General features: G+C 45.3%; 2 protein-coding genes across 3 annotated transcripts; both read left to right on the forward strand.

Annotated features, from left to right (window-relative positions):
- The first annotated feature begins 34,542 nt into the window (after nt 1-34,542).
- KLHL7 (kelch like family member 7) lies at nt 34,543-154,496 on the forward strand. Of its 2 annotated transcripts, XM_029589075.1 has the most exons (12): nt 34,543-34,881; nt 40,469-40,571; nt 62,697-62,790; nt 63,834-63,958; nt 68,456-68,631; nt 69,414-69,588; nt 75,409-75,551; nt 98,484-98,724; nt 121,740-121,941; nt 129,213-129,310; nt 132,262-132,294; nt 152,544-154,496. In XM_029589075.1, the coding sequence occupies exons 1-12, from the start codon at nt 34,759-34,761 to the stop codon at nt 152,894-152,896; spliced, it is 1,866 nt and encodes a 621-aa protein (XP_029444935.1). In that variant the 5' UTR covers nt 34,543-34,758; the 3' UTR covers nt 152,897-154,496. The 2 variants fall into 2 exon arrangements, with proteins under 2 accessions (XP_029444935.1, XP_029444936.1); XM_029589076.1 differs by lacking the exon at nt 132,262-132,294 and having other exon boundaries at nt 34,545-34,881.
- Nucleotides 154,497-164,348: 9,852 nt separating this feature from the next.
- On the forward strand, nt 164,349-275,866 carry NUP42 (nucleoporin 42). The gene is made up of 8 exons (XM_029589077.1): nt 164,349-165,910; nt 219,378-219,676; nt 229,443-229,698; nt 259,136-259,230; nt 260,007-260,083; nt 272,894-272,980; nt 274,147-274,231; nt 274,372-275,866. The coding sequence occupies exons 2-8, from the start codon at nt 219,415-219,417 to the stop codon at nt 274,890-274,892; spliced, it is 1,383 nt and encodes a 460-aa protein (XP_029444937.1). The 5' UTR covers nt 164,349-165,910; nt 219,378-219,414; the 3' UTR covers nt 274,893-275,866.
- Nucleotides 275,867-288,358: the final 12,492 nt, after the last annotated feature.

Raw genomic sequence — 288,358 nt, forward strand, 5'->3', positions numbered from 1 at the left:
AACATTAAACTGGTTCAGCTCATATCTGAAAAACAGGTTTTTCCAAGTTCAGATCAATTTATTTATTTATTTATTTAACTACTTTTACTATACCGACACTCAAGACCAGGTCTTATCGTACCGGTTTACATTAGAACAAGGGGAAAAATCAATTAACGTATAAGTGGAAAAGAGAAGTTACATTAAAACAGGGAGAGTAAAAACATGGATGTCGGAAGATAGGACAGAATTAAGTAATTGAACAATAAGTTAACAAAATTACAAACTATAAATTAACATAAAACAATAAATTAATAATACAAAAAACATGGATTATAATCAGCGGAAATATACATGGAAATATATATATATGGAATATATACAGCTGGAATATACATGTTATGTCAGATGGGAGGAGTGGCGGGGGTGAGGGAAAAGGGTGGGTTGAGGTTGCGAGTGGAAAAGGGAAAAAAGAGAAAAAAGTTTGGGAGTGCGGGGAGGGAGAAGGGTGGGTTGGAGGGTGAGAGAGAGTTGGTTAATATGGAATCCTTCAACGATAGGCTTGTGTGAACAGCCAGGTTTTAAGTTTTTTTCTGAAGGTTAAATGGCATTGTTCCTGGCGTAAGTCTTGAGGAAGCGAATTCCAATGTAGGGGACCTGCTGTTGAAAAAGCTCGCTTGTGGATGGAGTTGTGAACTGATGATTTGTTGGGAGGGGCCTTGAGCTTACTTTTGTAGGCAGTTCTTATTGGTCTTGAAGATGTAAGTAGTTCCAGAGGGAAGGTGAGTTGGAGAGAGGATTGTTGGTAGACCGATTTGTGGATGATAGTGAGAGCTTTGAACAGTATTCTATGTTGAATAGGAAGCCAATGTAAGATTTTAGGATAGGTGTGATGTGGTCCTTGCGCCGTGTGTTTGTAAGGATCCTGGCTGCTGCGTTTTGCAGCATCTGTAGAGGTTTGGTCGAAGAGGCGGGGAGACCGAGTAGAAGAGCGTTGCAATAGTCAATCTTTGAAAACAGTATTGCTTGAAGCACAGAACGGAAATCCTGGAAGTGTAAGAGCGGTCTTAGATGCTTCAGGACCTGTAGCTTGAAGAAACATTCTTTAGTTGTAGCGTTAATGAATTTTTTGAAATTCATTCTGGAGTCAAGGGTGGCCCCAAGGTCTCTGACATGGCTTGCTAGTGGGGTTATTGTGTTATTAGTGAAGGGGTGGTTATCGCTAGGGGAGATAACCAGGAGTTCCGTTTTGGACGTATTTAGGACCAGGTTGAGATTCGTGAGAAGCTGGTTGATGGCATGTAGGCAGTCGTTCCAGAAATTTAGAGTTGAGGAGATGGGGTCCGAGATGGGGATTATGATTTGCACATCGTCTGCGTATATAAAATGGATGAGGTTGAGGCTATTGAGCAGCTGGCATAAAGGAAGTAGGTATATGTTAAACAGGGTAGGGGACAGAGAAGAGCCCTGTGGTACTCCTTGTTTTGATGGGACGGGGTGGGATTCTTTGTCGTTTATTTTAACTTTGTAGTGCCTGTTGTTCAGAAAGGATTTAAACCAGAGCAGTGCAGAGCCAGAGATGCCTATTTCCATTAGACGGCTGATGAGGATGTCGTGATTTACCGTGTCAAACGCCGCAGAAATATCGAGTAGGGCTAGGAGGTAAGATTGTCCCTTGTCAAGGCCCATCAGGATGGTGTCCGTTAAAGAAAGAAGGAGGGATTCTGTGTTTAGGCGTTTCCTGAAACCGAATTGAGAAGGGTATAAGATATTGTGGGAGTCCAAGTAGTCGGTGAGACGGAAGTTGACAAGTTTTTCCATTATTTTTGCTATAAAAGGTAGGTTTGCGATGGGGCGGAAATTTGCTGGGTTGGCTGGGTCCAGATTGGGTTTTTTTAGTAAGGGTTTCAGCGAAGCAATTTTTAAGGAGTCAGGGACAGATCCCTTGATTGAGGGAACAATTTATGATGTCTGCCAGAGATCTGGCAATGGTGTTGGGAATGGTGAGGAGAAGTTTGGTTGGTATTTGGTCTAGAGGGTGAGATGAGGGTTTCATTTTCTTGATAATCGATTCTATTTCCAGGGATGATGTAGGTTCAAGAGATACTAGCGTCTGTTTAAGAATAGTAGAGGATGGATTTTGGCTAGGAGTTTGGCTGGGGGGTTGTAAGGCTATTGAAGATTTGTTGGATGTTGCCAGTGGGCCAAGTAGGTTTTTGACTTTGTTGTCAAAGAAAATCGCCAACTCTGTAGATTTGTTTTGGGCTTCTTCTTCTGAGAAGGTAGGGGAAGTGGGAGTGGTGAGGGCTGCCACATATGAGAAGAGCGTTTTCGGGTCGTATAGGAAACCGTGTATTTTTTTGGCATAAAAATCTCGTTTGGTGCGGGTGATCGATGTTCTGTAGAAGCTCATTGCTGTTTTGTAAGTAGCCAATGATGTGGGGGAGGGGTCTTTCCGCCAGCGTAGTTCCTTGTGTTGTAGGTCTTGTTTGAGTTTTCTTAATTCCGTAGAGAACCAGGGTTTTTTGTTCGAGCGTGCTGGGTTGATAATTTTTGAGGATAATGGGCAAATTGAGTTTGCTACTGCGTGTGTGATTGTTTGCCAGGAATTAATTGCGGTATCAGCATCTGTGAAGTCCAGTTTGGATAGGTCTTTGGCAAGGCTGTTGTTGAGTGCGTCCATTGAACAAGGTTTCCTGAATTGGATGGAGGATTTGGAAGCAACAGGGGTCTGTTTTTGATTAATGGCTAGTTTTGTAACTATCAACGAGTGGTCTGACCAGGGGATGGGGGAGCAGGAAGGTGGGGAGATGGGCGAGATGGTTTCATTAGTGAATATAAGGTCAAGCGTGTGGCCTGCCTTGTGGGTGGGATTATTTATGATTTGATTGAATCCCATAGCCTGGAAGGAGGAAAGTAGGGCTTCGCAATTGGAAGATGGGGAGGGAGAATCAACATGGATGTTGAAATCTCCTAAAATGATAGCGGGTAAGATGGAGTCGATATGTTTGGCTATAATTTCGATGAGTAGAGAGGGGTCGGCTTCTAGGAGCCCTGGGGGGGCGTAAATAAGGCAGATTTGGAGTTGGGAGGATTTGAATAATCCAATTTCTAATTTAGTCGTAGATTTGAAGGCTTGTTGAGTTAGTCTTAATTCTTTTTTTGTGATTAACATTATTCCACCCCCTCTTTTTTTAGGTCTGGGGATAGAGAAGACGTCATATTGTTGTATTGGTAGTTGGTTGATTATGGCTGTATCAGTGTTTTTCAGCCATGTTTCGGTAATGGCACAAATGTCCGGTTGAGAGTCTAGGAGATGGTCGTTGAGCAAGTGAGATTTTTTTGAGAGTGACTGTGAGTTTAGAAGGCTTAAGGTTATTAAGGATAGACCTAGGAATTGTGTTATTGGGGAGATCATGATTGGAATCAGAGATCTCTTTGAGCGTAGATTGAGTAATGGTGCGTTAGCTCTGGTGGGGATTGAGCGAGGGATAATCGGAATGGAGAAGGTTTGTAGCATGTTAATGTCTTTTTTGGATGTAGGTTGATGCTGGATGCTGGAGTGGCTGGATGAATGCTGGATGCTGGAGAGGCTGGATGCTGGGGTGACTGAATGAATGCTGGATGCTGGAGAGGCTGGATGCTGGGGTGACTGGATGAATGCTGGATGCTGGAGAGGCTGGATGAATGCTGGAGAGGCTGGATGCTGGAGAGGCTGGATGCCTCTCCAGCATCCAGCTGGTTGTTTGCTCAGGATGGTTGTTTGCTCAGGATGGTTGTTTGCTCAGGATGGTTGTTTGCTGAATGCTTGCAGGATGGTTTGCTGAGCATTTGTTGGACGCTTGCAGGATGGTTGTTTGCTCAGGATGGTTGTTTGCTGAATGCTTGCAGGATGGTTTGCTGAGCATTTGTTGGATGCTTGCAAGATGGTTGTTTGCTCAAGATGGTTGAGGGGTTGTTTGCTCAAGATGGAGAGGCTGAATTGAATGCAGGGTGGCTGTTGGAGAGGCTGGAGTGGATGCTGGGAGGGTGCTAGGGAGGTAAGTTGAGAGGTGGCTTTGTTCCAGCCTACGGAATCCCCTAGCCTAGGACCTTTGCTGGCTGCTACCTTTATGGCTTTAGATTTATCCAAGGGTATGGTTCAGGGCTTCTCAGGGCTGTACGAAGGGGCGAAACAAAGGGGCCTGCCCCTTTGTCGCGCTCCTTCGGCGCGCGACGCTAGGCGCGCGGCGCCGGGCTGACTGCGGATTTAAAGCCCCTCAGGGCCTGCTCCTATTGGAGGAGCTGGATCGGTGGGCGGATCGTTTTCGGCGCGGTTTCCCTTTCAGGTAGGCAAAGTTTCTTACGTGGCTGCTGCCGCGTTGTCGTCGCCGAGTCCCCTCGGGTGGGGAGCGTGTAGCCCTGGCCTTCCCCCGGCGGGGCTCGGCGCCGATCGCGCAGGCCTTCCCCGATCACCGCCGGGCAGAAGAAGCAAGAAGAAATGGCGCCGGGCTCACTGCGGATTTAAAGCCCCTCAGGGCCTGCTCCTATTGGAGGAGCTGGATCGGTGGGCGGATCGTTTTCGGCGCGGTTTCCCTTTCAGGTAGGCAAAGTTTCTTACGTGGCTGCTGCCGCGTTGTCGTCGCCGAGTCCCCTCGGGTGGGGAGCGTGTAGCCCTGGCCTTCCCCCGGCGGGGCTCGGCGCCGATCGCGCAGGCCTTCCCCGATCACCGCCGGGCAGAAGAAGCAAGAAGAAATGGCGCCGGGCTCACTGCGGATTTAAAGCCCCTCAGGGCCTGCTCCTATTGGAGGAGCTGGATCGGTGGGCGGATCGTTTTCGGCGCGGTTTCCCTTTCAGGTAGGCAAAGTTTCTTACGTGGCTGCTGCCGCGTTGTCGTCGCCGAGTCCCCTCGGGTGGGGAGCGTGTAGCCCTGGCCTTCCCCCGGCGGGGCTCGGCGCCGATCGCGCAGGCCTTCCCCGATCACCGCCGGGCAGAAGAAGCAAGAAGAAATGGCGCCGGGCTCACTGCGGATCAATAACACATTATCAGAAAAAATCAACCTCAAAACAGGGGTTCCGCAGGGATCAGCCCTGTCTGCGACCCTTTTTAACATATACATGCTGCCATTATGCCACTTACTGGCAGGACTAGGAATTATACATTACATTTATGCTGACGATATCCAACTAATTCTACCTATAGATGACACAATAGAGAAAACATTAAATCTAGCTAACATGTACCTAAGCATTATAAAACAACTACTGACACTAATGGAACTTGTTATTAATATTGATAAAACAGAATTTCTACACCTAGAACGGAAAAATACTGAAATCAGCCAAACCTCAATAATCCTCAAAGACAACCAGAAAATTGAACTAGCTGGAAAAGTACGTAACCTTGGAATAATAATGGACCCTGAAATCAATCTAAAACAGCACATATCACTAAAAGTAAAGGAAGGATATGCTAAACTCATGGTACTCAGAAAACTAAAACCACTACTAACTCAAAATGATTTCCGAACAATTCTACAGGCACTAATTTTCTCCAGCACGGATTACTGTAATGCCCTGCTGCTAGGACTACCAAATACTACGTTAAGACCACTTCAAATACTTCAGAACACAGCAGCTAGAATACTAACCGGAAAAAGGAGGAGGGACCACATAACCGAAACCCTAGCGGAACTACATTGGTTACCGAATGAACACAGAATTAAATATAAAACCCTATGTACCATGCATAAACTAATTCATGATGAGAAATCAGACTGGCTAAACACAGCATTACGGGGACACGTCCCACACAGAAATCTTCGATCAGCAAATAAAGCACTCCTAACCATCCCTTCAGTTAAAACAGCAAGACTAACCCAAGTGAGGGAAAGGGCCTTATCATTAGCAGGACCCACAATTTGGAACACAATGCCTCCAGAGATCAGATTACAAAGTGATCTCAAGGCATTTAAGAAAAGTTTAAAAACATGGCTTTTTAAACAGGCATTTTACAAGGAGACGGGAGAATAGAAATTATTCAGGAATAAGCAGATAAACACCGATACACAGTACTTAGGACAATACAGTAGAGTAGTCTATGAACCCCACATCACAACTAGCATATTGATAACACTATGTATGATAAATTTACCCGTTAAAGTACTCAGTCATGACCCACTTCTCTAAAAATTATTTTGTCTAATGATATATTGTAACCGAACCTTTGACGGCACCTGTTAGAATATACTATAGTACACTTTTACCTACATTAAATATGTGCCTACATGTAAACCGTTGCGATGGTATATAACTTAGCGACGGTATAGAAAAGATTTTAAATAAATAAAAATAAATAAATACGGACTTCAGATTCCCGATTTTAGGTACAGGACCCCCCGGGTCCGACCCAGACCCTTTTTCTGTTCCTCCAACCTAATATCGCCAGTATATTAAGTCAGAGGAACTACAGAAAAGTAGTGTTTTCTGCTTTTCAGTTAACTTTGGGGGCTTCTCAAGAATTAATGCCTGCTCCAGGGCATCAATTAAGCCAGCTGCTCCTACTCACCTCAAGCTGCTACTACACCATCGGCTGAGAAGGGAGGCCTGCGCGATCGGCGCCCAGACCCGTCGGGGTAAGGCCTTTTAATTTCCCTTCCCCCCGGCGAGCCTGACCGTCGATCTCACGGCTGAGCGGCAGCCCCTCGCTCTCCAGACACGCCCACCACCGCGAACAGCCAATCCAAATTCGAGAGGGACTTTTAAACTTCTTCACCCTCCGGCGCCGCGATTCAATTAAGCCAGCTGCTCCTACTCACCTCAAGCTGCTTCTACACCATCGGCTGAGAAGGGAGGCCTGCGCGATCGGCGCCCAGACCCGTCGGGGTAAGGCCTTTTAATTTCCCTTCCCCCCGGCGAGCCTGACCGTCGATCTCACGGCTGAGCGGCAGCCCCTCGCTCTCCAGACACGCCCACCACCGCGAACAGCCAATCCAAAATCGAGAGGGACTTTTAAACTTCTTCACCCTCCGGCGCCGCGATTCAATTAAGCCAGCTGCTCCTACTCACCTCAAGCTGCTTCTACACCATCGGCTGAGAAGGGAGGCCTGCGCGATCGGCGCCCAGACCCGTTGGGGTAAGGCCTTTTAATTTCCCTTCCCCCCGGCGAGCCTGACCGTCGATCTCACGGCTGAGCGGCAGCCCCTCGCTCTCCAGACACGCCCACCACCGCGAACAGCCAATCCAAATTCGAGAGGGACTTTTAAACTTCTTCACCCTCAGGCGCCACGCGCCAGCGTCGCGTGCCAAAGGAGCGCGACAAAGGGGCTTGCCCCTTTGTGTGCCCCTTCGTGTAGCCCCGCAGGACAGCCCTAATATAGAAACCTGATACAGTTCAGCCCTTCAGTTTCTCACGCAGGTCAACCTCCGCACCCCACATCATTGAGTTTTCAATCTCTCCCTCCAACTGGGAGCTACTTCCTGCTCCTACACTGCAGAACGTCCAGAGAAAGTGTACTACCGCACTCAGCTCTCAACTAGCATCAGACAACTTCCTCCAAGCACTCAGCTTTCAACCAGCACGCTGAGTCTGATGCTGATTCTGACGCCAAACCTAAACAAATAAAAAGTGACCTTCCCAGGACCGAATCACCGCTAGCACAAAAGGACCTACCCCTCTGTGCACCTCTTCGTACTCCCCTGACGCATAACACATCCCCATAACCATCATCATCCACCTCTCGTCTTCTAATACCAGTTCTTCAATTTCACTCGACTATTCTCCAAGTCTACAAGCAATCCGCAATCATTCTTCACCTCTCATTCAAGCCTCAGTCACAATCAACCACCGTGAATATTCTTACCTCTCCACCCCATTCACATAGCAGATCTTTAACATTACTTTTCTATAATAATAATAAGACCTCCGACCTATTCTAACCATCATGCTCCGCGGTCTACCGATTCCGATTCTTCATCACAGGAGACACAATGCAACTAGTAACTTTCTTGGGACCTCTCATCCTCACACCTATAAAGCCCTCATTCCCATCATGGCTTCCCCTCTTACACAATTGCTTGGACTAACATTATTCTCACTATATCTATTCAACGCACAATCCATCACTAAAAAAACCCCCATTCTCAATGATCTTCTCCTAGAAGAAAATCCAGACGTATGCGCTATAACAGAAACTTGGCTCAAATTGACAGACACTGCTCTAATTAACCAACTACCTACACATTCATATGACTTCTTCTCCATTCCCCGACAGAAAAGAAAAGGTGGAGGAATTCTTCTTGCTACCAAAAAAGATTTGAATTTCACCCAATACTCTGTCAACTCTTCTACCAAACTGGAAATAGGCCTTTTCAAATCAAACCATCTCCAAATCCTTCTTGTATATCGACTTAGATGCCTCTCCTCTTCTGGAACTAATAGTCTCCCACATTAATTTAGATTCTCCAGCAATTATACTTGGTGACTTCAATTTACATGTCAACAATCCATCTCTATCTACAAATGGGAAAACTTTCATTACAGCCTTGTCTGCTTTAGGTTTCAATCAGATTATCAAGAAACCCACTCATAAAGCAGGTCATACATTGGACCTCATCTTCACCAATTCTGGTATCTCTAACTCAACTCAACCGATCTGCGAACCAGTACCCTGGTCGGACCACTCTCTAATCTCGACCACCATCACACTGGCACAAAAAAAACAGCACTCCGCCCCTCAACAACAATTCTCCTACAGGAAAATATGTGCATCCGAGGACCTCCACAACCACCTAGTCTTAGAACTACCCCACATGGACCTTTCCTCTCCAAATTCAGCACTTCACTCATGGAATAATATTACAGAAACTGCAGCTAATAAACTCTGTCCTCTAACAACAAAAAAACTAAAACACAATATTCCAAAAAAACAACCTTGGTTTAATGAAGAACTACAAAATCTAAAACTTTCCCTCAGACGGAACGAAAGCAAATGGCGCAAATCCCCTTCAGCATCCACCCTTTCTACCTACAAAATTGCTCTCCACAATTACAAAAATTCCTTGCAAAAAATCAAAAGAGACTTCTATGCTCATAAGATCCATCATATGATCTTTGATGCTAAAGCCCTTTTTACCTACGTCTCCAATTTAACTCAAATCCAAACACCTGACATTCCATTTAACAAAGCACAAGAAAAGGCAGAGGAGCTTGCTCTCTTCTTCAACAACAAAATAGCTAACCTCCTTTCTAAAAATTTGCCTAATACTTCTTCCCCCTACAGTACCTATATACACCATAACAAATACATCTCACTCAACTCCATCTCAACTCCATCTCACTCACTATTCTCCAATCTTTAATTTTTTCTGGCTTAGATTACTGCAACGCTCTCTATATAGGACTCCCCGACTCTATAATTCATCCCTTACAAATTATTCAAAACAGTGCAGCTCGCATTTTATCAGGTATTTCTATTCGAAATCATATTACACCTATCCTTCAATCTCTTCATTGGTTACCCATAAAGTACAGAATAAAATATAAAATCCTTACTATCATTCACGGTCTAATAAATAACCCATCTTCTACTTGGCTTTGCTCATTACTCCGTATCTATAAACCAGTAAGACATCTAAGATCACTCACCCAAAATCTACTTGACACTCCTTCCCCCCGACAGGCTAGACTAGACATCACCAGGAAAAGGGCCTTCTCAGTGGCAGGCCCTCTTCTCTGGAACTCACTACCCAACCCTCTTCGTTTAATATCCAACCCCCAACAATTCAAAAAATCATTAAAAACACATTTTTTCCAATTGGCATTCAATACTTCTCCACAAACAACTCAACATCACTCCACAACTTAGTAATCGCTCAATTCCCATATCTTTATTTTTTATTTTTTCCTTTACTTCATATCCCCCCCTCCCCCAAACCGCTACCCTCTTGATTTTAACTTGAATTCAGGCCCAGCTCCATTAATAGTCATTTTTGTTAAATATTTTTATTTTTTACCTATAAGGTATATATCAGTTTTATGTATTTTTATAGTATTTTTTTTTAGTTTCTTTCATCTATTTATTTTTACTTTTATTTTATTGTAAACCGTTTTGACAAGATACCCTGTTTTGAAAAGCGGTATATAAATACTTTTAAATAAATAAATAAATAAACTCATTTGAACCAACTACAACTTCTGAGATCCTTAGAATACTGAAAAAGATGAAACCATCGACACACCCATTAGACCAAATCCCTTCCAAATTACTCCTCCTTATTCCGGACACCATATCCAAAGCTCTGGCAGACATAATAAACTGCTCTTTATCTAAAGGACTCTACCCTGACGACCTTAAAATGGCATCAATCAAACCGCTCTTGAAAAAACCAAAGTTAGACCCTGACGACCCCTCCAATTTTCGCCCTATCTCAAACCTCCCATTCATTGCTAAAGTCATGGAAAAACTGGTTAATTCTCAATTATCAGACTACCTGGAAGACCACAAAATTCTCTACCCTTCACAATATGGCTTCAGGAAATCGTTAAGCACAGAATCTCTACTAATTTCCTTAACAGACTACCTCATCCTTGGCCTAGATAAAGGCCAGTCCTACCTTTTGATTCTCTTGGACCTCTCAGCCGCCTTTGATACTGTTAACCACTCTATGCTCCTTAACCAACTATTGAATATCGGCATAACAGGCTCTGCACTGTCCTGGTTCCACTCATTCTTGAAAAACAGAGGCTTCAAGGTAAAAATACACAGTAAAGAATCTAAACGCTACCCTTCATCTCAAGGAGTTCCCCAAGGTTCATCCCTCTCTCCCACCCTCTTTAACATCTACCTCCTCCCTCTCTGCCATCTATTAAACAACTTGAACCTTAAACACTACCTTTATGCAGATGATGTCCAGATTGTGATACCAATTAAAGAATCCATTAAAAAAACCCTCGATCTTTGGGAATATTATCTGCAAGAAATCAACTCCCTCCTTTCCAGTATGAATTTAATCCTAAATTCCTCAAAAACGGAACTCCTTCTAATATCATCTGAGATTAGCCACACTCCTACAATCCCTCCAACTAATCTACAAACAACAAAAGTAAGAGATTTGGGCGCAATCATCGATAACAGGCTTAACTTAAAAGCATTCATAAACCAAACCACTAAAGACTGCTTTCATAAACTGAATGTTCTAAAAAGAATAAGACCTCTGTTCCACATCCATGACTACAGGACTATCCTACAAGCAATAATCTTCTCCAAGTTAGACTATTGCAATTCTTTATTATTAGGTACCCCATCAACACATACTAAACCGCTACAAATGGTTCAAAATACGGCAGCTAGAATTCTAACAAATACAAGGAGAAGAGAGCACATCACCCCGATCCTTAAAGATTTACACTGGCTGCCAATCCATTTCAGAATTCTTTATAAGTCAATCACCATAATCTATAAATCCATCCAACAAATCGCTCCTCTCAACCTACAAATCCCTTTCATAAAGCATACTTCCTCCAGACCCATAAGAGAGTACTACAAAGAGTCTCTGCAGGTACCACCTTCCAAAACTTCCCTCCATATAACTTATAGAGATAGGGCTTTCTCCACAGCAGGACCCACTCTTTGGAATTCCATACCAACGGAACTTAGACAAGAACCCTGCTTATTGACATTTAGAAAAAAACTCAAAACATGGCTTTTCAAACAAGCCTTCCCAGACTCAGTCTAAAAACAATTCTCTCCGATATTCAAATTCCAAGCAACAATTTTCTTTTATAACTATCCTGATAATTTTCCCCTACACTTTATAAACATCCAGAATCTTCATTATTTATGATTTCTTCCTTATTGTTAAAAACTGCATTTTTGAACTGAACAATTCATTGTAAATCATTCACTTCCATCTTTGGAAACCTTACCATTCTACAGGTTAATACAACATGTTAAAGTTCCTATCTTTTCTTCTTCTTACTCCTAGTTGTACGTATCCTTGTTTATTGTAACTGTATTTATAATATGTATGTATAATATGTATATTACATATTTTGTTCTATGTTCCGGTTATTACCCCATTGTTTACTGTAAACCGGCTTGATGTGATGTTATCACGAATGCCGGTATAGAAAAAAAAAAAAAATCAAAATAAATAAAATGGGGCCTGAGAGGTGGCAGAAGCATCTTTCAGGACTCTGAGGGACAGAAGGAAGAAAAATACATCTTAGGTTCCAACTGAATCAAGGGAAACAGCAGCAGGGACACAGAGAGGAGGGGGAAGGATGTAGTGGGAGATGGGGGGGAGAGGAGAGAAATAGAGGAAGAGGGTTGGGGGAGGAAGAGAGTAAGAAGGCCGACAGGAAGAGGAGCAGAGTGAGAGGGCTGCAATAGTGGGGGGGGGGGGGGGGGGGACTGGAGATGGAGCTAGGACTGCATCTGGGTGGGGGAGGGAAGAGGTGGGAAGTGGAGGAGAATGAGAGGGCTGCATGGGTGTAAGCCAAGGGGTGTGCACTCATCTGGGAATGCACTCACCATAAACTCTACCACTCTCTTCACCCCCCAAACAAATCATTGGGTGGGGGAAGGCAGGAGTACATGGCAAGTGCATTTCTTCCCTGGGTCCCTATGTAATAAGATGCACTTGGCTGTGTGCACATGTCAGCTAGTTCTGTGCCTATTGTATGTAGAATTTGCTCCTGATGTAGCTAGGATTTTTGCACACAAAAACGTGTGTACAAACCTGAGTAAAACTGTGTGCACAGTGTAGTGCTCTTCAATGCATATCCCATGTTAATCAAGGCATTTAGTATTATTCCCCAATGCTCAGAGGTGCATATGCTTAACTCATGTTTTCTTACTGCTGGAAATTTAACTCCTAGTCAAAGATGGAATAAAGTTTCTGTGGGGCTGAATCTGGAGTTCATAGTCCCAGGGTCCTGTACCTGGGATTTATGTGCATAAAATATTATTTATGTATGTAATCCTACTTTTGTCAGGGCTACTTTTCCAGCACCAAAGAGCCACTGGGTACATTCAGCTAGGATGGGGAAATTCACACTGGGGCGAATTTTAAAAGGGTTACGGGGCTAATATACGCTTGTAACCCTTTAAAACCCGCTCCTGCGTGTGCCGAGCCTATTTTGCATAGGCCCGGCGATGAGCACAAGCCCCGGGACGCACGTATGGCGGGGAGTGGGTGGGACAAGGAGGTTCGGGGGCAGGGCAGGGACGAGGCCTCTGGCACAGCGACTGTGCCAGGGGATCACACGCCGGCACACGCAACCTACGCCTGCCCAGAGGCAGGCGTAAGTAAGAAACCAAAGGTAGTGGGGGGGATTTAGGTAGGGCTGGGGGGGTGGGTTAGATAGGGGAAGGGAGGGGAAGGTGGGGGGGGGGGTGCGGAAGGAAAGTTCCCTCCGAGGCCGCTCCGATTTCAGAGCGGCCTCGGAGGGAACGGGGAAAGCCATCGGGGCTCCCCTAGGGCTCTGCGCACACAAGGTGCTCAAGTTTGCATCCCCTTCTGCGCGCCGACCCCAGATTTTATAACATGCGTGCGGCTGCGCGTGTAACCCTTGAAGTTCAATTTTCTTTATGACTCCTTGTGTCTGAAACCTGCACTTTGATTCCCAACCCAGTATCAGAAATGAATCCACACGCTCTTTAGTGAGTAACAGTTTTATCTTTACTGGAATGAATGACTGAAATAAATCTGTTCACTTCCTAAGCATCTGCATTTATCATATAAACACATGTATATAGTACAAGAGAAAACTCAACTTTGTCATAACTCATGTTAAGTATTTCAACCAGAATCAGCATGTGATATAGCACCCGACCTTAAGCAGTCTCTGAACAAGCAAAGTCCCAGATTGTATCCTACTGTGTGTCCATTTGAATTTAGAGCTGAAGAGGGCGTCAGTACTGCTCTTTGCTTCAACTGCCAAATCCACAATACAGCAGCCTCTATCCAAAAGAAGAGCTTCAAATCCTGACAGGGCACAGTTCAATTACTCCCAAGTCGTCCACAGCAGGGTTCCAGAAAAGAGAACCGTAATCAGTACAGATAATATTTATTAATTCAGAGCAGGGCAGGAACTCTGTTCAAGCTGAGCAGTGATCTGTTTGCACATGCTCAGACAATCCAATTTTTATAAATCTCTTTAGGTAAAGTAAAAACAACTTCAATACATCTCAAAACAATGTTAACTAACATAAATACATTACACATGAATACAATTATAGAGGGCTGCTCACCTTAATCAGTACAGATAATATTTATTAATTCAGAGCAGGGCAGGAACTCTGTTCAAGCTGAGCAGTGATCTGTTTGCACATGCTCAGACAATCCAATTTTGAATCTCCTTTCCCCCCCCCAGCTCTTAAAGAGACAGCACTCTATTGTCAGTCTTTTCATGTCACAATGATGATTCAACATTTCTCTGCCCTAGTTCCTAGAGGTATGTTACACGCGCACATGTTATAAAATCGGGCGTAGATTTGAGCGCGCCGGGTTGCGCGCACAAATCTTCGCCCATGCGTAATTCTTAAAATCCGGCCCACTGGGTTCAGTGGATTGGGGAAAACTCACCTGCAAGGCCAGTAGAGGGTACTTTAAAAATACAAAATACAATGTCCACATCAAAGATGTTCTCCAAAAGAAAAATAGTTTATTTCAAAAAATAATCGGTTCAGCAAGTTAAACAAAATTTCTAAGTCCAAAACAGCAGGAAATGCAGAAAAAAAAGTTCAAATAGCAAAATCATAGTCCACACTCTCCCAAAGAAAATTTTCCAAAAGTATATCATCTCCTCTTCAACTTCCCAGGTCCTCTGTGGTCCCAGAAATAAAAACAAAGTCTCTCTTCAATGATTCCAGTTACTCATAACAGTTTAGGAATGGCTCCAGGACAACTTATCATCTATTCTTTGCAGACACAATTTCCCCAGCTCTGCACTGAAGCTCCAAACAGGCACAATATACTCCTTTCTCATCCTGCAAGGCTCCAACATAGTTCCTTCTCTGCAATCTCCAAGTGTTACCGTCAGAAAATAGGCCCCAGAAACTGTTCCGTAAAGAAAGACTTTTATTGCATGCAAGACACAGCTGAGAACAATGGCTCAGAAACTGCGTGCCCCTCCCTTTCAGGAGCTGGCTTTTATACATTCTACATTTCTTATCTTTTACACATGCGTTCTACGCCTTGCTGAGCAAGCATATCCCGGCTGAAGGGGCTACTGACCCCCTCCCTAGACACCCTGGAACTTTCGTGAAACTTCTCCCATGTTCTGCTGGAGAGGCTGCTGGGACTTGCAGTTCTGGAAAGGAATTCACGAGTCTATAGTAATACAGCCCTTCACATAATACATCCATTGTTCTTTTCTAGGTTACAGTGAAAGCTTATCAGAGAATAAGAACAGCGAAGCCAAAAAAATGAAAATGTGCAATGTGCTGACAGAGAGTTTCTCAATGTCCTAATTACAGCTGTATTGCAGACTGTAAGTAAACCCGTCATGAAGCAGGAAACTCTGGTACATGAAGTCCCGTTTGGCAGGAGTTTCAGGTTGTCCTTTGTCAGGTTGAAGCGTTCAGACCCCTTCACAAGTTCATAAATTTTCCACTTCAACTTCCCTTCTTCCAGGGTCCCTGAGGGCTTGTAAAAGTACTACTCTTCTCTCAGCTTCTCCACAGACAAACTCTCTTGTATACCCCTGAGGACCCTTGGTTAAGATTCCCCTTCTAGCTCCAATCTGGATTTCTTCCTGTACCTCATGGGAGGCAGGATTTTATACTCTCAGATTTGTACGTTCCCTTTCAGGGAAAGAGCTACTCTGTCACTCAGTGGCCTTCATATCTTTGTTCTACCGTTGAACTTCCTTTTTTAGCAAGGTCCCCATTTTAACACATAGGTTAAGCGGAGAGAGATAGTGTGGATTACCACCTTTGAACTTCCAGTAAAATTCCACCGCTGGAAGAAATCTTTGTTTCATAGACTCCGATCTTTCATATTACCAACACGCCATCTATTGGCCAATGTATGTTTTGCGTGCACAATCTGAGGTAGATCTTTAAAAAGTACGCCGGATTTTATAAGATACGCGCGTAGCCACGCATATCTTATAAAATCCGGGGTCGGCGCGCGCAAGGCTGTGCAAAATAGGCAGCCTGCGTGCGCCGAGCCGCGCAGCCTTCCTCCGTTCCCCCCGAGGCCGCTCCGAAATCGGAGTGGCCTCGGAGGGAACTTTCCTTCTGCGTCCCCCCACCTTCCCCTCCCTTCCCCTACCTAACCCACCCCCCCGGCCCTACCTAAATCCCCCCCCTACCTTTGTTGGGCAAGTTACGCCTGCTTGAAGCAGGCGTAACTTGCGCACGCCGCCTCGCATCTCCCGGCACAGGCCACAGTGCTGGGGGACTCGGGTCCGCCCTCCCGGCCCGCCCCCGAACCGTCACCACGCCCCCGGACCGCCCCCTGGTCCCGGACACGCCCCCTCCAGCCCCTTTTATGAAGCCTCAGGACTTACGCGCGTCCCAGGGCTTTGCGCATATATGCGCGCATGTTATAAAATGGCCACATCCCTGGGCATGGGCTGACAAATGCGCACCATGTGCAGCCATGTGCCTGTTTAAAATTTACTGTCCCTGCATGATTTATGCGCACTATTCACAGAAGGATAATTCTGAGGTTTCAGCACAGTGCTAGGAATACAGCATCCCGATCCCTGGAAATTAATTGATGGAAACAAATTAGAACAAAGCAGACCTCATGGATTAAAAACAGAGCATATTTTTTTGCCAGAAATCCTCCACTTAAAGTGAAAAAAATAAAATCATGATACAGCTGCCGGAATCACCACAGTTGTCCAGCAGTACAAAGAAATGCCAATACTTGATAGCCTGTGAGGAATAACATAGAATTTTCTTCTTCAGGACTGAAAGGATGTTATAAAAAATGCAATTGTTGCATAATTAATAGCAAGGAGTTTGTAAATAAAATGTATTTTTAAAATGTCTTTTTTATCACACAGTAATACTAATCGAGTGTTATTTTTGTTAGTATTAAGGGTTGTTTTTTTTTACTGCAATATTTTCAGTGGATATGTCTTTGAATAGCCTAGGTTTCACAGGTGTTATAGTATAAAAGTAAATACACAGTATGTGAGTGCCATCTACTGGATATTTTTTCACTGAGCGTCATTAAAAGTATATTACAGGCCTGCAAAGGTTAACCTTTCACAGGCTTCACCCTCCATTGAGTTTGTTTCTTAAAGCAGGGAATACTGTGGTTTCTTCCACACATTCATCTCAATGGATATTCATTTTAATGCAGCAAGACTTGGACACTGCGATGAGCATACCTGGGAACTTTTGACTTTCAGACACCCTGAGATTACCATGGATTAGTTGGCGGTGGGGGGGCGGCAACTGCATAGTGGGACTGGATGTTCACAAATTTTCTCTCATAAACACTCTTACATGTTCACACTTACTTTCACTGCTCATTCTCTCACATTCTCACACGTCCATTTACACCTTTACTTCTGCCATTCTCCCACCAACACACACACACACGTCTCTCCCTCTTCCATACACACATGCCCACTCACTTTCACACCCAAGCTCACTTGTACTCAGCTCTCTCCTACTCACCTACATACACTCTCAGATCTCTTCTTCCTACACAAATACACACTCACTCACTCTCACAGACATGCTCAATCATTCTCTCCCCCCTCCCTCTTTCATAACACACTAGCAACAGCAGACTGTAACTTGGGCTCCTGGAGCAGCAGCAGCCTCTTCCTTCTCCTCCTGTGCTGCAGAAGTGGACCCTGCCTGTTTCTTACTCCTCGTTTGATGCACGGGCAGAAAATCGCAATGTCGATTGGCCAAGGCAAACAGGATGGGGCGGGCAAGTGGCTGGATACAGGAAACAGGCTGTGCAGGAGCAGGTGGTGTCACAAGGAAGCGAAGTTAAGAGTTAAAAAGGTCTGGAGATGGTAGAAATCACTGTTGAGTTCCTCCTTTTTCAGCTACGCAAGACCAATGAAGTTCCTTTCTTCTTTCCGGGTCCAAGCAGATTGGTTTTGCTGCAGCACCCGGAGATTTCCGGTATTGGCCTGGAGACCCGATAATTCTTGTAGAATTTCGGAGTCTCCGGGCCAAATCCGGAGAGTTCCCAAGTATGGTGATAAGTCAGGCAAACCTTCTTGCCTGCTCTTTTATTATATCAGGAAGATCTCATGATTTCTCTCTTTCTTCTTGAATAAAGCCATGTGGTTGTCATATTCATGTACTCAAATTCATAGAAATAGAGTTCAGCACATAAGTTGTCATGGGATAAATGCAATATCTATTCAGCCATACTTCCTTCTTCTGGGTCAATGATCATTCTATGTTACGTTGGCCGGCCACGGAGCTCGCGACCAGCCTTCCTCACCTTCTTCGCCGCCCTGCTGGGGGTGGTCTCCGGCTCTGCTGCAGGGCAGGGGGAGCGCTCTCAGCCCTGCTCTCCTCTTCACTGCCCTGTCCACCACTGGAGAGCCTAGAGTCATGGCAGAAACGCCGTCATCGTCAGCCTCTCACATCTGGCTCCCCTGGCGCGTGTGCACGCCTCTCTAGAATATTTAAAGGGCCCGCGGCAAGCCAGCTGCCGGCTCTTTTTTGTGACGTCACCAGTTCAGGGGCCTATATTAGGCGAGCCCTATCAGGACTCGCCTTGGCAACTGGTCTTCACGCTAGTCGTGTGTTCAGTTGCTTGCTCCGCTGTTTGCTTGTGTTCCTGTTCTTCCTGACTTCGACCTTCGCTATGCTTGGCCACACTATGGATTGCCTCCTGATTCTGACCTCCGCTACGCCTGACCACGCTACGGACTGCCTCCTGATTCAGACCTCTGCTAACTCCGACCACGCTATGGACTGTCTCCTGGCTCTGACCATTGCTTCATCTGACTGCGCTGCTGCTTCCTGACTGGCTCCCTCGTCATCCTTCCGAAGACCTTGGACGGAGGTCCACCTAAGCCCAGCCGGCCCCAGTACCCAAGGGCTCAACCTGCGGGGAACAAGGGCTGGTACTGGCAAAGCTCCAGCCGGCCTCCGTCAGTCAGCCAGTTCCGCCTACCGACAGTGGGGACCTGCAGGACTCCATCCCACAGGTGGCATCAACCTCACCTCGGCCCAAGGGTCCACCTTCGGTGTGACATTCTAACATTAACCTTCCCCGGATCCCTCTAGATACTCCAGTACATAATGAAGAATCATCTAATGAGGGCATCCCAAACCTGCGCAGGGGATCCCACAAACAGTCGGGTTTTCAGGATATCCACAATGAATATGCAGAAGATAAATTTGTATACCGTGGAGAATTAGTATATGCAAATTTATCTCGTGCATATTTATTGTGGCCTGGGATAGAGAAGTGATGATAGTAGATAGTGGGGAGGGGGAAGGGCAAATTTAGGGGGTTTAATGATAAAATTGTGTAATGTATTCATTCATTCTGATGGGAATTACTACCAGGCAGGAATAAAGTGGGTTATATTAAACAGTTTTATTCTGAATGTATATTTTGGATATAAATGTGGATGTGGGAGAACGGTTACAAGTTGGAAAGAAAGGAATTGACAGATTGGATGTTATAAATTTGCCTTTGGAAGGCATGCAACAGAAACAATTATATAATAATGCTATTGTAAATGTTTGTCTCTCAGTAAACAGATTTAAACATAATAGATAGGGATGGTAACTTTCAAACCGGCACATGGGCTCATATGTGTGTGCGTTTGTGAGTCTGCACCCTGGGATGCGGCTATTTTATGACTTGCATGCATATTTGCCCACCTTATAAAATTGCCTAGCCGCGCTCTCACAGGTGCACCAAATTTTAAGTGGGCAGGTGAAAGTGCGCGCAAGTGTCGCTTCTACCACGTAATTTGGGGGATTTTAAAAGGGGCGCGTGCTGATACCATTTCCAGTTTTATCAGTTCCTCCCCAGTTCACCCAGTTAAGAGCTAGGTGTTCCAAACTCCCCTGGTTTAATAGTCTTCACTCCCCCCCCCCCCCCCCCCGTTATCTACGACTCTTAAAACCCCGCCGATCTGCCTATTTATCTTTGTTTTATAACTTACATGGCAACCACAGCAGAAGTAAAGTTATGCGGCAGGGAGGCATCGTCGTGCGCCAGGGTGCAATAACTATTTACACGCACACCTCAGCTCCATGCCCTGAAACGCACACGCCCCGCCCAGACCATGCCCACATGCCAGCCCTTTTTGTAAAATTCCAAAGATGTGTGCTCTGCAGCATTTATGTGCTTATCAGGGCGGCTTTTAAAATCTGCTTGGTGCATGCGAACGTGACATTTTCGCATATCGCCTAATTAATGCACACGTTGGGCTTTTAAAATTCACCTTAGAGTCCAATGGTTGAAATGGATAGCAATAACATGAAAATGGCTACAAGAGTACAGATGCGTGCATACTGGAATAAGGTAAGCACTTTGTCCAGAGGTAGTAAGAATAAATAAAGGAGTCCAGTGGTGGGAGGAGGTTGTGGGCTCGAGATCAGAAAATTCTGGCATTCAGGCAACAGTGGAGGGAACTTTATCTGCCTTGGAATCTAAGGGAAGGCTTAGCTGAATAGCCCAAACCTTTATTTATTTATTTTTTTCGAAAAGTGAGGTAGGAGGTCTCAAGGTGTAGGGATAGCAATATCCTGTTCCATATTTTTGGGGCACAGCAAGTGAATGCACAAAGTCTTCTACAGCAAATCTGACCAAAAGCAGCTCCCTTGTAGAAGTGTAGGAGAATAAAAGCAAGGACAGATAATCAGTGGTCTGTTTATTCATGCACTTAAAGCCAAAACAAAGAGTTTTGAATTCAACTTTTGATTGGTAGCCAATGTTACTGATGCAAGATTGGTGTTACATATTGTCCTGTGGCAAAATGCACTGTAAAAACCCTCAGAACACCTTAATAGACCATCCCAGCTGTCTGGGCCTGGTCCACCTTAACACAGGGCATTCTGGGTGCAGGGTGTCTCCTCTGAGCAGGAATAAAGTGTAGGCTCAGAAGAGAGATCCTGGGGAAGATGAGGAGACAGCAGCTCTGATTGGATACTGCTTGGTGGATGTGTTTGGTAAGAAGTATTGCTAAGGTAAGCTGCTTCTATGTATTGTTTGAGTGTATAGAATAAAATGATACAAGAGAAAAATGGAGTCCAGACCAGTGTTTCCCAACTGGTGTGCCCTGGCTGACTTGTAGGTGTGCTGAGAGATTTGAAAAGTTGAGCTGCCCGCAGTCTTGTTTCTTTTCTTCCTGCCTGCAGAATGGCCTCCTGTCAGCAGAGGGGGTCAGAGAGCACCGCCGATCTGGCTGCTGCTTCCCTCTCTACCAGCTCTCTTGTATTACAGGCTGGCCTTGTGCTGTTACTATTGCAGAGGTAAGCTGGCAAAGGAGGAAGCAGCAGCACCAGGTAAGTGCTGCTCAGGCTTCTGCTGGCTCTGGGGAGGGAAGGGACAGGAAGAAGCAACAGTTCAATGTGCTGGGGTGGGGGGAGAGTAAATATGAATTTTCCATAGAGTGTTGGGGGGGGGGGAAGCAAGGGAAGGGAAGGTGATGATGCCAGAGGGTGGGAAAGAGGGAAGGTGAGATCAAAAGTGTTAGAGGGCTGGGTAAAGGGATAAGGAAGGTGATGATATACCAGGAGGAGTAGAGGGAAGGATAGAAGGTGATGATGCCAGAGGAGAGGGAAGATTAAGATGATGATGGTGTTAGAGGGGTGGAGGGAGAGAGGGAAAATAAAGTGGTGATTCCAAGGGGGTGGAGGGAGAAGGTGATAATACCAGGGGATGGAAGGAGAGAAAAGGGAAGAGTAGAAGGTGCTGTTGATGACAAAAGGATAGATAGAGAGGGATGATGCTATGGGGTGGAGGGTGAAGATGATGATGTCAGGGGAGGGAGGGAAAGTGGTAGTGATGCCAGGGGAGAGAATGTGATGATGCCAGAAGGGTGGAGAAAGAGGGAAGGGAAGTTGGTGATAATACTAGGGGGGTGGAGGGAGAAGGTGATGATACCAGGGTGTGGAGGGGGAGAGAAAAGGGAAGGGAAGGTGGTGCTGATGCCAGAAGGGTAGAAAGAGAGGGAAGGGAAGAGAAAGTGATAATGCAAGGGGAGGTGAAGGTGGTGATGATGCCAGGGGATGGAGGGAGAGGTGTAGGAGGAGAGGGAAGATGGTAATGACACCAGGGAAGGGAAGGTGATAATGCAAGAAGGGTGGAAAGAGAGGGTCGGGAAGATGGTGATGATATTAGGGGAGAGGGAAGATTAAGGTGATGATGGTGCTAGGGGGGGTGGAAGGAAGAGGGACGGGAAGAGAAGGTGATGTTGCCAGGGGTGGGGGGAAAGGAAAGGGAAAGTGACAAAATCAGGGGTAGAGGGAGAGGGAAAGTGATGAAGCCAGACATAGAGGGAGAGGGAAAAGAGAAGATGATGATGTTGATGGTGTGCCATGATGAAGTGAACCCTGTGCCAGGTGTGCCACAACACAAAAAAGGTTGGGAATCACTGGTCCAGACTTTAATCTGTTCTCCAGCCAGCTATGGACCACTCATGCTCTCTGACACGTCCATTGATTTGGCCCCTTCCAAAAGTCTGGCAGCTGTCCTCTGTAATAGTTGAAGGCATTTGAGATTGTATTGTGAGATGCTGCTAAGTAGTTACAGTAGTCTATGCACTTAGTGATTAGTTCATGTATTACAGTATCAGTGTTGTGTTTCTCAAAGTAATTGCACAATTAATAAATCTGGCAAAGAAGCCCAAAGGAGGACTTTACCACCTGTTGAGATGTGGGTTTCCATTGCAAGACTATGACCTAGTTCTACGCCCAGACTGCATACTGAATCTTTGAGTAGGAGGTAGCTTCCTGACGGGGGGGGGGGGGGGGGGGGGGGGGGGGGGGGGGGGGGCAAAGGTAGTAAGGTGTCGACCAGCCTTTACCCCATCACGTGATGAGGCAAAAGCCAGATGATGCCATTTTGAAAGATGACGTCAACTGGCCCGGAGCTAGGGGGTGCTCCAGGTCACTGCTAGATTACTAGGGAACTCTTTCAAGATATGGGGGGTCTAGAGGGTGGGTTAGGGTGGGGTGGGGAACCACTAGTCACCAGGAAACCCTTCTGTGGAAGATGGGGAGGACCATTAGACATGAGATAAGTCTTCTATGGAAGAGGGTGGTTCAGTGGCGGGGAGGGCAGCGGGAGGGTTTGGATGCCTTTGGCGGATGCTTTATTTTGGAAAGGGGGGGAGGTGGAATGTCACTGCGCTATGGAGCAATTTTTTAACTTTTTTTTTTTACTTTGGGCCGCCTTGACAGGTGGCAGGTGGGCGTGTGGGAGGGATTTTTCATATTGGGAGGAGGAGGTTTACGTGCTATGTGACCCTTTAATTATTACCGCATGAGCTTTGGGACATGCATTGTAGTTAACACGGCTTTCTTTATTTTTGGCAAGCCATGTTATTTTATTTGCATATGATTACCTATGTTTTAATTGCTTTGTATGCATTAATAAATTTCATGCATGCAAAGCAGCTAATTTCAATAGGGGTGTTTTTAAAATCAAAATATTGCATGATATCACCGTGATATGTAATTATTGTGCAACAAATTGCATTTTATGTTCAATAAATGCTGTTTTTCATTAAGTTAATCGTTTATCACGGTTTAGTAAGTCCCTTAAGAAAGGAGAAGCAACGAGTTTTTATTATAAGCCTTAAACTGACATGGTTTAATGCAACAAAGTCAGCATGGCTTTACCCAGGGCAAGTCTCGCCTCACAAATCTGCTTCACTTTTTTGAAGGAGTTAATAAACATGTGGATAAAGGTGAAGCGGTAGATGTAGTGTACTTGGATTTTCAGAAGGCGTTTGACAAAGTTCCTCATGAGAGGCTTCAAAGAAAACTAAAATGTCATGGGACAGGAGGCGAGAGTAGGATTAAATGGACAATTTTTTCAGTGGAAAAAGGTAAAGAGTGGAGTGCCTCAAGGGTCTGTACTAGGAGTCATGCTTTTCAATATATTTATAAATGATCTGGAAAGGAATACGAGTGAGGAAATCAAATTTGCAGATGAATCAAAATTATTCAGAGTAGTTAAATCACAAGCAGATTGTGATAAATTGCAGGAGGATCTTGTGAGTCTGGAAAATTGGGCATCGAAATAGCAGATGAAATTTAATGTGGATAAGTGCAAGGTGATGCATATAGGGAAAAATAACCCATGCTGTAGTTACACAATGTTAGGTTCCATATTAGGAGCTACCATCCAGGAAAGAGATCTAGGCGTCATAGTGGAACATATATTGAAATCGTCAGCTCAGTGTGCTGCGGCAGTCAAAAAAGCAAACAGAATGTTAGGAATTATTAGGAAGAGAATGGTGAATAAAACAGAAAGGGCCGGATTTTTAAAAGGTTACGCGCGTAAATCCAGAGGATTTATGCGTGCCAGGCCTATTATCAAAAGACCCAGCGACGCGTGTAAATCCTGGGGCTTTACTGCGGGGGCGGGGCAGGGGCGGTGTCAGGCTCCCAGCACAGTGACCATATTTGCCTCGGTGCCTGGGGATCACGTGCCGGCAGTCGGCCGGCAGGCTCAAACGGTAAAATAAAGGTCTGGGGGGTTAGATTAGGGCTGGGGGGGAAGGTTAGGGGAAGAGGTGGGAAGGTCAGGCTAGAGGGAAGGGAAGTTCCCTCTCAGGTCGCTCCGATTTTGGAGCGGCCTGGGAGGGAACAGGGGAAGGCAGTGCAGCTCGGCGCGCACAAGATGCACAATTGTGCACCCCCTTGCGCACGCTGACCCCTGATATTATAACTTGCCTGCGCGCGCAAGTTATAAAATCGGGCGTATATGTGTGCGCGCCAGGTAGCATGCGCACATGTAGGCCACACACTCTTCTTTTAAAATCTACCCCAAAATGTCCTAATGCCTCTGTATCGCTCCATGGTGAGACCGCACCTTGAATACTGTGTACAATTCTGGTCGCCGCATCTCAAAAAAGATATAATTGCAATGGAGAAGGTACAGAGAAGGGCTACCAAAATGATAAAGGGATGGAACAGCTTCCCTATGAGGAAAGGCTGAAGAGATTAGGGCTGTTCAGCTTGGAGAAGAGACGGCTGAGGGGGATATGATAGAGGTCTTTAAGATCATGAGGGGTCTTGAACGAGTAGAAGTGAATCGGTTATTTACACTTTCGGATAATAGAAGGACTAGGGGGCATTCCATGAAGTTAGCAAGTAGCACATTTAAGACTAATCGGAGAAAATTCTTTTTCACTCAACGCACAATTAAGCTCTGGAATTTGTTGCCAGAGGATGTGGTTAGTGCAGTTAGTGTAGCTGGGTTCAAAAACGTTTTGCATAAGTTCTTGGAGAAGGCCATTAACGGCTATTAATCAAGTTTACTTAGGGAATAGCCACTGCTATTAATTGCATCAGTAGCATGGGTTCTTCTTAGTGTTTGGGTAATTGCCAGGTTCTTGTAGCCTGGTTTGGCCTCTGTTGGAAACAGGATGCTGGGCTTGATGGACTCTTGGCCTGACCCAGCATGGCAATTTCTTATGTTCTTATGTTCTTCTTATGTACTGCACATTTTGTTATTGATGAGAAAGGATCATATATCATTATATCTATTTTCTATGAATTATAATTAATTCTTCAACCTTGATATAATTATAATCTGCATAGCTACCAATGTTTAGGCTTTAAGAATCCTTCCCGTAGTCTAATTATCTTTTATCTTGTTCATGGAGCCAAAGAGTCTGACAGTACAATCCTGAGCAAGTTACATATTTGTTATTCTCATTGTAATCTAAAATAGTAGTGTTACGCCTATCAGTCACAGACGGCTGCGACCACTAATGCTCACCTCTTTTTATGCAGCCCTGACATCATTGGGGAAAGTGGCGGCCTCCGCCAGCTACCGCTAACCTCCCTGGCGTTCCCAGGACAGCGTGGGCGCTGCCGACCGCCAACTTACTCATGGGATCCCTTAGGCGCGCGTGCGCATGGGCCAGTATTAGGCACATCATGGCGGGAACCTCGGGGGCGTCCCCACCGGATGACGTCTACACTCTGCTGTACTTAAACTGCCTGGTCCTGCCTACCAACGAGTTAGCAAGGAGTTCCCTCATTGCTGAATCCGCTTCTCTCGTACGGACTTCCTGTTCCAGTTCCTGCACTTCAGCATGAGATGCTCTGGGTACCCGCTCCTCGGGGGCCCTTCCTCGTCTCTGGCTATCCGCTCCTCGGAGGGCCTTCTGCCTTGGACTGCAGTCTGTTCCTGTTCCCCGGGATATCTCTCTATCTCTCTCTGTGAGTACCTTGACTCCATGGACTACTACTGAACCAGCTTTATTGTGAAATCCTCTCCGGTGTTCCCCATACCTCGGGCCACTACCGTGCCAGCACTAGTGAGGAGTCACCTCGGTGTACCCTGCGCTGCAAGTCATTGCCACGTCATCGCTACAGGTCCCTTGCCGGTGTACCCGTACTTGGGCCACTACAACATCATCTCTGAGTGAGGAATCCATCGGTGTACCCTGCGCTGCAGGCCACTACCGCATCATCACTTCGGAGAGACTTCTTCGGTGTATCCCGCTCTGCTTTGCGGACCATTACCGGATATTCACGTCTGAGGCATTCCCTCTAGGTGTACCTCTTCTCAGACCTTATCTCCTTCTCCTGAACCCCCCGCTCCGCGGGCTGTGCCTTTTCTACTTTTATAATAAAGACTGTTCCACAGCTGTGTCTGATGTCCACTGAGACCGCGCCTCCCGACGATGAGGCTCCACTGAGACCGCGCCTCCCGACGATGAGGCTCCACTGAGACCGCGCCTCCCGACGATGAGGCTCCACCGAGACCGCGCCTCCCGACGATGAGGCTCCACTGAGACCGCGCCTCCCGACGATGAGGCTCCACCGAGACCGCGCCTCCCGACGGCTCCTCCCTGTGGGCGGTGCCATCTCTCACCTCGGCCCAGGGCCCACAAACCTACAAGTCATAACAAGTAGCTTTTACTTGAGCAATCAAATTTCTTTTATATATTCTGATCTCTAAACAACATAAGCTAAATTGGGCTGTATTGGCCAAAGAGCTAGAATAAAACTTTTAGTTTTGTCAGCTCTCCCTTTTGTACTTTCTGTATAATTCACATCAGCATAGAGATAAATCATTGCATATGTATAAACCACTTCTGGAAATCTCTTTTCTTTTCACTTTTTTTGGGGAAGTACATTTTAAACATGTTTGATTTAGCAGTAAATCTTGTTTTAAAAGTTAATTAGACTGAATCTGGAGTAGTAATTACAATTAATACAATGGTTTTAGTTATATGCAGAATCTAATTTTTTTGCTATGATTATCCTTTAGTCTGTATTTTCAGGAAAAAAATCTTCTCAAGCCAGTCTCATTTTGTTTAAAAAATATTTTGAATTTTAAAGAAGAATGAGATGTATTTTATTTATTAGCTTTTATATACCAACATTCGTGGGTGCATCATGCCGGTTTACAATATAACTGAAGGAGGAAAAAACAAAAAACCAGGGTGGGGGGAGGGGAGCAGCTAAGAAGAGAGAAGGGGGCGAGAGAAGAGGGGGAAAAAGAAGAAGAGGAGAATAGGAACAGTACCTGATGGAAAAACAACCAAAGAACATATTTAACATTTATTTAACACTTTTCTATACCGACCTTCATGGTAGAGACCATATCAGGTCGGTTCACATCGACTAGGGGAACTGAACCAAGAACAGTAACCAAAACAAAAGGTTGAACGTGAAAAAGCAAAGTTACATTTAACAGGGAAATTAAACTTGGAGGCATAGACTGCTGGAAGGAAGGAAAGGCTAGAGATAGCAGAGAAATTATTAGTATAAACAGAGCAGTCAGGAGGCTCTTATTCTGGGCTTAGGGGTAATATGGAAATCCATTGCTCCTAAAGGAAGTTCTGTCGACTATTGTGTGTCATGGGTATCTGAGAAGGCTTGGCGGAAAAGCCAGGTCTTAAGTTTTTTCTTGAATGTTGGTAGGCAGGGTTCGTTGTAAACTGTACACTCAAAAAGGGACTGTGTATAACCTTATACACTGTGGATAACATTATACACTATATATAAATTATACACTCCAAAAAGTATTATATACAATAATATACATTATCTTTAACTAGTACATACAGAAGACACTATATATGACATTACAAAATATACGTTCAGAAAGGCAACTATATATAGTCTAGCAGGGTTGCTATAGGGAAAGGTCGGGTTTAAAGTCAGGGGAAGGGGATATATAAAGGGGTATAAAAGGGGTATATAAGGAGGTGCAGAGATATGAGAGACAAACCAGAGTACAATTAAAGGAATAAAGGAGAAGGCTATAAGTATGGTAATGATAAGGGCTCTTTCTCTGAAGGAGTAGAGGGAGCAGGGGGACTACGTAGGATCCAAGTCAGGGTAGGCCATTTTAAAGAGCCATGCTTTACCCCTGTTTTGAATTTCCGAATGCATGGTTCTAGTCGGAGCTCAAGTGGCATAGTGTTCCAGAGGGAGGGGCCTGCAATGGATAGGGCTCTTTCTCTGGTGGAAGTGTGGTGAGCACATTTAAGGGAAGGGGTGTAGAGGGTTCCTGAGAGTGCGGTTCTAATAGGACTATTGGAGGAGCGGAATCGAAGAGCATCCTCAAGCCAGGAGTGATTGTGGTTGTGCAGGGAGTTGTGAATAATGGTGAGGGTTTTGTATCTGATGCGGGAGGAGATGGGAAGCCAATGGAGTTCCTTAAGAATAGGAGTGATGTGGTTGGCTTTACATGTATTTGTAAGGATTCTTGCCATAGCATTCTGTAACATTTGCAGGGGTCTAATAGTAGTGTAGGGGAGGCCTAGAAGTAAGGAATTGCAGTAATCCATTTTTGATAGCATTGTCGCTTGCAGGACAAAAAAGCTATTCTTTCGTTAAACACATAGGGGCAGATTTTCAAAAGGCCCGGCGATGCACGTAAAGTCCCAGGACGCGTATAAGTCCCGGGGCTTGCAAAAAGGGGTGGGGGAGGAGCGGGGTCAGAGGCTCCCAGCACAGTGGCCATTTGCCGCTGTGCCGGGGCTCAGGGCTGAAGTGAGTTTTAAAACAAATGAAAAGGTAGGGGGGAAAGGGCGGGGAGGAAGAGGAAGGTGGTGGGGGGGGGGGGGGGTAGGGAAGTTCCCTCCGAGGCCTTCCTAAAACCCCTAGCTAACTTGCCTCCCTTTTACTGTATTAGCTCTGAGCCTTAAAATCTTGCTGATTAACCTACCTTTTTTTGTTTTTTGACTTACATGCTGTCCATAGCAGAAGTTAAGTTACGCAGTGGGGATCCCGGCACACGCTTGTGTGCGTAACTACTTGCACGCTGACTTCATGGTGCAGTCCCTCCCTGCCCATGTCCTGCACACACCCCTCCCAGATCACACCCACACTCCACCCCCTTTGGAGAGAAAATGTTTATGTGCATACTGGGAGATATGTGCTGACCCGTGCGGGTTTTAAAATCCGTGCAGCGTGTCCAGGTCCAAGTCACGCGCATATCTCCCGATTTTGGCACACGCAAGCCTTTGAAAATTGACCAATCTATGGTTTTGGGTATCAAAAATCCTACATATAAGCCAGTATTTGAAAAAGAAAATTACAACAGGAATGAATCTATTAATCATTTGTAATTCTGAATCTCTGAATTTAAAATGGTCTAGGAAATGTATCTGTATAATTTAGATTTAACTATAAGCACAGAAAAATGTTTCCGGTATAATAATTTTATTACATTTAAGTTGATAAAATAAAATATTTTATTACTCAGTTACTTTCTTCTTTGTATTTTCACAACTGTTTAATTAAGCAACTCTAACTTTAGCCCTTTTTATGCATTACCATGTCACCACTTTATCTTTTACACTTACATATACCATTAGATGACTTACTGTGGAATTTGAGTAAAAAGTACCTTTTTCTGGGTTCTTAAAGGTCTCTATATTTGATGGATTGACTACATAGAGAAGCATAGTGGATTTATAAGAAAAAGAAACAATTTATATTTTGTAGAGCTTAGCAAGCATAATATTGTTCTGAGTTGCTGTTATCTCAAATAGTGAATATACTGTTAGAATTTGTTTTGAACATGTTGTTGTCAAAATATGGAGTGGGCTACGTGCTGACTTGAAGGATGGATTGTACAATGTTGGATCAGACTTTGCAACTGACACTTAACATGATATACTTGATGACATCTAGTATGTATGAAAAATGGGCATCGTTTAAATATCTGGTTAAATGATTGGCAGCAGACCCTAAATTAGGTCTGTGATTGGACAAATTATGTGTCATTAAGAATAATGATGTGATGTAAGAATGCTTGTCATCAGGGAACAAAGCATTGATTGGGTACATGTACTGTTAGTGAAAGATATTAGGGATGAGCCCTGGGGGCTGGGGAAGAGAGCGGATAAATATTTATTTATTTTTATTTATTTATTCGTTTTTATATACCGACGTTCAATATGGCATATCACATTGGTTTACATATTAACTCATGGAATAAACTGACAACGGTGTCCTATTATTCATACATAGTAACAAAGAACCTTAGGGCAGATTTTCAAAGGGTTACGCGCGTAACATACGCGGAGTAACCCTTTGAGGCTCGGCGGCGCACTCAAGCCCCAGGACGTGCATATGTCCCGGGGCTTCGAAAAAGGGGCATTCTGGTGGTGGGGCCGTGGGCGGAGCCGAGGCCTCCGGAACAGCCACTGTGCTGGGGGGCAGGTTAGATAGGGGAAGGAAGGGGAAGATGCGGGGGGGCGGGGTGGTGGAAGGAAATTTCCCTCCGAGGCCGTTCCGATTTTGGAGCAGCCTCGGAGGGAACGGAGGAAGGCTGTGCGGCTCGGCGTGCACAAGTTGCACAGTTGTGCACCCCTTGCACGCGCCGACCCTGGATTTTATAACATGCGCACGGCAGCGCGCACATGTTATAAAGTCGGGCGTAGATTTGTTCGCGCAACCTGGCGCGAACAAATCTATGCCTGCACGCAGGTTTAAAGATCTGCCCCATTGTTAACAAATGGAACTTATGTTGGTATACATTGAAACAGTTTAACTTGATTAACAAATTGGAATTTCGTTTGGAGTACGTCGGGTAATTGAAGGGAGGGGGTGGAGGGCATTAAAGAATTTGGATAGTGGGGAGGGGAGGGAAGGGAAGGGTGCATGGTAGTCAGGTGGTGTCATTAGCATGCGGGTTGGAAGGCTTTTTGGAATAGCCAAGTTTTTAGGCTCTTCTTGAAGGATTGGGTTGAGGGTTCTAGTCTGAGATGTGTGAGTAGATTGTTCCAAATTGAGGGGCCAGCTATTGAGATGGCGCGTTCTCTGGTTGTGGTACAGTGGGCCAGTTTGGTGGAGGGAATTGTTAGCAGGCCGGCGTTCTTGGATCGAAGGTCTCTTTGAGAGTCGTGGGGATGGAGGGCGTCCTTTAGCCATTCGATCTTCTCATTGTTGATGGTCTTATGCAAAAGGGTAGAGTTTTGTATTGTATTCTGTGGGTTATGGGGAGCCAGTGGAGGTCTTTAAGAATGGGATTGATGTGGGTGGCGCGCTTGTTGTTTGTGAGAGATCTGGCTGCTGCATTTTGCAGTATTTGTAGAGGTTTGAGGGAGGATGCAGGGAGCCCGAGTAGGAGGGAGTTGCAGTAGTCCAGCCTGGAGAATATGAGGGATTGCAGTACTGTCCGGTAGTCTTGGTTGAGGAGGAGGGGTTTGAGTTTTTTGAGGATTTGTAGTTTGAAATAGCCCTCTTTTATTGTTGCATTGATGTGTTTTTTTAGGTTAAGTTCGGGGTCTAGTGTGATTCCTAGGTCTTTTACTGTGGATATGAATTGACTGTTTGGTTGTGTGGTTGAGAGGTCTTGAATGTTCTTTGTGGAGGTTTTGTTTGTTATATATAGCATTTCGGTTTTCTTGTGGTTGAGTGTGAGCGATATCTGAGTAAGGAGGTTTTGTATTTGGGATGAGTAGGACTCCCATTGTAGTAGGGAATTATGGATGTTCTCTTTAATGGGGAGGAGAATTTGTACATCATCTGCATAGATGTAGTAGGGGAGGCCCAGGTTGGAGAGGAGTTTGCAGAGGGGGAGCATGTATATGTTGAATAAGGTAGAGGAGAGTGATGATCCTTGTAGTATGCCGTGTGAAAGGGGGAATTGTCTTGATTCGCTGGTATTTATTCTTACTTTGTAGGTTCTGTTTGATAGGTAAGAGCTGAACCATTTTATGGTGGTATCGCCTAGGCCAATCTCCCTTAGCTGGGCTAGTAGGATATCATGGTTGATGGTGTCGAAGGCGGCCGAGATGTCTAGAAGTATTAGTAGGTAGGAGTGACCAGCGTCTAGACCTCTAAGTGCTGTGTCTGCAAGTGATAGTAGGAGTGTCTCGGTGCTGAGTGACTTCCTGAAGCCATGTTGAGTGGGATATAGTATTTTATGGGTTTCCAGGTGATCAGAGAGTTGATGGTTTACGAGTTTTTTCAGGATCTTCTCTATGAAAGACAGATTTGAAATGAGTCTGTAGTTTGCTGGGTCGAGGGATCCAGTTGTGGTTTTTTGAGAATGGGTTTGATTATGGCACATTTCAGGGCTTCAGGGAAGATGCCTTGTTCAAGGGATGTATTAATTATGTCTGCAATCAAGAAAACAGGAGGGTTGGATTCCCCTAAAGTAGGAAACCCTACCCCGGATCTTCGTTAATATTGGCATCAAAACTATTTCCTTCAGAATTCTTCAATACAGCCGTAAGGGACCGTAAAGGACCGTCCGTGGCTAGTCGTATCAGATCCGCGAACCAAGGGTGCCGAGGCCACTCTGGAGCCACCAGCACCACCTGACCCAGGTGCTTTTCCACTCGTCTGAGAACTCGACCTATGAGAGGCCATGGAGGGAAAGCATACAATAGGATCCCCGAAGGCCATTTGGACACCAGTGCGTCGAGACCCACGGACCCCAATTCCTTCCATCGACTGAAAAATCACGACGTCTTCGCGTTGAGTCAGGTTGCTTGCTGTGGCTCCGAAGAGACCATGGAACGCAACGAAGAGACTATGGAACGTGTTCGTACCAGGTCATACAGGGCATCTGCCGTGTATGCCACCCCCGCCTCCAGACGAGCCACCTGCATCTAGGACATGATCCCTGCGGAGGCCGGGTCCTGTGGCTGCTGGATCCAACACAGGCAGGCATGCTGCATTATACTGGCACAGACTGCTGCTCTGAGGCTCAAAGCCGAAACTTCAAAAAGGCGCTTTAGATGGACCTCCAATTTGCGGTCCTGAGCATCTTTCAGAGTAGCCAACCATGCCACCGGACTGATTGGCTTACGCCTGGCACGAAGCCCTCGCTCCAGGCCTGGTTTCACAGATTTACCCTGACCATGCAAATGGAACGTCTGGCCTCCCTGACCAACCCACGTAAAGTTGATAAGATATATACTGGTTGCTGGGCCACCTGTTTCTCGTTATTGCCTCCAGACATTCAATCGACTCTCCTGGCAGCAGGACATCAACTTTCATGGACTTGATTACTCATCATTATGTACTTGTGTTGGGATTCAGACATAATGCTTAGTTCACCTCTCTTAGGGGAGTGGCGTATTGGATAGTATTCTTTTGCTACTCTGATCATGATTGCAGTGTGATCAAGTGTTCTGCTAGTGGTGCGGCTTCTTAGGGGTGGGAGGGAGGGAGTATAGGTGGATGTATGAGAGTGTCTCGGATGCATGGAATGCTTGATATTTGTAAGGTTTGGAAAATGGGGTGTGGGACCACAGTTCACAATGTTGTAAAAGAGGACATGCGAGTTGACATATGACCCTATTGTTGGCTTAACCGAGGCCTGTTGCCTTATGAACCGTTTTGAGTGTACAAGTCTTTGTAGCAGTCTACCTTAGTATACACTGTCATGTTTCCACTGCGTATGTCCTTCATAATGAAAATGATTTTGACAAAAAAAAAAACCAAACCAAAACAGTCCTCTCCTTGCCTTCTGCTGCTATCAGTCTGTCATAAGGCGATAAAGTTACCCAGCCTTTTTTTTTTTTTTGCTGGATGTGATTTTTTTCTTTCTCCTCCAGTAGAAAGAGCTCGGCCCAGACTTCACCAGATTCTCCGGGGAGGACAAGGGAGAGACTGAACCAATTGAGCCTGTTGCGAGGAGTGAGGAGCTGGGGAAGAGTAAGTCCAGCACTCTATCATTTTTTTGCATCCAGGTAGGGAACCCAATGGAAAGTCACTACATTTGCACTAAATTAGCTCCCTGTTTGCATTCACAGTTCTAAACCTTCCGTTGAGTTGACAAAGTCGCCAGATCTAGCGAATTAGCAACGGCGTCCCTCCTATTGGTCAGAGGGGAGCTGGAGTCCGACCAACCGGAGAGTGCACGCCCTATCGGCGCCGCCAACGCAACGTCAACGCGACCCATCCCCCGCCTTATTTTGTTGCAGATACAGAACAGCCCTCGGTGTGACGCATTTGTGTCGTCACCACGGGTTCCTCTGTGATGCAAGCGCGCACCGAATCCCCACCAGTATAACAATGCGGCCCAGCAGTAGAGTTAGGAGTGTGGCCGCGAAGACGATTGGTCATTGAGTGAGCTCCTCCCTCCCTCCAGCACGCTGTGAGGCGCCTTGGCCGGGCTGCGTTCGCTGCCCCCTCCCCTCCCCCCCGTCTCCGGCAGTGCCGCCGCTTCCGAGAGAATGGCAGCTTCGGGGGTGGAAAAAAATCCCAACAAAAAGAAGACGGAGAAGAAATTCGCGGCGCGGGAGGAAGCCAAGCTGCTGGCGAGCTTCATGGGGGTGATGAACAGCATGCGCAAGCAGGTGAGAGAGAGAGCGGCGGGGTTTGCATCGTGCAGGCCTTTCGGAGGCCGCGTGTTGCAGGGGATACCGTCGAACTGTCTGCCTGACGCCGCATTTGTCGTTATCTGCGGCCCTCTTCCCTGCGAGCAGATGCTCCTGACTTTACCTCCGTTTCTGGAGCCGGTTGTACCCAGAGCTAGAGTGAGGGTCCTGAGTGTGAACCTGCCTCGGTGGCTCTCGTGTGTACCCTTACATATCTACTGGTCTGGAGTCCGGGTCTAACTTGCGCTATTCCTCCCGCCTCTGCAAATGGTGAAGGAACGTGGGGGATTGGGAGCAGTACTTACTTGCATATGTGCCATGGCTGAAGAATGGCATTCCTTGGTGCTGCTCTGTTTGACAGGTTTTAAAGCCACGTGGACATGATCGTGCTTTCTATCCTGCCACTATGGGCACCTGCGTACACGGGTGAGAGAGTACTGGGGGAGCAGAAATTGGCAGTGGGACGCACCAACTGTGTACCTCTTAATATCATCTTGCAGACTACACAGCTAGGGCGTACCCACTCCATTATCTGGGAGCTTAGTATTGAGAGCATAGCGATGGACCTTAAAATGTGTTTAAAATGATTGGGAAGATGCGCGTTAAAAGATGTTCTGTAGCAGTATTCACCCAACAGGGGAAGAGACTTGTTTGTTAGTATTATACCAGATGGCTTCTGTGCCCTGAGTCATCCATGTCATGAATGCTAGTGTTCTCGATGTAATGGCATCACTCTGTAAACAGTGGGAAGGTCTGACATACACGCTTTCCTTCTTCAGGCATTGAGAGGACAGCCACTTCTTGTGTCCCTAATCATTATCCCAGAAACTGGGCAGGAGAGCAACTGTATCCCCATGTAACATAGATATGTATATCCTTCCATCTGAAAACAAATCAAATGCTATTCCATTCTATTTTTAATTTTATATATTGCCGTTTTCCAGGGACCCAGAGCAGTTTATGATTTTTCCTACAACTGGAGAAACACAAATTCCAACCAATGGCACAGTCCTTTAGTTTGCCTCCAGTGTCTACAGTTTTGCCTAATTTTAAAAACAGCTTTATTTTATTAATGTGTGGCTCTATACCTATTCAGTGGGCCTCTGTTGGAACACTTCTTCATGCTGAGATTGACATTTTGGTTTCTGGCAGTGGTTATCATGGCAGCAGTCTGGGGCCGATGCAATACAGTGCACTCAGCCGAGCGCACTATATAACCTGCAGTTGGACGTGCTTCCAATGCGGAGTGAATCTAATAGTGCTCATCACATGTGAATGAGGCTGCTAGCTATTCACTCCCAATGCAAAAAAAAAAGTGCATCTAGGATGCACATTTTAGTGATCAGAAATGTGCTGCTTCCTACTTAATATCTTTGTAGGAGGTAAAACTAAACTAATCAAGCTTAAAAAAAAAAAAAAAAGCGCAGGCAGTAGGGTGCAGGAAATGGATGCTCAGTTGACAAGTGTCCATTTCCTGAACCCCTGTCTATGCGGCGTTTAGGGAAACCGAAGCTGATAAACTCAGCATCTGTTTTCCTAACCTGCGGACGGCCGCAATCGGGCTCTCATAAGCAAGGAGGCACTGACTGTTCAGCGCCCGCTTTCTGCACATACAGGCCGATTCAGTAAAGTCCGCGGGAGAGCGGGCGAACGCACAGGCCACTCGCCTGTGCACGCAATACAGTATTTAAATGAGGCCCGGCGGTAGAAACGGGCAAAAAGAGGTGCTAGGGACACTAGCGCATCCCTAGCGCCTCCTTTTTGACAGGAGCGGCGGCTGTCAGCGGGTTTGACAGCCGGCGTCTGTTCTCGAGCCCGCTGACAGCCATGGGCTCGGAAACCGGACGCCGGCAAAATTGAGCGTCTGGTTTTTGACCCGCCGGCCGACTTCCAATTTTTTTTTTCTTAACTTTTTTTACTCTTCGGGACCTCCGACTTAATATCGCCATGATATTAAGTCTGAGGGTGCACAGAAAAGCAGTTTTTACTGAAAGTAAAATGTGCGGCTTGGCTGCACATTTTACTTTCTGAATCCCGCGAATACCTAATAGGGCGCTATTAGATTCGGCGGGTTGGACGCGCGTTTTCCGCCCCTTACTGAATAAGGCAGTGGTTCTCAACCTTTTTTCTGTCGGGACACACCTGACAGATGGTTCTCACATGCATGACACCCTGACCCATGATCGTCACGGGGCTAGATGTAAAAGTACAGTTTGCATCCATGGGAACCCCCCTGACCCACAATAATGGATGTAAAGCAGAATTATGACATTCCCCATACAACTCACCCTACAAAAAAGATATTCTGGTTCTGGTGTCATGTCAGTAACAGCAACTCAAACTCCTCCTACTTCCAGTCTCAATAGCCCTACTTATGAAAAGACAGCAGTTTACCACCAATGCATGTCCTCTTAAGAAAACACAACAAATAAGACTGATACAAATGCTTACATGCTAATAAAATATCTCGGTAACAGACACAGAACCGACCTAACATACTCCCAGGATCTGTAGGAATGCACATAAACTAATCCACACACAGTTACACATGTATTATGGAATACACTCAAACAGGAGCAACCCTATCTATGAAAAGGCAACACTACAAATATTAAATCAGGCCCTAAAAACCAATACACCTCTTATTAGGAAAACAGAACTAGCAAGCAGCTATAGATCCCCACACAGAAATAATTGTAAAACTATACTAATAAGCAGAATAAATGTTTCAAAACAGCTATGAACAGAATAACATCCAACAATTAAAAACTCATAAAAACTATTACAAATTCTCCAAACACCAATAAAATATTTCAAAAAAAGCAGACACATCACATAATATTAAATAATCAAATTGGCAGTCAATCAAGAAAAATAAACTTAAAAGCCACCTTTACTTACCCCCTCCAGCAGCTCTCCTACTCCTCTTCCATGCAGGCTGAGGCACACAGCAGAAGCAGCAGTAGAGGCTAAGCTCTATATTCATGGTCCTCTTCCTTAGGGCCCATGTCTCTCACACACACACCATACCAGTCATGCATGCCCCCATGACCAGTTTCTGTCTCTCACACACCAATCATCTCCCAAACAGTCTTTGACACACTCACCAGTCACCTTCCTGAACAGTTTCTCTCATGCCATATACACACACAGGCTTCCCACTCCCATGTTCTACTTACATATACGGGCTTTTCACTCTCATAATGACTTTCTCTGTCTCACACACACTCACCAGTCTCTCTCACTCCCATGCTTGTTCTCTCCACATGCACAGGCTTCTCATTCCCATAATTACTTTCTTTCTCTCACACACACATACCAGTCACCTGATCTCTCTCATACACACACACAGCTTCCCACTCCCATGTTCTCTTTCAGATATACAGGCTTCTCACTCCCATGCTGTGTCTCACACACACCCAGGTTTCTCACTCCCATGCTCACTCGTCACATGCACAGGTATCTCATTCCCATAATCACTTTCTCTCTCTTACACACACACCAGTCTCTCTCTCTCATTTCCATGCTCGCTCTCCAGGTGCACAGGCATCACATTCTTTCTCTCACATTCACACGCACTGTCACCTTACCAACCAGTCTCTCTCTCATGCATGCACACACATACACAGGCTTCCCACTCCCATGCTTTCTTTCACACACACCCACCCACAACACCAGGCTTCTTACGCCCATGCTTTCTCACATACCCAGATTTCTCACTTCCATGCTTTTTCTCTCTCTCACACACACACATCAGCCACCTCCCTGACTAATGTCTCACACTCTCACATACACATCAGTCATCTCCCTGAGCAGTCACTTTCATTGTCTCTCACATATACACACACAACAGCTCTCTTCCCAGTTTCTCTCAATCACACTCATGCTCTCAATCACACACAGGCTGGCTGGCTGCTTCTCTCTTTCTCTCACTCACTTCCTCTTCTCCCCCCCCCCCCCCCCCGAGCACAAATGGTAGCTGCAGCAGCCTCCTCCAGCCCCCGCAGGCCAAGAAAGAAGAATCCCATCGGCCGCAGGAGGCTCATGCTGCTGTCTCCTTTCCGACTGCTTCAATTGCTCGGGGACCGATGCTGCTGCCGCCGCTGCTACGTTTCCATGCGGCATGGGCCGGCTCTTTCTCCTTCCCGCGTATCACTTCCTGTTGGGGGGCATGGGAAGAAAAAAAGGCCTGCCACGGGTGCCAGAGCTTCTTCTAGCGCCGCTGCCGTTCCCGCTGGGCTTGAACTTACTGATAGCCCGGTGGCAACGGCAGCAGGGAAGGAAGAGCAGCGGGAGAGACCGGGAGCACGCGACACACCAGCCGGTGCTTGGCGACATACTGGTTGAGAAGCGCTGGAATAAGGGGTAAGGGAAAACATGCGTCCAATGGCAGGTTAACAGTGTGCTCTGTTGGCGCGCACTGTACTGTATCAGCCCGTAAATTAGTGCATCGGCCCCTCTGGTAGCTCCTAGGATCCAGATTTCCTAGGTCACTGTTTTCTAACCAGTGTACGATCAAACTTGAGCAGATGTGCCACAGAAAAGCACCTGGGCTCTGTTCTTAGCACCTCGGAAGCAAAACATCAGTAGTAGCTCCTCAGTATGTAGGAGCTCCTTTCTGAGAACATGTCTTCACGCTTACTACTTCCTAGTTACAGCATGAGCCTTCAAGTGAGGAAATTTAATGGGTAGCCTGTAGGTCATGGATAGCTGGGCACTGCTTTCAGGCCAATACAGTAAGGTCATGGCGGAAAGCAGGCACTCTGTGTTGAGCACCTGTTTTCCAAATGCATCCAGCCACCTTTCCTGGGCGCATGTTACAGTATTCACATGAGGTGACTTGCTAAAAAGGAGGCACAAAGGATAATTGTGCGCGCTCCTAGTGTCTCCTTAGCAGCAGAAACCCAGGAGAGGTGTCTATCGGTGGGTTTGGTAAATGGACTCTAATTTTTACGAGCATCCGTTTCCTAACATGACTGCCGGCACATATGTGCATCCAAAACGTGCATCCAACTGTGGGTTAAATAGTGTGCTTAGCTGAGCATGCTTTACCGTATTGGCCAGTTTGTACAGTGCACACTGCACCGCCTCCTTTGAGTCCTTCCAGACTCTTGTCTTCTCCTCTGGCTGAGTGAGAGGGAGAGCACTAGGACTAACTGCACTAGCACTAACAGCTGGGAGGAGCTCTGGTAGCCACATGCGGCAGCCAAAGTAACCGGCCTGAGCTGGCTGCCTGCACCTCACCATTTCCCCTCTCCTGCACGTGTATGGAGAGGGAAGCCAGTCCATTGTGACAGTTCATATGGACCTCCCCTTCCCTCCATTTATTGTACAGTTTGAAGGAGAAACTGTCAGGGCTTTCAGTACTTCCCGACTCTCTTCTTGCGATCATTAAGTCCTTTCCATGTCCATGCTGCCTGCTCAGTGGAGGTTGGTGTGCCATGCAGTGTTCTTATTAACGTAGATGTGCCTTTGGCTCAAAGATTGGTGCAGGCAGTACCTGTGGGTTTCTCTTATTGGACTAATAATTTTCATTCTTTCTCTCCTTCCCGCATCCTGTGAACAGAAGACTCTGTGTGATGTCGTCCTCTTAGTACAGGAGAGGAAGATCACAGCACATCGTGTGGTCCTGGCTGCAGCCAGTCACTTTTTCAACCTGATGTTTACCAGTAAGTGGTGTGTGTGTGGATATAGAGATTTTTAATAATCAAGGTATTTATGACTTGTGTTACTGTTGTGATTTTCATGTTTTTTACTGTGAGATTTCAACACTGGAGCATAATTTAAGATTTTCAGTCAAGTGTGTGACACATTCTCTCACAAACCAAGTTCTGTGTCTTGTGTTTTGGGGGAGGGGTGTAGGTCAATATTAAGTTTGAACAAAAGTTCAAAGGCTTTGAGCAGGGAGCACACAAACTTTGATGTCTGTCATTTTTCTCTCAGTTTAGCAGTTGCTTTTGGGCCTTTTTGCCCCCCTACCCCTCTCCATATCCCCTCTATGCTGTTTGGCTGCTCTGATGCTGAGCAGCAGTGGAAGAGCCTGGGCGGGAGGCTCATTTTGGTTGCATTTGCTTGCGCTTTGCGGAATCTTTGGCTTTAATACTTTAAACAGTGGATAAGAATTGGACATGGAGGTTTGTAGTGAACTTCACAGCCAGTTTAGAGGCAGCCGTGAAATTATTAGCCTTTATCGAGGACATATTTAAAAAGCCTGTGGGCCAAGCGAGGGAGGCGAAATAGAGCATGCCAATGATTCAGGCCTGAAGGAAGATCAGTCATACTGCTGTTACAGAAGGTGGATACGGAAGCCTTGCTACAGGTATTGGGTTTGTTTTACTTGTTTGGGCTAGTCTCCTGCCCCTTTTAGAAGGGTAAATACTGAGTACTGAAAGTAGCTGTGGTTATTTAGTGGCTTTCTGTTGCAAGCCAGCCAGGAGCAACAGTGGTGCTGAGCAGGATGCGGAGGACGTTCCTGATTTGAGTAAGAGTTGTGTTCTTCAGGAGTATGGGAGCAAGGCTATCTTTCTGTCAATAAGGAGGCTGAATTAGCCATTACTTATGGGTGATATCATCTGGCAGCACCAACCAGAGCTCGCTCTTAGCTATTAGAGCATTTTGTTCTAATGAGCATGCATGGGAGTTCCCATGCAGACACTACCGTGCAAGGCCCTTCAGTCTTTTTTTTTTTTTTTTCGTTCAAGCACCAACATGGATATGTACGTACCTCTTTTTATCTTTCTCACATTTTATTTCTGTTAATATTTTAATGTCATTGTTGACAGCACTGTTACAGTTCTACTTTTTTTTTTTTTTTTTAGCTCTTTATTTTGAAGTTTTGTTGGCATACAAAGAATATTGAACAAATAGCAAACTATGTCCTCTGGTTCTATACACAGTGCTAAAATAAGAGAGAGTTATACACAAACTTGCAGGACAAAAATGTTAAAAGGTACCCTAACACCTTAAGCAGCACAAAATTGATGATAAATACCCCATATCTTCTCATACTTAAAACGTTTATTCTGTAGTGCGTATCGTAGACTCTCAAGATCTACCACATCTCGTACCTGAAGATGCCAATGGTCAATTCGGGGGTTACTCTTCTAAAAAGTGGCGATCATAAACCAGGCTGCCAGCAAAAGCTGACCCATTAGTGGCCTGAATTTTGCCAGGATCGATAGCCCATCTCCCAAGGAGCTCTGTAAATGGCACAATTTGTACCTGAAAACCCAATATATCTGCTGTTTCTTGCGTGACAAGCTGCCAGAAAAAACGAACTCCCCAGCACTTCTATCACATATGGTAGTATGTGCCTATTTCCCCGCACCCCCTCCAGCGTCTGTTATCTGGGTTTAAATGAATAGTATAATAACCTATTGCACCCTAGTGTTTTATGTAGCAATCTAGCCATAAGTTTGGTATGTTTAGTGCATATAGAGCTAAGATGATTCCCCCCCCCGGATAATTTCCAGACCATATAATCATAGTTGGTATTAAGATCCACATTCTACTGATCAGTCAGATTAGAGGGAGTTGTTGTCCCAAATTTACTGGCCAAAATATCCCAATAAATTGCCGATATACCCTAAAGGGAAGCATCTGGGTCCTTCAGATAGATCTCCATTTTGTTCAAGGGCCGCAAAGCCTTGGAGATATTGAAACTGCTCACCCGTGCCTCTCATAATTGCAAATATTTAACATGTGCTTGAGCTGGTATTTCAAACTCCTCCTGGAGATCACTACAAGTTAAAAGACCATCCTCATCCCATAGTTGGGCAATATTAGCAATGTGTTAGAGCTTTTGCAGGAAAATTCTTTAGAGAAGATGCAACTGGAGAGTTGAACATTCCCATAGATAGGGGATATAGGGGACAAAGCTTCACCCTGAATATTCAGAAATTTCTGCACCTGAGTCCACACCTTTTAGAGTGCGTGCCAAGATAGGACTACCGCTGCGCCGGAGTAAAGAGGCTACTGGGAGAAATGGCAACATGTCTGAGAATGCTCCAGTGATACCCAAGATGTATTCATATGCCCAGCCCGGGTCTTCAAGCACATCAATCTTGCCGCCCAAGAATACATTTTCTTGGGTGGCATTCGCTCTTGCCATTTAGGTATCCATAACTGTTAGACGGATTTGTGGCTTTTTATCCTGCTAGATGCATCCTAGGGTACTGAAGGAACAAACTAAATTTCTGATAGGTTACAAATTTTAACTAATCAATCATTAAAATCATCCATTGTATCTGCAGACTGGAGGGTGGCCAGTGTAACCCCAATATTTAAAAAAAGGCTCCAGGGGCTATCCAGGTAACTATAGACCAGTGAGCCTGACTTCAGTGCCGGGAAAAATAGTGGAAACTATTCTCAAGATCAAAATCGTAGAGCATATAGAAAGACATGGTTTAATGGAACACAGTCAACATGGATTTACCCAAGGGAAGTCTTGCCTATCAAATCTGCTTCATTTTTTTTCAAGGGGTTAATAAACATGTGGATAAAGGTGAACCGGTAGCTGTAGTGTATTTGGATTTTCAGAAGGCGTTTGACAAAGTCCCTTATGAGAGGCTTCTAAGAAAACTAAAAAGTCATGGGATAGGAGGCGATGTCCTTTCGTGGATTACAAACTGGTTAAGACAGGAAACGGAGAGTAGGATTAAATGGTCAATTTTCTCAGTGGAAAAGGGTAAACAGTGGAGTGCCTCAGGGATCTGTACTTGGACCGATACTTTTCAATATATATATAAATGATCTGGAAAGGAATACAAGTGAGGTTATCAAATTTGTGGATGGTACAAAATTATTCAGAGTAGTTAAATCACAAGTGGATTGTGATACATTACAGGAGGACCTTGCAAGACTGGAAGACTGGACATCCAAATGGCAGATGAAATTTAATGTGGACAAGTGCAAGGTGTTGCATATAGGGAAAAATAACCGCTGCTGTAGTTACACGATGTTAGGTTCCATATTAGGAGCTACCACCCAGGAGAAAGATCTAAGCATCATAGTGGATAATACTTTAAAATCGTCAGCTCAGTGTGCTGCAGCAGTCAAAAAAGCAAACAGAATGTTAGGAATTATTAGGAAGGGAATGGTTAATAGAACGGAAAATGTCATAATGCCTCTATATCGCTCCATGTTGAGAGTGCACCTTGAATACTGTGTACAATTCTGGTTGCAGCATCTCAAAAAAGATATAATTGCGATGGAGAAGGTACAGAGAAGGGCAACCAAAATGATAAAGGGGATGGAACAGCTCCCCTATGAGGAAAGGTTGAAGTGGTTAGGGCTGTTCAGCTTGGAGAAGAGACAGCTGAGGGGGGGATATGATAGAGGTCTTTATGATCATGAGAGGTCTTGAATGAGTAGATGTGAATCTGTTATTTACACTTTTGAATAATAGAAGGACTAGGGGGAATTCCATGAAGTTAGTAAGTAGCACATTTAAGACTAATCGGAGAAAATTCTTTTTCACTCAACACACAATAAAGCTCTGGAATTCGTTGCCAGAGGATGTGGTTAATGCAGTTAGTGTAGCTGGGTTCAAAAAAGGTTTGGTTCTTGGAGAAGTCCATTAACGGCTATTAATCTGTTGTGTCTGTCACTGCTCTCCGCCCTCTTTACCTCTGTGGTGACTCCCTCTGGGTCTGATGGACGGTTAGCTGCCGTGGCGTCTTTCCGTCGCCCTCCGGCATCCCCGGATTGGCATGACGCTGCAAATCCGCCATGTTGCCTGATGATGTAGGGCGTGCACTCCGATTGATGTACCAGCAAGGGCGCGAGCCTCTGGCACGTCCCCCACGGATGACGTCATCCATTTCCAATATAAAAGGTCTCAGTATTCGCTAACGAATCGAGTTAGCAAGGGAATTGCTTCGGCTTTACTCCCAAGCTACTCTGCCTCCTTGCACTTACCAAGGATACCTGCTCCGCGGGGGCTCGCTCTTTTCTTTATTTCAGATTGCAGATAGGAACCGGTACTCGCTCCTCGAGGGCCCATGTTTCTGAACACTCTGAAGATTCTCTACTACCTAGAAGCTATCGCAGATACAGACATTTGTGAGTTACCATTGCTCTCTCAGAGCTTTCCCTGGAACCAGTTACTCGCTCCTCGAGGACCAACCCTTTCCAGCTACTGAGCTTCCTTAAGACCTTATGTTAGTTTTGTCATCCAGTTCTGGCTATGAAGACAGCATACCCTGTCTACTCACTATCTATAGTTTCTCTACAGCGCAACAACCCTGGGATCGCTGTTCCAGTATCTGAGGGACTTCAGCCCTGCCGGGCATATCAGCTCACTACTGCCACCTCTGGTGGTTCTACTATCCTGTCTAATAAAAGAATTATTTGTGTCTGTCTCCATACTCAAGCCTAGCTGCTGGTCCCTCTCAGGATATCCTCCTGGGGGAGCTGTCATCTGCCATCAGCTCAAGGATCCACCTATCTACATTCCTCTACAGCTGGGTGCCCTCTCCAAGCATTTTGCTGGTAACAGATTGCTTCTCCTTCTCCATCAGGAGCCTTCAGCAATAGATTCATTACAGATTGCAACTCTGCAGTCTATACCTTAACAGATTAACTACTCCCTCTACAGGAGCTGAGCATATCAGATTGCTAATTCCTCCTTCCACAGGAGCAGATTCATAACATAATCAAGTTTAGTTAGGGAATAGCCACTGCTATTACTGGTATCAGTAGCATGGGATCTTCTTGGTGTTTGGGTACTTGCCAGGTTTGGCCACTGTTGGAAACAGGATCCTGGGCTTGATGGACCCGTGGTCTAACCCAGCATGGCAATTTCTTATGTTCTTAACCATATGACCATACAGCTCATCAAACACTTATTTTTAACAGTACAGAATTTGGTATATACTGAAATAAATGCAATAGTTTGGGTAATACATTCATTTTCAACAAATTTATCTGCCCTGCCCAGTCTTGTAATTTTTGCCTCAAAGTACTAATAGTTCCCAAATAATTTTTATTATATAGATCCTTAAAGTTTTTAACAATATTTATCTCCAAGTATTTAAAACCTTCTCTAGCCAGTCAAAACTGGGTCATATATTCAGGGATATTAACCTTAGGCCCGAATAGGAAAATCTCCAACTTATCCCAGTTAATTTTGTACCCTGATAGGATCCCATATTCCTGCAAAAGCTGTATCAGGGCTGGGCCAGAATGGTTAGGGAGGGTCAAATAGATTAACCCATTGTCAGCATAGAGTGAGATTTTATGTTCAATTGGCCTGATTTTTTATTTTAATGCCCTTAATCCCTACATTTGACTGAATAACTGCTACTAGAGGCTTGATAACCAAGTCATATAGAAGCAGAGAAAGTAGACAGCCCTGCCTGCTACCTTGGCCAATATTAATAAAGGAAGAAAGTGAGCTGTTAATAAGGCTATGTGCCCTAGGTCTATCATACATGGCTTGAACCTAAGCTATAAAATGGGCTGGCAGCCCAGTGTTCCATAGAACTGCAAATAAGAAAGTCTTTGAGCTATCCTGGTCTTTCTTGGTATCTAGGGATACTACTAAACCACCTCTGGGCTAGATGCAAAACATTAAATAATCTTCTGGTATTAGATGTCGATACCCTGTCTGGTCCCTGTGGATCAAGAGTGGGAGAAACCCTCTCTAATTGTAGTTGTAAGACTTTTAGTAAGGATCTTTTGATCCAATTAAGCGAAATAGGCCTTTAGGACCCACAGTCTTCCTGATCCTTGCCCTCCTTATAAATCAAAGAATAGTGGTATCTCCCAGTCCCATTCCTTAGATTCCAGTCACATTGTACAGCAATACCAAAAAAAGGAGCAATATCTGGGAGGAACTCTTTTTCTAAAAAATCAATGGGGTACCCATCTGTGCCTGGGCACTTCCCTTTTACTTTCATCAGGGAGATAGGAGCCGCCTGCTACCTCTTCAATTCTTGGTGAAGCTAAAGAGTCTAAAAAAATTATTTATAAGATAGGCAGGAGCAGCATCCGTATACAAGGGAGAGAAGAACTGTACCAACAATCTGCAATCTCCTCTGGGTCAACTGTACATCCCCCCCCCCCCCCCCCCATGTCCTGCATTTTGGCTTCTACTATATGTGATTTCTCGAATTTCTTTTTAACTGCCTTAGCTAAAAAGGCACCCACTTTATTCCCATGTTGATAAAACTTAAGTTTAGTGAACCTAAGGGTCCTTTCAACTTGCCCACCTCTAACGACTTTGTCCCGTTTCCAGGCTTCCAATTATTTATAAGTTTTGACCAAACAATCATGCATATGTTGTGCCTCCTAAAAGCTCAATTTGGACTGTAATCTCATCTAACTTCTTATTTTCTTAAGAAAGCTTGCATAACTAATCTACTTTCCATGCAAACAAGCTTTAAAAGTCTCCCAGCGCAATAAAGGTGTCTTTTTTTCCACTTCTGGATTATAGACATTAAAACCAGAGATTGTTTCTCTTAACAGGGTGTGAAAATGAGTGTTGCCCAAAATAGTGTTTGTTTTTGTTTGTTTGTTTTTTAATTTAAACAGTTTTATTACAATTTTCCAGTAAGTAAAACATGACAACAGTTGCCACCGAACAAGGTGAATGATGTAACATCAGCATTATACCAAATATGGCAACAAACAATATGTGCAGATGCTCTATTATAGATTACTGTAACATCTTATAAGTAAAAATAGTTTTTATTCATGTGCCAATGAAAGGTCTGAGGCTTCAATACGCCCGTATTTATAGTGACTTCCACTGGAGCATCATCTGATAAAGTAGAGGCTAAGATCTTACTATTGTGAATTCCAGACACAAATTGCGGTGTACACATGAAATAGTCCAGTCTACTGTACAGTAATGGCGTGGGGAGTAATAGGTGTAAACACCATATATCAATGAGTTTTAAGGTTTCTATCAAGTCTTGGGTGTTAGGGGCACTAGGGATCCCCGGTTTCAAGTGAGATATTTTGTCCAAGGCAGGGGCAAGGCACATATTCCAGTCACCACCTAAACAGAGGTTATCATATCCAAAGACTGCTATAGTATCCATTAACTTCTTATAAAACTCCACCTGACCAATATTAGGACCATACATGATAACCAACATAAAGTTGGAGTGTAAAGTGCAGTCCAAAGCGACATATCTCCCTTCTGTATGAACATGCTGATGATGAACGACTAAGGGGAGTTCCCTATACGTACCCAGATCAGTCCAGACTGTGGGTTACGCCTCCCTTCCAGCAGATGGAGACAGAGAAAAACTTGACCTCTTAACTTGGTATGCCACCTGCATCTCTTCACTATTTCTCTGTCTCCAGCAGATGGAGGTGGTGCAAACCCTGCAGTCTTGCCCTGATCTTGGGGTTGAGGCAGTCTCTTCCTACCCTAGACCTGAAAAAGGTAAACAGGGATCTCAAAATCCCACATTTCTGGATGGAAACTCTGCGCTCAGTCATTGCGGCGGTCCGCAAAGGCGTGTTCCTGGCATCCCTGGATCTGATGGAGGCATACTTGCACATATCCATCCGCGAGGATCATCAGAAGTTTCTTCTGTATGCATTTCCATTTCTGTGCCCTGCCCTTCGGTCTGGCTCCGGCACCTTGCACATTCACCAAGGTTATGGTGGTCGTGGCGGCAGCCCTGTGGAAACAAGGGCTTTTCATTCACCCGTACCTGGATGACTAGCTCATTTGAACAAAGTTGAGAGCCCTCTGTGAGGAGGCTGTCATCAAGGTTGTACGTCTTCTGGAGTCGCTCGGATGGGTTGTCAATCAGGCCAAGAGCAACCTCCTTCCGTCACAGACGATGGACTTACTAGGGGCCCAGTTTAATACCAGTGTGGGGAAGGTAGCCCTTCCGCCGGATTGAATCGCCAAATTGACGCAGCAGGTTAGTCGTTTCTTGCTTCCACTCCCCATAACCTGAGACTATTTGCAGGTCCTCAGTTCCATGGCGTTCACCTTTGGAGTTGGTTCCCTGGGCGTTTGCTCATGAGACCATTACAACAAGCATTGCTTTCCCGTTGGTATCCAAAGTCGGAAGAATTTCGGGTTCTCTTACCTCTCACCGATTCCCGCCAGATCAAGTATTGGCTGGTGGCTTGTCCCAGAACACTTGACTCACGAAGTGGACCTCGAAGTTCCAAAGTGGGTCGTAGTGACCACAGATGCCAGTCTCTCCGGTTGGGGAGCAGTCTCAGTCCTGTTCAGTTCAGGGCCGGTGGTCGTCGGAGGAGGCAAGCTGGTCTATCAATCACCTGGAGACCAAAGCAGTTCGGATGGCGCTGCAGCACTTCCTACCACTATTACACAGTCGGGCAGTCCGAGTCCGTCAATGAGATGACGGTGGCCTGCATCAACCGTGAGGGCGGCACCAAAAGTCTGGTGTTGACCGCCGAAGTGAAGCAACTCGACTTGGGCGGAGAGGCATCTCGCCCTGCTTGCGGCATCTCACATCGCCAGAACCAACAACATACAAGTGGATTTCCTGAGTCGGAAGCGGATAGATCCAGGAGAGTGGGAGCTTTCAGACCAAGCAATGGATCTCATTTCGCGCAGATGGGGGTCTCCCCACCTGGACTTAATGGCGATGCAAGGAAATGCCAAAGCTCCTCGCTTCTTCAGTCGCAGAAGGGAACACTGCATGGAGGGAGTCGATGCGCTGGTGCTTCCGTGGCCAACCTCAGTGCTCCTGTATGTTTTCCCTCCCTGGCCTTTGGTCGGCAAAGTTCTACGCAGGGTAGAGGTTCATCCAGGGGAAGTAATTCTAGTGGCTCCAGAGTGGCCCTGATGTCCGTGGTTTGTGGATCTGGTCAATCTTGCAAAGGACGGTCCCCTGAGGCTCGGACATCTTCCAAATCTGCTTCGTCAAGGCCCTATATTTTTCGACCAGGCAGATCACTTTTGTCTAGCGGCCTGGCTTTTGAAAGGCAACGATTGAGAAAGAAAGGGTATTCGGAGGAAGTAATTACTACTCTGCTGCAAGTCAGGAAGACCTCTACCTCCCAGTCCTATGTCAGAGTTTGGAGAGTCTTCAAGGCGTGGTGACGCGAGCAAAGTGTTCTTCCCAGACAGTCATCGGTTGCTCACATTTTGGCGTTCTTGCAAAGCGGCTTAGCTAAAGACTTGTCCTTTAATTCCCTTTAGGTACAAGTGACTGCCTTGTGATTTCTTATAGGCAAAGTTAATGGAAGGTCGCTAGCCTCGCATCTGGATGTGGTGCGATTTTTCTCAGGGGGTCGAAGCATTTGAATCCTCCTGTCTGTCCTGTGTGTCCTTCGTGGAGCCTTAATTTGGTACTTAGTCTTGTGTGATCCGCCCTTCAAACCTTTTAAATGTGCCATGTTAAAGGACCTTGCCACCAAAAACACCATTTTTAAAGTAATCATATAAATGGACTAGATTCATGTCACCTATCTTATAAGTTATATTATATAAGCATGTACCGACACTGTAATGGCACTTTCATAGATACATTTTTTAACCAAACTAAATATACGTGCCTCTAATTAAACCGTTGTGATGGTACATTACTAAACGACTGTATAGAAAAGATTTTAAATAAATAATCTGCTCGGCTTGCAGGATCTCGGAGATCCAGGCTCTCTCTTGTAGGGAGCCTTTCTTGCGAATTTCTGATTTGGGAGTTTCTCTTAGGACGGTACCTTCCTTTTTGCCAAAGGTGGTCTCAGCCTTTCATTTAAGTCAATCAGAGGAGCTCCCAACCTTTTTGCATTTTCTCCCGACATCCCACATGCAAAAGAGCTGAGGCATCTGGATGTTAAAAGGACTTTTTTTTTTTTGTGTGCTATTTGGAGGTCACCAGTCCTTTCCAGGTTTCAGATCTATTTGTTTGTCTTGTGGAGCGGTCCTAAGAAGGACCAGAAAGCGTCTAAGGCAACTATTGCACGATGGTTAAAAGAAGCTATTTCGTCTGCTTACATTTGTAAAGGACGACCAGTTCCCGATGGGTTGAAAGTGTATTCCATTCGATCCCAGGCGGCTTCTTGGGCTGAATGCCAGCTGGTGTCGCCACAAGAAATCTGTAGGGCAGCTACCTGGAAGACGCTGCATACGTTTGCTCGTCACTACCACTTGGACGTCCAGACTCCGGATGTCAGGAATTTTGGGAGCTGCGTTATTTGAGTGGAACTGTCAATGTCCCACCCTGTCTAGGAAAGCTTTGGTACATCCCACAGTCTGGACTGATCCGGGTACATACAGGGAAAGGAAAATTTGGTTCTTACCTGCTGATTTTTTTCCTGTAGTACCACAGATCAGTCCAAACACCCACCCGTTGAGGGGGGTTTTCATGAGAGTCCGCTCTGATATTCAGTGTTATTGCAGAAGACTACAGAAGAAGGCTACATGTTTCTTCTCTTTTTAGATTGGACAAGTTTCCACTACTTATAGTTTAAAGTTCTCTGTTTTCCATTTTTTGTCCTTGTTTGATTCGTTGTCATTCTTGTTTCAACTTGGATAATCTTTATACTTAAGAGATACAGGTGGCACACCAGGTTAAGAGGGGGTGCCCTTCAAGTTTTTCTCTGTCTCCATCTGCTGGAAGGGAGGCATAACCCACAGTCTGGACTGATCCGTGGTACTACAGGAACGAAAATTAGCAGGTAAGAACAAATTTTCCTTTACTCAGCATAGGCACCAAAGATCTGTGTGCTCTGAGTTTCACAAAGCCTTTCAGGCAAGGAAAAGCCAGAACTTCTGGTAGCCATTTTGAGAAAAAACGAACCATGTGGGTACCGTTTTTTTTTTTTTCTGGCACACCAATTAATCTGTTGTTACAACGACGAGATCTGTTTTCAAGTTCATCGATCTTGTCTGTGAACGCAGCTGTTAAGAAATCCAGACGATTCACTTTAGCGCTAATTGAGGTATGTGACATTTCAGCCTCAGAAATCCGGTGTTCCACGTTGTCCTGTATCGACTGAACTACGGTTGTAATTTTTTTCAACGATAATACTGAGCCAGGCAGCTAAGTTTCTCGAAATCCTGTCTGTGAAACGCTCCATGAGTTGAGTAATATGACATGTTATCACCAACCTCATTTTCTGGCGGTTCACTCTCCTCTGAAGCGGACTCCTTTTTGTATGTGGTGCACAGTCAGCTGGCACCTTTGGGCATCGTCTTTGTTTTTTTCTTTTTGCAGGTTACCTTGGCCCACATTGAAGATTATAGATAGACTGCCTGCTTCTTTATACTGCGACATGTTAGAAAAATGGAGCCCCGATGGACACCAGGATAACTGAAAAAAAAAAAAATCAGTTACAGACAGGAGTGCAAGGGAATTGCCTCCAGCTCAGATCACGCATAACCGGAAGTCTCCAGTGCTACCTTTTTTTGAAGAAGAGAAAATTTTTTCTTCACTAGATAAGAACATAAGATATGCCATACTGGGTCAGACCAAGGGTCTATCAAGCCCAGTATCCTGTCTCCAACCGTGGCCAATCCAAGTCATAAGTACCCAAACATTAAATAGATCCCATGCTAGTAATGCCAGCAACAAGCAGTGGCTATTCCCTATTTATTAATAGCAGTTTAAGGACTTCTCCTCCAGGAAGTTATCCAAACTTTTTTTAAACCCAGCTATACTAACTGCCTTAACTACATCCTCTGACAACAAATTCCAGAGCTTAATTGTGCGTGGAGTGAAAAAACTTTATCCAATTTGTTTTAAATGTGCTACTTGCTAACTTTGTGGAGTGCCCCCTAATCCTTGTATTATCTGAAAGTGTAAATAAGTCTTACATTTACCTTTTCAAGGCCTTTTATGATTTTGTAGATCTCTATCATATCCTCCCTCAGTCGTCTCTTCTCCAAATTGAACTAGCCTTTCCTCACTGGGGAGCCGTTCCATCCCCTTTATCATTTTGGTTGCCCTTCTCTGTAAATAAGCCATGCTATGTGGTTTTAACAACTTACATGATGGTGTGCATTTTACTAGCAGAGTACCTCGCTGAGAGCCAAAAATATATTATTAGCCTGAAACGATGTGTGTAAGACAAACAGATGTCCTGGCCTTTTCATGCTTTATCTGATTTGTGAGTTGTTTTAGAGGAAAATGGAGCAGTTGGATTTAGAGTACAGTTGACTTTCATTACCTGCCTGTTAAGCAGGTGCCAAACTCTTGTTTTTATCTCATTTGGCAGTGCAGGCCTATCACCATGGTCTTAGCTTGCATTTCCTGGTTTTATTTACTGAACTCATCTGGATTCATCACTGCCTACCTGCATTCTCTGTGCTTTGTAAACTAAGTTGAAAGAATGAACGAAGCAGCAGTGAGTTCTGGCGCTGCAAGAGAAGAGCAGAGGACACACTAGCACCAGAAGGCCAGGACACCACCCGAGTTAGCAAAAACAGCTTTGGGTTTGTTTTGTTAGCCTAGTATCTGATGGGGAAATTTTGCCTTATAAAATCCATTCCTGTTCATACCCCAGATCAGTCCAAGCAAGTGGGTTTTGCATCCCTACCAGCAGATGGAGTCGGCGAATACAAATTTTTCAGGTACTGCTACATAACAGAGAATGCCACCTGCAGTCCCTCAGTATTTATCTGTCTCCAGCAGATGGTAGAAGTACAGAAAAAAAAGAGGAGAGAAAGAAAAGGAAGATATAGAAGACGTGCTCACTGAGGTGTTAGGCATCTTCGTGAGTCATCCCTCAGGTTGAGCCGGGTGAGTGGGGGATTGGTGATCCCTGAACTGCTTTAGCTCGCAGCACCCTTAGACTGAAAGCCAGGGGTCCTGGTTCCCTCAGTCCGCCTGAAGCCTTCTTGCCCTCACCTACAGCAGGGAAGTACCCCATTTATTATGCTTATGGCTGTGTTTGGGCTGACTGGGGCGCTAATTCTTTAAAAAAAAAAACAAAAAAAAACCCCTTACATTAGCTCACTTTTTTGTGTTGGATGGCAGGCACTGGGGAGGGGACAAGGTTGCTTGGGAGAGGTGATTTTGCATCACCAATCCTCCATGTGGCTGTGAGGCCTGCGGTGCGCTGTGTGCGAGGTAGTAATTGTGCCAGCCTTAGCACAGGAAGAATTGTTGGGCGTGAGCAGCTTAATTCAGCTGTGCTTTTCACTGAAAGTGCTGCTGGAGAGGAGGGAACCTCTAAGAGAGTATCGCATAGTAGGAAAGTCATCCAGTCACATGGGCCTGTCAGGCTCCTGGGGAGGCTGAAATCATATCTAGCAAGAGAGGGACATGCAGTAAGAAGCTGCCAGCTCCCAGGGTGTCCAGGAATTCTCCTCCCCCCGCTGTCTCTGGTGGTTCACTCAGGGCTGGTGGATCAGGAGCAGGAAGAGGAGCCTGAATAAGGCTCAGAGGGTGACTGGAGCAGTGGTTTGGAGGATTTCTTCACGGAATTTGTTTTGCTCTAGCACAAGGCCTGTCTAGCCAAGCGGGGAGCAGGAGGTAAGCGGTGTCTAGGCCTGACACCTTAGGAGACCTTGAAGAGATCTAAGGTGGCCTCAGCCAGAGGGTCGAGAGGGGGGGTGGGGGCTGCTCCTTCAGGGCCTGGACCGTGCGGCGGGAGATGACGGGTCTATGGATTTGGATGTTGGCCTGAGGATAATCGGGGTAATGATCCAGGAGACAGACCTGTGGGTGTTGACCAAGATAACAACAAGGATGCCGATGATCCTGAGGAAGTCCTGGTCACAAGACGGTGATGACCCTAGGGTGGTCCACCTGTTCTGCAAAGAGGGATTGAGACCGCTTATCCCCCAGTTCTGGAAGAGCGGGGAATTAAATTTATCCACGAGGAATCTGGTAACTGAGGAGTGAATTTGGTCCTAGATGTTCTTTGGGCACCGCCAAAGGCCTTTCTATTGCCAAAAAAGGTGAAGTTGGGGAGCTGGGAGTGGGATACTCCAGAGGCAGGCAAAGTAGCCAGGGCACTAGCAAAGCTATAACCTTTGATGGAGTATACTTTTGGAGCTGTTAGTTTTATCCAAGGTGGATGCTTCGTTATTGGTGGTGACCAAGAAGACGACTATTCTGGTGGAAGGATTGGCCGCACTGAAGGCTGCTCAGGATCAAAAAGTTGGAAATTCATTTGAAGAGGATGTTAGAGCAGAGATCTCAAAGTCTTTGAATGCGATCTGTGGTAGCCTTATAAAAAAAAGTCTGTCTGCATTGGGTGCAGAAGGCACAGGGCATGGGTGCCATCCTGACAGCCAATTCTAGAGAGGCGGCCCAGTTGGAAGCTGGAGTGGCCTATGTGGTTGATGCGCTGTATGATTTGGTCTGGACATCTGCCCAGAGCATGGTCTTGGTCTGATTGGTCGGCAGATGGCTGGTCCAAGTTGCAGCTGTGGAATCTTCCCTTTAAAGGAAGACTGTTTTGGGAAAGATCTGAAGCGGCTGATAAAGCATTTGGGGGAATCAAAGGGAACAGCTGCAAGAAAACTTCCCTTCACACTCACGCCTCAAAGATATGAGGAGATTTCATCCCAACAAGGCTACTTCGTTTGCAAGGAAGTAGAGCTCAAGAAGGCAGCAGTCCTTTTGGGGTGGCTGGAAAACTAGAGAGAGCTCCAGTCGGGGGGCCGGAGGACATAAATCCTCACAATGAGATCAGGTTGGTCCACTCTTCCGTGGAGGCCGTCGGAGGGAGACTAGCTCTCTGTTTACGAGGAGTGAACCAAGATAATGTCGGCCCAATGGGTCCTGGAGGTTCTAAGAGACTGCTATGCTTTGGAAATTTCTCAGCCACTCACAGATGCTTTCGTAGTGTCTCATGGTGCATCCCATGTCAAATGGGAGGTGATTCAGGATACATTGCAGTGGCTGCAAAGGCTAGATGCAATTGTCTGTGTTGCTGGAAGAACTAGGACAATGAAGCTGCTTTTTTTTTTTTTTTTTTTCCTTCGTGGTGCCCAAAAAGGAGGGCACTTTTCGTCCAATTCTAGATCTGCAGAAGGTCAATGTGGCACTGCATATTCCGCATTTCCATATGGAAATGTTGAGGACGGTAATATTGGCAATCCGCAAAGGAGAGTTTCTCACGTCCTTACGTTTAACAGAGGCATATCTCCACGTTGCCACACTCTCTCTGCATCAGAGATTTCTATGGTTTGTGGTGTTAGGGCAGCAGTTCCAGTTTCGAGCCCTTGCTTTTGGGTTAGCGACAGCTCTGCAAACATTCACATTGTGGTGGCAGCAGCTTTGAGAAAGGAGGGAATTTTGGTCACCCTTATCTGGATGACTGGATCTTTGGGATGCAGTCGGTCGATTCAGCGGGTCATGGAGATGTTGCGAGCCCTGGGCTGGATAACAAATCTAGTGAACTGTCACCTAGTTCCATCCCAGTCTTTGGAATACCTGAGAGTGAGATTCGATTCCAGTCTTGGCAAAGTGTTTTTTTACCTTAAGAGAAGATTTCAAAGCTGTAGAGGGTACAGGTGGTTCAGCTACTGTGGCTAGTTGTGCCCAGTGCCTGGGATTGTTTGCAGGTCCTGGGTTCTCTGGTGTTTTTTATGCTGGAACTCGTGCCATGGGCATTTGTGCTCGTGTGTCATATACAGAGGGCACATTTTGTCCAGATGGAAACCACTATCGGAGAAGTTTCATCACTCTTTGCCACTACAGGGAGACTCCACATCCAGTCTTTCATGAAGGCTGTCATGCCACAATTTGGAAAAAGGGGTAGATTGGTAGTGGTGACCACTGATGCCAGCCTCAAGGGTTGGAGGGTGGGGGGGGGGGGGGGGCAGTCTGTCAAGGGCGGATGGCCCAAGGTCTTTGGTCGCCAATAGAAGCATTCTGGTCTATCAATCGATTGGAAACAAGGGCAGTAAGCAGAGTATTGTCATTTCCTGCAGCAGGTGCGCGGTCAGACTGTGTTCTCAGACAGTGGGACAATGGTGGCTTATATCAATCGCCAGGGTGGGATAAAGAGTCGCATGGTGGCTCAGGAGACTCTGGCGCTATTTGCCTGGGCAGAGCAGTTTCTGGCTGGGATAGCGGCATCTGACGAAGCTGGGGTAAACAATATGCAGGCAGTTACCGCAGCAGTTGGATTCCAGGGAGTGGGAGTTGTCTGCAGAGGCCTTAACGCTTATTCGGTCCAGGTGGGGCAGTCCACAGCTAGATCTGATGGCTTTGTGAAGCGATGCCAAGGTGGTGCGGTTCTTCAGTCACAGACAGGAGGTCGACTCGGAACGAATCGATGTGCTGGTTCAGCCATGGCCATCAGAAATCTTGTATGTGTTCCTGCCTTGGTTTCTTGTCAGTCGAGTGTTGCGGCGCATAGAGAAACACCCAGGAAGGTGATTCTCGTAGTGCCATAGTGGCTGCATCATCCGTGGTTTGCAGATTTCATTCAGCTAACAATAGACAGTTCCATCAGATTGGCTCAGCTGTCAGGGTTACGGCGGCAAAGGCCCGTATTCTCACATCGGGTGGATCGCTTTTCTCTCGCAGCCTGGTTTTTGAGAGGAGATGGCTTTGATTGAAGAGCTACTCTGAGCCAGTTATCACTACTTTTACTTTACTTCGGACTAGGAGGCCATCCACTTCGCTTGCTTATGTTCGAGTGTGGAGAGTATTTGAGTCCTCATGCTTGAAGGAAGGGCTAGAGCCATTATTCTTAGGATTATCTGACACTGCTTTATACCCTTTACAATTGATTCAGAATTCTGCCGCTCGGTTGCTTGTAGGTACCTCGCGTAGAACTCATATTACACCTGTCTTACTTTCTCTTCATTGGTTACCGATTAAATATCGAATTCATTTCAAAGTATTATCAATCATTCACTCTCTTATCTATAACACCTCTTCTACTTGGCTATGCACTCATCTCCGTATATACAAACCTTCCAGACATCTCAGATCTTTTTCAAAAAATCTATTAGACATTCCCACCGTCAAATTGGCAAAACTTGAATTAACCAGAAAAAAGAGCATTTTCAGTAGCAGGTCCTGTTTTATGGAATTCACTCCCAGATTATCTTCGTCTTACTTCCTCTACTCAACAGTTCAAAAAATCACTGAAAACATATCTATTTCAGAAAGCATACACCTTATCTCCTAACTCATAAAATAAACATTCATTCATCTGTTACAACAGCAGCATCTCCTTCAATTCATACAATACCCATAAGAAATAATCCTTTTTCATTCACTCCGTTTCTAATTTTATTGTTTAAAAGCCGCTGGTCATGAATGTTTATTGTGTTATTATTTTAATGTTAGTTTTAATTTGTTTTTATTTGTTAAGTTTACTCATTATGTATGTTTGGTTGTAAACCGTTTTGATTAATTCTTTCGAATTGTAAAAGCGGTATATAAACATTTTTAAATAAATAAATTGCAGGTGAATATTTCTCAGATCCTGGCCTTTTTTGCAACAGAGATTGAAGAAGGGCCTGGCCTGCAACTCGCTATAAGTTCGGGTAGTGGCGTTAGCTTGTTTTCGAGGTAAGGTTCACAGAAAGCCGTTGGCCTCCCATCCAGATAGTATCTGTTTTATGAAGGGGGCGAAGCATTTGTGTCCTCCAGTTCGTAGGATATGTCAGTCTTAGAGCCTTAATTTTGGTTCTGAGAGTACTTTGTGGCCCTCCCTTTGAGCTTTGCCCAGGGAATCTTTAAAGGATCGACCTATTGTTTCTCATACTGCTTTCGCCTTTTGAGCGATTTATGGCAAGGGGACACCATAAATATGTCTGAAACGGGACAGGAAACTTCTGGAGCATATTCTCTCCTGACTACCTCTAGAACCCATTGATCTGTCATAATTCAGACCCAATTCTGGTAAAAGGTTGATAAACTGCCTCCAGTTTCTCATAACAGAGGCTGGATCTCCAAACCTTGAAGTCTGTCTTTCTGGCGCCAATTTGTTCGACCAGGCGGATTTCACAGCGGCAGGCGTTGTCATGTCGAGAGCTTTTCTTAAGAGTAACAGACACTGTGTCGCTGCGTATGGTGCCTTCGTTCTTTTCGAAGGTTGTTTCCTCGTGTCATATTAACCAGTTGGTGGAACTCTCTGCATTTCTGAATTTATCGATGATTCACCACATACACAGGATTTTCACTTGTTGGATGTGTGTCGGACTCTGTTATGGTATCTTAGTCACTAAGGATGTTCAGCGTTCAGTTTTGTCCTTTTCAGTGGCGCAAAGAAAGGAAGCAAACGATGGTTAGGCTGAAAAAAAAAATAGTATCTCTTATCTGTGTACAGGATGGATGGCCCTAGAGGGTTTGCGGGCCCACTCTTCGAGGGCGCAGGCTACCTCTTGGGCAGAGTGTCATAAGAACATGCCTTACTGGGTCAGACCAAGGGTCCATCAAGCCCAGCATCCTGTTTCCAATAGTGGTCAATCCAGGCCATAAGAACCTGGCAAGTACCCAAAAACTAAGTCTATTCCATGTTACCATTGCTAATGGCAGTGGCTATTCTCTAAGTGAACTTAATATCAGGTAATGGACTTCTCCTCCAAGAACTTATCCAATCCTTTTTTAAACACAGCTATACTAACTGCACTAACCACATCCTCTGGCAACAAATTCCAGAGTTTAATTGTGCATTGAGTAAAAAAGAACTTTCTCCGATTAGTTTTAAATGTGCCCCATGCTAACTTCATGGAGTGCCCCCTAGTCTTTCTATTATCCGAAAGAGTAAATAACCAATTAACATCTACCCGTTCTAGGCCTCTCATAATTTTAAACATCTCTATCATATCCCCCCTCAGCCATCTCTTCTCCAAGCTGAAAAGTCCTAACCTCTTTAGTCTTTCCTCATAAGGGAGCTGTTCCATTCCCCTTATCATTTTGGTAGCCCTTCTCTGTACCTTCTCCATCGCAATTATATCTTTTTTGAGATGCGGCGCGACCAGAATTGTACACAGTATTCAAGGTGCGGTCTCACCATGGAGCGATACAGAGGCATTATGACATTTTTCCGTTTTTATTCACCATTCCCTTCCTAATAATTCCCAACATTGCCGCAGCACACTGAACAGACTATTTCAATGTGTTATCCACTATGACGCCTAGATCTTTTTCTTGGGTGGTATCACCCAATATTATTTATTTATTTACAGATTTTTATATACCGGGGTACGTAAGTAACATCATCAATATGGAACCTAACATTGTGTAACTATAGCATGGGTTATTTTTCCCTATATGCATCACCTTGCTCTTACCCACATTAAATTTCATCTGCCATTTGGATGCCCAATTTTCCAGTCTCACAAGGTCTTCCTGCAATTTATCACTATCTGCTTGTGATGTAACTACTCTGAACAATTTTGTATCATCTGCAAATTTGATTACCTCACTCATCGTATTTTTTTCCAGATCATTTATAAATATATTGAAAAGTAAGGGTCCCAATACAGATCCCTGAGGCACTCCACTGCTCACTCCCTTCCACTGAGAAAATTATCCATTTAATCCTACTCTCTGTTTCCTGTCTTTTAGCCAGTTTGTAATCCACGAAAGGACATCGCCACCTATCCCATGACTTTTTTTATTTTTCCTAGAAGCCTCTCTTGAGGAATTTTGTCAAATACCTTCTGAAAATCCAAGTACACTACATCTACCGGTTCACCTTTATCCACATGTTTATTAACTCCTTCAAAAAAGTGAAGCAGATTTGTGAGGCAAGACTTGCCTTGGATAAAGCCATGCTGACTTTGTTCCATTAAACCATGTCTTTCTCTATGTTCTGTCATTTTGATGCTTAGAACACGTTCCACTATTTTCCTGGCACTGAAGTCAGGCTAACTGGTCTGTAGCTTCCTGGATCGCCTCTGGAGCCCTTTTTAAATATTGGGGTTACATTAGCTATCCTCCAGTCTTCAGGTACAATGGATGATTTTAATGATAGGTTACAAACTTTTACTAATAGGTCTGAAATTTCATTTTTTAGTTCCTTTAGAACCCTGGGATGTATACCCTCCGGTCCAGGTGATTTACTACTCTTCAGTTTATCAATCAGGCCTACCACATCTTCTAGGTTCTTCGTGATTTGGTTCAGTCCATCTGAATCATTGCCCATGAAAACCTTCTCCGGAACAGATATCTCCCCAACATACTCTTTAGTAAACACCGAAGCAAAGAAATCATTTAATCTTTCTGCAGTGGCCTTATCTTCTCTAAGTGCCCCTTTAACCCCTTGATCATCTAATTTCAGTTAATCAGCCAGAGTGACTCACTGCTCTCTTGATTACAAATGTTGGTACCAAATCACACTACCTAAACACTTTTTTTTCCAAGGTGAGTAACTGAACTGAACTTTTCAACCTTTTTACTTAGGTATACACTGCTCCTAGCTTATTTCTAGCTTCTGGCTACTTTTTTTTTTTTTTTTAGTATACAAACACACGAACTACTGCTTACTAGCTGCCTTATTGACTATTTAAAAATACAAACACACTAAATAATATTACCAAATAGTTAACTTTGCCCCAATACTTTTAAAAAAGATAATGTCTCAAGCAAAACCTTACTGATTCCTTTCAGCCACCAACAAGATGATCCTCTTCTCTCAGTGCATTGCCACAGGAGATCTGCAGGGCAGTTACATGGTCCTCGCCTCATACTTTTATCAAGCATTACAGATTAGATATTCGTGCTCCAGCCGAGGCTGTGTTTGGGGAGAGTGTGTTATGACCGGATCCTCTGGGTTCCCACCCACTGTATGGGAGCTTGGGTACATCCCACTTGTCTGCACTGATCTGGGGTATGAACAGGAAAGGAAAATTTGGTTCTTACCTGCTAATTTTCATTCCTGAAATACACCAGATCATCAGTCCAGAATCCCATCCCCTGATTTTCAAAAGACCGTTGTTGATTCTATACATGTATATTGCAGAAGGTACGGATTGTATATATGTTGACTCTTCCCCCCCCCCCCAATTGTTATCCTTGATTTGAGGGTTCCCAGTTCAGGGGGATCAACTGTTACTTCTCTGCTCGCTGTGGATTGGGGGGGGGGGGGTTAGAGTTTGAAAGTTGTTTTTTTTTTTTTTTTTTCTTTCTTGGCTTTGATACAGGTCAGTACTGAGAGTCTGCAGGTGGAACACTCAGTTATATAGCAGTGCCTGAAAAGCTTTTATTCTCTGCCTCCATCTTCTGGTAGGGATGCAAAACACACTTGTCTGGACTGATCTGTGGTATTCCAGGAACAAAAATTAGCAGGTAAGAACTAATTTTCCTTTGTTTTGTCTAATTTTTTATCCATTCATTCAGATCTCTGCCCCACGTCATAGAGCTTCCCATGATCCCTGGCTCAGGCTTCACATGTGCCTCCATGCTTAGAATCCCTGTTTTTTGTGTTTTTTTCCTGTAGGTAAAGGGGCCAGATCAATTGTTTGTTTGTTTATTTAAGGAGTCTTATATACCGACGTTAGTTGAAACATCACATTGGTTTACATCGAACCATCAAAAAGGAAGAAAATTACAAAATACAGGGAGGGGGGAATGGATACCATGTACCAAAAGGAAAGCAAGAAGGCATAGGAACAAATCAACAGGTAACTAGAGAGTCATGAGTACAAGATAAAAAAAAAAAACCCATCTCGGGTAGGTCAGAGCACATTGTGATGTCATCGAGGATTTTGAAAGCTGCTCTGCTGTAGGCTAGTACATGTGGCCAAAAGCAGGAAATCGGGCACCATGAAATAGTCAAACGTCTCCTTGGTATTTTTTTTAAAATGGCATCGCTGGTTAAAGACTTTAAAGCTTAATGTCTCTAATCAGTAATGGAGAAGGAGGATACCTAGAGCATTAAACCCAGAAAGCTTCTGTGTGTCTTGTTTTGATATGCATATTTTTTTCTAGCAAATATGCTGGAGTCAAAGTCCTTTGAAGTGGAGCTGAAGGATGCGGAGCCTGATATTATCGAGCAGCTTGTGGAGTTTGCTTATACTGCCAGGTACTTCCAGCTTTATAACCCTCTGTCTGTCTCTGTGAGGTAGGTGTGATACTGAATACAGTGAGTTCCTCTCTTAACCTTCAGAAAAGATTTCTATCTCTTCAGCAAACTGAGGGGTGTACGTGGGTAACATGTACTTTTTGACAACTTGCTCTGAGAGGGTGCATCTTGTGTCTCTAGTGTTGGAATTGTGCCACAGTCCTCAGCCGTGAAAAGGCAGCAGATGTCATTGTTTGGTTGCATGAGAGGTCACATCAAGACATATCTATATATATATATATTGGTGCTTTGTCTGTTTGAGGGGCTTCATATTATTAGACTTAAGTGAAAGTAGAACAGAGAAAGATAGATGTGCTGAAATGCCAACTCTGCAGCATTGGGTATTCCATTTGTGCTCACTCGTGTCCCATCCAGTGGTGAATGAGTACAGGGTTTGTTTTTTTTGTGTTTAGTTTTTTTGTTTTGTTTTGTGTTTTGTGTTTTTTTTTTGCTTCTTCCCTGGATAGTGGTCACTCCTGAATACACCTTGTATTAAACTGATATCTCAGCTGGAAAAGTGTCTGAGCTGTTATTGATTTCTAGCCCTGCACAAAAATTTTGTCAGAGTCCAGGGTCAGTCCTGTTTGCTTGCAGAAAATCAATCTCGTGAATTACAAATATATAGAAAAAGACCACTGCATTTTTTAGGTTATAGGTTTGAGAGCAGTACAGTATTTTGATGTCTGGACAGTTCATCTTATGTTTACGTTCATTCCATTGCATGTGTGTATTTTTACTAGTAGAGGAGTAGGCCAGTGGTTGGAGCAGTCGGCTGAGCACGAAGGAAGCCAGGGTTCAAATCCTATTGCTGCTCCTTGTGGCCTTGGGCAAGTCACTTGACCTTCCATTGCCTCAGGGACACTTAGATTGTGAGTCCCCTGGGGACATGGAAAATCCTACAGCACCTGAATGTAATCTGCTTTGAAGTGTCATGAAAGGTGGAGTATAAAATAAAGTTAAGGAATTGTTTTGCTTGGTGTTAACTGTATTTTGTTTACTTGCAGAATTTCAGTCAATAGCAACAACGTTCAGTCTCTCTTAGATGCAGCCAACCAGTATCAGATTGAACCAGTGAAGAAAATGTGTGTTGATTTTCTGAAAGAACAAGTTGATGCTTCAAACTGTCTCGGTAAGATTAAAGCTTGCGGAGCATTGGATACACACTGTGTGTGACTTTTATTGTACTTGCCCTAATGTGCCTTCACATTGATACTGGATGACTGGAGGGTAGCCAAAGTGATGCCAAATTTTTTTTTTTTTTTTTTTAAAGGGCTTCAGGAATGATTCGGGAAACTATATAGACTGCTGAGCCTGACATTGATGCCAGGCAAAATGATTGAAGCTGTTCTTAAAAACAAAATTACTGACCTCATAAATAAAAAATGGTTTAATGGAGAAGAGTCAACATGGCTTTTGCAAAGGGAAGACTTAACTTACCAATTTATTAGATTTTTGAGGCTATCAATAAACATGCAGAAAAAAGTGAGCTGGTTGAGATTGTCAAATGTCTTTTGAAAATCCAAATACACTAAGTCCCTCATGAGACTCCTTGGGGAAATTGTGAGATCATGGGGTCAGAGGCAGGGTCCAGTTGTGTATTGGTAATTGGATAAAAGATAGAGAAACCAGGGTTGGACTAAATGGTCAGTTTTTCAAATGGAGAAAAGCTTGTTAGGTTAGTGCCCCAAGGATGTATATTGAGACCTGTGCTATTTAGCATATTCATAAATGATCTGGAGAAAGGAGCAAGTGAGGTGACGAGATTTGCAGATGACACACAGTTTGTTTCGATTTGTTAAAATGGCAGCAGAAGACCTTGTGAAACTAGGAGACTGGGCTTTTTAATGAACACAGAGAAAAATAATCCCATCTACAGGTAAATGATGCTAGGTACTGTATTAGGAATCACTATGCAGGAAAAGGACTTTGGAGTCCTTGTGGACAATACCTTAATCTTCAGTTTGTGCAGTGGTGGTCAAATAGGCAAATAGAATGTTAGGAATTATTTGGAATGGAACAGGGAACTATTTAAGAACATAAATTGCCATGCTGGGTCAGACCAAGGGTCCATCAAGCCCGGCATCCTGTTTCCAACACAGGCCAATCCAGGCCACAAGAACCTGGCAAGTACCCAAACACTAAGAAGATCCCATGCTACTGATAGCAATTAATAGCAGTGGCTATTCCCTAAGTAAACTTGATTAATAGCAGCTAATGGACTTCTCCTCCAAGAACTTATCCAAACCTTTTTTGAACCCAGCTACACTAACTGCACTAACCACATCCTCTGGCAACAAATTCCAGAGCTTTATTGTGCGTTGAGTGAAAAAGAATTTTCTCCAGTTAGTCTTAAATGTGTTACTTGCTAACTTCATGGAATGCCCCCTAGTCCTTCTATTATTCGAAAGTGTAAATAACCGAGTCACATCTACTCGTTCAAGACCTCTCATGATCTTAAGGACCTCTATCATACCCTCCCCCCCCCAGCCATCTCTTCTTCAAGCTGAACAGCCCTAACCTCTTCAGCCTTTCCTCATAGGGGAGCTGTTCCATCCCCTTTATCATTTTGGTAGCCCTTCTCTGTACCTTCTCCATCGCAACTATATCTTTTTTGAGATGCGGCGACCAGAATTGTACACAGTATTCAAGGTGCAGTCTCACCTTGGAGCGATAGAGAGGCATTATGACATTTTCCGTTTTATTAACCATTCCCTTCCTAATAATTCCTAACATTCTGTTTGCTTTTTTGACTGCTGCAGCACACTGAGCCGATGATTTTAAAGTATTATCCACTATGATGCCTAGATCTTTTTCCTTTGTGGTAGCTCCTAATATGGACCCCAACATCGTGTAACTACAGTAAGGGTTATTTTACCCTATATGCAACACCTTGCATTTGTCCACATTAAATTTCATCTGCCACAGATCCCAGGAGATCCAAGATGGCGTCACTATGAAAGGAGTTGGTTTTAGGAGCTCCTAGTTCGTTTGTCTCTCGGTTCATTTTTCTTCTTATCTGAGCATTTGGTAAAGCGATGCCTCACACAAAACGAAAAGGCAGGGTTAGACAGGATGCCTCGACCCCCTGCTGGTTCAGGCAACACTACCGAGCTTCTATCCACATGCAGAGCCTTTGACCTCGGAGAATCCTGCGAGAGTGACTGGTGAGCATACACGGTCACCTATGGGAGAAGTTTCTCTTAAGTTCCAGAGCCCCAATTATGCCTGTACTTCCTATGAGCGATGCAACGACCATGGACCCAGACTCACCACACCGACGAAATGCGTCCCTGGAAGTGAGTCTGATCGAGGAGGGACCAGCGGTGGATATGGCAGCACGAGGAGCAGTAAGAGGTCTGACAACCTCCTCCCCTCTGGTGGAGAGCTTTCTAGGCGAAAGCTGAGCTTCTGGCGTCGGAGAAACAGCTTCTGCTGCAGAAAGGAAGCCGGCTCAGTCATTGGGGACCCACAATCTGCAGGGGCAATTTATGCCTCAACCGGTAACTTTTTTACCACCTTTACTGACTGAGAAACCTAAAGCCATTACATTGGATGTGCTATGGCAAGCAGTTGTTTCGTTACAAAATAATATAATGAATCTGAATATAAAAGAAATGCAAGCAGCTTTATATAATCTGAATCCAGTTGTGACTCAACATACAGAGGCTTTAGAAAAAGTTGAACAAGAAATAAGTCCTATTAAAAAAAGTACAGCTATCGATTATTCAAGGAGAATCTTTGTTAAATAGGAAAGTTGAAAATCTAGAAAATGCTACTAGATACACAAATCTTAGGTTTATAAACTTTCCGAAATGTAAATTAGTCTCTCCAAAAGAGCAATTGAAGAATGGGAGGTGTTACAAATAGATCCTGAAAATTTACCATCGGTATCAAATGCATACTTTCTTTCATGGAAAAATGAACGACAAGAAGAAAATCAATTAAGGGATGAAGTTTCATTGAATGTCACAGAATTGAGTCTTCATACAGTTCTCAGGTTGAAAAGAGAGGTACTCTTGGTTAAATTTGCTCTATCATTAGATAGAGAGGAAGTTCTAAAATTGTATTTGTTGAATAGAACCTCTCAATTCTTGGGACAACTTTGGATCTATCTGGATGTCTCTAAAGACACCCAGACCAGATGTAAAATGTTTCTGGTTTTAGCGAACCTAGCAAGAACCTTTGGCATATAATTGGTGATCAGGTTTCCCTGTAAGTGTATAATGTGAGTTGACGACAAAAGATATGTCTATTATGACCCAGACCAACTAGAAAAATTTCTTGAAGCTCGTCGGAACCAAGGAACTGAGCCTGGAACATCAATTGCTGAATAGTTGTATTTAATATTAACTCTGCAACCTCTCATGTATTTTTGAGTAAAAATATTTGAGTTTGAATTAGAATTGCTCTAGTAATTGGATCTCCCTTACATTGTTTTGTAATAAGGAATGCAAGGAATAATTTTTTTATTGTAACTTTGAGAATTGTAAAATCAAAGTTTGTATTTCCTTTCTTTTTGCATTCAATGTAAATTGAATAATTATATTAATATGGAATAAAAATAAAATAAAAATTTCATCTGCCATTTGGATGCCCAATCTTCCAGTCTTGCAAAGTCCTCCTGTAATGTATCACAGTCTGCTTGTGATTTAACTACTCTGAATAATTTTGTATCATCCGCAAATTTGATAACCTCGTCATATTCCTTTATTTATTATTTTATTTTATTATTATTTATCCACTATTTTATTTTATTTTTTGTTTTTGTTCCCAGTTTGTTATGGTTCCTTGTTTCCAAATGTTTTTCTGAACGTTGCAATTGCTAATGTTCATTGTTTAATATATCACCTCCCAGCGAAAGTTCTGTTCCATTGTAAACCGGTGTGATCTATATTCTTTATAGGAATATCGGAATATAAAAATTCAAAATAAATAAATATATATGTATGTATGCATGTATAGAGAGAGAGAGAGGTTCCTCTGAGCATGTTCAAGTGAGGGGAGTAATAATAGTATAGGTGATTTTAATGCTTTCAAATGCAGGGGTGCTCTCTTACTCTGTTACCTAACACAAAAGTGAAATGACGCATATTTCTATTTGAAAATTGATCACAGTGTACATAGGCTTAAAAATGCTGCAGGTAACACAGGCTATTCAAAATTGCTCCCTGTAAGTATTGCTGTTTGACTTCCCCCCACCCAGCATAGTCCTCTGCTCCTTTTTCTTCAGTTCAGTTGTAATCAGGACTGAGATCTGGCACCAGGATCCTTCATTTGCAATTACCCAGTGGGTTTTCCCTCTATTTCATAGCCTCCCCCCTACAATGCATCCAGTCCATTCATTGCAGTAGCATTCCTGGGCCAGAGCCATGCACCAGGACTCCAGCCACAGCCTTGCAGAGATGAACCCTGAATCTTGGCGCTGGGTGTCAATCTTAGGCCCCTGCGCCTCTCAGGAGCTGTGAACACTGCCTCCATAGCATCCCCAGATTGGCAGGGTACTGCTCAGCATTGATACTGTGCAGTCAGGCTGACCTGCAACCTTTCCCCCCCCCCCCCCCCCCCCCCCCAATTCTGTGTCTTTAAATGTCTCCCCCCTCTGCCTGTTGCTATGGTCTGTGCATAGGTATCAGTGTGCTAGCAGAGTGCCTCGACTGCCCGGAGCTGAAAGCCACGGCCGATGACTTCATCCATCAGCACTTCACGGAGGTTTACAAGACGGATGAGTTTCTGCAGCTGGACGTGAAACGGGTCACACAGCTCCTGAACCAGGACACCCTGACAGTGCGGGCAGAGGATCAGGTGAGGCACTCGTATCCTTTTTATCAGGCAGGGGCCTCTCTCCCCAGCAGCCCTGCTCTGCATCAGACCATGCAGCTTCGACACTTAGCTTTCATTTATCACTTACTAAGGGGGACCGCAGGTTCAGTTCTTGCTCGTGCTTCCAAGGCTTGGGATGGATTCTTTTCTTAAGCCAAGTCTCAGGAACATGAATCCAGTGGTGGTTAAGGAGTGACTTCTAATAAACTATTGCAAAGCATTATCTCTTGGATAAAGGATACTGGGCTTGATGGACCTTCAGTCTGACCCAGGATGGCACTTATGTTCTTATCTGCCTGCCATCAACCTTTGAGGACCAGCTGGTGGATGTATGTTGGTGTTTTCCAAACCTCTGCTGGAGGCACACCTAGACAGTTGGGAGTTTCAGCACTGCCACAGTGAATACTCATTGGAGACCCAGTGTATGCAAATCTTTCATGCATATTTATTAAAGATATCCTGGAAACCCGACCAGTTTAGGTGTGCCTTCAGGAGAGGGTAGGGCCCAAAAAACAAAGAGGAAGGCGGTCTAGGAAAGCCGTGAGGAATAGAATAAAGAGTAGCTGAAAGTCCTTCAATTAATAAAGAATCTTTTGAAGGACTTTCGGCTACTCTTTATTCTATTCTTCAGGAGAGGGTAGGGAAGCACTGCTGGTCATGATAGCTCTGCACATAGCTGTTCTGGCAGTGTGAAACCACTTGCTGCCTTCTGTTATATGAATAAGAGTCTGAATTTCTTCTTTTCTGTGTGTTTTTTCTTGAAGGTTTATGATGCAGCAGTCAGATGGCTGAAATACGATGAGCCAAACCGCCAGCCATACATGGTTGACATTCTTGCCAAAGTTCGATTTCCACTGATCTCGAAGAATTTCCTGAGTAAAACTGTGCAAGCTGAGCCTCTTATCCAGGACAACCCTGAATGCCTTAAAATGGTCATCAGTAAGTGTTGTCTGACTACATCTCTTTCCTGGTAGTGTAGCCAGTACAGGCTCGGGTCCTTACAGAGAAAATAACAAATCTCTGGAAAAATAGGTGGGTGGCTAGGTCTCCTGTTTTTGTACTTGTAAAAGGAATGATTTTGTTTGAAGATGAAATGACTCATTGCTGTGTGAGCTGCAGTAATATATAGTTTGTAATCTTAACAGATGATACAGCTGGTGGGGCTCTTTATTATTTTTGTAATTTTTTGCTTTACAGGGTGGAAGAGATGTTGCTTATGAGCAGGTTGAGACCTACCAGTTAATACAAAGCACAGTACAAGCAATACTTTTGATTATATCATAAGTGGCACTGCAGAGGGGCCTTGTTTGAAAAGGTCTTTTCCTGTTCATACCCCAGATCAGCCCAGACAAGCGGGTTTTGCATCCCTACCAGCAGATGGAGGCAGAGAACAAAACTTTTGAGGCACTGCTACATAATCAAGAGTGCCTCCTGCAGTCCCTCAGTATTTCTCTGTCTCCATCAGGTGGTAGAGGTGCAAACTTGCAGTCTGACTAAAAAGAAGAAATTTGGAGAAGAAGAGAGTTCGGGTTTGGAGGCTCCCTGAGGTGCTAGGCTCCTTTGTGGACCATCCCTCAGGAGGAGCTAGATGACTGGGAGTTTGGGAGAACCTCTGGCTGGTGATCGCCCGCAATGGTCCAGAGGCCCTGATAGCCAGGAGACTGGCTTCCTCACGACCTCTGAGGTCTCCCCCTGCGAGCTGCCAGCCTTGAAAGGGAAGTACCCTTGATTTCTTTTTGCTGGGAGTATTAGTTTTGTTTTAAAAAAAAAAAAAAAAAAAAAAAAAGGAAACTGTTCTTTTTCAAGCAGGAGCTCTGGGCAAGGCTTGGCGGCAGGGCACCTTTGACTGCGGGAACAGTCTGCGCTGGCAGAGCGGGAGAGTGAGTACCATGCTCTCTGATTTCGCTCTAGGGGATCCGGGGGAAGGGGGGGGGGCAATGGGAGCTGCGGTTTCCCATGCACCACGGCTGGCGCGATTGCGGCCTATTTTTCCATCATGGCTGGCGCGAGGGTGGCCTATCTTTTCCTGCACGCCACAGAGGGTGCAAGGGCGGCCTGGTTCCCACGCGCCGCTCAAGTAGGCTTGACAGCATGCCGTCCAGTTCAGTTAAAGGGACTGTGTGGGTGGCCATTTTCTATGTACTGCGAGCAGGGATCGCTGGTGTGTTCACTGTGCGACAGCGGGCTTAGTGCCACCCAAACCGATGATGGCTGCTTGTGGAGCATGTGGTCTGTACACACTCACTGTGCTCAGGCTGTTCCTCTGGTGAAGAGGGAACTTCAGCAGGGCTATCTCCAGGGAAGAGGTGCCTCCGGTCATCGAGGCCCGTAGCCTCTGGCATCGGAGGATCCCAGAGCACTCCTGCCTCTGAGTGCTCATGGGCAGAGGGTCTCTGATCCCAAAGGTGCCTAGGGGCAGACCCATCCGCTGTCGCCAGCGGGGCAGGACCCCGGGGAGCATCCGGATGGGGGAGTGGAGTCAGATGAGAGCTTTGTGGGGGATCCAGAGGGGTTTTCCCCAGAATTTGTGCTCTTCTTCATAAGGCCTTTCTGGCAAGGAAAGGTGATGGGAGAAAGCATTCCCGAGGGCAGCAGCCAAGTGGTTCTTCCAAGAGACTGAAGATGGGGTCTTCTGGTGGTTTTGGAGGCATTTTCTGCTGTCTGGGTCTCGGATGCGAGGGTCCAAAGTCGATTCTGACGGCTCGAAAAATTCTGATGGGTTCCAGGAGGATCCATCAGATCTGGATGAGGATGCAGGACCACATGCAGACCTGAATGTTCTCTCAGAGGGGGATGACCCTCGAGTAGTCCAGCTGGTCAAAAGTGGAATTGTCCCCTTATTTCCCAGGTGGTGGAGGAATTGGGTGTTAAGGTGACTCAAAGAGTCGGATAGTGAGGGCATCAATCCGGTCCTGGAGCGACCGCGTGGGCCACCTGGTGCTTTCTCCTGCCTAAGAAGATTTGGAAGCCGATGAACCGGGAATGGGATTTTCTGGAAGTGGGCCAGAAGGTCGGCAGAGCGATGGCTAGGCTTTACCCTCTGGTGGAGGATTCCTTGGAGCTTTTAAAAGTGACCAAGGTGGAGGCTGCGGTGTCAGCGATTTTTACCAAGACAACCATCCTGCTTGTGGGCTCTGCCACGTTGAAGGATGCTCAGCACCACAAATTGGAGATTCAATGGAAGTGGAGGCTTGAAGTCTCTGAGTCTTTGGGCAGCGATTTCTGGCAGTATGATGCAGAGGGAATACCTGTGCTGGGTTCAGAAAGCACAGGAACAGGCTTCATCCGTGGATATGAGTGGTCTGCAGTCTGCGTGCCTGGAGGCTGGAGTGGCCTATATCACAGATGCGCTATACGACTCGGTGCGTACTTCAGCCAGGAGCATGATGTCTGTGATGGCAGCCTAGAGCCTACTGTGGCTACGCAATTGGTCGGCTGGCATGTGGTCCAGGGCCCGTTTTTGCAATCTACCTTTTAAGGGGAACTGCTCTTTGGGGAAGATTTGGACCAGTTGATGAAGACTCTGGGAGAGTCGACAGGGAACAGGCTGCCAGAGGACAAGAAGGTTTTTCCGCCACGCTCCCATTTTCCAAGATTCGCGTAGGTTTTGTTTGAACAGGAACGAAACAATTGAGCAGATAGCAGCAGTCTTTTCAGGGTACCCACAGGACTTCCAGAGACGTTGCTGGACAGGGGACCAGTGGAGGAAGGTCAGCCCAATGAAGCCAGAATAGTCCATTCCTGTGTAGAAGCAGTAGGGTCAGATTATCCAGCTTTTGTGAGGAGTAGGCCAGGATTACCTCGGACTGCTGGGTTCTAGAGGTCGTGAGAGATGGTTACACTCTAGAACTTTCGTGCCTGATTAGGGAGGCCTTCCTGGAGTCTCATGTCTTTCATGAAAAGCGAAAGGTGGTGAAAGGGATCCTGAGGAGGTTACTGGACCTGAACGTGATAGTACCGGTTTCCCTGGAAGAGCGGGGGCGCAGACAGTACTCCATTTACTTCGTGGTGCCCAAAAAGGAGGACACTTTTAAACCCATTCTGAACATACAAAAGGTAAACAGGATGTTTCCGGATGGAGGCGGTGCACAGAGGAGAGTTCCCAGCATCATTGGATCTGGCAGAGGCATATCTCCATATTCCCATTCGGAAGGACCATCAGAAGTTTCTTCGCTTCATAGTACTGAGATAGCATTATCAGTTCTGGGCTCTTTACTTCAGGTTGGCCACGGCATCCAGAATCTTCATTAAGGTCGTCGTGGTGGTGGTAACTGCCCTGCGGCAAGAATGGATTTTAGTTTAGCCGTAACTGGACGATTGGCTCTTTCGGGTGAAGTCAAAAGCGGGACTGCATTCGGTCCTTCCAGTGGGTGATGGATACCTTGAGGTCGCTGGGTTAGGTAATCGATCTGGTGAAGTCTTCTAGTTCTGACCCAGTTGGTGGAGTACCTGGGAGCACTGTTCGATGCTTAGAGGCAGGGTGTTCCTAACAGACAGATGCTTGAAGTTAAGGATGCAAGTGACTCGTCTTCTTTGGCTGGAGGTATCGAAGGTTTGGGATTAGTTGCAGGTTCTAGGGCCCATGCCTTCCACATTGGATTTGGTGCCATGGGCCTTTTGCATACATGAGGCTGTTTCAAAGGAATCTTTTGTTCAGGTGCAATCCGGTTTCAGAAGAGTATCATCTTCCCCTGCCTTTTCGGGAATAATCCGGAGAAAGGAAAGGATCCAGAGATTGCCAGCTGGGTGGTGGTAACCACGGATACCAGTCTCAAAGGCTGGGGGGGACGACAGTGTGTCAAGGTAGTTCCTCTCAAGGTCTTTGGCCGGTGGTGGAAAGCTCAGGGTCTATGAATCAATTGGAGACAAGGGAGGTTCACTGGGGCCTGGAGGCCTTTCTGCCCTGGCTCAAAGGGTGGATGGTTTGGGTGTTTTCCGACAATGCGACAACAGTGGTGTATCTCAATCACCAAGTAGGGACGAAAAGTCATGAAGAGGGTCGTGGGTGCTTGGAGTGACTTTCCAGAGGAAGAGGTGAAGACGGAAACAGTTGAAGAATTCAGAGTGGCATGGGATTAAACACTGTATCTCTGCAGACTAGAGGATGGAAATGAAGAAAAGCATGCAGTGGGGTAACTTGCTGGTGTGTTATTACATTTAGCTGAAGGCATGGAGATTACTACCCTTAACTTATAACTCTTGATGCTTTTAATGCAACTGGAACATTGCCCCCTGCTTTGACAGCAGGAGGAAAAGAGGAATTGGATTCAGACAACAACCAAGTGGGCCCAGACTTCTATTGTCTTAGGGTACTGATATGCAGACATAAGGGAAAAAGCATCTGACTGCTTCTACAGCCAAGTCTATAAGCAACGCAAGTCAAGCAGCATTGTCTGAATTTTCAAGAAAGCTCATCGCCCAGTAAAAAATGTTGCTAACATTAATTTTTATGGGTTATCATAAGACTTGGAGATACCCGCACGGAGTAGCAGTTACTACCTTAAGAAGCTTGCTGGATAGACTGGCTGGACCATTTGATTCTTTCTTCTGTCGTCATTACTATGTTACTATATAATTCAAAGCCCATGATTGCAGGGTTCTCGAAAGGGCCCTGATGCATGTCCAGTGCCCAAGAATGATCGCTTCAATCACCTAGGTGAAGAGAATTCAGAGAAGATGGGGGAAAAGTCCCCAGGTAGTGGCAAATGAAGGTGCGTCATCTTGTATCCCAGGCCTGCTTTTGTTTTTATCACTAAGCTAGAAGCACAGAGGAGCAGGAGAAAACGTCTGGGCCAAAAGATGAGAAATCTCTGTAACTGGGTAGGAAAAATGAAGAGATGTGAAGAATGGCAGCTAAGGTTTGCTGCAAACAGGTGCAGCATGGTGCATTTGGGACACAGAAAGCATGGGGGAACAGTACCTGATGTGCACCAAACAGGAGAGTGATCTGGGGTGATTGTATGCAGTGACCTAGAGTTTGAAAACTGTGGTGAGAGGCAGCAGAATGCAAGGGATGAGTAGGAAGAGATATAAGCCGTAGGCGGTTTAAAAAGGCAACCTCTGGTCTAGTTCTAAAAAAACATTGATCCCAAATGACAATGTTTGCTGTGGGCATGCTGAGGAAACGGCCTATCCTTGCCTCTGCATGCATGAGCTTCCATCTGCAAGCAGAGAAACTTTTTTTTTTTTTTCCCCCCCCTTCCCCTCTGGCAGCAAAGTGAGGATTAAAATTGTGTACTGAGAGGTTTATCACGTTCAATCCTAATTTTTTAAAATCCCTTTAAAACATCATCCAGGTGTGATATTGAAGTGTTAAAATCCCTAAAGCAGTCTCTTTCTGATTCTGCATTATGTGCATGGGCAGCGCACTATGCATGGCACAAAAAGATACACCCCATCTCCTGCTCTGGTGTCTTCTACTCTTCCTCTTTTTCCCTGCCTGCTGCAGTGCCACACATTCTCCTCGATCTCGAGCATTACTCTTACAGGGTTGCTGTCTTGACCGGACCCTGGTTGTTTCTTAGTGATGCTTTAAAAAAAAAATTCCCATAACAGCTAAGCTGGTAAAGCATGTGTTCTGCTGTTCCTTTGTAATTTTGTGTCTGTCTAGTCAGACTTTGCGATAAGTGCGCTGCCTCGGGTGGAGGGACCTGAGACAGCCCCTAAGATTCTAAAATATACAAGGAGGTGGACTTCTTTTTTTTTTTTTTTTTTTAAAGTGGGCTCCTTGCTGACCTGCAGGTCTCTTCCTTGGCACAGGTGGGATGCGGTATCACCTGCTGTCCCCAGAGGACAGGGAGGAGCTAGTGGAGGGCACACGGCCACGAAGGAAAAAGCACGACTACCGTATCGCCTTATTTGGAGGATCGCAGCCCCAGTCGTGTCGATACTTCAACCCAAAGGTAACTTACATTTTTTAAAAGCATAGTTTGGTTTGCTAAAGAGACAATACATATTAGTGTGAACGCAGTCCAGAGAATGGTGATAGAAGGTGAGAGATCATATTGTGAAAGTTACAGCAGTTGACACGATTATAGGAATATTGCCTTCCCTGTAATAATGTGAAAAATGGCTCATATGTTTGTTCTAGCCTGGTTACAAGGAAACTGTCCTTTATAAAATCATCATGTCTGTGTGTCTATCCACTTCCCCTCCCCCATGCCATCCAGTCATGACAGGTATTTTTGATTTGAACTCAGTATTCATTCCTTTCTCCTCTTTCTTCTAACTCAGAGCCGATGCTGGAATTTTTGTATTGTGACCCTTCATCCAGAACTACCATTTCCCCCACTCCATTTTTAATAGACCTTTCCTCCCTACTGTTTCAAGTCTGGTCATTGCAGCAACAGACCTGAGGCCGGAAACCCTGCACCAGGGCTCTTTCCATAACCCCACGTCACGGCTTCTAAATCTGGCCAGCAAATGTTGCTCTTAATGACAATGGCTTCTCCCTACTCCCAACCTAGGGCCATGAACACTACCTCTGCAGCATCCCCAGCCAACCTGTCGTACACAAGGCCTGATCTGACAATCGCAACTGGGGATCCATCCCCTTGGCAGCATAAAGCATTGCCACTGAGCCTCCATCGTGACAAATTTTGAAATTGTTCATCCAGTTCTGATTTCTACCACAGAGCATATCATGACCCCCTCCCCCTCTCACCCCCCCCGGCTCACATTTGTCATGTGCTCCCGACACTTAGATTCCCTTTTTCTTTTTATTTGCTATAGGTAAATGGGCCAGGCCAGTTGAAATTTCAGGTAGGTCAGAGCACATTGTGATGTCATCAAGCATTTTGAAAGCTACCTTGCCACTGGTTAGTAGACATAACAGTATGCAAATTTGCATTACAAAATGTTCACATAATCTTCTTGTCTTTTTAATGGTTAGCACTTAGATTTAAAACAGAGGTAGTAACAAACTTTAGCTGAGAACTGAAAGAATAACCATCAAGCCTTCAGTCTCTCTCTTGCATCACTTCATGGTCCTTGCTGTGTCTTTCTTTCACCATCAGTTGATTGCTGCTGATGCCGTACCTCATCAAGAACATGAGAATGCAAGGGAGCCTAGGATCCAATTCCAGGTTAATTCTTCCCTAACCACAGTCTTTTACAAAAGGGAAATATGTTGGGTAAAAGTATCTGGGTGAGGTCTTACCCTTACACTAAGCTTATATGAACGTAAGAATTGCCATAAAAGGTCAGACCAAGGTCCTATGAGCCCAGCATTCTGTGGCCAATCCAGATCACGAGTACCTGGCAGATCCCATAAAGTAGATCTAATTCCTGTTACTCATTCCCAGGGATAGCTATAGCTTCCGTTAATCTACCTGGCTAATGTATTATGAACTCTTCCTCCAGGGACTTGTCCAAAACTTTTAAACCCCGCTATGCTAGTCACCTTGATCATGTCCTCTGGCAACAGATTCCACAGCTTGATAGTGTGCTGAGTAAAAAAAAAAGTACTTTCTGCAATTTGTTTTAAATCTGCTGGTGGTTAGTTTCATGGAGTGTCCCCTTGTTTTTAATATTACTTACCCATTCCACCCCAATCATGATCTTATAAATGTCTATCATGTGCTGTCTCTCGCTTCCAAGTTGAAGAGCCCTAGCCTGTATACCCTCTCATCATAGGGGAGCCATTCCATCCCCTTTATCGTTTTTGCCGCTCTCCTCCGCACCTCTTCTAGTTCTACTTTGTCTGTCTTGAGATGAGGAGACCAGAGCTACGCACAGTAATCAAGGTGCAGACGCACTACATTTTTCTCTACACTCAGGCAGGCCAATCCACACCAGTGGGTTATGCTCAGTCTCCAGCAAATGGAGACTGAGTGAAGCTGACTTGCTGACGTTACTGACATATAACCCTGCCCCATCATTAGCCTGCAAGTATTCTCCATCTCCAGCCCATGGTGGACATGCATCTCTTTATTGGGATTGTTTGTGGTGAAAAAAATAAAAAATTCTAATGAGAAGATGAGACTCCACTTGCCATTAGAGGTGAGCATCTAGTTTCAGTGGTGGTAGAAGCGGATCATCTCAGGAAGAGGGTTTTCTTGGAGACATCTGACTGATTAGTGTTCATAACAGATGCAAGCCTTCTGGGTTGGAGGGGTGGAGCTCACTGTCAGGAGTTGGTGGCGCAAGGTCACTAGAATGCTGAGGAGCGGCAGTGGACCCTCAATCGGTTGGAAGCACGTGCAGTTTGCCTGGCATGCTGCAGTTTGCCAAGTGGCTGGAAGCTCGAGTGGTAAGGATAATGTCTGACGATGCCACGACGGTAGTCTACATCAGTCGTCAAGGCAGAACCAGAAGCCAACAGGTTTCAGTGGAGAGATATGCACTCATGGTGTGGGCAGAAAAGCATTTCCAAGACATATCTGCCTCCCACATTGCCGGGAAGGACAAGGTAAGGGCAGACTTCCTCAGCAGGTGGACCTTGGACCCAAGAGAGTGGGAGTTGGCAGACGAAGCCTTTCAACTCAGTGAAGCGCTGGGGTTTCCTGTACCTGGATTTACTGGTGGACTGTCCTCTCAGACTACTGCTAAGGAAGATCTATTGCATTAGGGGCCCACGCTGCACGACGATCCAGGTCCGTTTTGTCTTATGGTTTGTCCCTTGAAAGGGTTTGGTTGCTGAAGCAGGTTGCTTCAGCAACCAAGGGTTTGGTTGCTGTGGGCCAGGAAGTTTTCTACATCTCTAGTTTGTTAGTTTGGAGAGTGTTCGAGAGCTGGTGAAAGTAAGTGAGGTTCTCATCCGCTCAAAGTTGAAATTCCACTGATACTAGAATTAGAATTTTTGCAGAAGGGCTTGGTTAATGGCTTGGCCTTTAACACTCTGAAGGTGCAGGTAGCAGCTCTTGCTTGCTATAAGGGGTGGGTCAATGGTGGACTCTTGTCTTCCCATTTGGATATGCCCAGGTTTTTTGAAGGGCGTTAAGAATTTATGTCCTGCCTTGCGGTTCCCGGGGCCTCTTTTGGGACCTTAATCTGGTCTTGCATTTTTTTTTTTGGCGGGTTCTATTTCCCTGTATGTACCCAGATCAGTCCAGACACCTGGGTTCATCTCCCTCTATCAGCAGATGGAGACAGAGAAAAAAAACCTCGCTGACACCGTATCTAAGCAACCGTGCCACCTGCAGTTTGTCAGTATTTCTCTGTCTCTAGCAGATGGCAGAGGCTGTTAATCCTGCAGTTCTGCAGTTGACAAACTTTTTTTTTTTTTTCAGCTAATGTTTTTCTTTTGAGCCTTCCTCCCGGGAGTTTATTTCTTTTATTTATTTCTTTTTTTTTAGAATCTTTAAGGTTCTTCCCTGTCCGGTTGAGGCGGCCGAGCCAGGGGTTGGAACCCTTTTGTGTGCTTGGTCTGGGTGCCCGTGAGGTGTAAATCTGGTTGTCCAGATCCCTTCCTTCACGAGGCCGCTGAGGCGGCTGCAGGCTCTTTACAATACTTTTTTACAATAATTTTTTGCCTATTTTTAACTAAAGCTAATTTAAAAAAAAAAAAACAAACAAACCAAAAAAAAAACTGTTTGCACCGGAGCACTCTGTACAGGTGAGTGACTTTCTCCCCTTAGGTAGGAGCTTTTTGTGGGGCTCTGGCTGTTTGTTTGGAGGACCTTTTTCTTCTGTCGTGGTGAGTACCTTCAGAGAAAAAATTAAAATCCTATCTGTCCCATTCATGTAGCTCTGATTCTTCCCGGCTTGATAGGTTGGGATTATGCACTAACTGTGCCAATGGTAGGGAGGGTTCATCTATGGCTCCTTCTCCTGCTAAATAGCGTCGAGTATTGGTGTATTTTGGACCAGCTGCAACTTCTTTTTTACCTCACCCGGCCGGCGTGGGAATGGTGCCATTTTGGATTTTGCCGCGGCAGTTCCCACATCACTGGGGTGGTGGGGCAGGGTACTTCATTTGTCTCCGGTCCGTCCGGGTTGGGTAACGGACAGGGAGGGCTAGAAGGGGAGGAAAGCTCTGGTTTTCCTGTTTTTCAACCAGACCATGCTGGTTTTGGTGCAGGGAGGCTTTTCTCCACAGACTTTTTTTTTTTTTTTTAATTTCATGATGCCTATATGGCCAGATGGAAAGCGGCTTGGGGGACTACACAGCCGCAGATTCCACCAGTCCAGCCCACTGAGGGTCCTTCAGGGGGTCCCAGGAGGTCTCCTATGCCCGGTAATAGGGTTCCCTCAGCACAGGGCTTGATTATTTGCCCGCAGGATGATGCAGCTGGGGCGGTTGATCCGGAGGATGCTATCATAGCTCCTGGTGGTACTGATTCGGGGTCTGGCCAAGCTCCCCTGGTGGCTCCGGTTATTCCGGCTACCGAGGATGCGGGTCAAGGGGATGACCCAGTCTCTTTTATTCATGAGTCTTACCAGGCTCTTGGGGTTAAAATGCCTCAGGAGAACCGGGATTTGGATGGTGAGGACCCGGTACTCGGTGCCATCTAAGATCCTCCAACTTCTTTCCCTTACCACAAGTCGGTTAGGAAGTTAGTAGAAGAGGAATGGAGGACTCCTGATTCTGGTTAAAGGTCGGCAGAGCCATGGGGAAACTTTACCCTCTACCAGAACAGGATTTAGAATTTTTTTTTCTCTCCCGAAAGTAGATGCGGCGGTGTCTGCTGTGACTAAGCGCACCACGATTCCGGTTATTGGTTCGGCCGCTTTAAAAGATATACAAGATCGTAAGATGGAGTTACACCTTAAAAGGATTTTTGAGGTGGCGTCCCTGGGTTTGCGTGCAGAGCTTTGTTCAAGTTTCTTGCAGCGTGCTTGTCTCCGGTGGGTACAGCAGAATCAAGGTAATTTTGTCTCAATCAGGTGTGGACGTGGATATGGCTGAGCGTGTGGAAGCAGCTGTGGCTTACGGTGTGGATGCCCTCTTATGATTTGGTGCATACTTTCTCCAGAGTAATGGCATCAGCTCTGGCCGCTCGAAGGTTGTTTTGGCTTTGCAAGTGGGTGGCGGATGTTTCCTCTAAGGCACAATTGGCATCCTTGCCTTTCAAAGGTAAGTTCTTGTTTGGTGAGGATCTAGAGCAGCCGATCCAGTCTCTTGGAGACACTAAACTCCTCAGGTTACCCGAGGATAAACCTAAGGGTAAGAGATTTTTTTCAATTAAGGTCTCGTTTTCAGTCAGACAGAAGATCGCGGCCTACCCGTGGTATACCGGGACTGCAGAGACAATATTATTCACGGGGGCAAGCATGGGGGACAATCCTTTTGTGGAGCCAGAAGGTCCTTTAGGGGATCCTCTAGTGGCTCCTCAGCAGGAGATAAGTCTACCCAATGATGCCAGGCTGGTCCACTCCATCATTCCTATTATAGGAGGTTGCTTACGGCACTTTCATGATGAGTGGGCCAAGATCACTCAGGACCAATGGGTTCACAATGTGATAAGAAACGGTTACATTTTAGAATTTGCTCATTCCGTTCAGGAACTTTTTCTAATTTCCCCATGCAGCTATCCAGTCAAGCGAGCAGCGGTACAACTAACTCTAGACCGGTTAAGTGCGGTAGTACTAGTTCCCAGAGCGGAACTCCGTCAGGGGAGATACTCCATTTATTTTCTGATCCCTAAAAAGGAGGACTTGTTTCGGCTGATGCTCGATTTAAAGAAGGTCAATGCAAAAACTCAAGGTGCCATGCTTCAGGATGGAAACCCTCAGGTCGGTCATAGCGGCTGTACGCAAAGAAGAATTCCTGACTGACTTGGATCTCATGGAGGCTTATTTATTTATTTTAAAATGTTTATATACTGCCTTTACAATTCAAAGGAATTAATCAAAACGGTTTACAACCAAACATACATAATGGATACATTTTTTAAAATAAAAATAAAACTGTTTTCAACCGAACATACATGATGGATAAAAATAAGAACGTAATAAAAACTAACATTAAAATAATATTACAATAAACATTCATGCCCTACAGGATTAAACAGTGAATTGGATTGAATCTAAAGTATTATTTCTTATGGATATATCTGTTTGAAAAAAGTAGTGTCAATATGGAAGATAAGTGAATATTAATTTTGTGAGTTAGAGAGTAAACTGTATGCTTTCTGAAATAAGTAGGTTTTTAATGATTTTTTAAACTGTTGTGTGGAAGAAATAAGGCGAAGAGAGTCTGGGAGTGAATTCCATAAAACAGGGCCGGCTACTGAAAAAGCCCTTTTTCTAGTTAATTCGTGTTTAGCCAGTTTAATTGTAGGTACATCTAAAAGACTTTTAGAGAGAGATCTGAGTTGTCTGGGAGGTTTATATATGCGAAGATTAGTGCATAGCCAGGTAGATGAAATATTATAGATAAGAGAATGAATAATTGATAACACTTTGAACTGAATTCTGTATTTAATTGGCAACCAATGGAAAGAGAATAAGACAGGTGTAATATGGTTTCGACGTGAGGTACCTGCAAGCAGCCGAGCAGCAGAGTTTTGAATTAGTTGCAGAGGGTATAGAGCAGAGTCTGATAAACCTAAAAATAGAGCATTGCAATAGTCCATTCCCGAGAAAATCAGCGTTTTCTCTGCTTCATGATTCTGGGTCAATGTTTTCAGTTTCAGGCTCTTCAGTTTTGGTCTCGCCACAGCTCCGTGGACTTTCACCAAGGTGGTGGTGATGGTGGCAGCTTTCCTTCGAAAGGAGGGTATTCTAGTTCACCCATATTTGGACGATTGGTTGATCAGAGCCAAGTCAAAGTCTCTCTGCCGCAAGTCGGTTCATCGAGTTCTCGAAGTCCTACAGTTCCTAAGTTGGGTAGTGAATCACGACAAAAGTCAGCTATCACCAACCCAAACTTTGGAGTAATTAGGAGCTCGGTTCGATACTATAATATTTATTTATTTATTTATAATTTTTATATACCGACCTTCTTGCATAAAATGCAAATCAGGCCGGTTTACACTGAAATCTGAACAAGCAGGAAATATAATTCCTTAGTCGAATACATAGAACATCTAGAATTAAAAATATAAAAGCAAAGTTATTAGACAGCTTAATAGAGGTTACTTAAATAACAAACATAACTAAACTTATTTTACACACAGTAATAGGCAGAGTCTTTCTCTCTCTGAAACTTCAGGCCCAGATCCACCGGTTTTTGCAGTTGCAGGTACCCAAGGTCTGGGACTACTTACAGGTGGCCTTGTCGCTGGACTTGGTTCCCTGGGCATTTTCCCATATGAGACCACTACAGACGGCATTGTTGTCCTGCTGGAAGCCAGTATTGGAAGAATATCATATCCGCTTACCTCTCGAGGGTTTGCCGAGAGACAGACTGTCATGGTGGCTTCAGACTTCCAATCTCACTCGGAGAGTGGACCTCGAAATTCCCAATTGGATGATGGCTACTACCGTTGCCAGAGTCTCTAGATGGGGAGTAGTTTGTCAGTCCCATTCAGTTCAGGGATCCTGGTCCACAAGACAGTCTGCATGGTCTATCAACCATCTAGAGAACAGGGTGATTCGCTTGACCTTGAAGGAGTTTCTGCCGTTACTACAGAATCGTCCGGTTCGAGTTCTGTCGGACAACTCGACAACAGTAGCATATATAAATCAGCAGGGTGGAACCAAAAGCAAGGCAGAGGTAGGTGCTCTGGGCGGAACGACGTCTAGAGAGATTAGCGGCCCATTGCTCCTACCATGTTACAGAGGCCGGCCAATGGCACAGATAGCCTGTCACATGGAAAGGGCAAAGGGCCTTCGGTGCCAATTTGATTACTGGCAGCCGATGACCCGAGAGCAGGAGATCGCTCCTGGGACCCCCACTGGACCACCAGTGAATTTTGGCAAGTTTTTTTTTTGGGGGGGGGGGTTGCAATGAATTAAATTTGGAGGGGTGGGGGGGGTTCTTCAACCCCCCGTCTAAGTGTGATTATCATCTGTTGCATGCCTTGGATGTCAAGTACTTGAGTTACTTAGTCTTTCAGGAAGTGTGATTAGCTGTTTGTGCCCCATGGTGAAGATAAACAAGATGAACTGGCAATGTGTGTAACTATAGCCTGTTGGGTGAAAGAAGTCATCACGGCCGCCTGTGTGGATGCAAAGCTCCCTTTTCCTAGTTGGGACAGGGCACCTTCCACTAGGGTTGTGGGCAGAGCTTCAGTTGTTGTCGCCTGTCAATTTACCGAGCAGTGAAGTGGGCCTCCTTACACAATTTCTCCAAGCATTATTGCTTGAACGTTAGGGCTCAGCAGGACGTGTCTTTTGCGTGTGCGATGTTGACGGCACTGCAGGCAGCCTCCTTCCCTCTTCAGGAGTAGCTTTGGTATATCCCATTGGTGTGGATTGGCCTGCCTTCCTTAGAGGAAGGAGAAATTACTATTTACCTGATAATTTCATTTCCTCTATGGAAGGCAGGCAGGCCAATCTACAACCCATCCTGGGCTGCCTGCTTGCTTTTAGTTTGTCCTTGTTTTATACGGATGATGAAGAGTGTTATTTTTGTTAATTCATTTGAAGGACTGGTAAATGACATAACCAGCTCCTAAGATTAGTTGATGATTTTTTTTTTTTGTTGAGCTCCGTGTTTCCCAGTTGGTTGGAAGCATGAGTGGTTGACTGTTTATAGTCATGTTCAAGTATAATCAGTTTGTCCACAGTTTGACTTTTCTAGAGATACTGGTGGTCTGATGTCTGGGCAGGGCCATGTGTCAGTGACATCAGCGAGTCAGCTTTACTCAGTCTCCATCTGCTGCTATGGATTGGCCTGCCTTCTTAGAGGAAAGGAAATTATCAGGTAAGTAGTAATTTCTCCTTTTGTTTTATTCTTCATTCCTTTTCTAATCATTCCTAACTCTCTGCTTTTTTTTGACCGCTGCCATGCACTGAGCTGAGGATTTCAGTGTATTGTTAAGAACATAAGAAATTGCCATGCTGGGTCAGACCAAGGGTCCATCAAGCCCAGCATCCTGTTTCCAACAGAGGCCAAAACCAGGCCACAAGAACCTGACAATTACCCAAACACTAAGAAGAACCCATGCTACTGATGCAATTAATAGCAGTAGCTATTCCCTAAGTATAATTGATTAATAGCCATTAATGGACTTCTCCAAGAACTTATCCAAACCTTTTTTGAAGCCAGCTACACTAACTGCACTAACCACATCCTCTGGCAACAGATTCCAGAGCTTTATTATGCGTTGAATGAAAAAGAATTTTTCTCCGATTAGTCTTAAATGTGTTACTTGCTAACTTCATGGAATGCCCCCTAGTCCTTCTATTATTCGAAAGTGTAAATAACCGAGTCACATCTACTCCTTCAAGACCTCTCATGATCTTAAAGACCTCTATCATATCCCCCTGCAGCCGTCTCTTCTCCAAGCTGAACAGTCCTAACCTCTTCAGCCTTTCCTCATAGGGGAGCTGTTCCATCCCCTTTATCATTTTGGTTGCCCTTCTCTGTACCTTCTCCATCGCAACTATATCTTTTTTGAGATGCGGCGACCAGAATTGTACACAGTATTCAAGGTGCAGTCTCACCATGGAGCGATACAGAGGCATTATGACATTTTCCATTCTATTAACCATTCCCTTCCTAATAATTCCTAACATTCTATTTGCTTTTTTGACTGCTGCAGCACACTGAGCTGACTATTTTAAAGTATTATCCACTATGATGCCTAGATCTTTTTCCTGGGTGGTAGCTCCTAATATGGAATCTAACATTGTGTAACTACAGCAAGGGTTATTTTTCCCTATATGCAACACCTTGCACTTGTCAACATTAAATTTCATCTGCCATTTGGATGCCCAATCTTCCAGTCTTGCAAGGTCCTCCTGTAATGTATCACAGTCTGCTTGTGATTTAACTACTCTGAATAATTTTGTATCATCCGCAAATTTGATAACCTCACTCGTCGTATTCCTTTCCAGATCATTTATATATATATTGAAAAGCACCGGTCCAAGTCCAGATCCCTGAGGTACTCCACTGTTTACCCTTTTCCACTGAGAAAATTGACCATTTAATCCTACTCTCTGTTTCCTGTCTTTTAACCAGTTTGTAATCCACGAAAGGACATCTCCTCCTATCCCATGACTTTTTAGTTTTCGTAGAAGCCTCTCATGAGGGACTTGTCAAACGCCTTCTGAAAATCCAAATACACTACATCTACTGGTTCACCTTTTGTTCAAGAACTACAAGGTCCTTTATCTGGTCAATGACTCCTAGTCCCAGCTTTGTGTAACAATAGTTTGGATTATCTTTCCCTATGTAAATCACTTTGCACATAAGGAAAAATAAATGTTTTGCAAACTTCAAGCAGATTGTGAGCTGTGGATATGGTCCCATCTGGCAGTCTAAGGAGTTTGCACATCATATAAAACCTATAGAGAAAGATGTAAATGATTTATAATTTGGAGCAAGTTCATTTTGTGGCATGTCTATAGAGTATGACTTCCTGCTTAGTCGTAACCAGCCATAGTACTATGAGCCTTCATTCACAGCTGTCCAAGGATCTTCCACATTTAACTTTCCCCCTTTCATGTAGCCCAGTGGTGAGCCAGGGAGCCCCAGACTACAGTTCCTCTGAACCCAGTATGCACACACTGAGTCAGCCCACTAACAGCCACCATTGCATGGTGACTGAGAATCCCTCCCATCTGGGGGGGGGGGGGGGGGCAAGACTTCAGCCTCTGCAGCATTCCCAGCCCCAACTAGCCTGGGGAGCAAGTGCTGGACTTATGGTGAAACCCTCTTCTCTCATATGGCATCACCCAGCATTGCCACTGGGCTGTCCTATCTTTATTCTTGAGTGGACAGCAAACAGGAGGATGCTTGCAAGCCTGGTGGGCTAGATTCTATTTCTTCCAGCAAGAGCTGTCCCTGCAATATAGTAACAAAAGCAGCAAAAGACTGAATGGTCTGTCCAAGTTTCTTATGGTAGGAACTGCCGCTCTGTGCAGGTTACCCCCATGTTTCTGTTAAGGGTAGTAATTTTAACCATCAAAACCAAGCAACTGTCAAATCTATTTAAAAAAAAAAATTTTATTACTAGCAATTTATTTTACAGTGAGCAGCCTTCTTGATAATTCATACAATGCTGCTTGAACGTGCTTTGCTTTTGAACTTGACTGGAGAAGCAGTCCTGCAACTTTTCCCTAATGTCTGCATATCAGTACCCTAGGCCATAAAAGCCTGGGCCCAGCATTGACTGTTGTCTGAATCCAGTTCCCATTTTTCTCCTCCTGCTGTTGAAGCAGAGCGCAATGCTGCAGTTGCATCAAAATCATGTACACTAATTGGTTAAGGGTAGTAATTCCATGCCTTCTGTGGGAAGTAGGCTAATCCCATAATACCATCTTTAACATCACCCATACAAGAGAGACACACCAAGAATCCATTACGCTCCCTCCTTCCCTTTTCCTCCCCTCTGCTCCTTTATGCCCCCCCCCCCGACATATAATCTTGTACATAATAACATATGTTCTTTCCCAGTTTCCCATAATAACATATGTTCTTTCCCAGTTTCCCAGAGCTAGCAATGTCCTCTCAGTTTCCAACTTGTGCTAGCAAAGTCTCCAATTTGAGCTAGCATAGCTAGCAAAGTTTCTATTCTGCTCTTGATGCATCCCTGCTCAAATGTTTAAGTTCAATCACTGATTATTAGCCAATTAGTTCGAGGTCACATTAACCTCTGTTTTCTCCTTTTACCGTTATATGTAACCTTTCTTTGTTCTTTTTTGACCGTTCTATGTAACAAGTTGTTCTATTGTGAACCGGGGTGAAGGCTTATTGCTAAACCTCGGTATATAAAAAACCTCAAATAAATAAATAAAAATACTGTTTTTGTCTTCACTACCTCTTCTGGAAGGGCACGCCAGGCATCCACCACCAGTACATGTCTGTTGGCTCTCATTTCTTTACTCCTACTCCCCCTCTCCCCCAATGGATGGACCTGAGTGTGTGCCATGCACACCTTTCTACTGCAGCTGAAAGTTGGACAAAGATGTTACTGAGCAATTAAGATTGTTGCTGGATTTCTCTGCTCTGTCTCGTGTGTATCATTCAGCGGAGGGCATTGAAATGCCACAAATCCCCATTCACAATGGAAAGTCTACTGAACATTTAAGAGTCCAGGCATGCAAAGAAACAGATCTGAAGATGTACTTATAATACATAAACAGAAGCCAAACTTAGTATCAAATTTTGAGCCTCTGCTAATGTAAGCCACAATCTTTTTTTTGTTTGTTTTTTTTCACCTTTCCTTTATTCAAAATGCAACAATTTCCTTGTTTACATGTCCCAGGTTTCAACATAAACAAAAGCCCAGTTACTTCAGAGGAATTTTCTCAATAGAGGCTTTAATTCCAAGCAGACACACACAAGTTCAGTTTACTGTACTCGCCCAGGGCTGGGCCAAGATCAGAATCTCCAGGTGCTCTGTTCCTTCACATGCATACAACTTCAATAACAAAACTGCCCAGAACAAAGTGGCATTGCCCAACAACTCCCCCCGCTCCCCCCCCCTCCTTTTTGTAAACCCAGAAGACCAATCCAATTTTTCAGTGGTGGGGTTGCTGGTCTTAGTCTCAGACTGCCATCCCGCCTGCCTTACTTGACCTTAAACTTGCGGCTACCCAATAAACTTAAATGCAAAGCACCGGCCTCATCCTAGCAGACCACCATTTCAAGGATAGCCAGAGTGTTTTTATTGTTGTATCTAGAGCCACTGTCCATATCTGCCTTCAGCCCTTGAGAATTAGAAGAAACCTGATGGGATGGAACGGGGTGGGAGGGAGAGAGGGCTTCCACAGGGCCTGTGATTACATTCTGGCTCATCATCCCGTACTTAGCACATCCTTCCTGCCGGCACTGTTCCAGAGAGCAGCACCCACACCTCTGTGGAAGGACAGAAGTAGATGCAGGGTCAACAACGGCTGTGATTTTTAATAAAAGAATACCATTTTGCAGGTTTGGGAGTGATGATCTACATCCACTCCTTATGCAAGGCTATCATTTTGCCCAGTGCATAGTGGTCATGTTCAGATTTAAAACTGGGATGGTCCACAGCAGATCACTGCTTTTATTTCAGATAGTTCCACTTAAAGCTGTGTATTGGGCAAGAGATGGGAGGAGAAAGTAACACAACCTATATACTGGTGTGTTTTTGTTCTTTTTTTGGGGGGGGGGGTTCCAATTTTGGATTGGCTTATACATCTGTTTAAATTTAGGGCCCAATTCACGAATATTCTTCTCTCATTCTGCATCTGTGGGAATAAATGCTTAGTGAATGAGACCTTTTAATGTGTGACATAACAAGGTAATGATGCCCCATGTGTACCTGTGTTCTGTTGCAGACGTAATATTCAGATACTATATAAAGCCTCCTGCCATTTTCCCAATGGTAAAGATAGTAATAAGAGAGAAGCTGGGATCACCACATTTTGTTTTAATGGGATGTGGCAGCAGGGGCAGGTTGTTCTAGTTTAGTTTATATTTCGATTCCTCCTTCCCCAAATTCTCCATACCTCCTCATCTAGCCAGACCAGTCCAGCCGCATGAGTTACCCTCCACAGCCAGCAGATGGAGATGGGAAAACCAAGGGTTTGATAAAATCACCCTTATTAAGGTCCCAAGCCTGCCAGTATTCGGTCTCCAAATAGTAGGCAAAGTATCCTGTGCTGTGCCCCCCTCCCCTCATTCTGGGGACATTCTCGCGCCAAAAAAGGCTGGTTTTTACTCAAGTATGGAGGGCAGCTTCAGTGGTAGTCCTCCAGATGTTGTGGACTGTGCAGGAGGCCAATTAGGAGTCTCTTCTCTGTGAGACAGCTAAGAGGGATTTGGCATAAGGCCATGGCTACACCAGGTGAGTGCAGGAAACACCCTGCTGTGCGATGCATGTGGAGCATGTCAAGCTTTATCAGGATAAGGTTTGCATTGCAACTTGTGCGTGCAGAACAGGGAGCAGGAGCCTTGGAGGGAGACCTTCTAGGTTTTGGAGGATTCCATGCTATAAGGGCTGTCATAGCTACATGTTTCTGCTTTCAGGATTTGTATTGCGGATAGGCAGGTGGCCATTTTGAAACAGCAATGTGGCTGCTCCTTAAAGCTAGAGCCTTGAACTTGTTCTTGTGTTTTTCAGGTGCAGGATAAGGGCCCTCCACATCTGCAACCTCTGCGTCAGTGAGAGCAGCTGAGGCTTACTCTCCTGTTCAGAATCTGGTTGCTATGCAGTCCTGATTAGCACTGTCTTCTGAATTTTTGAAATACCTGCATCAGGCATTTTGTTTGGAGTAGAGCTCAGCTCTTGGAGGTACTTCTTCGCTGGTTGTGGCACTAGCATATGAAGGCCAGAAAGGAGGAAGAAGAGGATGTGGAGGAGGATAGATTCTCCAGATCAGATTTATCTCTCCAGGATATGAAGGCTCCTAAGAGAAGTGATGAAATAGAAGAGGAAATTTACTCCAGCTGAGGACAGCAAGTCCTTGTTAGTACAACTTTGTGCTTAAAGAAGTGCTTCCGTTCCTGGTTACTCAGGCTGTGAAAGTCTCTTGAATATTGTGGAGGAGAAGAGCAAAGAGGATGTAAATCCATCCAAGGATCCCATCGTGGTGCATGTAAGGAAGCCATCTAGGGCTTATCTGCAGTCAAAGGAACTGATTTCTGTGGAATGGGATTCTTCAGAGGTGAATTTTAAGGGTGGTAGACCTTCAGCTAAGCTTTATTCTCTGAAGCTTGAGAGAGAGAGAAGTTGAGGGCTCTGAATGTGGATGCGCTAGTTTGCATGGTCACTAGATAGACTACTGTCCCAGTCAAGGGAGAAGCCTCTCTCAAGGATGAGCAGGATGGGAAGATTGAATCGGTGCTCAAACAAGTATTTGAGGTGGCTGACATGGCTCTTCAGACAGCTGTGTGTAGTGGAATTGTGGTGAGAGCTGGTCTGTTTTATCGCAGTATATCCTGGAAAGTTCCTTGAAGGGTATGGAATTTGTCTTAGATGAGGCAACCCAGATAGAGCCAGGAGCAGCATTCTTGGCAGATGCCGCCTATGACTTAGTGCAAGTTAGAGCCAGAACTATGGCTTCCATTGTTGCAGCTTGACGTTTTTGTTGTGGCTGCAGAATTTATTTAAAATATTTATAATCAGTCTATAACAATAGGATCAAGCTAGGCAGAGTACAGGATAATATCAAATCATAATTAAGACAAAACAGTTTGAAACAGAATCCACTGACCAATTGTGATATTTTTAAGTCTCAGCTGGCCAAGTTTCTCTTTTAAAGGCAAGCTCTTGTTTGGGGAAGATCTAAAAAGTTTGTATAAACCTTGGAGGGTTCTAATGTTTCTAGATTGCTGGACGATAAGCCCAAAGGGGCTGCAAAGTTTGCGCAAGCTATGAGTCATTTTCTGGTGGCCAGCATATTTTGGCCTTATGGTAATTTTCATTCCTTTCGGAACAACGAGAAGTGGAAGCAGAGAGGAGTCCTACTTCCACACGTTGCTGGAATTCCCGATAAAGGTGTATGGGCCCAGTCTTCGGATCTCATAGGTCGTCAGCTGTCAGCCTTTTACCGGAGATGGGCCCAGATAACATCAGATCAGTGGGCTCTGGAGGTGGTCGGGGGCGGGTATGCCCTGGAATTTTCCCATCCTATTTCAGATGCTTTTATGGTGTTCTCTTGTTCCACTCAGGAGGAGGAAGTGGTTAAAGTACCTTTCATCCTATTTTGGATCTAAAGCAGGCCAACAAAGCTCTGAAAGTGACTCATTTCAAAATGGAAACTTTGAAGTATGTCATGGTAGCGGTACAATGGTATTAGTGCCTTATGTCCTTGGTTCTGACAAAAGCATACCTCCATATACCAATAAGGGAAAAGGATCAGAAGTATCTGTTTGCCATATTGGGAAGTCACTTTCAGTTTCGGGCTCTTTCTTTTGGCCTGGCTATTGCTCCAGTGGTAGCGCCGGCTCTCAGTCTAAGGCATTTTGATGCATCTGAATCTGTATGATTGGATGATCAAAGTGAAGTCTGCTCAGGAGAGTGGGATGGCAATGATCAAAGTTGTACACTTCTTGCAGGATCTCGGCTGGGTTGTCACGTTTACAAAGAGCAAGTTGGTCTCTTCTCAGATTCTGAGTATCTGGGAGCCTTGTTTGACATACAGGCTGGATGAGTGCAGCTAACTAGAAGATTCCAAAAGCTGTAGGAGCAGATGAGATTCTTTGAGGTTTGAGTCCCACTGCCAGAAGCTATCTTCAGGTATTGGGGTTCATGGTGGTGACATTGGACTTGGTTCCTTGGGCCAAAGGCTAATATGAGGTCTTTACAGATAGCATTGCTATCTTGATGGTCCCCTCCATCTCCAGTTTTTTCCAGGAGGCTCCTGTTACAAGGGCAGGTGAGGAAGAATTTTGGAATAGTGGCTGGTGTCCAAAGAGCTTGGAAATGAAATTGATCTTGACTTACCATCATGTATTGTAGTGACAATCTATGCCAGTCTCCTTGGTTGGGGAACACATTGTCAAAGTTGGAATACTGAGGACGCTTGGACTCTAAAGTCAAGGTAGTTCATCAATCGTTTAGAGACAAGGACTATAAGGAAAGCTCTGTTGCATTTTGCTCCCCTGCTTCAAGAGCAAGTGGTCAGGATTCTATTCAACAACTCTATGGTGGTGGCTTATGTGAATAGTTTATGGAGGCACCAGAAGTCCTCAAGATGCACTCAGAAGTGGATTTATTGATAATCTGGGTGGAAAGTCATGTAAGAGTGATCTCCGCGAGACACAGAGCAGGAGTGGAAACGTTCAAGCAGATTTTCTCAGCCAGAAATCTTTGGATCCAGGAGAGTGGGTCTTGTTAGAAGTGTTTTTTTCCTTATTAGTGGGCAGATGGAAAATGTCCATGATTGATTTGATGGCTTCCTGCATGATCACCAAGGTGAGCAAATCCTTCAGTTGAAGGAGCAGGGAGCATCAGAACTAGATGCCCCAATTCAGGAGTGGCTGTTTAAAGGGTTTTCTACTAGGCAGGATTTTTCAGAAGATCTCAGAGCACCCTTGCTATGTGGACCTAATGAGGATGCTGGATTACGAGCCTATGGTGTTGCTGCAGTTTGTGTGGTTACTGCACCAAGGGCCTGTGTTTCACAAAGATCTTCTTGGTTTTGTCTTGCAGCCTGGCCCTTGATAGGGCTTGTTTAGTTAAGAGAGATTATTCTCAAGGAGTTATGAATACTTCTATGGGCCAAAAAGTCATCTACTTCCCTGGTGTATGGAAGTTATTTGAAATCTGGTATATAGTTGGGGATCTATTGACCAGCACAGCCCTGTTCCTATCTTGGCATTCCTACAGGAGGGCTTAGCTCTGAACTCACTGAAGGTGCAGTTGGTATCTATTGTTCATTAGACATCCAAATGGCAAGCCTGAGAATCTAGCTTTCTTTGTGGTAAGCATATTCGGCCACCAGTAAGAGATATATTTCCAACTTGGAACTTGAATCTGATTTTGGTATTCTTTACTGGTCAACTATTTGAACCCATAAAGTCTTCAGTTGAACATCTTACTGTAAAGGCGGTGTTCTTGGTGGCATTTGTTCAGCTAGACAGACTTCTGAAATTCAAGCTTTGTTTTGCAGAGAGCCCTTTCTGACCTTTTTCAGATGAAGTGGTGTACCTTCGCACAGTGGCTTTTCTTCCCAAGGTGGTTTCAGTATTATGTATGTCAAACTTGTAATCTGCACTAAACAGAACAATTTTGGAAGCGGCAGAATATAACATTTTAAAATAAATAAATAAAAATTTCATCTGAATCAGGTGGGTTTATCTGCCGGCTTTTCAGACAGTTTGCGGGGACAAGAGTGGTTTGTTAAATATTTTGAATGTGAAGAGAATTTTGCTCAGGTACTTGAAGGTGACTAATGATTTCAGGAAGTTAGATCTATTCTTTTCAGTGGTACCAACCAGGGTGAAGTGGCTTCCAAGCATTAGCCAGATGGATTAAGGAGATGATAGGCGCTTACATAGACAAGGGTTTGGTCATCCTAAAAAGCTCATGCAACTAGAGTGCATGAGCAGCTGAGTAGAGCTCATGTTGGCATCTCCTAGTTGACATTTGCAGGGTAGCAGTTTGGTCATCGCATTTTGTTTTTTAAAGCATTATCTGGATGTCCATAGGAATATAAATTGTCATACTGGGTCAGATCGAGGGGTCTATCAAGCCCAGCATCCTGTTTCCAACCATGGCCAATCCAGGATACAAGTACCTGGCAAAAACCCAAACAGTAAATAAATCCCATGCTGCTATTGCCAATAATAAGCAGTGGCATTTCTCTAAGTCAGTTACATTAATAGCAGTTTATGGACTTCTACTCCAGGAACTTGTCTAAACCTTTTTTTTAAACCCTGCTATGCTAACTACTTTAACCATATCCTCTGACAATGAATTCTAGAGCTTAATTGTGAGTTGATTGAAAGAATTTTCTTCAATTTGTTTTTAAATGTGCTATTTTTCAACTTCATTATTCCTGGAGGAATTCTACGCACAAAAACTTAAAATTCTGCAAACTTTATATTGGTCAAAATAACACAATGTACATGACAGTCTATAAGTAATTATATTTTAAATTAATACAGAAAAAAGTTATTACTTAAAGAAACAGAATTTCTCTAGAAATTCATTGTAAGAGTGTCCCTTCCACTCGCTCTCCCTACTCTCCTGGCCACTTAGTCCTCTCAGGCCCCAACTCCTCCACCTGCCAGTATGTCTCCCCTCCACCTCTAGGCTCAACCCCTTCCACTCTATTGCCAGTTCCAGAATTTGACTCATACAGGCTCCCTCACTCTCTCACACACACATCTCCTCATACAGGGCCCTCTCTCTTGCATACACACCCTCACAAGCTCCCTTTCTCTCTCACACATACATCCTCAAACAGGCTACCTATGTCTCTCTCATGCACACCTTCACACAGGCTCTGTCTCGCACATACACAATCCCTTCACACAGGCTAGCACCCTCACATATACACGAACTCCCAGTCTGTTGCACACATACACACTCCTTCACAATCTCCTCATATAGGCTCCCTCTCTCTGAAACCCACACCCCTTTCCTCTCTCTCTCTCTTTCTCTCTCTCTCTCTCTCTCTCACACACACACATTCTCACTGGGGCCGTTATCTTCGCCGCGAGCGGAGCAAATTCCATTCGCAATACACGGGGCCTTCCGTTTTTGGCGTGACTGGGCCTTCATCTTCACCGTGACCGGAGCGTGTCCCGTGGCACATGTGGGCCTTCATCTTCATGTGCTCCGTTCGCAGCATGCCAGGGTGTCCTCTGCTATTTTCTGCGCAGAATTGCCAAATTCTGTGCTCTGCTGTAGCGCAGAATTCCCCCAGGACTACTTCATGCAGTGCCCCTTAGTCTGAAAGAGTAAACAACTGATTTGTATTTACCCATTCTAGTCCTCTCATGATTGTATAGATCTCTATCATATTCCCCCTTGGCTGTCTTTTCTCCAAGCTGAGCAGCCCTAACCTCTTTAGTCTTTCCTCATAGGAGAGCCATTCCATCCTTTATCATGTTGGTCACCTTTCTCCATACCTCTTCCAGTGCAACTTTTGTGAGATGTGACCAGAATTGTACACAGTACTTGAGGTGCGGTCTTGCCATGGCGCAGTACATAGGCATTGACATTTGCTGTTTTTGTTCACCATTCCTTTCTTCATAATTCCTAACAATTTTTTGCTTTTTTTATCCATTGCAACACACTGAGTCAATGATTTCAATGTATTGTCCACTCTGAAACCCAGATCTTTTTCCTGAGTGGTAACTCCTAATATTAAACCTAACATCAAATAACTATATGGGTTACTTTTTCCACTTTGCACTTGTCCACATAAAATTTCATCTGTCGTTTGGCTTCCTAGTCTTCAGTCTCACATGGTCCTCCTGCAATTTATCACAATCCGCTTGTGATTTAACAACTCTAAATGTAGTCATCTGAAAATTTGATAACCTCATTTGTCATTCCCCTTTCCAGATATTTATAAATATATTAAAAAGCACCGGTCCAAGTACAGATTCCTGAGGCACCCCACTGTTTACCTTTCTCCTAGTCTCTGTTTCCAATCTTTCTAGCCAGTTTGCAATTCACAAAAGGACATTGCCTCTTATCACATGTTTTTGTTTTGTTTTTTTTTAATTTTCTTAGGAGTCTCTCATGGGGAACTTGGGATTTTCAGACGGCGTTTAACAAATGCACTAAATCTACTGGCTCGCCTTTATCCACATGTTTATTAACCCCTTCAAAAAAAAGGCTTGATTGTGCCGAGTAGAGTTGGCAGTAGCTTGGGTACATCCCATGCGTGTGGACTGATGTAGCTGGATGATGAGGAAGAAGAAGAAATCTTATTCTTACTTGATTTCCTCTCATTGAGTATATCCAGACCAGTCCAGAATCCTCCCTGGCTGCCAGTGTGTGTTCTGCAGTTTCTGAAGTAATTTCATGAATCGTACAGAGTAAAGATGTTGATCAGTGTTGGTGCTGATTGAGGCATGGTTTTTCCTTAGGTGTATGAGCGGTTCTGCTTTCTTCATTAAAGTCACTATCCTTTTTGGGATGTTATTTCATGTTGGTTCTTCCTTGGAGTCTGTTTTGTGGCAGTGAAGTTTTTTGTCTAATTTCTTTCTTAGCTCGTTATATAAAATATTTGCAGACTGAGCACAGCATGGGATCCTATAAGGGGTAATGTCAGCAAACCTGAGGTTCTTTGTCTCTATCTGCTGACTGGGGAGCATAGCCCATGTATCTGGACTCAAATTTTTTTTTTTTTTTTAATCTGGTAATAATACATTTTTCTCTCTTTATCAAGAGAATATCTTTTTTTTTATGCTAGTTCTCACTGCTGTTTTCTAGGAAATTTTTGTATTTCTGGTTATGGAGTCAGGTTTTGTGATGTCTGGCCTACCTAAGAGCACAGACTGAGAGCTGCAGCCATAAGAAGACAGGCAGAGCCCCAGAGCAAAGAAAATGCAGAAGAATTAAAGCTAGTAGAGCAATGTACAGGTCGGGATCCCAGGCTGAAATGTGCCAATTATAAATCTTTAGTTCTCCATCCTGGGCTAGAAGATTTTGTTCCCCTCCTAGAGGATTGTGGAGGGGACTTTATTCAGGATCTGATAAAATCTGCCAGCCTGGTGAATGCAGTTAGCAGTGCTGTTGCTGTGAGTCGCAAGGGCCAACGTCATGCTCTCTGTTATGTATTTTTGCCATTTCCGGGTGGCTTTCATCATGGCCCTGTTGGGTGGGTGAGAGCTGAGTGAAGCTGAACGTGATAGTGCTTCCATTCTGGCCAGCTAGTGGTGATGCTTCCAGGCACCTGGCAGATGCGGAGCTGCTCCGTCTTCTCTTGCTGTAGTCTAAAATTGAAACTACGGTAGGAACCAAACTAACTGCATATTGGGGCAGATTTTTAAAAAGTCCGCCCGCCCGTACTTTTGTTCGCGCAACCGGCGCAAACAAGAGTACGCCGGATTTTAATAGATACGCGCGTAGCCTTTAAAATCCGGGGTTGGCGCGCGCAAGGCTGCGCAAAATCGGCAGCCTTCGCGCGCCGAGCCGCGCAGCCTGCCTCGGAGGGAACTTTTTTTCCACCCCCTACCTTTGTTTGAAAAGTTACGCCTGCCTGAGGCAGCTGTAACTCGTGCGTACCGGCCAGGGAGCAGTTTTGGAGGCCTCGGCCACGCCCCTGGGCCGGAACCACACCCGCGGCCCCGGGATTTACGCGCGTCCTGGGGCTTGCGCGCGCCGCCGAGCCTATTCAACATAGGCTTGGTGCGCACAGGGGGAGCTTGGGGCAGGTTTTCGGGGGGTACGCGCGTATCTTACACGCGAACCCCTTTGAAAATCTGCCCCATTCTGTGTGGGCCTCCTACGGTAGTTACAAAACTGCAACTTACAGGGGAAAGAACAGAATGTGTATATAGTATTTTATTCCATGAAGTGGAACTTGTTGTTTAATGTGCATTTTTAATATTATTTGGTACATTTTAATACCAAAACAAAAACGCCCATTAGGATTGCTATGTCAGTCTGTCCATCCGTGGCTCTGATCAAATGATGTGGCTGAAATTTAGTTCTGGAAAACTGACAATAGGAGGCTAAAAATCATACTTTGGGTACTGCAAAAATGCACCGGTGAAGAATTTCCCTATAAGCATGCTATGAAGCACGCTTTAAGGTACGCTATCTGTGTACAGATTACCAAGCTGGGATGGTTGGGATTTTTATTTTTGTGTGTGTGTGTGTTTTTTGTAAAGTACATTCCTCTAGTGGTAAGTCGGACCATCTTAGTTTGTATCAGAAGATGGCCAGCTAATGTCGACTGCTATGTGAACTTAATGTTTCATCTCTAAATGTTTTAATACCAGCTACTCTGTAACTATATTTAAAAAGTAATAGAGAGATTGTCAAGAATTAAATCCTTGGATAGCACAATGATCAGTTAATTTCCCCTGCTCCTCTCTCCCAGTATGCTTGGTGATGCTGTATACTGAATTAAGAGAGGAGGGGAAGGTCAAGCAGTTCAGGGATGCGATTAACTGAACACCATCCTGGTACATTTTACAAGACTGAAGTCTCAGCTGAATGACTCTGGGGAATCTGTCCAAGCAGTTGTCATATTGTTTCCTTGCAATTAACTTTGAACTTTGTATGTAGATTTGAAGACTATTTTCTTGTTTCTGTATTTTTTTTTTTTTTCCCCCAAGTCCAGTGCTGAGGGGAAAAAAAACAGTTCAAATCTCTCTATCTGTAAGCTAACTTAAAGTTTAGGCCTGCAGTCCCACTGCTGAAAGTCTTCTGTTCGGTCTCCCGCAGGATTACAGCTGGACTGACATCAGGTGCCCCTTTGAAAAGCGACGGGACGCAGCTTGTGTCTTCTGGGACAATGTGGTCTACATACTGGGCGGGTCTCAGCTCTTCCCAATAAAGCGAATGGATTGCTACAACGTCGTGAAAGACAGCTGGTATTCCAAACTGGGACCGCCAACTCCGCGAGACAGTCTCGCTGCCTGTGCTGCTGAGGGCAAAATTTATACATCTGGGGGCTCAGAAGTGGGTATGTTCTTTCATATTCTCAGCTTGGCGTGCCTGTTATGCTAAAATCTCATGCGCACCAGTGCTCCTATTTCACTTGCTATGAATGCACAGGATGGTGGCGTATACTTGCTAGGTTCTCCGTAGAAGGGCTCTGTGCAGTGCCGTGCTTCAAACAGACTACAGAGCTTGCAACGTTTCAGTTTTTATGTGCAATAAATCAAGAATAATGTAGCGTCGTGATCCCATTTATATATAGTCGTAAAATGCTGACCAGCATGCTCTGTAGTAGATTAAGCACAAGTAAATCAGCATGTGATACTTAGAGTGGTCTTTACGGGTGGCATTATAATCACCTCAGCACAATTCCATTACGGCAGTTAGCGGACATAAGAATTCCATTAATGGCTGAACTGAAACAGGGGCCCATAGCTCAGGAGCTGTCTTTTTATCTTATTTGTGTCATTTATTGGTGCTGCAGCAGTAGTGTTTCAAAAGCTGTCCACCTTTCGCTGAAAGAAAATGTTTTAAAGCCATGTGTGTAAAACGGTTTCCTGCAAGGAAAGGCAATCAGCTGTCTGGCACTTTTTTCTCTGTTTATATGTAAGGACACTTTTAACTGACTGTAGAACTGGGGTTGCTTTTCCAGTTTCCTTGCTGGATGGGTATCCTGTGTGGTGGTTTGTTTAATTTAAAAAAAAAAAAAAAAATAGTACTAGCAAATATGTACAGGTTTCTTTTTTTATGCTTTGGATGCAGTCTCATTTGCATTTTTGGCCAATTAAACTGGTAAAAAACTAGGCAGCAAGCTGTAATCTGGAGCTGCTTGGTAGGCTAAAGCTCTGAGCGCAGCTGGTCGTCTTACTGTTGTATAGCAGTTTGACTAGAAGTATGCTTTTTTTTTTTTTATACTAACTATAACTGTATAACTGTACCTGCTAGAGAGACTTTTTTTTTTTTTTTTTTTTGCTAGCTTGATTCTGAGTGAGTGGAGATATTTTACGTGTGGGTAACATTTTGCGTTTTAGCTTCAAAATTGTAGAATGGACTTCCTATTATTTACATAACATGAAGAATTGTGACTTTTCAATATACTTTGAAGCCTGTTTTTATGAAACTTTTTTGCTTAATTTTGACATGTCTCTTGGTATACTACATTTGATTTCTTTTTTTTTTAATGTGTAGATGTAAATTTTTTTTTTAAAATATTTTTATATTTCTTTTTTTTATGGTTTTATTTGTATTTTAATTCTTGTATTTGTTTGAACTAGAATAAATAGAGGTCATACAGTCTCTTTCTGCCATCATATCTAGTCTGCCCATCCCCACCAGTTGCTCATCTCTATAATCCTATATGCACCTCCAAAGATCTCCTGTGCTTGTCCTATGCTTTCTTGAATTCTGATACTATTCTTGTGTCCACCACTTCCACTGGGAGGCTGTTCCATGCATTCACCACACTTTTTCTGTAAAGAAATTTCTTTAGATTACTCCTGAGTTTGTCCTTCACCCTCATCCCATGATCCCATTATTCCAGAGCCTCCTTTCTTTTGAAAGAAGCCTGCATCCTGTGCATTGACACCTTGGATATATTTAAATATCTCTTTATCTTTTAATTAAATTTATGATTCGCCTAAAAAAACCTAGGCAATGTATAGCATAAAACATACATAAAATAATAATTATACATTATATACATGTGTCAGCAAATATATTTGAACATGGACAGACAGTGGCCAAATTAGGCGATGCTTACAATAGTGCCAAGGCTTAACAAAAAGCCTGCTTAAACAGCCATGTTTTTCATAGGGATTTGAAAGTTTAAGTAATGACTGCAATTTTGTCCTTAATACTTTCACTGATGGGCAACCACTGTAAATCCATCAGGACGGGAGTGATATGATCCTGTCTTTTGGTTCCAGGAATGAGTCGCGCGGCTGCATCGAGCAGCAGTTGTAAGGGTTTTAGAGTTACTGCAGGTAGACCTAGAAGAACAGAGTTACAATAATCTACTGTGGGAAGAATCAAAGTTTGAACCGTGGTTCGAAAATCAGCTTTTTCCAAAAGATGTTTAAGACCACACAAGCTTGTTAGTTTGAAGAAACCAGACTTTATGATATTTTTAACATAAAGGCGGAAAGCTAGCAAAGGTTCATTTAGCGCACGCCAAGGTTGCGTATTGAAGTGTTTTAATGAAAATGAGGTATTTTCAATGGAAATTGAAGATAGCAAAATCTTGGAATGGATACTTTGAATCTAAACACATTGGGGCGGATTTTCAGAGCCCTGCTCGCCGGGAAGCCTATTTTACATAGGCCTCCCAGCGCGCGCAGAGCCCCGGGACTCGCGTAAGTCCCGGGGTTCTCCGAGGGGGGCGTGTCGGGGGGCGGGCCCGGTCGTCGCGGCGTTTTGGGGGCGTGTCAGCAGCGTTTTGGGGGCGGGTACGGGGGCGTGGCTATGGCACGGGATGGTCCGGGGGCGTGGCCGCGCCCTCCGTACACGCCCCCAGGTCGCGGCCCGGCGCGCAGGAGGCCCGCTCGCGCGCGGGGATTTACGCCTCCCTCTGGGAGGCGTAAATCCCCCGACAAAGGTAAGGGGGGGTTTTAGACAGGGCCGGGTGGGTGGTTTAGGTAGGGGAAGGTGAGGGGAGGGCAAAGGAAAGTTCCCTCCGAGGCCGCTCCGATTTCGGAGCGGCCTTGGAGGGAACGGGGTAGGCTGCGCGGCTCGGCGCGCGCCGGCTATACAAAATCAATAGCCTTGCGCGCGTGCCGATCCAGGTTTTTAGCAGATACGCGCGACTCCGCGCGTATCTACTAAAATCCAGCGTACTTTTGTTTGCGCCTGGAGCGCAAACAAAAGTAGGCTATTCGCGCGCCTTTTAAAATCCGCCCCATTGTGTTTTAGAGATGTTCAAAGATAATTTATTAAGAACATAAGAAATTGCCATGCTGGGTCAAACCAAGGGTCCTTCAAGCCCAGCATCCTGTTTCCAACAGTGGCCAATCCAGGCTATAAGTACCTGGCAAGTACCCAAACACTAAAAAGATCCCATGCTATTGATGCAATTAATAGCAGTGGCTATTCCCTAAGTAAACTTGATTAATGGACTTCTCCTCCAAGAACTTATCCAAACCTTTTTTGAACCCAGCTACACTAACCGCACTAACCACATCCAGCATGGATGAAAAACATCCATGCTGGACCAGTCCAAACAAGAGGGTTAGGTCTCCCTGCCAGCGGAGGGAGGAAAGCTCACGCTCCCTATAAAGGTCTGGTGCTGCTGTCAGCTTATCCGTATTTATCAGTTTCCAGCTCTGATGCAGACATATGGCCTGCTGCAGCAGTTAGGTATAGGCTGCTCCCAGGGAGGTGTTGGGCCCAGGTTCCCGATGGAGCACAGACCAAGTCTTGGGGCAGTTCAAACAACAATCCTGTTGGAATGTATTCTCCCTTTCCCCTGTGGGAACTAACTCAGTCTGATTTCTTTCATCAGTGGGTCACGCACTGGTTGATTTTGTTCCCTTGGTGGATCTGGCAGCAAAAGCTACTGATGAGAAAAAGGCTTGTAGACTCTCTTTTCCCCCCTGGCCTGCCTCCCAGTCTTCTAAGGTGCTGTGCCAGATTTGGACTCGTTAAAGGGTCTGAAGTGATCACTCTCCCTCCTTTTTGCTTGTTTCTAATATGGCTGTAAAATGAGGGAGGTGTGGCAACACAGTAAGTCGTGGCAGCTCACATCTCAGCCGGTGCATTCTGCTTGGCTTGTGAGTAGGCAGGTGAGTGGGTGCGATCCACAGAGGTTTGGCACCCTGCAAAAAGGAGGAGCTCTTGCCTGTATGGTGGAGGGCAGTACATTGGGAGCATGGCCTGGTTGGCATCCCCGTGTTCGTGGGATCAGCAGACATTTTATTGTTGCTTTGTGCCAAAAATAGGTCAAACATGCCAAGCTCTTTACCGTCCTCTTTGTAGCCCCCTCTTTACAGGGAGGTTCTATGGGGGCTACATATTTCCCTCAGGCATGGCAGAGCCTCTGTAGCTCGGTGTCTCTATCGAATTATTTCAGAAGATAATCTTACAGGTATGTTGGAGGTCATTTCTCCTGCCCTCTCTGATAGCTGAGTGATAGAGTGAATGGCCTGTAGAAATAGCTGTCTTCCCGTCTACACAACTGAAGCTGTCCGGAAGGACTTTTAAGGCCAAGTCAGGCTCGTGATTCTGAGGATTGCTGTAGCCTGTTCTTCTTCTTTTTTTTTTTTTTTTTTAAAGTCCTAGATTGGTCCTGCTTGTGCAGTGCCATTTGGATTCCTCCTCGAACTCTTTCTAGCCCTTATCCATGTCCCTACACAATGGGACTTTTATCCTTGGCAACGCTTGAGGTGCTAGAGCGCTCCACTAGCTAGTACAGTGTTAAGTTTTTTTTTATCGAGATAATTTATTTTAAATGTAGAATTTGTTTTGTCTTGTTTAAATTTTGACTATTACTGAAGTCACACTAATCAATTTGAATTGGATTTGTGGGATACAAAAAGATGCAAATTCCTTATCTTGTTATACCAGCATGGATGCATGGGTTAGTTCCCCCCTACCAGCAGGTGGAGACAGAGGGCACAGCGTTGTCTATGATGACATGGGTACATATAGTGGTGCAGCCCATGCCAGGGAGGATGCAGCATTTGGGTTCTCAAGGCAGCCCTAACTTCTTCCTTTCCAGTTTAAATAGGCTTGAGTGCTTTCCACTCTTGTGGACTGCTGTATCAGGATAAGGAAGGAGAAATGTATTCTTAACTGGTCATGTCCTTTCCTTGAATCTTGCTACACAGGTCCAGAACCCACCCTGGAAGTTGGGGGGGGAGATTCCCAACACCAAGAACTTCCTGTTACATCTGGCTGTTGGAGATGGGATCTCCTCAGTGTGAAATAACTAATTCCAGCTTTAAAAATGGCCAAGACAATGCGGGATCTATATTCCTTTCCCAGGGAAGAGAAGTTTATGGGGATGGATCATCAAGGGTCCTAGTCTTCCAATTTCACAATCTGTGGAAGGAAGCACAATGTTTAGGGACGCCTATGATAGATTGTTTAAGCAGAGACTCAATCTTTTCCTCTTATTTTTTTTTTTCTATAGTCTCTTTCCTCAAGCAGCTGTGTGCAGTGGTTTTGTAGATTGAGTCCTGCTGCTTAGGGTCCAGCATCCCTCAGAGCAGACAGACCATGGTGACCCTCCCTATAAGTAACAATGTGCTGAGGAGTGAGGTCTTGAACCTCCCTGTGCAGAGTCCTGCAACTCCTGGACAGATTCATGGTTGGTGAGTCTGACACTGTGGCAATAAGTGATGCTAGGTGCTTCTTTGGTTGGATCCCCTATGTGGCCTGGCCCATGCTAGTTAAAGATGGGGGTCGCAGTGTTTCTTGGGAACTTCCCCCCCACAGAGTGATAGCCATTGCCAACTCATCCCCTCGGATGTATAGGTGAGCTGAGGGGAACTGTCGATGGTGCCGGCAACCATCTGTTCCTTTGGGCAGCGTTGGGGCTGCAGAGCCTCTGCCTGCAGGCGCCCCTGGCATCCTCGATACCACAGGTCCATCGATGCCTTTGGACACCGGGGTTTCTATCTGTACCATCAGGCTGCCGATGTCCACAGGCACCTGGGATGGTGCAATATACTGTCGAGCTGGTCAGGACACGATCAAGCACTGTCGAAGCCCCGGGCGCAGCATAGTTTGGTGTCATTGCTGCGATCCATCATTGGTGAGCATGAGTGCTACGGGTCCCACAGGCGCTGTCACCATGGTGGGCACCAGTGGACGTGGTCAGATGCTGCAGGACACTACCGCAGAGCACCATGGGCACAGTCACTTTGCTGCTGCCGTTCCATGAGGGGAAACTGCGGTGAGCCATTCCCGACGCAATTTCAAGGGCTGTGTTCATTCTTTTGGAGCATTATCGGGTACTGGGGACACCATGGGAGTGATGTCATAGAACGCCACTCACCACCATGCTATAACTAGAGCCCCAGTGGTACTGGTGATGATGCTGTCATGGTGATCTATTCACTCCATTGGGAGTTAGTGTGACAATGGTAATCAGCATGTGCGGTCGGGTATGGCAGGGGTCATCTACTCCAAGCTTTTCGGGTGCTGGCAGGCGGTATTCTCTCTGTGAAGTATACAGCCATGCCAGGGTTCCGCCATCATCGCGTCAAGGTATCAACCTCCTTGTCCTGCACCATATGGCGACGAAAGTGCCATCGCACAGCCACCAACTCTTAACATGTGCTTGGTCCCTGCTTTGCTATGGTATTCTACCCACAAGCACAGCGAGAGGGTTCCTGGGTGTGCTGCCATCTGTAAGATGGGATACCACTGGATGAGTACTGGTCAGTGTGCTTTTACAGCGGAGGGCACTGTTCTTCCTGGTCGAATCCCTATGGGATTGGATACCAGGAAGGTAGTGTCAGGAATCTTCCCCTTCCTCAGCAGAGGATTATGTCTTTCAACATCTCCCTTTGTGGGGAGGCCCCTGGAGCTCCATCCCTTGCAGGTTTATCGCTAAATTTGAACCTCGATTCATTTGAATTGCTGCATCTCCTTGTAGGCCAGGACTGGGGGACAGCAGCAGCGGTCACTGGACCGTTTTTTGCTGGGGTCCATCCTTTTTGTTATTGTGGTGGCCTTACCCCATGTGAGGGTGGTCACGAGTGGCAGATTTGATCGCTTCTGAACCTCTGCGATCAGTGACTGTAACCCAACTCACCTGGAGGGTTACAAAGATTTTTGGGATTGGGAGGCCCCAATTCCCATTGCTTTCTTGTCCCTTCAGGAAGGGGCAATATGACTGGGTTTCCAGGGCAACCCTTAGGGGTCCCCCCTGTACACCTGGTTGTCCACCCCTACAGTGGGTGTCCCTCGTTCTCAGTTTCCCAGTGAAGGGATATCGCTACTTCTGAATGGCCATTGCTCTCTGTTCCTCGTGGGATCTGAGAGTCGGTCGGGTGGTAGCACTCTCCTTAGGTTGTCCTATTTTGTGAGGGAGCCATTCCAGATTTGGTCTCCCCTTCATACTAGGAGTCTCCTCTTCGGGGTAGCTCCTGGTGAAGATTAGTGGTTTCTCACATCCAGAAGTCACCTTTGATACCTGCTGAACTAAATGGGTGTTTTTCATGGAGTACTATTATTGCCAGTCATTCTCGCCTGCAGGATCCTACCTCAGGTGAGGAGGGTTCTAGCCCATCTAATTGGTAAGTATGCCTTTGAATCTATCGCCATATCCATGGCTGAGAGAGTTGGGGGATGAGGGACCCCGCAACAGAAGTGCTACAATTTGCTTGCAGTGGCTTGCAAGCTATACTTTCCCAGTTTAGGGATAACCCTGTCTGTGGACAGGAGAGTCCTGGTTCATGCAACCATTGTTCCATTTACTGAACCACGTGCTTCCTTGGGAGAAATATATGTAATCGTGGCTGAATTATTAATGCCTAAGCCAGGTTGGTGGACAGTCTATTCTGAGATCACGCTGACCCTGCCCTGGTACTCTTAGGGTTTCCAGGTCGGTGAGGAAATCCTGTTCTACAGTGGTTTGCATTTGCAGCACCCCAGTTTTCCTGTCTCTTGGTGGAGTGTTTCTGGATTTCTTCCCTGGGGGATTTGCTCTCAGTTTCAGCTGTTCCAAGCAGGCTGAAGACTCTATCTCAATGGGTAACTCCATACTAGAATTGGCAGTGAGTTATTTGCTTAGGGTTGAGATACACAACCTAGTGACTTGTTCTTGCCCCTGCAATCTGCCTCCTTGTATTTTTCACTCCTTCCAACTTCCAGTTGAAATGTTGAGGGGGAGGGGAAGAAAATCTAGGGCATTCATGGTATATCTTAGTGTATGCCTGCAGGGAAAGATAAACTACTTTTTCCCTATATTTTTGCCAAGTTCTGGCCAGTCCTGCCTTTAGCTTTTCTCACGTCACTGGATTGTCCAAAGTGCCTTCCTGCTCGCCTGAATTATCCTGTAGACCGGATGGATAGCCCTGCCCTTGACAGGGTGCAGTGTGGGTGAGCTTCAGGCCTAAATTATCTCCCTGCTTGGGGATTTGGGCTAGCGATCCCATTCAGGGATTGCCTTTCATCCCCTGAAACTCTTGATGCTGTCCTGCATGGTTGGCATGTAGAATCTGTCACAGACCCTGCTGTTGTTGCTGATTGTTCTTCCAAGAGTAGCTTGGGTTTTTCTGCCCATTGTGCCTATCAGCCAAATATGGGCACACTTTTGCAGACGCATTCTGTCCTTCAGATGCCAGTGGACTGCAGTTTCTTGGGAGCTCTCGAGCCCTAGTTGGTTTTTCAGTTGTCTTGTAACACCGAAGGAAACTATGCGATCTTCATCCAAGAGTAGTTCTTTTGTTTACATCTTTAGACGTTTTCCTATATCCAGGAGGTTCTAGACCTACTGTCATTATCGTGTTTGCTGATCTGAAACCCTGCTTGTAATGTTTTCCATGATGCAGAGCGTTTTTCTTGCTGGCATTCACATCACTCCCCTGCCTTAGATGCCTCTGCCAGTCATCGGGGTTTTGTGTCTGTCTGTTCTATGGTTTTCTCTTTGTAGAACCCAACTCTTTTCCCGCCTAGACCTCTTTGTGGGTCGGCTGCTTCATAGGCATAGTGCTTTCAGCACTGTGCGGTTTCCCGCTTTGTCCTGCTTGGACAGCCTAAAGCTTGGGAATCACCCATGTGTGAGAACTACTATCCTGCTTGTCCTCTGAGAAAGCAAATTGCTTACCTGTAGCAGTTGTTCTCTGAGGACAATATTTATTTATTTATTTATTTATTTTTAATTTTTATATACCGATGTTCCTGTAAAGAATACATATTGCACCGGTTTACAAGGAACTAAACAGTCGCCTCCAGGGCGGAAATACATTAAAACAGTCGCCCTCATGAAACCCATACTTTCTCCATGTATGAGCTATATCATGGACTGATGGAGTCTGCCTAGGGGACAGGGTGATAATTACAGCTGCACACACTCAATAGAGCATGTTTGAAATTTCTAGAATCTTTGAGGTCAAAGTTCCGGGCTAGGCTTCATCCAATGATGTCACCCATGTGTGAGGACAACCATCTTTTTTTTGAAATTTACGTTTTTATTGGTTTTCAACGGTAACATACAAACAACCGGCATAGTAAGACATACAGGATAGAAAAATCCAGACATAGCACAGCTGTCATACATGCTGATAAGTAATCAAACTAATAAAGAAGACACCCCTCCCCAAACCCCCCCCCCCCTCCCCCCTGTCAGAGTACCAGGCCATAAGCACACAGCTAACCACATTGGTCAGGAAACAGGTTAACCAAAAGCAAGAAGAAAATAAGTATAATCCTACAGCAATAAGCAAATAAAACATAATCCTACAGGAATAAGGTCCTTCACTGGAAAGAGCGTTGGGCAATAGCATAGCAAGTCCTGAAGAAGGGAGCACCGGTCAACAAGACCCGTAAAGGCCCCGTCCAACGCGCTAGGAATCCAGCAGGGTCCAGCTCAGCTAGTCGAACCAGGAGATCCAAGACGAGTCGTATAATCCAAAAATGGTGTCCATGTTTTAAGATAGGAAGGCATAGTATTATGTTTATAAGCTGTTAAAAGAGCCAATCTCTGGTAGCGATGCAATACAGTAACGATAGCCGAAAGACTCGGAACTGTGGCAGACCTCCAGTTCCTGGCAATTAAAGTACGGGTGGCAATAAACACTTGCATACAAAAGCGCTGTGAGTGCTTAGGAACTGTATCAGGGAATATTTGCAATAATGCAGTTTCAGCAGCAACCATTAGCGGTACATTCAGAACCTTAGTCAGCCAGGTAAACACTTCCTCCCACACTGGAGCCAGAACCGTGCATCCCCACCATATATGCAAGAAAGTACCACGTTGGCCACAGCCACGCCAACAGGAGTCAGACACCGTGGAGGAAAAATGTCGTACCCTATCCGGGGTATAATACCACCTATAAATAATCTTGTAGCAGTTTTCTTGCATGTGGGCTGAAATAGAACACTTCCGGGCATGAAGGTAGACCTCGTCCCAAGCCTGCCTCCCCAATGGTCTACCCAAGTCAGCCTCCCATTGAGTAAGATAGGGACCTGGTACCTCTTGTGGGGGAAAAAGTAACTGATAAACCTTAGAGATTATACCCTTGAGCCAGTCACTGTGAAGACAATATGTTTCCAAGAGAGATCTCCCCTGGCGTAATAACCCATCCCTTTGCAAACCTCGAACAAAATGAGTGGCTTGGGCATAAGCTAAGTAATCCCGGTAATCTAGCTGATGAAGCGCAAAAAATTTTTCCCGTTTGGGGGCAATACCCCCCACGAGAATATGCCCAATTGTGGTAATTCCCAAGGCGCGCCAGTGGTTAAACCTCCTTGACTGATACCCACAAGGGAAGTTAACGTTATGTATCAGTGAGGTATGATAAAAATACTGGTGGTCGCCCAAAAAGTGGCGTTTATTATTAGCCCAAACTTTGAGAGTAACCCCCAGGGACCATGGCATATCCAATATCGGCCGCCACGTATTCCGGGGTTGCCACGGCATAGCAGAGAGTGCCATGGGGCCAACAATAGACTGTTCTACGGATACCCATTGTTTAATAGTACTCTTGCGATGGATATCAATAACCGCTCTAAGTTGAGAGGCTATATAATAGCTCCTGAGGTTGGGTACCCCCAGTCCACCCTGCAATTTAGGTAAACAAAGCACCGACCGGGCTACCCTCGGCGGTCTCCGCCTCCATATAAAATCAAAAATTCTTTTCTGCCAATTACGTAGTATCGGAGACGGAATATAAACTGGCAAGGAGGCAAATAAGTATAAAAGCTTGGGCAGAATAGTCATTTTAGATATGGCAACTCTACCAAGCCAAGAGAAGCCTCTCTTATTCCAGCGGCTCATATCAAGGGTAAGGTTGGAGATGAGTGGAAGATAATTTAACGTATATAACTCGGCTGGGTTGGGAGACAAATGTACGCCCAAGTACTTAACATGAGATTTAGCCCATTTAAAAGGAAACCGTGTCTTAAGGGCCTGCACCGTCCGTGGCGCCAAGTTAACATTAAGGAGCTCAGATTTCTCGACATTCACCCGTAGGCCGGCCACCCTGCTGAAGGCATTAAGTTCGTGCATCACCCCCTGGAGGGATCGTTCAGGGTCGGTGAGCATCAACAAGACATCGTCTGCGAATAGGGAAAGGATGTAATGGGCGTCTCCCAACCTTACCCCATGGATTTCCGAGGAGGCTCTAATCCGTGCAGTGAGGGGTTCCATATATAGGGCAAACAACAAGGGGGAGAGGGGGCACCCCTGGCGCGTGCCCCGACCAATGGGGAACGCCGGTCCATAACCATTATTGACTTTAACCCTGGCCTGTGGCCGGTCATAAAGCTTCTGAATCCAATTTACAAAATAAGGACCAAAGGCCAATTTATGCAGTGTTGAAAACAAAAACGGCCAGTGCACTAAGTCAAACGCTTTTTCAGCATCCAAAGATAGTAGCACCGCCGGTATCTGTTTTTGGCGCACCCACCAGATTAGATCAATAACTTTTCGGATATTGTCTGCCGCCATGCGTTGGGGGACAAAGCCGACCTGATCGGTGTGTACCAGGCTTGGCAGAAATCTGTTAAGGCGCATGGCTAAGATACGGGCTAGGAGTTTTAAATCAACATTTATGAGTGAAATTGGCCGGTAGGAACTGCACATCATAGGGTCCCAGCCCGGCTTAGCGATAACCGTGACTCCCGCTGTATTAGCATGTCTATCTATAGTGCCACCTTCCCTCAAACTGTTGAAATATGCTGTTAAGGGTTCAACCAATGTACCCGAGCATTTTTTGTAATAGGCCCCGGAGAACCCATCCAAACCGGGGGCCTTGCCCATCTTAATAGACTTGATCGCCGAGGCTACTTCCTCTGTGGTGATGGGGGCATCTAACAATTGCTGTTGTTCCAGTGTCAAAGAGGGAAGGGCCACCCCGTCAAGATAATCTCCAATATCGGGATCTGAAACATTCGCTTGAGCATGATACAGGGAGCTATAAAAATCCGAGAAAGTCTTTCTAATATCAGACGCAGTGGTCTGTGTAAGGCCAGCGTCATTCTTAATTTTAGAAATATTATTTTGCGTAAGCTTTGTGCGCAGCTGACGGGCCAGCAAGCGACCAGCTTTATCTCCCCCTTCATAATAGATCTGTTTAGTGATATCTAGGGCATGTAACACCTGTTGATTATCTAAGGAAGCAAGATCATCTTTTAAGGCCAGCAGCTTCTGATAACTACGGGTGGATTGGGTCACCATATGCTCCTGGGTCACCGCGGTGATTTGCGCTTGTAAGTCAGCCCTAGCTTGGGTCCGAGAGCGTTTGCAAAACACTGCTCGGGAAATCAGGATGCCCCAGGCTACAGCCTTCGAGCCCTCCCATAACAAAGCCGGAGTAGTCGGAGGATGTTGATTGAGACTAAAGTATTCCTGAAGCTGGGAATTCAGCTCTCGGAGAAAACGGTCATCTCGGAGTAGGGATTCGTTCAATTTCCAAAACCGGTCGCCCAGGTCCCCGCTACCCATATATACATCCACCAGGAAAAAATCTATACGGGAGTAACTAGCATGGGGTGCCGAGAAGTATGTATAAACTCGGCTTTTCGGAAAGCGGCTGCGCCATATATCCAATAAGTTCCAATCCGTCATAAGGTCCCGTAGAGATTTTCTGTTCGCCTGATGGGCAGACAAGGTCCCTTTAGAATTATCCAGCTCCCTGCACTGCGTGACATTGAAGTCCCCACCAATAAGAATAGAGCCTTCGGCATGGGTCAATAGTAAAGCTTGAATGCCCGTCCAGAAACTGACCTGATCCCCATTAGGGGCATATAAAGACAGCAGAGTGTAGGTCTGGGTTCCCACACGAATCTTCAAAAGCACATACCTCCCCTTGGGATCTAGAACATGTGAAATGTGTTCAAACACCAATTGAGCAGAAATAAGGATCCCCGTCCCGGTGTTCTTATTCTGCAGGCCACTGGCCGCCAAGTAAACATGAGGATATTCCTTAAATGCTAAGAGATGATCGTACCTTCTTTTCAGATGCGTTTCTTGAATGAACGCTATCTCTGGCCTAAGAGATTGAAGTTCCCTTCTAAGGAGACAACGTTTTCTACAGGTATTTAACCCTTTAACGTTCAGGGATACTATGCGCACCATAATAGTGGAGTGTTAGAAAGGAAATCCCCACCCAGAGACCCACCAGAAGACTTCTTCGTTAGCCGCATCTGGAAACGTATAGGACCCCTGATTCCTGTATACAGTAGGTGGAGTGGTAAAAAGGAAAATACTCGTCTACGCTCGAGTATTCCCATCCCCTGGTACTCAAACCCCATTCCCAAATAGTAGCGATTCGCTGGTACTGCGCGAATCATAGTGGGGGATGCTCAAAGAACAACACTGACAGCCCGCCCAGGCCGCCACCCCCCAGAGTAATCATGTTAGCATCGTGAGGCATATTTTCAATAACATTTACATTCTGTCTAACTAGTAACAACAAATGTAATGAAACACTTCAGAGAAACACTCATAAGCTGAGCAACAGTAAAAAATGGCAAAACTGTCAACTGCTTGGCGGGTAAATTTTCCCACAGAGTAGCAACACATCAGCTAGGCAGACTTTCAACCCTTCTCCGCCGGATGTTCTCCCTTCCAGGATTGTTGGCGGCGCAGTCGCCCGCGTCCCGGCCCTGGTCTCTTCCATCTCGGTGTTGGATCCACAGGTGGACCCCGCCGTGGCGGAGCAGCAGTAGCAAACGGGATCTCCAGGCTCGCCTTGGTGAAACTCTCAGCGGCTTCCTCCAGAGTACGCACTCGGTAGGTGATGCCCTTTCGCTGAAAAATAAGGGCAAAAGGAAAGCCCCAGCGATACCGAATGTCCTCATTACGGAGGGCAGTTGCAACTTCCCGCATGGAGTACCTCCGTTGTAGGGTGGAAGGAGCAAGGTCGTTGTATATAGCAATATTGTGGGTCTCCCAGGCCTACTGCTGCTGAGCCCTGGCACTTTTAAGGACTTCCTCTTTTATCCGGAAATTGTGGAATTTAATTATTATGTCCCTCGGTTGATTGTCTCTGCGGGGACCCAGCGCCCGATGGGCTCGCTCCAGCTCAATATCTGGATTGTCAGCATCAGAAGTCGAAGGGCCTTTAGCAAGTATAAATTTACAAATGGCCGCCGCCGTTTTCATGCAGTCAGTGTAGGGCTCAGTTTCGGGTATCCCGCGCAAGCGAAGATTCGCCCACCGAGAGCAGTTCTCTAAGTCCTCGAGTTTCTCATTTACCCGTTCCAATTCGGCTTGTATATCCTTATTTTGGCCCGTGAGCACCTCAATGGCCTCGCTGTGCGTATCAGCCCGGATGTCTAAGTCGTCCACGCGATTTCCCATCGCATGTAGATCCTCGCGCATGTCTGCGATAGAGGCAAGCAGTTCAGCTTTGTGCGCCTTGAGGTCGGACCGAAATTCCATAAACCCAGACCCTCATCTCCGCTCGGGTCGGGAAATCAGGGTGCGTTGTTGCAATTACCGGGTCCCCAGGCTCTATACCATTCTCCGGGGCTTCTACGCCATTTCCTTCCTCGTGACTGCTCGCGGCCTGTTCCTCCTCATCGGGCAGAAGTTCCGCCACAGCTTTAATGAAGGAGAACTGTTTCAAATCAGTCAGTCGCTTGTGGGCAGCCATCTCGAAGCCTTCCCCTGCAGGATATTTTATAAACGGGCACTCTCGCGGTGAAATTACTGTTAGATAAATGCCTCAATATTATTTGGGGAGCGGAGCTAACGTCTCAGGCAGCCATCATCAGCGCTGCTCACCAGCGCCCCCGAGGACAACCATCTTGCTGTCCTTGGAGAACACCTGTTACAGGTACACATCTCTGCTCTCCTCGGCATGAACTCCAATGATCACTACCTTTGCCGCCTCCCGCTCAACCTATTTCTAAGCACTTCTGTCACTGTAGGGTCCATATCAAGGGCACTCAGCTTATGTAGAAGTTGTCAATGTAAACCATGTCAAGGACCATACTGAAATCTAAGTACACTACATTTAACCCTCTACCCTCATCTACAGGATCTTTTGGATTCCCTTAAGATTCCAAAGGTGGATGCCGCCGTGTCCACAGTCACCAGGAAAACTACCATTCCGGTAGCCGGAGCGGCTGCTCTTAGGGTCGTTCAGGATCATAAGCTGGAAGTACAGCTTAAGCGGGCGTTTGAGGTGTCCGCTTTGGGGCTACGAGCCGCGGTCTGTGCTAATTTGATGCAACGCGCCTGTTTGTGTTGGATCCAGAAGCCTCAGGAACAGGCCTTCTCTGGGATGTTGTCTCTGCTCCAGGCAGCCCGTCTGGAGGTGGGAGTTGCTTATGTGGCAGATGCCTTATATGATCTCGTGCGCACCTCAGCACGCAGTATGGTTTCGGTGGTGGCAGCCAGACAGCTGTTGTGGCTACGCAGTTGGTCGGCGGACCCTTCATCCAAGTCGCAGCTATGTAATCTTCCCTTTAAAGGGAAGCTTCTGTTCGGGGAGGACCTCAACCACCTCATGAAGGCTTTGGGGGAGACCAAAGGTAACAGGCTGCCAGAGGATAAGGCAGTGCGAAGGCCTTTCTCCTCTTGTCCCCAGTTCCGGGAGGTATGGCATTTCTGTCCTGGAAGACCGGCAGGATCCTCGACGACGCAGTAGTCCTTTCGGGGTTCCAGCAGGTCTGCTAGAGGCCAGTTCGCCCCCAGAGCAGGGGACATTAAATCTTCCCAATGAAGTCAGGCCAGTCCTCTCCTCGCCCATGGCGATAGGGGGCAGGTTGTCCCTGTTTTATGAGGAGTGGACTAAGCTCACTTCCGACCAGTGGGTTCTGCAGGTCGTCAGGGAAGGTTACATCTTAGAGTTTTCTCAGCCTCTCAGATTAGTCTTTCTGGAGTCGAGCTGTCTTTCCCAAAGCAAGCAGGGGGGGCCATAGAGGAGACACTCCAAGGTTATTAAGTCTGGAAGCCATGATCCCGGTCCCGGTTTCGGAGCAGGGACAAGGGAGGTATTCCAGCTATTTCATGGTCCCAAAGAAAGAAGGAACGTTTTGACCAATCCTAGACCTCCAAAACATCAGGAGTTTAAAAGTGCCACGATTCCGGATGGTGACAGTGCGGACTGTGATAGTGGTGGCCCGGAAAGGGGAGTTATTTGTGGGGAGGGGGGTTTTGGGGTTTTTTTGGCATCCCTGAATCATCTTCGCGGCAGGACAGGGTCCTGGTACACCCGTATCTGGATGACTGGCTCATCAGGACAAAGTCACTGGAGGAGTGCTCGCAGTCAGTGCTCAGTGTCTGGACTCTTTTGGAGTCGCTGCGTTGGATCATAAACTTGCCAAAAAGTCAATTGATGCCTTCTCAGATCCTGGATTACTTGGGAGCCCGATTCAACACTCAACAGGGAAGGGTGTTTCTCACTGCCGACAGGGTGGCCAAGCTCAGGTGGCTTGGTTACTTCACCTTCCTGTTCCCAAGGTCTGGGACTATTTGCAGGTCTTGGGGTCGATGGCCTTGAGGTTGGAACTGGTTCCTTGGGCATTTGCTCATATGTGTCCCCTGCAAAATGCTTTGTTATCCCGATGGAGTCCGCTTTCGGAGCAGTATTTTCTTCCTCTGCTCCTTCCAAGGGAAGCTAGGTCCAGTCTGACGTGGTGGATGACACGGAACAATCTGGAGAAGGGAATGCCCCTCGACGTCCCGGATAGGGTGGTGACGACTGCAGATGCCAGTCTCCAGGGCTGGGGGGATGTATGCCTGGGCAGATCAATGCAAGGCCTCTGGTCTGTCTTGGAGCAGTTGTGGTCCATCAACCGGTTGGAGATACGAGCAGTGCACAGAGCCCTTCAGGAGTTTCTTCCGTTGGTCCGCAGTCGAATGGTGAGAATGTTTTCAGACAGCGAGATGACTGTGGCCTACATCAACCACCGGGGGGAACCAGGAGCCCCACCGTGGCTCAAGAGGCTCAGCTATTGTTCGAGTGGGCAGAACTCATCTCGAGGGCATTGCTGCGACTCACATTGCAGGCATGGACAACGTCCAAGTGGACTATCTTAGCCGACAGCAGTTGGACCCGGGGGAGAGGGAACTGTCCCCAGAAGCCTGGGATCTCATCTGTGCTCGCTGGGGGACTCCTTAGCTGGACCTCATGTCAACAAGAGCCAACGGCAAGACGGAAAGGTTCTTCAGTCGATGGTGGACCTCGATGCTCTCGTGTGCCCGTGACTGTCCAGAATCCTTCTTTGTTTTTCCTTCATGACTTCTCATAGCGAGGGTCCTCAGGTGGATAGAGGCTCGTCCAGGTGCGGTAGTGCTGGTAGCGCCAGAGTGGCCGCGGCGCCCAGGGTTCGCAGATCTGTTCATCTAGCGGTGGATGGGCCGCTGCGTCTAGTCCACTTGCAGGGGTTGCTGTGTCAAGGCCCCATATTTTGGGATCAGGCGGATCGCTTCTGTCTCGCAGCTTGGCTTTTGAGAGGCGGCGGTTGCGTCTGGGGTATTCGGACCCGGTTATTGCTACCCTGCTTCAAGCTAGGCGACCGGCTACCTCCCTTGCTTATTCCAGAGATTAGAAGGTTTTTTGAGTCCTGGTGTGGGCAACAGGTTCTGGATCCGCTTATGGTTTCTGTTCCACACGTTTTGTCCTTCTTGCAGCAGGGCTTGGCCAAAGGATTGGCTCATAGTTTGCTTAGAGTCCAGGTTTTGGCCTTGGGTTGTCTCGGGGAAGGTACAGGGCAAATCTTTGGCTTCCCATCCTGATGTGGTGCGTTTCCTGAGAGGTGTTAAGTATCTCCGTCCCTCTCTTCGGAATGTGTGTCTGGAATGGAATCTCAATTTGGTGTTGAGAGTTCTCTGCAAGGATCCTTTTGAACCGTTGGGTAGAGCGTCGTTTAAGGTCCTTACCTTGAAGACTGTCTTTTTGGTGGCCATTTGCTCGGCTAGGCGGATCTCAGAATTTCAAGCTCTTTCTTGCCGTGATCCCTTTCTGCGAATCGCACCCAACAAGGTTTCTTTGCGGACAATGCCTTTGTTCCTGCCTAAGGTGGTTTCTGCCTTTCATGTGAATCAGACGGTGGAGTTACCAGGATTTCCAGACTGGTCTCGTGATCCCTCTATGGATAGGAATCTCCATCTTTTGGATGTGCAGCACGTCCTGTTGCGTTAAGTGAAGGTTACCAACTCTTTCCGGTGCTCTGATCATTTATTTGTGCTCTTAGGGGGTCCTAAAAAGGGGGAGAAGGCTTCTCAGGCATCTTTAGCTCGCTGGTTGAAAGAGACTATTTCCTCTGCCTATGTGTCCACGGGCCATTTGGTGCCATTGGGACTTAAGGCTCAATCTACTCGCGCTCAGGCGGCATCTTGGGCCGACTGTCAGCTGGTGTCCCCCCAGGAGATATGTCGGGCAGCGGTCTGGTCTTTGCTTCACACTTTCACCAAGCATTACAGTTTGGACATGTGCGCTTCTGGGGCGACTCCTTTTGGTGAGAGTGTTCTGAGAACAGGTCTTTCGGGTTCCCGCCTGGTATGGGGGGCCTTTGGTACATCCCGCTTGTCTGGACTGATCTGGGTATGTTCAGGAAAGGAAAATTAGTTCTTACCTACTAATTTTTGTTCCTGTAATACCACAGATCAGTCCAGAGGCCCACCCTTGGTGATCTTTGCCGAAAGACTGTTCTGCTGCTAAGCCTTTTTGGGGTTCATATGAAGATGGTTTTCAGCGATATGTTGCAATTAACATGTTCTAGAACTTCAGTGTTTTCTTTGGTTGGTGGCTATCCAGTTCAGGGTATCCATCCCAGGGGGCTTGGGTACAAGTCAATACTGAGGGATTGCAGGTGGCGCACTCAGTTAAGTAGCACTGCCCAAAGTTTTTTGTTCTCTGCCTCCATCTGCTGGTAGGAATGAACAAAACCCGCTTGTCTGGACTGATCTGTGGTATTACAGGAACAAAAATTAGCAGGTAAGAACCAATTTTCCTTTCTGTCACTAACATATAGAAAAAACAAAGGTCTTGTCCCCCCCATTGTATTGTGTGTTTCTTTCTTCCATTTACATCTTCATTTTCCAGATTCTTTTCCCACCTTCTCCTTCCTTTTCCAGATATTGTCTCCTGTCTTCCTTGTTTTGCAATATTTTGTAGTTTATGAATGCTGACCTTTTCTCCCTTACCATTCTATCTACTTCTTTAGGAAACTATAGCGGCCTTTTTTTTTTTTTTCCCTTCCTTTTCCTAACAAAAAGATTAGTTGCCCTTCTATCTCCTTTTAGTTTTGCTCACTGCTCTCTCCTTCCCCTAGATTTTCCCAACCAGCTAATGACTCTTTGAGGTACCCCCCCCCCTTTTAAAAAGTCAGTTTTCCTGAAGTCTCAGACCCTTGCCTTAGAATGAGCCTTCATCTCCTGTGCTCGAATACTGAACCACACCATCCGGTAATCTCTGGATCCCAGATGAATCATCCATTGTAACATTAGGGAAATAACTATGTAACTGGTGCGGTTCACCGCTACTCAACCAGATAAGTACTTATTGACTTATTCATGCCAGATAGCCAGATACGTTTGCATGCTTCAATCGCGGTAACAAAATAGTCCCTTTAGTTTAGAGATGCTAATATTAGAAGGAAGCTCTTGGAGGCTCTGCTCATGGGATGATGGAAGGGCACCAGCGTGTACAATATATTTATGGCCAGCACCAGGTCCAGTATCACCCTCCTGTGTGGATTCCATTACCAGAGAGAGAATCCAGGATCTCCCTACTTCCTTGACACCATAGCCGGGATGTCTGTCTACATCCAGCAGATTGACGTCCCTAGCAATAGCATCTCTCCGCTCATAGCAATTTTGTGAGTATCTGTCATTAAATCTCTATCCATCTCTTCTGCCTGTGAATGAGGTTTGTATATCACACCATTATAGATGGATGTCACACCAGTAAATCGTCTGATTATAATAAGAAATTCTCCCATTTTGTGTTTATGGAAAAATATTAAATAACATTTGGTTTTGCATGGTCTGTGTGTGAGAATAAACCCTTTATCAAATGGAACTTTGCTGGCAAGTTGTAAAATCAAATTAAAAAAATTATTAATTCAATACATTCTCAAAGAATCTTTTTTTTTTTTTTTTTTTTATTGGCTTTTGAAAGAGAGGTTTTTATATGCTGGCCATAAATATATTGTACACGCTGGTGCCCTTCCATTATCCCATGAGCAGAGCCTCCAAGAGCTTCCTTCTAATATTAGCATCTCTGAACTAAAGGGACCAGCTCTGTTTTGTTACCGTGATTGAAGCATGCAAACGTATCTGGCATGAATAAGTCAATAAGTACTTATCTGGTTAAGTAACTGTGAACCGCACCAGTTAGCTGGATAAGTACTGACTTATCCAGCTATCTGGCAGCTGCTTCCTGCTGCCCCATAGATGGATAAATCTGTATTTATCTGGCTAAGCAGTGGTGGCTGCTGCCACTTTATGAAATATCCTCCATCCACCCCGCTTCCCATGTTAAAATGTGGGTTTGACCTGTGCCACACCCACATTTTAAAGTTTAGGTATGTTTTTTAACTCCTGATAAATTAGCTTACAATATTTTGGGTTGTGGGGTTTTTTTTTGTTTTTTTTAAATCTCAATCTGGGCATTAAAAATGTTTGCTGAAAACCAGTGCACAGTTTAACACAGAAATTACTGCATCAGCCCGTGAATGGGAGAAAATATTTAGTAAATAGCCCCTTAGGGAGTTATCCAGCATAACCTTTGTTTTTGAAAATACCAAACCCCCAGTTTATCTATATTCACACTACTGTTAAATTTAACCACTTAAAAAAATAAACTGTGACAGGAGTGGAGTTTTGGGCAGGGACGAAAAGCGAGCTGGCTAGTGCCGATCTGCAGCACTTGCCATAAAACTTGGCTGGCCAATACTAAGCTTGCCAATTGTAGTCTTAAATCTATCTGGCTCTGTTGTGGCTGAAATTGTTTTACCTTAGCCGACCGTAATCTGGCTAAGACGAGATGCCTAGCGGCACTCTGGGTTCCTAAACACATGGAGGCAGATTTTCCCCCCAGGAAAGCCCCGGGACGAGGAAAGGATTTTCCCCCCAGGAAAGCCCCGGGACGAGCGTAATTCCCAGGGCTTTCCTGGGGGGGGGGCGTGTCGGGGGCATGTCGCGGCCGGCATGTCATCCGGGGCGTGGCCGCGGCCTCCAGACCAGCCCCCAAACCGGATCATGGCGCGCTGGCGGCTGGCCCAGCGTGCACAAGTTATGCCTGCCTCGGGCAGGCGTAACTTGTGCAACAAAGGTAGGGGGGGGGTTAGATAGGGGAAGGGAGGGAACGTAGGCAGGCTGTGCGGCTCGGCGCGCGCAGGCTGCCAATTTTGGGCAGCCTTGCGCACCGACCCCGGATTTTAACAGATACGCGCGTACTTTTGTTTGCGCCTGGTGTGCGAACAAAAGTGTGCGCGTAGTTTTATAAAATCTGCCCCGGTGTTTGACTATATCCAGCTTTCTGGACTAAGACTGGCAATGGAGATGGCTCAGGTCAGAGTAGAAACTGGTCCTAGGCAGCAGTGAAAGGCAGTGGTATTTGGGGCTCTACCTGGAAGGGTAAAAGACTTTTTAGGGTGGTGATATCCTGCATGTGTCTGACTGGAGAACGAGGATTTTAGAAATGCTCATCTGAGAGCCTGCAGAGAGACCCCCAGAAATGCTGAACTGTTCCAGTTCCAGCAGGGAGATCAGAACTGGATGTCTGATCAGCAGTCTGAAAGAGAAATGTAGAAAATGACAGCAGATGAGGAACCTAGGGCCCGACTTGTCTGCTCAGTTTACTTCTGTTACAGTGCCACAGACCCCGTTGATCTCTGGCTTTCCTTTCGTTTCTTGGTGAATAGAGATCCTCTGCTTATTCCATGCTTTTTTTTTTTTTTTAATGTTAATATTTTTCCCCCCCCCCTCCACTTCACTTTAGCTGGAGTCTTTTACACAGTCACCACCCGTGCTGTAAAAATATCATTTTCTGTTGATACTTGAGTCCAGCACCTTGAAGCTTTGTAAAATGACCTCTTGTTCTTAAATGTCCTTTCAGCTGAAAAATGTTTGCTTGTGCGTTATTTCTATGACAATCATATCCCCACTGACTCCCCTTCTCTTTCCTCTCCTCTCGAGTAATGGTGCTCAGACTGGTGCTTGCCTCTGCCCCAACACTAAAGCCAGTCTGGTTTTCAAGATAACTATAATGAATATGTATGAGATTCTACAGATATACATATATAGATAATATTTCTCATTAGGGATATTTCGTGCATTTTCATTCTCAGGAAAACCAGACTGGCTCTGGGGGTCCTGAGGACCAGCTTTAGAACCACTGCTCTAGAGTGTACATATCAATATCCCCAAGTCCATGAATGCTATACTTTGGGAAGGACACTCTCATCAACATATAATCATTACTTGTTCTTAAAACCAGTGTGTATGTGAAATCTTACAGCACACTGAAGAATCTCATATCCAATTAACAAATCAGACTACAGAGTTTGCAGCTCCATTAAGTGGACTTTTCCCAGGAGCCACTGTGGAAAAGTTTTTTTTGCTTTTTGGTAGAATGTTGCAACACTGTTATGAAACTGTAATAGAATAACGCTATTACTCTTTCTATCCTATTGGATATAATTAATGGCAATCTGCTACTTCTTGAGGTCAATGACATCACAAAAGCAATTATAGTCAAAGCAAAATAGACCTAACTGGCATGAAAACCACTATTTAATTGCTGTCTATTAGGCATATGGCTTGCTCCCTTCCTCATTAGTAAGTAGGGTAGGGTTTTCCTTTAGCTAACTTGTAGAAATTCCTCATCGCTTGCAACTGAATCTTGCTATGGAGAGAGAAATGCACGACATTAGTAGCAACTTAAGTTCTTGTCCTGCTCTCTTCTTGTAAAGGAAACTCTGCTCTGTATTTGTTTGAGTGTTATGACACACGGACGGAGAGCTGGCACACGAAGCCCAGCATGCTGACCCAGCGTTGCAGCCACGGCATGGTGGAAGCCAACGGGCTCATCTACGTCTGTGGTGGAAGCCTTGGAAACAATGTCTCTGGCAGAGTGTTGAATAGCTGTGAGGTTTATGACCCAGCAACAGAAACGTAAGTATCTGTTCCCCTTCACCAGAAAGAACTATGCTGTGGGTGTGGAGGTTCCTTCAGAAGCAGAACAATTTTGACTGTGGGGTTTTGCAACTGTGATCTGGTGGCAATAACATCTTATTTATAGAGTGCTAGTGCTGTGGACTGCACCATATCAAATTAAATAAAAAGGTTCCAAAGGTGTCTGCCACAGCTTAGTCGTAAGTTGGAATAGAGAGAGGTTTAATAAATTGCTCAAGGTCACAGATTGTAGGCGATGGAACTGGAAATCACAAGTCCAAGTAACAATTCTTACCTTATAATTTTGGTGTCTGTGTATTCTCCTAGGACAAGCAGGATGGTAGTCCTCGCTCATGGGTGACATCGGATGGAGCCCGGCACGGAAAACTTATCTCAAAATTTCTAAAACTTTGACTAGTCCCATTGAGCATGCCCAGCATGCCCTATACCATGTGTCCACGCAGGGTCCCTCTTTGGTTTCTTTTTTTTTCTGCAGAGCTGTTGCCTCGCGATGGTGAGCTTGTGGCTTTTCTTTGGAGAATTGCCTTGGAAAACTTTTTTTTCCACCAAGTAATTTCGGGTTTTTCACATTTTAAGGCACGGGTCCCTCTTCGGTTCCCTCTAGCCTCTTAGGTTTTTCGACAGTTCGGTAAGTTTTCTTTTTGCCATCCTCCATCGATGCCAGGAGTCCACAACGGTCTCCACTGGTCCTGTTGTCAGTCACAGATTCATCTCAGGGATCTGAGGAAGATTTGGCCACCTGTAGCCCCCCCCCCTGTTCAGCTTTCCCGGGGCCAGTGCCAATGCCTCTGGACAAAGGCCAAGCAGCTAGGGCCCCATCCCCAGTGGATTACAGTGAGGATGACCTATATGACCCCTGTGAGGATGACTCTACAGAATCCACCTTGAGGACTCTAAGGGTTTTCCCTCAGAACTGTCTCCTCCAGAGGAACTAAGGAGGCCTCCACCGGAGGACCTGACCTTCGCAGGTTTTGTGTGGGTGATGGCCAAGGCCATCCCTTTTCAGTTAATGACTTAGGAGGATGCCAGGCACAAAATACTGGAAATCTTCCAGTTTGTGGAGGCTCCTAAAGAGATTGTGGCGGTCCTGGTGCTCAAGATCTTTAAGGAGTTGCTGCTGAGGATCTGGGTGCACTCCTTCACAGTACCTCCCGTAAACAGGAAGGTGGATGTAGTTTACTTCGTCCAATAGGCTACCGGATTCGAAAAGCATCAGCCGGCACACCAATCTGTGGTGGTCAAATCCGCTATTAAGAGGGCCAAGTGCTCTTGGACCCATGCCTCAGCGCCTCTGGATGCTTTTGGGAGGAAAGTGTTCCAGGGGCCCATGCTTATTGCCCATATTGCCTCCGACCAGCTCTGCATGAGCAATACTCGCACAGCCTCTGGAAGCAGGAGGAGGTAGTCGAGCGGCTGCCTCAACAGCAGCAAGTCACCGTGTTATCGCTGGTGCTTCAGGGCCTGAAGTGTGGAAAACATGAGGTTTGGTCAACCTCCAATGTTTTTGAGATGGCAGCAAAAATCTGCGCCTGCAGAATGGCATGGCTGTGAGCCTCAGATCTCAGACTGGGAGGTACAGGAAAGACTCGCTGACCTGCCATGCACAGGAGAGAATCTCTTCAGAGATAAAGAGAGGGATGCGGTGGTGCAGTTTCGGGATCACCATGAGGCCCTCTAGCATCTCTCCGCCAGCACTTCAGACCCGCCCTCCTCAGCCAGGACTATGAGACAGGGTCAGAGGAGGTCTTTCTGCCACCAGAGGAAGTGCTATTTTCCGGCCCCTTGCTCCTGTTCACAGAGGGTGAGCTTTCGCAGCTGCCTCATGCAGCAGCGAGCTCCAGCACCCCAGCCAAACCTTGTCAGGGGTAGGCTATGGTTCTTCACAAATCAGTGGCACAGTATAACATCGGACCAATGAGTTCTGTCCATTGTCCATCAAGGGTATCCATTCTCCTTGCCCGTTTTGGGGACCAATAGTGCATCAGGAGGGTACTGTTAAGGGAGCTCTCCACCCTCTTAATGGCCAGAGCAGTCGATCCTGTCCCACCAAGGCAAAGAGAGCAGGGATTCTACTGATTCCAAAGAGATCAGGGTGATTCATCCCATCCTAGGCTTGAGGGGCTTGAACAAGTTTCTCAAAAAAGAAAAGTTCAAGATGGTTTCCCTGTCACCCTGATTCCCCTCCTACAAAAAGGGACTGGCTATGCTTCCTTGATTTAAAGGACGCATACACTCATATCGAGATCTTCCCAAGTCACAGGAAGTATCTCCGGTTTTGTGGTGGGAAAACAGCACTTCCAGTGCAGAATATTGCCGTTCGGGCTAGCGTCGGACCCACGTGTCTTTACAAAATGCCTGGCCATGGTGGGGACATACCTCCGCAGGCTTGGGTGTGTGTTTTCCCTTACTTGGACGACTGACTGGTCAAGAGCGCCTCTCAGGCAGGGGCAGGTCAGTCTATTCGCTTGACCATCCTGGTGTTGGAGTCATTAGGGTTCGTCGTTAACTACCCAAGTCCCATTTTAGCCCGTCATTTGATTGGATTTCATAGGAGCCCTACTAGACACTGCTCAGGCTAAAGCCTTCATGCTGTGCTCCACGGCGGTCACCTTGGTGTCCATAGCGGCGGTGATTCAACAGAGCTAACAGGTGTCAGTTCAGCATATGTTAAGGCTGTTGGGCCACATGGCTGCAACCATCCATGTTACTCCCTTGGCACGCTTACACATGCGCAGAGCCCAATGGACCCTGAAGTTTCAGTGGCCCCAGGCCACTCTGAATCTCCAGGCTCACATCTGAACCTCTCCTTCTCTCTGGGACTCTTTGTCCTGGTGGTGGGTTCTCTCAAATTTGGAAAGGGGAATATCTTTCCAAACTCCCTCTACACAAATTTTCCTAACCACAGATGCATCCACCTTGGGATGGGGAGCTCATGTAGAGGAGCTTCACACCCATGGTCCACCCAGGAAGCACGGTGTCAGATCAGCTTCCTGGAGCTTCGGGCGATCAGGTACGCTCTGTGGGCTTTCAGAGATTGCCTGTCCAACAAAATTGTACAGATCCAAATAGACAACCAAGTAGCAATGTGGTACGTCAACAAGCAGGGAGGCACAGGAACGTACCTCCTGTATCAGGAAGCAGTCAAGATCTGCTCTTGGGCCCTTTCCTATGGGATGGTACTCCGGGCCATGTATCTGGCCAGAATGGAGAATGTGATAGCGGACAGACTGAGTCGGGCCTTCAGACCCCACGAGTGGATGCTGGACTATGGGGTGGCGAATCAGATTTTCCGCCTTTGGGTAAACTCAGACGTCGACTTGTTCGCATCCCACTGCAACAGGAAGGTGACTCAGTTCTGCTTTCTGTACAGATCAGACGGCAAGCCAGCCTCTGATGCCTTTGCTTGCCAATAGGGCAAGAGCCTTCTTTACGCATATCCTCTGATTCCTCTGGTGATGAAGACTCTCCTGAAGCTTCAAGAGGACCGAGAGACACTGAATCCACCACAGCCCCTCATTGGCTAAGACAGATCAGGTTTCCGCTCCGGGAGTTGTCCATCCGGAGATCGCTCAGTCTGGGGACTTCCCCAGATCTCATCACGCAAGATCAGGGCAGGCTGCATCATCCCAACCTTCAGGTCCTGTCGCTCACAGCCTGGATATTGAGAGGCAGATTTTACAGCCGCTTGATCTTTCAGAAGATGTCTTGGGTCCTATTGGCTTCTAGAGAGCTTTCCACTAGAAAGTCCTGTGGACTGAAGTGGAGGGGCTTTTCTGTGTGGCATGAGCAGAAGACCTTAGATCCATTCTCCTGCCCCACGCAAAAACTGTTTGATTACCTTCTTCACCTATTGGAGGCTAGCTTGAAAACCAGCTCTGTTAGGGTTCATCTGAATGCAATTGTCACATACCACCATGGTGTAAATGGTATGCCCATCCCTGAACAGCCTATAGTTGTATGCTTCATGTGGGGCCTGCTTCAGTTGAAGCCTCACCTAAGGCTTCCTGCTGTGTCTTGGGACCTCAATGTGGAGCTAGCTCAACTGATGAAAGTTCCTTTTAAGCTGCTGTGCTCCTGTGACCTGAAGAACCTGACCTGGAAGGTCATATTTTTGATGGTGGTCACTTCAACACACAGGGTCAGCAAGCTCCAGGTCTTAGTGACTTAGCCACCTTATACCAAGTTTTATCATGACAGGGTGGTCTTGTGTATGCATCATAAGTTCCTGCCTAAGGTGGTGACAGATTTCCATCTTAACTCATCAATTGTCCTGCCAACATTTTTTCCCAGGCCCCATTTGCACCAAGGTGAACGAGCACTGCACAATTTGGATTGCAAGAGCCTTAGCCTTGTATCTGGAGCAGACAGAAGCCCATACATAGACAGCCCACCTAACTTTTCATTTCTTTTGACAGAAATAGATTGGGATTTGCCGTTGCCAAACAGACACTATCCAGTTGACTAGCAGACTGCATCTCTTTCTGTTATGCCCAGGCAGGACTGCACCCTGGGGGTCATGTCAAAGCTTATTCTTTTAGAGCCATGGCATCGTCTGTGGCCCACTTGTGAGCAATTACAGTGGAGGAGATCTGCAGGGTGGCAACGTGGCGTTCTCTCCACACATTTGCATCTCACTACTGTCTAGATAGGGATGTTGGCCGAACCTACTGTCATGGTCGATCTGTCCTTTTGGAATCTCTTTGAAGTGTAGAGCCAAACTCTCCCTGCCTAGGGCCCATTGTTTGGGTTCAGGCTGATTCCCCCTTTGTTACCAACAGCACTGTGATCGTTGAACCCGTTGGCACTTGGTTGGTGCTTGTTGGTCCCCTTTTGCATTGGGGAGCAGCCTGTAGCTAGGGATTCACCCATGTGTGAGAACAACCATCCTGCTTGTCCTAGGAGAAGGAGTTGATTACCTATAACAGGTGTTCTAGGACAGCAGGATGTTGGTCTTCACGAAACCTGCCCGTCACCCTGCAGAGTTGGGTTTCTCCTATTTTTTGTTTTAATTTTACTCTTTTATGAGACTGAAGAGGAACTCTGTGTGGATGCATGGTATAGGGCATGCTCAGTGTGCCTAATCAAAATTCTAAAAAAGTAGGTTCTGACCAATCGCCTTAGGTACAGGGATTCCTCTATTCAGAGACCAAATAAAATCCACAACATAAATTTTAAAAAGCCCGACTAAGGCTGAGTTTTGCCCATTAGCAAGGCTGCAGCAGGGGCTGCAAAAATACTAAACAATGAGTAGATAAATAAATATAGCAAAAATAATTATGAAATATACTTCAAATTAAAACACAGGAACTGTTTGACGCAGATGATGTATAACTCATAGAGTGTTAGAAATTATGGGGTATAAACGGGAGGGAAGGAAAAAATGTAATGGAAATTAATTACCTTTCTGTTATAATACTTAAGTTATTTTATTTGTTAGTGATGCGTTGCATTCGTGGGGGTTCGCCATATGTTTCGGAACCCCACGAATGCAACCAATAGGGACCTATACGTTGCGGATTGGCCACTGTTGGAAACAGGATACTGGGCTTGATGGACCCTTGGTCTGACCCAGTATGGCATGTTCTTATGTTCTTATATGAAGAAAAATTCCTTTTCATCAGTTCATCATTTGTCCCAATGGCAAATTGATTATTATTAGTGGTAACACTTTTATTATGCCACCTTAATCATAAACACAAAGGAGTTATGAACAATGGTGTGTGTATCTTTTTATTTGTAGGCAAGACTTTACTAAAATGCAAGGTCTTAAAAAAAAAACCCAAAAAAAACCAGCAGGTTTTAAAACAGATAATAATGCCGGCTGCTTTTTTTTTTTATTAGACCTTGCACTTTATAGCTCAGTAATTAACATGAATATATTTAGCGGCAGCATTCAGTTTTACCACTATGATTTATATGACATCATCTGCATCAACAAATAGTTCCTTTGTTTTAATTGTAAGTATATTTTATAATTTTTGTTATATTTATTTACTCATTGATTGTTTAGTATTTTTGCAGCTCCTGCTGCAGCCTTGCTAATGGGCAAAACTCGATCTGAGTCGGGCATTTTTTAAATTTGTGTTGTGGATTTTATTTGATCTCTGAATAGAGGAATCCCTGTACCTAAGGCGATTGGTCAGAACCTACTTTTTTTGCCTTCTGGCTATACTTGACCGTCTTCCGTATTGCTTCCTTTAGTCAAAGGTCTAGAAACTTTGATATAAGTTTTCCATGCTGGGCTCCATCCAATGATGTCACCCACGTGTGAGGACTAACATCCTGCTGACCTAGGAGAGCACCTGTTACAGTAAGCAACTCAGCTTTATCATATTCACTAGGAAAATCTTCGTGTAGCTGCTTACATCTACTGTCTGTGGTTTTATGACTTCCTCTCCAGGTAAAAAGATGCAGCAGTGCAGGAAGTCATTACTTTAAATTATAAGAGTGTTTTACCAATATACTTTCTCTTTTTTTTGTTACTGGATTTATCACTTGTTCACAGATTTCGGTTCTACCAGCACCGAAAAATTTGCAGTGCCAGTGCTATTCCAGAAAAGGATGTTTTGTATCTCCAGAGCTCTAGAGCAAGAAACTAGCCCTGTAATGTGGTGCAGTTTCACAAGGAAGAATCATTACATGGCCTGTGTTGACATGGTTCAGCATGCAGGCACACTTCCTGTTCGGGATGCATGTACACCATACAACATAACCACTAATTCATAAAAAGAAATGCACAAAACTAGTGCCGAGTGCCTACAGTATTTGAGACAGCAGCCCAAAGCACGGTCCAGGCCCAAACCTGGGTCTCCCTCATGGCAGCACTGTCACTGGACCTTCGGGGCCAGTCATGACTACGTTTTGAGAGACGCATTCATCTGTACAAAAATATCTGGGCTAGAATATGTGTTGAATGAGCCAGTGCTGAGGTGTATGATTGTGGGTGAGGATGGTAGACTTGTTACTTTGCTAGTACTGGAGAAATGAGGGGTGAGGGCAGGAGGGGGACCCTAATGGAGAGGTGAGTAAAGCATCCTGGATGTGACAACTCCCTGTTCTCTGCACGCCTGAGTGCCCCAGCAGAATTTGCCTTTAAAAAAAAAAAATGCCCTTCTAACACCTCCAAGTTTGAGGCAGGTGAGGACCCATGTGTTGTGCTACATGGTATGTGAACACAACTTGGGGAAGATGGTGGAGAATAAGCAGTGTGTAATTCTTTTTCATTTTATTTTTATTTATTTTTTTGCCAGATGGACTGAGCTGTGTCCAATGATTGAAGCCAGGAAGAACCATGGGCTGGTGTTTGTGAAGGACAAAATCTTTGCAGTGGGTGGACAAAATGGTCTAGGTAGCTAGCTCTTATTAACCCCTTTGGTGTGCCCTTGTAAACATTTTTGACTTCCTTTCCTTTCTCCCCTCCCCCGCCACTGCCACAGTTGCTGAAAGCCGAGATCCATCCTGTACGGGTTCTCTTGTAATGCAACTGGCCAAATGCTTTGACCTGCCTGTTGCACCAAAGGCAGCATTCTGCTCATGAATCTGTGACCTAACCACATCTTTCAAAGAAAATGTGGGCAAATATCTCCCTAAAGTGTTTAATATATACGCTTGTGGGTCATATTGTGGACCGCAGTGCTGCATATGTTTGTCTGCTGTGGTGGGGGAGGGGAAGAAGGCAGCTGATGCCCTTTACTGGCTGTAGAGTGGAGGACATGTCCCACCTCCCCCTCAGGGTTAATTGTTAAAATAGGAATAAAAAATAAAAATTTCAAAGCAAAGAAATCAAGTAGGCTTTGATGTAAAAGTAAGAGAAGTATGTGCTTGCAGGGGAAGGGAAAAATAGACCTACATTTTGTATTAAAAAGCAAACATGTTGCCACTAAAAGTGAGGCCTGACACTTGCATATTCTATTCATAATTTTCTCTGCTTCCTTCTCCACCCCAGTTTATTTTTTTTTTTTGATCTAGCAATTGCTTCCTGTACTTCAAACATCGAAATATATAGAGCATGATGGCAGATAAAGACCATATGATCCATCCAGTCTGCCCATGCATGTGTTTAGGGTTTTCGTGTCAAATGGAGCTAGTCTACTTTGGACACAGCACCATGAGCCTTCATTCATAACTACCCAGGGTTTTTCCACCAGTTGTTGCAGCTTTGGCCAGGGTCACAGACCACAGCTCCTTCTGCAGCATACTCACATGGACCCTTGAGTCTGGCCACTTGGTGTCATTGTTGAGCAATGACAGAGGCGTCCCTCCCTCTGGAGCTGTGAGCAAAGTCTTTTGCTGTATCCCCCAACCGCAGCTAGGCTAGGGAGCAGAGTCCTGGCCTGGGAATCGAACTGGAGAACGCTGCCACTGAGCCACTATGCCTGCCCTGTCTACTTTCTTTCTTTTGAGCCAAGTGAAGTCGTGAACAAATGCTTTTCTATTAATTAAAATGATATGGAATTATGAGAGCCATCCTATAGCTAGCATTGTTTTTCAGGCCCCTAGATGAAAACAAACATTATTTAGCACAGTAAAATAAAAATAATATGCAGTAAGTATTGCCCCTTTTGTTGTCCAATAATAGCTAAGGGCCTTAGTTTGCTGTGATTTTTGTAGATGGCCTGCTGCCCTCTGCCACAGTTGCAACCTCTTTGTTCCTTCCCTCTACAGCCAATGCACTATGCTACCCTCTGCTCCTGTACTTCCACCCAGCAGACTTCCCTCACTGCGGCCAACTGAAATACTCTCCGGACACTGGGCTGCATGACTTAAGGCCACTTCTGGCAGCATGACACTGCCACTAGGTTGTGCAGCTCAGTGTTAAGTGTTTTGATCAACAGCAGAAAGAACTAAGGCATGATGCTTTAGGAGGAAAGAAGATATGTCAGGATTGGGCCTGCAAGTGAGGGGAAGAGGATGCACTTGATGGGTTGGGAGGGAAGGAGGGAGAATGTACATGGCATAAGGGAGGCAGGGAAGATGCATGGTGAGAGGGAGGAAGACAAAAAAAAAGTGATTTGAGGAAAAGGAAGTGAAACGGTGGAAGAAGGGAGGAGAACACCTTTGAGTGGGATGAGATGAATGGGAGACTGGGGAAAAGGGGAGAAAAAATTCAGCACTTTCCAGCTGAGTACAGAGACCGTCTCCGGCTATGGGGAGAGGGCTTTGCTGCTGAAGCAGAGCGCAGAGGTGACAGCCAAAGTCCACGCTGAGAACCGGCAACCGGACCACGGCTCTCCTCGGGAATTCTCAGCTGGGGGAGGGACCTTTAGGTATTACCGCAGGAAAGCAGGGCTCAATCTTTTCTCCAATTTAAAAGTAGAATTTCTTCTTCCAAAAAGTACAGCAGTCCCCCATAGGGAAAGCACGTCTGCATCTGCTAGAGACGGAGAAACGCTGAAGGGCTGAGGTCACTGCAGGGGTGTATCTAGGGTGATGTCAGCTTTGAAACCTGACTCTGTCTCCATCTGCTGGCAGGGGAGCATAAACCCATTGGTCCTGAGGCCATCTGCTACATGCTAGGAAATGGAGAAATTACTTACCTGATAATTTTGTTTTCCTTAGTGTAGACAGATGGACTCAGGACCAATGGGCTTATGCTGCCCTGCCAACAGATGGAGACGGAGTGAGGTTTCAAAACTGATGTCACCCTAGATACACCCTTCAGTGTTCTCTTCAAAAGCCACTGTGGACATATTATTGAAAAAACTTGATTAAAAGCGGATAACTAAAACTGTACTCGGGCGGATTCCCGATGGCGACCTGCCCGGGGATTTGCTGCCCCGGCCGGCCCAGGAAATACCACGTGGACTGCCAAGCACGGCTCTGACACAGCCGTGCTCGGCAGACCACGTGACTAGAGCGACCGGCCCACCGTGGGATGCCCGATCCCCTGATTGGCCAATCCGCCCCTGACTGTACTCAACCAAACATAAACACTGATCCCCAGTAAGATTATAGATGCCCTGATTTAGAGACTGGATGACGGCTTACCTATAATCTCTTGGAATCGATATCCACTCCATGGGTGAATCCTTGGCACTGTGCTTGGGCAACCGTGGGCGGGATGCTGAGTCTATCTGTCTACACTAAGGAAAATGAAATTATCAGATAAGTAATTTCTGCAGTAGGATGACGCCTGCTATAAATGTAGTAATGTTTCTTTCATATCTCTCTCCCTTCTGCCTTCCAGTGTGTACATTTGGAGCTCCTTAAGCCTCTCTGTGTAGGGTTTGTATTGCAGGCTCTGTAACATTTTTACTCATTCGGTTGACTCATTTCTGTTTTTTCATTGTCCATGAACAGATACGGCCTTCAGAGCTGAAAATAGTGCTCAAGGTAGGATCTCACTTGTGACTTGTACAAAGGGAAATATGACTTCCTGTTTCTTCTTGGTGAAGCCTCTTCTTAAGCAACCAAGCATACTGCCAGCTTTCACTTCTGCTCTATTGTACTGACTGACTGGCAACTTTCAGGTCAACCTAGACTGCTTTCCTGTTTTGTAATAGTCACTACTTTTCCTTCTAAGTAATAAGTGGCTAATGGATTTTTGCACGCCAGATGGAAGATTTTTCTTTTTAATGCATTGAGCAGCTTCCAAGTCCTAGATCAGTGATGGTGAATTCCAGTACTCGAGTGCCACAAACAGGCCAGGTTTTCAGAATATCCATAATGAATATGCATGAGATAGATTTGCATACAATGGAGGCAGTGCATGCAAATCTTTCTCATGTATATTTATTGGGGCGGATTTTAAGAGCCCTGCTCGCCGGTGAGCCTATTTTACATAGGCCTACCGGCGCGCGCAGAGCCCCGGGACTCGCGTAAGTCCCGGGGTTTTCGGAGGGGGGCGTGTCGGGGGCGGGGCCGAAGCGGGCGGTGTTTTCGGGGCGTTCCGGGGGCGTGGCCACGGGCCGGGGCGGGCCGGGGGCGTGGCCGCGCCCTCCGGACCCGTCCCCAGGTCGCGTCCCGGCGCGCTAGCGGCCCGCTGGCGCGCGGGGATTTACGCCTCCCTCTGGGAGGCGTAAATCCCCCAACAAAGGTAAGGATGGGGTTTTAGACAGGGCCGGGCGGGTGGGTAAGGGAGGGGAAGGTGAGGGGAGGGAACGGAAGTAGGCTGTGCGGCTCGGCGCGCGGGGGCTATACGGAATCCATAGCCTTGCGCGCGCCGATCCCGGATTTTAGCGGATACGCGCGGCTCCGCGCATATCCGCTAAAATCCAGCGTACTTTTGCTTGCGCCTGATGCGCCAGCAAAAGTAGGCCAAATCGCGCGGTTTGAAAATCTACCCCATTGTGTATATCCTGAAAACCTGGCCTGTTTTGACACTCGAGGGCTGGAGTTTGCCATCACTGTCCTAGATCTTTCCTCTAATTTTTACCTGTCTCCTTTCATTTTTTCATTCTTTCCAATATGTCTACCCTGTTAGTGTACCTCTTCAAATACACATTATTTCCTCGAGTCTCTCTGCAATACCACTGATAGTTATTGAAAAGAAAAATCCACTAGACACACATCATTTAAAGGGATCCTAAAGAGAACTGTTCATGTTTTGACAATTGAGCAATGGAATTGCCGCTTTGAACAATAAAAGAAGCTCTATTTAAAAATATTAAGCTTTTGGACCTATCAAGTTTCTTTGCATCTCCTTTGGCATTGGATATTGATTATTTAGATTGCATATTTTTGGTTCCATCATTTGTGATTAAAGATTTAAGTGTAATCATCTCAGATGACCTAAAGGTAGCCAGTCACTGTAATAAAGCAAAAAAGAGCCAACAATATACTTGGTTGCATCATTAGAGGTATCAGAAGGTAATATTGCACTTGTATAGGTCACTAGCGAGACCCCATCTTGAGTTCAGTGTTCTGTTCTAAAGGCCAGGACACAGAGGAAGTGATTCAGAGAAGGGCTGCTAAAACGATAAAAAGTTGGCAACATAATACACTCAAATGTATTTGGTAGAGAAAGGAGGGGGGGAGAAGATTGAAGCCTTTCAAATATTTGAATGGCTTCACTAAATCACAGCAAGCTGAAATTTTCCATAGAAAAGGAGTTTCCCTGTACGTACCCGGATCAGTCCAGACACCTGGGTTGTGACTCCGCACCAGCAGATGGAGACAGAGCAAGACCTGTCGGGCTCCACTACATATAGCAAGGTGCCACCCACAGCCCCTCAGTCTTACTCTGTCTCCAGCAGATGGGGCAGGTGCAACCACAGCCTCTGGGATCCCTGGGTAGCATTGTAATTGTGGCTTAGTTAGTCAGGGATTCTTTGGTGAGGAATATAGTTTAAAAAAAAAAAGTAAAAGGAAGACAAGGCAAGAAGAGCGTCCCTCGTCCTGGGAGCCTCCCAGGGGGGTTTTGAAAGGTTCTGAGGAGACCATCCCCCCCCCCCCCCCCCCAGTTGAGGCCGCTGCTAAGGGTCGAGGACCCGGCCTTTTTCCAGTAGCAGCGTTGGGGGTGACACCGGGGAGCCCGGTTCACTCACCCCCGCTGGAGCAGGAGTGTCAGGACCAGGGACAGCAGCGGCAAGTAAAGAAAAAAAAAAAAAAAAAAGTACTACTGTTTGAGTTTTTTCTTTGCCGCGCCGACTCTCCATTCTTTGTCTCCTTCGGCGTCAGGGTATTTAATTAATTTTAATTTTAATTGTTTGTTTGGCGCTTCAGCAGTGCGGCGGATGCCAAGGGGATCTTCCTGCCGCGCGCGCATTTGTCGCGCGATGGCATTTGTTCTAATTGTGTTTCGGGCGGCGAGGGGCCATCCGAGGCCGGTCGGGGGGGGCCGGTCTCGGCCGGCGTGATCGCCACCGTGCGCCGGGCAGAACGCTGAAGGTAGTGCAGAACCGTTCCCGCTCAGCGAGGGAACGGCGGCCATTTTGGGAGCCGTTCGGGAGGCCACGTGGCTGGCTGCTGGTAACGGCGGCATGCTTCCCGCGCTTTCTCCGCAGCAGTGGCCCTCGGGGGGGAGCGCCTGGGGGGGGCTGCATCTCCGGTGGAAGATAGTTTAGAGGAGGCATTTTCTTGTTCGGAGTCGTCTTTTTCATTGGATTTCGCGCTGCTTCTGCGCAAGATGCTGAAGCATAAAATCTTCAGGCGGAAGGCGGGTAAGAAGTTGGCCTCGGGGGGCTCGGACGAACAGTCGGGGTCCCGGAATAGGAAATCTAGGGATAGGTCCCGGAGAAACTCAGACCCGCCTAAGGAGAAGCGCCCTTTGCGAGGTATCCCTCAGGACACGGACACCGACTCCACGTCACCGGATGAGGCGGACCCGCCCGTAGGGCCCCTGGGGGGGCCGACGGGGCAGATGGAGAGGGGCCAGTCCAGCCCGGTACCGGCAAAGGAACGCCGGCGGTGGATGGTGATGACCCGAAGGTGGTACGCTTGTTTAGGAAAGATGAACTGGCCCCGCTCATTCCGGCCATTCTTCAGGAGCTTGGTGTGGATGCTCCACCGGTGGAGTCCCGGCCGGGGGCCAAAATGGACCTAGTCCTGTTGGGCTTACGGGTCCGGCAGTGGCTTTCCCATTCCAATTCTCGGCGTCTGACATACTATTCCAGGAATGGGATACCCCGGAGTTGGGCCTGAAAGTGAGTAAGGCTATGGATAAGCTTTATCCGCTGCCAGAGGACGAGCTGGAGCTCCTTCGCCTTCCCAGAGTGGACGCAGCGGTGTCGGCAGTAACGAAGAGGTCGACGATCCCGGTCACAGGGGCCACAGCACTCAAGGATATACAGGATAGGAAGCTGGAGCTGCAACTTAAAAAGGTTTTTGAGGTTTCGGCTCTGGGGGTCCGCGCAGCCATCTGTAGTAATTTTGCCCTGTGGGCGGGCCTGCGCTGGGCCCAGGTGCTCCAGGCCAATGCAGGTCTCTCGGAAGAGGAATCTGCTCAGGCGGATCATTTAGAGGCGATGATCGCTTACAGCGCGGATGCTCTGTATGACCTGCTGCGTACGTCGGCCAGAGCCATGGTTTCAGCGGTTTCCGCGCACCGTCTCCTTTGGCTACGCAATTGGGCGGTGGATGGGTCCTCTAAGGCTCACCTTGGCTCGCTGCCATTTAAAGGGAAGTTGTTGTTTGGTAAACAGTTGGATGACCTGAGGCAATCGCTCGGAGAAAACAAGGCATTTAAGCTGCCTGAGGACAGGCCCAGGTCTCGGACCTCTTTCTCCAATAGGTCCCGGTTCCGGGGGGAGCAGAAGGTCGCGTCCGCAGAGATCATCAGGTTCCTCTTACCTTTCAGGCTCCACCAGGTCATCTTCGTGGCCTCAGTCCTTTCGTGGCAAAAAGTTTGGAGGCAAGGTGGACCCTCGTCGGGAACGGGGTCTAAGGCTTCCCAATGTAACGCGACTGGTCCATTCCTCTCTGCAGATCCCGTCAGTCGGGCCAAACGTAGGAGCCAGGTTGGTGCTTTTCTCCGAGGAATGGACCAAAATAACATCGGACCAGTGGGTCCTCAGCGTGATAAGTCAAGGTTACGCTTTAGATTTTGCACGGATTCCTGCAGACAAGTTTCTCGTGTCACCCTGCAAGTGCCAAGAGAAGCGAGTAGCGGTGAGGGGAAACTCTTCGGCGACTGGAGGACTTGGGCGCAATAACCCCCGTGCCTCCGGGGCAACAACGCAAGGGCCACCGGAGGCACGGGGGTTCATTGTGCCAAAAAAGGAGGGCACGTTCAGACCAATTTTAGACTTGAAAGGGGTCAAGAGGTGTCTTCGCATTCCACGCTTCAAAATGGAGACGATTCGGTCGGTGGTAGCCTCGGTTCGTCCAGGCGAATTCCTGGCTTCGTTGGACCTCACGGAAGAGTACCTTCATATAGGCATTCAGCCGTTTTATCAGAGGTTCCTCAGGTTCTGCATTCTGGGCAGGCACTACCAATTCAGAGCTCTTCCCTTCGGCCTCGCCACCGCTTCCCGCACGTTTACCAAGGTGATGGTAGTGGTGGCAGCTCAGCTCCGGAGGGAGGGGTTTCTGGTGCACCCCTACTTGGACGATTGGCTGATTCATGCCAAGTCCGAAATACAGTGTCGCCAGGCAGTCGACAGAGACCTACAGATCTTGCGCTCTCTCGGATGGGTGGTCAATCTCGCCAAGAGTCGTTTGGACCCCACCCAGTCCTTGGAGTATCTGGGAGCACTATTCGACACGAAGCAGGGAAAGGTGTTTCTCTCCAAGGAGTGTGTGTGCAAGCTTCAGAGTCAAGTGAGACGTTTATTGTCCCTACAGATTCCTCAGATGTGCGATTATCTGATGGTTTTAGGCTCTATGGCATCAACACTAGCTTTAGTTCCCTGGGCTTTCGCTCATCTACGTCTGTTGCAATCAGCGTTGCTCTCCCGTTGGAAGCCGGTGTCGGAAGAATTCCACCTCCCGCTCACGGACCAGGCGAGGGCCAGTCTTCACTGGTGGCTTGACTCGGACCATCTGACGTGCGGAGTATCCCTGCTTATGCCCAACTGGACGGTAGTCACCACGGACGCCAGTCTCTCTGGCTGGGGAGCGGTCTGTCTTGGACGGTCGGTACAGGGACAGTGGTCCAGGGCTCAGTCACGGTGGTCCATCAATCGCTTGGAGACCAGGGCGGTAACCCTAGCGCTGCAATCCTTCCTCCCGCTGATTCGGGGGAAGGCGGTCAGAGTGTTGTCGGACAATGCAACTACCGTGGCGTACATCAATCGCCAAGGCGGGACAAGGAGCCAGCTAGTGGCGGAGGAGGTGCAACGCTTGATGTGCTGGGCAGAGCAGAATCTCAGCAACATTGCGGCGTCTCGCACCGCCAGAGTCGACAATGTTCAAGCGGACTTCCTCAGCCGTCATCATCTGGATCCAGGAGAATGGGAGCTGGCGGAGGACGCTTTTCACCTCATCTGCAAAAGGTGGGAACCGCCACACATGGATCTGATGGCCACCGCTCAGAACGCAAAGGCTACACGCTTTTACAGCCGGCGGAGAGAGCGAGGGGCCGAGGGCGTCGATGCGCTAGTGCTTCCCTGGCCAACAGACATGTTACTGTATGTGTTTCCTCCTTGGCCCCTGATAGACAAGGTACTTCGGCGGATAGAGCTGCATTCGTCGGACGTGATTCTGGTGGCCCCGGAATGGCCGCGGCAGCCTTGGTTCGCGGATCTACTCCACTTAGCAGTGGAACCTCCCCTTCGTTTTCAAGGGTCCACGGCTCTCCTCCGTCAAGGCCCCGTTTGTTTGGAGGACGCGGATCACTTCTGTCTCGCGGCATGGCTTTTGAGAGGAAACACTTAAAGAATAAAGGGTATTCGGATGCGGTGATAGCCACCTTGTTGAGGTCTAGGAAACAGTCTACGTCCTTACGTTCGGGTTTGGGTGGTGTTTGAGGACTGGTGTAGGGATCGTAGGGTGGATCCCATGTCAGCATCCGTATCCCTTGTCCTAGCTGTTCTTCAGGCGGGTCTTTCGAAAGGTCTCTCTTGTAGTACCCTTCGGGTCCAGGTAGCAGCACTCTGTTGTCTCAGAAGTAAGTTGCACGGGGTGTCTCTGGCACTGCACCCGGATGTAGCTCGTTTTCTTCGGGGGGCTAAGCATTTACGTCCTCCGTTGCGTCATCCTTGTCCGTCCTGGAATCTCAATTGGGTACTTTCCATCTTGTGTTCGTCGCCGTTTGAGCCGATCAAGCGGGCGATGCTAAAGGATCTTACTCTAAAGGCGGTCTTTCTCGTCACAATCGCGTCGGCGAGACGAGTTTCGGAGTTGCAGGCTTTGTCATGTAGGGAGCTGTTCTTATGGATCTCGGATTCAGGAGTATCTTAAGGACGGTTCCTTCCTTTCTACCGAAGGTGGTGTCGGCGTTTCATTTGAACCAGTCGGTTGAGCTTCCCGCTTTCCCTGAAGGGGAGCGGACGGAGCCTGGGGCAAGAGATTTATGGAAACTGTATGTTCACAGGGTTCTCTTCCGTTACCTGGAGGTTACGAACCCTTTCCTTGTCTCAGACCACCTCTTTGTTTTGTGTTCCGGTCCAAAGAGGGGTGGTGTGGCTTCCCGGACCACGATTGCGCGTTGGCTCAAGGAGGCAATTGGCTCAGCATATATTATGCGGGGGAAACCTGTTCCCGTGGGCCTTTGGGCTCACTCTATGCGGTCACATGCCGCTTCTTGGGCGGAATCCTCTCAGGTGTCGCCTCAGGAAATTTGCAGGGCGGCTACTTGGAAGTCGTTGCACACTTTTACTAGACATTATCGGCTGGATGTCCAGGCCGCAGATTCGGGGGGGTTTTGGAGAGAGAGTACTCCGAGCGGGACTTTCTGGTTCCCACCCTCGGTAAGTTGGCTCTGGTACATCCCAGGTGTCTGGACTGATCCAGGTACGTACAGGGAAAGGAAAATTAGTTTCTTACCTGATAATTTTCGTTCCTGTAGTACCACGGATCAGTCCAGGAGCCCGCCCGAGTTGTCTGTGTTGTCTGTTCTGAAGTAACGGAGAGTCCGCTCGATGGATTCAAGTGTTGAAATTGGTTGTAATTGTTCTCTCCTCTGGTTCTGGGAGTTCTGTTCCAGCTAGGGGTTTTTGAATCGGCCCTTGTTGAGGGCGGTTTAGTTAGTCTGGTTGCTCAATTTCTGCTTTGACATTACGTAAGACTTGAGGGGCTATGGGTGGAACCTTGCTCTATGTAGTGGAGCCCAACAGGTCTTGCTCTGTCTCCATCTGCTGGTGCGGAGTCACAACCCAGGTGTCTGGACTAATCCGTGGTACTACAGGAATGAAAATTATCAGGTAAGAAACTAATTTTCCTTTAGAGGACAAGGGGTCATGATATGACATTGGAAAGAGGAAGGTTTAGAGAAAATATGAGATGTTTCTTTACTGAGAGGAAAGGGTGATGGATGCCTGGAATAATCCACCAGTCATAGAGGAAGCTAGTACAATGATAGAATTCAAGCATTCTTGAGAGAGAGCACAGTGGTAGGTACCAGGCTTAGGGAGCTTGCAGTATTACAGATAGCACACTCTTCATTCCTCAGAAAAAGAGATCGGGGGAGAGGTGTTCCCTGTACGTACCAGGATCAGTCCACACCATATGTTATGATCCCATTCCATCAGATGGAGTCAGAGCAAAAACTGAGAGGGCGGTCCCTCATGACTGGTGCGCCCTCTGTAAACCTTCAGTATTTCTCTGACTCCAGCAGATTTGGGTTGCACCTTCGGTTCTCCCATTTTCTTTCTGTGAGAATAGTCTTTGTTGATTTATTTCTCCTGTTCTCACAGGACAAGCTGGATGGTAGTCCCCCACATATGGGTGACATCACAGGATGGAGCCCAATCACAGAACACTTCTGTCAAAGTTTCCAGAACTTTGACTGGCCCCTACTGGGAAAGCCCAGCATGGCACTAACCCTGCAGCCAACAGGAGTCCCCCTTCAGTCTTCTTTTTTCCGCGCAGCAGTAGCCACGCAGTTAAGGAGCTCTGCAGAGATTCCTGACAGGAATTTTCCTCACAGAATTACTAACATTTAATGTACCCCACAGGAGTCCCTCCTTCAACTTTTTCAAGCTGCGGTATTCCGGTAAGTTTTTTTTTTGTTTTTTTTGTACCCGTTTTCCGTTGATTACCGTCGCGTTTGGCCCTCGCGGCCTACTGGCCATCAACCGTACTGCGGCTCAATTTTTTCATGGCCATGGCGTCAGGGTTCCGCCGGTGCCCGGACTGTAATCGCATCATGACCATTACAGACCCTCACAAAGTCTGTGTAATGTGTCTCTGATGTGAGCACGATGTCCTAACCTGCACCAAATGTGCCCTCATGACGCCAAAAGATCGCAAGGCTAGAATGGAGAAAATGGAACTTCTCTTCCGTGCTCAAACCCCGACGCCGTCTATTGCATCGACGTTGTCAGAGCCGGCACCGTCAACTTCGCGCCAGCATCGAACTCCGGCCGGTGACCGTCCGGCATCGACGACTTCTCGGCCTTTGACACCCTCTACTCCCCCTCAGGATCGAGGGGATCGTAGAGAGAAACTGGCATCGAAAGTCTTGGACCATCGAGGGAGCGAAATCATCGTTCGAGCTACCGTCGAAGAAACCCTGTCCAGAAAAGGCACCGACCTTTTCGGCAACCGGGTCACCGAGGCAATCCTCGCCCGACAGGGTATCGGGAGCCACGACTCCGCCTTTAACGGTGGTCCCTCTGGCTATGCCTCTGCCTCCTTCTTCTATTCCAGAGCCGGGGCTACTTGCTCCAGGTCTCCGAGAAGAACTGGACCGAATGGTTCAGGAGGCCATCGACAAGGCGATGCATCGACTCCAGGTTCCTCCGACACCGGTACAGATTGCGGAACCGACCACCAACCCAATTCCAGCAGAGTTGGCACCGCTGATCTCTAGGATGGAAGCGCTCATGGCCGCTTTTCCACCGATGAACCCTGGGTCACCAATTGGTTCCGGTGCCCTCCCCGCTTGCTTTGTCATCGGGAGGAGAAACACCGTTCCACATCCCTCCATTGGGAGTTTTGCCGATGCCTCAGCCATCGATTCCGATATATCCGGTGCCACCGATCCACCCATTGGTGCCGACATGTCCGTCAGCACCACCGAGCCATCCATCGATGCCTGCGCCAGTGCCTTCGATGCCTTCATCAGTGCCTCCAGTTATTCCTTCGGAGCCTCGACCAGGACCTTCAGGGATCCCACCGCTCCGTCCTCCTCTAGCCCATAGAGGAGCATGTGCTGATCCCTACGACACCTGGACTGATGATTTTTCACCAGACACCGATCTGCCTTCACCACCTTCACCTACTGAAAGCAGAAAGCGTTCTCCAGAGGACCTTTCCTTTATACATTTTGTGAAGGAGATGTCTGAATTGGTTCCCTTCCAATTGCAACCTGAACAAGATGACAGGCATCAAATGATGGAGCTGTTAGAATTCTTGGATGCTCCCAAGGAAATAACCTCCATCCCTATCCTCCAAGTTCTTCTGGATCTCCTCAAAAAGAACTGGGAACATCCTGGCTCTGTGGCTCCAGTCCACAGGAAAGCTGACACCCCCTATCTCGTTCAGTCAGCTCCAGGCTTTCGCAAACCCCAATTGGATCACCAATCTGTGGTTGTCGAATCTGCCCAGAAAAGAGCAAGAAGATCAAAACCTCACACTTCCTTTCCCCCAGGCAAGGAACAAAAATTTTTAGATGCCATTGGTCGCCGTGTCTTCCAGTGATCAATGCTCATCTCCAGAATTGCCTCTTATCAGCTCTATATGACCCAATATAATAGGGTGTTATTTAAGCTGATGCAAGACTTAACAGACTCCCTGCCTCAGTAATTTCAAGAGCAACTCCAAACCCTAGTAAACAAGGGTTTTGAGGCAGGGAAGCATGAGATCAGATCATCTTACGATATCTTTGACACTGCTACCAGGGTATCTGCAGCTGCTATCTCGGCAAGACGATGGGCCTCGCTCAAGTCTTCCAACCTTCATCCTGAAGTACAAGACAGATTATCTGACCTGCCTTGTGTAGGAGATAATCTGACGAGCAGATTCAACGAACAGTGGCAGAACTCAAGGACCATCTTGAGACCCTAAGACAGCTCTCTCTGATGCCTTCTGAGTACTCTTCAAAACAGCCCTTCCGGAAGGACTCTAAGAAGTCATTCTTCCGTCCGAAGAAGTCCTACCCCCACCAACTAGAACCCGTTCTCCGAGACAGTTTCAAAAAGCCAGTCTCGTTGGACACGAAAACAAAAACCACAAGCACCTCCTCAGCTGGGCCCTGCTTCCGGTTTTTGACTCCTGCATAGAGAGCAGCAGCCAGCTTCCATTACCCCACATACCAGTGGGAGGTCGATTGTGCCATTTCAACAAGTGGCACTCAATCACCTCAGACCAGTGGGTCTTAGCAATAATTGCTCAAGGTTATCATCTGAACTTTCTCTCCATTCCACCGGACTCCCCACCTCTACCGGTGTGGGGAACATCTGAACACTCACTACTCCTGGAGCAGGAGGTCTCCCTCCTCCTTCAGTCCAGAGCAATAGAAACAGTGCCCTACTCTCAGCACGGCCTAGGGTTCTATTCCCGGTACTTTCTAATCCCCAAAAAATCGGGAGGCGTTTGTCCAATTCTGGATCTACGTGCCCTCAACAAGTACCTCCAACGAGAGAAGTTCAAAATGGTAACCTTGGGGTCTCTTCTTCCTCTTCTACAAAGAGGAGACTGGCTCTGCTCTCTAGACCTCCAGGATGCATACACTCATATCGCGATAATTCCATCTCATCGCAAATACCTGAGGTTTCTAGTAGGCCCCAAGCACTGTCGGTACCACGTGCTTCCATTCGGCCTCGCGTCTGCACCACGAGTCTTCACAAAATGCCTCGTCGTAGTTGCAGCCTTCCTCAGGACTCAAAGTGTTCACATCTACCCCTATCTAGACTATTGGTTAATCAGGGCTCCCGCTCAACAAGCTGCTCTGTCGTCCCTGCATCTTACTTTACACACTCTAATTTCACTTGGATTTCTCGTCAATTACGACAAATCCTACTTAGTCCCATCTCAAACCTTATCGTTCATTGAGGCAGGCTTGGACACCTTGCAGGCAAAGGCTTTTCTGCTTCGACAGCGAGCTCTCATTCTCATGTCTCTTGCACACCAGCTGCAGTCTCAGCACTCCACGACTGCACACCGCATTCTCATCCTCCTAGGACACATGGCGTCCTCAGTTCAGGTCACCCCAATGGCCTGCTTCCATGAGTCATGCAGTGGACTCTAAGGTCACAAAGGACTCAATCCATTCAGCCCCTGTCGACCATTGTCCACGTAACCGACTCACTCCGTCAGTCTCTTGCCTGGTGGAGAAATCAGGTCAATCTCCTCCAAGGCTTGCCCTTCCAGGCTCCAAACCCTCAAATAACTCTCACCACCGATGCTTCCAACCTTGGATGGGGAGCCCACGTGGCCAATCTGCAGACACAAGGATCTTGGTCTCCAGAGGAAGCCAAACACCAAATAAATTTCCTGGAGCTGCGAGCAATCAGATATGCTCTCAGGGTATTTCAGGATCGCCTCTCCAATCGAGTCATCCTGATCCAGGCGGACAGCCAGGTGGCCATGTGGTACATCAACAAACAGGGAAGGAAGGGCTCCTACCTATTTAGACATGTGTCAGGAAGCTGCGCAGATATGGGCGGAGGCCCTCTCCCGCTCGATGTACCTCAGGGCCACCTACTTGCCGGGAGTGGACAGTGTGTTGGCAGACAAGCTCAATCGCACCTTTCAACCGCACGAGTGGTCTCTCAACCCCTCAGTAGCGAACTCGATCTTCACCAATGGGGTTATCCTCAAATAGACCTCTTTGCTTCACCTCAAAATCGCAAAGTGGACAACTTCTGCTTTCTCACTCGCAGCCAACACTTTCAGCCAAGAGCCGCATTCTTCCTATCATGGGCAACCGGTCTCCTATATGCGTTCCCTCCACTTCCACTTCTCTAGAAGACTCTCGTGAAGGTACGTCAGGACAAGGGAACCAAGATCCTGATAGCACGCCACTGGTCGCGCCAAGTGTGGTTTCCAATACTTCAGGATCTCTCCGCAGGCACATTCCCTTGGGAAAGGACCCGCTTCTAATCACTCAAAACGACGGGTGCCTCCGCCACCCCAATCTTCAAGCCTTGTCCCTGACGGCATGGATGTTGAAAGGTTAATCCTTCAGCCACTTAACCTTTCTGAACCAGTTTCCCGTGTCCTGATTGCTTCACGGAAGCCTTCCACGAGAAAATCGTATTCTTACAAATGGACCAGGTTTATGTCACGGTGCTCTTCTCAGTCCCTTGATCTCTTTACCTGTCCAATCACGAAGTTTCTGGACTATCTCTGGCACTTGTCAGAGTCAAGTCTAAAAACTTCTTCCATCAGGACGCATGTCAGTGCGGTAGCCGCCTTCCATAAAGGTGTCTGGGATGTTCCCATATCAGTACAACCCCTTGTTACACGTTTTTTGAAGGGCTTGCTTCACCTCAAGCCTCCTGCGTCCTCCGGCCCCTTCTTGGGACCTCAACCTAGTTTTGGGTCGGCTCATGAAACCACCATTCAAGCCTCTTCAATCCTGTGAACTTCGATATCTCACATGGAAAGTGATTTTCCTTTTGGCAATCACTTCTGCTCGCAGAGTTAGTGAATTATAGGCTCTAGTTACCTACCCGCCTTACACTAAAATTCTGCAGGACCGGGCAGTACTCCGCACTCACCCTAAATTCTTACCTAAGGTAGTTTTGGAGTTTCATCTTAATCAATCCATCATACTACCTACCTTTTTTTTCCCAAGCCCCATTCCAATCCAGGAGAGCAAACTCTGCATACCCTTGACTGCAAATGGGCTCTAGCGATCTACCTAGACCGTACAGCTGCCCACAGGAAAAGTACTCAATTGTTTGTCTCTCTCCATCCTATCAAATTGGGGCAGCCTGTGGGTAAACAGACTCTCTCCTCCTGGTTGGCGGATGCATATCCTTTATCTATCAGCAAGCGGGCATTCCACTTCAAGACCGTGTTAAAGCACACTCTGTGAGGGCCATGGTGACTTCAGTAGCACACCTACACTTGGTGCCGCTTCCTGACATTTGCAGGGCTGCCACCTGGAGTTCTCTCCATACTTTTACAGCCCACTATTGCTTGGACAAAGCCAGAAGACAAGATTCCATCTTCGACCAGTCTGTCTTGCGCAACCTATTTACAACGTGACGTACCAACATCTTTCCACCTGCCTGGTAGGGTTCAGGATGCCCTCGGCCAAATTTCATCCCAGGCCTAGTGCCTTACACGCCTGAGTACATTTGGTGCATACTCGTACATCCTCAGCTCAGTACTCACCCATATGTGGGGACTACCATCCTGCTTGTCCTGTGAGAAAGCAAATGTTGCTTACCTGTAACAGGTATTCTCACAGGACAGCAGGATGTTAGTCCTCTCGAAACCCACCCGCCTCCCCGCGGTGTTGGGTTCGTAACGTTTTCTTATTTTATTTTCGGCACTACCTGTAGCTTTTTAACAAGACTGAAGAGGGACCCCCTGCTGGCTGCAGGGTTAGTGCCATGCTGGGCTTGCCCAGTAGGAGCCAATCAAAGTTCTGGAAACTTTGACAGAAGTGTTCCGTGATTGGGCTCCATCCTGTGATGTCACCCATATGTGGGGACTAACATCCTGCTGTCCTGTGAGAAACCTGTTACAGGTAAGCAACATTTGCTTTCTCTGGTTAACACTTTTTACTTGGATGGATCTTATTTAAAAAAAAAAAAAAAAAAGGCAAAGGCTTTTCATTGTAGCTTTGCTCTACTTCCTATGGGCTGTCCTGCTGCAGGCTTGCAGGCAGAGCTTTCATTCAATGGCAGACCTGTCATCTTTTTTATTTATTGCTGTATCGTTTTGGGGGTACGTTTGTTCACTTTCCTTTTACAGGGCTGTCATTTGCTGCCTTTAGGGGTGAAGTTGGTGGTCCAGCCTCTCCCCCTCGATATCGACCCACTGCCCGGAGATGTCGTTGCCTCAGGGCAGCCCCTAAGCTTCAGAGACGCGACATCCCTCTGGCTTGGAAAAAACAAAAAAAAAGGAACGGGTCGTTAAAGTTAATCAGGCAGCGCAGGACTTTGATTTCATTCCTGCTATCAAAGGTTTTCAGAGATCTGGGTTCCAAGCCCTTCTTTACTTGCCTCCATGCTGCGGCTGATGCGATGCAGCGCCTCCCGGGGATTCAGACCTGGACGGACCTCATTCTCCTCTGGTTCTCTTTCCGGCGCACCTCCCCAACGCAGAGCCGCCCTCAGAGGACCCTTTGCCCCCCCCCCCCCCCAACCATCCCTCCCCCAGAGCCTTTTTCCACAGAATTTATTCTGCTGATGCATGGGGCTTATTTGGCAAGGCTCAGCCAGCACCAGGATGCGGTTTTGGCACCCCCTCCTCCTAAAGTGGTCAGTCTGGGGGAACTCCCGGACGTGGCAGGGGGGGCCTCAGGGATCGGTACTGGCCCAGTACAGCACCAGTATTTCTGGCCCTGCCGTTCCAGTGGCCCCTTCGGGATCCTCTAGGGTTCAGCCAGTTACCCATCCAAACGGTCCTGACCCTCCACCCCCGACGGACCCTTCAGTGGACCCTGATCTAGATTATCCGACGCCCTCTGCGCAAGTCGAAGGGGATGTTCCTCGGGTTCTACGCCTTTTCCAGAGCGATGAGATGGTTCCGCTTATCTCACATGTCCTGGTCAGATTAGATATTGAGGCCCCCCCAGGAGGCTCCTGCCGCCAGCACTGCACCGAAGAGAGGGGATCCCGTCCTACCAGGGCTCAAGCCACCTTCGAAGACTCTCCTTTTCATCCTATGTTCCTCTAATTGCTGTCCAGGGGGTGGGAGACTCTGGAGGCCTCTCTCCAGATTGGCAAAGTGATGGACAGACTGTATCCACTCCCCGAGGAGTCCCTGGAACTACTTAAGGTACTGAAGGTGGATGCATCTGTATCTGCAGTCACGGCTAGGACACCTATTCCTGTAACTGGAGGAGCAGCCCTCAGGGATTTGCAGGACCGCAAACTTGAGGTGTATTTGAAGAGAGTGTTTGAGGCGTCCGCCTTGGGAGTTTGGGCTGCTGTTTGTAGCTCCCTGATGCAGCGTGCATGACTCCGGTGGATCCAACATCTACTCTGGACTCAGGACCTGCCTCCAGGGGAGGCACAACAGGCGGAAAGGCTAGAAGCCGTCATAGCGTATGTCGTGGACGCGCTGTGTGATCTTCTCCGAGTGCTGGCCAGATCTATGGTTTCCATAGTCTCAGCTCGGCGCCTCCTCTGGCTCAGGACGTGGTCCGCGGATTCCTCCTCCTAGTCTCAACTCTGCTTCCTTCCCTTCAAGGGTAAGTTGATGTTTGGAGAGGAGATGGAGCAACTTATTAAGTCGCTCGGGGAGCATAAGGTATTTAAGTTACCGGAAGATCGTCCTCTGAGATCCAGAACATACAGCTCCGTGTGGAACCGTTTCAGAGGACAATGGCGCTTCCGCCAGGTGTGGCCAGTGTCCCACAGGCCTCCCTCATCTAGATCGCAGTCCTGGTCTCGTTCCTTTCGGGGATGAAGATCAGCCCAAGACACCCTCGCCCAAGGGACTGCCACTATATCTTCACAATGAAACATTGCCGGTCCACTCTTTGATTCCCCAGATAGGAGGACGCCTGCCACTCTTCACAATCACCTCAGACTAGGGCATCCTGGATATTCTATGGCGCAGTTACGCTTTAGAATTTGCTCGACCTCGCAGACAGGTCTATCTTTTCTCCATGCGGACTAAGGAAACAGGGTGCAGTACATCAGACGCTAGACAGCATCCTGGATCTGGGAGCCATTCTTCCGGTGCCACTACCGGAACAAGGACTCGGCTATTATTCAGTCTACTTCGTAGCCCCCAAACAAGAAGGCTCCTTCCAGCCGATCCTGGATCTCAAGATGGTCAACAGAACGCTCAAGATACCACACTTCAGGATGGAAACTCTGCGCTCAGGGATTGCTGCGGTGCACCGGGGAGAGTTCCTGGCGTCCTTGGACTTGACGGAGGCTTATCTTCATATCCCCATCCCGAACGAGCATCAGCGCCTCCTTCGCTTCAAGATTTTGGGGCAGCTCTTCCAGTTCCAGGCCCTGCCATTCGGCCTGGCAACCGCTCCTCACACCTGTACCAAGGTGATAGTAGTGGTGGCGGTGGCCCTGAGGAAGGAATAGACCCTGGTCCCTCGACTTTCTGGGAGCTCATTTTGACATCAAAGTAGGCACAGGCTCTCTTCGTCTGGAGTGGGCCCAATCGCTCCTTGCTCAGGTTCAGTGTTTCGGGACCTCCGACTTCCCACAGCCTGGGACTATCTCCAGTTGCTAGGTTCCATGGCCTCCACGACAGGTGTTGTGCCTTGGGCCTTTGCCCACATGCGTCCCTTACAAAGAGCATTACTCTCCCGTTGGAAGCCGGTATCTCAGGAATTTCAGGCTCCTCTGCCGATACCGCCCCTACCCAACGACAGCCTGACCTGGTGGCTCGACCTGGATCATTTGCTTCGAGGAGCAGAGCTCTAGGTTCCACAATGGGTACTCGTTACAATAGACGCCAGCCTTACCGGCTGGGGCCAGTGTGCGGTCGGCACTCAACACAGGGTCAGTGGACACCAGAACAGGCAATTTGGCCAATCCATGGTTTAGAGACAAGAGCGGTCTGTCTTGCGCTGCAGCGTTTTCTGCCCCTAGCACAAGGCCGAGCAGTCCGGATCCTCTCCGACAACACCACGAATGTGGTGTACATCAGTCGTCAGGGGGGAACAAGAAGTCTCCATGTGTCTCGGGAGACTAACAATCTGATGCCGTGGGCGGAACGCCACCTGTCTCATCTGGCGGCGTCTCACGTTGCAGGGGTGGACAATGTTCAGGCGGCTTTTTTAAGTCGCCAGTGCTTAGATCCCGGAGAATGGGAACTGTCCCAGGAGGCAGTGGTACTACTCGTCACGTGATGGGGGACTCCCCATCTGGATCTGATGGCCATGCAAAGGCTCCTTGCTTTTTCAGCCGCAGAAGGGAGCATGGAGCAGAAGGCGTCGATGCCCTAGCCCTCCTGTGGCCGAGGAACATCCTATGTTCCGTGTTCCCACCTTGGTCCCTGGTGGGAAGAGTGCTCCAAAGAATAGAGGGTCACCAGGGGCCTGTGATCTTCATGGCTCCAGAGTGGCCTCGTTGGCTGTGGTTCGCAGACTTAATCAACCTAGCGGTGGACGGCCCACTGCGCCTGGGGCATCTGTCGAATCTTCTACAGCAGAGACCAGTATTTTTTGACCAGGTAGATCTCTTCTATCTAGGGCCTGGCTTTTGGAACGGCGCCAGTTGAGGAGATGAGGATATCCAGCGGCAGTTATCTCCACTCTTCTCAAGGCTAGGGAGCCTTCCACCTCCAGGTCCTATGTCCGAGCTTGGAAAGTGTTTGAGGCTTGCTGCCAGTCCTCACGTCTCTCCACGGCATGCGACCAAAGCCCAGATCTTGTCATTCTTACAGCGAGGGCTGGAGAGGGGATTAGCCTACAATTTTCTCCAAGTTTAGGTGGCAGACTTACGTGGTCTAGTTCATCGGGATGGCCCTCCTCTTGCGACACACCCGGATGTGGTCCGGTTCTTGAAGGGAGTAAAGCATGTGTGAAACACCGATTCACAATTTATGCCCTGCCACCCTTTGAACCGCTGTAGAGCCTACCCTCAAGCAGAATCTCTGAGCTACAGGCCTTGTCATGTGGAGAGCCTTATCTCCGCTCTATGGATTCCGGAGTATCCTCTGGTATCGTACCATCTTTCCTTCCAAAGGTGGTCTCGTCTTTTCATCTGAATTAATTGGTGGAACTGCCATCATTCCAAGATGAAGATTCCAAGGAGTTCAGGTGCCTAGATGTCAAGCGAGTCCTCCAATTTCTGGAGGTTACTAACAACTTCCGCTTATCAAATCATCTTTTTGTCTTCTGGAGTGGTCCCAAGAAGGGGAACTAGGCTTCAAAGACCACCATTGCCCGATGGATGAAGGAAGCAATCTCTACCGCGTACATTGGCGCGGGGGATTAGCCCCCAGATGGTATTAAAGCTCATTCTCTCCGAGCTCAAGCAGCTTCCTGGGCAGAAAGCCGAGCAGTGTCTCCGCAGGAATTTTGCCAAGCGGCCACTTGAAAGTCTTTGCACACTTTTGCGCATCACTGTCGCTTGAATCTGCAATCAACAACCTCGGGTTCTTTTGGGGCTCAGGTCATTCGAGTTGGGATATCAGTGGCCCACCCTATTTCAGGGAAGCTTTGGTACATCCCACGGTCTGGTCTCTGATCCTGGTACATACAGGGAAAAGAAGATTATTTCCTTACCTGCTAATTTTCGTTCCTGTAGTACCATGGTTCAGTCCAGATGCCCACCCTAAGGATTTTGGGGTTTTTTCTTTGGGTTAATCCTTCAGCTTGACTGTGTAATCATTTCAGGACCTGTTTGGGACTGACTGAGAGTTCACATTGCAAGTTTGCCTATTCAGATTTACAGTTTGATGTTCAATTTAGTTGATATTCATTTTTGTATTGATCCTTCCGAGGGGTTTTTCTTTGTTGCTTGGATATTCTTAATACTGAAGGTTTACAAAGGGTGCACAGTCATGAGGGACCGCCCTCTCAGTTTTTGCTCTGACTCCATCTGCTGGAAGGGGGAGATAACCCATGGTCTGGACTAATACATGGTACTACAGGAACGAAAATTAGCAGGTAAGGAAATAATTTTCTTTTAAAGGATGCATGACCTAGTGGCACCTCGGCTCAGGGGATAGCTGGTTTGGATTCAGTGGGCTACAATTCTCTAGAAACCAACCAGCTTAATGCCAGCAGGTTGGTGGTGGCTAGTTACCATCCAGCAGGGCCACAGGGACCTAATGTCCAGATGTTTGGGCCACAACCTCACTAGTGTTTGGAAAAGACTGGGACCAATGCCTAGACAACAGACGTAGAGGGGGAAAACCATTTTATTTTCACTTTAGTGACTGGAACAGGTCAGCCTGAGAATGTGCACCTCTTGTAGTCTTGTACTTTGCCCAGGAAGAGAAGACATGCATCTGTTTCTTTTTCTCCAGTATTGCAGTGCATGCAGAATCTGACTTTTCAGGGTTTCCATTTCAATTTTTGTTTGCAGGTTTCTAATTTGTAGTCAGATATTCAGAAGGTGGTGAGAGTCTCAGTGTTCTGCATGTGTGACTGAGGCGAGGGATTCTGCTGGTCTGTAGTTTCTGTGTAAGAATGTATAGCAGTAGGTCAGCTTGTATTATCAGTAAGGATTGTATTGATGTTCTAGGTCCTGGTGTAGTATTTGCAATTCTATTTTTTTTTTTCATAGGTAGGATTGTTAGTGTTTGAGTCTGGCAGATAGTGATGTTCTGGTATGGCAGGTTTGCTCTGTAGGATCAGAGTGCTTTTTATTTTATTTTATTTTTTTTGCAAGGTTTTGTATTGCTTCACAATGTTCCTGATAAAAGGCGCTTGTGGTGTTGTTACTGAGGTGAGACAGAATTTGTATATTGAGTATTAATTCCAATATTTAAAAGTGTGATGTCTGTGTATGTGTTTTTACAGGCTTGTTCTTGGGGGCGCAGGGAAGAAGCTGATTGTGATTTTTATTTATTTTGAAAACTTAGTACTTGCCTTATCGTTCTAATGACCAAAGTGAGGTACAAAAACTTGTGGGGAGGGGGAGTGAGGGGGGAGAAGTGGAAGAGCTTATGGGCACAGGCTCCCGGATCTTTTAAGTACCTAGCAATGCCCCTGCATGTTGTGTAGCTGGATAATGAGAAGGGAAAATGATAGCTTGGATTCAGCAGCCCAGCTTCCCAGCCAGAGAAGTAGCACAGCTGTGACCAGCAGCAGGTAGGGATCCATAAAGTTTCACAAGAAGGGAAAAACTATTTGCTGTTGGAGAATATTTTCATCCACTACATGCTGTCTGTGGTGCTAGCCAGTTGCATTTGGCTGCTGTCTTGCCACAATTTCTTACTAACTGGTTTTATATATACACGTGTGTATATATTTCTTGTTTTGTTTATTTCAGGTGGTCTAGACAGTGTGGAATATTACGATATCAAACTAAACGAGTGGAAGATGGTGTCGCCCATGCTGTGGAAAGGAGTGACTGTGAAGTGCGCAGCTGTGAGCTCTGTGGTGTACGTGCTGGCTGGATTTCAGGGGGTGGGACGTTTGGGACACATCCTGGAGTACAATACTGAAACAGACAAGTGGATAGCCAACTCCAAGGTCCGGGCTTTCCCAGTAACCAGCTGCTTAATCTGTGTCGTCGACACATGTGGGGCTAATGAAGAACCCTGGAAACATGACGACTTCCCGGCAAGCAAAAGGACACGAATGGAACAGATGGCCACAGTGCTTTGCATCCACGTTTTTTAACAAATCGTCTTAAAAAGTGAAAATGTCTCACTACGTACAGCCTGTGGATCTGCACAAGCCCAGCTTACTGGTTAAAGATGTAAATTATTTCAAAAGCCCAGCACAGTGTGGGTGGGGGGGAGGGGAGGTGGGGCAAGGTGCTCATGGCACCCATCCAGGATGGGGAATGAGACCTCCCCAAAAATCAGGTCATTGGTAAGAGAGTGGAGGTGCTTTTGGTAAAACAGCCTTCCTGACACATCATGCGCAGACACTCCTTAGCTGAGCAGGAGAGCACGCACCACTTAAAACTTCCCTAATTTTTAGAAAAATAAATCCAATGCAAACCTCAAATAGAGCCGGGCTCAGTGTGGCGGGAATAAGTATTAATGTCCATAAGAGATTCCTTTTTGTAGATTGCATGAAATCACTGGAGACATCAAATTGCATTGGGAAAACCAAAAGAACAAGTTGCAGCTTCCCTGGCAGTGGCTATCCTTGCCAGCTGACCAGAGTAGCAAGCAGCTCCATTCATAGACTACATGCAGTGTAACTAGAGAGGCAAGTGTACAGATGTGTTAAGCTTTGGAGATTTATGTTGAATGTTATGAAGCATTTTATTTTTTTCAAAAGGGAGCCCTAGGGACAATGAAGTGTTAGTGCTAGTTTAGTATAACTGGTTTCCTGGGGAGCACCTTGGATTTCTGTAGGAAGTGTTCCATCTTGTGTAATAGTTGTCACTTATCCATGGTTCTTCTGTCCAGTGATTCTCGGCCAGACAAATTCACACAACCTACCCAATAATCAGTTTTTTCCCCAGGCATTTTAAGTTGTGGTCCTCCCCCACCCACCTTGGATAATTATAAAGCTAGGGAAGCTATTAAAGAAACAATTTATTTTACATGATGCAGCTGCAGTAGCATTGATTTTGTTTTGAAGTAAAAAAAAAAAAAAAAAAGAAAATTGTTGGTGGCCTATCTTGGTGTTGCTCCTCAATTTGCCAATAATGCTTTATCTAGGGACTTCCATGATCCAGTCTTTGCTTCTGACCAGAGGCGAGAATCTTTGAACCATCAAATTGTCTGTTGCATGTGCCAGGAAAAATCATCTTCTTGGCACAGTTAACTATTTTTTTTCTTCTTTTTTAACCAGATTAGTCCCTGCCTCCCTGTATTCTCGCAGTGCATGACTGTTGTATGTAGTAATCAAAATCCAGAGTGGTGGACTATTGATAATGTTACTGCATCTGAAAAAGAAAAATAGTGTTTAGGGTTGGTTATTTTTTTGGCATCACAGTCTAGTGCTGAAAGCAGCCAACTACTCCAGTTTAAAAATGGATATGATTTTTTACACAAAAAAGGGGGAACCTAGACTGGGCATTTTTTTTTTTTTTTTTAAAGGGGTAGTTCCTAGGCTTGCATATATTTCCATTCTTCTGATGAGCATGGTTTCTAAACTAGATTCTTTCACATTGCAGAGTGCACAGATTTCCCAGTGGCTCCCGATGTATAATTGACAATAGTGCATTTCTTACCAAAGTAATACTGCTTCTCCTGGAAGCCTGTGAAGAACCATGCTGGGAAGCCTGAAAAATAAACGTTGACTCATTCACTGCCCTAACTACACCAGTGTCCTGTCCCACTTTTTCTTTTCTTTTTTGCTGCTCCAAGGAAAAAAACATCTCCCGTAACACACACCAGCCTGCTAAGTTCTTTTCAAGGCCTGCCTCTTCAAGCCATTTTTACATTTTATTTATTTGATTTTTATATTTTGCTTTTCAGACATCTCAGAGCAGATTATATTTGGGTACTGTAGGTATCTATGTATTCAATAACACACAGTTGAAAAGTATTTCTTCCTCCTCATCCTGCTACACTAGTCCAGGCAATTAGGTTGTTCCCCACCCCTGCCAGCAGATGGCGGTAGACAGCACAGCTTTTTTTTTTTTTTTGTGATGTCATAGCTTCTTATTTGTGGTGCAGTTCAAAAACAACCCAATATTCTCTGCCTCAGTAGATGGTAGCACATACTAGTGGTGCAGCAGGATTCTATTCTCTGGCTTGTGTGCCCTGTTTAGGGTTTTAGGCATGTGGGGTGTGTTTTTGTTTGTGTTTGGCCACTGGGAAGAAGGGGGGAAAGATTAAAAAAAAAAGGGCCAGGCACCTGATTTCTCCAGACTTGTGATCCTTTCTGAGCAGGATCCCAGCCCCAGAGAGGACTTGGTGGAATCCAGGGGAATTTAGAGTGGGTGCATATTTGAAAACAAAAAAAACAGATTGAAGACTTGGATCCTCTGTTTCTCTGCCCCACCCCCCACACACCAGTTTCTACCCACCTACTCTCCTGTCGTATTTTTATCGGTAAGCCTCCTCATAAAGTTTTAAAAAATAAATAAAATAAGCGAGCAGTATCTTCTGAGAAGAACAGAATACAGCTCGCTCTCTCTCTCTCTCTCTCTCACTCTGGTTTTGCTGCAGGGGTAAGTGTTTGGTTGCTGGGTGGGAGGTAGCAATCAGCTGGCTTCAGCTTTCTGTTCCAAGTGGCTATGGGCTAGCGCCATGGAGAAAACAAAATGCAGCCACCACTGCCCTGCCTACGAGTGCAGATGCTCCTCCTCTTTTTGCAGTCTTCTGTGCCATGTGTTTGAAAAATGGGGAGATTCTAGGCAAGTCCTCTGGCCTAGTTGAGCAAATCCATCATGGCTTCCTTTGCTTCCCATTCAGAGCACAGAAAGGTAAAGGCCTTAGATGCAGCAGTTTCGTGGGAAAGTCTGCCATTTTGGATTCTAGGCCCATGGGACAAAAAGCTTATCAGTTACCAGCAGATACCTTTGGGGATCCCTTAGTTTTATCTTCTATTGGGGATGTAGGTCAGAGCCCCAGTTTGGTTACTTTGGGGGCATTTACTCTGGAATTATTTAGATTTTGCATCAGGCCTTCTGTGCCATACATAGGGCTAGTGATGGGTTGAGACCCTCTAGTTTCCTAATTCCTGGACCCTCCTAAGTTATAATTGTGAATCAGGTGCCTCCTAAATGAGCTAGGTTGGTTGCTGAGGTGTTGAATGTGCCTGCCTCTTTGTCAAAGGAGCTTTAGTTGAGACTGGCAACTTCCTTTCCAACAGGGAAGATGACATTTTTAGGCTTTTTTCACAAGGACAAAGTATCATCCCTTGTGGTTGAAATGGAGGAATGATACAGTTTCCAATGAATCAAAGATGGTGGTAGCTTCTAGTGGAGAGTAGAAGCTTCACTGGTGGCATTATATTGACTGATGGGCTGGAAGTGTAAGGGCCATTACAGAGGTTTTCACTCTGCTCCCTCTCCCTGGAACCGTGCCAGAGCAGCAATCTTGTGGGAAGCTCAGGGTGGAAGGAGGCTTGTCTGTTTCAGCTGACTTGGTCAGTCAACTTGAACGAGGAGCAGTGGCTTCCGCTTGTGGCGTCTGTGATTTCAGGTGCGGTTGCTGCCGCAGCACTGATACACCCTGATGAGGTCAGCATCCCTTATTCAGACAGTGTTCTGGGGAAGGAAGGCTGTTCACCAATGCTGCAAACAGATTTGCTGGGTGATGGTGGAAGTGCATCTGGGTGAGACGCACAGGATAATTGCAAGGAATGCAAGTGAGCTGCTTTCAGCTACTTTTCTCTTTTCAACCATTTCTCCAAGGGTCACTTCATTGGATGTGGATTTTTTGAGAAATGAGGCATGTGCTCCAGCTGTCCTGAGCAGTGTTTTGAGACATTGTGGTAGAATCTGTCCATGATGCAACCAGCTATTTCAAACCGATTCAAAAGCCCTTTCAAACAAAAACTGTCTTTAGTTAATTTTGAGATGCAAGAAAAAGACAATGCTGAAGTTAAACAGTTTGGAAGCTAGGGAATTTAATACTCAGCAAATGCAAGCTGAAGATGATGCCTTCATTAAGGACTTTGTAGTTTATGTATAGTAAATTGGAAATTTGAATTCATTCAGAAGTGTAACTTGCATTTGATAGTTTCCTCGTATATCTTCTGTTTTGAGCTTTGAAGATTTGTAAGACATAGGTTACTATCATTTTTTTTTATTTTTTTTTTCTTGCCACTATTTTGAAAGTGCCACTTGAGTCTGTCCCACCTCTTTCTAGGGCCTTTTACATGCCTCCCTGTAAGTTGTGAAGCCAAAGGAAAAGTTCTGTCCCGCACCAAATCGGTGGCCTGCCGCATGTGTGGGGCACGCGGCCAGGCGCTCGATCCAGCCTCCCTCTGTTTGGCCTGCTCCTCAAGCATGGAGGGCCTGTCGGGACCAGTCGCCCCTCCCAGCGGGGGGAGGGAAGGGGGCCTCGCGCCGTGGATCGCAAGAGGAGGATTCCCCCCCGGTTTTAGCCCCTGGAGGAGAGGATCTGGATTTAGGGGCTGGCGATTCGACTCCTCGTGAATCCCCGGAGGGCGATGGAGAACCGGAGGGATTTTCTCCAGAATTCATCCTGCTGATGCACCAAGCCTTCCTAGCTGGTAAGCATATGGCGTTCAAGAGGCCTGGGCAGACTATGGACCAGTCAGGTCTCAGAAGCTCGGCAACCTCCGGTGGAGCAGCCTCGCTTAAGGGAGGTCAACCCCAAGGGGGTCTCAGGATCTGGTTTCGGGGTCAGGTGCGCCGTTAGCCCCGGATGCAGACCAGGGTGCAGATTCGGGCCCAATTCCTGACCCAGGGGATGCTGATCCGGATGACCCGGATGGGGATGATATCCCCACCGCTGAGGGAGATGATCCCAACGTGGTTCGCCTTTTTAAGCGAGACAAACTGCAGCCTCTTCTTCCCCAGGATTTGGAGGTTTTGGGCCTTAAGGTTTCTCAAGAAGAATCCGATAATGAAGGGGTTAATCCGGTTCTCGATGGAATTCAGGGTCCCACATCTTCCTTTCCGCTGCCTAAGAAAGTCCACAAGCTGGTAACCCGTGAGTGGGACGCCCCGGATTCGGGGCTGAAGGTGGGCAGAGTTATGGCAAAGCTTTAGCCTCTGTCGAAAGATGCCTTGGACCTTCTGAAGATTCCGAAGGTGGATGCGGTGGTTTCGGCAATCACAAAGAAGACCACTATTCCAGTTGCAGGAGCTGCTACTTTGAAGGATATGCAGGACCGCAAACTGGAGATCCAATTAAAACGGTCTTTGAAGTCGCTGCTTTGAGTCTTTGGGCAGCGGTTTGCACTAGCCTTATGCAGAGGGTGTGCCTCTGCTGGGTTCAGGAGGCAGCTTCCAGTTCGGGGGCCAGCAGCAGCGGGGTGCTGCAGTCCGCTCGGTTACAGGCAGGCGTAGCATATGTGGCTGATGCACTGTATGATCTGGTGCGGACCTCGGCACGGAGTATGGTCTCCGTGGTGGCAGTGCGTCGTCTCCTTTGGCTAAGGAATTGGGCGGTGGATTTGTCCTCGAAATCCCAGCTTTGTAATTTGCCCTTTAAGGGCAAGCTCCTTTTCGGAGAAGATCTGGATCAGCTGGTTAGTTGCTCGGGGCAATAAGTTGCCAGAAGATAGGAGATCTTCTAAGGTTTTTCCTTCTCGGGCTCGTTTTCAGGATTCCCATTGTTATCGGGCTGGCAAGTTTGCCACGGCGTCAGGTCCTGAGCAAACTCCGGGACGCCAGCAATCCTTTCGCGGGGGTCGTCTCAGTGCCGGAACCATTAAACCCTCCCAATGAAGCCACGAGCACACATACCATCGTAGAAGCTGTCGGAGGCAGATCATCCAACTTTACATGGAATGGGAAAGGATCACTTCAGAACGCTGGGTTCTGGAGGTGATCAGAGACGGCTACGCTTTAGAGTTCTCACGTCCCATTCGGGAGGTGTTTGTGGAGTCCCGCGTGGCCTCACACACAGCAGGTGGGTAGCCCCCGAAGCAGGCGCCGCCCCGCTGCCAAATCCCCCGGAAGCCCGGCAGGCGTGGCGTGATTAGACATCCTCTCAAGCGCCAGGTGGGGTGTCCCACAGTTGGATCTGATGGCAACGCGGGAGAATGCGAAGACAACATTTCTTCAGCCATTGAAGGGAGCAAGGCTCCGTGGGGCTCGACACGCTGGTGTGCCCCTGTCCAATGGGGATTCTGCTGAATGCCTTCCCTCCCTGGCCTCTCATCTGGTGGATTCTCCGTCGCATAGAACTCCATCCAGGCAGGATGGTGCTGGTGGCGCCGGTGTGGCCGCTTCACCCATGGTTCGAGGATCTGATTTGCATTGCAACTAGTTCATCTGCCACGTCTGCTTTGGCAAGGTCCCATATTTTCAGATCGTGAGGATCGCTTCTCTCTCGCGACTTGGCTTTTGAGAGGCGATGTTTACGCTCGAGCGGTTATTCCGTACAGGTCATTTCCACTCTTCTGCAGGCGAGACGTCCGACCACTTCTATGGCCTATGTGAGAGTCTGGAAGCTTTTTGAGACATGGTGTCACCACAGTTCTTGCAATCCATTAACAGTCTAGGTTCCCTTGGTACTTGATTTTCTGCAACAGGGGCTCGCTAAGGATTTAGCGTTCAATTCTGTTCATGTACAAGTTGCGGCTCTAGGTGCCTTGCGGGGAAAGTTTAACGGCTGCTCACTTGGAGCGCACCCGGATATTGTTCGGTTTCTGAAGGGGGTCAAGCATTTACGGCCTCCCGTCCGGTGTGTCCGGATTGGAGTTTGAATCTTGTGCTGCATGTGCTATGTGGCGCCCCTTTCGAGCCTCTCAACAGGGCTTCCCTGAAAGATCTGACGTTGAAAACGGTGTTTTTGGTGGCCATTTGTTCGGTGCGTCGGATCTCAGAATTGCAGGCCCTGTCATGTCAGGACCCTTTTCTTCAGATTTACGACAATAGGGTGACTTTATGCACGGTTCTTTCTTTCATTCCTAAGGTTGTTTCGGCCTTTCACGTCAATCAGACTTTGGAGCTTCTGGGATTCCCTCAGTGGTCTCGGGGGTCGTCTCAGGACAAGGACCTTCATCTTTTGGACGTGCGCCGTGTCTTATTGCGTTATCTGGAGGTTACCAATGACTTCCGACGCGCCGATCATTTGTTCATTCTCTTCGGTGGCCCAAAGAAAGGGGACAAACATCTAAAGCAACCATATCTCATTGGATTAAAGAAACTAGTTCATCATACATAGTCCGCGGTCGCCAAGTGCCTTTGGGTCTCAGAGCTCATTCCACCAGGGCCCAGGCTACGTCCTGGGCAGAGTGTCAGTTACTGTCGCCTCAGGAGATCTGTAGAGTGGCTGTGTGGTCCTCTTTGCACAAGTTTACTAAGCATTATCGACTGGACGTTAAGGCTACTGAGGAATCGTCCTTCAGTGAAAGTGTTCTGCATGCTGGTCTTTCGGGTTCCTGCTCAGTATGGGGTGGCTTGGGTACATACCCAGATCTGGACTGATCTGGGTATGTTCAGGAAATGAAAATTGGTTCTTATCTGCTAATTTTCATTCCTGTAATACCACAGATCAGTCCAGAGGCCCACCCCTTACTTCATATACCGAAAGATTGTGTTGGCTAGACTTTGCCTGTGTTTTCACGGAGCTCCTTTTTTGCAGAATGTGATTGTTGGAGCAGTTTTTACAGCAGTTACTTTGCTTAAGTTATTTCATTGGGGCGAAGCGGTAGACTGGTTTTTTCAACCCTTCGCCCGTTAGTGTTTAGGCTTGGGTACAGGTCAATTCTGAGGGACTGCAGGTGGCACTCTTGTATATATGGCAGTGCCCAAAGTTTTGCTCTCTGACTCCACCTTCTGGTAGGGATACACTACCCACTTCTCTGGACTGATCTGTGGTATTACAGAAACTAAAATTAGCAGGTAAGAACCAATTTTCATTTTCAATGCCTTGGGTTAACATGCTGGCTTCAGCAGTGACCAGAAGAACCATGATCCTGGTTGATGGAGGTGCTTCTGTTAAAGAATACAAAAAAATTGCCAACCGAAACAGTTTTCTTAGCTAGAATGGAGCAAATTCAAAAATATTTTGAAGGAAAAAGACTTCTGAACTTTGAGCAACAAGATACAAAACCTTCAAAAGCTCTATATTCACTGATGGGTCAAAAAAACTAATTTTTCTGTTTTTGGTGTATTTGTATCCAATTATTTTTATTCAAATTTTTAAATTGTGGAAATATCCAGTTGTATGTGCTCTTCTTAACTGTACATATCTCTAGAAATGAGTCTAAAAACAAATAACTTACCTCATGTCTTCCAGAGCATGGAAGTCACCAAGAATGCCTGAGAAATGTCAACATATGACGTTAATGCGAAAAGGCCATGTTGGCATTAATACTGCATCAGGGCCTTATCTAAATACATTTTGATTTATGTTTTATTCTGTTTTATTTACTCATTTCTTTTAGAATAAGACTAAAGAAATAGTTCTAGTCTCATATTGTTTGTTGCTATCCCAATAAACTCCATTACTCAAAACATGAATTTTATCAGTGGCAACATCAGCCTACTATGATTTTGTATAAATGACACTACTTGAGCAACCAGACCTCTTAAAGCCTGCAATTTTGAATCTGATCAAAATGATTAAAAACAGGAGAGGACATTATCCAATAAAATGTCGAGACCTAAGAGTGACACATTGATTACCAATGAAATTATCTAACATTTGGATAGTTACTATAATACTGGTATAGTATCTATCCAAATAATGAAGTTCATTGGGATAGCAAAGAGCAATATGAGTCTGGAACACCAAAAAGAGAAAATGGAGGTTTTTTGACCCATAATTGACTATAGGCACTTTTGAAGGTTTTGTACCTTGTTGCTCAAAGTTCAGAAGTCGATTTCCTCCCAAAAATGTTTGAATTGACTCCGTTCTAGCTAAAAACACAGGGGTAGATTTTAAGAAATTGCGCGCAGGCGTCCATGTATGTGCGCTACCAGGCTTACATACGTGGACGCCAGATTTTATCACATGCGTGTGCAGGTGGGTGCATGTTATAAAATCGGGGGTCAGCACGCGCAAGGGGGTCCACCCTGCGCGCACTGACGCCCACAGCTTTCACCTGTTCCCTCCCAGGCCCCTAACCTAACCTCCACCCTCCGACCTTTATTTTACCTATAAAATAGGCCCGGCGCGTGTAACTCCAATGGCCTCGCGCGTGTATGCTTTTAAAAATCTGCCCCACAATTTTTAGTAAAACAGTTTTTTTGGTATTTTGAGTCCCACTCTTTCCTTGTATTGAGTGATTTGTATAATAAGCTTCTCCTAAAGATCCACAGGCTAGAAAAATTGAGGTTCCTCTAAATCATAGGTTCCCAAACCTGTCCTAGAGGACCCTAGCCAGTCGTGTTTTCAGGATATCCATAATAAATATGCTTGAGATAAGTTTGCATGCACATTTTATCTCCTGCATATTCATTGTGAATATCCTGAAAACCTGACTGGGTGGGGTCCCCCAGGACAGGTTTGGGAACCTTTTGCTCTCAACCATATCTTTACCTACTTGGCCCTGTCAGCACAAATTGCTATTTGTGGCAGTTGTAGCTTGGGCTCTCTCGTGCTGTGTACAGCAGCTTCCTAAGACTGAGGACACAGACCGGCTGCAATTTGGAGCTTTTTCTTGTGGATGTTTTATATGATTTTATTATAATTTCTTCTAGATCTGTAGCATCAGTGGTGTTGGCTAAAAGACTTCTATGGCTTTGTCATTGGCAGCAGAGTAAACTTACCTTTTAAGGGGAAGTTGCTGTTTGAGGATCTGGAGCAGCTGGTACAGAACCTGGGGGGTCTCAAGCTTGACTCCCCAAGGAAAAAAGCAAATCCTTGTACCATAATTACAAAAGCTGTGGTCAATTTTGGAATTCCAGACCAGGGAAACACCCTGGTACAGCTATGGCCAATAGAAAGGCTGGTGTAATGTGTTGCCTCCCTGGCCCTCTGACAGAGATAATCTTTAGAATAGAGAAGGAAGTGTTTGCGTAATCCTGGTTGCTCCAGACTGGCCAAGGAGGCCTTGGTATGCAGATCTGGTAGTTACGGATGAATATTCCACTATGGTTTCCAGGAACCTGAGCCCTCCTTGTTCAGGATCTGATCATTGTGGGGGGATTAGTCTCCATTTTATCTTACATCCTGGCTCTTGAAAGGTTTACATTTGCAAAAGAAGAGTTACGCCTCCTCTGTCATTTTTACCATATTGAAGCCCCTTGAGGCTTCTACCTCTCTGGCTTATGTTGGTGTCTGGCATCTTTGAACAGCACTGTAGGCAAAGGTCAGTGTGTCTGTGGTTGGCTGATTATTCCCAGCATTCTAACCTCCTGTCAGCAGAGTTTGGATAGAGAGATAGTTTTGAATTCCCTGAAAGTTCATGTGGCCACTCTTATTATAGGGATAGAGTTCAAGGAGTCTTGCTTGCCTCCCACACAGATGTTTCTGGGTATCTCCTGTTTAGACCAATAGTTCCTCAGTGGGATCTCAGTTTGGTTTGTGAAGTCTTAGTGGCTTCTCCCTTTGAGCCCCTCAAACACAGTTTTGACAAGGATCTTTCTTTAAAAATGATTTTTCTGGAGGCACTTTGTTCAGCAAGGTATATTTCTGAGCTTCAGGACCTGTCCTGCAGGGATCTGTTTGTTCTGTGGATTCTGTCTCTTCATCCTATTTTTTCCTTTTTACCTAAGGTGTCTGTGTATTCATCTGAATCGAACCTTGTCTCTGCTGACCTTCTGCAAGGGAGAATGTTATGGCAACAACAGGTCTTTGAGGTTTTTGGATGCCTGAGTGCTCATTAGATACCTGGAGGTCACTAATTCATTTTGAAGGATGGCTAGGTTGTTTTGTTTGGAGACCTGCACAAATGCAAGGCGGCCTCTAAAGCAAACTTGAATAAGGAATCTGTCTCCTTGGCATGTTTGCTCAAATGTCATCAAGCACCAGAGATTCTTCAAACCCATTCAACTTGGACTCAGTCTTCATGACCAAAAGCTATGGCTATAACACCAAAGAATATTTCCAAAATGGCCACCTGGTCTTTGTTGTATTCTCTTGCTAAGCATTACAGGTTGGATGTTCTTGCTAAGGAGTACACGGCCTTTGGTGCGTGCAGCCCTTACTTCCTCCCTCCCTCACTCAATCATCCAGAAGAAAGGATGAAGAATAAGAAAGAGCAAGATGCTTCAACTTACCTTGAATGACAGCCCTCTTATATACATCTCCGAGAAGTTCCCAGATCTGAAAAAAAGTTTTTTCTCACTAGCTGAAAAGTCCAACTTCCCAGGCAGGTCCTTGGATTGGTGGAGCAGCATTCAAGGAACGGAAAATTTTAATAGGTAAAAATATTCCACCAATTCAATCCCAATTCACCAGTCTGAACTGGTGAATTGGGATGATGTGGCAGGAGACATTTTTACCTATTAAAATTTTCCGTTCCTTGAATGCTGCTCCACCAATCCAAGGACCTGCCTGGGAAGTTGGACTTTTCAGCTAGTGAGAAAAAACTTTTTTTCAGATCTGGGAACTTCTCGGAGGTAAGTTGAAGCATCTTGCTCTTTCTTATTCTTCATCCTTTCTTCTGGATGATTGAGTGAGCTGTGTTCTTTTAGAGGATCCAGTTCTAGATTCTCCAGGGGGGGGGGGGGTGTTGTGCAAGTTAATATTTATTCTTGGGTTACTTTCATAGCTTTATTTTTAGAATACTGGCTTATTTCTGGACTTCATCATAACTAAATAACTGTGATGTCACAGAGAAAGCTGTGCTCTGTGCCCCCATTTACTAGCAGGAGGGGAACAACCCATTTGTCTGGACTGCTGAAGCAGGATTCAAGGAAAGGAAATTGAGGTAAGAATTTTTCCTGAAATTTCCTACTACATTGGAGGGACAGCGTTGTGGAAAGGATATGCGCAGTGAATGTGCTGCTGAAATCCAGCCATCTTAAGTGGGAGAGAGGCTGAAGAACAAGATGGAGGCACCCATGCTGCAGCCAGCCCAGTAAATATTGTTTTGCTACTTACCGAAGCCTTGTCAGGGCCAGTGGAATGGAAGTTTGGAAATCTCTCAAAAGAGATCTGCTGTCCCAGTTATATTTGTTTCTGGGTCTTAAGTTGACTTTTGCTACAACTTGTGACCTTTTCAGGGAGAATCAGTTTTCAGTGGTTTCAGTTTACCACAAGTGCAGCGGCTGATATTGATTCATAGCAAACTGAAGCATTGCATTAAAAGCCTGAGTGGTAGCTCACAGAAGTTTATTTTAGCAAGATGGGTTGGTCCTATTGTTTCAGTATACATATTGTTTCCAGAGCTCCCTTGTTGGAAATAGATGCCAGCAATTTCCTGTCAGGGCTGCCACCCCGGCTGTGTCCCCTTCATGCAGTAATGGATTAGTGCCACATGTATGGAGCAAGTAAGCGTGGTTTACAGCAGAAGCATTTGTTAAATTTGGCCTTTTGGTTTACTGTCAAAGGAAATTGCATTGGTAGACTAATGATGCCATGTATGGGTGTTTTGTTTTTGTGTGCACATATTTTCTTTGGACCAAGATTGCAGGCCAAGTAGCAGCCCTGGTGCATGACCTTCAGTTGGGGTCAGTTGTTGCAATGACTGGAGTAAAGTTGGAAAGAGATATAAAGTAAGCTCATGCTCCAAGTCCCACCACGTTCTGATTTGATCAGGAAGCCCAAAGGAGTGAGAAACACTACTGGGTCATTTTGAATAAAAGCCTTAACATTCTCATTTCAGCATTGTAGGTTCTCTTTAAATTGGATAACATCAGCATTACCACCACTGCGTTGCTTTTCATCATGATTTATTTTGTCTCATGCTGTGTTAGTGCGATCAGCAGGCAGTATCTCTTTTGTTCTCAGTGCTGCTGCTTGAGGGTTCTGGAACATTTAAACAATGTGGGCCTGATCTGCGTTCTAGAATTATCCGGAGACTCCTCCCTGACCAGCAGAAAGATGCCTCCTTGTGGCATACACTGAATAGTGGTGAAAACTGCAATCAAACATATTTTTAATTTTGATGATAATGGCCATCCAATGTATTCTGAATTTCTTTTAAATTGGAGTGTATAAATGCAGTGAATCTGGATCAACAAATCACGTAAGATGTTATCAAAGAAACAAATCCCAATGCTGACATTTTGGCACCTATGCAGTTGTGTTATAAAATGCTCTTCAGTTCCTCAGTTTGAACCTTCTGATGCTCCACTTCTTTGCATGTCACTAGAGATTCTATTCAAACAACTGCTGGGTTGTGGCTCAACATTAGGAATTCATGGAGAAATTCTCTTCGTTGTTGATTTCTTCTCAAAAGATGCTTTAATTTCAGACAGTTGGAGAAGCTGGCTGGCCCATTGTGAGGACCTTTTGATATAAATCATTGTTGAAAATCCCCTGAAGCAGGCAGCATAGTTGCCAAAACATCAGCACTGGGACTAATTTTTATGTTACCATGCCACACTGTATAAGATGTTATCACAATATATAGAACAGTCTTGAGTTGCTATTTCTTAAAATGTGAGGCTTAAGACATGGGGACAAGCGAGTTATTGAAATTTCTTTTTCTTTTTATTTATAATGTAGGAGTCCTATTTTCCTAGTTCTATGAACTGGATGTCAAACATAAATCTGTATTTGTTTCATATTGACCATGCGGTTCTTAGCTTGTGCTGTAAATTTATTTCCAGTATTTCAGTGCTAGTGTGGAGGGTTCAGCCTGTATTGTTAACTGACTGATGTCTTTAAAAAATGTTACCATCATATTCTACCATCAAAATTTACCGAGGCCTGTTTAATTAACAGACGGTGAGACCTCATATGTACTACGGCAGGCTATTGAATATGTCCCCCTCAATGCCAGTAGTTTAATCACTGGCCAATACGCCAGTGATACATCCCTACTGCACAACCTGCTACGATAAGTGTTTATCCTACTTACTGCCTATTAAATACTTGTAACGGACACAAAGTGTCAGTACTATAAATAGACAGTGAGACCAATGATTATAAATGTTTAGACGGTGCAATATTGAGTTTATCACGCACGATTAAACTACTGGCATTGAGGGGGACATATTCAATAGCCTGCCGTAGTACATATGAGGTCTCACCGTCTGTTAATTAAACAGGCCTCGGTAAATTTTGATGGTAGAATATGATGGTTGTTTGAATATCTACTTGAAGAATTCATCATAAAATCAACAGTTCTAAATTTATACGTTTAAAAATGTTAGCCACGAAGTTGGCACTGTGAGCTTTCTGCAAATGAAACAGAAGCTGTGGTGCTGTCTTTGTTAGATTGTGCAAGTTCCTTATCTGGTAGTCTTTTTTGAGATTTTAACAATGGTACCTTGGTGGGGGAATACTAAAGAAATGAGGGTTTCATCTGTATACCAAAACACTTGTCTTTGTTCAGGTTTATAGGCAAATGAAGTGTATAGTCCCATCAGCCAAAAATATGCATCTATTTGCATATACACAAAGTATTGCCATTGTGCATTTAGTTTTTAGCTGTTGCTTTCTGTGTTCTGTTTTATAATTGCATCAGTATTTGGGGTTTTTTTAATGTATCATTAAAAACTTGCAAAAGGTTTTTGATTAAAGAAAACACAAATTTCTTATCACCCTTAAATCATCATGGTTTTCAAAAAAAAAACAAAAAACAATCTTAACTGGTAGCAGTTGACACAGATGAAGGCATGGTGCTAGTCTTAGAATTGAGGCAGATATATATATTCTGTAGCAGCTGCCAGCTAGATTCTGCAGTACATTTTTGTAAATGCATAAAGCATCAGATTAGATACCTGATGCATCCATCCTATAAAGCCTGGGCATCTTCTGGTGAACAGAGGGTGCTAAACAGAGGTGCGAGTCTGAGAAACAGAAGCACTGGATCTCTTTGGTTATTTCCAGTCCCACAGTGGGCAGTGGATCATTCAGCTATTGCTGACCCCAGGAAACTGCAGCAAACTGGGGGTCTAGCTTCAAATCTGTTGGTAAGTACACCTCTCCGTTTATAAACTGAGTCAAACGCCTTAGGGCTGTATGTTTTTAAAAATTTTTTAAAAACGTGTGTGTGTACAGTACAAAATACACTTTATAAAGTTTATATATGCCACCTTGCATAAAGTTGTCATCACCAGCCACCAGATATTTTCTGCACTTACGGAACAGTTTTGTTGTACACTTCTCCCAATGCATTAGTGTGTGAGCCTATGTGCTGTGGGTCCTCGCCAACAGGAAGCAGGTGTCAGGGACTAGAACTGAACTTCACTTATACCAGCCTCTTCCCCTACAGGTTGAGCCTTTGCGTTCTGAGGCCAGCAGGACTTAGGTGAGAATCCCGTAGAGAGCGGATGGGCACTGTCAGACAGGCAAGTGGCAAACAAGGAGCAAGGAAATCCAGGCAATGGTTGGGGGCAGGCAGAGATCAGGCAATATCAGGTTCCAGGCAATGATGAAGGCATGGGCGAGCAGTCTGAGGAGAGAGCTGGGCAGTGTAAGGAAAAGGCAGGAGCTGGCAGTGTAGGGCAAAAACAACGGGGGCTGGAACGAGCAACACCCAATGCAAGGTAGAAGGACCTGTTGGCTGAGGTACCAACTGGGACTGCAGCTGGTACTTATATAACCATCCACCGATAATGACATCTCCAGGTGGTGTGGCCAGTTTCCAACCGAGGAGCCTTTAAAACGAGGAAGAGCGTGCGTCTAAGGAATCCAATGTGGCGGTGTCTGAGAGCTGAGAGAGGCCAGATATTGTACAGTGATGCTGAGTAATGTCAGAAAATAGTTTTAGGTTAAAATATATTTTTACACCATGCAGTATTAGGAACTAATTGGATTTGATGAAATCATATGTATTTGTATTCTAAAATAATACAAATGCCTGCTTCCAAGGCTTCGCTGCAGCATATATTATTTGCTACAAAAAAATGAATCCAAATGAAATTGCAGAAGTTCAGCAACTGCTATATACATATTTTTTTGTCCACTATTTGCACTATAATGGATAAAATAAATCAAGATCCTCAATCATTACTACAGAAACATGAAATAGCCTGAACTCAGCTACCAGACACACAAGACAACTTTTGCTCCAATTGGATCATCCCTATCTCCAACCCTTTTCAATATTTACCTCCTCCCCCTATGCCAATTACTGACCGACCTTAATTTAATTCCTTAATCTGTATGCTGATGACGTGCAGATTCTAATCCCCATTACAGAATCTATTTCTAAGGCGATCACCCATTGGAATAACTGCCTTATATCTATCAACAACCTCCTCAGTAGTCTAAACTTGGTCCTTAATACCTTGAAGACTGGAGCTCCTCCTCATCTCTTCAAAGATGAAAATACTCACCTATCATCCCCACTCAATGCACTCATCACCCACAAACATGTGAGAGATCTAGGGGTACTGCTGGATAATAGACTAAACCTAAAGAAAATGGTCAACACTACATCCAAAGACTGCTTTCATAGACTCCAGGTTTTGAAACGACTCAAACCACTTCTTTTCTTCCAAGACTTTAGGAACAGTCCTCCAAGCACTACTATTTGCTAAGATAGATTACTGCAGTGCCCTTCTCCTCGGCCTCTCCCCAAATCGACCACCAAACCACTGCAGATGATACAAAATGCCGGCAGCGAGATTACTAACCAAACACCATCCGCGGGTGATCACATTTCACCCCATCCTCAGAGAAAACTACATTGGTTACCAGTAAATTTTAGATTCCTCTACAAATCAATCACCATAATACACAAATCTATCCATCATCAACTCCATCTTGACATTGAAATCCCCTTCAATATTACACTCTTCCAACAGACCAATTAGAGATATTCACAAAGGCACATTGAATTTCCCCCCACCAAAGCCTCACGCCTTTCCCCTACAAAAGACAGAGCTTTTTCAATAGCAGGACCAGCTATATGGAACAACATTCCTTCAGGTCTCCGATTAGAACCTTGTCTAACCACTTTCAGAAAAAACTCAAGATGTGGCTATTTCATCAAGCATTCGATGACCCCCCCAGACAATCTCTAATCATATTTTAGTTCTCATGGACGTAGAGGATAGAGGTCCACTATCCTTTTTGAACGAAGAAAATCACAGATTAAAGCATATTATGCTCTAACTTAAATTCCTTTTTGTATTATGTTATAATTCCTTCTGCCTTCCTTTCTTCCAGCTTAAGCTTCCCAAGTTTTACTCCTTGTAACTTTGCCTTATTCTTCTCTTGTTAATTACTATTTTATTTATTGCTTCAGTTATACCCTTGTTCTATGTAAACCGATCCGATCTGGTTATTACTATGAAGGTCGGTATAAAAAAAATGTTAAATAAATAATAATTAATAATTTTTATTCTCAGTTTCATCACCTATACATTCTTTTCCTTTTCTCTAGTACTCACATGTAGATGACATCATCAGATGGAGCCTGGCTGCTATCCGCGCGTGCATGCAAGGTCCCCCTTCATTCTCTTTTCTGCTGTGCAGTAGCCTCGCGGTTGTGGAGCTCAAACCCTTGGAAGCATTTTTTGCTGATTGTTTTTTTCGGGGGTTTTCTGCATCTGATCCCCCTTGCCGTCGGCTTTTGCAGTCGATTCCCAACTCCTGCCTTGAGTTTTGTCATCGACCGCGCACTGGCCTTTTTTTTTTTTCGATGGCATCCAGGATTTCGACTGTGCACGCGGACCATGATCATCAAGGATCACATGAGCTGTGTATCCTAGCGCGACATTCAAGGGTGTAGTTTGTGTGATCAAATTACCCAAAGGGTGTCGTGCGTGCCAGATAAAATGTAGATGCTTTTTAACTCTCTAAACCCTCCACTTCGGCGTCTGGTCCACCATGCCTAAGGACTGCAGGGAACAGTCTCCATCGCTTCCCCTGGTGGTCCCTCTCTCCAATACCCCTAAGGATTGAGGAGAGGGAGATCAATACACTGGTCTCTCACCTCCCCCTAACCTCGGGGTCATCTTTGTCCTCAGTGCGGGAGAAAGACCGGGCCGAAGTACCAGAAACCCAGGAAGCATTGACCACCGGTCACCGTCCTGACATGGTTCCGGTTCTGGAGTAGCATCAGTGTTGCCAAAGCAAGCACCGGTGGCCCCATCCTCCAGTGCCCCCGGTAGCCCGAGGCATTCCCCACCGGCAACGGTGCTGGGCGCCATGCCTCCTTGTGATCCTTCCAAGGATCTGTGCCTGTCCTTGTCCCCTCCATCCAGTCCTTACTACCCAGGAATTTCAGGAGGAGTTGTACCATAGGGTGCAATCGGCGGTGCTCAAAGCACTTCACAGCATCGAGCTGCCGGTGCCACTGACCCTCATACCAGGGCCCAAGCCTCTGCCTTCATTTTTCGCACTTCTGCTGGAATGTTTGGACGTCAGTCTTGGCATCCTACAGACACAACTGGTGCCAGAGAGGCCTCTGATGCCTCCTCGACCATCAACACCCTCCACCGGAGCAATTCCAATTCCCGGGTCCTCAGAGGAGGATGAGGCCTCGGGTGCCCATGCCCGTGGTTCCCTGGGCCGCCGCCAGTTCCTCCCGGCATACCGTGGCAGATGCCCCCTTTGATGCCTGGGGGTCCATTGATGCTGCCCTCGGCGTTCGGACCCTAGCGAGGAGGAGGATCCCTATCACCCGTGGGGTGATGACTCCTTGGATGCATCCTTCGAGTTCTCTGATGACCCCCTCTCGGAGCCTTCCCCTTGGGAGGAGCAGTGTCACTCTCCGCCCGAGGACCTGACTTTCGCCAACTTTGTGAGGGCCATGGCAGAGGCCATTCCCTTCCAGCTCCTGTTGGAGGAGGATACCCGTCATAAGATGCTGGATGTCCTCCAGTTCATCAGTGCGCCAAAAGAGGTCGTGGACTAGCACCGCCACGACATCTTTAAAGAGCTCCTCCTCACATGGGAACACATGATGTGGGTTTGCCCCGGTGAACAAGAAAGCTGATACGACTTATCTGGTTCAACAGACCATGGGCTTTGAACAATGGCACTTGGCCCACCAGTCTGCGGTGGTGGAGTGCACGCTTAAGAAAGCCAGACGCTCCCGGACACACGCTTCTGCCCCTCTGGGGCGAGAACACAGGGAGCTTGACAGCATAGGGAGGAAAACTTTCCAAGGGGCTATGCTGGTGGCCCATATTACAGCCTACTAGCTGTACATGACCCCAGTACGACCACAACCTATGGAAGCAAGTCCAGGAGTTTGTGGAGGGCCTTCCCCAGGAACAGCAGGAGTCCCTTGCAGCCATTGCCTCGCTGGACTTGAGGCGGGTAGGACATGAGGTCAGGTCTACCTATGACATTTTCGAAACCGCAGCCCACCTGGCCGCTGGTGAAGTCTGTGCTAGAAGCGCTAGCTTGGCTCCGGGCCCTCAACCGGAGGTTCATGATAGGCTTGCGGACCCTCCCTTGTACAGGAGGAGAACCTGTTTGAGGATAAGGTGTGAAAGAGGTCATGGTACAGCTGAAGGATAAGCATGATACTATTTTCAGCAGCTCTTTGCCAGCCCCTTAGAAGGCCCTTCCGCCACAGGAAGTACTCCAGGCCGGGCTCTCGCAACCCATCTAACAGTCAAGGAAATTCTTCCCTCTAGCTGCCTGTGCTCACCCGCCTGGGTCCAGCCCTAGAGGCTGTGGCCAGCAGCAGCGGGTTTCGAGGGCCCAACCAGCCCCCAGCAGGCCCAGTCTGCTGGCTTTTAACTGGCGGCGAGGGGGCACGAGCCAAACCCTAGCTCCCATGGTGGCTGATTCTCCCCCCCCCCCCCCCCCCCAGTTGGCGGAAGGCTTCTTTGCTTTGATCACCACAGGTGGGGGGGGGGCGATCACTTCGGACTGTTGGGTCCTCTCCACTGTCTGCCAGGGCTACCGCCTGAATTTCAGCAGGCGCCCAGAGACCACTCCCCTATGTCCATCATGGGGTACGGCCGCCCATCAGGTTGTCCTTTCAATTGGAAGTTTCCACCCTTCTAGCGGCGGACGCAGTAGAACCAGTTCCCTGTGAACAGTGGGGCCACGGTTTCTACTCGAGGTATTTCTTCATTCCGAAGAGGAATGGCGGCTTGCGCTCCATTCTTGACCTCAGGGCATTGAACTGTTTTCTCGTAAGAGAAAAATTCAAAATTGTCTCTCTGGGCCTGTGATCCTGCTCCTTCAAAGAGGAGACTGGCTCTGCTCCTCGACTTAAAGGAGGCTTATGCCCATATTGCAATTTGTCCCCAACCACAGGAAGTACCTCCAGCTTTCTGGTGGGGATGGCACATTTTCAGTACAAAGTGTGGTGCCTTTTACCCCACTTCACGAAATGCTTGGTGGTGGTGTGGTGGCTGCCTACCTCAGGCGTCGCTCGGCCCACATCTTTCCTTTCCTGGACGATTGGCTTTTATGACCCCGGAGTGAATCACACTCCGCGGTCATAAAAGCTCTTGCCTTGACAGTTCAGACCTTACAGACACTGGGATTTGTTATCTACTTTCCCAAGTCGCATCTCAATCTGTCTCCACAGCTGGACTTTATCGATGCCAGGTTGGATACAGTATAAGCGAAAGAGTTTCTGCCCAAGGATCGAGCGGTCTCCCCTCTCCCTCGCTGGCTAACCCTCATTCGCAACAGAAAGAAGTACTGGCCCGTCTGCTGCTCTGCTTGCTGGGCCATATGGCGGCCTCAGTCCACTTGGCCTGCCTCCGCATGAGGGACACGCAGTGGGCCTTTCAGTGTCAATGGCGGCAGGCATCCCAGGATCTTGAAGTGCCAGTGACTGTCACAGACCCTCTCCGTCTCTCCCTAACCTGGTGGGAGGCCCTGTCCAATCTGGAACTAGGACTGCCATTCCAGCCCGCACAACCCCAGGGTGACACTCACCACTTTTGCCTCGCCTCGGGTGGGGGGCCCACACGGATGGCCTGCATATTCAGGGCCTTTGACTGCGGCCAAGTTCCGCTGCCAGATAATTTTCTGGAGCTGTGGGTGATCCGGTACGCCTTGTGGGCCTTCCTGGACAAGCTGTCCTCCAAGGTCGTCCTCATCAGAACGGACAACCAGGTGACGATGTAGTACATCAACAAGCAGGGAGGTACGGCTCCTCCCCCCCCCCCCCCCCCCCCCCCCTGCCAGGAAGCAATACAGGTCTGGGATTGGGCCTTCTCCATGGGAATGTACCTGCTGGGCCACCTAAACTGCTGGCGGACTGCCTCAGCTGGTCCTTCCAGCCACACGAGTAATCCCTGAACCCGGCGGTAGCAACCAGCATATTCAGTCGCTGGAGCATGCTGGACCATGGACCTGTTCACCTCTCCCCACAATCACAAGGTGAGCATCTTCTGCTCCCTGATTCCAGAGAAGGACTATCCGGCCTGTGACACGTTCTCTCTTTACTGGGGACAAGGTCTCATGTAACAATACTGCCCCCCCCCCCCCCATTCCGCTTCTATCAAGAACTCTGACGAAGCTGCAAGAGGACAGGGGGGACCATGATCCTGGTGGCACTCTCCTGGCCAAGACAGGTGTGGTTCCTCTGCTCTAAGACCTGTCCATGAGTGCACCGGTTCCGCCAGGGATGGCTTCTGACCTATCGCAGAATCAGGGCACCCTGTGCCACCCAAACCTCCGTGCCCTAGCCCTCACGGCATGGATGTTGAGCACATGATCCTCCAGTCCTTGCAACTCTCAGATGGTGTTTCCAAGGTCTTGATTGAATCCTGGAAGCCTTCCACCCAGAGATCTTGCAGCTCGAAGTTGAAGCTCTCTATCTGGTGCAGGAGCTGCGGACTGGACCCTTTCTCCTGCTTGCTCCCCCACCTGCTGGATTACCTGTGGCACCTGTCCATGTCTGGCCTCCAGACCAACTCGGTCCGAGTACACTTCAGAGCCCACCACCAGGGTGTCACCAGGGCGCCCATTTCAGTCCAGCCACTGGTTGGGCGTTTCATGCAGGGTCTGGTTCAACTCAATTCCCCGCTTCGCCCGCCAGCAACCCTGTGGGATCTCATCGTCGTTCTGCTGAGGCTCATGCGGCATCCGTTCCTCACCTGGAAAGTTATATTCTGGTGGCGATCACTTCCGCTCGAAGGGTCGGTGAGATCCAGGCCCTGGTTACGTATGCTCCCTACACAAAATTCTTCCATGATTGTGTGGTGTTGCATTCGCATCCAAAATTTCTGCCGAAGGTGGTGACTGCTTTCCACATCAACCAGTCAATCATTCTTCCCATGTTCTTCCCACGGCCTCATTCACACCCAGGGGAACGTGCTCTTTCACTTCCTGGACTGCAAGCGGGCACTCGCTTTCTACTTGGACCGTACAGCAAGTCATAGACAGTCTACCGAGCTCTTTGTGTCCTTCGACACCAATAGCCTGGGAGCAGCAGTGGGAAAGCAGACCCTATCCAACTGGCTAGCAGATTGCATTGCCTTCTGCTATGAGCAGGCAGGCCTCCAGCTGGCTGGCAGGGTGAAGGCTCACTCGGTGCGGGCTATGGTGGCGTCAGTGGCCCATCTGCATGCAGTCCCTGTCGCCGAAATCTTCAAGTTCACGACCTGGAGTTCTCTCCACACATTCACGGCTCACTACTGTCTCGACAGGGATAGTCGCCAGGACAGCACTTTTGGCCAGTCTGTCCTTCGCAATCTATTCCAGTCTTGAACCCAAATGTTTATTTGTGGTTTTTTATATACCGAAGTATAGCGTTTTGCCTTCACTCCGGTTTACAGGATAACAACGTAATACATACAAATAACTTATAACTGTATTTAACATTCATATAGTATAACCTTATTTAACATATTAGAAGAGAAATTTATATGAAAGAGGTAATCGACACGAGGAGTAAATATATGATATTCATTAATTATTATGTGGAACGAATAGCAATCTGAGCGGTAGAGGGTTGAAGTAGGATATGGGTAAGAGTAGGAGCTCGGGGCATGTTAGGTGCTACAGGTAAAGACTTGAGAAAGGTTGGAAGAGGATGAGGGATGAGGGCAGAGGGCAGAGTAGGGGAGGTGAGAGGGAGAGAGGGGGGTGGGGGGAGAAGGGAGATGAGTCAGTGTTTAATAGAAGAGAAGTGTTTAATAGAAATGTTGCATCGTCCTCTCTGTGGGGCCAGACTGTCCCTGTTGCTCCCACAGCACCGCAGTTGATGTTTGTGCCCGTCTGGCACCTGTTTGGCTACTGTGGGTCTCTCTGATCACCCACATGTGAGGACTACCATTCTGCTTGTCCTAGGAGAAAGTGCAGTTTGCTTAACTGAACAGGTGTTCTAGGACAGCAGGATGTTAGTTCTCAGGAATCCTGCCTGCCTCCCCACATATTTGGATTCACCTTCAGTTGTTGTTTTTCTTGCTCGTATTTTGCTATGTTATGAGACAAGGGGGGGACCTCGCGTGGACGCGCAGATAGCGACAGGCTGGTATGCTCAGTCTGCTAGTTAAAGTTTCTAGAAATTTTGACAAAAGTCTTCCATGCCGGGCTCCATCTGATGATGTCACCACATGTGAAGACTAACATCCTGCTGTCCTAGGAGAACACATGTTACAGGTAAGCATCTGTGCTTTCTGAGCAATCACCCTTACTTGATATTGTCTTGAGTCGAGGCTTTGATTCTGGCTTGGTTTCAGGCCCTCATGGAGGGAGAGGCAAGCCAAGGCAACATTCCTATCTAAAACAGGAAGAAAAAAGATGCTTCGATCAATATTTATTTGAATGCGCTTACTTGCTGTTCTAAGATTTTGTCACAGAGCTTTGCTCCCGGGGAGAAAGAAGGCCTGATCTTTTTTTTGACCAGAAATAAGTGCTGGGTTGTAATGAGCAGTGACAACATGGGCCTTAGACTGTCGTTATCAGTATAATCAGCAGCCCATAGAGAATTCAGATGCTAAAAATAGAAGATAGGCCAACGTAACTTGTAGTTTCCAGATGGCTCCAGGTCACCCTGGATGGGTTAAGCGGTTCCAGTTTTACCCCATTTGCATTTATGGATTTGTAACCTTGCTTTACTCTGAGCAATTGGCACTCCAAGTCCATAGGTTGCAGCAGGATTTGATAGATCAGGCTGTTTGACATGGAACCATTTGGGATCCCTAAATTATTGAAGAAAGGAGAAAGTGATCAGGAAAATGGAGATGAAGAGTGAATGAAACCAAAGAGAGCATGAGAGGACTGGAAGGAAATATGTAAATCGAGATTAGTAGGGAAAGGTAAGAGACAAACTGCAGAAAAAGAACAGAAGAGAATAAAATGGGAATGATAAACCTGATTCTCCTAGAACAAGCAGGATGGTAGTCCTCATATATGGAGGCTGGCATGGAAACTTTTGTTAGTTTCCAGAAGCTTTGACTGGCACACTGAGCATGCCACTAATCCTGTGTCCACGTGAGGTCCCCCCTTCAGTCTCTCTTTTTCCGCGGTGCACTTGCCTCGCGTGTTTTTGGAGCTCTACTCTTTGCTTTTTTCGTGCTAAATTAGCATTTTTTTCTCCCGTTCTATCACTGGCTACCTCCTCGCCGGTTAGTATATCTCCTTGGCACAATAAGTGAAAATTTTCCTCCCTTCTTTGCGGTCGATTCCCAGCTTCTCACTTCTCAGTAGCCCCCAATCATCAACCACGTGCCTGCTATTTTTCATGGCGTCATCCGGCTTCCATCAGTGCCCGCAGACCATGTCATTCACAGATCCACATGAGGGTCTGCATCCTCAGCTTGGAGGCATTGCATGACATCTGAGAATGTGAACTGTGTGACTCCCAAGGGCTGTCGTGCTCGGCTTGATAAAATGGAGATACTTTTTGTCCCAAAAAATCTACTACATCCATGCCCGTGTTGGAGTAATCGACCCTCGGGGGTCAGGGGGGAACCGCTCGATATGCTTCCCCTCTCCACACCCCCAGTGATTGTCTTCTAAAGACCGAGGGGATGATGACCGGTCCTCCATGGTCTCGCTGATTTCTAGGCCAAGCACTGTGGGAGATCCCGCAAGCATCGATACTGGTTGCCATCGGGGCATGGCTCCAGTTCCGGTGCAGTACCGCCACTGAAGTGACCCTGTGGTAGGGAGGCCCCATCCTCCAATAAACCCGGGAGTCCCAGATGTTCCCCACAGATATTTGTGCTGGGCACCATACCCATTGGAGACCCAAGGAGGCACTGGTGATGCCTCGTCCCCCTCCCTCAGTCCTGGTCTCACCAGACTTTCAGGAGGAGTTGGACTGCAGAGTGGGCATCGGCCCTTATTGGGTCCTCTGAGGAGGCAGATACATCTGGCGCCATGGTCCCGAGGCCTCGGTTCCCCAAGCCTTTGCCCGGACCCTGCAGCCTCCGATACCCCCAGTGCTGCTTGGGACCGTTGGCCAGGGATTTAAACAGGCCTCGCCCGTGCAGGTCCTGCGATGGCAACAGTGAGGAAGAAGGTCCTTAGGATCTGTGGGGGGGATGATTCCTCAGTGTCTTCTTCTGAGATCTCTTACAACCCCCTGTCCTTCGCCACTGGAGGAAAGTCCCCCAGAGAACTTCCCTTTGAGGGGTTTGTCAGGGCCATGGCCAACTCTATCCCCTTCCAGCTTCTCATGGAGGAGAAGCTCCTAAGGCAATAGTGGCTGTTCCCATTCATGACATCTTTAAGGATCTTCTCCTTCGGATGTGGGAACACTCAATATCCATTTCTTCAGTGAATAGAAAGGTGGATGCCACCTATCTAGTACAGCAGGCCTTAGGTTTTAAGAGGATTCATCTCCCTCACCAGTCTGTGGTTGTGGAGCCTGCTTTCAAAAAGGCCAAACGCTCCCACACCTATGCCTCTTCCCCTCTGGGGCGACAACATAGGGAATTGGATGCTTTTGGGGAGGAAGGTTTTTCAGGGCGCTATGCTCATTGCCTGTATCGCTTCCTACAAGCTGTATATGACCCAATACAACTAAAACATGTGGAAAACAGGTCCAGGATCTAGCCGAATGACTGCCACAACAGCAGTGGTTCAGCAGGGTCTCGAGGCCAGAAAACATGAAATAAATTCCACCTAAGATATGTTTGAAACAGCAGCCAAGGTGGCTGCTGTGGGCATCTGCGCCCATAGGAAGGCTTGGCTCTATGCTTCTGACCTCTGACCAGAGGTGTACAAGAGAGGTTGGCTGACTTCCCATGTACGGGTGAAAACCTTACAGGGATAAGGTCAGATATGCAGTAGCTCAGTTGAAGGATCACCTTGAAACTTTTCAATAACTCTCCGCTATGCTTCGGATCCTCCATCCTCTGTCAGGAAATCTTCCAGGCCAAGTTCCAGGAAGTCCTTTTATCAACAGCAGAAGTATTACCCCCCGCCCCCCCCCCCCCCCGCCTCTCAGGTTTGCATGCCCCGTGCTAGCTCCAGGAGCTGCCCCCGTCAACAGCAAACACGTAGACCCCAGCCAGCCCCCCAACAGGCCCCAGCTACGGGCTTTTGACTGGAGGCAAGGGAGCACAGGCCAACAAGTCCTACCCCTGGCACTAGATCCTCCAGTGGGGAGGCAGACTTCTCTGCTTCGCCAACCACTGATCGACCATTACTTCGGACCACTGGTCTTTACCCTGGCGAACTGTAATATCAACTAAATTTCAAAAAGATCCCAGAGGACTCTCCCCCAAGTCCATCATGGAGTTCGTCCGTCAGCAGATCATTCTTTGGACAGAATTATCCTCCCTTCTCATGGGAGCAATAGAGCCTGTACCTTGTGGTCAGCAGGGCCAAGGATTCTATTCTAGGTAATTCCTTGTACCGAAGAGAACTGGAGGTTTGTGCCCCATTCTCGATCTCAGGAACAAATTCCTCAGAAAAGTTCAAGATGGTTTCTCTGGGCACTCTGATTCCCCTCCTCAAAAGAGGAGACTGGCTCTGCTCCCTCGAACTCAAGGACGCCTACACCCACATTGTCATCTTCCACAACCATAGAAAGTATCTTCGCTTTGTGGTGGGGAAGACTCACTACCAGTACAGGGTGCTGCCTTTTGGCTTGACCTCAGCCTCTTCACCAAGTGCCTGGCAGTGGTGGCAGCGTGCCTCAAGCGCCGTGCAGTGCACATCTTCCCATTCCTGGACAACTGGTTGGTCAAAAGCGACTCCTGCACGGGAGCAATGAATGCTTTGGCCCTGACGATACAGGCGCTGCAGTCTCTGGGTTTTTGTCATCAACTACCCCAAATCCCACCTCTGCTCATCTCCCCAGCTAGACTTCATAGAAGCCAGGCTGGGACACGACTCAGGCGAAGGAGTTTGCCCCACTATTAGGGCAAGAGCCTATCTGCATTGGCAACCGTGGTGTGCAGCAATCAGTGTCGGTGCCCGTCTTCTGCTTCGGTTGTTGGGCCACATGGCAGCCTCAGTTTTAGTCCGCCTTTGCATGCGCAGAGCGTATTGGAAGTTGCGATCGCAATGGCAGAAACACTTCCTAGGACCTCATGGCTCATGTCTCCATCACACAACCTCTGAAGATTTCTCTCTGCCCTGGTGGGAGGATCTCTCCAATCTAGAGCAGGGGATTCCCTTCCAAGCTTCCCCGCTCAAGAGGTCCTTACCACCGATGCCTCTCCTCAAGGCTGGGGAGCCCATGTGGATGACCTCCACACGCAGGGCCATTAGATCGCTCAGGAAGCTCTGTCACATAAACTTCTTAGAGCTTCATGCGATCCGTTATGCCCTCTGGACATTCAGAGACTGGTTGTACCACAAAGCAGTCCTGATTTGGATGGACAATCAGGTCACAATGGTATATCAACAAGCAGAGAGGCACGGGGTCATTCCTCCTCTGACAGGAGGCAGTACAGATCTGGTCCTAGGCTTTGTCGCAGGAGATGTCTATATGCTGCGTAATTTCTCAGGACACTGAACGTGCTGGCAAGACTGCCTTTGTCGCTCTTTCCAGCTTCACAAGTGGTCCCTAAACCCGGACGTGGCAGCCTGGATTTTCCACCAGTGGGGAACTCCGGATGTGGACCCTTCGCCTCTTGTTCAACTGCAAGGTGAGCAATTTTTGCTCCCTTTTTGCGTGGGATGGCTATCAGTCCATTGTTTTGCTCACCTTTCTGAGGCCTCATTCCCATCCAGGGGAATGAGGTCTTCATACATTGGATTGCAAGAGGGCTTTGGCCTTCTGTCTGGAACACACAGCAGGTTACAGGAAATCCCACTCAGCTCTTTGTTTCTTCTTTCGATAACAACAGGCTGGGAGTTGCGGTGGGAAAACAGACTCTATCTAACTGACTAGCAGATTGCATCGCCTTCTGCTATGCACAAGCGGGCCTTCGGCTTGGAGGCTGAATCAAAGCTCCACTCTGTGAGGGCCATGGCGACTTCAGCCCACCTGTCGGCTGTTCTTGTCGCCGACATTTGCCAGACAGCGACATGGAGCTCCCTGCACATGTTCGCTGCCTACTACTGCTTGGACAAGGATGGTCAACAAGACAGTGGTATTCAGCCAATCTGTCCTATGCAATCTCTTCCAGGCTTAAACCCACCTCTCCCTTCCTACAGCCCCTTAGTTGGAACCAGACTGTTCTCCTACTGACCAACAGCACTGTAGTTGCTATTGTGCCCATTGGTACCTTGTTCAGTACCTGTTGGTCTTGGTTGTTGCCAGGAGCAGCCTGGAGCTTGGTGTTCACCCACCTGTAAGGACTACCATCCTGCTTGTCCCTAGGAGAAAGCGCAGTTGCTTCCTGTAACAGATGTTCTCCTAGGACAGCAGGATGTTAGTCCTCAGGAAACTCACCCACCACCCTGCGGAGTTGGGTTCTCCTGCATCTTGTGTTATTTTTCTGCTCGTATTTTTTTTATCTATGTTATGAGACTGAAGGGGAACCTTGCGTGGACGGGCAGATAGTGGCATGTTGGGCATGCTCAGTGTGCCAGTCAAAGCTTCCAGAAACTTTGACAAAAGCTTTCCATGCTGGGCTCCATCTGATGTTGCCCATCTGTGAGGACTAACATCCTGCTGTCCTAGGAGAGCACCTGTTACAGGAAGCAACTGTGCTGTCTCAGAGGACAAGCAGGATGGCAGCAGTCATGGGTGACATCATCCATGGAGCCCAGCAGGGAAATTTGACTTCACAATATTTAGAATTTTTTGACTATGCTTCACTCAGCATGCCCATGCATGGTAGCATACACACATCCATGCTGGAGCCCCTTCAGTCTCTCTTTCTGCAGTGCTTCCAGTTGCTGTTTCTTGCCCCTCCTGTTTTAGGTTTCTGCTGTGGTGGTTTGAAACACGATATTTTGTCAAGGGGCCCTGTGGCATTGCACTTCTCTTCTAACCTGGTAAAAATACACAAAAAAACCTTACCTAAGGAAATTACGTTTCCATTCTCATCTCGATGTCTGTCTGGTCTGCATTCAGTCAGTACCTGGTGGGCATTGATTGCAAACTGCCATAGGGTTTGATTGGGTTTCCCTTATTTTTTAGTTAAACATATCTAGTGGGTTCCAGTGATGCCCCTGGTGTGCCAGGTCATGTATATTACTGATCCTCATGACAGATGCGACCTGTACCTGGGAGAATTGTACAATGTACTAAGATGTCAAAATTGTGTGATCAGGACCCAAAAAGGTTGCCAGTCCCAAATGAGACTGATGGAGTAACATTTCGGGCACCAGGAGTCTAATTCACTGGCATCAATATCATGACACCTCGATATACCAGTAGAAGAAGAGTCATCTGCATTGGGTAAGCCAATGTGCTGAAGGCTAATAGAGAAACCTTGGACAGATCATTGACTTCCCATCAAAGAAAGCAAGGGGTTCCACCTCTTTGACACTGGCATCACAAAGTTCTGATGCCGGGTAAGCTGAAGAAGCATTGGCATCATTCTTCATCGATGCTGAGAGAGGGGACACTTTGGAGGCTGCTGAGAACTCCCTTAAATAATCCTGGGATGACAGCTCGATCTCTCAAAAGTCCTGGAATTCACAACAGCTTTCCTGGTTCCTGGTCAGTCACTGATAACCTCTGGGTTCCAAGGAGGAATTGGCCACTCCTGCTGCCTCTCAGTATTGGCATTGGCTGTTTTTGAGGAGGAGTTTGACAAGATCAAGCAGGCCTTAAAGAAAGCCATATAAGCTATTATAAACCAGGTTCCTGCTTCCACCAGCTTGTGTGTTAGAGCCTTACAGTGTGAACCGAACTGCCTCTGGATTGGAGTGATGTGTTTTTGGACCTGTCAAAAGGGGTTTTCAACCCTACAGAGGCTGCAAGCTGCAGCAGCCATGGTGAAGGAATATAAAAATACATCAAAACCCATGTGTGCTCTCCTGTGAATGACAAATGTCCTCCAAGAGCTAGCATCCAGCACTTAGTGTTAAATTAGGAAAAGGGGTGTACTATTCAGCCTGCCAGAGAACAGCATTACATAGCCAGCAGAGGAGGAAGCCAAAGGAATGCTGGGAGACCATTTAAGGTAGAAAAGGTAAAAATTGGCTGGCTCTGTGTGTGTGGGGTGGGAATGGCCAGGAGTTGGAGCCAGTAAGAGAGGACTCAATCTGGCAGCCCTACAATCAATTCTTCTCCTAAAGAACTAATTACTAAGAGGGAGAGACAGAAGTCTGCACTCTGAGGAAATAGCCGTTCTTCATAGCCGAGGTACATGTAAAATCCTAACAAGGGACAGAGGAGACAGCTGAGAGATCGAGAGACTTCCTTTCAAGAGATGCCCAGGAGCATATGGCTGGATAACCCTCCTAAGAAATAAGTAAGCATTGCACTTTGCACAGAGAGTATCTTGGCAGAGGAGGGAGAAGGTTTATTTCCTTGCCTTTTGTCACAAATTCAGTATTTCATCTTAACTTCTTCAGCCTTTCAGCTGAAGTCAAGCATAAAACTCTTGCTGGTAGGTACTGAGAGAGAAACATTGGTGGACTGTGGTCTTTCTGTAAGAGAGTGAAACCAGGCCCACTTTCTGTTTTGTACCAACTAAACCATTAGGGGAAGCTCCCCTTGAGAAAAGAGATCTTCCACACACTGCAGTGCTCATATATTTGGTTTGACATCTAGCCAGCTCCACCATCAAGAGGGACTTCTTAATGTTCTTGATTGTAATGGGTGCACCTTGTCCCAAAGAAAACTATGAGGGAAAAAAAACAAACTGGTGTCATGGGGGGGGGGATCTGTTCCCCCTCCCTTTTTTGAGTACTCACGGGTAAAGACCATTTTTGAAAGCTGTGTACCTCACTGCTTTTCCCCCTCAACCTTTCTCTATTAGTGTTTATTATAATAATAATAATAATAATAATATTATTATAATGCTTTTTATTAGTCCTTTGGACAATTGTTCTTTTGTTTTTACGCTGTCCTTGTTTCCTCCCTTCACTTTCTCAGATCTTTTCTCTTCCTTGCTGTCCCCTTTTCCCCTTCCCTGTTTATTGTATTTCACCTCAGTTTTATGTAAACCGCTATGATGTCCATTTGAATAACGGTATAGAAATATTTTAAATAAATTAAATAAATTATTATTTTTACTATCATAAGTATATTGGTTGCCCTGCCAACAGACCATACTCAGTATTGTTTTTGCATTGCTCGATTTAAAATTAAAAAAAACTGCAAGTTTATATTATATTACTACTGTACTTTTTCCACTTATTGTTCTGGTTGCATTTGTCTACCTACACAATACTAGTAAAAGGGTTAATTACTGTTATATTCTGGTGTGATGATTTTATCCAGTCTGTGGTGCCACAAGTAAGAGGTTGTTTGTTTGGAAAGGCACAAAATTGTGGTATCTAGGTGACTGGGACCCTGTCTGAAGATTATGAATGTTTCGAAGATCTGGCCATCTTTGTGCTATTCAGTGATGTTTGAAAGGGTGAGGCCAGTTTCCAAGGCCTCTATTGCAAGCTGGATTAAGTAGGCCATTAGAGCAGCATGTATGGATAAGGGCAAGCCTTGGGCATTCTATTACAGCAGGCAGCATTTGTTTAGACAAACCTTTTATTAAGAAAACATAATGCAAGCAAGAAGGGTGAAAAATAACTTCCGGCTCCTGAATTACTACCGGTTGTCAAGATTTTTTTATGTATGTTTTTTAATTACCTGTGATTGTTTTTATTTTTGTTTTAATGGCTTTATAATTTATTTGTTGGATCCTTTTATGATTTGTCATGTAAGCCACCTAGAGCATAGGATTGAGCAGCATATAAGCATTTTAAAATAAATCATGGGTAGAATTCCAGTTGTCTCCACAGGAGATCAGTAAGGCAGCCACATGGTCTTCTCTACTTTCTTTTGTCAAGCATTATCGTTTGGACGTCAGGGGAAGAGAGGAAGCTTCCTTTTGGAGTTTTAAGAGCTGGGTTGGCAGTGTCCCACCCTATGCTGGAGTAGCTTGCGTACATCCCATTTGTCTAGACTGGTCTGACTGGATAAAGAGGAAGGTGAAGTTTATTCTTGCCTGATAACTTCCTTTCCTTGAATCCAGTCAAATCAGTCCAGAACTCACCCGCTCTCTCTTCTGCCAACTGTATATTTGTTTCACTCCTTACGGCATGCAGCTTTTTTAATTCTGATGATAAACAGGTAGGACCTGTGTTAAAGTCTGTATATATAGTTTTTCCGAATTAATTATTTCTGTAATTTGTTCTGGAAAGCCCTCTAGTTTACAAGGGGTTTTAAATTTGTTAATAATTAGCTTGTTATAGTTAATACTAGGAGACTGAGGTCAGTATGGATGCCTATAAGGAGTGATGTCAGAAAACCAGTTATCTGTCTTCATTTGCAGATTGGTAGGCATAATCCATTTGTCTGGATTGGTCTGACTGGATTCAAGTAAAGAAAATTATCAGGTAAGAATAAATGTCACTATTTGTTATAACAAAGAAAAATGGGAGAAATATTAGTGGAAAACTTTTCTATTGAAGTTCCCCCATTTTTCTTCATTATGATAAACACTGCTATTTTCATGGGAAAATTAAAATAAAAACTGAAAATGCAGGTCCCTATGTATAACAACAGCACACAGAGGGGCTGATGCAATACAGTGCGCTCAGTGGAGCGCACTTTTAACCCACTGTCGGACGTGGGTTAAATAGGCGCTAATCCACCCCTAATGCAATGGATTAGCGCCTATTTAACGTACGTCCGATGCGGAATGAATGAGTTAACGCTCATCACATGCAAATTACTCATTCACTCCAAATGCAAAAAAATAAATGTGCGTCTGACGCACATTTATCGCTCCGCTATTAACGCCTGCCTGGAGCAGGCGTTAATAGCTGAGCGCACTGAAAAAAAAAGTACTGAAAAGCAGAAAAAACTGCTTTTCTGTACTTTTTTTAAAGTTTAAAAAACTCTGCTGGCTGCTTTGAAGACCTACGCTGACATGCTCTGCGTCAGTTTTCATAACTGGCTGGCTGCAGTAATGAGAACAGACGCCGATAAACTCTGCATCAGTGTTCATAACTGGCAGATCGCCGGTTATCGTGGGGTCACATTAGCAAGGAAGGCACTAAGGTCACGCTAGCGACCCCAGCATCTCCTTGCTAGAGCGACCCCCTAATTTGCGTATTCCATGGCGCCTCCCTTGCGGGCGCCATGCGTGCGTTAAGAGAGCGGGCGCTGAAAGGTCAGCCCCCGCTTTCCATGCATAATGCATCGGCCCCAGAGAGTTAGAGGCAATTAGTATATGCAGGTTGGCACTCTTACTTTTAGGCTTCTTTATCTCCCTCATTTTGGCACTTTGCTAGTTTGTAGTGTGCTTTGTGTCTAAACATCTGCTAATGTGATGTGAGTGAGAAAAGGCAACTGAAAGAAACACACAAGTAGCACATCATTATGCCCAGTACACAGAAACAGCAAAATTTACAGCAGATCGAATGACAATTGGCATTTAAAACATCTGCCAACAACTTCCTTAAACCAGGGCTTCCCTAACATGTCATGATAATCCCATATCCAGTTGGGTGTTCAAGATATGCAAAATGAATATGAATAAGATAAAATAGCATATACTGTATCTTTAGTGTATGCAAATTTAACTCATGCATATTGTTTGTGGACATCCTGAAAACTAGACTTTGGGAAGCTGTTCAGCTTGGAGAAGAGACAGCTGAGGGGGGATATGATAGAGGTCTTTAAGATCATGAGAGGTCTTGAATGAGTAGATGTGAATCGGTTATTTACACTTTCGAATAATAGAAGGGGGCATTCCATGAAGTTAGCAAGTAGCACACTTAAGATTAATAGGAGAAAATTCTCTTTCACTCAACGCACAATAAAGCTCTGGAATTTGTTGCCAGAGAAAGTGGTTAGTGTAGCTGTGTTCAAAAAAGGTTTGGATAAGTTCTTGGAGGAGAAGTCCATTAACAGCTATTAATCAAGTTGACTTACAATTAATAGCAGTGCCTATTCCCTATCAGTAGCATGGGATCTTCTTAGTGTTTGAGTAATTGCCAGGTTCTTGTGGCCTGGTTTGGCCTCTGTTGGAAACAGGATGCTGGGCTTGATGGACCCTTGGTCTGATCCAGCATGGCAATTTCTTATGTTCTTTCTGAAAATGGTATCATCTGTTGTCCCAGGTGCCATATGAGATCTTTTAGAAATACAGGTGACGTTAAAACATTTTTTACTTGAAAAATAAATGTAGCTAGAGCTGGCCATGGTTCTCCTGTTGCTAAAAGTTCAAGTTCTATAAACAGCTGGAAGATGCTTGGCAATTCTGGTCACAGCTGGAATGACTAAATGGTATAAATCAGCCTTAAGTAGCTTAATTTGTCTGTTTCAGAATTCACTTGAAAAAATGGTAGCAATTTGTGGTCTCTGCTGTACTCATCAATTTCACTTGTTAAAGATTTTCTTTTTTTTTTTCTAAATCATATTTATTGCCACATGGGAAAAGTAAAAACATATAGTATACATAATATATGCATAAATACAGAGCTACCATAATGGAACAGTTTAATAATAAAACCTACAAAAAGGAGTAACAAAACCTTTTCTCCAGACATTTTATAGAGTCTAAAACCCCTCCCTAAAAGAAGCCTCTTCCAAGACCCAACCTCCCCCTCCCACACCATTCATCCAGCAGACACCCCAAGATCATGTTTTCTGCTTGTAAGTACAAGGATTATGTTTCCAACTCCACACAGGAGTATAATCCCATTGATTGCAAATGAGTTTGCTCATTCACAGGCAACAGATCATAAAAGCATTTACAAGATGCTATGTAATCATGGGAAACCTTCCTAGTCAAAATACATCAAATTTCTTCATTTCTATGAGTGTGACCATGCACTCCCTCCACACACCAAATGAAGTCTGATGTTCCTTAATCCACTCTTTCAGGATGCATTTGCGCACCATTAACAGAGCAAGTGTCAGAAAATAAAGAATTTCCTGTACACAATTCAAATCCCAAGGGTGTACTATCTCCCAAGAGCAGTACATCGCTTCGAAAAGGCAAATCTATTTTTGTGCACTTAGCAAACGAGAGAACCTGCCAAAATAGCATGACATGTAGAAAAGATGCACATATGTGCCTTTTGTCAAGATTACATTTATGGCAGATATCCATTTCCACCAATTTCATCTTAAGCAAGTGCACTCTATCCACTTGGCAATGATATATTTTATATTGCATTTCCTTATGAGATACCGCCATAGGCAGCCTAAACAAGATTTGAAACAGCTCTCCCATTTTTGTGGGTATATAAGAAACTTCTATTTCTATAGTCCAATACTCCACCAAATTGTCCAGAGTATCAGAGTTCACAAAGGCCTCTGCAAAACTCATACCACTGAGATATATAATTCTTCCCCTTTGCTATCTGTTCCATCTCTCCAATAAACTTCAGTTCTGTGTTAATCTGAGCAACATAGAATTTCTGGCTGAAAAAAATGATGTAGCTGCAAATAGCCTTAAAAATGCTTATACAAGAGCTGAAACACTCGCTGTGGTTGTTCGAAACACAAACTTCCCCGTCTCTTCAAGGGTTTTTTGATCTTAGGCAATTAGATGATCTCCCCAAATTTTAAATATCAGATTGTCCATCCCTGGGAAAAGCTTGTATTATCTGGATTGGGGGGGGAAAGAGACTCATTAGGAGACAATCCCATTTTGCACTTCAAAATCTCCATGCGGACAACAGATTTTCAGAAAATATTCTCCTTAATAGCAGAACCCAGAGAGGCATCTGATAGGTGCACCAATCCCAAAGACATAGAGGTTGTGCTCACCTCTCCCAACAGCTGTAAGGAATCATATTTAAAATTCCCACTTATTTATTTATTTATAACTTTTTTTTATACCGAAGTTCAGGTAACAGAATTACTTATCACTCCAGTTTACATTATAACAAGTAGAAAACAATGACAACATATGTCTTACAATGAACAAGGGAGTGAACAACTTGGATAATATAACATAACATAACTAGGAACAGTAGCTGTATGCACTATTAGAGCGAGACTAGCACATGGGGAGGGAGGTTTGCTAATGGGGGGGGAGGGGGAAGGAAGATTAATCAATTCACCTACGTAATGGAGTTGACAAGCACAGTTATATAGTTGAAAAAGGGGAGCCACTTACATCCCCTTTGATCTTAGTTTGAACTAATTTGACATACTCAATCTTTGGTTGTTTTCCTCGCCATAAAAATCTTACAAACATCAATTTAAGAGTTGCCAAATCCACATGTCAGCCAACAAGGGAGCATCTGCAAGTTATACAATAATTTGGTAATAAGGCCATTTTTAAAGAGAGCATTTCTTCCCATCACTGAAACAGGCAATTCCTTCCAAGTAGTAATTTATTGTAGGAATCCATCCATTAACCCCCCATATGTTACATCATACAATGCCAAATTCATGGGAACCCACACTCCAGGTATTTGATCTTAGAAGGGACTCACTTAAAGGGAAAGTGTCCCCTCCAGGCATTGGAGAGACTGCTCTATAAAGGCAAAGCCTCTTGATTTATCAAAATTAATCGTTAACCCAGCAAATGATTTAAACACGATGACAATAGCCATAATGGGTTCAATAGCCTTTGGGGTATAATCCAAAAATAATAAGATATCATCTGCAAATAGACACATTTTACATTCCTTTTTACCCACAGCAATGCTTGTAATGTCCGAACTCTACCTCAAGGGCTCCAAAGTAAGGACAAATAGGAGTGGGGACAGTGGACACCCCTGTCTCATGCCCCCCTGTAAGTAAAAAAAAAAAAATCTGACGGTGCCCCATTCACCATTATTTGAGCTTGAGGACCAGTATATAAAAGTTTTAGCCAATCTACAAAGAAGCCCTCAATCCCAAATCTGGCCACACCCAGAACATATAAGACCAATTGACCTTGTCAAAGGCCTTTTCTGCATCTAAGCTTAGGATCATACTCTATATGGCTCTCTCTTCCTTGTTCTAAGACCGCTAATAATTTTCAAACATTAAGCCCATACTGGCCCGGCACGAAGCCTGCTTGATCAAACTTTATATAAGGGTAGGCAAGAACTTCCCTAGGCTACTAGCGGGCGTACAACCCAGCATCTACATTTAAATGTGAAATAGGTCAGTTTGACGTAGGGGTCCCAAGATCCCTCCCTTTTTTTTTTTTTTGACAACACAACTACCTGATTCACATCCAGAGAGTGGAAACCATGTTGTAAGGCATAGTTGAATGTTTCTTTTAAGTGGGGTCAGCAAAGCAAACTTGATCATATAAAATTCAGAGCCATCCACCCAGGAACTTTCCCTAATTTCAGTCTTACAATAGCTCTGAAGATGTCTGTTTCTGACATAGGTGAATTGAGGGATTTGAAATACTCCCCCCCCCCCCCCCCCCCCCTCAACTTGGGAATAGGAAGGTTTTCAAAAAATATATCACGAGCAATACTGTCTGATTCATCCCTAAAGTATAACTGCTGATAGTAGGATCTAAAAATTTCCAAAATGTCCTTTGTGTCCGTAAGTGGAGATCTCCTTTGGTTCCATATGCTTGATACAGGTTTCGGTTTTGTTTCCCTTGATCAATCAAGACATCAATTTCCCGGCCTTATTCCCAAATTTATTCCTGAAATTTATAATAATGAATTGAGCAAACAGCGAGACATGCCTCTGTTTTTTTTTTTAACTTACTAGATAGATGTAAAATCTCTACATCCCTCACCTTTTTCCTAGCTACATAAACTGTCCTCTTAGTACCACTTTCCCTGCCTCCCAAAAAAGAGTGGGGGAAATGTCAGATGTGCTATTAAACTGTCTATAATTCTTCCATTTCTGTTGAAAATAGTCCTAGAACTCACTGTCTTTAATGAGTCCTGGGTGCATGTGCCATGTACAATTCCTTTTCTCAGCCTTCCCTAGTCTTAAAACTAAAATAAAAAAAAAACAGGAGATGGTCAGAAATGAAGATATCCCCAATAGAAGTACTAATAGCACTTGAACAAATATTTGGAAATAAGAATATAATCTAATCTGGCAGAAGTTTGATGGGGCTTGGAGAAAAAGGTGTAATCCTTTTCCCCCAGATGAAGAATTCTCTATATATCCAGGCTTCCCACCTCCTTCTGCAGCAAATTAACCCCTCTGTACAGTTCCTGGGATCTAACCAGCCATGATGGTCTATGATCCTCCCCATTGAAATCCCCATTTAGAAACAACAGATAGTCTGGATGGTTAAGAAGGATGGTGACAAATATGTTTTAAAAATCGTGAGAGTATATTTTGGGTGCATAAATATTCCCTATAATGTATCTTGACCCATATAAGGACCCCATTAGAAACAAGTATCTACCCTCAGTATCCTTAGCTGTCTTCTCCAACACAAAGGGGAGATCTTTGTGAATAAGAGATACTACACCCCTTTGTCTACATGAGTAGGATGCAAAACTGCAAATACCCATGCAGTCTCTTTTTTTTTTATTATTTCAAATGTTCCACATCAGATAAATGGGTTTCCTGCAAACAAGCTATGTTAACCTTCTCTCTCTTAAAAAAAAATGTCTATTTTTGTTCTCTTTATTGGAGAATGTATGCCATCCATATTCCAGGAAGCAAGCTTAATATCACCCATGTCTAATATGTAGAGCAAAAATCCTATCGCCAGTTTCACAGGAAACTGACGTGTAATATATGCTGTGCCATGCATGCTCCAGTCTGAATGCAAGGCCATTCTACCATTAAGTACTTTAAGAGCAATGCAGAACCACACCTGTTGTAACTTCCCGTATAGCCCAGCATGACGTTTTTCATGCCATGCATCCATCCACACATCCCTCTGATATTTCCCCTTAACGTCTCCGAATTCCCCCAAAATCCACACAGATACACTTCCAAACACACAACACACATACCCCGCCCATTAGCTACATGAGTTCCACTACTCCTCCTCAAGTTCTAAGGGGCCCACCACCTTCCAATCAGCCTCGCCTTCATCCCTCATCTAGAAAATGCACCCATGTGCCCCCCCCCCCACCTAAATCTCCCAAGCATATAACCTAATTATAACTGGTCATATTAGCATGCAAGAAAACTAAATATGTGTTAAGTTAGGGAATTGTAGATGGATAACAGTGATTTCCTCTTGTAAGCAACAAAACTAAAAACTAGGCTGAAAAGAGAGAAAAAAAACCCCTCTCCCCCTCAGAACACAAGTCCAACTGTGCAGCAATTCAAAAGGACTTCCACCTGGCCAGCATTCATGGGACAAAAAAAAGAAAAGATGCTTGTCAGTATAAATGTTCCACATTTAATTCAAAGAAATCCATCACAATGGTTATTGCTCTCCAGGATTCCCCCAACCAGTCACCAAACAGCAATTGAAGCCAATGGTATAGGGCACCTAAAGTCTCCTCCTGAAGTGACAAAAGAGCAGGTTTATAGATAGAAACATAGAAATGAAGGCAGAAGAGGACAAACGGTCCATCCAGTCTGCCCAGCAAGTTTATGGTAATTTCTATTGAACCATACATGTGCCCCATTCTTATCAGTTTCACAGGCCATCAAAGTCAGGGCTCTTGTTGGTTGCTGTTAGAGTCCAATTCCCTGTTATCTTCTGCTGTAGAAGCAGAGAGAAATGTTGGAGTTAGTTACATCAAGAATTTCAGGCTTATTGGACAAGGGTAGCAACAGCCACAACAGCAAGTTACCCCTATGTTTATTTTTCCCAGACCACAAAATTCAGTGTCCTAGTTATTTGCTGTCTATAATTCCCTTTTCCTCCTTTCTCCCTGCCATTGAAGCAGAGAGCAATGATGGAGTTGTGGCTTATTTGTTAAAGGTCATAACTGCCACACTAGTAAGTTATATCCATGTACTCATTTCTTCGTTTCTATCCTCTAGCCTTTAGGGATCCACAGTGTTTATCCCATGCCCCTTTGAAATCCTTCAATGTTTTTGTCTTCACCTCCTCCTCCAGAAGGGCATTCCAGGCATCCACCACCCTCTCCATGAAGAAATATTTCCTGACATTGGTTCTGAGTCGTCCTCTCTGGAGTTTAATTTCATGACCCCTAATTCTACTGATTTCTTTCCAATGGAAAAAGGTTTGTCGATTGTGCATCATTAAAACCTTCCAGGTATCTGAAGGTCTGTATCATATCTCCCCTGCACCTCCTCTACTCCAGGGTATACATATTTAGGTCCTTCAACCTCTCCTCATAAGTCATTGATGGAGACCCCACCATTTTGGTTTATAGTCTTATATCAGACACCAGTGGCTGTTGATATTGACAACACAGATGCAAAACAAATAGGAAAATTCCATATGCCAAAAACTCAAAGTCCTCATTCTTATCCAGGGTTAATGCAATACAACCGCAGTAAGTTCTCTGCTGGCAGAGAGAATAATCAAGAACAAAGCTCACCATTTCAATGTAAAATTGAAAATTGCAATATAGATGATGCACCCCTCATTGCCATCACTGTCCTGCACCTCTATGGCCATCGCATGGTATGCTGATGCGAATGACACAATCCGGCATTATAAAGCTACCAGTGTCAATACAAATAAAATAAAATTAACTTGTTAGAGTGATCATGGCAAGGAACTACATTTGAAAGTCAGATGCAAATCTCCTTCTTCTGACGCTGTATCTTTCCACATCCAGGCTGTTATTGGGAGCATGTTGATAAAGGTGCCAAATTTGCTCTTTAGTAGTCAGAAAAAAATGGCTTTCCATCTCGAATTACTCGCAGCTTTGCAGGGTACAAGACTGTAAAGTGCAATCCTCTTGTATGTAACTCTGTATATGTCGCTGATAGTTCCTTGCGCTGCATTGCTACTCAGGCTGAATAATTATTAAAAAGTAAAATTCTAGCTCTGTCATATTCAACTTCTCCTTTTGCATGGTAGGCTGTCAACAATTTCGTTTTATGAGCCCAATTTTAAGATACAACAAATAACGGCTTAGGCCTATAAGCTCCTCTAAGAGGCCCAACCCAATGGAGAACATTCTCAGATTAGGGCCGAGAGCCTCAGGCAGCCATGTTTTAAAAAAAGGAAGGAAGATCTTTGAATTTAAGAGCCTTTGGTAGTCTGATCACTCTTAAATTGTTGCGGTTTCTGTTTTCCTGATCTTCCAACTCTCGGTCAAGGCCACATTTTCTTTTTGCAATGATAAAATCTGGGCATCTACCCGTTCAGCATGATCCAACTGAGTCAACACACGCTGTTCTATCTCTGTTATCCTTCGGCCCTGTGACTCAAAGCCTTCCTGAATTTTATCTGTTGTTGACTAGAGCTTAGTCTATCTTCCAAAGCAGCCGACACTTTTGGAGATGCTAAGGATCATTTCTTCTGATGCCTCAACTACTTCTGAATTTGGGGAACTTCAGTGTTACTGATGCCATCGTGAATTGTACTGGTCGATTTCTCTCCCGTGCAGCCTAGGTCGCCTTCACACTTATACCCCAAGAATATGACCAAGGGGCACACCCACTGATATAGGGCACCAGAGGAGACAGCAAACAAGGTATGTCTGCCAATCAAAATTCGTTCTTTTTTGGGGTTATCCGGAGAGGTCCACGGAGCTCATCTTATGTACATCTGCTCAGGCTGCGCCCATAACAGCAAGTGTTAGATTTTCTAATATTCTTAATCTTCCATTTTTATCCTAAAACTGCTTGGAAATAAAGGTAAACAAAAACCACATAAGGTGATATCTCTTTTTATTGGATTAACTTAATACATTTCTTGACTTGCTTTTGGGAACTATACTCAAACAGGTCCAACAGAATGAGCAGGTACAGGCAAAGGATGTCATTTCAATATACAAGTGATTCACATATTCTATTATAATGGTGGCGTGACATGGGGGAAAAGATTAGGGCAAAACAGACAATAAGTTAATGACAAAAATAAACCTCTACAGCTACATGATTACACATCACAAAGAAGAGCAAGGCAACACCTCCTCTAGGGGAACATTTGGGACCAGAACGCCGCATTAATGGCCTTTATGATTAGCATACTAAAAGGGAAATTCAGAACTATTCAAGAAAATAAAACATTTTAAACTTCAATACAAATCTAAAATGACTTAATGGGGACATAGCTTTCTCTACTGCTTACCAGACATAATCCTATCTCTTTCTCACCACTCTAACACATCATTTCCCTTCTCGCTTCTCGCCATCTTTGTAATGTGATCTGTGAATATCCTGAATATGCTCACTCTGGGGCTGATTAAATAAATCTGTGCGGAAAACGGGTGCTCAGTGTTGAGCGCCCACTTTCCTAATACGCGTCTAGCCACTCTCCTGGGTGCACAATAGAATATTTAAATGAGGGATCGCACTAAAAAGGAGGCGCTAGGGACAAATGTGTGCCTCTAGCGCCTCCTTGGCAGTGGGTGCCCAGGAGAGGTGGCTATCAGTGGGTTAGGAAAACACACTCAATTTTACAAGCGTCCGTTTTCCTAACCTGAATGCCAGCCACACTTTTACATTTTTTGTTTTTTTTTAATATTCTGGTCCTTTTGGTTCCTTCAATTTAATTTGCTACAATATTAAGTTGGAGGAAGTACAGAAAAGCAGTATTTTTCTGCTTATCTGTACACTTTTTGGGTTGCTGCTGAGAAATTAACGTCTGCTCTGGACAGGCGTTAATTTCTGAGGGTAAAAATGTGCACGTCGGGCACACATCTTTTTTTTTTTTTAATCGGGGGAGAATAGCTAATAGCCTCATCAACATGGATTTCAATGTGAGGAGCACTATTAGCTTCGTGGGGGGGTTGGACGTGTGTTTTGGACATGCTAATCCCCTTATAGAAATAAAGGGTTGTAGAGTGCACGTCCAACCACAGGTTTAAACAGTGTTGCTAGGCTGAGCGCACTATATTGCATCAGCCCCTGTGTAATGAACTGATGAAGTGTGTAGCTTTCCAAAGCTAGTCAAGAAATGTATAACTTTAGTTTATTTATTTATTTATTTATTTTTAATTTTTATATACCGAAGTTCTTGTAGGGACTACAAATCACTCCGGTTTACATAAAACAATGAACTGCCCAACAGAGAGCGGAGCTTTACATAGAACAGTAGAACATATGGAACAATATAACTAGATGACAATTTAACATAGTGATAATAAATATTATAGTTTAACTGGTAATACTAGATGACAATTTAACTAGATGACAATTTAACATGGTGATAAATAAATTATAGTTTAACTGGTAATACATAAAAAATTATATTATTTAATATAAGCAGTATAACTATTTAATGTAGAATAAAGGCGTATTAACGTGCCAAATATATATATAGAAATGAATTTTTTTGAACTCAAACGATAGTTGTTAATAAAGTAGTTTTAATAAAAAAAATAGTTTTATTAAACTAGTTTAATAAAAAAAATAGTTTAATAAAAAAAAATAGTTTTATTAAACTAGTTTAATAAAAAAATAGTTTTATTAAACTAAAAAAATAGTTTTTTAGTTTAATAAAAAAAATAGTTGTTAATAAAAGTAGTTTAATAAAAAAATACATATATATATATATTTATTTCCCTACCTTCAAACACTGCTTCATCCCTTAAGCAAAACCAGCTCCAGGCCTCCAATCTGGGCTTATTACTGCCCTTTTTATTTATTGCCTGCACACTTGGAGAGCTTTGAGTTCCAAAGCTAACTACAGAATTTGAAGCTGTCTGTAGTGTCTGCTCCTGTTACCTAAGCTTCACAGCTCTGTTGCTCATCTGTTGTGTAGCAGCTCTTTTAGGTAGTCTTTCATAGAAATACATTCTGTGCTAGAGTGCTGCCAAACTCAGATTTGCTGCACCACTTGTTTAATGCAATTGAAGAACAAATTAAATAAACCCAGGAAGGTATTTTGACTGCAGCTCATGCACTGCACTGGCAACTTGGAATCTAGGAGTTGGGGTTTGTAATCCTGCTCCCTAATCAGCATAGGCTCTCTTAGGATGCACCGAACAAACTCCATGTCCCATCCAAAGACAGACAACTAATAACCCAACAACTTTGTAGATGCTCATTAAAAGAACATCTACAAAGTGATTGGGTTCCAATGATGCTTTCATGAGGCTAACGAATATTTTAGGGTGGCAAATTCTCAGGACCAACTACAATCCTTATAAAGCAGCAGAATGCATCTTGGGTGTAGCATTTGTCACAATGTGATTAATGGTTTCTTATATAGTAGGTTGGTTTTATGAGCCTTCAGGCTAAGATACCTTGATCCTGTGTCCTGGCAAAATGCTAAAATGCCATCTGAATGCAAGTAGTCTTGCATAAAATCAATATGTTGCAAAAACTGGATCAAAACATGCTCTGCTCATGTTACTGGTGTTTCAGTTCTGTCTCTCAAACAGTGGAATATCAGGCATCTGTGAGAGAGTGCCTCCCTGGTTTAATTTTCTGGTAATTGATTTTGATCTTGGGCTGCCATTTGATCTTGTTTGTATTGTTTTGCTTAAGCAGTAAAAATATTAGATGGATGCCAGTTAGTATCGAGATATTCACGCTCTTCCACAAAGATGGAATTTTAAGGGGAGTAATAACATAGCTGTAGCAACATGTCTGTTCTATTTTCTTAGAGCATATATATTGAAAGTCAGTTTAAATGTAATACAAATGTGTTAGTGGGATGTGTCTAAAGCCTTCAACAATTCAGGCATGCGTCAGGGAGATAATTACAACATAAAGTAAAAATTCAGACTATAATACTTGGTGATTTCAAATATCAGTTGGCTGAAAATGATTCACAAAAGAATCATACATTGGTTACTTGAAAGGAAATCTTCATCAAATGTATAGAACAAACTCTTTTGGAGCCTGTTTAATTGGATTGTAAACAATAAACAAGAGAGATTTTACATAGCATTTTTTCTGATGGCATGAATGAACATAATGTCTCAGAATTTATCTAGAAGATGAAAAGCATCAACGTAGTCCCCAAGGTCATGAAAACTAATGATGATGCCTTTGTCTGTGGCTTAGGACAAAAACACACCATCAGATACTCCTATCAATGAATATTGTGGTGCCAGTAATTACATGTTGCTAAGACCTCATAACTGTATGAACATGTGTGTATTGTAAGTTTCACACACTAGTTTAATCATAGGTACCCACAAGAGAGGAGCCATCCCAACAGGTTTGCAGGAAGAGGGGAGGCTGACTCCTGGCCTGATCTTCAGTACTGCCGGTGGTAGCGAGAATCCAACAAGCCTTACTGCAGAGGTAGAGAAGTTGCATTGCTCAAAATTGGGCTGCTGTTTCTGGGCTTTCCCTGTTGCTGCAACCTGTAGGTCCTCCATCTTCCAGGTACAGACATAAAGCATTGGCCAGGACGTTCTATTACAGCAGGCACAGCTAGAGATGACTTGGTTTGGTCCCAGTCAACGCTAGCAGCCGGCATAGGTTTCTGTGATAGACATGCAATGCCCACACTTGCAGGCCTTAAACCTGCTGTCAGAGGTTTTCTTGGGTTTTGACCTCTCCATAACTTTTTTTTTTTTTTTAAACAAAGCTAGGACTGAAAAGTCATTTTGCAGGGCTTATAAGGTAGTAGAAAGCTACAGTGGAAAAAATGCCGAAAAAGATGATAGACTGTAACAAAAAATACTGAAGGGCTCACATGGCAGTGGTCGCACAGGGGATTTCCCACACATGTTCAGAGTTGGATTTCGGTTAGTGCCATCAGATGATGACATCCACTAGAAGTCTTTTGGGCTAAAAAGACAAGGTATAAATGTAAAAATAAAATAAGATCAGCCAAATCCAGCATACTTCAACCACAGAAAGCAGTCTCTTCTTTACCCTCTCTCCCATCCACAATTATGATCTACAGACCACAATGAGCATTGGGATGTCCCCTTGCCTCACCACGATTAATGCACTTGGATGAAACAAGAGAGTGAACTTTAGCAGTGGCTGGTCCCAAACAATGGAATGCCTTATCTGATAATTTACGCATTTATCCATGTTTTAGCTCATTTAAGAAGCTATTGAAAAACATTTTTTTTTTTAGACAGACATTGGAAAAACTGGTTAACTATGACATACAATTATTAAACTCTCTGTTCTCAACTGTTTTCCTTGTATTGATTGAGTGATCAAAGTTGCCAATGATCTTTGGTTTACCAGTCTCATAAGTAACTATCGGACACAGTAAAGTATTTTTTTGTAATCATGCATTAAGGACTATTGACTTGTTATTGTATGTTATAATATGTATCTATAAATGTTTTATGTACCTAGCCAAGAATCTTGGATTGGCAGGTTTTAAATTTTTAACATAATTCTGAAGAGGGCAACTTATTTAAGGTATCTTTCCTCCTCCTGCCTCCTTTTCCCCAAGGCTGTCTCTTATCCTTAGACTTCTCTTCCACTTTCTACCCTCATTTCCCATCCCCCAACTCTACTTCACTCCTTCCACTCCAACAGTTCTTTCACATAGTGCTATCCCTCCCATCTCACCTCTCCCCTTCTTCCTCTATTTGTTGCTTCCTTTTGGCATAGATGTAGTTTTGCTTAGTATGGAGGGCTGGGGGGGGGGGGGAGGAGGAGCAACACAGGCTGGCAGGGGACTGTTACCGTGCCTCCCCTAAATCACACCTATGCCTTCAGTGGCGTAGCTAGACAATTTGGCGCCCGGGGCAAGAGACTTCTTCGGCGCCCCCTCCCTCCATCAATGATTTGCATTGAAATCGGTGCTATTTTTCTGCAGAGCCAGGCGTTTTGGCGCCCCCTTAGACCCGGCACATATGCTCAGTGTGCATGGAGTTTATACAGTGTCTAATTAGCATACATGGCTGTTATTACATCCCGTACTTCCACAAGTTTTTGCAGGATGCGCACAAAAAAAATCCACGCAGAAAAATCAGCAGTCTTATTACATTGGCCTGTCAGATAGCAGCATCACCCCGCCCCCATTAGACCTTCTGAAAGATAAGAGAGACACGATAGTGGCGCATGTGATCACCGTGGAAGTCTCCAAGATCCCAGTCCAGCTCAGTTCACAGATTATACTGATTTCCCCGCTGCCGGCGGCTAACACACAACATTCAGTGTCTGACCTGCACTCAGTACGCGGTGCTGCAGGGGCCCTCCACGGCCACACGCCTTCTTCCTGTACCACCCCCCTTTCCTTTTTGGCCGCTACAAAGAGGAGTGCAGTTCTGCAACAACGCTGCTGGACTCCTCTCGTTTGACTAACAGGGAAAGCTCCCAAAAGAAAGGCAGCGCCACCACCCGCCTCAGTCAAAACAGAAACCAAGCTCGAATGAGCTTCCGCCTCGCCCTGGTCTACTCCAAGCAAGTCCACTCGCCGTCTCCCGGGAAACACCTCTGACTGCCGGCCGGCTCCGCCAATCAGAGGGCAGCAGCAGCAGCGAGACAGATGAGAGACTGCCGCCAATAGGGGACACGCGCGAGAGAGGTTGGGGAGGCTTCGCGGCCAGTTTTTCTCGGCTACAGTCTGCGCATGCCGGCGTCGGGAACGATTGGGGTTCCTTCCAGTTGTGCGCGACGAGCTATGGTAAACTGCTGCCACGAGGCGGTGAGCGTGGGAATGGAAAAAGTTGGTCGGAGAGCATAACAGGAGCTTTGTGATTCCTAGAGCGTATCCCTCACGCGTTTTGGCGCCCCCTTAGACCCGGCGCCCGGGGCGGCCGCCCACCCCTCGCTACGCCACTGTATGCCTTCAGGGCTGCAATTACAATTATGGCACCCATAGGCAGAAAAGGGCTGGAAAGGAGTTGTCGTCCCCCCTCCCTCAGCATCAGAGATCAGAGAGCAGTGGAGAGGGGGCTGAGTTTCAGGATTTTGGCACTCTGGGGCATATGCCTACATAAAAACTGCCATTCTTGGGTCAGAGCCAGGTCCATCAAACCCCAGGATCTTCTCTTTTTTTTTTTATTTAAAGTTTTATTATTTTTGCAACTGAAAAATTACAGAATACCACCATAACAAGGACAAAAGCATTTCTCATGAACAGCTTTGTACAGTGTGAATGTTAGTATCACTCAATGCACAATTAAACTCTGGAATTTGTTGCCAGAGGATGTGGTTAGTGCAGTTAGTGTAGCTGTGTTTAAAAAAGGATTGGATAAGTTCTTAGAGGAGAAGTCCATTACCTGCTATTAATTAAGTTGACTTAGAAAATAGCCACTGCTATTACTAGCAACAGTAACATGGGATAGACTTAGTTTTTGGGTACTTGCCAGGTTCTTATGGCTTGGATTTGCCACTGTTGGAAACAGGATGCTGGGCTTGATGGACCCTTGGTCTGATCCAGTATGGCATGTTCTTATGTTCTTATCCCACGCTTTACCAGGATCTTATCTCTTGACAGTGGCCGGTCCAGTTGGCAAGTACCTGGCAGATCCCATGAAGTAGCCCTATTTCCTGTTACTAGCTCTCTGGGATAGTAATAACTTGCTTTAGTTTACCTGGCTAAAAATGTTCTATGGACTTTTCCTCCAGGAACTTCTTTAAACCTCTTTTAAACCCTGCTTTGTTAGTCACCTTGATCATGTCTTCTGGTAACAGATTCCACAGTTTGATTACGGATGGAGTAAAAAAGTACTTTCTATGATTTGTTTTAAATCTGCTGGTCATTAGTGTCCTTGTGTTTTAGTATTATTTGAAAGAATAAATAAATGTCCATTATTTACCCGTTCCACCCTGCATAACCTTTCAGAGGAGAGCCGTTCCATCCCCTTGATCATTTTTGTAGCTGCCTTTTGCACGTTTTCTAGTTGTGTCTCTTCTGAGATGGTGCAACCAGAACTGCACAGAATACTCAAGGTATGATCGCACCATGGATTGGTACATAAGCAATATGTTGTTTTCTGTTTTTTATTCTCCATTTTTTTTTTTTTTTTTTGGTATTTCCTAATGTTTTCTTTGCTTTTTTTTGACTGCCACTGCACACAGCTGGAAATTTCATTGTATGGTCCACATGAACACTTGCGTTTTTTTTTGCTGGGTGGTGCCTTCCAATACAGAACCCAGCATTGTATACCTCCTAGTTGGGATTATTTTTCCCTCTGTGCATCACTTGGCACTTTTCCACATTAACTTTAATCTGCCTTTCAGATGCCCTATCTCCTAGTCCAGTGAGGTGTAATGAGATTTAGTCTCAGTCTGACTGTGTAGTAAATTCTGAGTTCACAATAAACACCCTCGCAGCAATGGTGAGACTAGACAGGGGCATTATAAGGGAACTGGTTCTGGGCCTGGTCAGCTTAGAATGGGTTAACTAGTAAATGTACGGAGCCACAGCAAACTGGCCCTGGAACCTAATACTGTCCCATAATTGCTTGCTGTGTGCATATCCCTACAAAAACTGCTCCCTGCTGGCAGATACAATCTGCTTTTGAGGTGTCCCTTGCTTTGTGGCAGTTGACCAACACAGCATAAAAAGACTTATTGAAACAGACAAAAGAGAGAGAAAGAAGGGGCCACCCAGATGGACTGAGGAACATATTGTACCCTGTGCTTAGCAGCTTTATCTTTTGTTATTTTAATTGTTTGTAATTTCTTTTATTGTATTTTATTGTTATGTTAACCACTGTGAAGGCTACGCTGAGACAACGGTATATAAGCAATAATAAACCTTAAACCTTTATGTAAGATTGTGTTACACTATATTAACTATATATGTCTAATTTCTTATTGCATTATCATAACCAAGCCATGTAATAAAACCAAGTGTCTGGGATCAATTTGTAGTTATTGTCCTTGAAGAGTGAGTGTGGTGTGATTATGGCCCCCTTAGATGCTTTGTGTGACATGTCCAGTCAGTAGGCCCTTTCACACCTGAGAAACCACAAGAACCTGTAACATTAGGTCCTTTTGCAGGTCCTCACAATACACTGCTGTTTTAACATCTTTGAATAATTTTGTGTCGACTGAAAATGTGATTGTCACAACTGATGGTCTGGCTAGGAGTGGGGGAACTCCCATAGGGGCAGCAGAGGACTTGTAGCCAGGGCTGAGCATGGTCTTCTGTCTGGACCAGTCATCTATGTTGCAAATTGAGCCCTTGGGTTCTGGTGGCCGGCAGGACTGAGCTGGAACATGGCCCCAACTGGTAACAGAAACAAGACCCAGGTTTGGAGTTTGGAGGCAGGCAAGAGATGTATACAGGAAGAGCTGGAGACACTGGATCAAATCAAGGACCAGGCTAGGGCTGGAGAGAGGGTTAGACAAGAAAAGGCAAGGGCTAGAAATGGACTGACGTGGGCAGGGTAGGACTAAAACTAGAAATATTGGAAACAGTTGTATTTCATCAGCTTAACTTTCTCAAAGTGAATAATTTACTTGATTAATACCAATTTGGCTTTAGGAAACATCATAGTACGGAACTTCTTCTTTCAACATTCAATACGGTGAGATGGGGTTTTGACCAGAGTTCAGCTTTTCTTTTATGTCTTCTTAACATTTCTTCTGCATTTGAGATGGTGGATCACCAATTATCCTCTCTAGGTTATGCCATCTTGGGATTTCTGGAGCTATTCTTTCTTGGTTTACCTCTTATCTTTCTAATAGGATTCAACAGGTCACTACCATAATCCCCATTCTTCTTCATGGTTCCATTTAGGTTCTGCTGTTCCTCAGGATCTGCTCTCTCCACAACCCTGTTTATCATCTACCTAACCTCTTATAGCCATATTCTTTCTAATCTTGGTATTCACTATAACTTTATGCTGATAACAGTTTTCATTCCTCTCAAAGAAAAACCATGGGTGCAAACTGAATCCTTTCTTCACACTTGGCTGTCAGCTATCCAAGGATGGCTAAATTGTAGTAAATTGGCACTTATTATCTCTAAAACTGAAATCATCAACTTATCCTGCTTTCCAAATCAAAATATACCCAACAGTTTTCAATTTAACAATCAGATGATTCCTTTCACTCAAAGTGTGTAATCTTGGAATCATTATCGACCCTGCTCTTTCAATGCCAACATGTAAATTTTCTCACCCAGTCCTCTTTCTCAAATTAAGACTTCTTTGACATCTAAAACCTCTTCTCACCCTAACTGATTTCTGATCTGTACTACACTCTCTCTTATTCTCTAGTATTGTCTACTGTAATTCGCTCGGAATCGGTTTGCCCGACCATGTCACCCGGCCATTACAGATTACACAGAATTCAGCTGCTAGGCTTCTGACAAGAACTTCAATCTGTGAACATATCACCCCTGTATTAGAATCTCTTCACTGGCTCTGTATCACATACCGAATCCAACACAAGTTGACCATAATTATACATTCTTTTATTCATAACATCAGCTCTCCTTGGATCTCAGCTATTCTTAAAATCCATACCCCTATTAGATCACTAAGATCTTCCAGTCGCTTCTCAATGTTCCTTCCCCTAGATTAGTCCATCTGGATGAGACTTAAATGCACATTTTCCTCTGCATGTCCTCTCCTATGGAACTCCCTTACAAATGAATTAAGAAACCTCATTGAAAAATCCTGCTTCAGAAAAGCCTTAAAAACCTACTTATTTAAGAGAGCCTTCCCCAATCAGGCATATAAGACATAATTATCCCAGGCATCCCTTGATTTACACGTTCAGGCAAGAGAACTGATGTATCCGCTATTATAATTTTGTATTTATATTTTTATTTTATTTTTGTTGTTAGTGCAATTTATTATGTATGTTTTATTATACCATGCCCTAAACGTAGGAAGGGTGGGTAATATGTTTTAAAATAAATAAGTAACAATAAACAAGGCCCAAACAGGGCACTAGACTGGCTAGGCAAACCTAGAAGTCTGCAAGATAGGACAGGGAGGTCTAGGGGGCCACTGAGCAAGGCAGGAGGCTAAGATAAGCCACAAGACAAGGATGGCCAGCTGAAGCAGGCAAGGAGAGAATGGATGTACTGGAATCACAACCTCATGGGATCAGCAAGAAGGTGGCTGGAACGGATGTGAGCGAGGCTCGCTGATGACCTCTTGCCTTGTGGGGGGCTGCAATAGCAGGCGCAATCGTGACAGTAATTACTTCACTTATTGTTTCTTTTTTCCAGATTATGCATGAATATGGTAAATACTAGTACAGGTCCCAGTACTAATCCTTGTCAGGCCCGGTGCAACTGGGTGTGCATACTGTGCATTTGCATGGAGGGGCACAGCCGGGGAGGCAGCAGGCCAGCGGCAGCAGGAGAGGCCATGGGCTGCTGGTGGAGCCTAACCAGCCGGCAGCTGAAGAAGAAGAGAGTGCAGGCCTTCAGCTTCCACTCCCTCCCCCCTATGCAGGAAGATCAGTGGGCCGTATGGCCCAAAGACAGCAGGAGGACCATGGTGCCATGGCCCGAAGACAGCACAGGAGGCCCACAGGGCTGTGGTGGAGCTCATCCCCAACATGGCTCAATGAGAAAAGAAAGGCCATGTGTGTGTGAATGAGTGAGAGCCTGTTTGTGTGTGCCTGTGTGAGAACCTCTGTGTCTGTGAGAACCTGTGTGCCTGTGAATGTATCTGTGTGAGAGCTTGTGTATTTGTGTGCCTGTGAAAGCTTATGTGTCACACAAGCTCTCACAGGCACACATACACACATAATGTATCTATGAGGGAGAGGGAGTGTGTGAGAGAATGAATGTGTTAGGGTGCATGTGTGTGAGAGAGAAGATAAAATGTGTGCGGCTCTACCTCCCCCAATCCATGAAAATTTCAGGGTGACTAGAAATCAGATCCCAGGTATGGAGAGCAGATTTTTAAATCCTTATTAGTTTTAACTATTGGGTGTAATTTAATGATTCTGCTCTTTTGAAATATATTTGTTGGGGGGTGGGGGGGGAATAGAACACTTTTTTTATCTGGATTTTTTTATTCATCAGATTTTTTTTTTTAATTTGTTTTGGTGTTTGGGAAATTTTCGATATTCTATTCATTAACTGGTTTGAAAATATTTAGGCAGATTTTAAAAAAACTACGCCTGCACAAACAAAAGTAACGCCGGATTTTAATAGATACGCGCATAGCCGCGCGTATCTTTTAAAATCCGGGGTTGGCGCGCGCAAGGCTGCACAAAATCGGCAGCCTGCGTGTGCCAAGCCGTGCAGCCTGCCTCTGTTTCCTCCGCCTCCCCCCCCCTTCCCCTACCTAACCCACCCCCCGGCCCTAACTATTCGCCCCTCCTACCTTTATTCCAAAAGTTACGCCTGCCCGAGCCGAGCCGGCGCGCCATGTTCCGGTCCGGGGGCAGGTCCTGAGGCCGTGGCCACGCCCCTGGGCCGGAACCACGCCTGTGGCCCCGCCCCCAGAACGCCCCCGATGATGCGCCAGCCGCGACACGCCCCCCCCCCCCCCCCCAGGAAAGCCCTGGGACTTACATGTGTCCCGGGTCTTTGCGCACACCGGCAGCCTATGCAACATAGGCTGGGCGCGCGCAGGGGGAGCTTGGGGCAGGTTTTCGGGGGGTATGCGCGTACTCCTTTGAAAATCCGCCCCATTCTTTTTATGAATTTGACTTTACTCTTATAATTGTTTTATATTTCTTGATTTTATTTAATTTTTTGTGAAGAATGGTAATCTTCTATTTTTCCATTGTTGCTCCTCATGTAGAGGCTGGGTTGTTGTGGGTTCCAGTTCAGTTCTTCTCAGCCCTTTTCTGTTACTCTTTCTGATCTCTTTATTCTGGATTTGGTCAGGGTTTCTCTGTGTTCTGCATATGTGACCGAGGTGAGGTATTTTGCTAGCATGTAATTTCTGTGTAGGGATCTGTAGCAGCCTCATTTCCTAATAAGAGTTTTATTGGTGTTCTAGGGCCTGGTGTAATATGTGCAGTGTTGCCTTTTCATAGATAAGGTTGTTAGGGTTGTTTTGGTATGGGAGGTTTACTATATTGTAATGGTTATTCTGTTTGTTCATGGCTTTGAGGGCCAAGCCCACATCCAGCATGCATTACAAAAAAGTCTAACTCCATAGGAGCTCCAAGTGTTTTTTTTGCAGTTTTCTGGTTGGCACCACAAGAGAGCATGTAAATACCGTATAATATGTATGCTGTAAGTGCATGTAAGTGATATTTTTGCCTCAGCAGACTGTACTTTTGAATGTTCTTTTTCATGTAAATTTGCTATAAATGCAGAATTTAATTGTGCATCTGTAAAGGGTGTGGGAGTGTGTGTGTGTGCGTGCAAGGCTTGTAAGGCTTGCCTAGGATACCTAATACACTTCCTTATCTATGGATTCTGGGTGGGGGAGGCACATATCAGTTTTTTAAAATATAAATTGCAGGACGAAGCTGAGCTTTATTTGATAGGCCCAGGACAGGCACTGAATAAATCGGGGGGGGGCAGCATAGTAATTTTTTGCACAAAAAAAACTAGCACCAACCCTGATCCCTGTGTTACTCCACTTTCTCTATTTAGAAAACTGACCATTTAGTCCTACCTTTTTGTTTTTTGCCTTTTAACCAGTTCCCAAGCCACAGTAGGATACTGTCTCCTATCCCATGACTTTGTAATTTCCTGAGGAGCATCTTAATGAGGGACTTTGTCAAATATCTTCTGAAAATCCAAATATATTATATCAACTGGATTATCTTTATCTACATGTTTGTTTACTCCTTTGACAATCTAAAAGATCAGTAAGGCAAGACTTACCTTTGCAAAAACTTATAGTTCTTTAAGAATGCTAGGGTGGATGCTATCCGGTCCTGGTGATTTATTTTTAGTTTGTTTTATCGGATCTACTACATCCTCCGTTATTATAGAAAGATATTTTAGTTGCTCAGAATCTCCACTATTAAGAATGTTTCAGGTGTGGGTATGTTCCCCACATCCTCAGTAAAGATCGAGGTAAAGAATTTATTCAGTTTTTCGGCTATTTCCTAAGCCATTCAGCAGCCCAACTGACACCCTCCAAGGCTTTTTCCTTTGAATGTACTTGAAAAAGATTTTATTATTAGTTTTTTGCCAGGGGTGGTTCAAGGCAATCTGCTGCCTGAGGCGAGGGATGAGATGGCGCCCCCCGCCACTCCCCTCTCTCCCTTTTCCACACACACCCATACATGCATACACACATATACCCTCATTCACTTCTCTCCCTCTTCCTTACACACGATATGCACTCTCATTGTCTCTTCTCACCTCGATTCTCATTAGCCACAGGAGCCTCCTCTTTCCCCAGGCCAGGAGGACATGTTCTCCACTTCCTCCTCCTCCTCCAGTAGTGTCGGCCCGCTCTGTCCTTGTTTTATTTTCAGTGCATGGCCCAACACTGTTGCTCCTCCTCCTGCATCTTCAGTTTCTTGTTTCCTGCGGAGGAGGGCGACCCTCTGCTCGTCTTTCTTGCCGCACAGCACCAGGCTTCATGTTTTTCTTCTGGGGGCAAGGGTGCTGATGCTCCTCCTTCAAGCACACGCTGCTCTAGGCCCTTTCTCTTCCAGCCTTCTGCAGCAGGGCACCCAGAGTTTTCGGGGTGTTGGCTCGGAAGACCCAGCAGTTTGTTCAGAATTCCGGAATCTCCGGGCCACATCTGGAGAGTTCCCAGGTATGAATGTGAGGCAGCTGCAGCAGGGGAAGGCAGTGCCTGTGTAAACAGGCTCCCTCTCTCACAAACAAGTACCCTCACATATACACAATCCCTTTCTCACACACACCAGCTCCCAATCTCTCGTGCACATACCCAGTCCTTTACAATCTCTCATAGGATCCCTCTCTCTGGTACCCACACTCATGCACTCTCATCCATGCTCCCCCCCCCCCCCCCAGCTCGCTCTCTCTCTCTCTCACACACACACACACAGAATCAATGCTGTGCAGAAAATGGCAAAGATGGAGGAGACTCCGGCTGCGCAGAGGAGGGGAATTCTGCACTTTGCAGTAGTGCAGAAATCCCCCAGGACTATTTACCGGAGGACCATGGGTCCATTGTTCTGGTGGCAGGGTGAGGCGGCCGCTAGAGGAGTTTGGGGGGGGGGGGGGCAGTCTGCCACCTGAATTGGTTGTCACACCCTGCCTCATTATAGAACCGCCCCTGGGTTTTGCCTCTCTTAAAAGCTTCTCCTCAAATCCTCTCTGGGCCTGTCTTACTACTGTTTTACATCTAACTTGCCTATGCTTATTCTCTTGTCTATTTTCATCATTTGGGTCTGCTTTCTATGTTTTGAAGTATGTCTTTCTTGCTTTCACTGCCTCCTTTACATCACCATTTACCTTAAGCAAAAGCAATTGCCACTATGAGCTAGTGCTCTTACCAGGGATATACTTCATACTCTGGAACCACAAACAATGCATCGGCATGCTTGTGCTAAGTCACCCCTGAAGAAGACTGGAAAATTTGAAACACTGCAGCATGGGGTTCCTTTTTTTTAGTTTCTGACACCTGACCATTTGTTTTGTGGAATCTCACAGAAGCATTGGTCTCCTGAAACTTGAAATAAGTATTCTGAAGCTTATCAGCTAATGTGTTTAAACAAGATTATCTGATGTGAAATAAAGTTAAACTTTGGGGTCTTTGATTATATATATTTTTATTTGCAAAATTGAAAAATGTTAAGGGGTGAGATGGCAAATATTAGTCTTCTAATAACCAACAATTACAACTCTGTGATCAGACACATAAGGACATAAGTCACAAGATTGATTTGTGCAGTCCTGGTGCTATCATATGAAGGTCATATTAAGTCTCTTAATGAGGTTATAAATAAAATTCCTTGTGTAAATAAGAGTGTTGTTACTATGAAAAGGAGTGAGATCTTGGTTAGAAATATCCTTGTATAATGCCATATATTATAACCCGCCAAGTTTACTGATTGCCAGTTCAATATCAAATCTAATATAACGGCTTCATAAATAATTACTAACACAGATACAGTCTGACTTAGATCCGTATTCATATCTATATACTGCAAAGAGCATTACAAGCAAAGGCCTTTTCCAAGTTCCCACACTCCACCAAGTTCACCTAGTTGAAGTTAGAGAATGCTCAATCCCTGTAGCTGGACCGATAATGTGAAGCTTCATGTCTGAACACTTATAAATTACAATAACACTAAGATTTAAAAAAAAAACAAAAAACACCTAAAATCATGAATTGTCCTGAATTATCCCAAACAACTGAAAAGCAGGTTGTTAAAACAAAAAACACACTTTGAAATGTCTGTATGCCAATGCCAGAAGTCTAAGAAGTAAGATGGGAGAGTTAGAGTGTATAGCAGCAAATGATGAGATTGACATAATTGGCATCACAGAGAGTTGGTGGAAGGAGGATAACCAATGGGACAGTGCTATATCAGGGTACAAATTATACCGCAATGAAAGGGAGGAGCAACTTAGTGGGGGTGTGGCACTTTATGTCTGGGAGGGTATAGAGTCCAACAAGATAAAGATCATACAAGAGGCTAAATGCTCAGTAGAATCTATATGGGTAGAAATCCCATGTATGTTGGGCAAGAGTATAGTGAAAGGAGTATACTACCGTCCACCTGGACAAAGTGGTCAGACAGATGATGAAATGCTAAGAGAAATCAGGGAAGCAAACTAAGTTGGCAGTGCAATAATAATGGGAGATTTCAATTACCCCAATATTGACTGGGTAAATGTAACATCAGGATTTGCTAGAGACATAAAGTTCCTGGATGTAATAAATGATTGCTTCATGGAGCAATTGGTTCAGGAACCAACAAGAGAGAGAGAGCTATTTTAGATTTAATTCTTAGTGGAACGCAGGATTTGGTGAGAGAGGTAATGGTGGTGGGGTCACTTGGCAACAGTGATCATAACATGATCAAATTTAAACTAATAACTGGAAGGGGACAATAAGTAAATCTGCAGTTCTAACACTAAACTTTCTAAAGGGAAACTTTGATAAAATGAGGAAAATAGAAAAAAACTGAAAGGTGCAGCTGCAAAGGTTAAAAGTGTTCAACAGGCTTGGACATTGTTTAAAAATACAATCCTAGAGGCGCAGTCCATATGTATTCCACGCATTAAGAAAGGTGGAAGGAAGGCAAAACGATTACCATCATGGTTAAAAGGTGAGGTGAAAGAGGCTATTTTAGCCAAAAAAAATCCTTCAAAAATTGGAAGAAGGATCCATCTGAAGAAAATAGGATAAAACATAAGCATTGTCAAGTAAAACATTGATAAGACAGGCGAAGAGAGAATTTGAAATGAAGTTGGCCATAGAGGCAAAAACTCATAATAAAAACTTTTAAAATATATCCAAAGCAAGAAACCTGTGAGGGAGTCAGTTGGACCATTAGATGACCGAAGGGTTAAAGGGGCTCTTAGGGAAGATAAGGCCATTGCAGAAAGACTAAATGAATTCTTTGCTTTCGTGTTTACTAATGAGGATGTTGGGGATATACCAGTTCTGGAGATTGTTTTCAGTGGTGATGAGTCAGACGAACTGAACAAAATCACTGTGAACCTGGAAGATGTAGTAGCCAGATTGACAAACTAAAGAGTAGCAAATCACCTGGACCGGATGGTATGCATCCTAGGGTACTGAAGGAACTAAAAAATGAAATTTCTCATTTATTAGTTAAAATTTGTAACCTATCATTAAAATCATCCATTGTACCTGAAGACTGGAGGGTGGGCCAATGTAACCCCAATATTTAAAAAGGCTCCAGGGGCGACTGGGTAACTATAGACCAGTGAGCCTGACTTCAGTGCCGGGAAAATAGTGGAGAAACTATTCTTCAAGATCAAAATTGTAAGACCAATATAGAAAGACATGATTTAATGAAACACAGTCAACATGAATTTACCCAAGGAAGTCTTGCCTAATAAATCTGCGTTATTTTTTTTTGAAGAGGTAATAAATATGTGATTAAGGTGTACCGGTAGATGTAGTGTATTTGGATGTTTCAGAAGGCATTTGATAAGTCCCTCATGAGAAGGCTTCTACGAAAACTAAAAAGTCATGAGATAGGAAGGTGATATCCTTTCGTGGATTACAACCTGGTTAAAAGACAGGAAACAGAGTAGGATTAAATGGTCAATTTTCTCAGTGGAAAGGGTAAACAGTGGAGTGCCTCAGGGATCTGTACTTGGACCGGTGCTTTTCAATATATATATAAATGATCTGGACAGGAATACGATGAGTGAGGTTATCAAATTTGCGGATGATACAAAATTATTCAGAGTAATTAAATCACAAGCTACTGTGATACATTACAGGAGGACCTTGCAAGACTGGAAGATTGGGCATCCAAATGCAGATGAAATTTAATGTGGACAAGTGCAAGGTTTGCATCTAGGGAAAAATAACCCTTGCTGTAGTTACACGATGTTAGGTCCATATTAGGAGCTACCACCCAGGAAAAAGATCTAGGCATCATAGTGGATAATACTTAAAATCGTCGGCTCAGTGTGCTGCAGCAGTCAAAAAAGCAAACAGAATTTTAGGAAGTATTAGGAAGGGAATGGTTAATACAACGAAAATGTCAAAATGCCTCTATATCGCTCCATGGTGAGACTACACCTTGAATACTGTGGTCCGAGTCTGGTCGCCTTATCTCAAAAAAGATATAGTGTGCAATGGAGAAGGTACAGAGAAAGGGCAAACCAAAATTATAAAGTGGATGGAACAGCTCCCTTATGAAGGAAAGCTGACGATGTTAGGGGGGAAGGCTGTTTCAGCTTGGAGAAGAGACAGCTGAGGCAGGATATTATAGAGGGTCTTTAAGATCATGAGGAGGTCTTGAATGAGTAGATGTGATTCGGTTTATTTACACTTTCGAATATAGAAAAGGACTAGGGGGGCATTCCATGAAGTTAGCAAGTAGCACATTTAAGACTAATCGGAGAAAATTCTTGTCACTCAACGCATAATAAAGCTCTGTATTTGTTGGCGCAGAAGGATGTATGGTTAGTGCAGTTGTGTAGCTGGCTTCAAAAAAGGTTTGGATAAGTTCTTGGAGAAGTCCATTAACAGCTATTAATCAAGTTTACTTAGAGAATAGCCACTGCTATTAATTGCATTAGTAGCATGGGATCTTCTTAGTGTTTGGGTAATTGCCAGGTTCTTGTGGCCTGGTTTGGCCTCTGTTGGAAACAGGATGCTGGGCTTGATGGACCCTTGGTCTGACCCAGCATGGCAATTTCTTATGTTCTTATGATTATACCTACAAGCCTTTGGTGCAACTAACATCTATTACGAATAATATTAAGCTCTGAAGAAAATTTCAAATGTCATCCAGCACAAGAATGTATTAAAAAAAAGAAAAAGAAACTGTTTACCTTGACCATGACTAGAGTGTGATTTTGAAAGACATAATTTGTATGGGATTTGTGTAATATTTGTTTTATGTATGTTTTAATGTGAAAACTCCCCTACCTGATGGAGTAAGTGGTTAATAAATAATTTTAAATAAAAATACTATTCAAACTTCTGCAATTTGCCTACATTTGAAAGTATACTTTTATTTTGCTTTGTATTTACAACCTGCTTATTAGCAAATGACACAGGCAGTGTACAGTCAGTCATATTTGTGTACTCTTTATCTATATTCATCTGACCTACTTCAGCCTTAAACTACAACTACTCTACTGGGATATTCTAACTTCCCTGTTTTGCAAGTATCCTTTGAATATTATACCTCCCTCTGAACCAGGAGCTTCTGAGAGACTGTCAGCTTTTACTCCTTTTAAAAGTTAATACCAGCAGCCTGGTTTCACTCTGGTTAAGATGAAGCCCATCCCCAGAGTGTTCCCCAGTTTCTAACAAAGCTAAAGCCCTCTTCCCTGCACCATAATCTCATCCACATATTGGGACTCTGGAGCTCAAACTGCCTCAGGGGTCCTGTGTGTGGAATGCAGGGCTGGATTTAAGAGTTTGGTGTCCATAGGCAGTGTTGGAGAATGGGAGGTGGGAGACATTCCCCCCCCCCCCACTCAAAGTCCCAGAGTGCCACAGCGGCATCCCTTTGAAGTAGACAGGAGCAGGTTACGCCTTGGTATAGTTGCATGCTTCTTTGACCTGGGTATTTGGTGCCTTCACAATTAGATGCACTAGGCAATCGCCTATGCCTAAATCCAGGCCTGGTGGAATAGGGAACACTTCCAAGAATGTAACCCTGGAGGTTCTGAATTTTAATTTCCTACCTAAGAACCTAAAGTTAGCTCTTATTACTGCCCTCCTGTATCTTTCTTTGTCATTAGTGCCTACATGTACCACAAGAGCCAGCTCCTTCCCAGAATTCTCTAAATCTTATCTAGATGGTGTGTGAGGTCCATTGACCTTTACGCCAGGCGGGCAAGTTACAAAAGTGATCCTCATGCCCACTAGCCACCTAACTCTCTGCATTCCTAATAATAAAATCATTAACCTCATGGCCATCCTAACTCTTCCATTCTGGGCATGCACTCCTGAAGCCTCATCCTGTTGCAAGAGGATAAAAAAGATCAACTACTGGACAGGATAGTCTTCTGCCAGGTGACCTTGCTCCTCTAAAGTAGCACAAGAGCAGCTAGCATGAAGTTAGAACTGCTCTTCTCTGTCCCTGGAGGATTTCTCTCTATACCTCTCTTTCTGCCTCAGTTTCTCCAGGTCTGCCATTTTAGCCTCCAGACTTGCTCTCGCTGGGTGCACCAATCGGTATATAAAAGCAAGTTTACGGTAAGCAAATGGTGTTTCCGTAGATAGCAGGATGAATTAGCCATGCTGTCATGGGATCTGTCAATCAGGTCCGGGAGGCGGAGCTTGTCAAAGCAGAGATTAGAGTTTTGCTCTCTGCGGCTGCGCGTGTGTTCCCGCGCAGGAAAGTAAAGGAATCTCCTCAGTCTGTGATTAAGCTGAAGTGTAGTCGAAGACTAGGTGACTGCCAGGGAGGAGGGTAGGTCAGTATGGCTAATTCATCCTGCTATCTACGGAAACACCGTTTACGGTAAGCAAACTTGCTTTTTCCCATCAATAGCAGGTTGAATTAGCCATGCTGTCATGGGAGTCCCAAGCTTCCGATCACATTGTTTATCATATATAATCTTTGACAATGTGGCGGTCACCTTGGATAGGAGGATAGAGATTGCAGGATTGCTTGCCCTATCTTCGCATCAGTGGCTGCTTGTTGATCAAGGCAGTAGTGAGATGTGAAGGTATGAAGCGATGACCATGTAGCTGCCTTGCAAATGTCTATGGGTTGCACATTCTTTAGGTGTGCCAATGAGGCTGCTACTGCTCTGACTTGGTGAGCTTTAGGTTTTGAATGTAGTTGTAGTTTCTGTTTGTCGTAACAGAATTTGATGCACTGCGTTATCCGGCTGGAGATGGTGCATTTAGCCACTGGTAATCCAGGTGCCTTTGGGTCAAAAGAGCCAAAGAGTTGAGAAACACGGGAGTCCAAGTTTGTCCTTTCTTTGTAGTATGCTAAAGCTCTTTTACAATCTAGTGTGTGCAGTAGTTTTTCCCTATCATTTGCATGAGGTTTAGGAAAAAAGGTGGGTAATTCCATGGTCTGATTGAGATGGAATTGAGAAACCACTTTTGGTAGGAAGGATGGGTAAGTTCGGAGAACCACCTTTTCGTGATGAAACTGTAAATATGGAGAATAATGGACCAAGGCCTGTAATTCACTAACTCTTTGTGCCGATGTTACTGCAACCAGGAATACAACTTTCCATGTGAGGTATTTAATATGTGCCGAGTCCATGGGTTCAAACGGGAAAAGCATGAGCTGTTCCAGAACTATGTTGAGGTTCCATGGAACTGGAGGTTTGGAGATCGGAGGATGAAGGTGAGTTAACCCCTTGATGAAACGAGATAGTAAGGGGTGATTGGATATAGGCATATTGTTAACTGGCCTATGATATGCCCCTATGGTGCTGAGATGAACTCTGATGGATGATGTTGCTAGACCAGCTGCGTATAGTGTATGTAGATAATCTATGAGCAACTCAGGTGAGCAGTCCAATGGTGGTACACCTTTGGAAATGCACCAGATAGAGTAACGTTTCCATTTATAGCTATAATTCTTCCTTGTTGAGAGTTTCCTGGATTCTAACAAAATGAATTGTGCCGAAGTGGAAACTCCCTGTTCTGTTAAAAGGAGCCTCTCAATCTCCACGCTGTCAAGTGGAGAGATGAGTGTAGTGGGTGTAGAAGTGTCCCCTGATCTTGGCAGAGAAGATCTTGGCGATTCGGTAATCAAATTGGATCCATGATGGATAGTTAGAGAAGGAAACTGTACCATGGTTGTCTCGGCCAGGCCGGGGCGATGAGTATCAGTTGAGCTTTGTCTGCAATGCACTTTGAATTGTCCTTGTTATGAGTGGTATGGGAGGAAAGGCATACAGGAGGCCTGTCGTCCATGGAATGAGGAAAGCATCTTGAGCGATCCTGAATTGGCTTGGTCTTATCGAGCAGAATTTGGGAACTTGAGCATTGATCTCCGTTGCAAAGAGATCTATCGAAGTTGTCCCCCACTGCATGAATATGTCTTGGGCTATTTCTGTATTGAGTGCCCAATCATGAGGATGAAAGATGCGGCTTAGCCTGTCCACTCTTGTATTTGCCACGCCTGGTAGGTAAGTTGCTTGCAGATAAATGCAATTTTTGTGAGCATGTTCGAATATTTGCAGGGTTTCCTTGCAAAGGGACCATGAACTGGACCCTCCTTGCTTGTTGATGTAATACATTGCCACTTGATTGTCCATGTAGATCATGACCCTGCGGCCCTTCAGATGGTCTTGGAATACTTGTAATGCATTCTGAATCGCTTTGAGTTCCAATAAATTTATTTGCAGCTTCTGTTCCGAGTTTATCCATAACCCTTGTGTTTCGTAAATCTCGAGGTGTGCACCCCAGCCCTTGCGAGACGCATCTGTGGTTAAGACTGTGTTGTGGGGAGGGGAACTGAACAATGTTCCCTTGGACAGGGTGGGGTCCAGGAGCCACCATGTTATGTCTTTTCTCATCTCGGAGGTCAACAATACCTTCTGTGTCAATTGTTGCGAGTGTTGTTTCCATTGACGTTTCCATCCCCATTGCAGGCATCTCATCTGTAGCCTGGTGTTGGGAACCGTGAAAATAGCCGCCGCCATGTGGCCTAGGACTACTAAAACTTGTCTCGCCGAAGGTCTCTGAGTATGGTTCAATCCATGTAGAAGGTGACGAAAGTTTAATATTCTGTCGTTTGGTAGATAGATACGGTCCGGAGGGCGTGGCCACGCCCCCGGGCCGTAACTACGCCTCCGGGTCCGCCCCCGAAACGCTCCCGGCACGCCCCCTAAACGCCGCACGGTTCGGGCCCGCCCCCGACACGCCCCCCTTGGAGAACCCCGGGACTTACGCGAGTCCCGGGGTCTGCGCGCGCCGGTGAGCCTATGTAAAATAGGCTCACCGGCGCGCAGGGCCCTGCTCGCCTAAATCCGCCCGGATTGGGGCGGATTTAGGCGAGCAGGGCTCTTAAAATCCGCCCCTAACTGCACTAATCACATCCTCTGGTATCAAATTCCAGAGCTTTATTGTATGTTGAGTGAAAAAGAATTTTCTCCAATTAGTCTTAAATGTGCTACTTGTTAACTTCATGGCATGCCCCCTAGTCCTCCTATTATTCGAAAGTGTAAATAACCGATTCATATCTACTCGTTCAAGACCTCTCATGATCTTAAATACCTCTATCATATCCCCCCTCAGCAGTCTCTTCTCCAAGCTGAACAGCCCTAACCCCTTCAGCCTTTCCTCATAGGGGAGCTATTCCATCCCCTTTATCATTTTGGTTGCCCTTCTCTGTACCTTCTCCATCACAACTATATCTTTTTTGAGATGCGGTGACCAGAACTGTACACAGTATTCAAGGTGCAGTCTCACCATGGAGCGAATTAGAGGCATTATGACATTTTTGTTTTATTAGCCATTCCCTTCCTAATAATTCCTAACATTCTGTTTGCTTTTTTGACTGCTGCAGCACACTGAGCCGACAATTTTAAAGTATTATCCATTAATTTGATGTTATACTATTTGTTGTTTTGAAATATTTTTTTAATAGTATGGTTTTACTGTTGTGATTGATGTATTGTGTTTCTTACTTGTATTTTATGAGAAATACTTTTGATTTTGCTCTTTCCATTGTTGCACTGCATTGAGTTCGGCTTGTTGCAATTTTCACTTCAGTTTTTGAGGGTGTATTTCTATTTATTCTTTATAGTCTCTTTTCTGTATTAGGTAAGGGTCTCTTTGTTTTGCATGTGTGACCAAAGGTGAGAGGTTGGACAATAGTTTACTGTATTGTAATTATTATTATTATTATTTTTATGGGCAGCATTGCCCTGGAAGGCTGGAACAGGAATTTATGCAACTAAAGGGAGGGCTCTCCCCCCCCCCAGTTCAAGTCTGTGGAAAAATTGGCAGCCTTAAACAAATCCCTTCTTCGCCCTCCCTCCAAGCCATGGTTTATCTTTTTCCTATACATTTAACAAGTTAAACATAAACCAGATTAAGTTTTAGATTTCAGCAACTGTAAGAAGAGGAGCCTTATCTTCCTATTTACCAATAGGTGCCTGTTTGGGACAAGGATTTACGTTTTCAGCTCCACTGATTTATTTATTTTTTTTTGATCAAACAATTCTACATCTGCATTAACATACAAAAAGATAAAAATGCTAGAAACTAAACAGAAATGATCCAACATGTCTCCCATATTTATGTTAGCAAAGGAAACTTTTTTTAAATCTTAAAAATAGCATTGGGCAAACTGAACCAACTTTTACTAGACTGTGAGAGCAGGCTCTGCGATTTCGGGAATTCTCTTACTCTCTCTTTAGTATTTGTAACACAGAATTCTCATGGCCACATTGGTCCTAGAACCAACTGGAATTTTTGTACACTGATATGGATTTGTCAGCATCTACACTTTCCAGGCCACCTAGGCCCTTTCGTCATCCATATGTAATAATGCACGTCAGCAATTTGAGGGCGAGTACGTATGAATAAAGCAGGATGCGCCCCTACCTGCACTCCTACAGCGATTTTTTTTTTTTCCAAAGTGGGGAGGGGGTGGTTATATTGAAAGGCACACTTTTTAAAAATTCAAATATGTAAATATACGAAATAAATTATATTGGGATGATGCCGGGAAAGGAGCGCTAGCATAAGGCCGTTGAACGACCCTGTCTGATAATTAACGCTTTATCGCTGTTTGGTGGGACTTTTTGTCTCTCCTTTCTCAGTAGTTCGCGCCCGCAGACGCTGAAAGTTCGGTGCAGGATGCCCAGAGCAAAGATGGCCGTCGAGCGTGACTTCCGGATCGGGCTGGGAGGTCGGGCCTGCGCGTCTGCTGCAAGATGTCTGGATCAAAGATGGCCGCCGAGCGTGACTTCCAGCACGGGTGCCAGATCGTGGGCTTACTGTAAGTGCTGCCACGGGGAGAGGATGACGGTGTGCAACTTTTACCTGCAGGGTCGGTGCAGGTACGGGGAGCGTTGCTGGAACGAACACCCCCGGGGAGGCCGCTCGCAACCGGCGCAGGGTAAGTGCGTTTGTGTGGAGCTTCCAAAGACAGCCAGAAAGAAACTGCCTTTCTAATGGCAGTGCAGATTTTTTTTTTTTTTGGGGGGAAGGTCATTTTTTGTGTGTAAATAATTAAATAAGGCTGTTAATTCCAGATGCGTATTAAAATGTTATGAGACGCTTTGTTTTTCTGTCAGTAATGTGGATATATGGTTGTATATGTTGTAGTAGAATGTAAATTGTATTGAAAAGGGATTTATTGAATTGAATTAACTAAAACTCCACCATGAGCTTTTGCAGTGCCAGCAGTGATCTGCCACTCATTCAGATTCCAGGTAGGCAGTGCCAACCCCAATTTAAAGATTACCAGATCCACTGTGAAAAGTCTCCGAATTGGATAAAATATAGCTAAAGCTGCAGTATGAATACTGAACATGGGAACGAGGGATTTTAAAATGATTCAACGTTCATTTCCTTTAAAATCTGTCAATTTCCCAGATCTACCTTGGCCCCTTATTATTAACCACTTGCAGCAACAATGCGAAAATGTATAATACATTTTAATAACAAAACTGGATAATCTGCTGCTACAGATGCTGCACGTCATATGAGACGTCCAAAGAAAACATATTAATCACTTAGCACTTTGCTAAAGTGCGAGCAGAGGAGGCACGGAAGCCAGGAGCAAGGCTCAGCCTAGGTCAGTCCCTATATGATTGTTAGGTTCCTGGTATGCTAGGCTCAGTGAGAGAGGCCCTTGCAGGATGCAAGGATCCGCATACAAAGGATCTCTCCAGGCTCCCCCAAACAAATCCTCCATTCACAACTCCATTCAAAAAAGAGCACTGTCTACCACTGGACCACATCAATGGAATTCACTACCCCCTGATCTACGCCAGGAGCAATGCCCTCTCTCCTTTAGAAAAAAACTGAAAACCTGGCTGTTCTCTCAAGCCTTCCCCTGAAGGGTTACTCCCCAAATAGCAATGACCCTCACATCTCTCCCTTATCACCTTCCCTCCTCTCCTGGATCCTATAACCTCTCCCCTGCCCCTTATCTAAAGGAACTGTTATGCTTGAACTGCATATTCAAATTAGCTGCTAAATCTGCACCCCATGCTAATCAACTGTTTTTTGCTATTTTGCATTACTCCTTAGTAGCGTTATGTTAAACGAATTCTTTCTCTCTTAATTGTCCTGAATTTGGACACCCTGTCGATTGTAACTTTCTTTCTTCTAGTTAAATGGTTTCCCCTGGTTCTGCTTTAAACCGGTACAATAAGACTTTGTCTTGAGCATCGGTATATTAAAAGAATGTAAATAAATAAATAAATGCAAGAAGTCTCTCGGGTCCTAGCAATACAGCCAAAAATAGTTATATACAGCTCTGGCCCTCTCTTGTGTTCTTCCTTCTCCTGCTTTAATTCTGTCATAGCATAGGATGTCAAAGTTGCAATGAGCTGTGATTGTTTGTTTGTTTGTTTTTGTTTTTTTTTCTCCTTGTGATCTCATTGGATTGTCCAGGTGGCCAGATTGAGCCAGCAACTGAGCCAACCTGCCTGTGTTGAAGAGTCAGTTGGTGGGGTGGGCAGCATGACACTCTAACCAGTGGGAAAACACACTCTTTTTGTCAATTTCGTGCGGCATTGTAGGCTGAGATATCACTATCTTGTCCTTTGCTTCCACACATGCCCCGTAAGTAGAGAAAATGATAAAAATGTTATAGCTGTGAGAGAGTCACTAGCTAAATTGTTCAAAAATTGCTAAACTAGCTCCCTGTCACATTCACAGTTCTAAAATCTCCAACAGGTTCAAAAAGTCACCAGATCTAGCAACAAATTGGTAACACTGCAGGTAGATGGAGTGCAGCTCTCTTCAAACATATAGAAACGACGGCAGAAAAAGACCAGTCTGCCCATCCAGTCTGCCCAGCAAGCTCCCACACTTATTTTCCCCATACTTATCTGTTTCACCAACCACCAAGTTCAGGGCCCTTGTTGGTAACTGATTGATTCAAATTTCCTGCCATCCCCTGCCATTGATGCAGAGAGTAATGTTGGAGTTGCATCAAAAGTGAATCATAAGGCTTAATGGTTAAGGGTTGTAACCACCACATCAAGCAAGTTACCCTGATCCTTGGTTACCCAGACTGCACAGATCGATGCCTTGTTGGATGTTGTCTGAATGTAAATCCTCTTTTCCACATTTCCCCCTGCCGTTGAAGCAGAGAACAATGCTGGATATGCATTGAAAGTGAAGTGTCAGGCTTAATTGGTTTAGGGTAGTAACCGCCGCAATAAGTAAGCATGGGGGTCGCTTATTTGTTCAGTGTAGTTCAGTACTTGTTCAAGTTTGATGTAAAGTCCTCAGATCTTCTTGATGTCAGTTGAGATGATCAGTCTCATTTTTCTCTGGCAGATTTTGGGAGAGGAGATGGCATTCATTTTGTCCGTTTGTTTGTACTTCCGGTTTTTTTTTTTCCCCCAGGAATCTCAAAGCAGCATAGAATAGTAGACAATAAAAATATAAAACATATTTATATTTCCCATAATTACAAAGTAATAAGAATATTAACTCCAAAAAAACCTTCCCCAACCTATTCCAAACTGCCTCTATCTTAGAGAAGCCAGGATAACCCTCCCTTCCTCTTCATATACTAATACTGCACCCAAAACAAACTTAAGGTGCACTCAAAGGGGATCTCAGAGACTCTTGATTTTGAATTCAGAAGTTTTTCTTCATGTTGGTGGGTTTCTGGATTTGGTTCAAGAAGTTCTCTGTAAGAAAATGACAGCTGCACCTCAGAAAGCCACACCTGTTTGGCTCATGGAAAAATGAATATCTGCATTGTAGTTATCTGGAGTAGTTTTTTGCACTGGAGCAGAATTTGCCAAACTTACTTCAGACCCCTTTGCCAGTACTAAAAGTAGTCCAAATGGCAAAGTCGTACGAGAGTCTGACTGGGTTTGTTTGGGAATTTACAGAATTCCCTGACTGCAGATCTGGTATGGAGCAAACTAGGTCCCACTACTGTTTAGCGCAGGGATGAGCAAAGATTTTAAGCCATGTCCTCTTTTCTGTCCATACAATTGGTTCTGGGGTCCACCACCACTAGGTTAGGTTAAATCAGTTTTTATTTATTTCCATTTGATATTCTGCTTTTTCCTGTGTGTGTATATACACCCTCACAGACAAGTTATCATGGATTCCTGGTCTGGTGTCATATTATCTTGCCAGCCAATTAGCTTTTGAGTTAGTTGCTAAGCCACCAGAGAGCCCTACTTCTAACTAGTGGCCCAAAATTCCTGTTTCCTTTCTCTTCATGTTGCTGAAAGAAACAAATCGCCCATGCATACACAAACATGGACACAGATGCAAATGCCCCACACCAGACAGAAAAATGAAAACACATACCACATGTACAGACAGATCATACCACACCAGACAAACACATGTGCATGCCACACTCAGACCCAGAGAAAGAGAAACCACAGGCAAATGGTAAGGGGTGAAACATCTTCCAAAAAGCTTAATTACTAGCCAAAAGTTTTAGGAGCTGGGCAAAACTATCTGATTCTAGTCAGCATTTTTTTTTTCTTTTTTTACTGTTTTTACTAATTGTTTTTATTTTTATTTATTTTATGCATTGTTTTAGTTTGATCTTTATTATATTATCATGTTTTGTTTTACTTAACTATTTTTTTTATTGCACTTTGCATCTCAGAGACCTGGAAGAAGGGGGTTAATAGGACAGTGCAATACTGGGTACAAATTATATCCCAATGATAGTGGATCAACTTAGTGGGGGAGGTGGTGCTGTGTTAGGGATGGCATGGAGTCCAACAGGGTAAAGCTCCTACAGGAGACTGGTTCTGGGGTCTAAACATGCCTCGCCATGTTTAGACATTATAATTAAGCCGCCGTTTCTTTTTTTCATTGCCTTTTCTAGTTCTCCTCAGTTACTGTCCTTTACCTCTGACTAGCCTAGCCCCAAGTTATCTACCCTGTTATATGTAACTTCCGCTTCAAGTGAATTGTTCTTAAGTTATACCCTTTGTTACATGTAAACCGATCTGGTATGAAATTTTTCATGAAGGTAGGTATAGAAAAATGTTAAATAAATGCAAAGTAGAGTCTTTATGGATGGAAATTCCATGTATGATGGGGCAAAGAGTATAATGATAGAGGTATACTACCATACACCTGGCAAACATGAACAGATGTATCATGAAATAAGAGATTAGGGAAGCTAACAAATTTGGCAGCACTCTAATAATGGGAGTTTCCTGTACGTACCCAGATCGGTCCAGACTGCTGAGTTTTGCATCCTTGCCAGCTGATGGAGACAGGGAAAGGTTTACTGACACTGCTACATAATCACATGTGCCACCTGCAGTTCTTCAGTATTTCTGTCTCCAGCAGATAATAAGTCTCCTGACTGCAGATTCTGCACCATCTATTTTGGATTTTTGAGCCTTCCTCCCAGGAGGTTTTTGAGTCCTAGTGGATCCTTCCCTGTCTGCTCCTTTTCTTCCATGGGGTGTACATCTGGTGGTCCAGGTCCCTCCCTTTCATGAGACGACTGCAGGTTCAGAATGGCTGTTTTTTCTTTGTCTGTCACCTTTTTTATTTAATTGGCTGATTTTTCTTTTTTTGTATTAGCAGCTCTGTGTTCCATTCTAGGACATAGGTATTTTTTGTGGAAAAAAAAAAAAAAGGCGGAACAGGAGTCTTGAGTAAGTTCAAGGGATGGCTCCCTGCCTTTGCGGTCTTGGCGGCCGGGGAGGTTTTTGTGCTTTCCCATTGTTTGCTTTGGTGGACTCAGGCACGTTGCAAGAGGGTTTTTCCCACTGGCAGTGTTATGGTGCACGCCTGAACCGTGCTAGCTTAAGCTCTGGCTGCTTGTCTGGTGGTGAGGGGACATCCGATGGCTCGTGGCCGCAAAAAAGAAGAGTTTCTCTTGCAGCTGTTCCTCCTGCACACAGGGGATCAGATCGAGTCGGGGCTATTGTCTCCATAAACGCAGGAATGGCAGCTGTTTTGAACTATCTTGCGGCTCTTGCCACGCCAGTGGAGGGGGGAATTTCCCCTGAGGCTTTCCCTGGTTTGTTCCTGCTCTGGGGAGGAGCAGGAGGAAGCTGATGGGGTTGATGCTCCCATTCTACCTGTTTCTGGGTCCTCTGTGGCTGGGCCTTTTCAGCCATTGGCTGGGGCCTCCAGGCCTTTTTCAGCAGATTTTGTCCTGCTGTTGCATAAGGCCTATTTAGCTAACAGGAGGTCAGACCCTTGGATGGCCAGGTAATTGGGCCTGGCCTTCCGAAGGGCTGGAGGTGGGTTCCAGACCAGGGCAGCCTCGGAGAAAGCGGCCTTCATTGATTCAGCATTTGTTGGGCCCTAATCCAACTGGTGATGAGTCAAATGGGGCTTCAGGGGGCCTGGAGATTCCTCTGTTGTAGGACCAGTGGGTTGATCCGGATGTAGCCAGCTCAGCTCCAGGGGATGATCCGGAGGAGATCCTGGGATCTGAGGGTGATGACTCTAAGGTGGTCTGTTTGTTTCGTAAAGAGGAATTAGGGCTGTTGATTCCTCATGTTCTGGAGGAGCTTGGGGTGAAGGTTCTGCAAGAAGACTCTGATATGGAAGGGGCGAACCCGGTCCTAGATGGGCAAAGGGGCCCAGCAAGAGCCTTCCCATTTCATAAGTCAGTGAAAAAGTTGGTGGATCAGGAGTACTCCTGACGCCAGCTTGAGAGTCGGGAAGGCAATGGCGAAGCTTTATCCTTTTGGCTGAGCAGACTCTGGATCGGTTTTCCCTTCCAAAGTTAGCTGCTGTGGTTACTAAAAAGATGATTGTCCTGGTTGCGGGGTCCATGGCCTTGAAGGATGTTCAAGATTGAAAACTGGAGGTTCTCTTTAAGAGTAGCCATCTATTAGATTTATGCAGAGGGCTTGTCTGTGTTGGGTGCAGAAGCTTCAGGATGTTCAGGCAAAGGCTGGCGAGGAGACATTTAAGATGGATCACTTAGAGGCAACGTTGGCATACGTGACAGATGCTCTGTATGATCTGGTGAGAACTTTTTGTCTTGGATCAAGGTGTCTGTAGTATCAGCCAGAAGGTTATGGTTGCGTAACTGGTCAGCGGATGTGTCTTCTAAGACCCATTTGGGATTTCTGCTCTTCGGAGGCCGGATTTTGTTTGGCGAGGACTTGGAACAGTTGATGAAGAATCTGGGCAACAATAAGGTGCATCGGTTGCCGGAGGTTAAGCCTACGGGCAAGAGGCTTTTTTCAGGCTCTGTCCCATTTTCGAGATATTAGGAGGTCTCGCCCAGCAAGACGAGTGCCAGGTCTACAGAAACTGTTCTCTCTTCAGGGTCAGTCCTTTCGAGGAGGCTGAAGGCTGTTCAAGGCCACCACTGGGGCTAAGTCCTCGCAATGAGGTAAGGCTGGTGCACTCCACCGTTCCTTTTATAGGGGGTCATTTTGCACAGTTTTGTGGGGAGTGGGCCAAAATTACCCAGGATCAATGGGTCCTCAGTGTAAGACAGCCCTGCATTAGAATTTGCTCAGCCTGTCCACGATTTGTTTCTAGTTTCCCCATGTGGGTCCTTAGACAAGCAACTTGTGGTGCAAGAGACGCTGGACCAGTTGCGGAAGTTAGGGGCAGTAATTCCAGTCCCCCGAGACTAGCAAGGCGAGGGAAGGTATTCAATTTTCTTCGTTTTTCCAAAGGAGGAGGGCACTTTTTGCCCAATTCTGGCCAAAAAGTAAATGCAGCACTCAAGGTACTGTGGTTCTGCATGGATACCCTGAGGTCAGTAATAGCAGCGGTGCACAAGGACGAGTTCCTGGCTTCTCCGGAGGCATACCTGCGCATCCCCTTTAGCCGGATCAACTGTTTCTGTGGTTCATGGTTCTAGGTCAGCATTTTCAGTTTCAGGCTTTTCCCTTCGGGTTGGCCTTGGTGCCATGCACCTTCACTAAGGTTATGGTGGTGGTGGCGGCAGCAGCTTTGCGTCACAAAGGAGTTCTGGTGCACCCCTAGCTGGACAACTGGCTTATCAGAGCAAAGTCAGAGGACTTTCTTGCCGGTCGGTGCAAAAGGTGATCAGTTCTCTGGAGTCGCTTGGCTGGGTGGTGAACTTATTGAAGAGTCACTTAGGGCCGGCACAGTCCCTCGAGTATCTTGGAACTCAGTTCGACACTCAGAGGGGCAAGGTGTTTCTCATGGAGGAGTGTCTTCTGAAGCTCCAGAGGCAAGTTCGGCACTTATTGGGGTTGCCAGTGCCCAGAATCTAGGATTATTTGCAGGTTTTGGGTTCGATGGCTTCAACCCTGGAGTTAGTGCCATGGGCCTTTGCGCATCTGAAACCTCTGCAGAGAGCTCTGTTGGCTCGGTGGAACCTGTTCTCTAAGAAATTAAGTCTTCCCTTGCCGCTTGAGGGCACTGGACGGGACAGCCTGTCTTAGTGGCTGGTAACTTCCAGTCTGGTTCGTGGTGTCGACCTGAAGGTTCTGGATTGGGTAATTCTGACTACCAATGGCAGTCTATCTGGATAGAGAACGGTTTGTCAGCAGCAGTCTACTCAGGGCAGCTGGTCCACGAAAGAGGCTTCCTGGTCTGTCAATTGATTAGAGACCAGCAGTGCATTTAGCTTTTCTTGCATTTCTGCCGTTGGTGCGAGGTCAGTCAGTGAGAGTCCTGTTGGTTGAACATTGTGACGACAGTAGCCTACATCAATCGGCAGGGAGGAACCAAAAATCGAGCAGTGGTCCAGGAGGCTCAAGAGCTGATTCTTTGGGTGGAGCAACAACTGGAGTGGATAGCGGCGTTGGAGATCGTAGAAGTGGAAAATGTCCAAGTGGATTTTCTAAGTCGCAGATTATTAGATCTGGGAGAGTGGGAGCTGTCTGAGACAGCGATGCAGCTCATCCTCGAGAGGTGGGGCTGTCCCCATGTGGATGTAATGGCAACTCTCTTCAATTTGAAGGTGGCTCAGTTTTTCAGTCAGTAAAGAGATCACAGGGCTGAGGTCGTCGATACTCTGGTACTGCCTTGGCCTCGGGAGGTTCTGCTTTGTTTTTCCTCCTTGGCCTCTAGTAGGCAAGGTGTTACAGTGGATAGAGACACATCTGGGCGAAGTTGGGTTGGTGGCCTCGAGTGGCCATGTCAGCTCTGGTTCGCAGACCTACTCAACTTGGCTGAGGACAGGCCGTTACACTTTGGCCATCTTCTGGGCCTCCTTTGAAAGGGCCCCATATTTTCAGACCAGGCTGCTCGCTTTTGTCTTAACAGCTTGGCTTTTGAGAGGCGGCGATTGAGATGTAGAGGATACCCCAAAGCAGTTATTGCTACTCTCCTACAGGCTAGGCGAACGTCTACTTCTGTCTCATATGTGAGGGTCTGGAAGGTTTTTGAGTCTTGATGTATCGCCAATGGAGTACAAGTTTTACGATCTACGGTGTCTCATATCTTGTCCTTTCTTCAGGAGGGTTTGGTCAAAGATTTGGCTTTCAATTCTCTTAAGGTCCAGGTAGCTGCTCTTGGTTGTCTACGAGGTAGTAAAGTAGAAGGTTGCTCTCTGTCCTCTCATCCTGATGTGGTTCGGTTTCTTTGGGGAACTAAAAATTTGCACCCGCAGGTTATGGACAAACTCTCCTAAAGTGTTAAGTAGTGGCTATTTCCTAAGTCTACTTTAGTATCACTGCATGATAGCAACGTGATCCTATTTATTTTGGGATCTTGCCACGTTCTTAAGACCTGTATTGATCACTGTTGGAAACAGGATACTGGGATTGATGGATCCTTGGTCTGACCCAGTATGGCAATTCTTATGTTCTTTCCCTACATCACAGCTCCCACCTCATTCCTCTCTCCCCTCCACCTCCTCCTCATCTCCTCCTCTGCCCATTCCACTCCCCTATCTCACCACTTCTTTTCTTCTTGGCAAGCAGCAGCTGCAATCTCTCTCTTGGGGTAGAGCTGCAGTGGCAACAAGAACTCCTCCTGAGTTGGGGCCTGAGAGTGGTAGCCCTTCTTGGTTGTGGGATACCTCAGCGGTTCATCCTGAGCATGCTGCAGTAGATGTGGCTCTTCTCCTGGACCCGCTGAAAGAAATGTTAAGCCATGGCATGCTTATGATGTCACTATGCTCCCTTCCTCCTGAGCTTGCAGTGCCTCTGTTGTGCTCAGAGGACAGCACAACCATTTTTTATTCTTTCTTAATCAGCCAGCAGGCTTGTTCTCTCCTTCTTCAGGATCATTCATGCCAACCCCCCCCCCCCCCGCCCCCTCACGCACATAGGAGCCTCACTCATTCATTTGTACTCCCCTAATTTAGCATTCCAGTAAGGTCAATAAATATAGCTGCCAAAACAAAAGATACCTGGTATATCAAAATATCTAGGTTTTTATGATGAAATGTGACTGGATTGCTGATGGATAAGGATAGCCCAAGGAAATGGGATCCTATTAAAATAAAAAGGTTCACTGTATCAGTAGATTTTTCCCTTAACTAACTGGCAGCAGAGGACCAAAAATTCTCATTTGTTTTTTTGTAGATTCTTCCTATCAATTTATGGGTGTTGGCCTCCCACACTGAAGACTCGCAGTACTATATGATTCATATTTTTTGTGAAATTTTGTTGGTGTTTGGTTTCATTAATCACTGCCTCATATTATTATTTATTTTTTTAAAGTAGAGGATTAAATCAAGCAGAAGAAGCAAAAACTAAGTATGTAAAAAGGCAGCACCTCTAACATTGTCGTTTTCTCTTCACTATAAGGTGGTAGCAGAGGAGGATGGGGTGGCCAGTCTCAGAGGTATACACACATCATCCAGCCTTCCAGCCTGAATAAGTCAACATCATGGAGTAGCAACAGAGAGAGTGGCAGGTCATCCTTTGGATCTTATTCTAGGTCCAGAGCACAGGACTCTGAAAATGGTGCCTCCGGGCCTAGCTTTTCTCAGAATAGATTCTCTGCTTTAAGTTCTTCCCATGAAACTGCTGATAACCTTAAAGACGACGATCAGAAACTTATGTAAGTATTCATCTGTTTTGAGCACTTAGTGGAAAACTGTAGTATAATTGTAATATTTTTATAAATATGGAATGGAGAAAGCCAGAGTTATGGTTACCAGTAGCTGCTATGGTTCAGTTTAACTTGATTTTTTCATTAAAGCCCTCTTTCTACACTGTTTGGAGCAGATATTTGAAAGCGTTTTTATGACTGCATTAAGACACAAAAGCTTATTTCAGTGAGAAACACTGTGGCCCTGTGAAAAAAAATTTTCAGAAAGCAAAAGGGGAAGTGACCAACCATGTAATCAGAGAAGTGAAGTGTAGAATGGTTAGAAATCTGGGATGGAAATTTATTTATAAAGCACAGGCATCAATCAAAATGTTTAGGAGCCAAGAACATTCTTTTTCCTTAACCTTTTTTTCTTACCTTTTTTGCTCTCTTTGTTGTTGCTGTTTTGCTTATTTTATGACTTCTTTGTTTTGCTCTTTCAAACTTATTTTCTTGTGTATTTTTTGCTGCTTTTCCTTTCCTTTTTTTGCTTTTCTGAGGTTTAGTGCCTTGGTTCCTGGACTTTTTTCTGCCCTGTTAAAAGATTTTAACTAATATTTTATAAATGTCAAAACACAATTCATAAACAAACCATTTAATAGAGGGATAATAAGCATACTGTGGCTTTAGAAAGTCTACACCTACTTCTAAAATGTTCACCTTTTGATGCCTTATAACCTGAAAATAAAATGCATTAAACCAGTGCTTGTTTTATGTACCCACATATCTTACCCCTACAACTGCCAATTGAAAAACACATCATAGAATATCTTAGAAAATGAAATAAAATTAAAAACATGGAATAGCTTGGTTGGATAAATGTTCATCCTCTACTTCTGTAGCAGTCCTAAATACTTAAACTCTGGTATAACCAGTCACCTTCAAGAGCACACACCAAGAAAATTGGTGTTAAATTGTAGTTTCTGTGGGTTTCTCTGCTGGATAGTGTATTTCAAAGCAAAGACTTAGCTATGAGTACCAAGAACTCCAGGATAAAGTTGTAGAATGCAACAGATCTGAGAATGAGTATAAAAGAATTGCAAAGTCCTCAAATATAACACAGAGCATGGTCAAGGAGAATGTTAAGAAGTGTGGCACTACAAAGATCCTGCCTAGATCAAGCCTTCCCCCTATACTGGAAGGCTGAGCAAAGAGACTGATCAAGGAGGTAACCAAGAGGCCAATGGCAACTTTGAAAGAGTTGTAGGCTGTCAGGTCAAGTGACAATATCCCAGGCATTCCACGAACCTGGCCTATATGATAGGATGGCAAGAAGGAAGTCACTGCTCAAAAACAATCCATCGGAATTCTGTTTGAAGTATGCAAAGGGATACTCTGGGCATACTGTAGCCGTATGACAATTCCTGTGGTCTGATAAAACCATAATAGAACTTTTTGGCCAGAATGAAAAGTGTTATGTTTGGTGCAACCCAAGTACAGCACATCATCCAGAGAACACCATGGTGGCAGCATCATATTATAGTGATGTTACTCATCAACTGACTGGGACACTTGTGTGGATAGAAGGGACAATGAATAGAGAAAACTACAAGAACATCCTTGAAGGAAATCTGCCAGAAAGCTGAAGCTGGAAGTTCGTTTAGTATGATAAAGACGCAAAGTGCATAACCAGAGCTACACTGGAGTGGCTAAGGAGCAAAAAGGTAAATGCCTTGGAGTGGCCCAGTCAGAGCCCCGACCACAATCCAGTCAAAAATCTGTGGCATGACTTGAAGATGGCTGACCATCAACATTTCCCAAGGAACTTCAGAGCTTGAACGGTTTTATAAAGAAGAATGGTCTAATGTTGAGAAATCTAGACATGCGAAGTTGATGAAGATGTATCCCAACAGAGGCAACTGTAATTGGCTGCCAAAGGTGTTTTTCACCACGTGTTTATTCAGGGTGGAGAGAGATCCAGTAGTTGGGTTTCAGTTTTGTTTTTATGCCTTGGTCTTGAAAGGTGTGGAGTATGATGTGTCAAATGGAGAAAAAATATCCTTATTAAATGCATGCCAATATGACGCACTGACATAAAATGTAAAAAATGTTCATAGGGGGGTAAACCTTTTCCTGTTAAAACCCCAGATCAGTCCAAGCAAGTGGGTTTATGCATCCCTACCAGCAGATGGTGACAGAGAACAAGAACTTTGAGGCACTGAGGGATATGAGATCTGGAAAGGAATACGACGAGTGAGGTTATCAAATTTGCGGATGATACAAAATTATTCAGAGTAGTTAAATCACAAGCAGACTGTGATACATTACAGGAGGACCTTGTGAGACTGGAAGATTGGGCAATCCAAATGGCAGATGAAATTTAATGTGGACAAGTGCAAGGTGTTGCATATAGGGAAAAATAACCCTTGCTGTAGTTACACGATGTTAGGTTCCATATTAGGAGCTACCACCCAGGAAAAAGATCTAGGTATCATAGTGGATAATACTTTAAAATCGTCGGCTCAGTGTGCTGCGGCAGTCAAAAAAGTAAACAGAATGTTAGGAATTATTAGGAAGGGAATGGTTAATAAAACAGAAAATGTCACAATGCCTCTGTATCGCTCCATGGTGAGACCGCACCTTGAATACTATGTACAATTCTGGTCGCTGCATTTCAAAAAAGATATAGTTGTGATGGAGAAGGTACAGAGAAGGGCAACCAAAATGATAAAGGGGATGGAACAGCTCCCCTATGAGGAAAGACTGAAGAGGTTAGGGCTGTTCAGCTTGGAGAAGAGACGGCTAAGGGGGGATATGATAGAGGTCTTTAAGATCATGAGAGGTCTTGAATGAGTAGATGTGACTCGGTTATTTACACTTTCGAATAATAGAAGGACTAGGGGGCATTCCATGAAGTTAGCAAGTAACACATTTAAGACTAATCGGAGAAAATTCTTTTTCACTCAACGCACAATAAAGCTCTGGAATTTGTTGCCAGAGGATGTGGTTAGTGCAGTTAGTGTAGCTGGGTTCAAAAAAGGTTTGGATAAGTTCTTGGAGAAGTCCATTAATGGAGAGATTACTTACCTGATAATCTCGTTTTCCTTAGTGTAGGCAGATGGACTCAGAACTAATGGGTATAGTGTGCTCGTGCTAGCAGTTGGAGACGGATCTGACGTCAGCACGTAGTACAAATACCCCTGCAGGAAGTGCAGAAGCTCAGTAATCTTCCTTGCAAAAGCATTATGGATATATGTGTGACTGACCGATTGATTAACCGAACATGATTAACCTGACCGATTGACAGTAGCTGGAAGACCGCCAGTGTTCTCAACCGGAAGGCGTCGACACCCGGTAGGGTGGATGCCCTATGTAAGAAAACATGGCTTACCTTGAATCGGTGAATCCCCATGTATATCGGCAGCCGGGCGGGATGCTGAGTCCATCTGCCTTCACTAAGGAAAACGAGATTATCAGGTAAGTAATCTCTCCATTTCCTAGCGTGTAGCAGATGGACTCAGAACTAATGGGATGTACAAAAGCTACTCCCGGACTGGGTGGGAGGCTGCCCGAGGTCCGTTTAGGATTGCCCTTGCAAATGCTGTGTCCTCCCGGGCCTGGACGTCCAGGCGGTAGAATCTGGAGAAGGTATGGATGGAGGACCATGTTGCTGCTCTACATATCTCTGCAGGCGACAGCATCCTAGTTTCTGCCCAGGAGGCCGATTGTGCTCTGGTAGAGTGAGTCTTGACCTGTAGAGGTGGCGGTTTTCCCGCTTCTACGCAGGCTTCCTTGATAACTTCTTTGATCCAGCGAGCAATAGTCGCCCGTGAGGCCACTTCTCCTTGCCTCTTCCCACTGTGAAGGACGAACAGGTGGTCCGTCTTTCGTACTGCTTCCGACATTTCCAGGTATCTGGACAGCAGCCTGCCGATGTCGAGACGACGCAGTATTTGACCTGCTTCCGATTTCTTCAACCCTTCCATGATTGGCAAGAATATGGTTTGGTTAAGGTGGAAGGGTGAAACTACTTTGGGTAAGAAGGAAGGAACCGTGCGAAGATGGATAGCCCCTGGGGTGATTCTGAGAAACGGATCGTGGCAGGACAGCGTTTGTAGCTCTGAGATGCGGCGTGCTGAGCATACGGCCAGCAAGAACACCATCTTCAAGGTTAACAAACGGAGGGACAGGCCTCGGAGGGGTCTGAAGGCGGGTCCCACTAGGAATTCCAAAACTAGGTTGAGGTTCCACAGGGGCACTGGCCACTTCAGTGGCGGGCGAATGTGTTTGACTCCTTTCAGGAAACGTGAAAAGTCTGGGTGTGTGGCAATGCTGTTGCCATCACTCCTGGGGCTGTAGCAGGATAGCGCTGCCACCTGAACCTTGAGTGAATTGAGGGACAGACCCTTCTGAAGCCCATCTTGCAGGAAATCCAAAATGATGGGAATTTTAGCGGCATGTGGATTGGTGCTGTGAGTTTCGCACAAGGCTTCAAATACTCTTCAGATCCTTATATAAGTTAGTGATGTGGAGAACTTGCATGCTCGGAGGAGTGTATCTATTACCGACCCAGAGTATCCCCTTTTCTTCAGTCGAGCCCTCTCAATGGCTCGACTAAGAGAGAATTGAGCTGGATCCTCGTGGAGGATGGGACCTTGTCGCAGCAGGTCCCTGTGAGGGGGCAGGGGTAGAGGATCCCCTGCCAGTAGTCTTCTCATGTCTGCGTACCAGGGTCTTCTTGGCCAGTCCGGGGCCACCAGAAGAACTAGGCCTCTGTGCCGCTGAATCTTGTGTATAATGTCGCCCAGCAGGGGCCATGAGGGAAAGGCATATAACAGGATCCCCTGAGGCCATGGCTGTACCAGGGCGTCGATCCCGTGGGATAGAGGATCTCGCCTGCGACTGAAGTATCTGGGTACTTGAGCGTTGGACCTGTCCGCTAGTAGGTCCATGCCCGGAGTCCCCCACTGATCCACGATCATCTGGAAGGCCGTGGATGACTGCTGCCATTCCCCCGGGTTTAGGCTTTCTCTGCTGAGGAAGTCTGCCGTAGTGTTGTCCTTCCCGGCGATGTGGACGGCGGAGATGTCCTGGAGATTTGCTTCCGCCCAAGCCATCAGGGGGGCTATTTCTAAGGATACCTGTCGGCTTCTGGTTCCGCCCTGTCGGTTGATGTATGCCACCATGGTGGCATTGTCAGACATCACTCTAACTGCTCTGTTTCGAAGTCTGTGGGCAAATTGCAGGCAGGCTAACCTGACTGCTCGTGCCTCTAGTCGGTTGATGTTCAACCCCGACTCTTCCCTGTTCCACCGCCCTTGGGCGGTTAGCTCTTCACAGTGTGCTCCCCAGCCGCTCAGGCTGGCATCTGTAGTGAGCAGGGTCCAGGTTGGGGAGGACATTTTTGACCCCCGGCTCGTGTGGCCGGGCTGCAGCCACCACCGTAACTGATTCCGTACTCTGGCTGGTAGAGGTAGATGCACGGTGTGGTTCTGTAATCGTGGGCTCCACCGAGATAGGAGGGCGTGTTGTAACGGTCTCATATGAGCCCGCGCCCATGGTACCACTTCCAGAGTGGATGCCATTAGGCCGAGGACCTGTAGGTAATCCCAAGCTGTGGGCCGGGTGGTGCTCAGCAGTGTCTGGAAACGATTCCGGAGTTTTGATCTCCTCTTGGAGGTCAGACTGACTTTGTCTCCCTGGGTGTCGAATCGGACTCCTAGGTATTCCAGCAACTGCGAAGGCTGTAGGGAACTCTTGTTTGTGTTGACTACCCATCCTAGACTTTCCAGAAGAGATATAACTCTGTTGGTTGCCCGGTGGCTCTCCTCCGGTGACTTTGCCCTGATCAGCCAATCGTCTAGGTAGGAATGGACGACAATTCCTTCCTTCCTGAGTGACGCCGCCACCACTACTATTACCTTGGTAAAGGTCCACGGTGTGGTGGCTAACCCGAAGGGTAAAGCCCGGAACTGAAAGTGTTGTTTCAGGACTTTGAAGCGTAAGTAGCGCTGGTGATCCCGATGGATTGGGATATGCAAGTAGGCCTCTGACAGATCCAGGGATGTGAGATACTCCCCTGGCTATATTGCACTTCGGACTGACCGCAGAGTTTCCATGCGAAATCCTGGGACCCTTAAGTGCCGGTTGACTGACTTGAGGTCCAGGACGGGTCTGAAGGTGCCCCCCTTCTTGGGTACGATGAAATAAATGGAGTAATGCCCAGAACTTATCTCCCACGCAGGCACTGGGATTATGGCTTTTAGGGACAGGAGCCTCCACAAGGTAGCTTCCAGTGCCGCCCTCTTGAGGGGTGGACAAGGAGATTCCACAAACTTGTCCGGAAGGAGATGAAGGAAGTCCAGGTAATACCCTTCTCGGATGATGGCGAGGACCCACTGGTCCGAAGTAATCTCGACCCATCTGCGGTAGAATAGGGTTAGCCTGCCCCCTATGGCTTCTTCCCCCAGATGGGTCGGCTGATTCTCATTGTGGGGTGCGGCCGGGACCCGAACCCGAGCCGGTTCCCCTCTTGTTGTGCCTGGTCCGAAAGGACTGGTTCCTGGTCTGAGAACGAGGTGCTTGGTAGCCAGTCCTGTAGGGGTTGAAGCGTTGAGAGCTTCTACCTCTGGATGGCCTAGGAAAAGGGCGCTGGTTCCTCCTTGACTTGTCTTCTGGTAGACGGGGTAATGGAGAGGCGTCCCATTTGTTAGCCAGTTTCTCGAGGTTGCTGCCGAACAGGAGGGATCCCTTAAAGAGCATTCTTGTAAGGCGCGTCTTGGAGGAGGAGTCGGCCAACCAATTTCGTAGCCAGAGCTGTCTCCTGGCTGCCACTGAGGATGACACTCCCTTGGCTGCCGTACGGACTAGGTCGGAGGCAGCGTCAGTGAGGAACGAGAGAGCTGATTCCATTTCTTCTCCCGGGGTGTTGTTCCTTGCTTGTGATAAACAGGAACGCTTCACCACGGTGCAGCAGGTCGCGATTCGTAGGGACATTGCTGCCACCTCGAAGGCTTGTTTCAGAATGGCGTCCAGGCGCTGGTCATGTGTATCCTTGAGGGCCGCCCCTCCCTCCACTGGAATGGTGGTGCGCTTCACAATTGCGCAAACCTTGGCGTCTACCTTGGGGCACGCCAGCAGCTCCTTGGTTGCCGGGTCCAGGGGGTACATGCTAGACAAGGCCCGACCCCCTTTGAATGAGGCCTCCGGCGCATTCCACTCCAGATCGATTAGCTGCTTTGCTGCTTGTAGGAGGGGAAAATGGTGAGCCGTTTGACGAAGGCCCTCTAGCAGGGGGTTCATTCTAGGTTCCCCTGGGGTGCCTTGGCCCAGGATAGCCAGCTCAGACAGGCATTGAGAGACCAGGTCTGGGAGATCCTCCTTAAGAAAGAAGCGTCTCATGGTTCGATACGGCTCTATCCCCGAGGGAAGTTCTCCCTGCTCGGGGAGCTCGCCTTCTTCCTCAGAGCAATCTGAATCCCCGTAAGTGGGGCTTCCGGGTGGCGGGTGGCCGTGCCTAGGTCTTGAGGGTCCAGGGGCAGGGTCATCAGGTACGTATGGGTCCGTTCAGGGATCAGACTGCATCTTGACAAAGGCGTGAATCCCCTTGAATAATTCCACCCAGGAGAGCGAAGCAAGTTCTAGCCTTAGGGGCACCAGGTCTCTAGGGTTCCCCAGCTGCTCACCTCGGCCTGCTAGGTCCGGGGTGTTCCCTGAGGAACTGGCAATTAATCTGGGCTGGGACCGGCCCTGGCCTGGAACTCCCAGGGCCTCCTCACATTGGGCACATAGGGAGTCTGCTTCCTCGCTCTGTGTGGCTCTGAGGTGGCATACTGAGCAGAGGCCTAGAGCCCTTATGCCTGATTCTGGAGGTGCCGGCTCTGTGGACGCATGGGCTCTCATACGCTCCATCGCGTCTGTTATCTCTATGCGCCGGTGCGCTCCCAGCCGAAAGTATGCACCTTGTAATATGTGCGAAAGATGTGCGCCTATCAATGTGCGCTTATCAATATAATATGCGCCCAATTACTTTCGGGCGCCTAACATACGCGCCCGTTGCCTGTGCGCTTAGTCTGGTCTGAACGCTAGATCGAGGCGGCGAACCAGGGCAGATGGCAATGGCGGGCTTCCACGTAGGCAGACCCCGCTAATCCTCACTCTTCGGAGACCAGCAAAAGTAAAGATGTACACCTTACCTGATCTTCGACGCTTCCCGGCTGCGACCCGGGCGGTCTCCGGCTGCGGGGGGAGAGGGTGATTACCGTCACCGCCGCGCTCGAGGAAGTGCACCCGCTGCCTCTAAGCCGCGCCCGAACTCGTCTCGCTCGGGGGCTAAGTCCTCACCGCGCACGGATCGGGACCGAGGCTGCCTCTGCCGCGCCCGAGCCCTTCTCACTCGGGGGCTAGGTCCCTGCTGCGATTCGGCCATCGGACCGAGGCTCTTACCTCCGAGGGACCACGGAAATCACCTCGGGGAAACTCAACTGGGGGAGGGACCCGAGGGTATCACCGCAGGAGTGCGGGGCTCTTCTTCAGGTAGGATTCTTCTATGAATTTAATCGTTAGAATTTGGAAAAACGCTCTGCGAGCGTGAAGTAGCTCCAAACTGGAGACGGAAATAACTGAGCTTCTGCACTTCCTGCAGGGGTATATGTACTACGTGCTGATGTCCGATCCGTCTCCAACTGCTAGCACGAGCACACTATACCCCATTTGTTCTGAGTCCATCTGCTACACGCTAGGAAATCAATTTTACTTAGGGAATAGCCACTGCTATTAATTGCATCAGTAGCATGGGATCTTCTTAGTGTTTGGGTACTTGCCAGGTTCTTATGGCCTGGATTGGCCACTGTTGGAAACAGGATGCTGGGCTTGATGGACCCTTGGTCTGACCCAGCATGGCAATTTCTTATGTTCTTAATATATTTCTTATGTTGCTTATAATCATATATCCCACACAGCTTGATAATCCTTTTTTTCATCCTCTGATTTATTGCTCTTTCAAGCTTTGTAAACAAAAGCATGAACATTTTTTGCACATATGTTTAGAATGTCAACTTACAAATGATAGCCAATTTAAATTTCAGTTGCAATGATCATTGCTTTCATGACACATGCTACGTTTTCACACTGTGCTTGCCTCAAGGGAGTTTACTGTAGTGGAAGAGATGTTGAAAATCAATACAAAATTTTCAAGCATTGACTTCTATCACTAATTTGCACAAAATTCTTAATGATTCATGGTCTTCATGATCATGCTTCATGTAAATAGAATGCTCTAAACTTGTAATAGCTATACCTAGTTATTCATGAATATACAAATGAGAGCTTTGCTGATGTTAATGTTCAGATAGTAACATGGTAAATAACAGCAGAAAAAGACATTACATGGTCCATCCAGTTTTAGGGTTTTTTTGTTTGTTTTTTCAAAGGGTAGCAACTGCTGCTCCGTGCAAGTTACCTTCATGCCTCTGAGGGAATTCAGAGTGTGCTGGCAGATCTGCTGAAAGATCTGTTCAGTAGATCCCTGGAAACAGGAGTGGTGCCATGTGATTTGGAGAACCTTCCCAAGAGTGGGAGCAGAGAGGAGTCTTGAAACTACAGGCCAGTTAGCCTCACCTCTGTGGTGGGAAAATTAATGGAGACTCTACTGAAGGAAAGGATAGTGAATTATTTACAATCCGATGGGTTGCTGTCCCCGAGGCAGCACGGATTCACTAGGGGAAGGCCTTTCCAGATAGATCTGATTTACTTTTTTGATTGGATGCCGAGAACTGGATTAACCTTTTATATTTATTGAATTTTATATTTTAAGCAAAGCATCCACTTTATATAGATAACATAACTCGAAATATAGAAAATAATGAAAAGGAAAAAACTATTTCAATCTCTTTAGCCCACAGTCATCATCAGGGAGGCAGAAATGAGAACAAAGGAAATTGATCAAAGAAAAAAAATAAATTGCTATTGCGTAAACTAAGGTGATATATCCTGCAATTATGACATAAATATTATCCAATTGGATATCATATCAAGGGGACTAGAAGTTACAAACATTTTCTTAGAATCAATAAATGCTTTAAGCTGTTCAGGAACAAAAATATTAATAATTTTGTTGGAACTTGACTACATTTACAAGGATACTGCAGCAGGAAGGTGGCTCCTAAAGCTCGAGTTTCCTGTGTTGCTCTGGCTAAATCAGGAAAAAGTCAAATATTATTTTAACCCATAAATTTTTGTTCATATGTTGAAAATAACACTTTATAACATTAAATCATTTTCAGAAAACAAAAACACAAGCAATGTTAATCTCTCTGCCCAGAATTGGATGAAGAACGTGTGCTTGATGTGATTAACTTGAATTTCAGCAAAGCTTGGTGGTGGAGTGGATTACTAATTGGTTAACTGAAAGGAAACAATGTGTAATGGTAAATGGGACCTGCTCTAACATGAGGAGTTTAAGTGGAATACCTCAAGGATTAGTTTGGGACCGGTTCTGTTCAATATCTTCGTGTGTGATATTATGGAGGGGTTAGAATGAAAAGTTTGCCTTTTTGCAGATGATACGAAGATCTGCAACAGAGTGGACATATCTGAAGGAGTAGAGAGAATGAGTGATTTAAGAAAACTTGAAGAGTGGTAGATTTGGCAGCTGCAGTTCAGGGCCAAAAAGTGCGGATTCAAACACCTGGGATACGGAAATCCAAAAAGGCTGTATATGAAGGAGGCGAAAGGCTATCGTGCACAGAGCAGGAGAGGGACCTTGGTGTGATTGTGTCTGGTGATCTGAAGGCGGCAAAGGAATGTGACAAGGTGGTAGCTAAAGCCAGAAAGACATTGGGCTGTATAGAGAGGGATAAGACTAGCAGGAAAAGGGAAGTGATTATGCCCTTGTACAAATCCTTGATGAGGCCTCACCTGGAGTACTGTGTTCAGTTCTATCAAAAAAGTTAGAGACAGGATGGAAGCTTTCTAGAAGAAGGCAACCAAAATGATGTGGATCTGTTTCAGAAGACCTGCAAGGAGAGGCTGAAGGATATAAATATGTATACCCTGCAAGAGAGGAGGTTCAGGGAAGATATGATGCAGATCTTCAGATATCTGACAGGTATTAATGATGCACAAACTTCAAACCTTTTCTGTTGGAAAGGAAACAGTAGAACTAGGGATCATGGTATAAAACTCCAGGGGGGATGCCTAAAAACCAATATCAGGAAATATTTCTTTATGGAGAGCGTGGTGGATGCCTGGATTGCCCTCCCAGAAGAGGTCATTCCAGGCATTTACAGGGCAGCAGTTATTACCCTTAACTGCATGGGGATAACTGCATGGAGCAGCAGTTACTACTATAGGCAGACTAGATGGATCATTTAGTCTTTATCTGTTGTCATTACTATCAGGCCGATACAGTACAGTGCGCTCCGGAGCGCACTGCTAGCCTGCTCTTGGACGCGCGGTTTCCCTTACCCCTTATTCAGTAAGGGGAGGAAAACGCGCGTACAACCCGTGGCACCTAATAGCGCCCTCAACATGCAAATACATGTTGACAGCCGTATTAGGTATGCGCGCGCGATTCAGAAAGAAAAATGTGAAGCCAAGCCGCACATTTTACTTTCAGAAATTAGCGCCGACCCAAAGGTCGGCGCTAATTTCTTCCGGCACCGGGAAAGTGCACAGAAAAGCAGTAAAAACTGCTTTTCTGTGCACCCTCCGACTTAATATCATAGCGATATTAAGTCAGAGGTCCCGAAGAGTAAAAAAAAAAAATTTGAATTCGGCCCACGGCTGTCAGGCCGAAAACCGGATGCTCAATTTTGCCGGCGTCCGGTTTGCGAGCCCGTGGCTGTCAGTGGGTTCGAGAACAGACGCCGGCAAAATTGAGCGTCGGCTGTCAAACTCGCTGACAGCCGCCACTCCTGTCAAAAAGGAGGCGCTAGGGATGTGCTAGTGTCCCTAGCGCCTCTTTTTACCGCCGGGCCTAATTTAAATAAATTATCTTACTGTATCGCAAGCACAGGAGAGTGGGCGCTCGCCCGCTCTCCCGCGTTTTTTACTGTATCGGCATGTATGTTTATGTTAACTGCCTCGCTGGACATGTTACCCCAATAAATACAGATGTCATATCCAGTGGGAATTTCTAGTTAGATTCCCTTTTTTTAATGATGCTTTATGGTGGGCTAGGCCTTGGATATGCAGTAAGAAATAGAGCTTATAAATATCTCTATTTATGGCAGAAACTGCTTAAGAACATAAGAAAATGCCATACTGGGTCAGACCAAGGGTCCATCAAGCCCAGCATCCTGTTTCTAACAGTGGCCAATCCAGGCCATAAGAACCTGGCAAGTACCCAAAAACTAAGTCTATTCCATGTTACCATTGCTAATGGCAGTGGCTAATCTCTAAGTGAACTTAATAGCAGGTAATGGACTTCTCCTCCAAGAACTTATCCAATCCTTTTTTAAACACAGCTATATTAACTGCACTAACCACATCCTCCGGCAACAAATTCCAGAGTCTAATTGTGCGTTGAGTAAAAAAGAACTTTCTTCGATTAGTTTTAAATGTGCCCCATGCTAACTTCATGGAGTGCCCCCTAGTCTTTCTACTATCCGAAAGAATAAATAACCGATTCACATCTACCCGTTCTAGACCTCTCATGATTTTAAACACCTCTGTCATATCCCCCCTCAGTCGTCTCTTCTCCAAGCTGAAAAGTCCTAACCTCTTTAGTCTTTCCTCATAGGGGAGTTGTTCCATTCCCCTTTATCATTTTGGTCACCCTTCTGTGTACCTTCTCCATCGCAATTATATCATTTTTGAGATGCGGCAATCAGAATTGCACACAGTATTCAAGGTGCGGTCTCACCATGGAGCGATACAGAGGCATTATGACATTTTCCGTTTTATTCACCATTCCCTTTCTAATAATTCCCAACATTCTGTTTGCTTTTTTGACTGCCGCAGCACACTGAGCCGACGATTTCAATGTGTTATCCACTATGACACCTAGATCTCTTTCTTAAGGCTGGACATGAGATGCAGTGAACTAAATAGCAAGCAAATATTTACCAGCAGGAATACACCAGATATAACCAGTAGTTTACTACTAAAAGACCATTAGATTGCATTAGTAAGGCTTAGCTCGTGACTAATTAATAGTTATTAACCTAACGAATATTTCTACCGCAGTTCTTTTTTCTGTACCAGTCATATTCAATGCCATTCTCCTTTCTTAGGAAAAGTATGCATAAAAATGAATAATCATAAGTAGGGGGATAATACTGATATTTGATTTGCTTGTCTGGTTAACCTTAAAAGGGACTTCTGCTTTTTATTCCTTTTATCTATATAAGAACTAATTTTAACTGCATTGGTTCAGAATTGCTTCTCCTTTTTGGCAAGTCAGTTCTCTGTGAATGCACATACAAGGAATAATAAGAGGAGCTTATAACTGCAGCAGTTTTGGGGTGAGACTCTTGTTGGCTTTTTTTTTTTTGTCTGAGGAGTGAATGGGACCTTAGGATTTTTAAAAATCATTTGAAATTCTACACAGGTTATCTTTTCTTCATTTCCATCCTTTAGCCACTAGGGATCCTCTGTGTTTATTCCACACCCTTTTGAATTCCGTTACCGTTCTTCAGTACCTTATCTGGGAGGGCATTCCAGTCATCCACCACCCGTTCCATGAAATGTTCCCTCTTGGGTTTTTCTTTTAGTGGATAATATGGATAGTTGCAAGAATATTACAGTGTCACTGTCTCTAGTCTCCTGGACAGTGTGTCTTTTTGGGTTTTTTTTTTTTTTTCAGGTTATTTTATGGCATTCAATAAGCAATTAGAACTTGGACTCGATCCATGTAAGTAATTGGAGAACTGATTTTTAAGTAAACATATGCTGCTTCTCAGTAGAAAGAGCTTGTCGTAAGAAAACACATCATTACATGTTATGAAATTCAGCAATATGGAATTTCAAGCTTTGCTTAATTGTTGATTTTTAAAACATTTTCAATTATTTCAAGAAATAGTCTGAGAGAAACAGCACAGAATCTGCATCCATTCCAAAAAATAACTCATTCTGCAACAAAGTCCACAAATAAGGAGGGGAGAGGTGTTCAAGCTCATTAGACATTACAGTAAGCAAGAAAATATATGCATGAGAAAAATTCAGGAGGTCAACTACCAGCTGAACGGCAGGAAAAAAAACCCCTCGAAAACCAAATTTAGGAAAATTTTAAACCAAAGCCAGATATGTTCCACCAATAAGAGCTGAAGAATCAAATTTTGATTTGTTCCACTTAACAATTTTATCTCTCATGAAGGCTGCTAGTTGGGATGGATGAAAAAAAACCCATGACTTTGATGCTTAACCATTTAAAAGATTACTTAAGGGAAAACTTGGCTCCCAACCGAATTAACATCGTGCTGCATATATATAAATATCTTCTTTTTAACCTGAGGAGATCAAAACACAACAGAAAATACCAAGTCTTCAAAAAAAAAAAATTTCTGTGTTTTTAAAAGAAAAAAGTTAATAAAATTTGGCTGAAGCAACACAGCTTTCCTCATAGTCATATCTTCCCCTGTTCCAAGTGCTTATATAAGCTTTAAGCTGGCACCCTAATTCTCTTCAGGCAAGGACTGTTCTGGTGACCCAGTCACCTTTTAGTTAAAAGCCAAAAAACCAAAAACCCTGGACAGGTGGAATAGCATCTTCAAAATCTCACATAAATAATACTTAAAGCTAAATTTGAAACATCTGGAATCTGAAATTTTTATCTTTAGCTGCATTCTCTAAACTCTGTCCTTTTGGAGAATGTTATCCTTTAATAATCTGTTTGTTTAACCTCTCAAACAGAGGAAACCTGCCCATTAAGTGCTAAAATGTGCTCCTTATCCATTTCCAAAGTCTGTGTTTAAGCTTGAAATTTAAGTCCCGTGGAGATGGCTTAAGTGGCCATAGCTTTTCTCTGCTATTAATATCGTCTTCCATTGTGCTCCCCCTGTGAAGAAGTCCAATCTTCCACTCGGTAGCACCTGGACCCAGTGTTGGGGGTAGCGCATTCTTTTAGGACTCCTCCTCTCCTCCTTTCTCCACACTCCGTGACAACTCCAGCTGATCTCCCAGTGTATCGGATTTGGCCTTGGGAATTTCAAGCACCTCCTTCACAGGGAGGAAAGGAAGCTAGTAAGTTTTGATGGCAAATTCCATCCCAAAACAGACATCCACAGGTATCCTCCAGCAGGCAGCAGCAGAGTACTCGTTTCAGGCCTAAAGAAAACCTCCGCTAACAGTGTCAAACTCATTTGGAGCTCCATGCACAGCAGACCTGGCTCTGCCCTAGTAGCAGAAACAAAATAATCCATCCGGCCCCCTACTACTGCAGTTGATGAAGGGTGGGATCTTGTTTTCCCTTTGTCATATGAAGCTTTCAAAGAAAAGACAGCGAGCCAGGGTAACAAAGAAATACTAGGAGAGCGTTGGCAGTCTGCTGCCATAGAATGTTTATTGCTTTTCAGCATCTGTTCCAAGTTAAAAAAAAAAAAAAAAAGCCCTTCTGTTTTTTTGGCACCATGTGCCTGAGCTTGTTGGGACAGTTTGCTGGAAATTGTGATCCTTTTGTGAGAGTTAACTTTTTACAAGTATGCGCAAGCAATAATATGAAAACAAAAAAAAAATCCTTTCAAGTCATGTAGAGGTAGATGCATAAGCAGCACAATAACATTAATAAAATCTTTTCTATACTTTTTTTTTTTTTTTTGCAAGTCTTAGTTTCAAATAGGAATGCACAACAATTCCAGTTCAAGGCCAACAAACAACAATACAGTGCAGTGATCTTAATGATACCTGACATCCTTGGAATTAATTCTCAGGATATAAGATGAAGAAATCTTGAACCACTTTTTTTTTTTTTTTTTTTTTTAAATAGTAGTATCCCATGAGTTGTTATAGATTTCAAGGGATGTTTTCTGTTGTCTTCCACTTACTGGGAAGTGCGGGATCTTGTGGGTTTCGCTCGTCTGATGCATGCAGTTTGCCTTGAAGTAGATGATTTTGTATATCAGGAGTATGATCAGCCTGCATTTGGAGAGTTATATGACCTTCCTGTGCTTACATGTGAAATATTACATCCAGGCAGTTCAGGTTTAGTTTTCATGCCTTACTGGCACTCTCACGGCTGTTCAGGAAAGAAGGAAATCACGTTTTGGGCTAAACAGTTTTGACTTTAAAGTTGTTTGATTACTTCTTTTAAGGTTTGTCCAGCCATCGTCTTGGAAAGCCAACTAACTGATGGAAAGATTTCCCCCCTTATCAGGATCTGTACATATTCCCTAGCTGTTACTACTTTTTTTTTTAATTCTCTGGAAAGTTTTATGCACTGCTTCTAAGGCAGGGCTGAAAACATCCCAGAAGCCAGGTCACCTGGATGCCTAAAATTCAGAGAAGGAAAAGAAGCAAACAAAATTGAACTGGTGCCTATGTTTCTTCTAAATATATTTCCACACCTGGTTTAAGATGTTGCTGGACTCCATTGGTGCTGTTCTCTTGCTGTATGCTGCTAGTTGTATCCAGAGTTACTTCCTGCAGACAGTCAATCCACGGTGTTTAGAATAAATCCTTCCTTTTGCATTCTTCTAGTGAGAGATGATAAACTGCAGAACGGGGTAAATTTAAAATGAGGGTCAGTCAGTAAATAAGGTGACTTTAAGTATAGCATTAAAACAGTTTAAATTCATCTTATTTGTTACCCCTTGCACATCTATATGTATATATCAGTTTTAATAAGGTCCAGGAGCTCAGCTTTCCTACTGCTTGCATTGTAGGCAACAAATTGGCCGTTTGCGAAGAAAAATGGAAGATATGTAAAGTCGTTAATGGAGACTAGTATGGGACACGGACATATTTTGCAATTATACAGGGAGATTCACTCGAAAGAGGCCCCAAATATTCTGTATTAACTCTCACTAGGCCAAAGCAATCTGAACAAAACAATGTCCAATGTGCTTCTCTGTATATGGAGCTTCGAACAAGCCGGGATGACCCCGCATCGGAGTGGTGAGATAAGCGCCAGATAGCCACCGTGACTTATAACCTCTGATTGCAAGATAAAGCAACGTCACACGTCAGCAAAGAGCATAGCAGAAATAGTCCTTTTTCGGCAACAGTGTAATTGCAAAGGGGTTTTGGCCACCATGGTCGCCGGTTCTGACACCACCAGACTTTCTTCCTTTGGGGTGTGCTCCAAGGAAAAGTCTATCGGAACAAGCCTCACACTGTGGAAGATTTGAAGGAAAACATCCAACGTGAAATTGCTGCTAATCCTCCAATATGCTCACAGACACGTTCAGGGACATGGAGCGCCGCGTCAATGTCTGGCAGAAAACGGTGATCACTTCCAGCATTGCAAGTAATGCACAAGATGACACATACGTCAAGGTATGTAGCGTATTTTTTTGGGTTCAGATTGCTTCATCCTAACGGAAGTTACAACAGAATATTTGGGGCCTCTTTCGAGTGAATCTCCCTGTAGAATTAAATTAGCAGCCCGGTTTGTCTGGGAGGCTGCAATTACAGTAATTAGAAGTCCTAGTGGAGTCTGTCTGGCAAGCTACATAAGGGACCTAGGATGCGGGATGTTCAGGTAACTGTTGTGGTGAGACATGAGAATGAAGAGATGCTGACTAAATCGGGGATCTTCTGGGCTCATCTACCCAAAATGGTGGCATGCTAAGGAGGAAAACCAAACATCCTCAATAGGGAGTGATAACTTACAGGCAGTCCTGCTGTATGGCTGGCTGCTGGAATCAGGAGTGTGGTCGGGGAAAATCAGCATCCGGGTTAGAGGTGCAGGTCCGTCTATGATGATGCAGCTGGCTGGAGGATCTGCTTCTGATAACACAGCCCAAGCAGCGACAGTGGCTGCCGAGAAAGTTTTAAGAACATAAGAATTGTCATGCTGGGTCAGATTAAGATCCATCGACCCCCCCCCCCCCCCCCCCCCCCCAGCATCCCGTCTGACGGTGGTCAATCCAGGTCGCAGATACGTGGCAGATCCCCTGAAGTAGATCTCGTTCCTGTTACTCACTCCCAAGCATAGCCCTAGCTTTCTGTAGTCTACCTTAATAACTTTTTATGAATTGTACTCCAGGAATTTGTCCAAACCTTTTAAACCCCGCAATGCTAGTCGCCTTGATTGCGTTCTCTGGCAACAGATTCCACTGCTTGATTATGTGCTTGGCGAAAAAGTACTTTTTACAATCTGTTTTGAATCTGCTGGCTGTTAGTTTCATGGAGTGTCCCCTTGTTTTAGTTTTTTGTTTTTTTTTTAAGAGATAAATGTAACTTCTTTATTTACCTGTTCCACCTCACTCATGATTTTATAAACTTCTATCATGTCCCTGCTCAGCCATCTCTTTTTCTTAGCTGAAGAGCTTTGCCCTGTGTAGCTTGTCATCATAGGAGAACCGCTCCATCTTTATCATTTTTGTTGCTTTCCTCTGCACCTTTTCTAGTTCTGCTATGTCTGTCTTGAGTTGGGGTGACCAGAACTACACAAAATGCTCAAGGTGGTGTTGCACCATGGAGTGATACAGACGCAATGTGATATTTATCTTCACTATTTATTGATCCCAAGCAGGTGCCCATCTAGCCTCTTCCTTCCGATGGGCTATGAGATATCATTAGTAGTGTGACAGATAACTGGGCCATCTAGTTGAGCTGGTAGGTCTTTTTCGGCCTTAGTTTCTATATAATTTGAATTCTCTCTCTGTCCAGGCTCAGGTACATCAGTGGTCTCCTGGGGAATTAGCACCAAAAATTAAATTCTGAATGCACGATAAAATTCTGCATATTTGTATTTATCAAAGTAATGCAATATAATCACTATCTTGGAATAAGAATTTAAGCTTGCTGGAAAAGGTTCTAACTTGAAAATGCAAAATATCGTTGGTTTTTTTTTTTTTTTTTAATGAGTTCCCCCTGGGAGTACAGTAATGGTGCACCATAACTAGACTGCTTGGCTTTCTGTGATTTTTATCTTAGCAATCCACAGAGCCCTAGGGAAACTCTGAGCTGCAGGCTGTGCTGACGTTTTGCAGCTGTCAATACTTGCAGCTACTCGGTGATGTCCATGGTGGTTGCTCCAGATGGCAGCAGTTGAAAAAAGTCTGTGCAGCTTGTATCTCCTCTTGGGCTGCATGAGTAGCCAAATGAAAACCCTTGAGAATCGGGAGCCTTAACGATAATGTAGTTGATCTTTTTTCCCATTTCCTAACTCATCCCCCTCAAACACTCTCTCCCTTATTTATTACTTCATAGCATGCCTTTTAATCAAGATAGCAAAGCGTGTACCAAAGCAAAATCACAAGATTTCAGAATAAAACCGCTTGTCCTCGCGATATCCTCGCCCTCTCCCCCAGCATACACGTGCGGTCTCCCAGCTGGTCCAATACTGTTTTCTACTTCGTCACCCTAGTGCGCACTCTCCCCTCTTCCCCATCTCATAACCCTTCAACAGTGTCTCCCTCAACACATGCTCTCATGCAAAAGTAACTGTACAGTTACAGCTTCCCCACAAGTTGTTAAAAATTAGTTTACTATTTACAGTAGCTTTAAAGTGCTGTTTATTAGAACATTATTTCTGTCTCTGTGCTTGCAACACCCATCACTCAACTTCCCAGGGCCAAGATGGTAACAAGATGCTGAGGAAAAAACAAGATAGGTCTGTGAAAAACAAAACCGGCCTAACTTTCTTCTCAATCGCATGCCTTGTAGATCTAGAAGGAAACTCTGGATGTGATATCCTTATTTTGCTGAGACTTTTGAGTCTGTCTGACAGGAGCGGTTGCTGTCTTCTTCCTGCAGTGAGGGAAGATGATAGCACCAGCTTCTCCCAGGGGCTTGCAGCACCCTGCTCTTCATGCAGACAGCTACACCAACTCCTCCTCCTTCTGCCGGCTTGCAGAGTTGTCTCTACAAATTTTGCACATAAAAAAGATAAATTCTTCACTGGGGAGAAGGGGAGTTCAGTATAAATTCTGCATTGCATTTCTGAATTCCTCCAGTAGTGATCACAGGGATGATCCATTCGAGCTGCAGGTGAGAAGGAAGGAAGCCATACCACTGCTGTAGGAGCAACCTTTACTGGCACAAGAATGACATGGAGAGGTTCAGTTGTGATGGCAACCTTCCCTCCAGCTCTCAGCGAGAAGTCACTGGAATCGAGTGTCTGGAAAGAGGGGTGCAATAAAGAGACAGAAAAAAAGGAGAAAATGCCTCCTTCTCTCCCTCAAAATACAGCAATGCTAGCAAGATTGTTCAGACTATCAGCTTTCTTTAACTTATTAAAAGCATCAGAGAAATAGCTGTTAGTCTGGTGTAGCACAAATGACGAGAGGCAGGAGGAAGTGACATCGCCCGCAATGATGGTTGCTTAAGAACTGCTGTCCTGTTTGATTTTTTTTGTTTTTTTTTAATCCTCATCAACAGCAATCAGATGATAAAAGCAGTAAAAGTTGCAGCACAGGGCAGAGAAAGTGAGCAGTATGTCTACCCGGAAGAAACTAGTTGATTTAAGGCATTTTTCTTATGCTGCTGGATAGTCTCGGAGCGAGGACAGCATGTCAGGCGAGGAATCTAATAAAGATGGTGCCAACGTGGAAGGTCGCAATGATGGAGCAATGAGGACAGGCTTGGCGGAAAATTTAAGTTTGGAATCGCTTACTAAAGCAGACTTTCAGAGTTGGGTCAGAGAGTTGCAGCAGGACATGGGATCACTCAAAAATGCAGTCAGTGAGCTGAGAAAGGAGTGTGCCGATCTGGGAGAGCAGGTAGATGAAATTGAGCACAGACTAGAAGAACAGTTGGCCGCGTGGGAGCAAACTGGAAATCTGTGCAAACTCTGAAGGAGGAGAATTCCTTCCTTCAAAGATTGGATTGAGGATTTAGAAAATAGATCATGGGGAGGGGAAACCTGCACATCAGGGGTGTCCAGGAAGGCTCAGCATTTTTGGATTGCTCACAAGTCGCAACCAGTATATAATGGTGATTCTGGGGCAGGATGAAGAAGCTGAGGGAATACTGAAAATTGAGCTGGAAAAAGGCCATCTATCCCTAGCGAAACCAAAGGGTGATGTGGCCAGGGTTATCGCGGTATGTTTTCACAAGTATTTGGTGAAAGAGAAGATGTTGAACCAGGCGAGAAAGATGAAAGAAAGAAAGAGAGAGCATAAAGTGGCAATTTTTAGGCTCTCTCTCCCCAGTGATTATTTAAAAAAAATAAATAAAAAGGACTTTAGAGAGATTCTCCAAGTGCTTCTGAGAGAAAATCATAGATACAAGTGGCTTTTTCCCTTTTTAGATCACAATTTTCTACCAATGGGGTGACCTCCTAGGTTAAGGTTGGAGAAGTGGCCAAGGTTCTGCAAACAACTGGTCTGTTTAAAGCAAGCTGATACCAACTCTGGTTATACTTCTCCACTGCATACTAAAGAGAGCTCTATCAGATAGCAGAGGATAAAGTCCGGAGGGAGCTACTGCGAAGACAATCCTAGTGGCTCCTCGTCCTCACGGGATGCAACCACTTGAGGGGCTGTGGGAAGAAGTGGCTGACCGAATGAGACGAGTGGGGAAAATGGCGGTTTCTGACTGGACCTTTTAGTGAGGTTTCCCTTTTTTTATTTGGTTTTCATTTTATTAATACAGTAATGATGGGGATTGGGCTGTAGGCAGTTTGAGGGTGAGGGGTGGTGTGGGGGACATCATTCCTCAAAGTTAGAACAAAGACAAAGGGGGGGGGGAGTAATTGGAGGGCAAGGAGATGGATTTGGTATGGCAGATAATAGGAGGGGGAGGTGTGGTTACATATAGGCAGCTAGTTAGGGTCTCTTGTAAACACATCAGTAGGAGAATGTGGGCTAGGAATAAAAGTGTTTCTGGGTAACACAGGGCAATAAAAACTATAACTTTAAATGTGAAAGGGTTGAATACCTATGCTAAATGGAAGTAATTGTTGAAGGATATTTTACAAAGTGGTATTGATATTTTATATTGTCAAACACCTGAAGAGAAAAATGTAGCTAATGGTATTTCATCATTATCCTCGGCAATATTATGCCATGGCTACGGTGATAAATACTGTGGTGTGGGTATACTTTTCTTGAAAAACATCATGGCAGATGTCCAGTCGGTACTTAGGGATACTGAAGGGGGGTATATTATTGTTAAATTAAGATTTCACAAGGAAATGTATACTCCAAACACAGCACCGGGAGGGAGGGGGAAGAGTCTTACAAGATTGTCTAAGGTTCTGTGGAATAGGACAGAGAATTGTTAATCTGACAAGGTACCCATATTTGGATAATTTTGGTGGGGGCAATGTGGCAACGAATATTCATAGGAATTGTTTAAAATCTCTGATGGAGGATTGGACATTGCTAGATTGTTTCACCCTATGGAGTGTAATATCATTAATTTTATTTATTTATTTTTTCTAAAGCACACAAAGTTTATTCCAGGATTGATTACTTTCTGGTAGACAAAACTCTGGTGTCCTAAAGAGCGGGGCTGGAGGTTGAACACATTACTTGGTCTGATCACGCCCCAGTAAGGATTTCTCTGAAGGAGGTAGTAGGCCAATTGGGGAGGAGATCAGGGTTATTGTGGGAAATTTACATACTGAACTGCGGGAATATCTATAGGATAACAACACTGGGGAAGTATCGGCAGTTATGCTCTGGAATTGTTTGAAAGCAGTAATCTGAGGGAAGATGTGTGAAAAGGCAGAGAGAAGAGAAAAGGCTTATCGCTGCAATTACAACATAAACGATAGATTTCAACACACACAGGAGTTAAATTGGAGGCACTGAGAGCTGAGTTATATAAATTGGATATGAGGCATATTTCAATTATAAGTCCATCAAGAATGTTTTGAAGGGGGTAACAAAGCGGGTCGGATTCTGGCCAGGAAATTAAAAGAAAAATCGGTGCAAAATCAGATTTTACAGATCAAAGACCTGGAAAAATGATTCTAGAGAATGAGGGAATTGGTGCATGTTTTTTCTTGGTTTTACCAAGAACTCTTATACTAAACAGGTGGACATTAAGAATGCAGATATAACTGGTTATTTTAGATGGTATTTCTCTTCCATGGGTGTGAGATGAACAACAGAAGAAGTTAAATAAAGAAGTAACAGTTTTTAATGTGGAATAGGCGATAAAAGAATTTTAAAAAAAAAAAAAAAAAAAGAGGGAAAGCCCCGAGTATAGATGGATTTTATAGCTTGATGTGTCCGGTTACTGCTCCTTACTTGGCAACAATGTTTAATTCACTGTTGCTAGATGATGATATAGCAGCGGACTCTAATGTAATGGGTATAATGGTACTCGCGAAACCTGGTCAGGATGCAACATAATACAGATTTTATAAACCCTTATCTCCCTTATCAATTTGGATTTAAAACTTCTAGCCAAAGTATTAGCTAAAAAGTTGGGATCTGTTGCTCTAGGATTGATTCATCCAGATCAAACGGAGTTTGTCCCAGGAAGGCTAGCGTCTGATAATGTTCAGAGGGTAATAAACTTAGTATGGCGAGCACAGTATAGGAAGATCCCCTTGTTATTAACGGTAGATGCCAAAATGGCATTCGATGTGGACCATTGGGAATACCTGTTCAGTATTGGAAAAATTGGGGCTTTTCTAGATGAATTTGAAAATTGTATACTGCACTCAGCGCTTGTATCAAGGTGAATGGGGGTATTCACAGACTTTTCCGATAGAAAGGGGGTACCCGACAGGGATGTCCTCTTTTTCCTTGTTACTTTTTGCTCTTTACTTAGAGCCATTAGCTGCTAAGATTAGAGAGATGGCAGCAATTCTGGGGGTGAAGGTGGGGGATGAGGATTTTAAATTAGCTATGTTTGTGGATGATTTATCTATGGTTGAGGAACCTGTGAATTCTCTCCCTCCTTTTATGGCGGAATTAGGGAGGTTCAGCAAGATGTCGGGATATAAGGTGAACATGGAACAATCCAAATTGTTAAACATTTCCCTTTTGGATTCTCAGCTGTCCCATGTTAAATTTCCTTTTTAAGCTTGTGAGGAATGAGGTGAAAATTAGCACTCATAGAGGATCTGTTTTGGTTGAATTATGACGACTTATGGAAGAAGATAGATTTTGACTTACAGAGATGGCTTTGCTGGTCTTCTGTCTGTCTTGTAGGCCTCAAGATGCTTTAAGACTCATAGCTTCTCTGAGCCATCCTTTAGGGAGCCATCAGGACTATCACCACACAGCCCTAGGTCTTGAAAAATATATTAGATATTGCTGTTTTGCCTATAACCACAAAAAAAAAATCACCACCAGTTTATGGGAAGTGCAGCAGTAGCTTCTTACCTCCTGCATCCATTCAGCAAGCTGCCATAACTGGAAGTCCTTTAAGTGCAGTTGGTGGGTGCTACTTGTGCTTTGCATTGGTGACAGTTGAGGTTTTATGTTTGAACAATCATCTTCCTTTCAGATGAATGCCAAATTCAGGACAAGGAAGGCAGGTTGATCATAGTACTAGGTTCTTCATTCAGTTGTGAAGCGAAAAAGAATACGATAAATGCAGGGATGCTGAAATTCTGTGGTTGAGGGTGGCATTACAACAGACCCAAAGTATGCATCAGGCTATGCTTTCGGAAGCCCACAAGCAATCGCTGGATCAGATATGGGCAGTCCTAAATCAGCTTTTTATTTCAAAGGGAACAGAAATCTCTAACCTACTTCAAATGCCAGTTGTATAAATCTGGAAACAGAGCCAGCAAACTGTTGGGAAACTTAGTGAGTGAAAGGGCAGCGCTCTGTAGCCACAGTCATTCAAGATGGAGCTGGAGGCCTTCATCATACTGCCAAAAATAGTGAATCATGGGTTTTTGAGTCTTATTTTATTTATTTAATGCTTTTTTATACCAGTATTAGTGGACACATCATACCGGTTTACATTAGAACTGCAGGAGAAAATACATCAAACAGGTTCTGGGTATGGGATAACAGAGTATAGAGAGATGAGAGGTCGAATACTGGCATAAGTAAGCAATGTAAAATGTAAATGTCTTGTTACTATATGAAAACATTCTGAGGATATAACCCAAACTGACTTTTTTTTTTTTTTTTTAAAGCTTTTCAGTGGCCCAACATAAATGAGAAAGAAGTGAATTTGCTCATTTCCCCTATAATAGACTCAGAAGTGTATGGGGTCATACAAAAATTATCATATGTTTTATAACTGTGATGTGAAATTCCCTTCCTGATCAACTTTAGAACCCAAAACTATGTAAAGGACTTCAGGAAGCAGTTAGTCAGTATTCAAGGAAGCATTTGAGTGATGATCAGTCTTTTATGTTTGTGTAATTTTGATATTGTAATCTGCACCAAAAACTCTGAAATGAAGGGAGTGGGTGCAGAATTCTATAAAATCTTAAGGTTTTCTGTGTTACTTTAGTACAGGGTCACATATCCCACGCAATGAATCAGTCTTTAATCATCGTTCTCCCAAAAAAGCAAAAGGACCCTCAAGATGTGGGTTCCTATCACCCCATTTCACTAATAAATGTAGATCTAAAAATGACACATCAAAAAGGCGCAAACCAACTTCACTCATAACATATTCAACAATGTTCATATGTAATTTCTTCCGGATGTTAAAAACGAGAAAAAAAGACCTCAGAACCTCATGCTTATTCTAGCAAGGACATTCAGCATTTCAGAGGCCATTGTCAATCATAGGTCTTAAAAAAAACAAAAAAAAAAAAACCTCCAACCTCCAATTTTCTAAATTTTATTTCTCAATTTTATATTGATACTTTTATTAATTTAATATATTTTCTTAAATTACTCGTTTATGCTCAAGCTGTGTTCTCATTATTTAAAGATCATAGCACATTTTTCTAATGATCAAATTTTGCACTGCACATTCTGGGCACGATGAAGCTTTTAACTTATCTGACTGGATACTTCACACACAAACCATCTACATGTGGTCACTCTTCTCAGCAGTTCAAACCAGACATTTTCAAGAATGCTAGTTGTAAACCAGGAGTGCAGTGTATTTATTCATCAAGCCGACATCAGCTAACGTTTCGCCGTATGGCTGTATCAAGGCATAAACGTCCAGATATCATACATCCGGACCAAAGGGGTTTTGTTAAAGGAAGATACGGTGTATAAAATGTGAGGAAATTTAAGAGCCACCCTATACTAAAAAAAATAATAGAGAAGTTTTATGGTTCTCGGTTTGGATGCTGAAAAAGCCTTTGACCCAGTGTTGTGGCAATATGTTCTGGGCTCTGGAGCAGTTTGGTTTCCGGAGCTATTTTGACATGGGGAAAATACTGTACTGGAATCCAACTGCACGTCATCGTCTTAATGGTAGTGGTAGATATAGTATACTTGGATTTTCAGAAGGCGTTTGACAAAGTTCCTCATGAGAGGCTTCTAGGAAAAGTAAAAAGTCATGGGATAGGTGGCGATGTCCTTTCGTGGATTGCAAACTGGCTAAAAGACAGGAAACAGAGAGTAGGATTAAATGGGCAATTTTCTCAGTGGAAGGGAGTGGACAGTGGAGTGCCTCAGGGATCTGTATTGGGACCCTTACTGTTCAATATATTTATAAATGATCTGGAAAGAAATACGACGAGTGAGATAATCAAATTTGCAGATGACACAAAATTGTGCAGAGTAGTTAAATCACAAGCAGATTGTGATAAATTGCAGGAAGACCTTGTGAGACTGGAAAATTGGGCATCCAAATGGCAGATGAAATTTAATGTGGAAAAGTGCAAGGTGATGCATATAGGGAAAAATAACCCATGCTATAATTACACGATGTTGGGTTCCATATTAGGTGCTACAACCCAAGAAAGAGATCTAGGTGTCATAGTGGATAACACATTGAAATCGTCGGTTCAGTGTGCTGCAGCAGTCAAAAAAGCAAACAGAATGTTGGGAATTATTAGAAAAGGAATGATGAATAAAACGGAAAATGTCATAATGCCTCTGTATCGCTCCATGGTGAGACCGCACCTTGAATACTGTGTACAATTCTGGTCGCCGCATCTCAAAAAAGATATAATTGCGATGGAGAAGGTACAGAGAAGGGCTACCAAAATGATAAGGGGAATGGAACAACTCCCCTATGAGGAAAGACTAAAGAGATTAGGACTTTTCAGCTTGGAGAAGAGACGACTGAGGGGGGATATGATAGAGGTGTTTAAAATCATGAGAGGTCTAGAACGGGTAGATGTGAATCGGTTATTTACTCTTTCAGATAGTAGAAGGACTAGGGGACACTCCATGAAGTTAGCATGGGGCACATTTAAAACTAATCGGAGAAAGTTCTTTTTTACTCAACGCACAATTAAACTCTGGAATTTGTTGCCAGAGAATGTGGTTCGTGCAGGTAGTATAGCTGTGTTTAAAAAAGGATTGGATAAGTTCTTGGAGGAGAAGTCCATTACCTGCTATTAGGTTCACTTAGAGAATAGCCACTGCCATTAGCAATGGTTACATGGAATAGACTTAGTTTTTGGGTACTTGCCAGGTTCTTATGGCCTGGATTGGCCACTGTTGGAAACAGGATGCTGGGCTTGATGGACCCTTGGTCTGACCCAGTATGGCATTTTCTTATGTTCTTATGTTCTTATGTAACAGATTAGCTTTATGCTACGATGTGGTGTCCGGGGTTGACCACCATCAACTTTTATTTATTATGGCAGTAGAACCAGTGGCAGTTTAAATTACGAGCAAATTCTAGTTTCCAGGGCATCCAGGTTATTTCCAGTATTCTCAAAATATCTATGTTTATGGTTGAGATCCACTTTCTGGCACACCACTTATACAAAAACTTTGATTAATACCAATCTTTCGAGGGGTTACACATTAATTTAAACAAATCGGAAGCCTTATCCCTAGAGGAGAAGATACAGAGAAAATAGCAGGGACCTTTTCCATTTTATGGGCAAAGGAAAAAATAAAATCTTGGGAGCACAGGTGCCTAGAGATCTTGCACTTCTGTATAAAGCAAACATTTTAGACGTGTTACAGGCAGCGGAAACCCATCTTTATACAAATGTAGAGTATGTGTGGGTAGCTATTGGGATGGATTGGTGACAGTAAAAAGTGTGATTGAGGAATGTGTGTTTGGATGTATGGAGGGGTGGTGGTAAGAATGATGTTGCTGTGTGAATGGAATTTTGGTTGGAATGGGTTTTTTAGGGATATGGTTGGAATTTGGTTGGAATGGGTTTCTTTAGGGATATAAAACTGAGGCAGAGAAGACTTAACACAAACCATGAAAACATTTGAACTGGTTAAGTCTGCCAAAGATACATTTGATGGAAATGTAAGTTTTCTCTGTGTGTAATTGCTAAATTTTATTGTACCATCTGCTGAATAAAAAGCATTTTAAAAAATGCCCTTAAAACACATTTATTTGTATTAGCATTTAATCAGGGACCATATTGACTTTTCGGATGGATTACAGGGCAAGCCTGGTTTTTAATTTGTTTACTATTTGTTGTAATTTCGGTTTTGACTGTATATTTTCCATGTACTCAACCTCTGACAGATTGCTATGAGAGCAGATGATAAATACATTGTATTTATTTATTTAAAAGCAACAAACCTGCTGAACCAAACCAGCACTAACACCCAAAACTCAGTTACAACCTGGCCTAGAATATCAATAATACCTCCTTTTGGGAGATGCAAAGAAAACAGAACAAATTGTTCTGCTACTGTTCCCTCCTTAGAATCCATACTAACAGAATACCTTGGTCACAAATGCAAAATATAGATCCTCACCAAATACAGAATACGTGCTCACAGACTAGAAACAGAAAGGAGCAGAGACCAGCTTAACTGAAAACCCCAAGAAGTTAAACTCTGTATGCAGTGCACCACTGGAGAAATAGAAGTGTGTGTGTTCTGTGCTATGCAGAGTACAAAGACATCAGATATAATCTTTCCCAAAGCTAACAGAAAAAATCAAAGGCCTTCCACAACAGAATGAGCAGACAAATGCTATATAATCCTGGGAGAAACAGCAGCAGAATATGTTGTATCCTGTAATCAGACCAGCACCAAAACTTGAAATTTATCCTTGTCCTTTCTGTACTCTGTAATTTTATTTTTATTACTGGTTGGTAATTTTTTTTCCTTTTTATTTTAAATCACTATGTATTTGACAAAAAAAAAAAAAAATTGCCAATAGTTATCTGAATTTTCAAAACCTTGAAACTAATCCTTTTCAGGAAGGAAGTAAAATTCAAAGTATTTAAAAGTATATAATTTTGTTCAGATTGCCAACTGAATTCTTTATTTTTTCTAATAGTACTGCCCCTGTAAAACATACCCTGTAGCCCCAATAATGTACTCTGTTAAATAAGCCATTTCATTGTTTAATGATTGTTTTTTATATATATTAATTTTAGAGACGTGATAATAAAAGACATAGAAGCATGGGAATCTTCAGGACAGTGGATGTTCTCAGCTTATTCAGTTGCAAAGGACAAACACAACCTCTCAGGTAGTGACATACTTAATTCTTACACCTTGTGCTAGTTACGATATTGGTGATTAAGGGTTTTTGTTCATTAAGGTCTTTTCCCATAGATGTAGAAAGGGAGAACAATCGGGCCTCTTAGTGTAAGATATGCATAGTTAGTCTGCTGAAGGGAAGTGGGTGCTTGATTTTGTTTCTACTAACCTTAATATTTACAGTAAATTTATTTTTTTTTTTTTTTGCGCCATTCTCCATGTCTTTGAAGTATGTTGGCCACCTCCTTTTATGCATGGCTGTGTGTCAGTCTTCCTCCTTGACTCTCTCTGTGGAGGTGAGAGTTCTAAAGGAGACTACAGTGCTGACCAATTAACTGTGTGTCACCATGATCTTATTTGTGGTGTGGTCCTACGTTTCTATCATAATCCCTCATGCTTACTGCAAGATGAAAGCTAGCAGGCTGGATTGGGATAAGAGTTAGAAAACCAGGACTAGATTAATATGTTATGGTGATGTGAAGTTAAATCACACGTAACAGCATTGTACAGTGTAGCCTCTTCACCTGCAATGAATTATGGGAGTTTAGGCTACTAGAAAATAAGATGACTCATGCCCCCATTGTATTGTTCCTTAAATATTATGACAGAAAGCATTAGAAATACTTGAGAACTAAAACTGATGGTAAAAATGTTTTATTTTGGAGTCCTCTGTCCTTTAAAAATATCAGTAATGTACTCCCTGCATCTTATGTTTCATTGTAAGTCTGTTGAGAACGAGGTACTGATTGTCTGCTCATCATGCAGGTTTTTCAGATTTCTCTCCAGAAGAGTTACGACTTGAATACTATAAGTGTAGAACTGATGGGAACCTGCACAATTATGTGAGTTATTTTTCTAGGTATTGGGTACATTTGTTAATTGATCTTTAATGTAAATCATTCTGTCCCTCTTTGTGCAAAGGAAAATCATAATTTTTCTTATACAAAAAAGTAACTGCATCTTGTAAGGACACCTTTTGACAAGCCAGTGTGGTCAAACCTGTTGCACCATAGAAAGAGGATGGGTATTTTACTCTAGCTTATTTCTTGGTCTCCTAGAAAACTTGGGGATTCAGGCCCATCTTACATTTAAAGGTTCTGAACAAATTTCTAATGGGTGAAAAGTTCCAAGAGGGATTATCTTAGGCACCATTCTCCCACTTGTAAACAAAAGAGACAAGGTTTGTTCTGTGACACTGACATTTTCTGTGACATTCAGGTCACAGGAAATATTTCAGATTTGTAGTTAGGGACCCAACACCCCTTTTTAGTACTCCATTTTGCTTTGGCCTGGCTTCAGCTCTATAGGTTTTCACAAATTGCTTTGCTATTATGGCATAAATATGCAAATTGGGAGTTCATGTCTTATCCTGCTTGGCTGAATGGCTGATAACGAGCACATTTTTGGAGTGACGATGAATCCATGTGAACCATCACTATTCCAAGTACCATTTTGAGCCCATCACCTCAGTTGGATTGTATAGGAGCAATACTAAACACAACTCTGGCCAAGGTCTGACTCCCCACCAATAGTGCCAAAAGGAAAGTGACCACTGTGGAAGAGAGAATTCATGTTTGGCAGACATCAGCTTGGTCCATGTTAAGCATGTTGGACTAATAGCTTTTGCAGTACAAGTAACTGCCATGGTCATGTCCATATGAGACCAGTGGACCCTGAAGACCCAGTGGAACCGAGCCACTCTGGGAGTTATGGATCTCATCTGTTTCACAGAGGACCTGAGATTTAGTCTTGGTGGCTCTCGCCTTCCAAGTTCCTACTCACCAAATTTATCCTAACTACAAATGTATCCAATTTGAACTGGGGAGCCCACTTGGAGGTACTTCACACCCGGGACTCCTTGCCTTTGCAGAAAAGGTTATTCTCTGAAGACAAGTCATCTTGGTTACATGTGGTTGATGTCTTAGTAGTGCTGACATGGACATGTTTTCTAAAGCTTTCCAGGAAGTTCTTAGCGATCCCCCTGGGCATGTGTGATAGTTTCTGCACAACATGCCTCAGTTTGTTATACTCCAGCTAAAAGGTACTAATTTCTTAAGCTATCAATTGTTGAGTTTTTTTTTATCCTGGCTAAGGAGAGAGGAGGAGAAGAGAGAAAGCATCTCTGCAAGCCATTCAGCTGAGTCCAGGAAGTGCCTGAGATGAACTGGGCTATATAGCTCCTCCCACTGCCATGACAAGTAAGACCTGCCTACCCCGTCATCAGGGAGGGTTATTTGAGACGCTGTGTTGTGGTATTTATTTTATTTATTTATTTACTTTTATATACCAACTTTCGTCAGGAACATCACATCGGTTTACAATGTCATAGATAAAAGGCACAGTTAAGAACATAAGAACATGCCATACTGGGTCAGACCAAGGGTCCATCAAGCCCAGCATCCTGTTTCCAACAGTGGCCAATCCAGGCCATAAGAACCTGGCAAGTACCCAAAAACTGTCTATTCCATGTTACCATTGCTAGTAGTAGCAGTGGCTATTTTCTAAGTCAACTTAATAGCAGGTAATGGACTTCTCCTCCAAGAACTTATCCAATCCTTTTTTAAACACAGCTATACTAACTGCGTGATAAAGGAATTGCATTGGCTCCCAATAAGACGGGTGATATATGGCAAGATTTTCGGGTATTGCTCAGAATTCTAGCAGCAGCGTTCTGTAGTAATTGAAGGGGTCTGATAGTGGAAGCTGGAAGGCCTAAAAGTAAGGCGTTACAGTAATCAATTTTTGGAAAAATTAATGCTTGAACGGTTCTGAAATTGTTGAATAGAAGAGGGGTCTTAGTTTTTTTTAATACATGAAGTTTGTAGTAACAGTCTTTAATTGTCATACTTATGAATTTTTTTAGATTTAATTCGCTGTCTAGTATTATACCTAGGTTTCTTACTTTGTACGCGATGGCATGTTTAGTTTGCACTGATTTTTACCTCCGAAATGACTTTATTGTTGAGTCTATGACAAATTATAAGGAATTCTGTTTTAGACATGTTTAGAGAGAGGCTGTTGCATCGCACTAAAAGGGAGTACCCCTCAATGAACCCCTTTGCTAGAACTTTGCAAAAACAGTGGCTGCTGGACTAATTCTTTCTAGTAAATTACAATGTGTATTTGGGAGGGATTCCTGTAAGTATAATTGGGAGAGGGATGTATGGGAAGGTGTCTAGAAGAGGGAGAGGATGTAAGGAGTATAGAAGGGGTTAGTTGAGAGAGATCAAGGTTGGGTATGTCAGGGTGAGTGTGTGGATAGAAAGGATATGATGAAGGCTATGTTATGTAATGCTAAGTCATTAAGGAATAAAAATGTGGCTGATTTAATTGTTGGTAGGGAGGTAGATTTTCTATTTGTGACAGAGACATGGTTTTCTGAGGAGACATCACTAGCATTATCAAGTATATCCAGCAGGTTATAAGATCTTTTTTCAGAACAGAGGGAGGGGTCGAGGTGGAGGTGTAGCTACTATAACTAGGGGTGAGGAAATTAACAGTTGGGGCTATGGTATCTTCTAAATCAGTGGTTCTCAACCGGTGTGTCGCGACACATCCCGGTCCCCCGCTGACCCAGCTGCTCCCCGGTCCTCCTCCGCCCGGGCTTAAAATGCTGTCAGCCCGGGCGGAACACGGCAGGACAGCTGGAGTCAGCGGCACCGGCACGGTCTCTTCTTCCGGCTCCCCCCCCCCCCCCCCCCCACGGCCCGGAAGAGGAAGTGGTGAGCATCAGGTGCGTGCGCGGGAAGAAGAGACCACGCTAGTGTGGTCAGCGTCGGCCCGAAGAACAGAAAAGAGGCGCTTTCTGAAGAATGTGCAGCACGGCTCGGAGGAAAACGAAGAAGAGCGTCAACCCCCGCGGCCGACGGGACTCCTCCTCTGCGAGGGCTTAAAATGAAGGAGGTTAGGGTTGGGAGGAGGCTGCTGCTGCCGCTAGTTCCAGGGGAGGGAGAGAGAGTGAATGAGCAAGCAAGCATGTGTGTGAGTGAGAGTATGTGTGTGATTGAGAGCCTGCCTGTGAGAGCGAGAGCATGAATGTAAGTTTACGATTGGGAACCTGTGTGTGTAAGTTTGTGATTGAAAACCTGTTTGTGTGAAAGAGTATGTGTGTATGATTGAGATCCTTTGTGTGTGAGAGAGATCAAGTGTATGTATGATTAAGAGCCTGTGTGAAAGTGAGAGAAAGAGAGAGCATGTGTCTGTGTGTGATTGAGAGCTGGTTTAGGTGAGAGAGCATGTATGTGATTGAGAGCCTGTGTGTAAATGAGAGAGAGCATATGTGTCTGTGTGTGATTGAGATCCTGTGGGGGTGTGTGTGTGTGTGTGAGATAGCATATATGTGTGTGATTGAGAGCCTGCCTGTGGGAGACAGAGCATAAATGTAAGTTTACGATTGGGAACCTGTATGTGTAAGTTTGTGATTGAAAACCTGTTTGTGTGAAAGAGTGTGTGTATGATTGAGATCCTTTGTGTGTGAGAGAGATCATGTGTATGTATGATTAAGAGCCTGTGTGTATAAGTAAGAGAGAGAGCATGTGTCTGTGTGTGATTGAGAGCTGGTTTAGGTGAGAGAGTATGTCAGTATGTGATTGAGAGCCTCTGTGTAAATGAGAGAGAGCATGTTTGTTAGCATGTGAATGAGAGTCTGTGTGTGAGAGAGAGCCTGTGTGTGTAAGCGTGAAAAGTTAGACAGCATGTGTGTAAATGTGTAATTAAGAGCCTATACAAGTGAGAGAAAAAGCATGTGTATATGTGAGTGACTGAGAGCATGTGTGTATAGGTGTGTAATTGAGAGCCAGTGTGAGAGAGCGCTGGTATGTGACTGAGAGAGAGGAGAAAGTTCCAAGCAAACCATCCCTCCTCCTGCTAATTCTAAACAATCTCAGGAGACCTGGATATCAAACGTTTCCAGGTATATAGAGCAAAAACATTTTGTATCCTTACTTTTCATTACTGGGTCTTTGTGTCTGCTATTTTGAAATATTTTATTGGTATCTAGAAATTTTTTATATGAGTTTTTAATTATTGGATATTCCACTCATCAGCTGTTTCGAAATAATCTGTTCTTTTTGTTAGTATGGTTTTACTGCTACTGATTTTATATTTCTTGATTTGTTTCATAAGGATGAGTAATGTTTCTTTTTTCCTTTATTACTCTGCATACAGAGACTCTGGCTTGTTGCAGTTTCCAATTCAGTTTTTTCTGCATGCCTCTAGTTATGCGTTTTGGTCTCTCTATCCTTTGTTAGGTGAGGGTCAGCACATGTGATTCAGGTGAGGTTTTCTGCTGGCGTGTAGTTTCTGTGTAGGGCTCTATAGCAGCCTGACTTGGTCCGTTTTCCTAATAGGAGATGTATTGGTGTCTTAAGGCCTGGTGTAATATTTCAGTGTTGTATTTTCTTAGGTAAGGTGGTGCTGGAAATTGGTGCTGTTTTGGTGTGGGATGTTTACTATTTATGCAATTTCTGTTCAGACAGAATATGTATCTTTTCCTTGTGTCATTTTAAACAAAAATAATTACCAGACCTTTACTTTTTATTTCCGCCGTGAATTGTAATGAGCAGTGTGTCACACATGTGAGCGTGGCCTGTCAGGTGTGTCACGATGGGAAAAAGGTTGAGAACCACTGTTCTAAATTGTACATGTTATCTGTGGGGAAGTTAAAACCAATGGGAATGTTGCTGGGGTATTCACCTACTGTAGTTGAGATAACAGATTTGATAGTTTATTGGGGAGGTAGGTTTACATTTTGATAATTTGATTGTTTTGGGAGACTTTAATTTGCATGTAGATCTGACATGCAGGAAGGCATTGACATTTTTAGAAGCTTTAACAAAATGTGAATTGCAGCAGCAGGTCAGTTTCCCTACTCGTAAAGGTGGATATGTTAGATTTGGTATTTGGTTCTGAGAATACCTTGAAGGATGGTCAATTAAGAGTGCAGGATGAGGAAGTGGTGATTTGGGGACACGGAATGATCTATTTCTCTTTCCAGATACAGGGATGAGGGGGTATGGAGAAGGGGACTATAGAGATGGTACAAAGAGGGAACATAGTGGGATCAATTTTATTGGAGATGGGGAGAGTTTGTTAGATTCAGATGAGACTGCATTAGAATGTTTAGTAGATAGGTGGAATTTTTCACTGGGGGAGGTTTTGAATGAGAGAGCACCAATAACGGAGGGTAGAGGGCAGCCCCATGGCTTTCTATGGAGTTACAGGGTTTGCATAAGGAGATCTCGTGATTGGAATGATAAAATGTCTTGGAGGCAAAGTGCAAATAAATATTCAGGTAGAATTAGACAGGTAAAGCAAAAAATATTTTAAAGAACGGATTGTATCAGAACAGTTCAAAAGAGATTTTTTAAATAGTACAGGAGCTGTTGAGAGAATCTTCCTAGTGTGGTGGTTCCAGAAAATGTGAATAATGATAGTTTTGCATTGTTTTGGAAGAATAAAGTGGATACATTGTGAGGACAGATTTGAACTATATCCCACTGCCAATAGTTACAGCCTTGTAGAGGAGGGGAAAAAGTTGATGGGGATGGAGGGTGGGATTGATAATTTTGAGGATGTGGGATAGGAAGAGCTTCAGGGAATTAGGTTCTAGTAGACCACAGATTGTAGCTTGGACCTGTGTCCTTAATTGAATAAATCTTCCAGAAGATTTGTTGGGGAGGTTGCAAAAAAATTAGTGACTTGCTCATTGAGTACCATCTTCCTTAAAAAGGACAAACATTCATCTTCCTTGAAAGGTAGTTAGTTTAGATAGGGAGAGTAATGCAAGTTACTGGACAATGGCAAATAATGTCTTTCTAGGGGATATAATTGAGAAGGTGGTTACCCCTGAGAATCTTAATATCTAGAGGAGTATAGTGTCCTGGATGAGTGTCAGTCAGTATTTCATCATGGATACAGCACAGAGGCAGTGTTGGTGGCCTTAAATGAAATGATATGTAGGAAGTTTGATAAGGGAGAAGCAGTGTCTAATTTTATTAGGCTATTATGTGTCTTTGATCTGATAGATTATATTTTAATACAGCAATGTGGGGAAGTGGGTTTGTGGGAGCGAATTTTAGATTGGATTTCTTCATTTTTAAAAGTGTGAGTAACAGAAGTACAGGTAAGAGGGGAGAAGTCTATGCCTTATAGCATAGATTGTGGAGTGCCCAGGATTCCCGCGGTCACCTCTACTTTTGAATGTTTTTATGCAGCTGTTTAGATCAGCTAATTCAAAGCCTAGGTTTCTCAAGGCATATCCATGTGGATGATGTGCAAATGGTTTGCCCATTAGGATGGTATTTAGTAACTGCTTTTGATAGGGTACAGGAGGGCTTAAAAACTATTGTGGGGTGTTGGTAACAAATAAGCTGATTTTAAATGAAGGGAAGACAGAATGGATGTTTGACTAAAGAGATACCTGTACCTTTGAAGCTAGAAGTAAATATCTCCATCCTAAATGCATCTGTAATAAGAAATTTGGAGGTACAGTATGATAGTAAGCAATCCTTTGACCACAGATTTCATTGATAGTGATGAGGGTGTTTTGAAGTTCTATTAATTGAAGAAAATTAGGGGTCTATCAAATGTAAGTGTTTCATAAGGTAGAATTGGTGATGCCAGTTTTAGACTACTGTACTGGGGTTCTGATGTGAATACCAATAAAGAGTATCCAACAGCTTCCGGTAATTCAGAATATGGCAGCTAGACTAATTTTTGCTGATCCAAGTAAAATTAGTGCTAGGCCACTTTTGAATGAATTATACTGGCTCCCCATCAGGGTGAAATTCAAGATCATCACCCTGATGTGTAAGGTGGCCCGATATGAAGGAGCAAGATATCTACAGAGGTTAGTAAGCAGACATGTACCAAGTTATAATTTCCAAGCTTGTAGACAGATGGATCCAGGACCAGTGGGTTATGCACTTTTGCCAGCAGATGGAGGCTGAGCAAACTGACAACGCAGTATATATACTCCTGCAGTGACATCAGCCTGCCAGTATTCGCCATCTCCAGCAGATGGTGAACTTGCATCTCGGATTGCTTCAGATTTTAGAAGGAGAATTTTATAAAGAAAAGAAAAAAGCCCTGCTTTCCTGCGGTGATACCAAATGGTCCCTCCCCCAGTTGAGAATTCCTGAGGTGATTTCTGTGGTCCCTCAGATGTGTGCATTGGGTCTGGTAGCTGGTTTTTTCAGCCTGCGAGGACTTAGCTGATTGTCCAGCTTAAAAGCAGCAGGTGCAGGAAGCTGAGCGCGGTGGTGACTGCAGATGCCTTCTCCCCCTGCAGCCGGAGACATTCTTTGTACTCAGCCGGGAAGGACTGAGCTCAGGTAAGTTTAAAAAAAAAAAAAAAAAGTCAGAGTAGAGGGTTGTGTAGGACTTCGGTCTCTATGCTCGGCACACTGTTCTGACATTCATTCCCATTCCCGTTTGGGGTTATGGGAACTGGGCATCCTGGGGGGCTAGGCCCCACTGTTAGGCTTTTCCTGTTCGCCACATGGTAGGCCGTGGCAGTGGTGTGTTTCGCATGCTTTTCTGCATGTTTATCTCACTGTTAAGCGTAAATAACATTAAAACCGTAGGTACCCACCCACGAGACAGGTACCAATAGACATCTTATGTCAGAAATCAAATAGTTTCTAGTGATTCAATTGTTACCGATCATTAATGGCACCTTCATTGTATAGTTTTTTCTTACTATTTTTTTCTTCTATTTGTGCCCTATTGTAAACCGTTATGATGGTAAATAACTTAATGATGGTATAGAAAAACTTTTAAATAAAAATAAATGTTCAGCTGCCCTCTATAGGATTGTCAGTATGTGCAGTGCATCCAGCTGTGTGCCCAGTTTCTTTTGGGCGTGCTACCAGTGCTCACGTTCTGAAACGTATCTGTTGTGTGCCCAGGTTTGGTGCTATCTGTGCATTTAGTTTTTGCAGCACATGGACTTGAATGCATAAATTTTGTGCGCTTAAATTTTTTCAGCGCGAATTGGCTGGATGCACATCTTCAGTCACCTGTTAAGCGTACTGATGAGCTAATGGCACCAGAGACCAAGAAACCTAAGTGCCTTTCTCTTTGCGTTGCCTGTCATTGTAGTGCCCTCTAACATGTCAGTACTGCTTAGAGGAAGAATTGTCTTCCTCTGATTTTGCTAAGCCTGGTTCTTCCCAGCCGGATGATGGTCGGGTTAAGGACTGGTCCTGAGGAACGCCTAACCTTGGAACTCCCTTGACTGGTTCCTCCACAGGGAATGGTAGCTCAGTGGGCCCTGCACAAGCGCTTTCTGTTTTTGACATGGATCCTTCTGTCTTTTCTTAGGTAGAAATTTTTTTCAAGGATTGCAATCCTTTCTTCAGGCGCAGTCCTCAGTCCTGCCCAAACCTGTCAGGTCAGATCCTCAGGCAGTGGCCCCTCCCTCTTCTGGTACTATGTTTAAGTGCCAAAGCATACCTCTGTTAGCTGTGGGTATTCCCGACAGGCATCTGGTTGGCACTGATGATGAGGCAGATCCTGACTCTGGGAAAACTGGGAAATTCCTCCCGGGGCTAGAACTATATAGGACTATGTTGTGGTTCTTTCATAGAGATGAACTGCTGGCCACGATTTCCCAGACTTTGAAACAGCTGGGTGTTCCTGGTTCGGATGCCATGTCTGAGCCGAAGAAGAATCCCATTTTGGTTTCTTTGCGTAAAGCCTCTTCTTTTTTCCCTATGATAGATGCCATTCAGGAATTGATTGATCTCGAATGGGATGACCCGGAGGCAAATTTTAAAGGGGGTCGTACATTAGAAAGCTTATGCCATGCTGCCCTGAATGTGCTGATCTTGTCTCATCTTGGAAGCTAAGCAGGGTTGGGCCTGGTTTAGTACTTGGAAGGCTTGTACCCCCTGGATCCAGCTGTGAGAGCACGTTTGCATTTTCCCGAAGTGGATGCACTGGCATGTGCCATCTCTAAGCAGATAAGTATCCCAGTGGAGGGAGGAAAGGCCTTGAAGGATGTGCATGATGGAGGATTGAGGCTATCCTTAAGCAAGCCTTTGAGGCAGTGGCGATGGCTTTACAGATTGCTTCCTGTTGTGCCCTAGTGGTGCGATCTTGTCTGCTTCTCTCTCAGGAGGTTGATTTTTGAGGGAATTCCAGAGAGGTTATGGAGCCTGCTGCCACCTTTTTAGCAGACGCAGGCTGCGATTTGGTCCGTACTGCGACTGGCAGAGTGGCTTCGGTGACAGCAGCTAGGCGTCAACTCTGGTTGCAAAATTGGTCAGCTGACACAGCCTCCAAAGTTAACGTAATGAAAATGCCCTTTAAAGGCTCGCTCTTGTTTGGGAATGAGTTGGAGAAACTGGCCAGTAAGTGGGGCAAATCTCTGGTTCCTCGGTTGCTGGAGGATAAGAAGCAATTGCAGCACCCCTTTGGTATGAGGGGTCATCTCCGGGGTTCCAAGCGGTTTCATCCCTTCAGAGGGTCGATCTTTCAGAGGACTGTGGCTTTTGGTAGGTCTTAGTCCTTTCATCCCAGACAGCCCAAAAGAGGAAAGGAGCAGGCTTGTGTGGCGGATCTTCCCGAGCTTCCCAATGAAGGCTTGCCAACCCACCTTCGGAAACCAGAGATTTATTTATTTATTTATTTAGAGTTTTTCTATACCGGCATTCGTGATTAGAAACCACATCATGCCGGTTTACATATAACAAGGGGGTGTGAACAAAAAAACGGAACATAAACAAGTGCAAAGAGATCTTAAAGTTACATTACAACAAGGATCATATAAGTGGGGAGAGAATTAGAGTAAGATAACAGAGCAGTTAGGATTAATTATTTACATTATATTGTGAAGTCTCTTATAAGATGTTGCTGTCCTTCAATTGGGATCTAGGAAGGCTTAGGGGGATAGGGGGATGTCTCTCTCTTTTATTAGAGGTGGGTCGAGATCACATCAGACCAGTGAGTCCTGGAGGTGATACGAGAAGGAAATGCGCTGGAATTTCACAATATTCCTCAGGACATGTTCATGGTGTCTCCTTGCCACTCCCTGCAGAAGAAGCATGCAGTGGAGTTTACGCTTCAAAGGCGTTTCAGGCGGAGGGCTGTGATTCCAGTGCCCACCATTTATTTTATTGTGCCCAAAAAGGAGGGTTCCTTTCGTCCCATCCTGAATCTCAAGAGAGTCAACCATCATTTGAAGGTGACTCATTTTCTTTTTTTTTTTTTTTTTATTTGTAATTTATGTATATAAACACATATCAAATGCATATATATCATAACATACATGTATAGCCAATGCAACATATGATATGGAACATGAAAGATTGAACAATAAACATGTAACTTGGAATACATTCTCGTGTTGAAAGCATTTGTTTGATGATTTTCTACCCACCCCTTCCCTCCCCCCCTTCCACTCACTGTTATCACTGAAGGTGACTCATTTTCACATGGAAACCTTATGCTCTTTGATAATAGTGCAGTTGGGGGAATTTCTGACCTCCCTGGATTTTTTTCAAGGCCTATCTTCATATTCTCATCCGTTTGCAACACCAATGTTTTCTATGTTTTGCGGTGTTGGGGCACCATTATCAGTTTCGGGCGCTGCCCTTTGGTCTAGCCACTACCACCAGAACATTTTCCAAGGTTATGGTGGTTATAGTGGCAGCATTGTGAAGAGAAGGGATCCTGATGCACCCATACTTGAATGACTGGCTGATTTGAGCCAGGTCTCAGGAGGAGAGCCACCTGGTGATGTACAAAGTGGTGATCTTGTTGCAGGAGCTCAGTTGGGTAATGAACCTGGCCAAGAGCAGCCTTCAGCCATCCCAGTCATCTGAGTATCTGGTGGTTCGATTCGACATGGGTCAAGTCAAACCTTTCCTGGCAGAAGTTCAGATTCAGTAAGTGATGTCTTGGGTGCATCAGTTGGTGAACACTATACGCCTGACTGTGTGGTCTTAACTACAGGTGCTTGGTTTGATGGCAGCAACCCTGGAAGTGGTGCCGAGGGCGAGGATGCATATGCATCCTCTTCAGTGCTTGCTACTGTTTCGTTGGAACCTGTGGTATCAGGACTATTTGGTTTGGCCCCAATTTCCAACGAAAATCTGCTCTCGCCTCCAGTGGTGATTGTAGGAAGCTCATCTGAGAGAAGGAGATTCCTTGTCCTCCCCGACCTGGTTGGTACTTACACTGGATGCAAGTCTCCATGGTTGGGGAGCTCACTGTTAGGAGCTGACAGCCCAAGGGCGTTGGAAGGCCGAAGAGTCCTGCTGGAACATCAATCGCCTGGAAGCCCAGGTGGTCGAGTTGGCATGCGGATCAAGCAGTCCGTGTGATGTCTGACAACCTGATGATGGTGGCCTACATCACTCACCAGGGAGGAACCAAGAGCCAGCAAGTGTTCCAGGAAATAGACCAACTTATGGAATGGATGTAAGGATATCTATAGATGATCTAAGCCTCTCCCATTGCAGGAAAAGACAACGTAAGGTTGAACAAAGGAATAGATGCCAATAGTCTTGAAAAAAACTTTATTGAAGTGGAGACACAAAGTAGCCCGACTCAGGCCGAGTTTCGCCGTATCAAGACGGCTGCCTCAGGGGCTTGTGTATATTCTCTTCAGTATGCAAATAAAACAAATCATATATGAAAGATCATATATATCATTATATGATCAATGAAAGTAATGAATCTTGCAGTCGCATGCACGAGTCGATCTCCACTTGTGCGGACAAACATGTTTTTATGATCTTTCATATATGATTTGTTTTATTTGCATACTGAAGAGAATATACACAAGCCCCTGAGGCAGCCGTCTTGATACGGCGAAACTCGGCCTGAGTCGGGCTACTTTGTGTCTCCACTTCAATAAAGTTTTTTTCAAGACTATTGGCATCTATTCCTTTGTTCAACCTGACGGCTTTCAAAGACAACGTAAGAGCAGACTTTCTCAACAGGGAGAGTCTGGACTCAGGAGAATCTGTGTTGTCAGCCAAGGCATTTCAGCTGATTGTGGATCGCAAGGAACCTAAGTGTCTGTGTGAGTGAAGGGGTCTGTCTGAGTGAATAATGGTATGTGTATGAGAGGGTGTGAGAGAGCATGTGTATGTGTCAGTAGAGTGGGCATGTATGGGAGAGCCTGTGAGAGTTTGTGTGAGAGAACGAGTATGTATAATTGTGTGTGTGTCTGAGAGAAAGGAGAGTTTGTGCACAACAACCCCTGCTCCCCCTCCCCATCAGCTAATCCACAACAATCCAGGGTATCTGGAAATCACAGGTTCCCAGGTAGTTTTGTGAATTGTAATCATTGGATGTTAATATTTGATGTTTTTCAGTTTTTGTTTTGGAACTGGAACTTTTTTTTTTGAGAGTTTAATTTTGGATGTCACTTTGTTTGACTGCTATTTTGAAATATTCCTTTTACTTGTATAGTTTTACTATTGTTTTGTATTTCTTCATTTTATTGTTGCGTCATTTTTACTTGTGTGTTTGGGCCAGGGAGGACAGGGCCTGGACCGGAGGGGGGGGGGGGGGGGGGGGGGGGTTGGCAAGGCAGAAGGTTCGCCTGATACCCTTGCGTCGGCACTGACTGGGATGGTTTATTTACCATAGTGGTTAGTTGTGTCTGTCACTTGCTGTATTTTTCTTCCTCCTTCCAGGTTAATTCAATCCAGCAGTTAGGAACCCAGTGGAAGAACCAAATACTGAAACTGAAGCATCTTGATTCTTCCTCCAGAGCAGCGCTGGTAAGTATTGCTTCAACGCCTGCTGTTAACCCTCCGTATTTAAAAGACTCCTCTTTTTCTTGCTCAGAATAGATTTGAGAGGCTCTCAGTTCCCAAACATTTAAAATCAAACATTAAAATCCCAGTCTTATCGAACTGCAGGTAGCTAGGACTTAATGTCGCATTCCCAAATAATTGAGGTGTTGCATTCTGTAACTTTGAATGTTTTTGTTTTTTTTCCTGCTAAATTGTAGAGTTTTATGTGAATTGAAAGGGCAATTAAGCTTTTCTGTTTGGAAGGATTTCTTCTTTACCATATGGTTTAAATAGACATAAGTACTGTGTTAAAGGATTTTGAAGGGGCTAGGTGAGTAACATTGCTCAAAGCTGCCCTGCAGAAGCTCTGGGTTTGATTCCCGTCTGGCCAGGGCTGAGGTTGCTATTGAGGCAGTGTTCACAACCACCTCAAGAGGAGGGGCTCTCAGCTGTTGCTCATTGGGGTCGGAGGATTCTCCTGAGCCAGCCAGCCCTTTACTTTGGGGACATCCAAAAGATAATTGCCAGTAGCGTGTGGGCATGGACTTGATGTATGCATGTCCTTAGCCTGTGGCTCCTGGCTAAGGACATGCACTACAGTGGCTGGGCGAAGTGGAGAGAGGGTTATAAAATGGGGGGTGGAACGCCCAGGTAGTTGAGAAGGAAGGATTATGATACTACAGCCCAGTAGAGGCCAGCACAGGGCCAGCGGAAGCTCTAGGTGAGCTAGGCCTGGGCCTAGGGTTCTGACCATTAGTGGGTACGAGCCATATGAGGGCCGTGAGCGGTGGGGATTCGAATCTCCACTCCTCTTTGCCACCACCGCTCGCGAGAGGTAGGAGTCGGGGCTGCGACCGGGGTGGGGTAGCGCAAGGCAGAAGGTGCCTAGGGTGTCTAATCCCCTTTCACCGGCCCTGGGCCAGTGCAGATTGAGCTGTAAGCCCAGAAAAAGAAATAAAGGAATGTTGGTGAGGGGGGAGGAAGCTAGGGATGCTCTGCTCCATTTTTGCTTTGGTGGTTTTCTCATTAACAATATCTGTTTTCGTTGAGAAATATGGAACAATTTTTACACTGGAGTTCAAAATCATCTTTGAGCTTACTTAATGAAGTTCTTTAACTACTTTTTGGTTTGTTTTTTTTCCCCTCCCTAGATGCTGGAATTACAGCATTCTAGCAGTGGTGCAGCGCCTAATTTTGAGTTTGGAGTACAGCAGACGTTAAAGTTTGGATCATCAAGTAAGTGAAAGTCAGCATTAGCACTACTTTTTGGTTTCCATTTTTTTTTTAACTACCTGACGTTAAACGTTCTGGTGAATGCTCCTGTCTTATAACTTTCATACCTCTCTTTGTTTTTTTTTTGTGTATATCTACTGCAGGTTTTCCCACCAATAATAACACCAACAGCAGCAATATTAATTCATTTAGCTTTAAGCCAAGCACTGGACTTCTCGATACCTCTGGGGCAAGCACTGCTGTGTTTGGAAGCTCCGTGACACCGAGCTCAACATTTGATACTTTAGCAGCATCTGGCGCTCCTAGGTCTGCTGGTTTTGCTAACGGAGCAGCTCCATCTGCAGCTTCCTTTAGGTTTAGCAGTGCCCCGGTGTCTACCTTTGGAGGACCTGCTTTGTCGAGCGTTGGAATAGGGAATTCGGCTTCAGCACCAACTCCTCCGACTGGCTTTGGGACTTTAAGCTCCAGTTCAGGTCCTTCTCCTTTTGGACAGGCTCACGGTTTCTCAGTCCATCCTGCCGCCGCCACCAGCAGCATGGCAGAGCCACTGTTCACACCTCAGCATGAGCTTTCTGCAGAAGAACTGCAGCAGTTTAAAGCAAAGAGGTTCACACTGGGAAGGATTCCTCTAAAGCCCCCGCCAGCAGATCTTTTAATTGTTTAACAAGATTGTGATGTTTAAAACAATTTTGTAACTTGATTTTATAGAATATTCAAGACAGCGGTGCAACAATCACTTCTTTGCATATCTGACTTTTACCTGCAGGTGTTTAAGATGTATAAATCATTTTATGCAGCAGGGAGGAAGGGTCAGTTGCTTTTCATTCAAAAGCAGGCGGAAAGCCTTAGTTTATTTTTATTTACTGTTTTAATGTATTCCATCCCTTTTGCCATTTTGGACCCAGCCAGAACTTACCCCGTCCTCACATCTGGCCTTAAGACTTGGAACCACCTGAGGCCGAGGCACTATTGGATCATCATTCCTGCCCACCCAGAGTCTGGGCTCTTCTCCCAGTTCTCTGTCACCTGGGCCACAAATGAATCCCTGGGCAATCCTAACTCAAATAATCTGTGCAGCTAGGATTTCCAGCCAAACCTCAGCTCAAGCTCCAGTTTTTTTGCCCATAGTCATTGTTAGAATGCAGCATTTAAAACTCCTCTGAAAGCTGTGAACAACCCTGAACCTTTAGCATTGTAGCTTGCAGTCCTGCCTTTGAACCATTAGTTTTGTTTGAGTCCAGCTTTCCTAATGTATGAATATGGCGAGTGCAGCTACCTCTGGTTGGAGGGCGGATGCTGAGCAAAGCTGGAAACCCTTCATTTCACAGTTAATGTTTGTGTGCTGCACACGAGGTAGCTCTTCAACAACTGGTGGTATCTGCATGCCCTGTAAGGTAGATCCATTTTCCATCCTCAATTTTTTGGTTGCACCATTCATTAAGGATTTTCTTCATTCTTATGCCCTTAGCAAAAATGTAGGAAATTACTAAGTGCCTATTTTCAACCACAAACTTCTGTCTATAATTAGGATATGTTTTTTTACAGGATTAGGTTGCAGGAAGGAAGTGTGTTTCACCTTTTTCTCTGCAGTTATTTATTTATTTTTTAAAGAAGCTGAGTAAATGATTTGAAAATCTTCTGCAGCCTTGCATAAACAAGCACAAGCCTTTATTTTTACAAAGTAACCTTTTATTTATCTTTATATCAAGGAAATTGTTTCGAAAATATTTTGCATTAACTTATCAAAATAAATTCTAGTTCATCCATTAGATCTTTAAAATGAAAGTAAAAAATGACTATAAATAGTGATTTGATCACCAGCTTTCATCACTATGGAGCCTTTGTACTGTACTAAAATGTGTTAAAATTATCAGATTTCCTAGCGTGTAGCCAGGTGGACTCAGGACCAATGGGTATTGTGCTCTCCTGATAGCAGATGGGAGACTGAGTCAGATATACCCGTGCAGGAAGTTTAGCTCTTCAGTATTTTTCCATCTCCATATCAGATGCAGACACTATCCGAAAGAGAATAGTGTAACATTTACAACAAGAAAGAAGAATGAAAATTTACCTCTTAAGAGACCCTTCTTCTCCTGCGGTGAAACCTAAGGGTCCCTCCTATAGTCAAGACTTTCCTGAGGTGATTCTCCAAATCCCTCAGAGGTGAACCTTGGTCTGGCAGCCGACTCTTGGCGTGGACTTAGCCCCCAGAGTGGCTGAAAGGCAGCGGGTGCAGATTTGAGCGTGGCGGTGAAGGTATTTCCCTCTTCCCCCCGCAGCTGGAGACCACCTGGCACGCGACCGGTAAGCACCGAGACCAGGTAAGGTAGAAACCTTTACTTTTAAGTCTCCAAGGCTCGAATAGCCGTAACGATCTTTCTCCCGATGAGGTTTAAAATTGGATTGAGCAGACCTCATATGGCTAGGCCCCGATTCGATGCAAGGGCCTACACATGTGGAGACCCTCTTGGGGGGGGTCGCCATCTTGCCATTGGGGTCTGCGCCATTCCCCCCCCAACCATCAGTATGCGCGGTGTAGGCCGGAGAGCAGAGGCGCCTAACTTGAGCATCCCCATAAAGGCACACGCTTAGCTGCACGCACACCGTAGTCTGGCACACAAAGTCCATAGCCCGTGCACACCTCTAAGCGCATCTGCGCGCACATACCTCCATGCATGGATGAGTTTGAAGCTCTACACACGCACAAACAATGGCACCGCCATCCAAGAAGGCCAAGGGACACTTCCTTTGCCCAGCCTGCCACTTAAGAGCCGCGCAACCTGAATTGGAATCCTTCCTATGCCAACAGTGCAAACAGGCTCAGGGGGAACCAAAACAAGACCCCCTACAGCCAGGAGAGGGATCCAGAACCACTGATGATGCACCCAGACCTATGTATTTCCAACTCTGCACCCTCACAGGAAAGTACCTCTGGGGCTTCCACTACAACCCCTCCTGGGATTAACATGGACCCAGGAACCTTCTCCTGGGTGGAATTTTTTAAAGGGCTGCAAACCTTTGTCCAGGCACAACCAGCCCCTGCTGCGCACCCGACTCAACCCCTGCCGGAAGCACAAGCCCTTCCCGGCACCTCCCGAGTTCCTCGAGACATGCCTGTCCTAACCAAGAGCCTCCCTGATGGAGATCCAGACACCTCAGAAGATGAAACTGACTCCCTGGAAGAAGGAGAAATTCCCCCAGGGATGGAGCCATATCCAACCATGCTCCGATTCTTCCACAAGGACGGATTACCAGCCCTCATGTCCCAGACTAAAGACACTGGGCTTCCCAGGCACGGATCCTATAACAGAACCAAAGAAGAACCCCATTTTGGTGTACCTCCGTAAGGCCTCATGCTACTTTCCTATGTTGGAGCCCATCAAGGAACTGATTGACCTGGAATGGAATGCTCCAGAGGCCAGCTTTAAAAGGGGGGGGGCGGGCCCTAGAAGCCCTATACCCACTGGAACCCACGACTAAGGAACTCCTATGCTTCCCTAAAGTGGACGCTATGATCTGTGCAGTCTCAAAGCGCACTGCGATTCATGTGGAGGGAAGAGCGGCACTGAAGGAAACCCAGGACAGAAGGCTGGAAGCCATCCTTAAGCAGTCCTTTGACGTATCAGCAATAACGCTACAGATTGCTTCCTGCTGCACATTGGTGGCGCGTTCCTGTTTGCTCCTCTTCAGAGACGCAAGCACACCCGGAGAAACGATGGAGCCTGTGGTCTCCTTCCTCACTGATGCTACCTCAGATCTCGTGCGCACCTCAGCCAGGGGTGTCGCCGCAGCAATGACGGCCAGAAGACAACTATGGCTCCGGAATTGGTCAGCTGAGGCGACATCCAAAGCAAACCTCACGAGAATGCCTTTTATAGACTCTCTCTTGTTCAGAAGCAAACTGGAGAAGTTAGCCAACAAATGGGGCGAATCTCCAGTACCTCAACTACCTGAAGACAGGAACAAAAGAACATATCAGCGCTCCTCCCCCAGAAGAACGAAGGGCAGAGGATCACAGCGTTTTAGACCTTACAAGAACACAGTCCCAAGCTCCTCGCCCTTCAGGAAGGTCACATTCCTTTCGGAACAGACACATTAAGAGGGGAGCAGGCTCAGGGGCAGGCTCCGGCCGTACCCCACAATAAGAACATGCAGGCCCATCCACAGGAAGAAGACATAGGGGCAGACTTGCCCTCTTCTACTAAAGATGGGTCAAGATAACATCAGACAAGTGGGTCCTAACTATCATTCGAGAGGAGTACTCTCTGGAATTCCAAAACATCCCTCCAGACAAATTTGAGATCACCTTGCTACTCCCACTCCAAGACACTGGCAGTGGAAACCACACTAGCAAGACTACTCAGCCTGAAGGCAATAGCCCCGGTGCCCATGCTTCAACAAAATACTGGCCACTATTCCATCTATTTTATCATTCCCAAGAAAAAAGGACATACCGGCCCATCCTGGACCTCAAGGCCGTCAACAGTTACCTGAAAGTACCACACTTTTGCATGGAAATCCTACACTCCGTTATAATGGTGGTATAACCAGGAGAATTCTTAACCTCCCTGGACCTATCTGAAGCCTACCCTCACATCCCAGTCCATCAGGACGACCTGCGCTTTGCGATACTGGGCCATCATTACCAATTCCGGGCACTACCCTTCGGACTAGCTACCACCCCCAGAACCTTCACCAAAATTATGGTGGTAGTGGCGGCAGCACTGAGGAAAGGAGGAGTCCTGGTACCTCCTTACTTGGACGATTGGCTGATCAGGGCAAAGTCTCCGAAGGAGAGTAGCCACGTGACCACCAGAGTCAAGAATCTAATACAGGAACTCGGGTGGGTCGTGAACACGGCCAAGAGCTGCTTACAGCCCTCCCAGTCACTAGAATACATGGGAGTCCGGTTCGATACCAAACAGAACAAGGTCTGCCTCCCCCCTCCAAGGAGAAGGAAACTGATGGGTCAATTACAAAAACTGTTGACCTCTGTTCGCCCCAAGGTATGGGACTACCTTAATGTCCTCGGCCTCATGACATCAACTCTGGAAGTCGTTCCGTGGGCAAGGGCCCATATGCGACCGCTACAATGTTCCCTCCTATCACGATGGAACCCAGCGTACCAGAACTACTCGATTCGCCTCCAGCTACCAACTGATGTTCGGGACCAGCTTCCATGGTGGCTACAGGAAGACCACCTAAGCAGAGGAGTAAACTTATCCCCACCGAACTGGATCTTTCTCACTACGGTGGGGAGCCCACTGTCAGGAACTGACAGCCCAGAGACAATGGAACAAGGAAGAGGCGGGATGGAACATAAACTGCCTGGAAGCTCGAGCGGTCAGACTAGCCTGCCAAGACTCAGCCACACACGCGGAGGCGAGTCTGTCAGTTATGTCGGACAACGCGACAACCGTTGCCTACATCAACCGCTAGGGAGGAACCAAGAGCCAGCAGGTGTCTCTGGAAATAGACCCCCTCATGGCGTGGGCGGAAATAAATCTAAGGGATTTCGGCCTCCCACATCACGGGAAAAGACAACGTCTCAGCGGACTACCTCAGCAGGGAGAGCCTAGACCCGGGGAATGGTTGCTGGCTGACAGGGCCTTCCAACTGATAGTAAATCGATGGGGTCCCCCAGTCATGGGCTTACTGGCAACTTGTCTCAATGCCCAAGTCCCCAGGTTCTTCAGCCGCAGACAAGAACCACAATCTCAGGGAATCGACGCTTTCGTCCAGAACTGGCCAGAGGAAGACCACCTGTACACCTTCCCACCCTGGCCACTACTGGGCAGGATCATCCACAAGATAGAGCATCACAGGGGGCTAGTTCTACTAGTCGCCCCGGACTGGTCAAGAAGACCATGATATGCGGACATGTGAAGACTACTGGCGGGGAATCCTCTGCGACTACTGCCACAAAGGGACCTTCATCAGGGACCGATCTACCACGAAGACCCGGCTCTATTCTCTCTTACGGTATGGCCCTTCTTGAGAGGACTAGCCTAAAGAAGCGCAGCTACTCAAAAGCCGTGATTGACACCCTGCTTCCGGGCATGCGAGTTCTCCACATCTCTGTCTTACATACGGATCTGGGGAGTATTCGAAGCCTGGTATGAAGACTGTGGTCTCCTCCCGAGAACAGCCAAGATTCCCACAATACTGAAATTCCTACAGGACGGCATGAAGAAGGGGTTGTCCATCAACTCCCTCAAGGTCCAAGTTGCAGCACTGGCCTGCTTCAGATCCGAAGTGGATGGTATCAGACTATCAACTCATCCTGTTGTGTCTTGCTTCCTGAAAGGAGTTAAGCAACTCCGCCCACCCCTAAAATGGCCAGTGCTTCTATGGAACCTCAACCTAGTACTAACTTCCTAGCAGGGGATTTCTTCAGACAAACATGCGGTCTGTCTCTGTCTCCTGACCTTAAAGATAGCATTTTTGGTCGCAATAACATAAGAACATGCCATACTGGGTCAGACCAAGGGTCCATCAAGCCCAGCATCCTGTTTCCAACAGTGGCCAATCCAGGCCATAAGAACCTGGCAAGTACCCAAAAACTGTCTGTTTCATGTTACTGTTGCTAGTAATAGCAGTGGCTATTTTCTAAGTCATCTTAATTAATAGCAGGTAATGGATTTTCCTCCAAGAACTTATCCAATCCTTTTTTAAACACAGCTATACTAACTGAACTAACCACATCCTCTGGCAACAAATTCCAGAGTTTAATTGTGCGTTGAGTGAAGAAGAACTTTCTCCGATTAGTTTTAAATGTGCCACATGCTAACTTCATGGAGTGCCCCCTAGTCTTTCTATTATCTGAAAGACTAAATAACCGATTCACATCTACCCGTTCTAGACCTCTCATGATTTTAAACACCTCTATCATATTCCCCCCTCAGCCGTTTCTTCTCCAAGCTGAACAGTCCTAATCTCTTTAGTCCTTCCTCATAGGGGAGCTGTTCCATTCCCTTTATCATTTTGGTCATCCTTCTCTGTACCTTCTCCATCGCATCTATATATTTTTTGAAATGCAGTGACCAGAACTGTACACAGTATTCAAGGTGCGATCTCACCATGGAGCGATACAAAGGCATTATGACATTTCCGTTTTATTCACCATTCCCTTTCTAATAATTCCCAACATTCTGTTTGCTTTTTTGACTCCTGCAGCACACTTCTCAGGCTTCATCTGGATTCCTCTGGTTTGTTTGGCTCATTCTTTTCCGTGTCTGATTTCCTTTTGAAGATTCCAGATTATTGGTTAAAATGGGGAAGAAAAGGAAGGCTAGATTGATAGCCTCCTCCCCCAACTCACAAATACTCCAAGGCCCCAAGGATGCACATGTGATCCGGGTGAATGAAGCGCCATTGTTGGACTGCGAAGTGGAAGCTCTATCAGCAACCTTGAGTCCAGGCGCAGAACCTTCTTCTCCCCCATAGCCAAGTGTTCCAGTTAACAGTGAAGTAGAGGTATAACAAACTATGTTTACAAGGAATGAAAGTACTTTATTTACAAATATAACACCGGTAGATCTTATACCAACAAACCTTTCTTACTCCTCTATTGAGGGAAGTACAACTGTGAACATAATCAGTAGGGATGTGCAGAGGGACGCCATATGTTGCATTTGGGATTCGGATTCGTCAGGGGGCAGATACGTTGCATTCGGCAAGGGGGCTCCCCGATATGTTTATCCATTAATTCCTATTTGTTTCCCCGCTAAAATTAAATTAACTACAACACCCCCCCCCCCCACCCTCCTGACCCCCACAAGACTTACCAATATGCTCAGCTCATCTCCGAACTTCAAGCACTATCCTGTCAGGAACCATTCCTCAGGTTCACCCCGGGCACCATACAGCTGAATATGGTACCATTCTTCCTTCTGAAAGTGGTTTCCCAGTTCCATATGAACCAAGCCATATCCTTACCATCTCCAGATGAGCACAAGGATTCGGAAGACTCACGCCTCCTTCGCCACCTGAATGTCTGCAGAATCCTAGTCCGATACCTGAAAAGATTGGAACCCTTGCGCAAAACAGATCACCGGTAAGAAACAAGGGGAAGTGGCATCGCGGGCGACCATAGCCCGCTGGATCAAAGAAGTAATCAAGGCAGCCTACATAGAGGCAGGAAAACAATTACCTCTACAGGTCAAGGCGCATTCTACAAGGGCCCATGCAGTCTCCTGGGCTGAAACCAAGCTGCTTTTGCCAGCAGAGATCTGTCGGGTGGCGACATGGTCCTCCCTACCCACCTTCTCCAGGTTCTATCGCCTGGATGTTCAGGCCAGGGAGGATACAGCTTTCGCAAGGGCAGTACTAAGTGGGCCACGGGCAGACTCCCACCCTGTAGGGGAGTAGCTTTTATACATCCCATTGGTCCTGAGTCCATCTGGCTACACGCTAGGAAATGGAGAAATTACTTACCTGATAATTTCGTTTTCCTTAGTGTAGACAGATGGACTCAGCATCCCGCCCACGGCTGCTCCAGAAATCGAGAACCTAGGAAAACAAATCTCGAGACTAAGCAAATACGGGTAAGCCATGGCCTACCCCTAGTTCAAGACACCCGCAGTTGTCTGGTGTCTGCATTTATTGTTTGAGTGCACTGTTTAAAAAAAAAAAAATTTTTATATTACGTATATATAATCAGTTGAACCAGTTCAAGGTTAATCAAGCGTAATCAAGTATTAAGCAACATATATCCACACTGGCTTTTTGAAGAGAATACTGAAGAGCTAAGCTTGCTGCACAGGTATATGTAGGGTGATGTCGGCTTTGAAATCTGACTCGGTCTCCCATCTGCTATCAGGAGAGCACAATACTCATTGGTCCTGAGTCCATCTGTCTACACTAAGGAAAACGAAATTATCAGGTAAGTAATTTCTCCATTACTTCAGTAAATCAGTCATTAGTACTCAATTTACTAAGATAATTATACGCAGAGCATGGGCAAGCTCAGTATCCCTTTAAAAGTGAGGTGCCATCCTTTGTACATAAGCATACTCTGCTTAAAATTATCTCTCAATGTTCCTGTGTGTTAATCAACCCAAAGTGAAAGGGCTGGTTAGCTTGGGGGAACCCCGTGGCCTGGATCATTAACCTATTATGTCCAATTTCCTAGCATCCAGACAGAAGGATTCAGGATCAGTAGGTTATGCATTTCTACTAGTAGATGGAGACGAAGCAAACTGATGGCTTAGTATATATTCTCCTGCAGTGACATCAGCCTGCCAGTATTCTCCTTCTCCAGCAGATGGTGGAATTGCATTTCCCTAATGGGAATTGCTTCAAAATTTAGAGGAGAATTAATTGGAGCTTTGAGTTGCCCTGCTCTCCTGCGGTGATACCTATGGACCCTCCCCCAGATGGGAATTCCTGAAGTGATTTTCATGGTCCCTTGGATGAGTCCTCTGTTCAGTAACTGGTTCTTCAGCCGGTATGGACTTAGATGATTAAAGCAGCTGAAAGGCAGTGGGTGTAGGAAGCCAAGAGCAGTGGTGACAGTATATGCACTCTCTCCCCCTGCAGCTGGAGACCATCTCTGTATTCAGTCAAGAGGTTGAGCTCAGGTAAGTTAAAAAAAAAAAAAAAGTCAGTGACACAGTAGAAAGGTGGTTGTAAGACTGTCTCTGTGCTCGGCGTGCCGTTCAGATGTTCGTTCCCAGTACTGTGGGGGGTTAAGGGACTTGGGCAGCCTGGTGGGTTGAGCAGCCTTTCTGGGCTAGGCCCAGCTGTTAGGCTTCTTTCTGTTTGCCCTGTGGTAGGCTGCAGTGGCATTTTCATGCGCTTTTATCTGTGCATTCGGCTGCCTTCTGCAGGATCGTCGCATGCAAGTGCATCCAGCTGTGTGTCTGAATTGTGTGCCCATTTTCTTTTGAGTGTGTGCTGCCTGTGCACACATTCTGCAACATACTGTGCACCCAGGTTTGACATGGTGACAGTGTACTTAGTTTTGCGGCGCATAGCCTTGGGATACCTACATTTTTTGCCCCTAAATTTTTCAGCATGAATTCGGCTGGACGCACATATTCAGTAGCTTGTTAAGCGTACTGACAGACTAATGGTGCCTGTGGCTAAGAAACCTAAGCGCCTTTCCCTCTGTGCTGCCTGTCATATATTCAGGCATCTCAGCCTGGCGTGCCCTCTAACTTGTGCCAGCACTGCTTAGAGGCTCAGGGAGAATTATCTTTCTCTGATTTTACTAAGCCTATTCTTCCTAGCCTGATGATGACCTGGTTAAGGATATGTCAGGAGGGACGGCTGACCTTGGTACTCCCTTGACTGGTTCCTCAGCAGGGGATGACATTTCAGTGGGCGCAGCGCAAGTGCCTTCTGGTTTTGACATGGATCCTTCTACCTCTTCTTGGGTAGATTTTTTTTTTTTTTTTTTTTTTTTTCAAGGATTGCAATCCTTTCTTCAGGAGCAGTCCTCAGCCCTATCCAATCCTGTCAGGTCAAATTCTCAGTCAGTGGCCTCTCCCTCTTCAGGAACTACTGTTAAGTGCCGAAGTACACCTTGATTCACTGCAGGTTCTCCTGATAGGAATATGGAAGGCACTGATGATGAGGCCTATCCTGACACGCTGGAGAATGGAGAAATTCCTCCGGGAATGGAACCATATAGGACTATGTTGTGTTTCTTTTATAGACATGAACTGCTGGCCCTGATTTCCCAGACATAGAAGATGCTGGGAATACTGCAGCAAATTTCATGCCTTGAGCCAAAAAAAAATCCCATTTTAATTTCTACATAAGAAATTGCCAAACTGGGTCAGACTAAGGGTCCATCAAGCCCACCATTCTGTTTCCAACAGTGGCCAAACCAGGCTACAAGAACCTGGCAAGTACCCAAACACTAAGAAGATCCCATGCTACTGATGCCAATAATAGCAGAGGCTATTCCCTAAGTCAACTTTATTTATTTGTTGATTTTTATATACCGACATTCATCGGAACATCATGCCAGTTTACATTGTAACAAAATAACAAGAGAGAGAAATACAAGAAACAGGGAAGGGGGGGGGGGGGGAGCAGTAATGAAAGAGGAGAGGACAGCAGTAGGAAGGATAGGGAAAGAGAAATTTGATAGGAACATTTGAAGAAAATAAACAATAGACACTATGTACAGGTGGGCTGGTAGGTACCAGACCAGTGATGGCAGTGACAGGGAGGGGGGGGGGGGGGGAATGGTAGGGTAGGCTTAAAGGAGGGTGAGGGGAAACTAATAACAGAATTTAGGCGTCATTGCTTAGGGGGGAGAAACTATATTTTGGAGTCTTTGGGGTGATGAAAGGGGGAGAGGGGAAAGGGTGGGCTGCGGGGTTAGAGTGCAAGCTAAGTTTGGTCAATGTCTGGGTATGCTAATGTAAAGAGCCAGGTTTTGAGCTCTTTTTTAAATTGACAGGTTAGGTTCTAGACGGAGGGAAGTGGGCAGGGTGTTCCATAGGGAAGGACCGGCAATAGAGAAAGCCCTTTCTCTGGTTGAGGTGTGGTGAGCAGTTTTTAGGGAGGGGGTGTATAGGGTACCAGCAAGGTTGGATCTGGAGGGGCGGGTAGATGATGGGGAAAAGAGGTGCATTCTCGAGCTAAGTGTGATTTTGATTGTACAATAAATTGTGGAGGATGGTGAGTGTTTTGTATTTTATGCGTGAGGTTGTGGGTAATCAGTGGAGGTCTTTTAGGATAGGGGTAATGTGATCCGATTTACGTGCGTTTGTTAGGATTCTGGCCATGGCATTCTGTAAAAATTGGAGGGGTTTGATAGTGGAGAGAGGGAGGCCCAGCAATAAAGAATTGCAATAGTCCAGTTTAGTTAAAATAGTTGCCTGTAGGACTGTGCGGAGGTCTTGGGTATGTAGCAGGGGTTTAAGTTTCTTTAGGATGTGCAATTTGAAGAAGCCTGTTTTTATGGTATTGTGGATGTGAGATTTGAAATTTAAATGTTGGTCAAGATAGACGCTGAGATCTCACATTGCAGGTGAATGTAGCAGGTGGAGGGTTGGTATTGCTTAAGGCAGGGAGCGAGCGAGCTGGGGGATTGGCAATTGTGAGGAGCTCCGTTTTTGTTACATTTAAAGCGAGATGTAGGTTTGAGAGGAGGGTGTTAATTGAAGTAAGGCAGGAATCCCAAAACTGTTTTGGGGAGGGATTCTTGAAGCGGGATGAGGATTTGAATGTCGTCAGCATACATGAAGAACTTTAGGCCAAGATTAGAGAGGAGATAGATATTGAAGAGCGTGGAAGAGAGGGAGGAGCCCTGCGGGACGCCCTGAGAGAGGGGAATGTAGGATGATTCGCAATTGGCTATTTTTACGGTGTAATTTCTGTCGTCGAGATGAGAGAACCATTGCAGCGCAGAACATGTGACACCGATTTCTGCTAGGCGGGTGAGGAGAATGGTATGATTGACGGTGTCAAAGGCAGCAGATATATCAAGTAGGGCCAGTATGTATGATTGACCATGGTCCAATCCCTTGAGTATAGTGTCAGAAAGGGTAAGAAGAAGGCTTTCAGTGTTACGGGTTTTACGAAAACCAAATTGAGCCGGGTGAAGGGTGTTGTGCTCTTCAAGGAATTCGGTAAGCTGGGTATTGACTATTTTCTCCATTATTTTTGCTATGAAAGGCAAGTTAGAAATAGGGCGATAGTTAGCTGGGATACTGGGGTCTAGGTTAGGTTTTTTTAGGAGAGTTTTGACAACTGCATGTTTAAGGGGGTCGGGTACTTTGCCATGTGAGAGGGAGCAGTTTATTATGTCAGCTAGTAGTTTTGAAATGGTGGCAGGGATGGAAAGAAGAGTCTTAGTGGGGATTATATCGGATGAATGTGTGGCGGGTTTAGCCTTTTGGAGGATTCGTTCAATCTGTTTAGGAGAGGTGAGTTCAAGGGACTCAAGGTTAGCGCTTGAGTTTTTGGGGAGGGGGTTGACTGGGGAGGGCTTACCAGGGAAACATTGAAGGACATTAGTGATTTTGTTTCTAAAAAACATGGCAAGTTCCTCGCATTTAGTGCTGGCATTTTCTTCAAAGGGGGGAGGGGGTGGTAAGTTCAGAGACAGAAGAGAGCATTGGAGTTGAATTGGTAGTCGTGTATTTTGGCGGAATGGTAGTCTCGTTTTGCTTTTAGGGTGGATTGTATGAGTGAAGAGAAGATTTGTAGGCAGCTATGTGAACTGGGGATGGGGTTTTTTGCCAGGCTCTTTCTTTATTTCTCAATTCATTTTTTATTTTTTTTAATTCAGTAGTGTACCAAGGTTTTTTTTACTGACTTGTGGGAAATTTTCTTTTTTACTATATGGCAGACTTCGTCGGCTATGGTGGCGGTGAGATTGTTCCATGATGATAGAGAAGTATCAGGGTTGGTAATGTCAATACGTGGTAATTTTTCTTCGAATGTTGTAATGAGTTTCAGTAGAGCAGGGTTTACAGTAGGAGATAGTGCTGAAGGAGAGGGTAGGTTGGGGGGGTGGGGGTGTTTATGGTGAGGAGAGCATTTATAAGGGAGTGGTCGGACCATGGGACCGGGATAGTAGAGGGGGTATGGTGAGATTGAATGTTAGCATTAATGAATATCAGATCAAGGGTATGACCTGCTTTGTGTGTGGGGTTTGTGATCAGTTGCGATCAGTTGTCTGAAGCCTATAGCATGAAGGGTGTTTAGGAAGAGTTCACAGGATGGGGAGAGAGGGAGGGCATCTACATGGAGGTTGAAGTCTAGAATTATGGCAGGGGTGTCAATAGTGATGTTGTCTGATAAAAATTTGATGCGGGGGGACGGATCCTGATCAAGCTGCCCTGGGGGGGCATATATGAGGCAAACCTGAAGCTCTTTGGCTTTGAAGAGGCCAATTTCGAGTTTATGGGGGGCAGTGATTTTTTTGAGGTTTAAGATTGAGATGCTTTTTTTGCAGCGAGGATGAGGCCGCCGCCTCTTTTTGGGTCTCGGGATTGAGAAAATATTTTAGGATTGGGTAGGTAGCTGATTGATGAAGACTTGGTCAGTGTCCTTGAGCCAGGACTCAGTGATGGCACATATGTCTGGGTTAGTGTCGGTAAGCAGGTCAAGTAGAATCGGAGCTTTTTTTGAAATTGATTGGGCATTAAAAAGAAGTATTGCTAT

The sequence above is a fragment of the Rhinatrema bivittatum genome, chromosome 2, assembly GCF_901001135.1.
Source record: "Rhinatrema bivittatum chromosome 2, aRhiBiv1.1, whole genome shotgun sequence".
Taxonomy (NCBI): domain Eukaryota; kingdom Metazoa; phylum Chordata; class Amphibia; order Gymnophiona; family Rhinatrematidae; genus Rhinatrema; species Rhinatrema bivittatum.

What these genes read in the sequence shown, in the direction of transcription:
- KLHL7 (XM_029589075.1), top strand. Translation starts at nt 34,759, where the DNA reads ATGGCAGCTTCGGGGGTGGAAAAAAATCCCAACAAAAAGAAGACGGAG. An exon ending in CAGTGCGGGCAGAGGATCAG is followed by an intron (nt 68,632 to 69,413) that starts GTGAGGCACTCG and finishes TTTTTCTTGAAG; the next exon opens with GTTTATGATGCAGCAGTCAG. An exon ending in ATGCCTTAAAATGGTCATCA is followed by an intron (nt 69,589 to 75,408) that starts GTAAGTGTTGTC and finishes TCCTTGGCACAG; the next exon opens with GTGGGATGCGGTATCACCTG.
- NUP42 (XM_029589077.1), top strand. Translation starts at nt 219,415, where the DNA reads ATGCCCAGAGCAAAGATGGCCGTCGAGCGTGACTTCCGGATCGGGCTG. An exon ending in GACGACGATCAGAAACTTAT is followed by an intron (nt 229,699 to 259,135) that starts GTAAGTATTCAT and finishes TATTAATTTTAG; the next exon opens with AGACGTGATAATAAAAGACA. An exon ending in ATGGGAACCTGCACAATTAT is followed by an intron (nt 260,084 to 272,893) that starts GTGAGTTATTTT and finishes TCCTCCTTCCAG; the next exon opens with GTTAATTCAATCCAGCAGTT.